This window comes from Bacillus rossius, chromosome 1 (genome assembly GCF_032445375.1).
Source record: "Bacillus rossius redtenbacheri isolate Brsri chromosome 1, Brsri_v3, whole genome shotgun sequence".
Classification (NCBI taxonomy): Eukaryota; Metazoa; Arthropoda; class Insecta; order Phasmatodea; family Bacillidae; genus Bacillus; species Bacillus rossius.
This window is the reverse complement of record NC_086330.1, coordinates 253,987,805-254,257,104: the sequence shown is the minus strand read 5'-3', so window position 1 is coordinate 254,257,104 and position 269,300 is coordinate 253,987,805. Positions and strand designations below refer to the sequence as shown.

The following is a 269,300-nucleotide window of genomic DNA, read 5'->3' as shown; positions in this document are numbered from 1 at the left end:
ATTACCATCACGCCTGACAAATACAAAACTAACAACAAAACTGCAATCGGTGGGTAAGGATGCAAACACAAAAAAAATAAAATTAATTAATTCAACTGCTAACATAAAGTATCCCACCCTTAGCATAATCTAATCAGGAAAATAATTTCATAGGAAAACTTAAGGAAGGGAAACATGACCTCCAATGATTTTCCCTAACTCTGGAGTCTTGATCTTCTCTATACAGCATCAAATAGTTGCCATAAAGTAACTGGGTTGAAGGTCACTTCACATGACCCACCCATAACCTCTTCTACTCTTCTTTTCTTCTGGGGGCAACCACAATGCCCACCACTCTCTCTCCATGGTGCCGAACCAGCTATCCCATGAGAGTAAACAACGTAGTCAATAGAAGCTCAGAGGGGAAACACCACTCTCTGGCTTGTCAAGCAATAAATTAGCTTTATCTTCTTCTTCTTCTTCCAAGTAAAAATATCTGAATAACCTTGCTACTATTCTTCCAAACAATAAAAAAAAAGTTCATCAGGTATCTTCATGAAAAAACATTCTAACTAATAATAGGTCTTCTTTTTCTTCTTCTTTTTTTCTGTTAGTTGTAATAGAAGGCCATGTTAGGGAGGTTATAGGGAAAAGAGTGGCCAATTCCCACCCCATCACCCACCTAGATCATGAATAATTAACTTTTAAAATTTTCATTTCAAACAAATTTAAAAAAACATTTTTTTATTCCAAATTTTTAATTATAATTACTTTTCCTTCAGAACCTCAAAAGCAAATCAATAATTCTAACTGAAACTGTGATTTACTGCATCCTTGTTTCATCCGATCAGTTTGTTTATAACTTTTCTTGTAAAGTATAAAATTTTCCAACATTACTAATACAAAAAAAATTTAATTCTAGTGTCCTTTGAGTTAAAATTAAATTTACTATTTCTTAGCTTGAAATTATTTTATGTTTTCAGAACTATTCCATTGTCTAATCCACAACACTTAAAATCAACTCAAAAACAAAAACAAATCTTGAACACCAGCAAGATCATCTGACCTACCTATCAGTACTGTGAACTCGAAATGTTAAAATTCCAAACTAAACAAGGTTTAATAAAAACTCCTAATCCCTCTGTAAATTAAGAAAATTAACTTTAAAATTAAACTTAAGGTATTAGTTCTCTTTGACATTATAACTTAAAAAGTTCTATAAAGAATGTTTATCACAAAGAAAACTCCAGTTACTGTTTTCCATAAAAAATAAAATTTTACATGATCTTATAAATCTTCACTTGTAAGTCCATGGCTGCCAGCTTTCTCTTCTCTTGAATCTTCAGTCTTGGTTCTTGTTTCTGAAATCTTGCATCTTGTCTCTCGAACTCTTGTAATCTTGTAAACTGTACTGCTGCTCAGCTCATCTTAAGGAATCTGTAACAGTTTCAAATACATGTTAATTTAAATTAAATAATTTCTATGTTATCTTTGGTCCTAAAAAAACATTGTATTGACGTCAGCCGGGGCTTCGCCCCACGAGCCTGATCATCCTCCGTTCCCTTTCCCAACACCTTCCCTACCCGGCATTTGTGTCGTAACGTACGTAGCCGTGTGCGATTCAAACTGCGCGCCACGAACTACAGCAAGAGGGCGCTTAGACGCAGTGTGCCGCACCCCTAAGTATGCTAATTAATATTGTAACCCTTTTTCTTTTATTATTTTGCCCCAGTGTCTTGTTGCAGTGTAATCATGTGTTTCTCCAGTTTAAATATTACAATTAATTATAAAACTATAGACGTTGCCCGGGCGGAACCGAATAGGCACGGACTTGGACGAGGGTAGAAATGTTGTAGAATAATTCTTAATAACTACGTAAACATTAATGTATTTTAAATTGCCAGTAATTTTTATATAATTATTAATGTAATCTATTATTTACTTAACTTTCGCCGGGGCACGGAATCGCAGAGTGTTGTAACGGTCATTGTGTTCGGCGCGAAGGGCGCCATGTTGCCACCTGCAAACCATGATCTCATCCCAGTCTCCTTCTACAGCCGGCCGAGAGCGGACGTCTCTGTCGACACCCCGAGGACATCACCGTTGAGTCACTGAGTAATAATTCCATAGTGTAATTTATTCGAATCTCTTTCTTTCATCCTCGGGGCCTCTCTCAGTCGGAGAGACTGTTTAAATAATTAACATTAACTCCTCGGAGTTTTTAGTATCACCATCGTAATACGTAACGACTTGGGGCGGCTACGTGCGTGGTTCGCCTCTTCACCTAAGCCGATTCGTGCCTCGGGCATTTTCTCAGTTATACCAGTGAAGGAACGTGTACGGAAATAAATCGTGAGTACAATAAACCATTTAACTGTGTTACGTGTCTTTGTGTTCGGGGGACCACGTGGGACCCCAACCTGGTCGGCGGCATGTGGGACACCCTGAGAGCCCACTGCGTGGTAGAAGCGTGCCCGACGCTGAGAGCGGGCTTAGGTAGGGTCGAGAGCGGCGCATTTAATATCTAGAGGGCCAAATATCTCGCCGCACACGGGCCACGTAACGCCCTGGGTTAGAGTCTCTCGCCGGGTCCACGTGCCCACTCACGTGGTGGCGCCCACTATTTAGTACCGATAATTTCTCCATAACACAGTACGCCCTCAGTATTATTGGTCCACATTACCCTGAAACAACATTATTATTCATTGTTTATTACTTAAAAAAATTTATTTACCATAAAACCCTTTTTTTTCTATTTAGGCCTACTTATTTTCCTTCTCAATTAAATTCTGCTTCAAATGTTAATCTTAACTTAAGACCTACCATCTATTTATTATTCATTACATACATTATTTATGTTACCCTAAAATTCCCATAAGTTTCCACTATTTCCTGTCAAAGACATTCTCTCTCAAAAAAATTTTTTACTTATGACTCTTAACTTAACACAATAAACTTTTACCCTAGACTTAACTTATTATTCATTCTTAGTTACTTACTTCCTATATGTAAACTTTAGTACTTACTTAAAATTTATTACCTATTTCTCTCTACCTCTTAATCTGTTTCAATTATTACAATAATAATGTTACTTTGCATCTTTAAACTTTCTTCTTTTCAATTAAATTAGACATCTCATAACAATAAAAATTCTGCAATGCAAAACCTCTCTGTGGTGCCTGTACCCTTTTGGGCCTACCACCTTCCCTCACAGCATGACAGCTCTTATTCCTCGGGGTTTGTATTCACTGTTTCAAATCAAATTTCTAAAAAAAATTAAAACAAATTTATTATTTTAAGAAAACAAAAATTAACATTGAATTTACTATGGAGCCTGGAAATTCAAATGTCCCACAGCAGCTAACATGACTAAATCCCATGGAACCCCAGGTTTACCTAACCTGTGCCCAAAAAAATTTAAGCATACCAGGCTTTCTCTGCACTGGTTTTACAGCATCACACACTATTTAGGGCCCCTGATCTGCCATCAGTCCCAAGGAGTTTTCCCACAACCCCTCTCTACACAAGCGCCTACCGCATTCCTCTCAAATGGCTATCGGTTTTACGGCATTCTTTTGAGATCCGACCATCAAGTTAGGGCTAGTCGAACATTAAACCTCCATACTTCCAAACAATAAAAATCAATTAAACTTTCTCTCTAATTCTTAAAATCAAAAAAAAAAATATTCAAACATGCCAAAGAAATTTAAAAAAATTCATAATCTTATCTTCCAGCCATTGAAATAAAAATAAATAGATTACTCTGTTTTCTCCTTAATAACTGTAAACTGTCACCAAATATCATGTCATAAATTTAACTATGCTTACTGACTCTTAATCCTAAAATCTCATTCTTCCTAATTTATAAACAACCGATTTCCTTAAGATCTCACTGTATCTCTCACACAGTTAAACTCAACTGGCTGAATATCTCAATAAATTCAAAAACAATTATCTAAACTCTTAAAGAAACTCCTCCCCAATTATTCAACTTACTTCACATTATTTTATTTCATTACTTAAAACACCTTACTCAAAAAAAAATTAATTCAATTAGCTCCCTTCCATTATTATTTGACAGAAAAAAAACTTTCTCATAAATTAATGCAAAATTCAATTTGACACTTAGGCAGGTACACTAACTCACTTCAGAAATGTATCACCTTTCCCTTCTTCCTAACTTTTAACACATTCTCTAACTTAACCCAGGGACATTACCTCCAGAACCAAAAATTTCACTGTAGTGCCTATCTGCTATAGGCCCACTACACAGGGGACTCTAACCCCACCAACAAAATTCATTGAAATGGTACCCTATCCCATACAGGATAGCCACTTCGGTACTACACTGGGGAACTCCTGCCCAATTATTCACAACTCTCAGGGTTCTCCTGACCCTTACTTCAGTAGTCAGCCCATCTCCTATGGGTCTGCTCTACAATCCCTACTTCCCCGGGACACAACACCTCACCTTAGGGTCCCTCGCCCTAATGAAAACATTAATTTTGTCTCTCTTTTACCTTGGAGTCAATTCCCTCTACACACAAAAACTATCCTTCCCACTTTTCTCAATGCTTATCCATTTTATAGTGTACCTCCTTAATAACTGTTTACAAATCCCAAAAATTATTTTTAACACAAAGGTAGAATTTAACTAACAAAAACATAAACAACTTACAACGTAACACTTCTAGCCTAGACATCATACACTTCTTAAAATAAATTACTTACATACTGAAAGTTCCTCTTCTCCTAAAACACACTTAAATTTAAATTTATTAACCAATAGTCTATTTTCTTATCGCTAAGTTACCGTACAGCTGATCAAAACAAGGTCGCCTGTCCACGTCTCTGTACGAGCCCGTGACGTCACCGAATTCCATCAGGTTCGCCAACCCTCGCTTATTGGTTCCTCCGTTGTCCGCTAGGTCTCAGCACCTCCCCGTCACTTGTTTACTCTGCCACGTCCACGGACGTGTCGTTCTGAAACAACTCTCAACATTTTTCTTATTAAAACAAAACATCACTATAAATTCTATAACTCTCTTTTAAATAAACTCTCGTTTTCTCTTTAATTCCTTTTTACCGTCTATCTTTCCGCTCGACTGAGTTAATTCGTACGTCTCGTCTCCTACGCGCACGACAACAAAACAAACTTCACTTGAAACTAAATTCTATTTACGAAAAAAACTTTATTTTAAATTATAATTCTCTTAACCTAGAATCTTAAAATTAACTTTAATTTAATTAAACCACTTGCATTATCTCTATTAAGCATTTAAATTATAATGTATTCTCCTCACGTAATAATCCCTGATAAATTCAACAACTTCAAACAACTTATCACTATAAACTTTATCCTTAGATACAAGTATCCTCAAATACACATCTGTTACTTCAAAAAAAAAATCTCACAGACTTCCTCCACTTAGACTAAAATCCGTAATCCTCTCCTCAAGTAAACTCTTATTAACCTGCTATCAGAAGCTGAAACTAACTTAATAATAAACATTAAATCTCCCTCTCTCTCCAGAAATAGAAACTATCCGGCGAACTCCACCATATGTCAAAGGGGACAAAAAAAAGAAATAAGGAGGATCGTAAGTAAGAATAAATCGTAAATATTCAAATGTTGGGGGAAAAAGAGAATCGTAGCTCTTTACATAGAAACAACTCGCTTGCTGGCTTCAACTACTCTTAACTTCATAAAATACTTTACTGTACCTGGGATCATAGGTTCGTCATCCCGTACAGGATGTCTGGTGAGAGCTGAACTAAGGAGATTTTGCAAAATAACATAATACTAAATGAAAATGATTTTATTCTTAAAGTCAAATAATCAACATCATTTTAAAGAACATTTAAATAGCGGGATTACAATTGATAACAACAATCTCTTCATTTCTTCCTTAACTACTGAACGACCTTACAAGGGAGAAAGAGAGAACTTCACTAAACTCTTCCCTAATCCTTATGAGTACATCTTAACTTATAATTAAAAGCAAGACAAAGATCAAGCAATACTCACATTTTCCAATAAGCACCTCTTGATTGATTACTTTAAAAACTAACGTAGGGGCCTCTCCTGCCCTTAAAACCTCGAACGAACATTTCCTTCTTAAAAACTCTGACTAGTGACCCCTGACGAGGGCCATAGCCTCCGCCCGAGTGCTTGAAGACGATTACATGACGATCTAACTTAAATTACCTTACGACCGAAGTAACTCGTTGCCTCTGGCGTAGGCCATAGCTTCCGCCAGAGTGAGCCCCGAGCTACCACTCACTTGCGCTTAAATTCGCGCGCCCTGCCGCGCCTACTATAACAAAACGCTCGTTATTGAAGCCAAATTTACTAAACAACTAACTAGAACATCTGGGAAGGCTACCCCCCTCTACCCCGACGTGCAGGCCACACCGCGCGGCTTGTTACGACAGCGCGCCCCAGTAACTGCGGCCCGTGGCTGCGCCCGCACGCGGCCGAACAAACAAACAAAAATCTGCAAGCCCGCAGCGCGCCGCGCCGGCCCCATGCCCCAATTACTTGGTCACGCCACTTGCGCTGACGAGTGAACAGAGCAGCCAGCCCAGAGTCCCATCTGTAAAGTCCCTAAATTTGATTTCAACAACCCTGCAAAATTTCGAACGGCGACAATATGTAACATAGCTTCTGTATTGCTGGATTTTTTTTTTCAAACTTCCCACACATAGTTGCTGACAGAGGCTAAAATTTAGACTTTACAAAAAAATGTGAGAATCACTAAATCATTAAAATTGCAAAAAAAGTCTCTCTCATAAATTTCCTCCCTCAACTGCATGTGTAGGTATTCAAAATGAGTATCACAAAAACCAGAGTCTTTTTTTTTTTTCCCCAGAAAAATAAGAGAAGTGATCGGGGTCAGGAAAAGGTAGCAATAATCAAAATATCATAAATACTAAAAAAAAAAATACAATTTATTTAGACTGGTCACAAAAACCTGCATTATCATAGTTGCATTGGTACAAAAGAATATTTTCTTTGTAATAATAGCATGTACATGATTTATAATTAATGATGCCTGCATAATATGTATTACAAACCCATTATAAATATAAATGTTCCAAAGAAGTACTATAATTCCTACTTGACTCCACTGGCGTAACAGACGTGGCAACGCCACCGAACTGATCATTGTCAAAAAGTACATGTAAATTTACACCAGCAAAATTGTCACCCTACACTTGTTTGTTATAGAAGTTACGTATGCCCTTACTGAAATTTATGTAACGTAAGAAATGTTGCTAGTGTTCACTTAACACAAGCCTATGCTTGGGAAATGCAAACTGTCAGGTTTTAACTACAAAACGCCGAACTAGTAAACTGAGTTTCTTCCCCATACAAGGGGTTCACCTTTCATGCTTAGGTTGACAGTCTTACTTTTTATGTCAGCATGGAGGTCCTTCCGACGTGAGCAGGCACCCAGCCCAACTCAGTCCTTCCATCAGCGACATTGCGTAGCAGGCCATGGCTCCCACGAACAGTCGCAGGACCGGTCACTCTCACACACTGCCACAACACGGTAGCGAATGTCTTCATACGACTCGGTTAATTTGTTTAATCGTTTCCAGCTTCAGTCTTCTTCAGCTCCCGACCGAAAACATCCGAGTATCAGCAGTCAGCATGTGTAGTGGCGAACACAGGCAGTTCTCAAAGTTTATTAAATTATGCCAAAAATATCCCTCAACCAAAAAAAAAATTAATATTACAAATGAATAAAAAGAAATATTATCAAACATTAAATTAGTAAAATCAACAAGAAAAATAACTACAAAAATTAGGTGAAATAAACAAGTACCAACTGTGGGAAAATATTACCAGTGACATATAACAAGCCAAGTATTTGCAAAGATGACATCATGACAACTTTTGCATGTTTGTATTTCTTATGTAAGAAAAAAATTCCTCACACAACAAACTTTGATACTCTTAGATTTAGCATGTTTTCTCACGTTCCCATCAAAGATACTCTTCAAGTAGCAAAAATGCCAAATATTGTAGCAGAACATCTATTCAGGAAATTATAGTTAGTCTGTCCACTGTAGTTTAAAACCAAATTTTGGACCAATTACTAAATTCTATTGAAATTGATGAGATTACAGATTCAGCTATATTCGAACAATTGGTTATTCATGCACGTTATCTTGACAGCAATGGTTTGCTGCAGAATAGTTTTCTGAAAATGCTTGATGTTCTTGGCTGTAAAAGCAGAAGCATTGAGACTGGTTCCATTGAATCTCAGATCCCTGATAATCATATGTTGCACTCAACTCTTGGGTTAGTATTACAAGTGTCTTTATTAGATATTTTGAAGCTAGTGATCTGTAGAGTTGACTTTTATCAAAATAGCTCTGTTATAAGTGCTGGCCTTTGTGAATTGTAGTCTCCATTTCCTCAAGACCCACAAGGCAAGGTAAAACAGCCTAGTCACACTAGGTGGCTGAGCTTCGGAGAATGTGTTCTTCGAATGAAGGATATCTATCCCACAGCTGTACTGAGCCTGGAAAGGGAATCGGAAGAAAGAAATGATGCAAGAATCAGATGACTGCTTTTGTATGCATCTGATTACTTATTTGTTACTACTTTGTTATTTATGTGTGATGTACTACCTATAATGAAACTACAGTAAACTCTCGAATATCCGGGCCTGGATTATCCGGTTTTCGGGTTATCCGTGCTTTATTTTTTTATGAAGTTGTAAAAAAATTACGGGGTGTAGCTACGCCGCGACTGCGCTGCGTTGTTTTTTTTTTTTTTTTTTTTTACTGCTGTCAGAAAGCTATTTACCTGACCCTTCAGACCCTCATTTCCCCGCCACCTTCACCCGTCAATTTGTCACACTTTAAACCAAAAAGGAATGCCTTGACTGCTGCTTCCGGCTCAACTCCCCCCCCCCCCTCATACCGTTTACATTTCCTTTTCAAGCGATCTTTTCACAGCGCCCCGCCAAAGCTTTAAAAAAAAAAAGTCCTTCTACCTCCTTTACCTATTGAAACATTGAATCATTAAAACCTGTAAAGCTACACAAGAAGAGTGCTTGTGTTTTTTTTTTTTGCCACGCACACACAAAAGGAACAGGGCTCTCGTACACACGTACACTCATGGGTGGGGGGGGGGGGGGTGGAGAGGGGGGTGGTTTAGGAATTTCCCCTCTACCGGCCGAAGCAGCCAGTAACACAATGGGAGGGGGAGGGCTTCTTGAAACCGCCGAGCGAGAGTGACAGAGAGAGAAAGGGAGCATGTTGTTCGCCACCAGACACCCCTTCCTCACCCCCCCCCCCCCCCCCCCCCCCCCGCCAACAACAGCCTTCATTCTTTCTCGACAGCTAGCTGCGAGTCGCAGCCTTTGTTTACTGCGTGAACCTTTTTTCCCTTCCAACTAACAGATTTTTCCTTGTTTGAAGATGCCATTTAAATCACTCTTTCTTACGAAAGAGCCAACAAGGAAGCACTCGTAATAACCAGATTAGTTTAGGATTACTATTTACGTAGTCAAACTGACGGTGCATTTCAAAACTCTCGTAACTTCGAAGGTCTCGTAGAATCCCATACTCGTAGTTATGACTGTAAAGTGCATACTAATTTTAATACGCGGAATTAACAAGAAACAATATCTTGCCGCGCGAGGTAGAAAAATAAAATGCAATAGTTGGAAGGGGGAAAAAAAGGTGTAACTTATAATATTGTGCTGTGGTTCAGACACTTATTTTGTAGTGGCCCCGGATAATAGGTCGTTAAAAGGGTGGAGGGACATGCTGAGTTGGGACTGAAGCCGCTCTCCCTCCCGTAGCATTAAAGGGGACAGGAGAAGGATGGCGGCAACACAGTGCCAGTATTGTTTACGGTCCAATAAGCTGGGACACGGTATACAAAGCCTTTGCTTGTATTCATAGAATTATACTGAAGAGACACTCTTTTGCCAGTAAATACACCATTTTTAAGTGGTGAAACGGATTATCCGGGTTTTTTTTTATGGGCATTCAATTATCCGGGCATCGGAAGGTCCCAATTAACACGGATAATCGAGAGTTTACTGTACTTTCAAAATTGTCAACAAAAAAAAAGGTGACTTCAGTATTGTCAGATCATTTGTAGGTTCATATCTTTCATCATCATATGAACATTTATTTGATACATATGGAGCAGAATTAATTGAAAAGCTCTCTGCAAGATTCGGTCTTGAATAAAAAATTTCAACAATAATGGTGTGAAATTACACAACAAATAATTGATAACCTCAAGAAGAATTCATCTACTGAACTCATGCATTTCCTTTGCAATGACAGAAATGTAACAAGTTTGTATCCTAACATTGCCAAGTTACCATAGATATACAGAGTCATTCGGCTTTACACAGCTGACAGAGAGACTTCTCTCAAATGAAGCTAATAAAAGACAACGTGAGAAACAGCACAGCATTCTCTAATTAGTATTGCACTGGACGGACGTGACCTTCAAGAGTATCTATTTGGAACTGCATGGGGCAACAGTTCAGCATAGGGCAAAGGAGAAAAAGACAGAATATTTTGTTTTAAATAGAAGTGAAAAATGCAACACTATGACAAAAAGTGTGTGTGGAGCAGTGGTGTGTGGTGGAGTTATTGTGTGGGTAAGCTGTCTCACCCATCCCCGACCTTAAGGCGGGGGTCCGGGGGCCCTCCCCCGGAAAAATTTGGATTTTTTGGTGCATAATGGGGCTATTTTTTCAGTTTTCCTGGTAGAAATATAAAATGCACTTGGCCAGCAAAAAAGTTTTCCAAGTAATGGGCAGCCTGTTAACCACTCATTTTTCGAATATAAATTACAATTAAAATGTATAACAAAAGATTTTCCTGTTGTTTTTATGTCTAAATCAGGAGTCGGTCTCCCCACTGCCAAACACTTTTTTTTTTATCTTCAAAAGAAAAAGAATTAAAATCAGTACTCAAAAAATTGCAAACAATGCAGTGGCTGTGTTCTCGGCTGGGGCCGGGTTGAGAGTCCTGCTCCATCCCAGACAGCATACTCTGGGGAACTCACAGCTTACCTTGTTGGCACATGGACGGCAGTCGCAGATTAAGTTTACATTCTCACTGGCTAGCACTTAAAACGAAAACAGTAAACACCAAAACAGAATAAAATGTTCTTAAAACGGACACTGTTGCGCAATGAAAACTTGCCTTATGAGTTGTAAAAATAAAATTTGTACCGGTATTTGTTTGTTGCACAACGCGCGCACACACAGCTAAGGCCAGCTGCTCTGGGTAGAGCGGGCCTTGAGCGAACATTACCGAAGTAGTCTCACGAAGATACGCGAACCCTTTCCCCCCCTCTGCCTAGCCTCCTCAACCCGCCCGGCTTTCACGTTACCATGACAACCGGGTGACACGCTACCCGACACGCCCGCTATGGTGATCGGATCGCATTGGCACACGAGATGAAATTACCAGATAGCAAAAATTATTACATTACGCCAAGCAACATAACAACAGGGTAAACACTGCTTACCTAGCGTCTATTGAATACACGCCACTGGTGTGGAGTCCACACACGACAGAAGTGAAACTTCGTGCTTATTAGGTATAAATAGAGATAAATTTGACTTGGCTGGGGGGTTTCGTTAGTGGATAGATGGTCGAATGCCAACGTGCATAGGGGCATGGACCCGGTAGAGATTCTTGATTTAGGGGTCGTGATGTCGTCGCCTGTGTGAGGCATGACTCGTATCCCCCTTCATTGCCCTAATCCCAGGACCCGGCCCGCTCTCAGTGTAGGGCACGCTATGCTGATCGCTCACGTGGGCTCTCATAGTGTCCGACATGCTGACAGGTATCCACAACACACACATGGTCAGGCGAATCAGGCAATCTCGAGGTAGGCAAAACAGATTTATTGCACGTGCTTGAACAATTCTTATAATATAAAAGTTAAACTGTAAAAAGGCTTGTGGCACGACTGGCTTACGGATGGTTCATATCACCTCGTGGCTGAACAATAGAATCGTGTTGGTCAGTAAGTCCGTTGAGCGGATGGAAACGTAATTAAATTAAGCAGTCGCACCCCCGAGGATATGCACAAGTGATTGACATTAATTACAAAGAATACAGAATTACTTAGATCAGATGTTACCAAAGATGAAGTCCTCGGGTGGCAATGCAAAGCAACTGGGGAGAGACATGGCTGCCAAAACTGATGTACCATTAGGCTAACCTGAGTCATGCCACTGATAAATTATTTGAAGACAGATATTTTTTCCTTTGAAATTACAAGACAATTAATTACGCCTTAAAATACTTATAACAATTTACGTAAACAATTTTAACTCAAATAATAAAATAGAAATGGCCTTCGGCAGTCCAGGTCCATTGTTATTGAAAGGTGCTTTAAAATAATGTCTTAATGAAATGTGAAAAGACATGAACACTCATCGCCGGCATATGCTATAAGGGGTGGTGACATATCGGGCTCTGTGGGGCACAGCCCCTGTTACACTTAAGTAATAACAGAGTAATATGGACAGGTTGCTGAGTCTAGTGGTGCGTGCTGGGAAGCGTGGAAGCGTGCTGGGCCCATAACCCAGAGATCCGTGGATCGAAACCACGCTCTGCTACCATTTTGTTACACTTAAGTAATAACAGAGTAAACCCAAGCTCCGTTGCCATTTTGCCACACTTCAATCACTCTTGATGACTTATGTAACTGGTGGATCTTTTAGTTTCAAAAGACTAAATAATAACTCGTAATTTCATCTGGATATAAGTACCTCTATGTTTATTTAACTTTTAGCTACTTTCACATTGAAATAATATTTTAGAAATTGATTAACAAATATATTTAAATTATTAAATTATATTAACATGGATTTAAAATTACATTATCTAAAGAAAGGGCTGGCCCTAATTAGATAATTACCATTAATCATTGGACATAATTAAAAAATAATCAGAAACCATAAACAGGTTAATTATTTACAATCTTTGTACACTTAGAGTCCCGAAAGAAAATTTCTGGTGTCCTGGGCCCTATTTCATAAAACTCGACAGGCGTGACATATGCGACAATTATGTCAAAATTTACAAATATGTCAATTTGTAATTACAAGTGTACGTTTCATATAAAAAGAGGTTGACAGGCAAAGAATCTTAAATAGCTACAATTAAAAACAACTGTCTCATAAACACGACCGTATGTGACAATTAATTGTAGGTCAAATTTTTTTTGAGTGATGTGGCCAAAATAATTAAACTTACATTTCAAGGCAAGCTTATGTTAATTTTCATTAGTTATGTATATTTTGTACCTAATTATTCGTTTCAGTTTTTGTAATAGTGGATAAATATTTGTTGATTTAATTACAATGGAAATGTCAGTGCATGATACAAAGCAAACTCATTGATATGTATATGGCTAAAAACAAAGAAACCACTTAATGTTCAAACACATGTATCAGTTCTTGCAATACTGCAATAGCCTCTGGATCAGCTGCGTCAACATCCTCATGAGCTTCCCCAGCGTCGCCTTCTACATTTTCATTTTTTTCATATGGTTCATACACCTCTGATCCTAGGCGTTTCTCAATGTTATGCACAATTATACAAGACAACATAATGTTACATGCTGACACTGGCTGTATGCTCAGATGATTAAGGCATGGGAACTTCTCTTTTAAAATACCAAGTGCATTTTCCACCAGTCGTCTCGTAGATTTAAAGGCTCGAAGAAAACTTGTAAGAGCATTTGTCCGAGGTATTTGTACTGGGATATTTGGTGTAATAAGCCACTTTTTTCATCCATATCCACTGTCTCCCAGTAATATTGCATGTGGAAATGGTCTCCATCCATTTTCCCACTGTTGTGACAACGATGAACATCGTAGTACTCGTGCATCATGTACTGAACCGGGCCACCGAGCACTGGCATACAAAAATTCTAGGTTAGGTCCACACACTACCATTATATTGATTGAATGGTTGCCATTCCTGTCTACAAATGAGACTTCATTATCATGTGGGGCATCTATCTTGATCAATGACCCAACAACAACTCCAGCAACCCTTGGAATGTTTGCTACACTCATGAAAAGCTGTGGAATTGCTTGGACAGATTCAGTTGGCCAGTGAACCTCTTCTCCAAGAAAGGTGTGAACCAGTAAGTGACATAACTTATTTACACATCGGTGGATAGTGGCTTTTGATAAGCCATGTGCATCTGCATTTACATGATATTGTGCTCCTGTGCCCAGCAAATGCAATGCGCACAAAAGTTGTTCTTAAACAGTAAGAGCATGATTTCTTTTTGTTTCTGTCCGCAACTGTTGCCCTAACCTATTTATAATGTATTCAGCTGTTACCTTGCTAACGCGGAATTTCTCTTTGAAGACAGTCACTGAAATTGAAGGTTAGGTTAATCCGTGGCCTAAAAACTCTACGAACTCGTCTTTCTCTTTCTTCATCACTCCCGCTACTGCTAATGCTGCTACTACTGTCCATTATGTCCAATCACATCAAATTAACCCAATATTTTAACACACTATTGCACTGCTGTTATTACCAATCATTAGGTGACACTAAATGGTTTACCTGTCACTTCCACTCTGACAATTCTACAAATTTGTAAAATTGTTAAATACAATTTACATATCTGTGTTTCATAAAACAGTATTACCTGTCAGATGTGACACATTTGTCACATTTTTACCTGTCAGCTTTAAACTTTTATGTAACAGTTATATGTCAAATTGTCATACATTTATACATATTTGTCGTGACATATGTGTAGACTTGTCAAATTTTATGAAACGAACATATGTCGAATTGTAAATATGTCTGACAATTCATTGTCACCTGTCACCTGTAGAATTGTAACGTTTATGAAATAGGGCCCTGATCTTTTCAACGTCGTGATTTAATGTTATTCTGAAGATATAAAAAAAACTGAAGGCTGGTTGAAGTTGAGCTGCTAACTAGGCATCAGGGTGCCTTAGTCGTCCTGATTGCTGGAGGATGGACTCGTGGGTGGTGTTCAGAGGTCCGCATCCGGCCCTTGGATCCTGTCTGTGATCAGGTCTGAATCAAACATGATCATAACATGATCACAGACAGTTAGTAAAATAGGCAGAAAATGTTTACTAACAAAGATGACTGGGAAATAAAGTTTGTCAAAAAAGTTCATCATACAGGGAGATGGCTTCTAGCGTCAGCCAGGGTGCGGAGCTCGCGAAGATGCGGTTGTTGCAGACGTTTCCATAAATAAAAAAAATAGAAAATATTATGAAGTATAATTAATGAAGCATGACTCCTTCTATGAGGTATCCAGACTGACTATTTACTAAAGTTGTAGGGATCACATCTCTTGCCTAGCTGATTACATTTTTAAACAACGACCGGAGTGAAGTCTTGATGTGCGGCTCGCCGACGATGCGGTGTGGTCAGTCTGCTGTCGCGGCGCGAAGTAAGTTTGGGGCGGCAGCGACTCGTAATTAAAAGACGACGTCAATCAAAAGAAAGGGGAGAGGCTTCGGCTTATGGACCGAAATGTTCCAAAGATTTCCGAAGGAGAGGTCGAGAAATACTTACTTCGATTTCTCGAAGTTGGTGGTACTGGCCGATGTCAGCGCGACCTACTGAGGGGTGTCCGAAACAAGGAGAGATCGACTTACACGAGGCGACTGCTAAAGTATTGGGCTTATGGAGGGGACTAGTGCAGCGCCCTGGTTGCTTGGAAATGAACTACGAGGCACTGTTTGTTGTGTGAGGCACCAATGGCAGGCGTTTAGTGTGCGTTTAAACACCCAGGGGAAATAACTTGCAACTCTGCCACTAGAGGGCAGAGGCGATACATTCTGAGACTGGAGTCATTGGCCTCGATACAGGCTGGGGTTATTGACCGGCCAGTGAACTGGCCCTGGTTCCCAGGAAAGGCTGTAGGGAGGCGGTGGGGTGGAACAGCGCTGCTGTGGGAAATTAAGCCAGTGACGTGCCGAAACGTAAGTTAAGACGAGCTGCGGGTGTGACTGAAATCACTGGCGTAAAGCTGGCTCTCAGAACCTAGCTGCTCTAATAGCTTGCAGGACATAGCTCTTCATGTCACGACTCAGAGGAGAATGACAGGCGACGTACGTGTGCCAAGGTGGGGATAAGATGATAGCACATGCTGGGTCATTAGATGGTAGGCAAAATTATATTTATGCTTGGGAAAGATTGGAGAGACTGGTCAGACAAAGATTAAACAGAAGTGTACAGGAGGCGGAAAGTTTAACTTCTTGCAACAAAAGAATGACTGGCGACAGAATTTTTTAAAAATTCAATTTTAGAATTGTGCCAAAAATACTAGTTGGCGGCACACCCCGAACGACATCAAATTATTAGTATTTTTTTTAATTGAACAAGAGATAATAGTTGAGAATAGTAAGGATGCTGGTATTATCTCAAATGAAAAAATGTGTTTTTCCGTGCCCCGTACTCTCGTATCCGTTCACTGGCACTTTTTAGCACCCTTTTTTGGCGGTTTATTCCCACATTGCCTTTTTTAATACTTCTTATCTGCTTCTGCCTTTTTATTATTTTTAGGAATGATGTTAAATCACTGTCTCCAGCTGAATAAAATGAAAGAACAAAAAACACTTCAATCGAACATAAATTTCACTTATAAAGTCTATCTCACAGTTCTATAAGTCCTTTTGACATTTGAAATCACAATGTTCACATACCAAAAATAAAAAACACTTATAAATCTAACCTCTTAAGTCTATATGTATTTTTTACATTTTTAAGCACACTATTCACATTAAAAAAATACTAGTTTTAAAAAAACTAAAAAACACACTTTTATAGAAAATCCAACTAAAAAATAGAAAATAAATTTTAATAAATTTGAATTTAAAATAGTGTAAAACTAAAAAAAATGTATTTTATTAAAAAAAAAAAAAAAAGCATGGGGTGCATGGTGTCAATAGTTATAATTATTTTATTGACAGACATGAGTAGAAAGATTATCATTTTGTAAATATCTTAAAAATCACCCCACACTTTTTTTTTTAATAAAATACATTTTCTTTATTTTACACTATTTTTAATTCAAATTTATTAAAATTTAATTTCTATTTTTTAGTTGGATTTTCTATAAAAGCGTGTTTTTTAGTTTTTTAAAACTATTATTTATTTTCTACTTTTTAGTTTGGTTTATTTATAAAAGCGTTGTTTTTTTTTTTTTTTAAGCTGTTATTTGTTCTACTCTACTATTAATTCCGTGCTAACTATAAGTAACTGTAATTTTTTTCCAAATTATTAATGTGTACAGCTGTATTGATACTGAAATCACGATTTTAGAAGCCATTCAAAGATTTTAACGTTATCAATATATACAGTGAGACTTTGACGTCGTCCGACCGAAGGCCACCCTAAAGCCCGACCTGCGACCGCCAGTATTCACCCCCGCTAACGGAACGCGCCCCTAGCCATGGCCCACCCGAGTCAGGCGAGCCACCAGCAACCAAGGTAGAACCCGGCCCCCCCAAAATAAACAGACCGTCATCACAACCAACCACGTTAAAAAACAAACATAGATTATTAATCAGTGTTACGTATTAATTTGAAGTTGGTTAACGGAAGTGCGACGTAGGAGTGCCCGGGCACTCACGTGTGTAACTACGGCAATACGTGTGTGAGCGTTCCCCTGGCGGCCTTCTGCCTGAATCAGTCAATCAGAGCTTATGACATAATTATTCAATCCTTGTGTTGCGTCATTAACCCCACCAGAGCAATCCGGCAAGAGACGAACAGTCGCTGGTGTGACGTAAAATTTAAATATAATAATTCTTAAATATAATAACTTCAATTCGTAGAAGGGACGAATGACATTGATTCAGCTTTTATAATTAATGTAAGAATTTAACATCATTAAATTCTCTTATTAACATATCATATCAGAAACTAACGTAATGAGGTCAACCCTGGCACGAGGGCCACCGAGCCTCGGCCGGACGCCATGACATGACGCCATGACATGACGCCAGTACAACGCGACTCGTGGACCGGGGCGGACGCACGTCCCACGGAGAGACATCATCCTTTGTCCACACCGAGTTCATTTCTGGTAAATATAGTCATTCTTAAAACCCCTTTTTAATAATCTCTCCGTGTGTACCCGGTCCAGTTTTTTCGGTCCAGGACCTAATCCGGCCGCATAAATCTAAAGCCCCCCCCTGCACCACACTTGGTCCGCGGGGTAGGTTCATTATCCGGTACGGGCCGTCTCCCGAGGACAGAACTTTGGTTAAACTAAGTCGCTCCGGCACTGACACTCCCCGTAAGGGAACTTTTGAGCGAATTTAGCTGCGGTCCGCGCTCCACTGCCATGGACGCGAGCACCGCCTCGATCCGCAGATTTACGGGATTGGCCGCCTCCAATCACCCTCACCCCTCGTTGAGCAGCCAGGCTCAGAAACGCCTAGGGACACGATAATACGGAATAATTAGTGACTTTGTAACATTTCTTTGTAAACTTGTGCAACGCACCCTCGTGTAACATTTTCTTTTGTAAACTTGTGCAACGCACCCTCGTGTAACATTTCTTTGTAAACTTGTGCAACGCGTCTCTCCACGTAACATTCATAAACTTGTGTAACGCATCCTCGTGTAACATTTCTTTGTAAACTTGTGCAACGCGTCTCTCCACGTAACATTCATAAACTTGCGTAACGCACCTCCGTGCGACATTTCTTTTGTAAACCTGTGCCACGTTTATTAAGTGACTTTCAGACTTAGTTGCATGTAATTGTGTAGTTTTTTGTATCTTGTGACGTCACCTGTTGTACGACGTGGCGTGTAGCCAACAAAGTTACACCAAAGCCACCGTCGACTGAATAAATGACGCACGTCATTTATTACCTCACTTCAGCGTACGCTTCTTTAAACCTGCTATCCCCAACCACCGCCGAGTAGGGAATTCCTTAAACCCACGCAACACCGCCGACGGTCCTAGTGGGCCACGCAGGGCAATCGACCCCACGACCCAACTACCGACTAGCACCAGAGCTAGTCTGGCGCCCACCCGGACTCATTACATTTGCAACAGCCACTCCCGCTAGGAACCGCACCGGGACTCGAGCCCGAGACCCCGGACGACGGCAACTTAATGGTATAAGGTTATTGATGAACAAGTGATATCGACCAGTCTTACATACTGTACGAAATTAATGCTGTGAAGCAGGAAAGGATGGGAGTTACGGATTAATTATTACGTGAAGCGTTCAACATTTACATAACAGGAATTTTGGGAAGGATAAGGATTGAGAAAGGATGAGGAAAGGACCTTCTCAATGAGAGTGTATAGAATATGTGAGAAAAATTTGGATAGCCTGGTATGGTTTCTCACCTGCTTCAAATTTTGTTAGTCATACTAAGATGACTTTACTTCTGGCTAGACAAATCAGTTGAGTCCACAGATAAGCTGGCAGTATGGGAATTCGTAATACAAACGAATAAAGTATCATTAGCGTACGATTTTCATTTGGTACCTAATTCTTTCTTCAATGACTTGATATATTAGTATCCATATTACCTTAAAGAATACTTCCCTGCCATTGACTGCCAGTGCTATATATATAGCGAAACTTAGTCGGTATATAAATTTATGTGTTAAAGGGCACCTTGAAACTACTGACTTATGAATCAGACAAACGAAAAAGGATTCCTTCGTACAATTAGTATTTTATTTCGTTTACTTCTCACAGTTATCACAATATAGTTGAAACTATTCATTTATATTTCCATTATAATTTAATATTACTGTGAGAGTCATAACTTCCTTTAGTACGTAAGAGTAAAGTTTTTCCTAAATAATAGCATTTACACATCTATTATGTGTGTATAGTATTGTCTAAATCACGTCAACAGTTTACCGACTAAACTAGTGTCTCGGAGAACATGAGTGATAACATAGGACTACTGGATTTTTCCCAGATTTGGGTAGACACTGGATTCGAACTGAAAAGAGGGTTCAAAGCTACGGCAAATTTGTCGTCTCCTTCTTCCGCAACTGGACGTCCTTCTGGCTCTGGAAAGTGGTAAAATCAGAAACAGATGGACCTCACCAACAGTCTGTTCACTGAAAAAACTGCAGTCCCATCTGTACACAGCGTAATGTCGTCACGGCCAAGACTCGTCCTCCGGATGTTTGGGGTCGGCATCGCCAACACTAGGCACACCTGGTGGTTTCCTCTGGAGCTCTTCCAAAGATTTTAAATGTCTTTCTCGTGCATAATCCCCAACGAACGAAACGACCGACGCAGTTGTATGGTTTTCCAGAAGTTCGGAAATTTCCCTAATTCCGTCACTAAAAGTGCAGAAGTTTCTATCCACTCGTCAGCTAAAGAACGAACTCCGCGGTTGTCCCGGATCAATTTATAGTATTACGGGTGAAAATAATGGTTCGACCCGAATACATGTCTATTCCCTTCAGAGATCTTTACTAAAAGCTCTCGAATCCTTCAAACATTCTAAAACAAAACAAAATTATTTTGATAACCATCGACGTTAAAACTTTCATAAAACAAAACTAGTAAGGAAAAGAAGAAGATAACAGCACTAAATTTGAAATATCAAAATTTATAAATTCCATAGAAGACATGAATGACTAATCAATACTTCCAAAACTGTTTTACCTCCTTAAACCATAAAATAAATCAAATGTAGGCTTCACTCGTACGTCTTCCAGAACTATAACTCCCGTACATAATTTGTTACATTAATTATATCAAGTTAGTTATCTATAAACAAATCGAGCATTTTTACTGGACTGGGATTCGAACCCAGAGCCTTCCGATGACATGTCGGCTGCTCTACCATCGGGCGCTTGATGTGCGATAAATATGGAACTAAGCGCCACATGCTTTTTTCACAATAATGCTAGTAGTTTTCATTCATTATTGTTTTAAACTTATTTTAAAAATTATTTTTCACATTTTAGTTTGATGTGCTTTAAAAGCGTGTTTATTAGTTTTTTTAAACTATATTAGTTTTTCACTTTTTAGTTTGAATAGAAGGATTGGCGAAGTCCCAGACGAATTACAGTTGGATTTACGGTATCAATCCTAAAATTTATTGAAAAGAAAACAAATATTTTTTTTCAGCCGTGGACATGATTAGAACCCAAGACCGGTGAATCCGTGGATTGACGTCATCGAAGACCCGCGCCTTAATCCGCTCGGCCAACAAACCAACTGTCGAGGATATATTGTAATAAAACTAATACCCCGAGGGCTCGAGCTGGAAAGTAGGTAAACGGTACGCATGCGCGGACTGCACGGTTGTCTCACTTGCTCTCACACAGAGGCTGGGTGAGGAAATTATTTAATCCTGTCGATCCTAATCAGGATAATGAGATAAACTTATTAAATTAGTGTATTGTCACCGGTCCTCGATAAGTGTACGAAGTTTAGATTAAATCTGTCCGTTTAAAGTGGGTCCAAATCGAGTGCAAAGGAGTCGGTTACAAACATACAAACAAACATACAGGTGAAGCTAATATAAAGTGTGTAATGAATAATACTTATCAAACACAAATTGCACAAATTAATAACTTTTTCCACATGAATAAACAAATTGTAGATACTTTAAATAAAATAAATATGGTAGCCTCAGTCACTGGCCATTACAATAATTGAGGAGTAAATAAACACAAGCAGCATTACGAGAATTCCGTAGCATCACTGCTGCGTAATTTCTACCTCTCCACTGCAGTCTCCCCTTCTGGCCGTTACAACTAGGATATAGCACGCTGTGCTACGTACCTATCCCCCCCTCTTGCTGTAATTTCCTTTCTATCTCTAGTGCATGCGCCGCTGATGCACTCTCCTCCTTCGCCACCAAGCATACCTAACTATTCCCGTCATGCAATCAAAATTCTTCATGTAATCAAAATTTTTGTAACGCTCAAAACATTTTTTTTATTTTGATCCTTCAACTAGAATTTTTTGACCACAGACATCTGTATTAGTCCACAACAGGGATAGAGTGAACTTCTTTGTTCCGAAGGAAGGCATTACCTCTCTCTCTTAGTAACAATTTTTATGCAATACAAATAATGACACACTATTAAACTAATTACTATAAATATACTATAAAATTACATTTGACCACCTCTTAACCTAGTCTACATGCTGAAATAGGCAAAAATGTACTTAGGGCTTTTATAAAAATACATAATCATATTTAATATATCCAGATAACAAAAATAATGTAGGATCTCTAATATCTTGTACAGAGACTTTAATAATTTATAAATGGAAATTCAGCCACCTTATACAAACCTCAAAAACAGTCAATAAAATGTATTCCAAACAGAAGTGACAAGTTTTGTCCCATTTTCAATGCCGCAGGGTAAGTTTTAATTCAAAATTGTGCATTTGGTCATGAAGGAATTAAGTAGAAGTGAAGAAGGTATTATTTCAACAAATTCAAACACAGTCATCTTTGTTACAACTGTATTTTCTTCTACTATATCTATAGCTTGCACCAAATCGCAGACAAATACTAAGTGTTTAAGGAAATTTCTCTTTGATTTATGCATAATCTTTTAATAATATGTCTCTCAATATTACGGTATAATGTGAACAGTATCTGAAAAATTTTAGGGCTCATGTAATTTACTATTTAAGAGTAATACCAGGAAACACCCAACTAACTTAAGCACATTCATGGTTAACCTAAGAATAAATGTGTGTCGGTTTGTGGGGCAGTTTGGTGTGGTGCATAGCAGTGAAATAGCCCATATCAGTATATTGTTCAGAATACATGGCCATCCAATTCCTGTTTCCCGTATATTGTTTAAAGTTATTGCACTTAAGACATCCTTCTTTGGTCCACCTATTGTCGCAACCAATTTGGAAGCCATAACACTACAGTTTGCTTACTCATCCTAGGATGAATGAACTGAGTATCCAAGCCTGTAGTGAGTCTTAAGTTGGCGAAACATTGCTGCTAAGTAGTTGTAAGTGGATACAAAATGAGAGTTTGCTAGATGAACAATTTCGCCATTACAGATGCAAACTAGTGACCGTCATTGGTGTAGCCGAATTTAAGAGGAAGCTGTTTATTTGTATTACTGGGATAGTGCTGCGTGCAAGCACTCACAGCCGTCATGGTATATGAGGTTCCTATCCAAGCTGAATTTTACCCTCACTGCACTTTCCTGGTCAGTTCAAGGCGTGGTAGGTCTAGGAGAAAATGTTGAGTCCAACTCCTCCGATGTGACGCTGTCCAGACTGCAAGTTCACCCATGCCTAGTTCACTCCAATAGGCGGTGCAACTTCGAGTGCCCCAGTGAGCCTGTGCTGGGCAATTTCAAAGCCCACAGCTCTGTTGCTACTCTGAGGCTCCCAAGCAAGTCCCATCAGTCGCACTCCAGGCACGTCAGCCGAGCACTGTCTCTGCATGATGTGTCACTTCCACTTTTCATACAATCATTTCAAAAGTCAAGAGCAGCCTAGCAGTGCATGACTTTCACTGATTTACAAGTCTTGAGAGTCAAGTCCTAAATGGAAGCTCTAGTTAGCTCTCTATACTTATAATGTCTTAAACTTGAACCAGGTAAATTACCAAGCAGAGGCATGAGGTAGTGGAGCCGTGAATCATGGAATTCAAACTCTTTCAAATGATCAAGATATTGAAATATGGAATACTGTGAAGACAATTTTTATGTTTTTGTTAATTTGTTCCACTAAATTCTAATATGAATAATGTGGGCTTTGGAAAATATGCTGTATTTCTGATTTGAAAAATCATTGAAACAGGTTACTCCTAAAGTGGCATCATCCAGCACTAATATTGGAAATACTACTTTTGTATGTTACCATAGTGAAAATATTAATTTTTCTCTTTAATTCATTATGGGAGCATAAAGTGGTGGAAATTTTAATAAAGCAAAATGCATGCTACAATTACATTTTTGAGTATGGTGAACGAGATGCTCTTGTTTTATATTTGACTTGCTGATGTACCAGTATTCGCTATGGAAGGCTACAGGCAAAACACTTTTGCACTGCTCATTAAGCATGGATGGGGTTAAATGTTGATAGCGCTATTACAGTAACTCTATTTACATATCTTAGATATAAAAACCTATATTTATTTACATATGCTGTGATCAGTGAGTGACTGCTAAACTACTTAACTCAACCTCTCTCCTTGTGGGTATTCCACTGCCCCCCTTTGTGGGTTTGCCACTGCCCCCCTTCATTGGTACGCTTCATGTGTCCGCCTGTTTCGTGACCCAAATTAAAAAATCTATAGGTTATATTAAAAACATCTTGGTAAATGAATATAATTTAATTAAAAATAAAGGAAATAATTATAAATCATAATACAGTTTCTTGGTGTAAGGTTTCAAGGATGTTTAGTTATTTGAATTACATATATTGCTTGTGTTAAGGCAGAAATATCACTCTAATATTTAAAAAAAAACCACACATTATTAAAATGATGATTGTTTTAGTCTGAACCTTAAGTGAAATATGCTGCATACGAACTTTTACAATTGTAACAAACATTGCAGCAAACCAGCAGAGTTTGACTATTGTTTCTCAACTGAACATCTCACATGGAATATTGAGGGGTGAAACCAATAGTTATGAGCACAATCTTTTCAAAAATTAAAATAAAAAAACTAATTCAAATATTGAAAAAAAAAAAAAAAAAATTGAACGAGGTGCAAGATGCCCTCTAAAGAATCTATGCATCAAATTTCAAGGTTCTAGGCTTCTCTGTCTCTGTGCTACAGGTAAACGAGACAGACAGACAGATGAACTCTCTCCTTTATCATTTGGATAGAAACCTAAAATATATGTTGCCTACCACAATTTGTGCCATAATTATTGTGTGTACAATAGAAATGAGTTAAAACTTAGTAGTTCTCCTTACTTAGCACATTAGCCTACCTTGAAGCTTGAATGCATTATATGTTAGACACTATCTTTACTTTATTTCAGCAAACATTTTGTGTTAACTTTTTTCTTTATCTGTTGCCTTGTCTACTCACTAAAATTTCAGCATTTATCAGATGATCACATTTCAAGAGTTTTAATCCTCTTGAATTATGAAATATCCTTATGTAAATCTAAGAACAATAATTTTAAAAATATAAATTCTAAGAAAAATTATTTCTACACAATTTATATTTTACTAAAACTAAGTTTAACCCAATGGTTAATACTCCATTTTGGTTTAATGCTTGACAATCCACCTTGCTGTGTTGATGTTTAGGCAAGTAGTCATAGCCACTCTCATAGGTAAAGTTCTTGACTCTACTACCAATTATAAACTCAAGCAAATATAGGATTTTTTGTGGCCATTATCACTAATGTGACAAGCTTGTGTGGCGAGGGTTGTGGGTTCGAACCTATCACTCGGGCATGATTCTTTACGAACACCAAGTCTGTGTCCAAGTGTTTCGGTGGTTATGTTAATTTTGGATGGGACACATCGCCTTACGCCTCTGTGTGTGACAGTGCAACCTTAAACCCCACCAAACAGTCAAGCAAATACTAACACATTGTTAACAATTCTCAAAATGTTAAGGCTCAATCTCACACGTTGTGTGTTGATTTTTCCATTTTCTCAATATTACTATTAAATGCATATTCTGAAATTTCAACTCGATTGTTGTTCTGTCACTAATATGTTTTAACAGATATTCATCAAGTGTAATATAATAGGTTTAAAAAGTTGTGCAAATAGTTATAATTACAAACACAGGCACAATTTTTTACACTTATTATATTAACTTAGTGAATATCTGTTTAAAATATTTGAGATAGAAACATAAATGCAAGGGAGGTATGTTGTTAAAATTTCAGCAATAGCCCTTAAATAATAGTAATGATGAGAAAACTGAATAATCAACATGTTCGTTTGAGACAGAACCTTTAACATGGATGATACGACAAAGGTTAGATTTTTTGTTTGATAGTCGGCGACCTCTTGGATTGGATGCTTCCCTCCAAACTGTTCTATGTGCACCACTTTATAGGTAACTATTATTTTTACAGTAAGTGAGCCTTTTTTAAATGTGTTTAGCAGGAAATTTATTTTTCATGTTCATTCACATATGTATTTTAATGTAAAATCATGATCAAATTCTTTATTTATTCAAAAATAATTGTACTGCACGTGCACACATCTCTAACATATTGGATTTTTTTCACAGCATTTTTGCAAGTGCAATTATTAGTGTGCACAATGCTGACAGGTATGCCATTAAAATTAAAATTAACTAATTCCATCAGCAAAGTATTACATAATTATTATTGGATAAGTCATGATGTTACATTTATTAGGTCCATTTTTAAACAAATGTAAGTTTGTTAAGGCAGCCTCCTATTTAAGACAAATTGTATTATTTGTTATGTTAACACACTCTTAACAATACAAAATCACTGATGTATCTAAGTCAGAAATTGACCCACGTTTGGTCATAGGAATTTTAAACAAAGTAAAATCTAGTCCAGGAAGTTTTGTTTTTACTCAAACTCCACCTGTTCCTTGAAGTAACACTCCAATTCTGTCCAGGAAAACAAGAGCACCAATCAAATACATTTTTTTGCTAAGAGAGTATGTTAGTCAAAATAATTCATTTTCTAATCAGGTAAGTGTACTTGCTGACAAAGATTTTAATCACGAAGCTACTATGTACTGTTAAAATTAATTTACAGAACTAATTTATGTCTAAATACATTTAAATAAATGTTAAGTAACATTTTAAGATTAAACAACTTGAAATTAAATCAAAAGATTCAGGGACCACATTATTTACATAATAGGGTCTGGGAATAACTTTTGTAAGAGGCTCTAACTTTTCTGGGTTACAAAATATTGTTTTAATATAGCGGACAAATTTTGATTCAAATAAGATTAAAAAATCATAAACTAAATGTTTCTAGTTATTATAAAGATTATTTAACCTATTAATGTTATTTCCAACCCTGTAGTTTACTGAATGTGTGTGTGCCATGATTTTCCACTAGCGCATCCTAGTAGGTACGAGGTAAACTAGCCCTGAAAGCTTCTGGCTTTTTTCTTCAGAGCTATGGGATGGAGTAATGTAAACGTTGGCTGAACAATCAGGCCGTGGGAAGCCTTCATTTCACAGACGAGAGAGCCACACCCGAAGTTCATGCTCACTTTTTTTTCCCGTTCTATCTCATTTTATAACCCGGTGTGGCATTAAATTTTGCGGTCGATTAGGATAGGTTAGCTACATTAAAAATACTGTAAAATCATTTTATGGTTGCTTAGCAAATAACTTTTTAATATGTAGCTATCCAGGGCTAGGAAACCATTTACATGATTTTACAGTATTTTTAATGTAGCTATCCTAACCAAATCAACCGTCCACAATGTTTTAAAGTATTTATAATGTAGCTAACCTAACTTAATTGACCATTAGTTATCATGAGTTACAATGAACAAAAAAAAAACCGAGGATGCACGATCAGGCGTTTGGCTCTCTCGTCTGTGAAAAGAAGGCTTCCCGTCGGGCCGTCGTCTGAGATAAGGCACAATGAAAGTTAAGGAAAGAGCAGAATATTGTTTGTTGATTTGTCACATTAATTTGTTGCATTGTATTTAACGCTCCACAATTGCTGTTGCCATTGTGCACGCACAGAAATGAAAATTCACGTAAAAGAAAAAATCGCAACTTCAAACCTATGACCGCAATACTTCAAAATAATGCCTTAATTGGTTGGCGCTGTACTTAAAAACTGCGCAAATGGAACAGCGTTACTTCGTGGGGCGGGTACACCGAGCAAACCTGTAATTAAAATTTCAGATTTTAGTAAACAAAACAGATCCAGAACTGAATACTGAGTTAATTACAACCTTAAGAAATTACTTATTTCATTTTTGTAAATGTCACCAGTGCCCCCAATTTTGATTAAATATAATCAACTATGTAAATCTGAGTAATATGGTTGATTTGACCAGCTAATAATGGAATAGTTGAAATAAAAATTTTGTCTACAGAAAGGGACTCAGTATAAAAGATGGTTCTTGCCTGTTTCTCTGGAACTGAAGGTGTGGTCAAAGTGGTGAATATAAAACCTTTTATAGGCATTTTAAAGCCATCTGTTCAAGCTATTGTTTTATATGTATAATAGTCATTAGTTTGTTCTATACCTTCTAGTTATTACATATTCAGTATTATAATATTGAAAACAAGGGTTTTATGGGTGGAGAATGTTAGGGATTGTACGAATGTATTGTGATTGTGGAGACACTGTTCAGACCGGATTGGGTCATGCAAAGGAAGGGAAGTGACAGTGGCTCTGGGAAGGGCAGTGAACAGACAAGTGAAAAGAGCTCTCCGGAGATTGTAGAATGCTCCATGCCTTCAAGAAGTGGTTCATCGCTAGCAGTTTCTCCGCAGAGCGCCTGAGGGCTGTGTCACAAGCCTGCCTGCATACCCTCACCATAGCTGCCAACCATTACGGATTGTCCGTAATTATTACGGTGTAGTGACATATATTACTGAAGTACGGGTCGGTAAGAAAGTTTTACGGATTTTTATTTACAAAAACCACACAAAACCGTTTACGTGATATTTGTTTACTATAGAACGATATCGCTGACGCTGTGAGTACGATAGTTATCGCTGTCGATATCTTTAAATAGTAGCGCTGTTGTGGCGATTTTTTCAAGCAGTCTTGGAGTCCTTTTCGTGCTAACTGTAAACATGGCCGTTATGTTTGGATTGCGTGGGTGACGCATCACTTATTTTACCGTTTAAGAGTGACATTGAAAATACGATGAAGCGTGCTGCTGTGCGGAGTGAAAGTACTAACAAAATAACACCTGTCTTACAAAAATACCGGGACATTTATGCAAGTGAATGGCCGTGTTTTTCACATTCATCTGTGTATGAGAATCACGTATTCTGCAACATCTGTAATAGTGATTTTTCGGTTGCCCACGGAGGTAGACGACGACTGCCGAAGACATTTTGAATGCAAGAAACACCGAGATTATGCGAAAGTGAAATCAGACAATAAATCAATTTCGTCTTTTTTTTGTAAATAGTGACGATACGGATGTTACGAATGCAGAGTTGTTGTTCACTTCATTTCTAGTTGAGCATAATATCCTATTATCGGTCTCCGACCACGCAAGTAATTTATTTAGGACTGTTTCCTGATTCAAAGATTGCGCATAAATATGGTTGTGCTAGAACCAAGACGAATGCATTGGTTCAGCACATGGCAAGTGAATCAAAAAGAGAAATAGTTTCTATTTTGCAGCAGATGCCGTTCTCGTTGGCAACTTATGGAAGTACTGATTCCAATTCTGTGAAGCCGCTTTGGTTGTTTCGTTTTTCAATCCAGCTCGAGGTCAGGTATCTGTTGCACTTTTGTCGGTTTTGGAAACTAGTGACAACACCGGGTTAGGAATTTTTTCAGTTATCAATAAAGAGCTCTCTTCTCTCAGAATTCCATGGGAAAACTGCATTGCATTTTCTTCAGATAATGCAAACACAATGACAGGTGAAACAAAAGGAGTAATATCCTTTGTAAAAGAACACCACCCTGCAGTTGTAATGCAGTGCTGTTCATGCCATTTAGTACATTTGGCAGCTCAGAAGGCATCCTCACATCTGTTAGTAAATGTTGAAAACTTCTTAGTGCAACGAGACTGCACTGTTCTACTGGACACAGCACCAACACCATTTCCACAAGTCCAAACAGTTGTAAAACATCAGAGGTGATGTGATTATAGGCAAGTGACTGTACATTATTGGTTCAAGTTGCCCGAGGATTCCCTGTTGCTTCAATTGCCAGTCCCAATTGTGTGCATGTGCACTTGTACAGAGGAACAAAAAGCTGATTATTACAGCAAGTAGGCAAACATTTACTACAGTTCAATAATGTTGGCAAACACAAATTTAACTACTGGCTATAATATCTTAAGTATTTTAAGGCCTATTCTTTTATCTTAAGTCTCTTATTTTTTTTAAAAGCTATTCACTTGTTTCATCTCCACATCATTCTTGTAACTGCTTAAATTCATAGTTAGGGACTTAGAAAAAAGCTCTAAGAAGAAGAATACTTTGAAGGTGTACCAGGAAATTTGTGAGATACAAAGTCACAAAATTTTGAAGTAAATAAGTACACGTTGGCTTTCTTTGCATGATTGTATTACTCGGGTTGTAGACCAGTGGGAAGCCTTACAAATTTTGTTCTGTCGTGGACCTCTTCTGAAAGTGTATTCAACAAATAAACAGCATTCAATGTTGAGGTCATTAATGCAGGATCCTGTCACAAAGCTGTACTGTTTATATTTAGCGTATGTATGTGCATATAATACACACACAATAAAATAATCAAATATTAGGCTAGTCTGAAATATCCCTATGGTCTCCGGCTAAGTTCTGAATATTTTAATAACTGCGAAACACAATACAGTACATACTACACATATATCACTGGGTTCCAGAAACACTGTTCAACCCTTGGGACGTAATTATAATGTAACAGCGTAGGGAAGCCACCACCAACAATGAATACTCCTGAAAATTACCTTGTTTCAAAATTTTGTTTTTAGTTTTATTACTCATCATGAAATACTCCAATCAACAACAATAAAATAACACATAGCATTGCATCACAAGTACGACGAGAGCTAAATATCTTTACAACAATAGCAAAAAGCCATACTTGACTTGCTCAGATTTATAATTGTATGCAACAATATTTGAAACTCGTAAATAAACAAATAGACTAATATTATTCGGAAAAATCGTCAGTGCCAACAATATGAAAGGTTCAATCTATGATGTTATGTTCGGCGCTCGTTACAACAATAGTCCATTAACAATTGGTTCCAAGATGTTCAGTAACAATTCGGTCCACAACGCATGTTTTCATAAGGGGTTCAATAAATAATTTAAAATTAAATATCAGAATATAAGCCTCAGCGGTAAGCACGGATCCTTTCACACAAGACAACTGGTTGGGCTAGATTGCCAACAATGGCTAATTTAAATGTCATATAATTTTATTATTTGTGACTTGATAAATTTTGTTTTTACTGGATTTAATCACATAAGAAACTGTGCCAGCGACGTAGTTCACATGTATGAAGCAGTAGGCATAATAAATTTGAATCGGCGTCAGGTCGAACAATAGAGAAAATGACTATGGTAGCTTCTTTGACCTATAGTAGAGACATAACTTATTCAGTCACACAACCTAAATAAATAATCAATAACTACATTAGTTCCTATTAATAAATTTCAAAAAGTTTATTGAAATAATGAAACTGAGATATTTATTAAATAACTCGCAATATCATAGTTTACCAAATATTTTGACTTATTTATCAATGTAAAATAACTCCTTGTAGGTTTAGTTGTAGCTGAATTTAGTAGGCCTACTCATCATACCAAAAACTGTGCTGTTTCAGTAATAAAAAATCCAGAATACTACAATAAAACTCAGATTGTGTTTTTGAAAGAAAAGTCAATCATGCATTCGATTCTGCCACGGCACAGATCCTTCTGCACTACAAAAGTAATCCGCAAACTTTTCTCTGATCGTTAAAGCCGATCGTGGACCACCTATTTGCACTACCTTAGTGTGATTGCAAGTCTCTCCTCGGCAGGTATACTTCTCATATTGGTGTCAGCCTTCTCAATATGAACTCTGAGCAATGCAAAAAGCTGTGCCTAAGATTCTTGTCTCATTCGAAAATAGTTGAAAAACTTTGAAGTGTCTTCTTGAAGCGCACTCATAATAGATAATAGTATATAACTGTCCATTAGCCAGCCGTTCCGATGTTATAGGGTGCATCCATAGTGATCGCTGTTGCCTACGACGATGCCGTCGTCTTACGAGGAAAACAATGAGAAGAGCTTCCTCGTCGGAGTCCATGACCAGACTAAATTTCTCTGTGGCGCTTCTCTGCAGCTTCGTCATTCACACGGGCCACCGAGTGGCGACACTCAGTGGCGCCACACGGTGGCGCCACACGGTGGCTTGTTCACGCCACTCAGTCGCGCCACAGTCGCTCGTGTGCGTGGGCCCTTAATCTTCTCTTAGATCTTTTAAAAAGCGCAAGTTCACATTCGGACCATCCATAGACACTTGAAGTATCTTGTGTACAAGAGCAGAAGTTAACGCACTTTTGAATGCATAAAGTAAATCTGCTGCAGTTGAGTGACCCAAGAAAACAGAGGTTAAGTAGCAAGTACAAGTCACATTCTTGACATCGTCCCAATACCGCACCGTTAAATCCATCTGCTGTTTTTGCACAACCTTATTTAACCTTTCATCAAAACCGACGACAATATGTGAACAATTTGATATAGCAGCTTTGAGATCTCGCTCGAGTTGTGGTGCCAAGCCATGAACAATAGTGTAAGATACTTTTGCTTTGCTCAATTTCATTTTGACTGCAATATTGCTGCCAGGGTACATCTTGCGCTGGATTGAAACACTACTTTCAGCATTCCGTAACGAGTTATGTGATGTTACACAAAACAAACACCACATGACCTCTTCTCTTGTCACATCATCATTCAACATATATGTTTTCAATAACTTTGATCTTTTCTACAGATGTGCATGTGAAAATACATGAGCATGCTGAGCCAGCAACTGCATTTTCTAACAACTTCGGTACATTAGGTGATGGTGATAACTCTCAACCCTCAGAAACTAATGAATTCTGAATAGATTCTGATGATACTTCAGGTACATCTGTTGACTTTACTTGCGAAGTTGTTTTTGATAGCCCTGTCTTGCAAAAAATTGTAATTGGGACCGATTTACTGGCTGCCTGTAATCTTTTTCTATGCTTAGCCCCAGACGCATGACTTGTGAGAGCTTGTTTCCCCATGTTGCTAAGCTCAAACTTTTGCTTGCACACATCACACCATGCAGAATAGGGATTTCTTTCAATACCCTTCACCCACGCATACATTGGGTCCTGGCTCCATTCAGCTCTGAATATCATTTTTCTAAATTTTGAAGGCGGCATGACACCTTGAGCTGGGAACAAAACACAGATGTTAAAAATTAATACTTTTTCTAAAAATGACAGCTTACATACAGAAAGTACATTTTGAGTTTATACAGAGTAACCAAAACCCTATCCAATATCTGCAATCTTATCAACATACCACATCCTTACTGGTTAGTGCCTACTTCATGAGTAACAGCTGAATTAACATAACCTTATTAAAAGTTATAAATTATTCCTGTATCAAGTATATGGTATTCACAGGCAGCCTGCATCACAAACTTAATTAAAAAAAAGGTTTGTACCTTCACAGCAAAAAAAAAGTTCTTTGTTGATAATTACAGTCCAAAATAGCCTACAGTTAATTTAAATAAGGTTTCATTTTTTACCTGATGGTACTTTGCAATATCATTAAATATGTTAGGTTGTGTGTTGTTCTAAGAACGATAGGTAAGTTATAAAAAAAATGTTCACTTTTTGGAAAAACCCACCCATTCTCACGGTTTAAAAATAATTTGATTTCCAGTTAAACATAATCCAGTAGGCCATCATGCAAAATATCTGTTTACAAACAAAAAAATAATTGCATTCATAACCTAAAAAGATTAAAATGACGTCATGCTGACGTGATTATTATAAATACTGGTATTTACTTCATAACCTAATTAATTCAAAAGTTTCTGTGAAATCACACACATACAGAAATACAGACATCAGATAAGGCTCACTTACCTGTTAAATAAACAAAGCAGATTGTCGAGAAACTAAGTATAATCAACTACCATTAGGCCTCCGTAACGATTCAGGATTATAACACGAATAAAAAGAGATATAAACAATAACAAAAAAATTTACGAAATCATTTTTAAGACAGAAAGCACGGAGAAAAACCGTAGCATTTTAACGCACTGGGTTGTAGTTGCCGCCTAGATAGAAAGTAACAAGATAATTATCAACGCATGACTATAAGTACGTAACCTCAATTCACCAAAATAAATAACCACAATAAATAAAACTAAAGAAACAAGTACAATAAATGCAAGCGAAAAATTGTGACGGCGTGGCTTGGCTAGCCAGGAATCGACCAAAACAACCGAAAACAAAGAGAGATGTAGAACACGCAGTCGATAAATCGATATAAACTAAATTGCGATCTATCTTAGAAGTCTAACCTCGATGTTATTGAAAAAGAAAACAACTGTTTTGCAGACGGTAACATTCAACGTAAAACAAAGCTACTTTGAAAAGTGTAGTTTCTCCGAAATGTCAATAATTATAAGTAAATTACAGTGACAGCAAAAATTTTTAAAACTCATCTGCCGTGAGATACCTAGACTATTTTAAAGATACAGCACAAAAAATTCCAGGTGTTTTTTAAAAATTCCCTGACTTTTCCCTGACACTCAAAATTCCCTGACAATTACCGGTTTTCCCGGTCGCTAGACACCCTGTATCAGTAGACCCATGCTGAAAAATGTAGCTTAATGTATGTTATGTAGTGTTATTAACAAGGGTGTTTGGGATGGGGTGACTAAACAACCCCCCCCCACCTGCAACTCACCACACGGAATCCTGGATATGCCTCCGAGTGATTACTGATGACTGGCATTAAAGGTTGGCAGCTATGCCTCACTGTCTGCTGTAGGCTCTCATAGCTTCACAACTTGCTGAGGGTGGGTGTTTCAGTAGCTAGTTGCACTTTTAATCTATAGTCTATAGTTCGTGAAATATTTGTGACCCCCGGGGATAGGGCTAGCTTAGCTGTCTGGCCGGAATTGCATAAACTAACTAATCCAGTTAAGGGCCCCACCTGCCTGGAACACACAGGATGGCAGAGCGAGGTAGAGCAATAAACTGCATTCATGACACCCTATTAATTAGGTATTCTGAAGCTCCAAAATCACTCCAGGCAAATTCCTGGATGGCTCATTACAAGAGAGAATTGCCAACTGCTTCCTCAATATGCTTTACTTGAACCATGTGTTTCCGTCCCACATGAGCTTGCTGTAGGTGAAATGCAAGCTTAAAATAGCAAGTGTACCTCGAAGGCTATGTGCTGAGGACTCTTTAGTTAAACTAGCAAGTTTAATATTTCTGCTGCATGGGAGGACTATGATTAAACTCTTAATAGGCATTGAACCTTAACAAGACATATGTTCTTCCACATAGAATATTTCACATTTTTTTTTTGTAGTATTTACTACATTTATCAAATATGAATCACAAATAAGCACCATGTCATATTAACATTAGCTTTTAACAGTTTTAACAATGCAAATGTGTTAAACTGATTCCTATAGGGTTTAGATGCCTCGCCATGTGGCAACCACATTCTCCTTGCAAGAAATATGAAAACTTAATTCTTAGTATTTATTATTAAATATGGCTTACAAGAACAAAAACAGTAGTTACAATCTGAACTTATTACAAATTAAACATTATATACACAATATACAAATTGGTAAGTTTACAAATAGCATTTATTAAAAGCATAGTAAAAATAATTGTTTGAAAAAATCAAAAAATAAGCAAACAAATATTTGTAAAACAGTATAATTAATTTTTTATTGAATTTATAATATAATGCTGTATTTAAATGGAATGCTGTAACTATACCAATACAATTGTCACATGGACTAAGTAGTGTTCATTGGTCCAATGTAATTGGTTGAGCATAAAATTACAATAGCAAGTATCACAGTAAACATGTATGGAAGTTTTAGTCATCACATCTTGCTTTATTATAATAGGCAAATGTTTTCACAAGAGAAATACCACATGCTAATGTATAAATGCTTAGGTAAGCTCAGTATCATACAAATACAATGCTAGTTATTCTACTATACCATCTGGAATTACATAGTACACAGTTTTTTAGCATATACTATAGTTCAGAACATCTAAAGTAGTTAAATATTATACAAATCACAATATATGTAGTATCTTAATTTCTGTGAGCTGAAAGAAACAGAAGCACTCCAGACTAAATCTGCTAGCATTCACACCTGCACTTGCGTTTATTTTCAGCTTGCTTGTATTCTGTCAATTCAGAGAATATCTCTCATGGTGACTGCAAATAGTGGAAAACTTACAACCCAAGGACACAGCAGAAAAGTCATGTGCATAGGTTAGTTGAAGTAAGAACACAAAATTACAAAGGATAGTTTGAATTAACTCAGGGTGTCTACCCATGTTTGGTCACAGAATTCCTGTACAATTCCCGTACATTCCCGTACACTAATAAAAAAGTTCATGTACATTTACAGCTTACACTATCACTAATTAGAATAATAGCAATGTTAAAAAAAATTGTACAAAAATATGTTCACAAAAATTATTTTTACCAAAAACTTGGATTTCAAGAAAATTTGTCACAGAAAAGTTAGTCCGAACTTTATGTTGATAAAATTTAGCTCATTCTAGGTTACTTTGCACTGCAGCCAAACTTTGCCACATGGCAACTGTCAAATTTTGGACTTTTATCTTTAGAGGCTGTATATATAGCTACCTGTACTAGTTTTGTTGTTATTTTTGTTTCCCATGTCTGTATTTTTGGTATATTTAACTTATACTGTTTGTGTATTAACTTATATTTGTTGACGTGTCCTATACCATTTGTACAAATGTCTGTATGGTCAAATGGATGAAAATAAATAAATAAACTACACGCACCCAAAACAATCGTGGCAGCAGCGCTGTTTTAGAATGATGCATGTGACTCGCATGACATTGCGCGCGATATGCCACTTGCCAAATGCAAATTTTGCCAACCAAGTTCCTGTCCAACAGAGTACAGTACACCCGCCCCTCGAAGTAACACGGTAATTCATCCAAAGAAAAATGGAGCACTAATCAAAACAGCGCTAATCAAATACGTTTTTAACATAAAAGAGAGCATGTTAAACAAAATAATTGGTTTTACCGCCTTTGAAATATGTATGTATACTGTACCATACTCCAAATTTATCCTGTTTAAAAATTGGTTGTCGGTAAAGTCGGTTTACGGACGATAGTTTAACGTGACGTCATAACAAAACATTGATGAAATGATTGCATACTTTAATGAATAAAATTGAATAATTTTTATTTTAATAATAAAGGAATAATAACTTTTCACTTCACTTTATAAACAGTCGAGTGGAAGAGAGATAGATGCGGCGCAAGCGTACAATGAGCGTAACGGGACACAGCGTAACGGAACAATGTGCGTGCAGCCGGCGTTCATCGATTTATTAGACGTTGTCACGTCAAAAAGTTTTTTTTTTCTGGAAACGTAATGTGCTGTACACTTCAACTAGCGCAACCTGGCATGAATGAGATTAACTGACCTCGAAAGCTTCTGACCTTTCTCGCCAGATGGAAGTAGTAGCATAAACATGGCTGTATAAACACGATCCACGAATATATTAACGTAATTTTATTGCTTGTAAAACTTTTAACTAGACATAAGAAAACAGGCATCAAAAATTGAATAACTATTACGGAAAAGTGAAAACTTAAAAGTTTTTTTTAATTCGTTTTTTTATTAAAAATATAAAAGTGCTGAGATTTATTATGTTGCATTGTGTTTGATACAAGAGTGCCGTTGCCATTATGCGCGCGTGTAAATTAAAAAATTTTGTGGACGAAAAAGAACGCTACTTCAAAAAGAGCCCTGTTTAATTGGCGCTAATCGAGCAGCGTTACTTCGAGGGGTGGATGTATACTCACACAGAGCAAGACTGGCTTGCAGCTGTCGCTGGCCGGCGCAATTAACTTTGTCATACGCGCTTAATTTTTATACACACGTGATAATGGTCGCTTGTATACAAAAAATAATACGACACGGCATATAATATGATTTTTGATTCGTGACCACTGAAATCAGGATAAAATTCTTGCATTATACACCGGCAAATACGATATATTTTACAGGTATGTTGTCTACTTTCTTCCGATGTTCACGAAACGAAAACAATTTTTTAATAAAAAGATTTATCACAAATAACTTCTGCACACACACAAAGATGCATTTTATTATTATTACTTACCAACCGGACGAACTTTACAATAACCACACTATACAACACGCAGAAATAAACTGGATTAAAATTTAAGCATGAGCGGGAACGACCATTAACGAACGACCACAGTAACAAAAAAAAACTGGGCGAGTCCACGCGCCTTATGCAAGTGGTTATCACGATTACGCGGCAACTTGTGTAGGTTGATCCCATCGTCTGCATTCAGCACTGCAATAAAGCACCAGTATATTGTAGAGAAGCAATAATCACACGATTCACGATTGTGTTGCAGTAAAATCTTCGCTTTTTAATATTAATATATAAATGTTGTTGACGGGCGGGGAAAAGTCAAAAGTTCCCGGACATCCGGATAAATTCCCGCACAATCCCCGTATTTTTCCCGGGCAGTATAATTCCTGTACAATTCCCGTTTTTCCCGTTTTTCCCGTTTTTCCCGGTCGGTAGACACCCTGCAACTAAATGTGTTAAGTTTCCTTGCATACAACATGGCAGATGGCAACTATTCCTCTGGGAAAAGATAGTACGCTGGAAGAATGGGAGATGCTATGATGTAGTCACCAGATGATATGCAACTTTCTATGTTTATGAACTTGTAGCTGCACATTTCGGCATTGTATATTTGTAAATGTTAACAAAAATGTATACTGCCAAACCTCAATAATAAAAACTTGAAGGAACCATAATTTTGTCACTTTGCAAAAACAAGGTTTGTATTAACCATACTATTACAAAATTTAATCACAATTTTTATATAATTTCTTAAAAAAAGTTTAAAATATTTTCCTTGTTTAGTAAATGCATAACACACCTAAAAAAAAAAATTATGCTGCATTGAAACTTGCACACAATTTTATATAGCACCAAATGTACTTTTTTTTAGGGATTGTAAAACATAATTTTAAGAGCAAAGGTTTAGAAACTACCAACAAAAGGACTTACCATAATTCTGAAAGCATATGTAATTTCTTTGCTTTTTTCTCCAACCTACACTAAACCAAAGAAAGGGCATCAGTATTATTTTAACTATATAGGATTTTGTACTAACCATACTCTTGTATTAAATTACTTAGCACTATAACTGTTAAGTAATTTCTAGGGACTGTGAAAACACTTTATATTAATGAGAGTTTTGTATGAACAGGGTTTTTATTGATGATGTTTCACTGTAACTAATCATGTTAGTTTCTGCAACCTTAAAGTTAAAAAAAAAAAAAGTTTTAAATGTTTACTACTATTGATTTAATTAAGAGATAAGTAAATTATGTTCAAGGACAGTGACCCCTACAGAGAGGGCAAGCTATGCAAGGTTCTTCAGGGTCACGATGCTACCTCCCTTCCACCACCGGCTGCGTATCCAAAGTGTAGGCACCCAATTGTAAAGAGTTTCAGCAATCTCCGAGTTGGGCTGTGATGAAGGTGACGTACTGCGGGGCTGTAACTTACATCTGTGTCAACATGTGACAAGTGACTAAAAGACGGGGCCAGCAACCACTAGCATCCCCTTCCCTATATGCGTCGATTGTACAGCCCGTGTATCCACCAAGGCACATGGGGACAAGGACAGTAACTAACTATAAAATAGATTGACTGAAATTAAGTGTTAAGCAAATATGCATTAATAATGATTGTACCTGACAATAGGAATAATAAACCTACTTCGTGGTGGGATTGAAGTAAATGAAAATGTGAGAAAGAGCAGGGTAGAGGATCGAGAGGAATCAATTTAAAGTGTGCGGAGACTTGAAAACTTTACTGAAGATTACCACTATGCAACAGAACAAAGATTCTCACATCTGAAGCACTGGACCACGGAGGCAGGCTAAAAAATACTATCTAAGAATGCTGAAAATTTAATTCCTGTCATAAATAGCCATATGTAATTCAACTTTTAGTTGTATTGCAAATAAGTAGATACAAAATCCTACCAGTGTTAAAATAATGTCCAAATTTACATGCCTACTCAAAATGAATTTGCTCTGTTTGTGAGAATGATCCCTGCATCAAAGCAATGTTAAAACATTACGATGGCTCTACACAAATACAATGCAACACTTATCACTCACTACTCCTCATATGATGATTGAATAAAGCTGCTATGATCTAAGCCAAACTTGAGTAGTATAGCATCATACATCATCACATCACCATCTTATCTTCATCCATTTGTTTTAAACATTTCTCTTTGGGCAAAGAAGACAGAGAGTGAAGAAGATAAGAGTGTGATGCAGTACAGCTTGACAGCAGTTTACCAAACAAGATGCTACCCGACAACGGCTCTCCAACTCGTCACTGCAACAAATGAAACGAGACTGCACTGTTCTACTGGACACAGCACCAACACCATTTCCACAAGTCCAAACAGTTGTAAAACATCAGAGGTGATGTGATTATAGGCAAGTGACTGTACATTATTGGTTCAAGTTGCCCGAGGATTCCCTGTTGCTTCAATTGCCAGTCCCAATTGTGTGCATGTGCACTTGTACAGAGGAACAGAAAGCTGATTATTACAGCAAGTAGGCAAACATTTACTACAGTTCAATAATGTTGGCAAACACAAATTTAACTACTGGCTATAATATCTTAAGTATTTTAAGGCCTATTCTTTTATCTTAAGAGTCTTATTTTTTTTAAAAGCTATTCACTTGTTTCATCTCCACATCATTCTTGTAACTGCTTAAATTCATAGTTAGGGACAAGATTTTATGGTTTTATTTTTATACATTGGGTTTATTCATAAAAAAGGTGTATTATTTAATAAATATGAAACTAAAATACTTTTCAATACTTATCTCATTCATCATTTTGACTGACACATATTGCACTTGTACAATAAAATTATTTATAATAAGCATGTCTAGAAAAGAACTGAGAAAAATAAATCAGCATATTTTTGAGTGTTTGAAAAATGAGCCAATGTGATTAAAATGTAAGAGATGTAACTAATAAGAGATGCAAGATCAAATAACATATTAATTAGTTTATGCATTTAGTTTATACAATTTTGGTACAAAAGTCATACTAAATAATTAAATTCAATGAATTTACTATAGCAAAAGATAACATTTTTGTGGTATAAGTTTTCTCAAATTGCAGATTGAATTCATGTTTTTAGTTACATTTTGGTGATAAATGGTAGTATTAACTTACATTTCGGTTTTATGTGTTGAATTTACAAGCTTTGCGGTATTATTTTGGTTTTATCGCAATTCACCACATATCTTGTTCCAATCAGCACTTATCTAGTTGTACTTGTATCAACCTCCCAATCCACCAAATCATATGCAAATAGCACTGCCTCTATCCCAATGCCATAACCACCAGTTCACATAATAGATAATATACACTAGAAGTATGGGTTCATTTCACATAGGAAGCAGTCTTGTTATTAACAATTGTAATCACAAAGTGTTACATCCGGAATTTCACATAAATATTCTAAAGTTGTCACAAGTAAGTTGTGTGTGACAAGTAGTTGGTATACTTGTAAAAAACAAGATTTTGCAACATAACCATACTTTAACTAACAAGTTTTGGCTAGATAACCTTATGTAATTAATATATTGGTAACAGTTATTATTATTTTGGTTGCTGCATAAATTTGTTTTATGATTCTTCTTCATGTGTATTTTATTTTATTTTAACTCAGTAGGGGAATAACTAGATCATAACATCTTTCAAATATAGAATTATTCGTAAACTTAAAATGTAAATGAAAATTAATAGTACACAAGTGTCACCAACAAGTTTATATGCTATTGTCAATAACATTGGTTTTTTAGTATCCTGAAAGTAAAACACTTATAAACTTAATAAAATTTGTTTGCAATTACAAGTTTACACAAGTGCTTTTGTGAAGCTCTTACAACTAGATGTTTTCACAGACTTGTAAACATCCACTAATCCCACCCGGCCATGACTTCAGCTGGTGTAGCGACTGTGCAACACAACACAAACACATAAATAAACATTGAATATTTACACTTAAGAGTAAATCATAATCAACTAGTAGCATTAAAATTACAATAATTTTCCACTTACATGCAGTTTAATTATTTTTTGTGTGATCTTTTTCTGTGTTTTCCCGAATATAAATTAAAAATTTATTCTTATTGTTTGAAAAATCTAGTGGGACTTGAGAAATCATAGTCCAAGAGTAATATTTAAGGCATTTTTGTACCAAGGACATTTAATTTGAACAAATATACTTTTTTTTTTGAAAATAAAATAATATAATACAGCAAAATGAATTGAATTCAGATGAAATAATTTTGAATAAATGTCAACAAAAATTCAACCCGGTCTTCAGAAATATGCAAGCATAAGTGTGTACCAAAGTCATTACCACTGGTGGATCGGATCTACAAATTTCTGAAATTTTGCCCAAGTACCCCATTGCAGCAGTATCGCATGGTTACACAATGTTCCTGAATTTCGTGTTCCTGCTACTTCGAAGGCCAACCATTTCTAACAAAACACAGTAAATAGTTTCTGCTAATAAGTGGCTTATTCTGTTCAAAAACAGGAACTTCTTAGCACACCATCAAAATGCCATATGACATTATGGTTTCAGAGAAATCAAAGTGTTAACCATCTTACTTAAAAACCGAAAAGCCACATCAATGAGTTAAGATATTATATACTGCACACTATAATATACTACAAGATCAAATAGCACGTATCAAAACATTTTTTATCCATTTGTATGTAAATACCAAGTGAATTAATAACATTTAAAGTCTTCAAGGCATTTTCAAAGTGTTAATATTAATTTTACCATCAATAAAGAAAATCAAACCAATGTAAAGACATTAATAATTATCACATTAAAAGCATAACGACAATTCAATAATGAATAAAGGGTATATTGTGATAACTAACAATTTGGATGTACACCATACCTGTATCCTTTACAAAAACATATTTACTTTAGTAACACTTTTGTAATGTCTTTGGTTTTAATATATTTGACACAACAATACATATATAAAAACTCTACATTTAGATTAACATTCAGTTTATACAAGTTTTTCAAAATAAATTAACCTTGCATGCAAACTAATTCAAATAACCTAATCAAATGAGCAGAGTAGCCTCTGACCAATTACTATAAAATATAAATATCATTTAAGAACAGGGTGGGATTGAAAAAAACAATGCAATGTTTAAACAAACCAGTGTTGATAAAACACAGTAGAGAGGAAATGGTGAGCGAAAATGTTTACAACAACATGACCTCAGTCACTGTTATTCTCGCACTGTGTCTCCGCATCAGAAACTTGCTCTGTAAATGTCCCGTCACATTCCAAAACAAGAATATTCATTTGTGTTAACTATGCAAATTCATTTCATAGAGTAGATGAATGAAAAATTACAAAATTTTAACACAACGAAGAATAAATATTTTAGCCATTAATTATGAATTCTGTATGAATGCCGGCACACTGACTCCTGTCAACAAACAGTTTATTTTATACAAAAAAAAAAGTAAGCGAAGTCTCCCAACTTCAAAAAACACCCAAACAAATAAATATACTACAATTTACAATTTCCTCAGACTAAAATCAGCCCACAAAACTGCCATACTTGAAAACATGTATGGCTTATAAAACTTAATGGTAACTTCACACAAGAAAAATAACCCTGAAAATTATTTTGTAAGCAGTTTTCAAAGAATATTAACACACATTTTCAAGTTACGTACTTAACATATTATCATGTCTTTTAAATGAAAGCTCATTACACTTCTAAGAAAAATTAGTTGTTAACCAGTCATGCATCAACATATATGCATACAACCCATTATCTACTATTAAAATACAAACATGTAATACTAGTTAAACAATACATAAAAAAAGTTTTGTTACCACAGTGATTTTTGTTTAGTATTAGTGACCTTACAGGAGAGAGTATCTCGTAGATAACATAAGAAATTTCATGTAAGATTACAAAATCGAACTATTACCTTTGTTCAAGTACATAACAGCCATTTTTGTTAGCAATTTCCCTCATTTCAAATAAGTACACAAATATCAAAATGCAGTTGCAGTAAAATCGTCAGTATAAAATGCACTAAATAACGTAATTGACGTAACTGGACTATACTCGAACTTCGAACTTCAGTAGCATTCTGCAAATGATTTTATTTTGCTAGTACTAATAAAACCTTGACAAAACCTCACAAAAAAGGTGAAATTTTTCTTCTATGAAAACGAGGAATGCAATGTTTCAGTCTTTCATTTCCTTGACAACGGTCCCGATGGAAATGATACTTGAAACCTGAAAGCAACATATAACACACATCAGACCAGTAGACTCCCACCAATCCCAGAATTCATGGAAGAGTTAAAACTTGATATTTTCTGCATGAGATGTAGCAACAGTGTATTGGTTCTCCCGCACACGTCACTTTTTTCCCCTTCGTTTGTCATCATCGTCGTACAAACAATTATAAAACTTAATAATTTTGCAAATCTTTTATAACACACACAAAAACATATGTCATTTTCTGTACTTTCTCAGTTATATAACTTTTTAATATATTTGTACATCTGGATCTATGGTAAATATTTGATTATAAAACTTTAAATATTTAATTATAAAACTTTGATGGGGCATTTTCCCAAGTTACAGTAATCCTGTACTTGAAGGATCCATGGTACACCGTTGCTTACCTATGTACCTATTGTTAGATTGTAACTGGGTGTGATACCAAACAAGTTTCATACAATCACCATCACAGTAATAATGGTTAGTGTAGGACTCAATGAAAATTTACACAAAAAGCAAATGATTATTTATTTATTTATTTATTTATTTATTTATTTATTTATTTTCTTAGCACCCAATAGACTCAGTTGATGAGCAGTGGCTCTCTGAATATAGGGCTTGTCAACATGGTTACAAAATTTATGATATACATACATGTAGGTTATGATTACATTACCTTATATTACAAATTTCTAATAATAATAATAATAATAATAATAATAATAATAATAATAGTTATAATGAAGTTTTGGTTTTGCATTACTTATTGTGTAATAGAGAATATGCAAAATTGAAAGAAAAAAAATGATCTCATTAAATTCTGCTGTCATATGTAAGTTACTAATGTAATAACTACTTCAAATTTCTGAAACACCAGACTTCAAGATAGTGGTTTGTGATGTCAACCAGCAAAACCGTGTACCACTTACTGTGTTTTATCGCATAATCGTCGCAAATTTCATGTTAAAAACAAGTTTACAAAGTAAGGGTGCAATTTTTATGTGAGAAAAGTATTTTTGTTGGTGTTAATTTTTCATAAAAACAACACATGTTGCATGAAAAGTATGTTTAATTAAAAAACAGAGTATACAAAAGCACAACAAACAATTTCAATTAATTAATCATGCAACAAAACCATATTTCGTCAACTTAAAATAAAAAACAGAATCTGTGACTAAACATGAGCCGGAACTATCGTACACACTAATCAAGAAAGAGTGCAAGTTATCAAATGTAGTTTACACGGCATGAGACAGAGCGCGCGCGAAGCATGCATTCGGCCAGCTATCAATATCGATATTCAACAACGTGCGACAGCATAACCAAACACGACCGTTGTCCACTAGCGCTGGCTACATTTTTATACGAGCTACACAGCAGCAACGAACAGATAAAAGTTATAACTTTTGACTTCTTTAAAAGAAAATTACACATTGGACGACTTCGTATTTCCATTAATTAAATAAGTAAGTGGTTGATATCTCAACAAATTATGGATTTCAACTTTAAAATACAGTGTTTTATATGGGAAAAAGAAGATTATTGGCAAGATCTTACAAGTGAAAAAAATAACATACATCTTACTGAGAAAATGGCAGGACCAAAACATTGGATCAAATTGGACAGGAAATATTATTATGTGAGTTTTACTGTATTTTTCCATTATAACTGCCATAATGCCCTATAACAACTTTAAAACCGATTGCTGAGGCACGTGCTTTGTCCTGTGATCTTTGGCAAGGTCATGATTACAACCTACACACAGTGCTCGGAATCTAATAGCGGGACCAAACAACACATCATGCGATTTTTATGCAAGAATTATTTTTTCCAAATTCTAACATCGTAATATAACATATGTAAGTGCGACGATTATGCAATAAAAACACGGTACTATCAGCCTCAATACATACACAAGCAAGAATGTCTTCTAAAAACACTTTTGGCAGTACCGTACCACACCAAAAATATAATCTTCAGTATTTCAAGGGTTACTAAGTAGTTTGATGTTGAAAATGGTAATATTTTTCAGTTTATATGTAGATCTAAATAATGTGAATAAGAAATTATGACTGGTGAGAGATATTTTTTAATGATTGACCATGTAACATTGTAGATCCTATGTTTCTGCATATGCCTTAGGCATTACGGTCATGCTTGAAGTAAAATACATCATTTTAAACAAGTTTTGTTAGAATAAATATAATTATTTATTTACATTTTTCTCTAGTACTGAATGCTTAGAATATAAGTTTTTCCATTTGAGTTGCATTCGTTTATTTTCTTTAATGTGTAATTTTTGATGTACTTCGTGAGACTTATTATTTCTGGTTTGTTTACTAGGTTGCCATCTGTATTGAACACAATTTTTGGAATCTAGTTATATTGAAAATTAACTTCAGTTCAGTAATTAATACATTGTATTAGTAGTACTAGACACTATTGCTTTGTATCTGGCATTTTTGTATTTGGCATTTTTCATGGGAAAATCAGCTGTTATTTATCAATAATATAATTTTGATAGAGATTTTCATCAGCCAATCAAAGTGATATACACAGATCTAAAACACTTTGCTATAGAAAATCATGGAAATTTCCTTGCATTGTATCAAACTCAGATTGGCTGAGAAAGCCATATGTTGTAAAAATTATATTATGATTGGTTGGTTAGGCCACGTGACTGTGTTACTCGTGTGAGTGAAGGCAGCAACCTTTCTTTTTAGTCACCGCTCAGCTGTGCTTGGCAGCACAAAAATGTAACAAGTAACACAAATGTTTTCTTCCAACCGTAAGCTAAGTTTAAATTGTGTCACAACCCACCAGAAACCCGGCAGGCGCCGATTCAAGGGGAGGCGATAGGGGCGATCGCCCCCCCCTCCCCCCTTCACCCAGGGAAGCAAAATCGATGATGTAGCCAAATACATAAAGACCCGCGCAATGTCTTACATGAAACCGAAATATTCATAGCTGTGTGCCACATTGACACAGAGTAACTTCACTCTGGTCATATTTCCTTCATCCTTCAACTTTTCAGCTGTCCTGAGCTCAAGGGAAAAGCGTGGCTTGGAATGTTGGCGGGCGACAAGCTGGGATGTCCCGTTACTGGTGTGAAGGGTGGAGTGAGGAGAGTTGCAGTGCGACCACAAACAACCCCCCCTACCCAAACATTACGCCGCGCCAACAGACTGCCTTGCCTTCTCGTCAGTAACCTACTGTATAGTCAGTGACCGGACAGTGTTCAGTGAAAGTGGTCAGTGGTGTAAGTGTCGCCGTCGGTTATTCATTATACGTGTATCTGTCTGATCATAATACTTTCATGAGAAGTTATTTGCCAACAATACTTTATGGTAAGTCTTCCCTTCCACGTTTATTTGATCAAATGTTTTTTTATGTGCCAAAGAATTCGGAACTGTCGTTAATTTATTACAAGAACTGGGCTTCATGTTGCATCGCAGCACAAAAACTGTGCGCGCACCTGGCAAGCTTGCTCCATGCATGCAATATCCCTCACATCATGTGTGTGAACGAAGCACAGAAACAAACAGTGTGTGCATGCTCTGTTTGATAAACAAATATAATCCTTCGTAGCTTTCAAGTACGTAAACTCCCCAATATTCGTGTTTCGTTTAAGGCCGTTATATGTTTATACTTTTTGCGGTTATTATTTTTAAAGCCTAAACTAGAATAGATTTCAAAAATCTGTTTGGCAGTTTATCTTTCAAATGTTTTCTTGTATTTAATGTATTTTTTCAAGATCAAAATCTGTATGTTTTCTCCTTGATTATGTAATTAATTAAAATTTAGTTAATAACAAATAGCTAAAACCATAATATTTCATGTCTTGAGAAAAAAAAATTAGGCAACATGTTGAAAACTGTTTCAACAATACAGCCAAACGGCTTTTTAATATCTGCTGTTGTATTTTATTTAATACATAAAAATTGCAGAACATTTTTTAATGTGTTATTTCTTGTTTTGACATAAGTTAATACAGTAGAGCTTCATTATAAAGAACATGAAGGGACCAAAATTATGGCAGTTTGTTATAATGAAGTTCTTTATACCGAAATCACAATGATTGCCTGATTTGAGGATTCTAACATAACTCGATCTTGTTAAATTAACAAAGTAGAAAATCTAATACCAATATGAGTGGTACAAGCATCAATTACTTTAACAGCTATACTTTGGGATCAAGATACATACTACATACATACATACTAGTATGTATATGTACTATACAGAAATACGTAAGTTATTTGCCAAAACAGTAAGCCTACCTTTGGAATCAAGACAAGCTGTTTGCAAAAATGCTGTAATAAATCAAAAATATAAAATTTAAAAGTTAGGAAAAATTTTTTACATTTTTAAATTGTTGAGAAAAAATCCTGTATACGTGACTGTTTTTTAATGTTAAGTTCATTGGCCACATCTGTTTCAATGTTTCTTAAACGGGCAGGTGATGTACAAGCTTTTCAGTTGTCATAAAGAGTCTTTCCAACACATTTAGTGCATTACAGACTTCTTCCCGCCGAGGACGTTTAACTTCGGTTTCACTGTCACAGTTATCAGCATCTTCATTTGGCGGGCAGCTCTCCTCTTCCGGTTGGCCAACCTCCTCTGACACTGCAGGGCAAGTGGCTATGTGATTATCTATGCCAACAAAATCACCGAAAGAAGACTGAGGAACATCAAACCTTTTCTGAACTTCAGCCCAACTAGGTTCATCACAGTCATCTGATTCTTCATCGTGAGGATGTTCAGTCTTGATAGGAAATCCTGCCTTCCTATAACAATTTGCAATTGTGGAAGGCTCGACTATCCCAGGCCAAACACAGCCTGTGCATGGCCTGAAGAATGTTCCACTTCAATTCACTGGAGTCTTTCCCACTCTCCACCTTCCATAGAAGGTATTGCACAAGTTGCTTCTTGTAGTCCCTTTTAACTTGTGCAATAATCCCTTGATCTAGGGGCTGCAAAGCACTGGTACAGTTGGGTGGGAAAAAGAGCACTTTCAACACTTCTAAGTGAAAGGTTAACGTTGTGGGCAGGACAGTGGTCAATAAACAACAGAACTTTTCTGTTCTGTACCCCCATCTTTGCATCAAAACTTTGTATCCATTCTTGAAAAAGGGATGCTGTCATCCATGAATTTTTGTTGTTTTTATACTTGCAAGGAAGATGTTTAATGTTTTTGAAGCATCTCGGTTTTCCATATTTACCAATAATAAGTGGTGTCAGCTTTTCGGAACCATTACTGTTAACACACAGCAGCACAGTAAAGCGTTTCTTGCTCTTTTTGCCTCCGTGGCATGTTTCACCTTTCACCTCCAGTGTTCTGTCAGGAAGCAGATTGTAAAAAATGCCTGCTTCGTCAGTATTTAAAATGTCTTTTTCATCATATCCTGATAACAGCAATTCAAGTTCTTTCTTCCACTTGTCTTGAACTTCAACATTTACTGCTGCAGCTTCTCCACACACTTTAAGCATACTTAAATTCCAACGTGCCTTGAATCGGTGAAGCCAGCCACCAGAAGCTTTAAAGTCGGTAATTTGTAATTTTAAGGCCTCTTCCTGTGCCTTTTGTTGGAGAATGTCCCCACCAATGGGAATGTTTGATGCCCGTGAATGCATCAACCAGTCGAACGTCTTTTCAAGAGCATCGTAGCGGGCGGTACGCAAACGTTTTCGATCTTGTGACATTAAATGTTTATTGTCTTCCAAACTAGATCGCTGGGTGAGAATTGTCGATAATGTTGATTTGGAGATACCAAACCTTTTAGCCACATCAGTCTTTTTATTTCCATCATCTACTGCTTTTAACATTTCAAGTTTCATTTTCACATCAATCGCCTTTCGTTTCCTAGAAGACATGTTCTGTAGTACTGTTTTTTAAACTATAAAAACAAATGGACCCCGACACATGTAAAAATAAGTTATACTCGTAGTATGGCCACGTTTCTCAAACAATAAACAAGGAAACGACCAGAGATGTGTGTGTAGCAATAACAAAACCCCTTATTTGCACTTTTCATGGGGACATAGTAAAAAAGTGTAAAAAGCGGGAAAGTGTAAATAAAGGGAAAAGTAAGAAACACGTTAAAGTTAATTGAAATACCGTCACATCCTGCAGCGTTCATAACAAATACGGGCTACATTACACATACGCATTGCACCACAGTAAAAAATTAAAAAAAAAAAGGGCCGCAAATTGGAAATTTACCGTCAATAGCGCGCAGTGCGCGGAGAAAGGTCATTGTACTCAATCAGCTGTTACGGCGCGGCGTAGTCGCCGGCTGGCTCTCTCTGTTCTCTGAGCTGCGCATGCGCAGTATAACTCACTCAACGCTCCGCCCAGACTCCCTTCCATCAGCAGCCAGCCAATAGATGCGAGCTTAGCGGAAAAAAATATAAGCTCCACCTCCCGTGTACCAGTTTTGTCCAGTTCTAATACCAGTTTATTGGTATACGCACCAGTTTTCTCGCTGCCGTGACATGTTCAGGTTTACGTTCATCTTGATGTCTTGATACCAATAATAAATTATTTACGATCCCCAGAAATAAATGGTTAGTTTAAAAAATATGCGTCAACTGTACAATATTTCAGAAATTATAAAATACATATAAAACAGTTACCAAGACTCCGCTCATTTTATCTTGTAAAGTTTATGTCTCGTACCAGTATTTCGGCTAAGTTGTGACATAAATATAGTATCACAACTTACAAGCAGCCTCGTAAAGTCGTAATATTCCCGACATTCCCGGTACGTTTATACATTCGTGAGTTTACATTTTTCCCTAGTACATTTTAGATTGTCTCCTGCTATAATTACTCGGACTTTTACATGCCTAGTCTTAAATTATTATATGTTTAGAAATAAAAGCAACTTTTCATGTAATAAAATATGTATATTTTGCGATTTAAAATGTTCATTGCCGACTATAAACGTTACGTTTTTCACAATGTTTTTAGGCCTACTATGGTTGTTACGTGACGTAAATAGCGGGATGGATTCGAATTTTGAGACGTAATTCGCGTGAAAGTATTGTATCGGACTAAATGGGAACTAAACGGGACCTGAAGAATAACGGGAAAACGTAAATAACGGTAACGTAAATAAGGGGTTTCGCACTTTATGATGTAGAACTTTGCATCGGTTAAACACGTCGTGCGAGCATAGAACAAAGAGTAATGTCAGCGAACACCACAATGCAGCGCTTTAGTCGCTACACCAGTTTTGTGCATTAATTTCAACACTAGTCCATTGCAGTCATCTATGGCACGTATCAAAATAAATAGGATGGCAGTTTGTGGGTGAAAGGCGACGATTTTATCCGTTTGTGGTTTACCTTGCCGGGCAGAAAAGTGTTCGTTCAAATGAATATTTACAGAATATTTTAAAAATTTGAGCGAGAAAAATCGTACTAGTGAAATTTCTTTACGTTATGTTATATGGAGGTCTGACGGGACCAAAGACATAGTTCGTAGTAATGAATTGTTCGCTCTAATGAAGTTCGTTAAAACTGTGTTTTACTGTATTATGTTCTGCATTTGTAATGCAAGGATTATTATTAATCCAGGTTGTGCTACATTTACCGGGTTGTCTCGTTTAAAGTCCCATCTTAACTTCAATGCATTCCACGAATCAGCAGATAAGCTCACCTCTCCACACGTGACACGACTGCCGCCCGGCGTGTGGCTGGCAGTGTGTGTGTGAGCTCTACGGTTGACAAGCTCCCATAGCTTGCATGCCGCCGTGTTGCCATACGTACGCACCACTGGACAAATAATTTTAAAAAACGTAGCGCGTGGCACAAATTTGTTTACAGTAAACTATTTCTTTACATGTTATTAACATCTTACTTTCTCAATTTTGGCTCTACAAATACTCTCTTTTAATCTTAATAGTAATGTGTAATATCATGAGTTTGGGTGCCAAAATTACTGTTCCATTGACAGTAAAAATTTATGAATTCTCTTATCCATGTTTTCACATACAAATTCGCTTATTCGTGTTTTCCCTGCTCCCAATTAACATAGCTAATCGGAAGTGATGTATTGTCTGTTGCATTGTACGGCAAAAGTAATACATTACTTAGATTACTTACTGTTGTATACACATGGCACGATAATTTTTATATGTTTGGTTGTCTAGACTCTAGCCTGTACTGTTTATCGCTAGCAAGTTGTTTAATATACCAAACAATTTGGTGTTCAGGATTGTATGCTTTGTTCTTTTCTATTATAAATAGCACAAAGATTGTTACCTATGTTTTCAGCTAGTTCGTCTGCTGGATCTAAGAAAAGAATAGGAGCCACAAAAACTATGGACAGTTTTTTTGGGCCCCCTAAGCCTAAGAAACCACTTGGTCCATCGGTTCTACCATCAGAATCAGCTACAACCTTTAAATGCTTCGTTGACGATGCTGAAGCTACCAACCCTCTAAAGCTATCAGATGTATCTACATAGCATTTTATTTCATCTAGTAGTCTCGAAGTCTAAGGCACCGATAGTTCTGACTGCTGCCCAACTTCATATCCTGTTCCCAGTGGAAGTTTTCCTAAGTCTATTTATTGTACATCTGTACCTACAGGAAGCAAAGTAGATGATGGCATGGTAAACTATGACATTCGTAATTATATTGGTGTTAAAATTGATAACTTTACGAAAAGACAACTTCTACTTAATCATTAGACACCTCCCAAAAATTACATTTTTCCTTTCTCGGAGTAAAACAAAATGGGCAAACTTGAGAGAAGATTTGCAAGGCAGAAACACCTCGACAACAATCCCTGGCTTGTATTTTCTGATGTCCAAAAAGGTTATTACTGCAGATTTTGTCCTTTGTTTATCACGAGCAATATAGGTGGCTTCGACAAAACTGTTCAACTAAAAACCATAGTGACTCAGCCTCTCAAGAACTTTGCCAAAATCTTAGGAAAGGATGGTGTTCTGGAGTCCCACAAAAGAAATGAATACCACATTTTGGCTGTTGAGTCTGGAAAGCAATTCCTCCAGTGTATGAAAAATCCTGAAAAAAATGTGGCAAATTAGATCAACAGTCACTGTCTCAAAAAAAATTGAAGAAAACCTTCATAGAGTATTACCTATAATTGACACGATTATCTTTCTTGGTAGGCAAAATATTGCATTCAGAGGACATCGTGATGACGGTTTACTAACTAACTGCAAATGAAGGTAACTTCCGTGCCCTTCTACGATACCGTATCCAGTGTGGTGACAATGAACTAAAAGACCATCTACAAACAGCATCATCTAGAGCAACTTTTATCAGCAAAACCACAAATTATCAAACGTGTGCAGGATTCCAAATTTTATAGCATCATCTTCGACGAAACTACTGACGCTTCACATGAGTCCCAGTTAACACTTGTTTTGAGGTATGTACACAAAGATTCAGTGCACGAAGATTTTTCACAATTTTTAAATGTTCGACAATTTGTGAACAGTGAAGACAAGGACCAAGATGAAGTATATGAACCAACTGTAAGTGGCAAAGATATTGGGCAAGTAGTACTTTCTGCTCTAAAGCATCACTGTCTTGACCTAAGCCATTGTGTTGGCATATCCACAGATGGGTGCAGTGTCATGGTGTCAGAAATTCATGGTGCTGTGGCTGAAGTCAGGCAAGAAGCTGTGAATGCTGTTCACTTTCCATGTCAAAATCATGCTCTTAATTTGGCCATATCAAAATCTTCCAGCAGCCAAGCAGTTCGAAATACTATTGCAACAATGAAAACGATAATCTCGTTCTTCACTGCATCATCAAAACGCTCAGCTTTACTCAAGAAAGTTTTATGTCACCAACTCCTTGGACTGTGTGAAACTCGTTGGATCGATAGACACGATGGCGTTTTGCAGTTCTGAACATCTTTTCCGAAAGCATCTCAGGCTTTAGAGTGTGTCGCATCTTGGAAAAATGCTGAAAGTGCTGCAAAAGCAAAGACTTTTTTGACTGCACTTTGTGAGAGTGAATTTATTGTCACAGTCATCTGCTTATCTGATATGCTGGGAGACACTCTTCCTTTGAGTAGACTATATCACAAGACTTCCATAGACCTTAAGGTTGCCCAAGATATTCTGGCAGATACTCTTTCTGTTCTAAATACAAAACATACACAGTGCGAAGAGCTATTTTCTCAACTTTTCAATGAAGCTGATGGTCTTGTTCAGGAGCTTGGTGTAGATTTAATTATACCTCGACTTGTGAAAAGGCAAACACACAGACAAAATTACCAATCAACGAACCCTGTTGAATATTTCCGAAGAGCTGTATTCATTCCCATTCTGGAGCACATTGTCGAAGATTTAAAACATCGGTTTTCGGAAGAAACGCAACAGCTTCACAGCCTGTCAGCTTTGTTACCAACTTCCTCTTCTAGTCAAGTAAATGTCAAAAAAATTTCTACAAAGTATGGCTCTCTCCTTGGAGTGAATGGGCTAGAATATGTGGAAAGACAACTTAATGCCGAGGTTCGATCATGGGAGGCGATGTGGACCCGTGAGAAACAAATTAACAATACAATACCCTCCACAGCTCTCGATGTTCTCGCTTCGTGTGACGATGAGCTGTATCCAGGCGTCTACATTCTCCTGAAAATCTTAGTCACCTAACCCGTAAGTGTCGCTTCGGCAGAGAGAACATTTTCGACATTGAAAAGACTTAAGACGTGGTTGAGATCTACCACAAAGGAAGACAGACTGACCGGACTTGCATTATTGCATATCCATTATGGCTGCGAGATTGATAAAGAAAAAGTCATTGATCGCTTTGCAAGCAAGAGAACCCGCAGGATGGAATTCATTCTATGATGGAAAAAAACTGTTGTTTTACAACTTCTAGTTATGCACAATCATTATAAGTACAAGACAGTTTAATTTTAGTTATTACTACAAATGTTATGCCCATTCTTTAATTATTGTATTTTATTTATTATTTTCTGATAACTTTATCATTTACCAAAACTAATTTTCTGTGAAAAATTTTACCGACTATACCAAAAGAGTATTTACATTTTAAGCACAAAATTGCTATAAAAAAAACACCATTTTGCATGCAAAAATCTATAATTTTTCCGTGGGGTGGACCCCCGGACTCTCCCATTTTAAATACTTTTGAAACCTAAATTCGCCCCCCCTGACATCAAACGCTGGATCCGCCCCTGGCGCCCGGTAGCTAGTTATGCTGGAGGTATTGGCAATGGCTCCACAGATAGGCTGGTTCTTCCTAGCAGTGATGTCTAATACAGTGGGGCATCACACAATGTGGTGGTTAAGCCACTGAGCATCCCACCATGCAGGGACGTAGTCGGGGGAGTACGGGGTTCCGGACACCTCCCTTCCACGATTCAATATATATATATATACACACATATATACACACACACACACACACACACATATATATATATATATAAACAAAAACAGGTGAAGACTGAATAAATAAATTAAAGAACCTTAGCTATTAGAGGTAACACAGAGATTATTTTGGAAGGATTATTATAATCATGTAATTATGTATTTCCTCCCCAATGTAGCCAGATATTCTTCATACACGGAATCAGCAGATATTGTTTCCAAGTAGTCTATATTTGCTGGTGGTTTGCACATGTGTTAATTGAACGAAGCATGTCTTTCATACACATTTTGTGTATGTCAGTGTATTAAAAATGTGTGTGTGCGTGTATGTGTATTTATGATTTTTTTTTAATGAAATTATCAAAAATTGACAAATTATTAAAAACATTAAATAAAAACTCAAAATTAAAATGTGCAATTTGTTTTCTCAAGAAAAATCATTTCTTAAATTTATATGCTTAGATGTTGGAGTTCTAGTGTTGGGAGTTTTATTATGATAATTTTTTTAAAAACTGAATTATAAAGAAAACTTACTCATAAAAAATTATATAATGTTTATGCTGAATCCCCTCCTGGCTACGACCCTGCATCTCACTTACTGCCATATCTCGCAGAGATAGCAGATGTCAGGCATGAACAGCGAGGGGAACTCACTCAGAAGAGCAGGTCGGCAGCTGTCTCTGCGCTCCAGGCCACGGTGTCTGCGTCCTGTGCCGGCGTGAGGTACGTCTCCTCTGCGTCCAGCTCCCTGGCGTCCAAGACTGGAGCCGCCGGCACTGTCACTGCCACTGGAGCCGTCCTCGTGATGCCCAGCTGGAAGTCCTCGGAGCCCAGCTGCGCCTTGCTGGGGGTGTAACTAGCGAGACTACTGCCACCTGCAGCACAGGCAATACTGCTACTGCTACTGCTACGCACTCACTAGCCTAAAACATATGGAGAGCTCTAAACAACTACACCAACTACACTAGAGATTCTGTGCCTACTGGCCAGGGCTGCAAGATAAACACAGGTTTGGGAGGCAGGGGAGGTTTCCTTCCGCGCCCTGGAAACAAACCGGAACAGCACAGTGGAACCATTAGAAAATATGTAATGTCAGATTCCTAATGCACTTTTACACAAAAGACAACATTTTTAGAAAAAGCATTAAAAATTAATTAAAACACAAAATCAGTCCAAAAACTGACACCTCATAGTGAATTATTTCATACTAAATCAAAATGTAAATAAATTATGAACGTAATTTACAATATTTACACTTCCCATTGCTGCTGGGGTCTGGAGTTCATGTTTTAACACCTGTCCCAGTTTGAGACAGGCTCAACCAGCTAATTAATGTTTTTAATCATTTTCATTGAATATTTAAGTTGGATTTTATACATAGTGTTTTTGATATTTTATGGTGAAATTTGTAAAGTTTTCCAGCCCTCAAAGTGGTTACTGCCCCAGTTTATAGTTTGGTTCTGTTGTTAAGTCAATGTCAGGACTACAACAAGCACAAAAAAAATGCCAAACTCAAGCACACTGGTGATTAATGTGCAAGTATAACTACATTTGCAACAAGAAAAGCATACAATCCCGAACCAGTTATCTTGACCTCGCATATCACAAAGAAGAAGCGAGCAGCTGTTTCAAGGCCAGTTTTCGACATGAAACCAGCAAATGTAATAGCACAGGCAAAGAGAAAACCATGGAGTTATGAATGGATTGTTACTTTCACTACTCGCCACACATTGGTGCCACCAGATAGACGAGGCAATTACAATGTCATCTCTTGTTGGGCCGTGTAGTAGTGATTTTAGATCTTGGTGCCTTCTATAAGTATTTTATATCTATGCTTCAATAATGACAACAATTTCACACACTCACTCACTAATCTCTTATCCATATGTTCTATCCACTAAGCTAACTTACATGTTTTTCCATTTATTTCTACAGTACTAAGTATATGTGAAATCCATTTTCAATTTATTCATCGCTAAATGTCTATGATTAAACTTTTTTTTAAATTAAAAACTTTTAATATTATTTTTTCAGATTCACTGGTATGAAACTTATTCCATAAAATTGAAAGGTAAAAACATGAACACACACACTTTAACTTAAAAGTTTAATAAGTTTTTAAGTCATCTCTTTAAAAATTTTGGCCGCCTGTTATGCTAACATATTTTGGACCTGAATCAGAATAGAAATGTGGGACATTTAGCCTTTATAATAATGAACAATTTATTGCTTATAAGGCCTATTTATAGAGCAAATTTAAATATTAGGAATATAAACAATTTTCCAGCAGCTAATGTGTATGATGTGCACTCACTTTCATTGTATTATTGCAAATAACCAGAATGTAATGATGTTGACTAAATAATGAAATGTGATAAAATTTAACTTTTTTATACTTAAATGTTGAGCTGGCTTAAGTAAGTTGAGGTTGGCTTGTAAAATGTTACCCAACAAATGCACCTGTTTTGCCTTAAAAATCTCCCTCCCAAGATCCAACTTTTCCCCAGAAAGTTGCTCCAAGATGCCTTAACCTGACCCACGCAACACTGGCAATCATGTAGCAGTTCTCGCTGTGTTCCGACATGTGTGGGGATGGGACAGTCAGAGCAGATGAAGACTTGCGGCGAGCACAGCTATGCTCAGGCCTACGACTCACCACTCGGCATGCTGGGGGCGCTGGGCAGACTTGGGGCGAGGGGAGGGACAGTCTGCTCCTCTAGCAGCGACGCCTCCGACGGGTACTCGAATGTGGACGTCAGAACTTCGCTGAACGTAATACGCAACTGCAAATAAACAAGAATTCCTAAGACATTAAAAAAAAATCTATAGTGGCATGCATACACAATTATATAAACAAACGTTTAAATTTTGACAACAGGTTCTTTAGTATAAAAGCAGTTTTATAAAACTATAATAAATATAATTCTTTAATAGGATAATGTAAAATGTATATTCAATCCAAATATATAGATGTGAATTTCAACATAACACCAGAAGTGCATGTATCCAGAGAAAGATCTGGCAAAGGCTGAGCTTTTAGAAAAAAACACAGAGCACTGCCAAATGTTACTGTATCCTCCTGGAACTAAAATTCACACTCACTTCATCTAGTAGATTGTTTTTTCCCGGCATGGTTGATGTACATAAAGTTTATGTTCTATGTTTGCACTAAATACTAATTTTACATTTACTTGCCTTCATGGGGACCCAAGTTTGAGTTTCAGTCCAGCAACCCCGATTTTTGGTTTTTTGTGGTTTCTCAAAATCAATCCTAGGAAATGTCGAGATAGCTCCTTTCCAATTTCCTAACCTATAATCAATGGCATTTCCTTTACTAATGATTTCTTTGACGAGAAGTAAAACCAAAATATAATCAATGATAACCTTTTTTCAAGCAAGTTAGTAATCTATGGCATGGGCGAAAACATTTTAAAATTTGAGTAATATTATGGCACAACCAGCATCCCTCCCACAGCTTCATCTGAACAAATTTTGGGATGTCCATAATGGTAAAAATGTAACCATTTGTTGGGGAATAATTTGGAAAATTTGTTGATCTGGTTTTTATGTTTATAGTAAATATTAAGAAAAATTTCTCACTTTTCATTTCATTGGCTTTGGTAATATTCAGAACTTTTTTTAAAGTAATACTTTATGTCTTTAAAAAATGAGTCCCTAGAAACTGTACCCTATCCAACACAATTGATGGATGCTGAGGAAGAATGGCCTACCGCAGAGGTCTGCAGACCGCGGCTCATTAGCCGCATGCAGCACTCTCCATAGATTTGAGGCTCTACAACTCACTGTGCTGCCACAGAAAGAAAAAAAAGAAAAAAAAAACCCAAGAAAATCAAGCAGCCCAATTAAATTTTCTCTCTCACTGTAAGTGGACGGCTAAAAAACAAATGCCTAAAATAGAGCAAATCATATTTGACACGTGGAATAGTCATCCTGAAATCTATGACACAACATAAAAAGTAGCATTTGCTATTCCAACAATCTTTGGCTCCAAACTATTGAAGTGAACAAACTTTCACTTCAATGAATTAAATTAAAAAAAAAATTAAGAAGTAAATTAACGTACAACTCTCAATCATGCCTAAAATTGAAAATAAGTAGTTACTAGCCAGACATAACTAAACTTTTGAAAGTGATGCAAGGTTACCGTTCCAACTAGGTAATAAATTTTACAAAGCTCAGGTGTTTTTTTTTATTTTTATTAATTAATGAAAATATTTTAGGTTTTTTGTTTTAACAGTAGAGCTTTAACTAATGACTAACATATTTTTTTTTATTTATGTGGATTCTTTCCCTTAAGGAATCATCCCTGCATTTGTCTAGAGTGATTCAGGAAACCATTGAAAACGGAAGAACTGGATCTACGGACACGGGTTCACAAACCCAGTTCCTCTGGACAATGGCTCGCTCTTCTGTCCGCATCTAGCTGCTTCCTTCGCACACTTTCAAAGATAATTGTAGTGAACAGAGATCTTGAGTGCATTAATTAAATTTATGATGTAGACATTAGTAATAAATAAAACTGAACCAATTAATTGTGCTATACCTTACGAATCCAGTTTTCTACCAACATTATACTCGTAAAATTTTGGTTCAGAAGTGGGATAGCCCTAATTAATAGATTTATTATACAGTTTTTTTACCAAAGTTAAAAAGTAAAACATTATTACAAATTTAGTTATTCAAGAATTGAGTTAGATTAAGAACTGTAGTCTTGAGTGTCATATTACAAGTGCGTAACCCACTAAGCATGAGAGTCAGAGTGCGACCAAATAAGTTATATTATAATTTAAGTTAAAGTTAAGAGTGTTCAGTGCAGAGTAAGTAAGCCTAGAGTAAAAGTTTCATGTTTCTTTAGAGTTTTTAAAATAAGTTTAAATAAGTCTAATGATGATTACTCCAGAGTATCTTCTTAAGGACAAAGTAGTATATGAATTCGCCTTTCGTGGCCAACCCACCCCAGGAGATGCCTAAGAGCTGAGGAAACAACTCAGAGCCACTTGCCAGTCGCAATTGCAGCCAGCTACTTGGAATTTAAACCTCGACCCCCTAGAAGAGTTTAATATTGCATGCAGTAAATTTTAGGACCTTACTACTTACATTAATGATTTGCACGAGACAAACAAAGAAAACGTATTGCGAATCCTCACGCGACTTAACCACGTCGCCATTAGATTCAACAACCTGTCCATATTATCAGCCGGTAAATTGAACCGTGTCTACAGGAAAGAAAGACAAATGCCGACAACAAATCCCCGACTTCACAACTAGGTTGAGAAACAAACTCGCCACTCTACGACAGACACCCTCTGAGGGTACTGAAATATTTCCAGATCCCCAGGAACAAATGCCTGGAACAAATGCTAGCTTAGCACCCAATCCCAATACACAACCTGAAGGTTCACAAACACAAATACCGGGACTACAGCACAGGGTCACTCTGGTGTCTCCATTACTAGTATCACCAGTATCATCGCCGCTCCCAGTTTCCTTCTCCTCAGTCTCATTCCTGAGTCCTCCTGCAATCGCTACTATAAGTCACCCATCCACCCACATGTGATTCTCCTCCACTTCTATCGTGAGACCGGTACCCCAGCCAGCCACCAAGGTCACCTACACTCGCCCTATTCCCGAACTCATTGCATATCCCTCCCACCTCACCCAACCAATGTACCTTCCACCCACCTCGGCAGCCATTTTCAATCCCTACTACCAATTCCAATCAGCATTTTCATTGCTCCAGACCACCCCAGAACTCCACACTTCCCCTGCGGCCGTTATGATGCAGATCTCACCCCTACCTCAGGCAAGCACATCCAACTCTGTGACTACGCTCACACAGACCACCACCATGCCATCTATTCCCCAACCAGACCTACAAATTCCGCAAGTCAGCCTCTCAATGACATACCTACGGCACCTGCAGCCCCCCTCCCCTGATACAACCCCAATCCTCCATGATCACAGAATGTACCCCCAATCCTGCACCAAATCACCCCCCGATACCAGCTGTCCAAGGTCATGAAGCACATTTCTACAGTAAAATCGCCCACCCAGCGGAAAGGCTACTCACTAATCTCCCAGAAACCAACGGATTGTATCCGAAAAAACTAATTGAGTTTTTGCAACAATCACATAAACTACACCAAAAATGCAACCTCCTGGATAAAGAGTTATTTGAGATAGTTTTCCTCCTTACCTGTCCACCTCTGAGCGAATGAACCTCGTTGGCCATAGAGAATAACCTAACCTTTGATCAGTACCATGCTGACATACTAAGTTTTTTTATTCTAGCACGCATGCTCACGAACCTAAGGCTTTATTGTACAACAGGCTTCAATAGAAAGATGAACCATTAAGTAAATACATTGTTGACATTAAGGAGGCCGCTCAAGTCCTTCGCCTAGGAGCAACCAAATGATTACAGAAACCACCAGAGTGGATATAACCATCACCTGGGCATGTGATTGAGCAATGCCGCACAAAATTCAGACAGAAAAATTATTATTACAACAATAACTAAAAAAACTAGTAACGAGGTGGCCAGAAAGTGGTTTCTCTGCGCCACCTAAACAATCATATTCAGATAATTTATGCAGTACAATCACTACTTCACATGCACCGAGAAGATACAACAACAGATCCAATTACCACCCAAAAGGTAATTACACTGCAAAGCAACAACAAAAACACACAAAAAAATTCAAATAGGTCACAAAAGTCAAACAAGTCTCGTAGAGGGCAAAAACGCAAAATGGCCACAGATTCAAATAATGTGAAAAATTCTACCGACCCTAGGGAAGATTGTAAAAATTGCATGAATCCTGAAAATCCAGGCAAGAGAACTTGCCATAATATTTTTGCAAGTCTACCAACAGTATTATCTTATGCTAGCACCTTGATTGGCAAACACGAAGATCCAGGACTGATTGATACTGGCTCAGTCCAAAGTTTTATTTCAGGAAATCTTTTTCATGTTTTACAAACAGAGAAATTAGTTCAGAAAACTGAACCAATAAAGATACAATGTTTCACCGCAACAGAGCAACCATTAAAGGTTAACATAGTAGCCTTCACTAAAATTAAGATTGATTTATTTTCCTGGACATTTACATTTTTAGTTTCACAGGATCTAGCAACTGACCTCATTTTCGGATCTGATTTTATATCTAAAACAGGCTTAGTAACTAATTTGCAGGCAAGAAATTTCAATTTAAAATTAAATAATTCAATTATTATCCCATTTGTTTCCCCTAAAATCCAGTATCAGAGTAATGTTAATGCAATTCAGACTGAAGTTGAGGATGGATGTGAGTTATCCCTGAACCCCTTGACACATCACAAAGAAAAGCAGTGGAAAATATATGTCATAGCTTCCCAGAGGATGTAACTGAACCATTGACTTCCAGTTTTTCATCTCCAGCATATTTTTTGTCCCCAAATGTTAAGGTCACCGCTTAGCGGAGGACTTTAGGAAAATTAACCGGCAGATAGACATAGAAATGGTACCATTACCTGATTTGAATTCAGCTTGCCATTGGTTTAGCAAAGCCAAGTATTTTAGCATTTTTGATCTTAATTCAGCCTATCCATCAAATACCACTAACTCCGAAGTCAAAACACATCACCGGCTTTTGCGTGCCCTGGAATTTGTATCAATACAAAGTAGTTCCTTATGGCTTAGCCACAGGCACACAGGTATTAACTCGCCTTCTTGACCAAGTTTTTGGTGATTTACAATTTAAATTTGTATTTAATTACCTTGACGATGTTGTAGTGTATTCTGAATCTTTTGAAGAACATATAGCTCATTTGTCTGAAGCTCTCACCCGACTGCCTAAAGCAGGGCTGACAGTCAATACAAAGAAGGTTAAGTTTGCAGTTTCCAAAATTTCTTTTCTGGCACACATAATTTCCCGTAGAGGAGTAACAATTGACCCAAGCTGTACATAGGCCATAGCTGATTTCCAACCACCGAAAGATCCAAAAGGAATTTCAAGGTTTATTGGAATGGCAAATTTCTACGCCATATTTATTTCCAATTTTGCATAACACGCAGCCCCGTTAAATGCACTTCGAAAGAAATACACATCATTTAATTGGGGTCCTGAACAAAATAAAGTTTTAATTATTTAAAACAAGTCATAGCGAGCCCACCTGTTCTTTCATAGCGAGCCCACCTGTTCTTCGAATGGCAGAGTTTACTAAACCATTCACCCCACAGACAGACGCATTGAGTGTCTATATTTGTGCAGTTCTATCACAAGAGTTCGATGATCACAGGCAACCAATAGCTTTCGCCTCTCGCACTCTAACTCCTCAAGAGAGAAAATCGTCCTCTGTTTATCAACTTGAATGTCTAGCAGTTATGTTCGGAATCGACAAGTTTCGACAGTACCTTGAGCACAGGGAATTTTATTAGAGACAGACAATCAGGCCCTTGCTTGGCTTTTGGCTCACCTCAAGCAACTAGGAAAACTGAGCAGATGGATAGCAAAAATCTCTTCACTTAAAATTACAATTCAACATATCAGAGGTTCACAGAATATTGTGGCAGATGCTCCTTCTCGAATGTTTGAGAAACCCTCCAAATATAATCTTCTGGAGGAACCTCCCATTTCATGCCACACCCTACTCACAGATTTTCCTTTAGCATTTTCAGACTTACAGTCTCACCAAAATTCATATCCTTACATTTCAGATATTATCCAGCAAATAAAATCAGGTTCACCGCCAAAGTATTGTAAGCTTTCAAAAGGACTCCTGTATCAACAAACAGCACAATGTAAAACTTACAGAATAGCCCTCCCTCAAAATTTAAGAGACATGGTATTTAAGTATCACCATAGCTCACCCATTGGAGAACACCTGGGCACATACAAAATAATTGAAGGCATACACCACCATATTATTTGGGATGGAATGCACAAAGACATTGCTGAGAGGGTAAAATTATTTAAATTATGCACCCTGAGTATAAACCAGCACAGAAAAAACAATTTGGATATTTAACATCAGATGTGGCCGAAAGGCCTATGCAAGAATTATTTATAGATTTTGTTGGCCCCCTCCCCCGATTTAAAACTGGACACACAATGCTTCTCGTAGCTATTGATGCATTTTCTAAATTTGTATGGCTCATTCCTCTCCAGTGAGCCACTGCAGAAACTACAATACAAGCATTGCAAAATAACATTTTTAAAATACCAGGCTTACCTTCAATAATTGTGTCAGATAACACAACACTGATCACATCCAGATTTTCAAGAATATATGCTTTTCCCATGGCATTCAGCATGTAACCACTTCTCCCTATTATCCACAGCCTTAACATGCGGAGCATTTTAATAGGAACCTCCGATCTGCTTTAATAGCGTATCATGCGAACTCGCATAATGAGATTTCAATTTGGTCTGGCTGCAAATGAACTTTAACTATGCCAGACACGAGGGACACAAAACCACACCATTTGAACTCATGTTCACACATAATCCCAACAATAAACTTTCTAATCTCTGGTCACTACATGAGCTTCTCCCAGATAACCCTCGCAATATAAAAGAGGTCTGGAGAAGAGCTCAACACAACCTGAACTTAGCCCACGCCGCAAGCAGGCAGAAATACAATAAGAAATGTTCACCTAATCCATATAGGGTAGGTGTTATGGTGTTGTGCAAGGCACACCCACAAAGTAAGGCTATTGACAAGTGATCGGCCAAGCTTGCTTATCGTTGCAGTGGCCCGTGGCAAATCCAACGCTTTTTAACCCCAGTAACAATCGCACTAGCCGACCCAAGTTCTGGTGCAAACATAACACACGCACAAATTTCGCACCTAAAGAAAGTGAATCCTAACATAAATTAGGTGCTTTCTCTACTCCTATTATAAGAGTTTCATACAAAACTTCGGCATGCCATCCGCAACACTCTGTGTTGGCAACACTCGGTGTTGACAATGTGTTGGCAACACTCGGTGTTGACAACACACAAAAACGTTAGGTCCTAATTATAAGTAATAAAAATCCATGGTACTAGTTTGTAAGAGTGCTAGCATTGCAAATGTTTTATATTAAGAATGTTTTAGGTTAAGATGTTTTTTAAGTGGGGCCTCTTAGTTCGTCAAGGTGTGTGTAAATCAAGAATAATCATGTCACTTACTTCTTAAGGTTGTTTTGTATAATCATGTTACCTAATAAGTTCATCATTTATTGTAAGTAGTTTACCTTAGTCGGTTCTGGTACAGGGTAAGTCGGCCAGTTCTCAAACTTCTCATGTTCAGTGTTGGTTGCTTACCCTGGCTCCGCCTTCAGTGGGGGAGTATGTGCCACCAATTAGTATTTTTGGCACAACTCTAAATTTGAATTTTGGAAAAATAATTTTTCCTGTCATTTTTGCAGTTAAAAAAATTAAATTTTTTCCTCTCTCTGTACACTCCAGTTTAATCTTTTTCAGGCCAGGCTCCCCAATCTTTTCCCAGCACTAAATCTGATTTTGCCACCCACTGCAAGTCAGACTGTGTGCTCGTTTTATCTGCGCCTTGGTGCACGTCCGTCTCTTGTAATTCTCCTCCGAGCTGTGACATGTCCAGCAAGCTATTAGAGCAGCTAGGTTCTGAGAGCCAGCCTTACGCGAGCCAGCCTTACGCGAGCGATCAGGCACACCCCGCGGGTAGTCTTAACTTACGTTTCGGCATGTCTCTGACTTAATTTCCCACAGCAGAGAAGTTTCCACCCCACCACCTCTCTCCAGCCTTTCCAGGGAACCAGGCCCAGTTTACTGGCCGGTCACCAACCCTGGCCTGTCTCGAGGTCACGCCCATCGGTCTGCGAAGGCACCGCATCTGCCCTCTCGTGGCAGATTTGCGAATTATTTCCCCTGGGTGTTTGAACGTCCACTAAACGCCTACCCCCTGGTGCCTCACACAACAAACAGTGCCCTGTAGTTCATTTCCAAGCCACTGAGCCATTTCCAGAGCACTGCACTAGTCCTCTCCATAAGCTCTATTCATCTTGTGCGAGAGATACGCGACTCGATCTCTCCTTGTTTCGGACACCCTTCAGTATGTCGCGCTGACATCGGCCAGTATATCGAAGTCAGTATTTCTCGACCACCCCCTCGGAAATCTTCGGAACCTTTCGATCCGGAAGCCAAAGTCTCCCCCCTTTCTTTAGATTGACTTAGCCTTTTTAATTACGAGTCCCTGCCGCTCCGAAAATACTTCGCGCCGCGGGAGCAGACTGACCACGCTGTATGGTCGGCGAGCCGCACAACAAGACTTCACTCCGGTCGTTGTTGAAATATGTAATCAGCTAGGCAAGGGATGTGGTCCCGAGAACTTTTTATTAATTAGTCAGTCTATGTATCTCGTAGAAATAGTCATGCTTCGTTAATAATACTTAATAATATTTTCTAATCATTTTAAATTATGGAAATGTCCGTGACAACCGCGTGTTCAAAAGCTCTGCATCCTGGCTGACGCTAGAAGCCATCTCCCTATATAGTGAGTTTTTGACAAACTTTATTCCCCGACTATCATCGTTTTTAGTGGGCATTTTCTGCGTATTTTGCTAACTGTCTGTAAACCAGTTCTGAACATGTTTGATTCGGGCTTGTTCGCAGACAGGGTCCAAGGGCCGGATGCGGACCTAACACACCACCCTCGTGTCCTTCCTCCAGCGAACAGGACGGCTAAGGCTCCCTGACGCCACGTTAACAGCTCAACTTCGGCCAGCGAACGTCAAACCTCCAGTCCTCCAGCTTTTTTTTTTTTATGTCTTCAGAATAACCATTCCATCACGAAGTTGAAAAGATCGGAACACCAGAAAATTTTCTTTCGGGACTTTGATTGCTCTAAGCGCTAATACTGGGGTTATAAAACTTAACTTGTTTATGGTTGCTGATTCTGTTTTAATTATGTCCAATGAAACTTAATTGTAATTTTCTAATTACGGCCTGCCCATTCTTTAAATGATTTAATTTTAATATATTTTAATATAATTTAATATTTTTAGTATATTTGTCAATCAATTTACCAAATGTTATAATTTTGTAACGTGTGTACCTGCGTACACTTGCAAAGTATTGTACCCCTGACTTTTCACGGCATACCACCTACAACACAGTGAGCTGGGCAGGCTCCCCCCGAATAGACGAGACTATTCTTCTTCCAGCTCGTCAGGGAAGCCTGCGAGTATAAAAGGGCATGCGCCCAGACCATCGATATGCAGAACTGGGACATCCAGCGAGCAGGCTGCTTCGCAGCTCCGACACCGCTCGCCGGCCTGCACCGTCAATCGCCGCGGAGTTGCTGCCGCCCGAGGACCGACAAGACATCGACTGGGTAAGACCTCTTCGAGTGGTAACCCAGGATATGGACAGTTCTTGTGGAAGCGTCACTGGATTAGGCATAAAATCTTTCAGTAAGAACATTAAATAAAAACGAAGGTCCGGCCACAAGGCCAAGAGGGCGTGCATTAGCTAACTTCAGTGAGGGCCGAGCGAGCGGAAGTATTGACACTATCACAACCAGATCGTAACTCTGTATGGACCCTAACTCTACCGCCGGTAACGAGTAATTCTACACACAATAGACAGCGGTCAAGATTAAGAACTTAGGCGTTACTACGGGAATGCGGAGAAAGCTTCAACTGGTACCGGGGGAAGAGTGCTGGAAACCAAGCTATAGACATTGACAGCGTTACATGACTAGTTGCGTGTATATAATTGTAACCCACCACTGGTATTAACTATCTGTATTGTTGGTTACGTGTAACATTGAGTAATATTTAGATTAAGCATGTTCATTAAGACTTTGTATGTGGTATAGCCTTAGTAGTTTAAATAGACGGCGTAGCGATCATTAGCGGTGACGAGCTCAAGGCTCGCCACAATTAAGGGTATTGTTTTGTTTTGTTTTAATTATTCTGAAAGCGATCACTTAGCGTTAATTCGTATGTTTTGTGTTCTAGAGCGAACTTGCATCAGCAGTTCGTCTTCACGAGAACCCGACTTGTTTAAGTGTTATGTCAGTTTGAGAATCAATGCAATTCCTTTTGGTGTTATTAAGTTTGTCAATAAATTGTTATTGGATCGAATTTAACTTAGCAACCAATTTCATAACCACCCGAAAACGTCCCTTTTTCCTCCTTGTTAGGGTTTTCCTATGTCCTTAGTAAAACACGCGACAAGGGTTTGTGCACCTCTCTGCTTCCACAAGAACTGTCCATATCCTGGGTTACCACTCGAAGAGGTCTCACCCAGTCGATGTCCTGTCGGTCCTCGGGCGGCAGCAACTCCGCGGCGATTGAGGGTATAGGCCAGCGAGCGGTGTCGGAGCAGCGAAGCAGCCTGCTCGCTGGATGTCCCAGTTCTGCATATCGATGGTCTGGGCGCATGCCCTTTTATACTCGCAGGCTTCCCTGACGAGCTGGAAGAAGAATAGTCTCGTCTATTTGGGGGAAGCCTGCCCAGCTCACTGTGTTGCAGGTGGTATGCCGTGAAAAGTCAGGGGTACAATACTTTGCAAGTGTACGCAGGTACACACGTTACAAATTAGCTCAAATTAGGTATGACTACGTAATTGTACTTCCATCGTAGTTTCCCTATTTTAAAAAAACATGTGACAATAGTATTGGCGTTGATCATTTCTCCATTGGCTAGTTCGAATAATTTGGGTGAGATCTCTTTCATTTTAATTTTCGAAGAAATATATTTTTGCAATCGTTCCACACAAGCGCGGCTCATTAAAGAATTACTAGACCTGGTATATATCAGGGTGACGCAACATTCTCCCCAAATATTTACTTCTACTAGAGGTAGTTGTCCCCCACTAGTGACTTTATTCATTTCCCGCCTTTCCGAGGCGCCAGGATTTTTGGTGCTCGATACAATCTGCCCCTGGTTTACACGGTTACTTTTGTCCACCCCTGTACAACCTCGCTTTATATGCCCTTCTTTCCCACAATTTTAATGTGAAAGTAATTAAGAGTTAAATAAACATAGCGGTACTTATATCTAGACGAAATCACACCTTTTTGTTCAGCCTTTTGAAACTAAAAGATCCACCAGTTACACAAGTCATCAAGAGAGAGTTAAGTGTAACAATCCGCTTCACTCACAAGGGAGGGAAAAAAAAAAAGGGGGGGTGGTTGTCTCTCGCCCATTTCGATGGACTCGCACTTCACTGAACTCGCACTTTCGGAACTCTCGAAACTCACACGGAGGCCGAAGTCGCCGCTTTTATATCAGTTGGCCATCTTTCTGGAGTAGTTGCCACGTGTAGCATCATCCCGGGTCGACCGGAAGCCGGAAGCATCCAGAAAAGCGGCGTGTATTCACGACACTCCCTGTAGCGGCCTCGGTAAGACCGCGGAACTCCCAGACCCCTAAGGAATATATGAAAGCGCTGAGGAAGAAAGGGGCAGGGGCAGGGGCAGGGGCAGGGACAGGGACAGGGACAGAGGGATGGAAAGGTCGAGCCACGCTAATCCCCAACGGTATGACGTCAGTGGCCGTGCCAGCCACCCCCCTCCCCCCGTTAGACTACCACTGGAAGGCCCGCTCGGGTATTTGACACGTGTCGCAGCCCTGCTTCCCAGTTCGTAATAATATAACTATAGTAATTGTCATTTTGAATCATTTGAGGGTTTCCTCTGGGTGTTCTTTCTTTTTCTTTTTTTTTTTTTCAAAATATATTTTATTGTTCATGTGCATGTATGTTGTAAGCTTGGCAAGGGAGTTTGCTGGTCTTAGTTTTTATTGCTGGACTTAGTTTTTAGAGCTACTACGATATATATTCATACTATTAAGTATTAAATTAAACATATCTTTGTTTAAAAAAACTTAAGGTTTATTTCTGATTTGGTGTGTTTTCCACGCACTTCTTCCACGTTGCTGTTTACACGACTTCGATGCAAAGTAGAAAACCATATGAAATGCACAGTAAACAAGCAACAAAACGAGAAGTAAAATAAGAGAGATGTAAGCAGAAGAAGACGAAATAGGAATAAGAAACTAACAGTACTATGTACGTGAGAGGGTATTAAAACAATTGACTTGCATATGCCATGAGGGTATTAGCTGAACTCGGAAAATTGAGAGGAATTAGAAAATAAGTATCTGCAGTCTGAAAAACAAGATGTATTCAAACAAATAGACATACATGCACGAGAGGAAACTTACATATGCCAAGTTAGAAGTCCTAGGAAATGGAATAAACCAAGGAACATAAATAAATGAGAAAATTACAAGGACAAAGTCAAGAGAGGAGGTAGTTTGTGGCAAGGGTGGTAGAAAACCGAATAGTACTAGCAAGGCAGGTTTAGACTCATTGTAGATGCGAAGAAGTGTTGATAATTATGCACCCCAAAAACTGCCACAAAGAAAGGAGAAAACTTAATACATTAAAATAAAATCCTTACCTCAAGAAATACACGGTACTTCAGCATTCCTGACACTGAACAGAGGCAAGTCAGGTGAACCCATGAAAAGGTATAAAGTAGCAAAAATGTAGTAGCACATACATAAACAATAACATTATCCTGCACGCTCGTACAACATTACCGACCGTGGCAGACAAATCTTGAAGAGGAGGGGAAGTGAATATAGGGTACCTATTATTGGTATACCCATTAGGGGGGAAGAAGAGGGGTATGGGAGGAACAGAAATACCATTCCATACTTACTACAATGTTGTAGCATGCATACTGTTTGGCATAATTTGTGGGTATGGCATATTATGATTTGTAACAAAGTATTCTCTTGTAGCAGCCACAGGACCCTGCCCACATAAAAACTCATAGATAAAAAAATTAATAAAAATACCACAGATATTTTCCATTTTTTCATGACTTATATAATTCCTTAGTTTTCAAGTTTGCATTTCGGTTGGATGACCAGCTTACTTTTGAACTTAATTATCGCTGATTGTGATCATGGTTCGAAACCATCACACCACATTCAGTTTTTTATAAATGTATTAACAAAATAAATAACATGCAGTATCAGTGGTGCTAACTATAGTCGCGCCGTTGTAGGAAAGGACTTGGCCCCTCCCTGCGAGACCTGCCAATGACGACGCACTTCGCGCAAACAAGTGTAAAGATTGGTTGGCGCGGTCAAGAGGGGTGGGAGGCAGTCCAGGTAGTCGTTGGACGCAACAGGCAGCGTTGCCACGTCTTTGTGCCACCCCGACGTGACATCACACCCTGAACCGCCACTGTTCTCGGGCACGTTCTACAATCACATTCACGGATGCGGACACGAACATGCAGCTGGTAATATAACGAACGTATTGACCGACACGTAATAGTTCAACATTGCCGAGGTTAGCCGTTTTTCCGAGAACGTTGCGCACTCCCGTCTGGGGTATAGTTTAAAGAAAACAGAGTTTGTTGCGTTTCCGGGAATATGATCCGTTTCCGTATACGTGTGATTGTAGAACGCGCCTTAGTCTGCATAACATTAATCATAAACCACTATTTACCACTAAAAACAAAACAAGTAAGGTGTTTCCGTAGTTTATTGACAAATAATATTTATATTGTGTATAAAATAATTGCATGCCACACATTATGGCCTACCAAGTTAAATGTTTGTTCACAAAATAAATTGTATTAATTAATGAACCAATATCCTGGCCATTTATACGCGTTGGTGGCGGCTTATACCAACAAATTTGCAGATTACATGTGAAAAAAAGTGACAACGAAAATTGTTGTCGTGCATTGTTATGATAATACATATGCGTAACCGCATCAATTCGTGCTCATAGTGAACATTCAGTCACACAGTGGCGACACACCAAGAACGTCGTACTGCAAACTGGTACCAGCTGTAAGAGATTCGTCAACAGAACTGACGGCACTGTCGCTTTCGCTACTGATGTCTTGATGCCCAGGTTCTCAATAATCGCCTCAACAGCAATGTCCCTCGCTCCTTCTTACTCCCAGTCGTGAAGAATAGTCTGATGGGTGTGTTCGACAGCTTTACGCCACTTGTCCGGAGTGATTTCATGAACAGCTTCTTGTAGCAGTTTTAATACTTTTGCCTGGGAAAATGGCGGCAAAGTATTACGTCTTGCAACGAGGCCTTTGACGTGAGCCCAGATAAGTTCTATGGCATTGTAGACAGGGTGGTACGGTGGCAACCTGATGACTCGGTGCCCCGCAATGCGAGCCACTTCATCTACTTTGTAAACAGTGTGTTGCGGTTTGTGATGTTTCACTAATTTTAGTTAGCTCAGCTTTCTTCAAATCACTGGTACAGGTAACATTGTGGCGATGTAGCCACTGGATAATGTCATCTTTTCTGTTGCATGTTGTTGTAGCTTTATCAACCTGGACCGAATGATAGGAGGCGTTGTCCATGACAATTATAGACGCGGCGGGTATATTTGGCAACAGTTTGCCTTCAAACCGCGACATAAACTGGCGGAATCCAGCTCTTCGTGATAGTCCCTCGTTTTCTTTGACTGGAACGCCCACAGTGCACCATTAACGAATCCATGAACGGAACCTGCATGACACACTGTAACACGACTATCCTTGCCTGTCGGTTGTCGCAGCAGTGCGGATGACGATTCATCGGTCTATATCTTCGAGACACCATGATTGCTGTTTACCCACGTTTCGTCGATGAATATCACTTTTTCAAAGTCAAAGTTTGACATTGCCCGCAGAAACCTGCACCGCAATGCAATTACGTCTGTTTTTTCCATTAATATCTTAGTTCTGTTGTATTTCTTGTACTTGAACCCCAACGAATATATTATTATCTTTAATGATGTCTTGCCTCCAGAAAATAAACCTGCCTCAGCCAACGATGCAAGTAGTTTCGTTACGGTTGGTATCTCTCCACGTGTGTAGTACTGATATATGTGCCGTCGAATAGCATCTTGATCGAAGTTGTCAATGCTGGTCACAGGCTTGCGTCTATTACGATGTTTCCCTGGCGTCGACAGTCTTTGGTTTTGAGTATCGGCATAATCTTTCTCGTTGCAGATCCGTATAACAGTTGTCTTTGCAATTCCAACTGCTTCTGATGTTCTGTTTACTGCTTGCGAAACAGGTAACGACGGCCCATTGTTTCCTTTCTCACGCTCGAAATACTCGCGCACTCGAGTTACCACCTCTCAGCTTTGCAACCGCAAAACGCACCGTTTTCTACCACCTTCCATCCTTGTGTGTCAGCACACAGCAACTGGCTGTACGCCCACGACACTGCATGGAGCACTACTGCTGGACGTGGCAACGCCGCGCCGCGGCCAGCCAGCGGGTCGTCGCCGGTTGGCTCTTGCACGCGTCACTCTGTCTCTCTCGCTCACTGTTGCAGGCGGAGCCAAGTCCGTTCCTACAACGGCCCAACTATAGTAGCTAACTTTGGAACCAACATCACACAACATAGCTGGCGACTGCAAACACCACTTGCGGCACCTACTAGTGAACTTCAGAATTATGATGGTAAGAGAAGGGAGGTGCATAATCATCCAGAAGAATTGTGGGTGGAAGGAGAGGTAAGGTGATGCACCATAATTTGTAACATACTTGTAACACATGTGCACTTTGGTATAATGTAAAAATTGCAGCTTACTGTGGTTTAAATCTTGTGAACCATGACTATAGTACGCCGTACAGCAATTATCGCATGTAACAGACTACTGGGGCAGTATTCTCTACTGTACTCCCCCATGCTTACAAGGTCTTATGTAACGCGGCTTTTCCCGAAAACTGCTTTTAATTAGGTCATGTCGTCAGGCGGTACGTTAAGAGACTTATCAATCCAAAACATTACCTTTATTGTTTTTGCAGCGTTAGAAAACCTCGGGTATGCAGTAAGCACAACATATATATGTTGTTCCTGTTAGGTGTAATGTTGCAGGTTCCTGTGAAAGGTTATGTGGAATGAAACAGGCGCAGCATACTTTTAGTTAGAATAATGTTTTTTAAGGATTATAAGTGATATCAAAGTAAATAAAATGAATCATTTTGTTTTAATTCATGCACTTTTTCCATAAATGCTAGGCCGTGGCAGATAGGCACACACAGCGGTGTACGGGCGTCCTGCAATCAGGCATGGCACTGGGAAAGCACGCCTCCAGTGAACAAAATGTCATTACATTATCAATATATTATCAATTTTAGTATATATCTGTATTATCAGGCGTACCACCGCACCGTACGTCCAACCAAATGTGTTGCGTCAGGCCGCCAGCTTGTGCCCATTGCGCTGTACCGGCGTAGGTCAGAGCAGTGGCCACGGTGGCACTGTTTCCGAAGGAGTTTGAAATACGTAGTTTTAAAACTGTCGCAATCACCTCAAATCGGCCACACATAAATAAAAAATATTTTGTAGCAATTAGTTCTTCTTGTAGTTTGTGTGGGTTTTCCAACTGCAGGCAAACATTAGTTTGACAAAAATAATTTTACAGAACATTTGATACAAGACTTTTACTGGAGGCGTACACAATGTTTTTTTTAATGATTTCATATTTTATCTTCATTTATAATTTAAAAAAAAAAGTTGAAAACATTAACAAAATTGAAAAAAAAAAATGTTTTTCGCAAATATTACATAACATAATTTATATTTTCTTTGAGAATATTATGCATTTCTTTAGAAAAATACTTAAGAAAAAGTTTAATATTTCTGTATATAAATAAACAAGGGGTCGGCAGACCGCGGCTCGCGAGCCGCATGCAGCACTCGTCATAGGATTTCACGGCATTACAACTCATTGCGCAGCCACAAAAAAAAAAGGCCCTAAAAATTCAAGCAGCCCAATCACGAGGCATGTCTTCAGCCCGCACTCGCCCGGTGCTTTTTATTTAATTACTAGCAGCGAAACCCGGCGTTGCTCGGGTTAAGATACATCGAATGTTTAATGGTATAAAATATATATATATAAGGATACATTTTTTAACATAGATATTATAGATTTCTATTTTCGATATTGAGAGACTTATTTGGCTATTAAACATACGGTGTATATAGAATATGTCTAATAGAGTAAACTAATTAACGAATTAAAATAATTTTAAGAAAACGTTTAGTAAATGAAAAATTCATGTTTTATTTACATATCATATTATTCATATACATATCACATTATATATTGACATATATTATACTTTAACATTTTTTATTTTAGTATTATTTTTGTTTTGAATTTATTTTTACAACACTTGCTTATACACTACATTTATAGTTTTTTTGTTCGGACTGTAAATAAACAAATTTGGAGGTGATCCTACTCGTAAGCATGCGACGTATAATTGGCCGTGTGCAAAGCATGGTTCCCTTAAGTCAACTCCACAGTACTGGAATGTTTGGCCCTGTGCTTTGTTAATAGTCATGCTGTAAGCCAACTTCACCGGGAACTGTAAGCGTTTAAAAGTAAAGGGCAATCCATTTGGTATTAAAGTTATCCGTGGTATAAATACTATCTTTCCTTTTTCTTTGGTAAATACTTTGTTCCGCTTTGGCATTTTGTGTGTGTGTGTGTGTATATATATATATATATATATATATATATATATATATATATATATATAACAACGATGTAATAAAGTTACACAAAATAAATCTCTTGATTGTTACAACGATAACACTGACGAAAAGTCACTAAATTTCGGTTTATATACCATTAGAGACCGAAATTTCTAGTATTAGAACAGTCTAGAACATTCAAATATTTGTTCTTTTTCACTTGTGAAAATCACTTGAATTTTTTTTTTTGTAACTGTTTACTCGTGATCCCAATTGATCTTTACTCGAATCACGATTAAACTGACAAAAACTCACTGAATTTCGGTTTATATACTATTAGACACCAGTACCAGATCACTCTAAAATATTTAGATGTACATCACTTCGATTTGGTTCTTTTAGATCAATAAAAACACTCGTACACATTTTGGAACTTTCCAGATAAATCCAAAGAAATTTAGAACTTTCTCGAACATTTTAAATAGCTTATAATAAATTGCACTCATTTTAGAATTTTCTAGAACTTTCTCGAACATTCTAAATCGATCATAATCAATTGCACTCATTTTGGAACTTTCCAGATCATTCGGAAAATTTCTAGAACTTTCTCGATCATTCTTAATCGATCATAATAAATTGCACTCATTTTGGAACTTTCCAGATCATTCGGGAAATTTCTAGAACGTTCTCTAACATTCTAACTCGATAATAACAGTTGTGGACATTTTGTAACTTTCTAGATGAAGCCAGATATTAGTAGAACTTTCTCAAACATTCTATATAGATTATAATAATTTGCACTCATTCTAGAATTTTGTAGATCGTTCCAGATATTTCTAGAACTTTCTACAACATTTCAGATCAATTATAACCGTTTAACACATTTTGGAACTTTCTAGACCATTCAAGAAATTTTTAGATCTTTTCAGAAGTCTTCATGCGTTAGAAAAGGACAGAAATATATGTTTCAACATTTTCGCCACCCACAACCACCCACCGCGACCAAACTCCCTTACTACCACCTGGAGACCAAGGGGTATTTACCACCCCAACGGGAAGTTGATTGGGGTTGGTGGTGATTGAGAAAACTGTGTATTTACGTACTAACAAAGCATTATATATATATATATTAGATTTAGCTTTAGCTTTATTAAATAATCTAGGTTTTCTTGTTTTATCAGTAGAGCTCTACTAACGACTACCATTTTTTTTAAATTCACTTGTACTTTTCCTAAGTAGCCTTTATTTTTAATACATTGAATTTATGAATAAAATGTTTTTATTTCACGTTGTTATTTTTACAGTCTTAAAATTCAATGTACATACAGATAAAATATATGTTATGGCTCTCTAAATATTTGGATAATCTGTTTACTTAATATTTGGCTAATCTCACTCGAAAGTATATCGATCCCTGGTTTACAATATTAATGACTATTCCGAGTTTTAAACATGCGGAAAAAAAAAAACTTTTCGTGTTAGAAACTGTGACGCGTTTAACACTTCCTTACATTTAATTGTACCTAATAATCAAATAAAGTTTTCGAACAATTATTTTCATTTCAGAAAAGGAAATTCGTTACGTTGATATTTTAGAGTTAAGATTGTAATGCAAAGTATATATAAAATAGTAGAATAAAAACAGTGTTCGTCACTGTTGTACGTTCTCGGCTAGCGATTATGTCTTGTCTAAGTGACGTCACACTGAAAGCGAGTTGCAAAATCCAGCAAGCAGACACACAGAACGCTAGGAGAGCACACGCGCCGAGCAGGGCTGCGACAGTGCGACGGAGTGCGATAGTCGCATATCCGGGAAGAGGCCGCTTCCTTCCTGCGGCGGCAGTCTGCGCGCACCCCGCTGGCCGCTAGCTGCCGGCTGCTAGCCGCTGTCTGCCGGGCGGCGCGGGCATTCACTCTGTGCTACAATGTATCACGAACTGCCATCTATACTACTAATAAAACTGTTAAGAGGTTAAAAAAAATTTATGTACATAAGAAGAAATAATGAAGGAAAAACTATTGGAAATGGGTATTAACATTATTTACAACTCATAAACATAGTTTTTACAATTGTTGTCTGTATGTTCGCTCCCGCAACAATCGAAAACCTCTTGACGGATTTTGATGAAACTTTGGTTATTAGTAAGATATGATTAAAATGAAAAAATATCCTACTAATATTATAAACGTGAAAGTTTGAAAGTAAGTAAGTAAGTAAGTAAGTAAGTAAGTAAGTAAGTAAGTAAGTAAGTAAGGAAGGACGGAAGGACGGAAGGACGGACGGGACGGACGGACGGGACGGACGGACGGGACGGACGGACGGGACGGACGGACGGACGGGACGGACGGACGGACGGCTGGATGGATGTTTGTTTGTTACTCTTTCACGTAAAAAATACTGAATGGATTTGAATGAAATTTGGCCTACAGCTTGCTTATGACCTGGATTAACACATAGACCCCATATTAATATGAAATTCCATCCCTAAGGGAGTGAAAAAGTGATAATTTCATTCTATAACAGTACAAATCATAGGTCATAGACATGCAAATAGTGAGTGAGTGTCATTTCTCTGTCTGACACACGATCATACACATAGTAAGGTCTGGAAAATTAATATTTTTCTCCTTGGTGAGGCCAGTCCGCTTGGAGCTCGCAGTGGCTAGCAAAATAAAGGCGCTAATAACAGTTTTGTTCTTAACTTCGTCAATAGATAGAGTTGCCTTGAATTTTAAACGCACCATCGTTTGATGCGTTTGTCATGTCTTTAATTTTCGTTTGTTTGTGCCGTATGCGTTCCTATACCATTCATCCGATTGCGATGAAATTTTGATTTGTTATGCGCATGCCCATGAAGGTTACTGAGACGGTATAACTATTTTTCAATAGTTGTAGCACGAATCGTGTCAAAAAATGTGTTTATTTCATTTTATATAGCGGCACTTCGTCTGTTTTTTGTTGTATAAGTGCGCACGCATGACACAATGTATTTAAATATAAAAGAGAGACAGAGAGAGTGATTATATATATATAGAGAGAGAGAGAGACGGAGAGATGAGTTGAGATAGAGCGAGGTATAGAGAATGAAATGGGTTAGATAAAGAGATATACCTATATATGTATAGAGCTATAAAGAGACATATATAGAATATATAGAGATAGTGGGAAGTATATGTAGATATAAAGAGATAAATAGAGATAGAGAGATGCATAGATGTATATAGATGTAGATAGAGATAAATATATATAGAGAGATGGATAGATGATTTGTATATGTGGAACTACTTCAAACATATTACAAAACAAAACTGAATGAGGCATTGCAATGCAGGCCGAGCATTAGCTAGATAATGGAATCTTTTCAATATTAGTAATCTCTTATTTTTCAGTTTTTTCTATATTGCTTTATAAAGTATAAATTACATACAGAACAGGTAAATAACTATAAACTGGCAGAACGTCTGTCGGGATCTGAAAGTGATATAAATTAATTTTCACACTTGACATTCAAATTAAGAAGACAATTAGTAACTACATCTGATTTCGAAAAAGGTCCCATTCACCCTGTGTTCAGCCCGGGCAACGCCGGGTATTGCAGCTAGTATAACATATTAATAAAATAAATATAAAGGAATTAAATAAATGTAATAAACATTAAGTTATTATGTAATACATACTAGATAATATGAAATTATAATAAAATCTACGTAAAAATAGTTTTCAAAATAAATCATATCTCAAACTAAAAGCCATAAGAAAAATATATTAGGTATCAATAAAAAATTTAAACTTTTTCCCCTTCGGTTTCAGACCGACAGCTATATGCTCACAAAATTTCGCATTTCCAGCGCATCTAGAAGTGGATTAGAATTAGTGAGTATGTCGCAGGTGGGGTCGTGTACATTATTAGACTCGCTTCGTCCTCAAATCCCAAGGAGGAAACTTTTAGGGTCCATGCCCCAAAACTTCCCCTAGGGAGATAAACACACGATAAGGGCTTCTCCCTCAAACTCTACCTCGTTGTAGGTTTCGTCCTCAAACATCCATGCATAAGTACGTTGACCCCAAACTTCAAGGAGTAAGAGACTTCGCCTCAAAACTTGCTCACAATGGGGGCTTCGCCTCCAAAAAAAAACCCCAAACTTCACCTAGGAAGACTGTCTCCGATGCATACTTCGCCTCCAAATTCTCCCCACAAACTTCACCTAAGCGGTTTCGACCTTTAAAACTTACCCCTGGTGGAGCTAATTTCCACATTCCTTGTTTGGAGCTTCGCCTTCAAATTCAACTTAAAACTCTCCCTAGGCAACTTTGCCCCTCCCTCCCCCCCCCCCCCCCCCCACCAATTTAGGATCTTTCCCCTAAACATTCACTCGAAAGGACTTCACCCCCGAACTCCCACATAGGTGTTTATATATAGATATGTACATAGATTAAATAATTAATTTACTTAATAGCTAGCTAACAAATTGGTCACGCAGAATGTGTCACATATAACAGCAGTAAGCGTTCCGAATTGGATGATTTTAGTTGTCCCGTAAGTATGTAAACTCATAAAAGAATATGTCAAAATGTGAACTAAAACTAAGTTTATAACTCTATTCTAAGGTATTATCGATGGAGATATGAGAAAGTAAAATAACAAACTGCACTCCTAGCCAAACTCGATAGGATGGTGCAATCATTTTGATAGGTGTTGCTATTTAGCCACAGTAGAAGTAAAGTCTGCGCACATTTTAAATGTATGTCGCAATTTTAATTTTTTTTTCGGAGGCTTGAAATTAAAATTTTCAACTTTTTGGAATATTTCCGTCGGTTAGAGACCGAGCTCTAAGAGCCAACCAGTTTTCAAGTTCCTAGCTCATCTGGAAGTGTACGGATCTGTGAGTCAGTTAGCCAGTGAGCGAGTAGCAAGTGGGGGCTGTATAATATATGTCCCATAACTCTACGTCGAGCTGAGAAAACTTGATAGCCCAGTAAATTACGTTTCTGAATCAAAAACTAACCTTTAGTATCGTTGTTTCCGAGTTATAAGCAATTTTTCAAAAGCTTTTTAATTCCCACGCTTCACAAATTATAGATACTGCGACTAAAAATTTGCTACACAATCGTATATAACTTTACTACTGATAACACTTCAAATAAAATCAACCATGCTATACATTTAGGGGGAAAAAATTGCTAACTTAGCAAGTTATTTGAAAAAAGCTAATTAAATTCTGAATCACAAAGTATTTTTTTTTTACCTTGTTAATAGTCAAAGTTACCCGATTAAAAATTGTCACCTCAAAAGTCGTGCAGTAGGGTTATTTATAACTGTGTACTAAAAAAAAAAAGTGTTTAGTTACAGTATTTAATAATTTGGTGCAGGGAGAGGATTTAAAATCTAAAAAAAAAAAAATCGCGTTTCATTCGAAAACTACAACACTTTTTGAATTATTATTATTTTTTTAATTCAGAACCGTATTTAATTGGCCTATCAACTGTTCTCGGCTTGGGGTTCAGTTATGGGACACCGTATATAGTTATTATTAGATTATTAGCAACTCGTATAACTCGAAATTGCCATTCCGATGTAAGAAACCGGAGATTTGGTTGTGGGAATAAACATCACTAACAATCAGAAAAAGGTTACGGAAGGTAGCGAAATGATGTTGCCGTTTAAGACGACGCAGACTCCACCACATATACAGTCTACGACAGGATTGTCATTACGATAGATATTGTGTCCTCTTGTAGAATAACTATCTGTACTGCGGAGGGGTGTTTTTTGAAGGCAGATTGCTAGGTGTGGGCGATACCAAAAACCGTGTTAACTGTTCAAAGTTGTTAAAGAATCCTCTGAAATTTCATAGTAATAGGGACACCATACTTCAGGAAAAAGTGAGGGATTGGCTTTATTTTAACTCCCACCCTCCCCCCCTCCTGAGCCGATTAGAAATTCAGAAGCACCATCCAAGTCATCAAAGTTTCCACATCAACATCGCTTGCCATATCCTTCAACCATCTGTAACGGTCTAGCAAAGACGCTATACAAGGCTCCTATAAAATTAAGCAATAATCAAATTCACAACCACACAGAACTTCCGATTGAAAACAAGGTATATTTTATACATACTGTAAAATAATAATTATGTAAGCATTATGCTTTTAAGATGACCATTAAAATCAAACCGCACATGTTTTTAGTCTAAATGTTTTTTTTTACAATGAACAGTTATTCTGCCTACAAGGCAAGCCAGCACTTCAATATCCTCCGATTATGATGCTGGTTAGTAGCATACAGATAGTATAAGCAACTGGATTTCACAGAAAATGGATTGCAAACGGCAAACGCCTAATGTCTAGTTGCACCACTGAAGTTCTAGCATGATCTCATTTCATTAACTGGTTTGATCATAGTTCAACCCATTTTCTGTTGGACCGTTGTTTTGGGCGACGAACGAAGATCATTGGAAACTTCGTTGAACATGTCTGGAATCTGTAAATACTTTATAACATTTTATATCATATGTACGAATACATGCTACTTTGGCTAACGTTATAACAATTCCAGTAGGAAATACATAAATTTTAAGTTTTTGAAATGCCATATTTTTATTTTAAATTTGCAATCAAGCTTCTTATTTAATGAAAATGAATTTTCATATTAAAAAAGAGGTATTTAGAACAAATATTCATATTTCAGACAGTATTTTTTTAAATTTTGTAATACCTTTTAAATGCCGGTATATATTTTAACCTTGAGTATGTGTTTCATATGCCTGTCCATTATTTTTTTTCTTTCTTTCTCAAAAGGTTCCTCTTCCATTTCGCAACATTTCTCCGCCGTTTAACAACTTTCTTTGAAGGACTCACTAATATGACGGTCGGTGCATTCTGCAAGCCAGCTACCGAACCATTTATATTGACAGTGGAAAAAGCAGTACTATATGTTACTGGGGATGATTCAGTTGGAGAATTGGTTCTTCCACGGGTTTCACGTGGATTTCCAGCGGCACCAGAAATAGCAGTATCGGAACTGTCCTCTCTATTATTTCCATCATTATCTTTGGAAGAATATATTTTGCCATATAGTACGTTTTTACAGTCTTCAGAATATGAATGTGCAAATTGATGTATTTGATGATGAACTGGAAGATGAAGATCTGGTACGTAAAACACTTGAAATACTAGAATTTGAATACCTTGTAGAAGCTTCAAATACAGGAATCAGGAATTCGAACTTCCTGGATCAAATTAGAGAAAGGAATAACTGTACTACTAATTACTTTTAAAAATATACTTATTAATAAATATTAAATTATGAACACTGCACTACAATTATGTAGATGCTGTTTGTTAAGAGCTAAGTATACCTGGTGCCTCTAAAACGTCGTAAATTGCAGGCTCATTTTCGGTTACACATTGATTTGTCCCACTCTGTCTCTTCGCAACAGCCTCCTTTGTTTCAATAAATTTTACGTCAGCCAACATTAGCCAAACCAGCACTTTACCACGAGAAGACATCGTGGTCTACAGATACTAAAACAATAAGTGCTTCTTTGGAGATTAAATTAAATATTGAACTATCTCAGCACCAGGTACAACTTATTCTAAAAAAATAACGGTACACCTAAAAATTACCAAATGAAGTTTCCTAAAAAAAATAGACCTTCTTTATAGCAAGAGAAAAATAACAGCACTTAGTACACAATTTTAAACTATGTCTTTAATTTTTAACAATAATGTCACAAGTTGAAACAGTACAAATAAAATGATTTCTCGGGGCAAAAATGTAATTTTTCTTTAAAATACACAAACAACCTGAGAGAAATTTCAGTGCATATTCTATTATGTTTAAAATAATACGTTATTTTTGGGAGATTCTTGAGACATAATATAATTACTTCCCTCACAAGGGTGTCACAACTCGAACTACATTAATCTTGAACAACCACAACAGCATGTGCTCTGCAGTGTCATGGCCATAACTCAAATGGCACGGTATAGCTGCATGCTCAAGAAACAAGGTAAGGAGGGGAAAAGAACGACACAGCTGCTCTTTCTCTCGCCGCGTAGTAGAATTTCAGATTATGGCGTTCTAACAATTAAAATAAAACACAAGAACCACTAAACTGGTATAAGTAACTAAAAACAGGCTGTTTTTGAGTTATGACATTGTTGTATTTAATGAGCGATATAACAAAAATGTTAAACGTGTACAGAAGGCTGAACATGTGGCCAGTAGGCTGGACCGAAGATGATTAGCTCCAATTTCGAGTATGACTCATAGTTTATAGCAACTCTTGACTCTTAAAGGTCCCTTTGCCATATGAGCATAACCATGTGACATGATGCTCTTTCTTTAAGTTTAACTTCTATTTTATCTAAATCTTGCAAGAAAATATTTTATATAGCAGACGAATCTCAGGATAATTGGCCTGGCAGGGTGTTTTCTTTGTACTGTAGTTACGAAGTTGTATCGAGCCATAACACGCCGCTGATAACGCTAAATCTGTTCATGTTCCAGCACGCCATTGTACAGTGAACACCACAACTGCGCTCAGTGCTGTAGAAACAAACTAAGGGCCCGGGGACAAAACGTGTTTCGGGTATCTTCCCCATTACTTAAAGTACAATTTTTAAATTCCGAAATTTAATAAAACAAATAAAGGAGGTAAACATTACACAGGCCATAATAGTAAATGCGTGTGCGTATTGCATAACTTGTAAGGTTTCCACTGAATTCTATTAGCAATAGAATTTTATTTTCGTCCTACTGTCAGGGTAAACTCATGCTTTAAAAATATCTCGAAACTCAAACTCCCCCCCCCCCCCCCCCCCCCATTATACAACGGCCAAGAAAGCACTGCAACTAATCTAAACCATTATACGAGGGTTATTTTTTTTCAACCTCCGATCGGCTGTAATAAAAAAACGGGAATGAATTGGGAAATTATTTTAATGCCAAAATAAACGTACATCTTTACTCTATTTTTCCACATAATCACCGTGCAGATCGAGGCATTTGTCGTACCGATGCACCAGCTTTCCAATAACCTCTGCATAAAATGATGCCTCCTGCCTATTCAGCCACGTTTTAACAGTGCTCTGCAGTTCATCATTGGTGTTGAAGCTTCGTCCTCCAAGCCACTTTTCAACGTGGGGAAAAGGTGATAGTCACTCGGTGCCAAATCCGGACTATAAGGAGGGTGATCAAACACTTCCCATCGAAATCTGAGGTGTGAGTTGGCCGCTCCACATGGTTGGTGGAAGGGGGTAAACACTACGAGACGTGTCAATTCGTGTACGAGCGATTAGGGTATCGATTAATGGGCATGCCATGGAGAAATGAAACTGTAATCACACTGCAGGGCACTGTTAAAACGTGGCTGAATAGGCAGGAGGCATCATTTTATGCAGAGGGTGTTGGAAAGCTGGTGCATCGGTACGACAAATGCCTCAATCTGCACGGTGATTATGTGGAAAAATAGAGTAAAGATGTACGTTTCTTTTTACATTAAAATAATTTCCCAATTCATTCCCTTTTTTTTTTATTACAGCCGATCGGAGGTTGAAAAAAAAACCCTCGTTCTTCTGACAACTGTCTGTCAAAGCTACACAAAAAAATAGCCTAGCTTTCACCTAATGCAGTTGTACAATTGCAGGCATTTTGGTGCAGTTATTGTATTATTTTAAGGTTTTACATTAGCTGAAATTAACTATAAGAAGAGATATAATAAGACTGTGTTTCCTACCATGAGTTGTCAGACATTACAAACAAGTCTTACTGAAAATCATGTTATCTTCACCTTGTTATCTATGATTCACTTTGGTTATCATGAATGATTAGGAAGGATGGACAGAAAGATAACCTCTTTTGCCATTTTATCGCGAAAAAAAAAGATAAAGTCAGCAAAAACAGTATTTTTATTGCAGATAGGTCTATATCATTTTCTCAAAATTATGCATCGCTGTTGTTCGTGTGTCAAACTGGCGACGACACATTGGAATTTATAACTCAAACTTGGTCAATAGCTAGTGCTCAATTTCTACTAATTTGTGGCGTAGAAAACAGAAATTTGTAAAACGATAAAATATTTAGAAAGGTGGTCGTCAACTTGAAGTCGAGTTAGCGACCACCAATGCAAGATATCCATTTTCCGAAATATTTCTAATTTACGAATTTGTGATCCATTGCAACTGCTTGTGCTTCTTAAATTAAGAAATTTTGGCGTATTTCGAAATGATGGCCTACTTCAATTCAAGGTAGCATTCATTATTCATGGAAAGTAACTCTAAAAATTTTTTTTCCTATGAATAATGCTCAAATAGTGTATACATTTGCTACCATTGCAATATTTTGCTAAATAAAAACTTAAGCTCTTTTTATTTCTCTTTTTTAAATATAATTATTACAAGACAAAAGATTTTTTATTTCAAAACAATTTTACCCCGATATGTTGTGTATGCAATGAAGTTGCAACTGATTGTTTACGCATCTTAATGTTTACCTCAAGTTTAAAATACAATTTAACACGAATTTTTTTTAATTTGCATTTACTAAGGAGCTATAAATTATTACGAATATATGTAAATATTGTGAAAGTTAGAAAAAACTACTGCGAGTTTGTCATAATATTCTTTTAAATAAGCACGAAAAACTAATTTCCCACAAATTTTAAATATTTTTCCAGGTATACATACATTTTGTACGCATTTACCATTTATGGACGAAGTTATGTGTTTTTACCATGGAATAATGATCATAAATTCACCACGCATACATGAATTTACTTTGAATTTTAAATGAAACTTAAGCTATCAACTGAAGTAGTGTAGGATAGCCGGTCCGGCACCAGGCTTCGCCAGGATTCGCCAGGATTCGAACGCCATCTTGAATGACTCTGACCTTCAAAATTCCTCAAAAAGGACTCAAAATTCCTTTAAAAAAAAAAAAAAAAAATTTTTTGAGGCAAAAATTTCCGTTTTTAGGGAAAAATGCCCGTTTTAGACCTCAAAAATGCCAACAGCTTGAAATGTCCACTTTGGGCCTTAAGAATCAATATCTACAGCCTCCGATAAGTCTCCGAGGTAGTGACATTGACAATTAGGATGCCATGATCGCCATTTTGAATTATGAAATAACTGTTGACATTAATGTTACGGCCGCCATCTTGAAAAACAGTCATTTATGTGCTAGAATATTGAAGGAAAAATGTCAAAAAAATTTTGGCTTGTACTAGAACTCTAGTCTTGCTCAAGAAAGGAGAAGTTCACAAGCTGGCAAAAGATTTCTTTGACATTTTTCCTTCATTTTTTTATTATTTTTCTGATAATCCGATTTTAAGGAAAAAGTGTGTTAGTTTTCTCTGCGTGCTCATTATTCCTGTCGAGACTTCTGCTGATGTTCTCCGAGTGGTTCTGGTTATTTCCTAAAATTGATGTCTGCACGAAATTTTTTTTATTTAACGTGTCACCCACTTATTTTGAGTTATATTTAATTTGTAAATTTCTGCTGCCAAATTAACACTAAAAATATATTTTTCCAGGTGGAATTCAAACAAAAAACATTATTACTCAGTCAAATAATATACTTTGAGACACCTGAGAAGCACTATCATGAAAGACGAACTTCAATCTGCTTGGTGTCTGGCGAATCCTTCCTTCTCTTGCGATCGTTAGTGAGCATCCCGCATCTAACATAAAATAAATAATTTATACCTCAACACAACGTGTGGCGACAACTGTTGGCAAGAATCGAGACTACTTGCAACATGTTCTTTTGCATGAGATAAATTAACTCTCGCCTCTGAATGGAGCCAAAGACAGTTAAGAGTCATGTAGCCTCATAGACTAAGTAGCCTCGTAAACTTGTAGGTTCGTAAACTTGTAGCCTCGTAAACTCATAGCAATATAATCTCGTAGCCTCGTAGACTTGTAACCTCGTAGCCAGTTGAAGCCTTATAGTTTTATTGTACTGTAGTCTCGTAGCCTCCTAATCTTGTAGCCAAATAGCAGCTAGGCCTAAGACTATTTGGAGCCAAATACTTTTGACGTCATTGACTGTAGGAACTAAAAGACTGTTGGAATCGAAGACCGTTGGAGCCAAATGACTGTTAAGAGGCATTATATCCTATCGTAAAATTGATGATCGCATCCTACTGAGATGAATGTACTTGAACATGTACCTTCTTTTCGTTAAATGCGCTTCCTTTTACGCGCATTTGCATTCAAATGTGTGTTCTTTTCGTTAAATGCTTGACCTGCGTATACATTACCTTTTCGGTGTGTACATTGCGTGATCATTATGTGTTCAGTGTGTACATTGCGTGTTTATTATGTGTTCGGTGTGTACATTGCGTGTTTATTATGTGTTCGGTGTGTACATTGCGTGTTCATTACGTGTTCGGTGTTCATTACGTGTTCATTACGTGTTCGGTGTTCATTACGTGTTCGGTGTACATTGTGTATATTTTCAGTCCAGCACGTGTATTGCGTGTCCATTTATTTTTTCAAAATTTTCTTATTAATTTGCTACCTTTTTTTTTAGTGTGCTTCCTTTTTTGAATGTTGTTTTGACTCGTGTAGTATACCAGTAGGCCGCGGGAATAAACACGAGTTCCCAGATGTCGGGGCTTTCAGTTAGTTACAGGCTGCGGCGGTGTAAGGATCACCTAGTTTGTCTCATCTGGTGCCTAAGTCATGTAATTACCTGTTCTTGTAAACTCGTTGGCTTCTTTACCATCTTTAACGTTGAACTCGATGGAAGTTGTACCATCGTCTACGGGAACCCTGACGTCAGCTACGATGACTACAGCGACGACGGCAACAGCGGAGAGCTCAATGGCTGTGGTGCCTTCAGTCGCGGAGATCCCATCGACATCGGTAACATCAAATACAGACATTACGATGCAATCTACGATACCAGCATCGACTTGTGCTGTTCCATCGGTTGAAGTTTCGCTAGCAACATTGCAGACTTCAATGGATGGCAGACTTCCATTGCGTCAGTGCAAATACTGTGGTGCATCATTCACTACCAGTTCAAGTGCGCGCAGACATGCAAGAAGCGAGTGTCCGAATAATGCTCAAAGAATACTGTTTCAGTGCATAAAGTGTAATAAACTAATTTCAAGTCTCGATTCCTTACATCGACATTATGAATAATGCTCCGGGAAAGTTAAGTGCAAGCATATTAAAAATAGTTGTTTTGACTCATGTATTGTTCCAGCCAATGGGAGTAATATAAGTGCATTCCAGACGATGAGAACTTCAGTCCGCCTCTGGCTGCGATGCTGTGCGGATCGGATGGTTGGACTTGTCTAACATAATAGACCAGTATTTGAATATTCTTAAGAAATCGCTGTCATCATTACCACTATTAATGTTGCCTTGATGGAAGGCCTATTATCAACAGTGCAGATGGCACCGCCGTTAACATTTACCTCTACTCTCCCAGCGCAACAGGAGATTTCGACGCGTGCAATATTTTCTGAAGAGCAGACCTTGAAGACTTCCGAAGTTAGGATTTCAGTGACATCGATAAAGGAAGTGGCTTCTGATGGCGTTCCATCACCGAAATGTGTGTACTGTGGCAACATCAAAAATGTGAAATTACATGATTATGTAATACAAAATTGTTAAAATAACTCTGAACATATTAAATATCAGTGCAACAGGCCAATTTATACACTACGGAAGATTAAAAAGACACATCAGGAATTGTGACAAACTGGTAGCGCATTCATCAGGATCAAACTGTATATACTGCTGCAAGACACATATCCTTTCAATGAAATAGAAAATTATTCTATGTGTAAAAAATGTGGTCAACTGTCATGTGGAACTGCCCTGGAAAGACATGTCAAGACATGAAAAGGACTCGCTTCGCCTTCTAAGAAGACTGTATAAATCGAGAAACACTAATAATTTATTATTTTTTTGTTGTTCTTGTAGTAGTGTAGAATTTATGTAATAAAATTTATGTTTTTAAATGAACTTGGGGTGTTTTATTTCTCGAACCTGTCACTTTGTGGTATTTTTAATTTTTTAATTTTTTTCCATTGACCGAGGGTCGAACTGAGGGAAGGATATCGATCGAATCAATCAGTAAATGAATGAATGATTTTTTCGATTAATTTTGGAATTGTTCCCGAATTTCCAAGATGTTCATATTTCCAGATGGCGGAAACTGTGAGAGATAACCGTTTGTTAATAAATAATACTGCACTCTAGTGGCTAATAATTAAACTAACTGGTGGTAATGCACTCCAGCAGATGGCATGTGTACTACGTGACACTAGTGCTCCTTGTATCGATTACTGAAAACAAGATGACGGCGGTGTCCTCTAGCAGGCGATGTGTATTAACTAGCGCTTCTGGTAGCGAGTACTGAACACAACATGGTGGATCCAAGATGGTCACCATGGTCAAGGTTAAAGGTCAAGGTCAAGACCAACAGTAAAGATCAAGGTCAAAGGTCTAGTGAACAAAAATTGAACATGATGATAGTGCACTCTAGCAGATGAAAACAAGATGGCGAACATGACATCATAATGCTGGCATTGGTTGTGGGAGGTCAGTCTGCCGGCGGCTTTCGTGGAGGAAAGATCTATAGTCATTTTTTTGCCCTCGCCGGGTTCGAACAAAGAATGAAAGTGCGTGTTTTGAATTATATTTTATTAATATTTGATTAATTAATTTTTTTTATAAATTTTAAAATTTTTCCCATTAAAATTGGATATTTACCGATTTTCAAGATGACGGGCGTATCAAAAAGTGCAATGATCTAGAACCCTAAATGGTGTCTGTATCTAAATGCACAACAATTATGCCATACATGACCATGATGGCGGGTGTAATGAAATGTGCAACATTTCTAGAATCCATGATGGCGAGTGTAACAATATGTGGAACTGTGTTTTTTTTAATGTTTTTTTTTACTAAAACATTAATTCTTTTCTAAATTTTAAAAATTTTCCCGATTTTCTAGCACAAAAATTACGTTTTTCCAAGATGGCGGTCGTAACAATAATGTCAACAGTTATGTCATAATTCAAAATGGCGACCATGGCATCCTAATTGTCAATGTCACTACCTCGGAGACTTAACGGAGGCTGTAGATATTGATTCTTAAGGCTAAAAATGGACATTACAAGCCGTTGGCATTTTTGAGGACTAAAACTAGAAATTTTCCCTCGAAACGGGATTTTTTGCCTCGAAATCGGATTTTTTATAGGAATTTTGAAGGTCAAGGTAATTCAAGATGGCTGCCGTGACATAATCCAAGATGGCGGTCGGCTCCTGCGGCTCCTCTTAGTTAATCCTGGCGCCGGACTGGATATCCTATACTACTAACTGAATTTATCATGCACTTACTTTATTTTACACGTTTACCACGGAAATTAATGTTATGAACTGTTTTTCGAGAAATTGTCACTAAACTCAAAAATGTTTTCCTAGTGTGTATCACAAAACAATAAGTTTATTGTGTAGTTATGAGTTTGCCACGAGATAATTTACGTATTAATGGAGAATTTACTAAATTACCATTTTATTGCATTTAATGCAATTTTATCCCCTTTTGACAAGTTTCGGACATTTTTGCCACATAATTTACTTTTAGCATACAAAAAAACCTTAATTTATCTAATTATACGATAGTCAAAAATTCATAATTTTTCCGTGCCGAACATACTGACTTCGAATTCCATTTCAATTACGAAGTTGAAAGTTACTGTGAATGCAATAGTTTAATTGGCTTTTATAGATACTTTGCAACGAATTAAATACACTCAAATTTTTACCCCGAGTACATCGGACGTACCACCAATTTACTTCAGGTTTATCCCTAAATTGATATTTTATTAAGTTTACTGCACATTTATCTTACCTTAGTAAATGAGTACCGCGAATTTATCCAACTTCAGACTAAAGGGTACCACGAATTTATTAAAGCTTACCACTAATGATTTTCACACACATTTGTGTTAATTCATGACTTTACTGCGACTCTATCTTTACTTTACTGCAGAGTCGTCCACTTTGGACTTTTAATTTACAGTACCATACTTTGCATTTGAAATCAAAGTAGAGACTTCCCTGAAAGCTACATTTACTACTTCTAAGCACAGTGTTTACTTCGTATTCACTTAAGTACTTTTACTTTGCGTTGCTGTGATGTTTACCATTATGAATACTTTATCTCTGTTCAAAATTCTAGGTAAATTAACAGTTTAGTGGTAAACTAAAAGCAAATTTGTGGGTAAAGTTGAGTAAAACCGTTCAAAGGGGATAAATTTGCGTTAAGCATAATACTTAGGTACAATCAAATGTTGAGTTAACTCTCCAATAATTCGTAGAAAAACTCGTAGCAACTAATAAATTGACGGAAAATGTATTATTTTGTGGTAAATTTAATTAAAACTCTGGGCAAATTTTGGGAAGTTTTGCGGCGAATTCTCGATAAATCACTGCAAAACTTGAATTTTCAAGGTAAACTACAAATACGACAATACATACCTCGTAATTCGTTTATTAGTTTCACTGTAAATCCACAGTAAATACATGTTACACGGAAAATTTAATGGTAAATAGGAAGTCTATGAATTGAAAACTATATTAAGGCATACATACGTAGTAAACACGCATAACATTCGTGTGGTAAATTAGATGTAGTATTATTTTACGTTAAAACCCTAAAAAGTCGCAAATGAAGATAGTAAATTCGTGGATAAATTGCAAGTAAACTCTGAGCAAATATGATATTCGTAACTTCAACTTTCGCAGTTATTTCAAAATTAATGTATGGTAAAAACTATGGCAATTAAAAAAGTTAATCTTTGTAAACTCGCACAATAAGGTAAATTAGTTAGTAACAAATTTAAAGTTTTGTAGTAATAAAAATTTCAAGCTCACTGCAAAATCTTTCAGTCGTTAACTTATTGTTTTGCAAAAATTATAAAACCAGTGGAAAAATTGTGGTTTAATTCGTGGTAGTTCTCTAACACAGCGAAGAAAAACAACGTTTTAGAGTGTGGGTGTATTACATGGCTAATGCCACCTTGAATTCAAGTGGGCTTGTATTTTAATATCGTCTATAACTTCTGTATTGAAATAGCTCAAATATTGAAATGTTAGCTGTGGGAAGCAACAGCTAAGCACAAATTCCTGAAGCATTATCTTTTCCAAAAATAGAATAATGTTCATATTTTGTACAGATGCTGACAAATTGACATAATATTTTGAAATAAATAAAGTTTATTAATTTTTATTAACATAGTACCAATAATATTTTACAGTATAAATGATTGATTATTAACAATAACTTAAAAAAAATTATATTCGTTATACCAAAGATTAGTACTTACTTGAAGTTAAGTCGGCAATACCAGCAACTTATTACAATTCCATAATTTTGTTTTCATAGGAAAAAGTTTGAAATTTTAATTGTGAACAGCTCAAATTGAGCACTAGTTCATGACGTAGAAAAAGATTCCAGAAAAAAATTCATTTTTTCCCCACGGGTGGTCACCAAATTGAGATCAATTGACGAACTTAGTGTATATATTAAATTTTCTGTAATGTGGCACAAATGTTTTTATATTGTACAAATTAGGCACTAATTTTTGACATACTTTGAGTTTGAAATTCGAATGTGTCGTGACAAACTTGACACAAGTTTTCGCTGTTGAGATTTTTGCAAAAGTGTGCCTATAACAATTTTTCTATGTTTTTAAATTATCTAGAAAGTAAATGCACACTGCCTAACTCGAAAAAGGTCTTGAAAGAAAAAAATAACTATTTAATAAACTCTATACGTGGGCTATGTTTAAATATGTTATCAACTTGTTTATTTTATGTTCATTAGGGCTAAATTCCAAACCAGCGTTAAATATTAACAACACAAACGATTCCACAGCTTATTTGATGAACTCGAGGAAACAAACCTTAGAATTGATGAGGCCAGGCACTGAGAATGGGTCAACCAGCTTCTGTTTCACGACTTTGTAAGAACGTGTGGTGAGTTCTTCAGCACGTACAACCTTGTTAAGAAACGCTGACTAGCATTAAAAATATTCGTGACATTTCTCAAAATAATACGCATGTGTTTATCTTTCATGTGCAGAAGGTAATGAAGAAACATGTCCGGCATGATGGTAGTGTGAGCTGGCAGAGAGAGAAGATAGATAACAGTGGAGAATCGTACAAACCCTCGTCGCGCTAAACGCGTTAGACCGGTGGCATCGGACTAGAACTACTCGGTGATTTCTTCTAGATAAGTTGTTTACATGTTCGAGTTTGATTAAATTATCAAGCTCACCCCCCACAATGCCCATTTTCTGCTAAAACTTGTTATACCCATGGGTAAAAAATGTGCATAGAAGTTTGTATAATAGAAAAGAAAGAATTATTAACTCCACACTCACGATACCTAGAATGTTAACAGAAAACCAGCCAAAGCAAGCATATCGGGGAAGAATAAACATGTTGTCAATTCAACAAAATACTGAAAATAATTATGAAAATTGCAGCCGTTTGTTAAAAATTATGTAACCTGGTGAATAATTGTTTGATATTTTATCTTCTATAGTTCTTTGCAAAAAATATAACAAAGTTGACTTAGTATTTAAAAACAAAAATCGAGCAATCCTGAAATTAACGCGATTGTATTTTTTATTGGCAGGTTAGTTTCAAAATCTAGTAATATAAATTTAAAGCATGCAAGGGAAATTGGATTTGCCTTATTGTAGTTTTTTTTAGTTATTTATTATTATTTAATTTAAAACAAATAAAAAGGATGCGAGTGGGATTCGAACCTGAATCGCTAGAAATTTTAAATTATTATTATTATTATTATTATTATTATTAGACACCTGGATTAATCGACAAAATTGAGGATCATTATTATGTCATCGGTGTGTAAAATCCATTAAATGTTACATAGTGTGTTTTACTATATGTTTTTATTATAATGATGAGGGGATGAAAATGAGGTAAAGTTTAGTTTTAAAACAGAAATAATAACATCCGCAGTTAACAAAGCAGGAGGTAAGAGATTCGAATTGGTTTTATATAAAAAAAAATCATATTTTCGAATCTACTTAAGCAGAAGGAAATAGATTCATCAAGAAAACTTACAATAAAGGATTTATTACAAATGTTAATTTGAATTCTGTCGAAACTGACTTTACTAATGCAATAAGTAGAAACTTTACATGAATAATATACCTAAAAGTTATGTATTATATATTTTTTTTACTTTTCGAAATTACACCACCAAATGTGGTTTAAATAGTGTGCATTTGGTTTAATTGGAAAAGTTCAAACCTCTGAATCAACTAAAAAACTGGGCATAAATGATACCTTAAAAAAACCTATTGTATGTTTCACCATTAGTTTAGTTTTAATTATAAATGGTGAAAGTAGGGTTAGTTTAGTTTGGTAAATACTAAAATAAATCGGAATACACTTATGCAGGATAAAATAAATGAAGCATTTTGACGTGAAACGTCGTTTAAATCACACCGAAACATACGGGTATCAGAACAGAAATTTGTACCGTAACGAAAAGGTCTATATCGTTTTGCCTTAATAGTTCCCTAACTATTAGTCTTAGAGACGTTAAGGGGCCCGCCTACCTGGGCACACATACGGTGTGCAGAGCTTCAGGAAAAACAACGCGATTTCAAAACTACTCAAGATATCCGAGTGGGGCCTATTTACGAACAGCATTTAAGAGTTCGCTGAGGCCCGAAAAGTACTTTTAATTTCGGATTAAGTTTTATAACTGTATTTTTAGAAGCGTTAAAATGCCTAAAACGCGTGTTTTCAGAGTAATTTTTAGGCATACAACAATCAGTACAGACTCTTGAAAGCACTTAAGGGGCTTGCATAACACCTTTATCTTCATTTCTCCGCCATATAATGTTACGGTCACCGCTCAAATTTCACAGTTATCCTGTGACGACGAGACGAATGCGCGCAGTTCAGAGACTTGCGCTTAGATGCTATACCGCGCTGGAAGCACCAGCGAGCGTCGCGCTTATCATCCCGCCTCACTAACACACATACACCCCTGACGAGGCTGGCCCCTTAAGTGCGGTGTCATTATTTAACGTATATAGTCAGCTCGCTGGTACGACCTTGAGTTTGCGTAACGGCCGGGCGTAATGGCGGGGTAGGTGAACCACGCTGACTGGTCAAAAAACCGGCGCTCTCGCTCCTTTCTACCATTGAATATATATAATGTATAGAAGTCGCGAGCCCAGGTTGAATTTTCTGGCCGGTTTCGCAGAAGAATTGTTGTAGTAGGAAGCTCCATCGCAGCGATAGCTTCAATCGCTGGGTATCGACAGTGCACGCCCCTAGCGGTCTTAGGACGTACTACGTACAGCCAGTCATGCCACCACCCTTCAGGGAGACCTAAGATGCACATTAAGTTCTGCCATTCCCGATTACACCCGAACAATTCACCTTCGGCCAACTTCGGGATTTGTTTTATTTTTAGGCAGGAAAAATGATTCAAATATTAAAAGTGGTCGGTTAGGTTAGCTACATTAAAACAGTTTAAAACACTATGGACGGTTTGTTAGGTTAGTATAGCTACATTAAAATAAACAGAGAAATATAGATATATATATAAATAAACCCGAGGTTGGCCGAAGATGAATTGTTCGGGTGTAATCGGGAATGGCAGAACTTTATGTGCATCTTAGGCTTCCCCACCCTTCAGCCTCCCATGGGAAGCTGGTATCAGCATCGTTCGGCGACCTTGACGATAAGTATTCCTTACCACTGCCCGGGAGAAGACAGTTACTGGGATCACTGTATGGAGGAATTGTGTACCCTAGTAACGTGAAAATTAGCTCCTAAGAACTTTGTATCAGGCCTACAGTCAAGTGTTGAGTTTAAAATATGATTTAATTTAAAAGTTAAATACCTTCTTATTTTAACTTTATTTCGCATTGATAATTTTATGTCAAACATTCTGACGGGTAAGAAATACGTGTACACGGGTTGTCAAGAGTATGAGGATCAGTTCACGAGGCACATCAATGTTACGATTTCCAGTTAAAAATAAGGACAGGGAAGATATGAATTCTAATTTGCCACTTTTGTTTTACATTATGTATAAGTTAGATACTGTGTAAAAAAAAAGTTGACGCGAGTATGCGAGGAAAGTCCTAATTACTTAATATGAATTAGTAAAGAATTATTTTTTTATATTTAAAATATCCACATTTTAATTACTTTAAAAAACTAATTAGATTACAACAACCACATATTTTTAATATCATAATTTTGACTAAAACCGAGTGAACGCTAGTTAATTTTCGATGTAAATTATAATAAACGCAAAGTTTTATCCAAGTAATACCCACGTCGTCTGTTTAACATAAAATGAATTTGTTTGGCAAGCGTTTCAACAAAAATTTTAAGATCGATTGCAAAATGTGCTTAAGAAATAACTAAACAATTAATTATTTGTGAGAAGATATACTGCAGCTGCATTAGTATTTTTGTTTTGTTTATTACTTTACAATATTAAGATGTTAGTAGCTTAATGATAGCTGTCCAAAAACGTAATGTGAAAAATTTTGCGTTTACCAGAGAATATACTTTGTAAGTGGATTAGTGTAAGAAAAACATAAGTTCGAACTTTTGTTTTATACAAAAATAAAAAAGATAAAAGTGGTAAAAACTGGTCCACACAACGACCTCAGTACTTTTTATAAGTAGATAAAACTGTTTAAAGTGCATTGAATTTGACTGTTATTACCTAAGTTATGAACAATTTAAATTCCAAAATATTTTATTATGTATCCAGAAAAAAAATTAACATGGAAGAAACTTATATTGAGATTCTAAAAAGTAGGCACTCATTTAAACAAGAGGTGTTATAGACTTCTAGCACAATCAAAGTATATTATGTGCTCAAATTCAATCCGATGTTTATGATTTTGTGTTACAATTGTTCAGTGGTCTTCACGGAATGTCACATCAACAGTCATGATAAATAAGAAATGATAATGTAATTGACATATTTTGGGCACATAGATGAATCAGTACCACTTGTCGGCTATATGACTGTGTAGTAAGAATCCACTATTAAGAACAAAGTCAGCGTTCTCCAAGTCCAAATTCTCCCTTGTCTCCTAAAACATGTACAGGGTTGCTTTCTTGGTTTTGCGTATCCCAGCTTCGTCAAAGAGAGCTAAATGAAATGGAGCTAACTCATACTGCATATACATGATCAAGTCATCCTATTTTTCTTCACTTATCGTTATCCTCTGGAAAACTAACAAATGATAAATAAATGAGCTATTACAATTGAAAGTAATAGTGTAGCTAATATTCGCCAGAGGGAGAGATTGATCTTTTCGTGACAACGCTTGATTAGAATTTTTCTAACATTACTCTGTATTGATTGCTTGCCAATTACTATAGCATTCAAAAAGATAACTGTGGCATCCCCTACTAGTGCAGTTGCTATAGACATCTTGTTATGGTAGGAAAATCCTACCTAACGAGAATTCCCCAAAAGGCAGGACAACTGCAATACACTGGAGTCTAAGGGGTTGCATAACTCCTAGGCCCCAGGAAACCCGAGATTCTCAGGCGACCAAGCCCTTAGCAAAAGCGCACGGAACGATGATTGGCTATAGATGATGTCACTTCAAGTCTGTGCTGATTGGCACTTGATGATGTCATGCTGGGTTCGCCTGGTATAAATACGGGTGTGTTAGCAAGCAGCAAGGAGAAGGTGCCTGGCTGCCAGCCAGAGGCTTCGGCTTATCACCGCTCCGAAGACCACAGATTGTCATGCTGCCGCCATCGCCCACGACGCCCGGAACGTCACGACAACACGAGGCTGCCAACTTAGAATAATCTGCACTAGGGGCGGAAGGGAATTGCTGCTCCGTCACGAGAGACAGACACCAACCGGACTCTGCCTATGGCGGCCGAGTCGTGAACTCCGGAATCTATCACCTCCATCAGCAGCCGAGGTGGGACTTAGCCGAATTTCAACAAGCAGTAAGTGTAACTTTAACTTTTCACACGGGACCGGGACTTAGCCGCAGACGACGTAATAAGAAGAAACGGACTTAGCCTCAGACGCCGCGACTCGCCACCATTACTCGCCAGGAGCGAGTAGCAACTCGCTCGACGAGTAATTTTGTGAAAAGCTGCTAGTCAGATTTGAAGTCCTCAGGGGTGGGCAAATACCCCCTGAAGGAAAATATTGAAGGCAGCAGACTTTTGTGTAGGGACACTCGCTCAGCGAGTGGAGAAGGAGCGAGTCGGCGCTACGAGAGTGGAAGTCAACATCTACATCGTCCGCATACGGCAAAGAGGGGTTTATAGGTAGCGTTGGCAGATTTAACCGGATTTGACTTTGTAAATAGACTAAGGAATGGATAGAGACAGGACTGACACGCCAGATAACCGGAAATAGAAAGATGACGAGTTGGCCGCACCTCAAATAGTGTGTAGGCGAAAGCGCCACTAGGGATTTGACTTCAAAGTTAAATATAATAAAAATGGAGGGCGGACACAAACTCACGGCGTTGGTCTATGTCATAGTCAAGGTTATGTTTTGAATTATGTATCAGACAAAGATTGTGTATAATTGAGGAAAGTTAAGTTTAGTTTGGAATTCATGAAGTAACAGTAATTAATTCAAAGAATATTGTATACCAAAAATTACACATTTTGTTGCCATAGCTAAGATAATCGCTAATTGCCAGGATTATTATTTGTTGTTATTTCGAGATTACTGCATCAAATTAAAAGTGTTATAATTTATGTTCACAGAGATCGTCACCCATTTGCAGGTAACCTGTTTCAGCTATTGAAGCAAACGGTGACGAATCAGTTCCAAGTTTGCATGTTTGTTGTGTGCCATATTATAACCAATAAAAGCGTCTTGTACACAAAATTGTTTAAGTTTCTTCACAAGAAAAAAACCCACCCTACCTCCCTTGGCAACTCTTTTCGAGTCGCTGCAGAAGATAACAATCTTATTCGAGATTGTCAGAAATCAAGCTGTTCAAAGATATAAAATGAATACAGCATAACTCTTCCATGATGAGCAGATGCAGTTGCAGTCATCCCCAAGGTCCACTCGCTCAAGAAATTATCAGTGAATCCTCGTCCTCGTGTGAGGCTTCCAACAATTTTCATGTTACGCATTTAAGTCTGTTCTGTGGTCTGTTTGACCAAACACTATCAGTTCTTTTCTTTGAGAAGTAACCCTGATATGCAAAAATGTATTCTGGGGTCATCGTGGACTCTAGCTTAAACATGTCTTGTAAAGTCAAGTGACAGCATTTGGCATACGAGAGGCACGGTTCACAAATGTATAGGTCAGTTGCTATAGGAAAACGGTTTGAGATGAAATAAAAAAAAACTCAAGTGAGACTATCACAAACAATATTGGAGATATGAAAAAGTGAAAAGAATCTTTTATAGGATGTTTAATGTTCTTTCAATTTTTATTAAAAACGTTTTCTTTAAAGGTTAATCTTTACGAGATATTTCTTTAAAAATAATAAATAAATACCTTTTTTTCATAATTCTTTCTAGTTTCTGACTACCTCACTTACTATTCATCAGGACTTTTGATTTTAATTCCCCTGGACACTACTAAATACGTGTAAAGTGTAACAAAAATATCGGATTTAATTTGACTACAAGCGAAATTTAAGCATAATTTAACTGGGATATTCCTTCATTAGAACAATTGCTAGTTTCAAAGCTTTCAACAAACGTTTCTGACAAATAATCTCAGTCCTGACATATGACAGTTGATTATTCCTCTGCGTTTAAAGAGAGTACTTAATAATGAGATTATTTCACTTAACGTATAAAACGTATACGTAACGTATAACTAGGGACAATAACATAATAGTTTTGTTAAATGTCATTAGATGGCATTTTCACGTTTCGTATCGTTAAGGAAGTACAGAAGTAAAAGTTACATAATTTTTATACGCAATGAAAGAGTTTTACATACTGATATTTAGAATGAAATAATTCTTTGAAATTTATTTTGTACTCTGTTTTCTTTTTGTTTTGTTTTTTAAGTTGTTAAGTGATATTGAAATTTATTGTGCATATACATATAATATAAGGTAAATACAGCTGTGGTACATGGGAACTTGCAAGATTACAATTTCGCTCAAAATTACTGGGCCTCATTTAGCCATAGTCTGGTTCACTTAAAGTGGCTTTAAATTACATTTATTGCGACGGCTTAAGTCTTTCGCTGCTGAATATTTTACTGTAAAAAAATTATTAATACATGATTAGCTAGTCTTGCACTACATGAATATGTGTTAGTTTTGTTTATTGCTTCACAAATTCTTAATGCTTCACATAATTCATATGTCAAAGTCTCAAATTTCGTTGTACGACTTGTCAAAAATGTCACCTACTATGATAGGATGATTATGTGGCTTTTTTTACATTGAAAGTTTTTGTGCATGTAAATAAACTCCTCAAACAACTCTAGAATACAGAGTAATGTTTATCGCAAGAGTTATATACACCAACTTAACTGAAAGTTACTGGGCACTCATTATTTGGAAATTATAAATATGATAAAATAGTACGTATAATCGTATAATTTTTATATTACTTCAGCCCATTTTTAAATTGTTTTTTATGTAACTGGTAATGCAATTTAATGCACTGTGTTGTATAATGCTCCTGAAGGAGAATTTACAAACCAACCTTACTTCTGAAAAGTATACGTAGTAAATATTTTTAAAATTTTCTACAAACTTTTTTTTTAGATCAAGCCATGTTAATAAAATATTAATTTATCACTGCAAAATAATATTCACTGCACGTATGCAAACACAAATATTATGTATACACATGTTTACTGTTTAGATATTTCTTTTACATACAATTTTTCCCCCGATAAAAACGAGTTTCTTGTGTTATAGCTTACTAAAGTTTTTATGAATGTATGACTAAGTTCGTGCACAGATTTACACTGATCACTATTTATATAACAGAGTCCGGTATTTTATAATTTCCGCTTTGCATACATTTGGTTGAATTCATATTAAAGTGGATTCTTTGAGGTACTTGAATTAATTTGGAGAATAAAATATTTATTTTATATCCAATTGGACCAATTTTTATTCAAATGCAATCATTATTACACCATCTGGAATCAAATACCAATGAATTACTGATTTATGTGGCTGTTTTTAAATAATTGTGTAATATTTCAAGGAATTATTTTTTGCTGTTAAATATATTTACGCATCTTTTTGACGAGCATAACCTCCCGCCTTGTGAATGCGCTGGCCCTCCACACAGCAAAGGAAACAAAATACAAACGAGTGAGAGGGGGGTGAGAGATAATAGAATACGCGCGCGACCTTGAGAAAGCGATACTATAGCGCTCTAGCGTGGGAGACACTAACCACGAGTGCCTTCTTTTCGAAAGCAGAGCTGTCTGGCGGAGGAGCTTCCAACTACCTCAGTTTGGATTCCAAAAACGGCAGAATAAATCCTATCCCCTCGCGACTTCTATACGTTATATATATTCAATGTTTCTACTCAGCGCAGTTCACGCCTCAGACGTGACAACGCGGTGATTCGTGTGTTTGTGGATAGAGTTTATTTAGATCGATCGATTTAAGCCAAAAATAGTGTATTTTGGACAATTTGTATATGAAAAAATATAAAGTAAGTCTATAAAAGGGTATTATAATACAATATGTCAGCCTCAGCCCATGCAAAAGCCGACCGAATATATAAATCACGCCTATGGTTGGAAAGAGGAGGCTATGGCCAGTGTCCGGCGCCGAGCGAGCGAGAGAGACTGCTTCTGCCGGGCGAGCATGGTTCTCTTTTTCGCCCGTCATAGGGATGACGCGTCATCGGTATGACGCTTCGCTACTAAAAGCGAGCATGGATCTTTTTTCGCCTTCTGGAAGACGCCTTAGCTACGACATACCCGTCATAGGTAAGGCGGGATTGTTTGCCCGTCGTAAGGCCGTCATAGCCGTCATAACCCCGTCATACAGCCGACTACATGTGTAACTTTCATTTAATACTGGGAAATAATTATTTCAAATGAGTTAAATAATATGTTTTCGTGAAATTTAAGGTTTTGCCATAATTATATTTACTCAGAAATTACGTATGTGAGTTATACGATGTATCTAAAAAAAGGGTTATGTTTTTCTCTGTCTGAACAAACTTCGAAACAACTTGTTTCCGATAATAATCACGCCGCATAAATAAATACTTAGTTTCTATGTTTCGTGTGAATAAGACACATTGATTCTTTTTTCTCGTTATTTTTAACTGCACAATACTCAGTTTACCAAAATATATCGTACTAAAAAAACTGCCATTCTGCCTACTTTTGTCATATCACTTAATAAAAAAATAAAGGTCAGGACAAAATAACGTAATATTTCAACTAGATAGAAGATAACATCACATTGGTTAATTATTCTGTATAAAAGTTAAGTGTAAAACACCTATACGCGTGTGGCTTATTAAACTTCTAAAAACAACTCATTTCCCCTTCAGCTTCCATACGTGTAATAAAAAAAAATCACTTGTAAAAATAAAATACATGCATTGATAAGGTTGAAAATACACAAGAATGCCGCTGATAAATACACAGTAGTCTGATGGTTATTTTAAACCTTCGTTTTATCGCATTTTAAACACAAAGCATTTCCTCCAAACATTTAGTGACTTTTAGGTTAGGCCTACTCCCCACCCTCGTTGGTGGCTAGGTTTGCTCCTGCTGTATCGCATATTGAAACGTATTTTATTCACCTAAGATTCGCTCGAATACTTTCAGTATGATAAAATGGTAACAATGTAGGAATAATAGTGTTTCACGTAGAGTTGAGAGGTTTCGTGTTTATAGTTCATACGAAAATTGTAATTTGTGAGAGGAGCGGCTTATGTGAAAAGAAAGTAATTAATTCCGTTAAAGGGTATTTTTAGTTCCTATACTCTTCTGGTAGTTATAAAATGCAGACACAATATTGTCAACTACAGTTTACGTAATAAATTATATTCAGGCATTTAATTAACAACACCGACTTCGTGTTATATTGTTTCAGGCTTGCAAGATGCTAAATAAATATTATCAGCGTATTCACCCAATACATATGCTACGGTACAAAATAGTGTGAATAAAACTTGTAGTGCACTAGAAAATATGCTATAAACAAGTCTAAGTATAATGTAATTAAATATAACAGTAGTATTTTTTGAACAGTGGGACGTATAGCACACCGAGTTGTTTCGGTACCTTCAAATCGGCAAATGAACTTTAACGGTGACGAAAATTACCAAATAATGATTAAATCAGGTCTAGTATTGTAATGTTTCACGTCGAATCACAAAAGTGTTTTGAAATTCTTTTTTCATCGTATGATTTAAAGTAATAATAACTGACCATTGAAAACAAAATTAATAATAACGGGCAACACATTTCACAAGATCGCTAAATAATATTTTCATATTAAAAACTACAAACTTTCACAGTTTCTAATGCACTCCTTAACCTTCTTATATACTATTTAATAATTATAACCGACTTTGCTATGTAAAATGATTTTATTATATTTTGAGACTTGAGACGTGACGGGTGTTTTACTGAGCAAAAAATAGTCTGTAAAACTTATATTTACGGAACGCCAACAGGCGTACAATGAAAATGATATAAATATTGAATATAGTTGTGGAAAATATATAATTCGATAGTCACATCATGCCTAAGTTTTACGAATGTCCACAATCTTGTTTTCGTGTAGGTAGTTTTTCTATTGGCTGTAAATTGCTAGCAGATACACCAACTGCCAAATAAAACACATCCTTTCTGTAAATTCACTGCCAACCTCTGCATATAATCGATTGCCAAGCCGTCGTAGGTAAGGCGCCTTAGCGATGACGGGAGAGATATGACGATGGGATCCGTGCTCGCATTTTCACGCGGCCGTCATAACTCCGCCGTCATACCGGCGACGCGTCGTCGCTATGACGGTGGCGAGGAAAAGAACCATGCTCGAGGGGCTGGAGAGTCGCTCAGTGACCACGCCGATTCCGCGACCACCTCTACCGCTGTTGTCCTGTACCGATGTGCAGATAGCACCATTCAGTGTCTGTTCTGTATTAAAAGTTTTAGTACGCAGTTAATGTCTCGTTTTCATTTCAATACATTACACCAATAGCTACTCGCTGACACAGACGTTTCACATTAAACCAACGGCCGTGTGTCCACACTACACAATTTTTTTAATATTAATAGTAAACAAATTAAAGTTTAAAATAAAGTATTCAGACATTTTAAAAATGAAGTGGTTACAACTACGATGTTTGGTGTTTCAAGAATACAGCTATATCTCCTCAATTGGTAGTTGCGAATGTTGGTTTACATGCATATTTCACACTGAAATTAAGACGAGCCTAATTTAATTGAGGGGAGAGAAATAGAGGAGAGAGAAAGGAACTAGGGAGAAGGGTGAAAAATTTGTGAGTTTGGTTTCATTAAGAGCACATAAAGCGGCATAGCTAAACTAGTTAAGTAAATATGTTTAGAAAGCAATATTTTAAATCATTTCTCGATTGATAAGAACGTGATTGTCAAGTAACATGGGAATCAATTGCTTACAGCTCGAACAGATAGCAATGTTTATGACTATGCATGTTATTTAGGATGGGTATTTAATTGCTTGCTTAAAGCTATCATATCATAATGATGCTTTTAATGCTATTCACTTACACAAAACTAATTACTTCACATATCTGTATCAGGGCAAAGAACATCAAGATATTTTGGAAGACGCCTGGACACGGTTACGATTTCCTTGCGCTTACCCTTTACCACCCCCTCTCACCATCAATCCTAGCTTTTCCCAAGAGCCTTCACCGGCTATGGGCACGCACGGCTTGCGTGCCGTCTACTAGTTAGGGATCTGCAGTGTTTGTGTGTCTCTTTAAAGTTATCCTAATTCTTGTCTAAATTAATGTTTGGTTTGCCACGGTTTAAACTTTTGTTTACTTATCCTTCCACCTTTATCGGCAAGCAACTAACATATGATAAATAAACTAAGACTCTTCTTCTGTAAAATACTTGTGTGAAACCACGAGGACTCTATAAAGATGTTTGTGGAGAATTTTGTGGAGTTTCATTGATAGTAGATGTATATAGTTCATCCTGGGGCAGGGGAGGGGGGAGGGGGATCGGGGATCCGATCCAGACACCTTAAGGCTTCGCTTCATCACCCATGTTGGATTACGTCACTTCCGCCGGCCATGCACACACGAACAAGTGTCCCGTTACGTTCATCAGTCATGTACGCACGAAAAAATGTCCCGTTACGTAACGAACGAACGGAGGAGGACGGACAGACCAGCTCGCCAGGACGTCTCACTCTGAAAAGTATTAGGCGGTAATAAACAGCCAGGAGGTAACGAATATAAGCCTACTTCTACACGTGTTATGAACGCCGGATACATACGGCCAGGCAACCATGTGTTTTGGCGCGCTCTACTTCCACGACGCGCAACGGCACCGGCAAGTTTTTATTACTACCTCCTCTCAAGTTCTGATCTCCTAATACTTCACAGCAGAGAAGCGCTGTTGGTCGGAGCCTGTAGGTACTTCCTTCGCACACCTAACCTAACCTAACCTAACCTAACCTAACCTAAACTAACCTCACCTAACCTAATCCATATGCTAATCTATGCTAACCTAACCTAACCTAAACTAAACTAACCTAACCTAATCCATATGCTAATCTATGCTATGCTAACCTAACCTAACCTAACCTAAACTAAACTAAACCTAACCTAACCTAACCTAACCTAATCCATATGCTAATCTATGCTATGCTAACCTAACCTAACCTAAACTAAACTAAACTAAACCTAACCTAACCTAACCTAATCCATATGCTAATCTATGCTAACCTAACCTAACCTAACCTAACCTAATCCATATGCTAATCTATGCTAACCTAACCTAACCTAAACTAAACTAAACTAACCTAACCTAATCCATATGCTAATCTATGCTAACCTAACCTAACCTAAACTAAACTAAACTAAACTAAACTAAACCTAACCTAACCTAACCTAACCTAACCTACCCAAACCTAACCTAACCTAATCCATATGCTAATCTATGCTAACCTAACCTAACCTAACCTAATCCATATGCTAATCTATGCTAACCTAACCTAACCTAATCCATATGCTAATCTATGCTAACCTAACCTAATCCATGCCAATCTATGCTAATCCATGTCAATCTATGCCAATCCGTATGCCAATCTATGCTAATTCGTATACCAATCTATGCTAACCTGTATGCCAATCTATGCTAATCCGTATGCCAATCTATGCTAATTTATATGTTAATCCATGCTAATCCATTTGCCATTTTGTATTTCTAGTAATTTCCACCAACTTCGAATCGTGACGTCACCGTTGCACTTTTCGTCACGGCCGCCATCTTGGATTCGAATTTTTTTTTTCGAACTTCAACTTTTCGAAATTTGATGTAAACATCAGCCGCCATCTTTTGCCTTCCTTAATACATACCTAAGACGTCACATTTGAAATTAAAATTATTATACAGCCACCATCTTTAATTCCAGCACAGACTACCAGATGGCGCTAAATTCAAAAATTAGTTGCCATAGGCGAAGCCATCTTGGTCCTCAAGTTGGTTGGTAGATGTCGCTAGTATCGCGCGCCAAATTCAAAAATTAGTTGCCAGAGGCGTCGCCATCTTTAATTCTTAAAGTTACTGCCGGAGCGCGCCACCGTCGCCATCTTTAATTCTTAAATTTACTGCGGGATGTCGCCAAGTCGGTAGCCTGTATTCACCAAGTTCTCTGTTGCCGCCATCTTTAATTCATAAAGTCGCTACCAGATGGCGCCACTGTCGGCCATCTTTAGTTCAAGGCATTGTCGCCGGATGATGACAAGTTTGAATTTAAAAAACCTACAAGTGTTATGCAATGTGTAACCAGTCGAGACAAGTCGAGATAAGTTTGGAACATGAAGCCATATTCTAAACTACGTTTAATATATATATGTATGCATTTATATGTTTAGGTTTGATGATAGAGTAATGCAAGGGAATGGCTTTTCATTTATATTTGCGACAAACAAACCATCCATCCGATTACATTATTCCAAGTAACCATATTGGATGATGACATCACCGTTGCAATTTCCGTTACGGCCGACATCTTTAAATATATTATCCGAGTTTAATGAAAAATTTTTTTTAAATTTATAAAAAAAAAACTTTTACGACACTGAGCTCGGAGTCCTCGGTTCGAATCTGGTGAGGGCAAAAAAAATGGCGACCGATCCTTCCCTCGTGGTGGCTGCAGGCAGACTGACTCCCACCACTTTTTTTTCAAAGTATATATAATGTCATCTAGTATGATGCCATGTCCGCCATCTTGTCTTCGATGCTGGAAGCCATCATCATTGTATCGTCAGCGAGAGTACGCTGGCGCCATGTTAGTTTAGTTCTTATCCACTAGAGTGCAGTAATCATTTATTACTGTGACACCAGACATCTTGAAATTTGGCAGCCATCTAGAAAAACCGTAATTATTTAGTTAGGAATTCAGGAAAAAATCCAAAATTCATCAAAATAATCACTCATTAACTTACATATTGATTCGATCCGCTCCAGTCCTTGGTTCGATACTATATCGATGCAATAAAGTTTAATTTTATGAAAAAAAAAATAATAATTTCAAGAAACCATGTTCAACATTCTTAAAGAGAAATAAATCCTCTACTACCATCATCCTATCAGACATCAAGACCAACATCTTTGGAATATTCGTAATAATTAACCTAGAAATTCAGGAAAAAGTTAAAAATTCATTAAATAAATTTGCAAACAATATACTGATTAATTAGGTAGACTAAGGTCCTTGGCACGATCCTGGACGAAGCTAAAATATAATTTAATTTAAATACCAGAAAAGTGTAAGGTTCGAGAAATAAAACACCACAAAGTCTTTTACAAACATAATATTTATTACACAATTTCTATCCTACTACAGGATTACTTGCGAAAGCCAGCAATCTTATAAACATTTAGCCCTGCATAGACGTGCAACGACTACTTCTTAGCTCCAACAGCTCCAAATGCTCCAACAGCTCCAACAGCTCCAAATGATCCAACTGCCTTTTCTTTCAACAGCTCCAATGATATTGGGCTACAATGGTACGAGTCTAAGAGGCTACGAGTTTAAAAGGATCTAGCTGGTTCCGAGTTAAACATGACTGTGAGACTGCATGACTAAAAGACCGCATTGCTACGAAACTACATGTCTATGAAGCTACATGGATACAAGTCTACTCGGCTCCAACACGCAATCTACACACAGTACACACAGGAAACTGAACGTACACACAGTACACACAGGAAACGGAACGTACACACAGTACACACAGGAAACGGAACGTACACAAAGTACACACAGGAAACCAAACGTACACACAGTACACTCAGGAAACGGAACGTACACAAAGTACACACAGGAAACAGAACGTACACACAGTACACACAGGAAACTGAACGTACACACAGTACAAACAGGAAACGGAACGTACACACAGTACACACAGGAAATGGAACGTATACACAGTACACACAGGAAACGGAACGTACACACAGTACACACAGGAAACGGAACGTACACACAGTACACACAGGAATCGGAACGTACACACAGTACACATAGGAAACGGAACGTACACACAGTACACACAGGAAACGGAACGTACACAAAGTACACACAGGAAACAAAACGTACACACAGTACACACAGGAAACGGAACGTACACAAAGTACACACAGGAAACAGAACGTACACACAGTACACACAGGAAACTGAACGTACACACAGTACAAACAGGAAACGGAACGTACACACAGTACACACAGGAAATGGAACGTATACACAGTACACACAGGAAACGGAACGTACACACAGTACACACAGGAAACGGAACGTACACACAGTACACACAGGAAACGGAACGTACACACAGTACACACAGGAAACGGAACGTACACACAGTACACACAGGAATCGGAACGTACACACAGTACACATAGGAAACGGAACGTACACACAGTACACACAGGAAACGGAACGTACATACATTATACACAGGAAACGGAACGTACACACAGTACACACAGGAAACGGAACGTACACACAGTACACACAGGAAACGGAACGTACACACAGTACACACAGGAAACGGAATGATCATACATACAGTAGCGGAAACACACAGGCTTAGTTGGAAATCGGAATACAAGAAATAAAAATATTAAATTTTTACTTTCAATATTTAATTACTTCTCAACATTACCCAAATACAAGTAAAAGAAGCCATTATTGTATGTAGCCAGCTCTCCTCAGTTCTTTGATTATGAAGGATATTTCTTTGATGCACGAATAGTTTCCTGCACAAAGCGAGCCATGTAGAAGTCTTAGCCGGTCAACCAATATGTTTGGATCTATCCATGACGTGTAATCAATCTCTTCTACCACCATCTTACTTGCTTGTTTATTATAAATTCTTTTATAATCACAATCGTCCCAGTGATCATAATAAGCATTATCAGATTTATTTATTATAACACGACGTTTCCATCGTTTCGGTCTCAGGACATCGCCACATTCTTCGATCTTGTCAGCTCTAGGTGCTTCATCACAGTCTATGCCTTTGTCAACAGCATCAGAGTCACTGTAACAATCACTGTAGAAGACATCCTCTTCACCCAGATTACCGTATGAATTCGCTATCGATGATGTCGAAGTGTCTTCATCGTCTTCATGCTTCCTTTCTAGGAGTCCATCATTTTTACAAAGAATGGAGGATCTACTGAATATAGGCTTGAATGTATTCTCACTTTTCACGGTGTTGATACTTACATTAGTTTCAGTCTTCCCGAAGCCATTAGCATCCTTCAATTTATGTTCTTCCTCACGATCGGGTGAGCTAATACCATCACGCTCAGGACAAGGAAAATTATTGTCGTAATGCAGATCACTCTTCTTTAGTCTAGTGGATTCATCGGTGTCCTCTATGCCGTAAGTAGTCTTGACTTTACATGTTCTACCATGTCTTTTTAAGCTGTCAATTCGTGTTAACAACCTGCTACAACGATTACAGCTTAACATGTTGCGTAGTGGGTTTCTAGCACAATCATTCTTCTCATGACGTCTAGCATTCCTTCTCATGACAAAATCCTTGCCACAGTATCTACAGTGGCTTCCTTCCGATTCAGCTGCAGATAACAAACCATGATCCATGGTAGCTTCTGTGACTAATGTTAGATACAAACTGTCAGTTTTCTCCAATTGGAACCATTTCTTAAATAGAATTTTTTAAATATTTCATCAGCGAGAGTTAAGTTATCTAATGCAAAGCAAATTGATGCAAGTAGTTCTGGCTGTCATCAAAAGATGTCGCCACGTGTTGCTTGCAGGTAAATAATATCTATTTCATTAATGCGGGATGCGGAATGCTCACTATCGATCGCAAAGGAAGGTTAGTTTCGCTAGACTCCAAGGAGAAGGAAGTTCGACCTTCCTGTTAGTGCTTCTTAGATTTCTCATAGATTATTATTATTCGACTGAGAAATGATTTTTTTAAATATCCACCTGATAAAAATATTACAAGTGATGATTCAGTGGCAGAAGTTCACTAATTAAATGCAACCTTGAATAAAAATTACATGCCTCATTAAGTAAAAAAATCCTTCATGCAGAGATCAATTCCTCATCAGTAACCAGAAGCACTCGGAGAAAACCATCAGATGTCTAGTCAGGAATAATCAAAAGCACCCCGAGAAAACCATCAAAATATTGTCAAGTATAATCAGGAGCACACGGAGAAAACCACAATAATATTGTCAAGAATAATCGGAAGCACACGGAGAAAACTATCAAAATATTGACAATAATAATCAGGAGCACACGAAGAAAACCACCATAATATTGACAAGAACGAACAGGAGCACCCGGAGAAAACTACCATAATATTGACAAGAATAATAAGGAGCACACGGAGAAATCCACCATAATATTGTCAAGAATAAACGGGAGCACACTGAGAAAACCACCATAATATTGACAAGGATAATCGGAAGCACACGGAGAAAACCGCCAAAGTTTTGTTTGATATCATAAAATTACAACAAAAAAAATATTAAAAAATTAAAAATATAAACGAATAAAATTCAAAATCTGATTCTGCTAGCTTGTGAACTTCTCTTTGATGTGCAAAGTTAGAGTTCTAGTACAAGCCAGAATCAGATTTTGAATTTTATTCGTTTATATTTTTAATTTTTTAATATTTTTTTGTTGTAATTTTATGATATCAAACAAAACTTGTGGCGGTTTTCTCCGTGTGCTTCCGATTATCCTTGTCAATATTATGGTGGTTTTCTCAGTGTGCTCCCGTTTATTCTTGACAATATTATGGTGGATTTCTCCGTGTGCTCCTTATTATTCTTGTCAATATTATGGTAGTTTTCTCCGGGTGCTCCTGTTCGTTCTTGTCAATATTATGGTGGTTTTCTTCGTGTGCTCCTGATTATTATTGTCAATATTTTGATAGTTTTCTCCGTGTGCTTCCGATTATTCTTGACAATATTATTGTGGTTTTCTCCGTGTGCTCCTGATTATACTTGACAATATTTTGATGGTTTTCTCGGGGTGCTTTTGATTATTCCTGACTAGACATCTGATGGTTTTCTCCGAGTGCTTCTGGTTACTGATGAGGAATTGATCTCTGCATGAAGGATTTTTTTACTTAATGAGGCATGTAATTTTTATTCAAGGTTGCATTTAATTAGTGAACTTCTGCCACTGAATCATCACTTGTAATATTTTTATCAGGTGGATATTTAAAAAAATCATTTCTCAGTCGAATAATAATAATCTATGAGAAATCTAAGAAGCACTAACAGGAAGGTCGAACTTCCTTCTCCTTGGAGTCTAGCGAAACTAACCTTCCTTTGCGATCGATAGTGAGCATTCCGCATCCCGCATTAATGAAATAGATATTATTTACCTGCAAGCAACACGTGGCGACATCTTTTGATGACAGCCAGAACTACTTGCATCAATTTGCTTTGCATTAGATAACTTAACTCTCGCTGATGAAATATTTAAAAAATTCTATTTAAGAAATGGTTCCAATTGGAGAAAACTGACAGTTTGTATCTAACATTAGTCACAGAAGCTACCATGGATCATGGTTTGTTATCTGCAGCTGAATCGGAAGGAAGCCACTGTAGATACTGTGGCAAGGATTTTGTCATGAGAAGGAATGCTAGACGTCATGAGAAGAATGATTGTGCTAGAAACCCACTACGCAACATGTTAAGCTGTAATCGTTGTAGCAGGTTGTTAACACGAATTGACAGCTTAAAAAGACATGGTAGAACATGTAAAGTCAAGACTACTTACGGCATAGAGGACACCGATGAATCCACTAGACTAAAGAAGAGTGATCTGCATTACGACAATAATTTTCCTTGTCCTGAGCGTGATGGTATTAGCTCACCCGATCGTGAGGAAGAACATAAATTGAAGGATGCTAATGGCTTCGGGAAGACTGAAACTAATGTAAGTATCAACACCGTGAAAAGTGAGAATACATTCAAGCCTATATTCAGTAGATCCTCCATTCTTTGTAAAAATGATGGACTCCTAGAAAGGAAGCATGAAGACGATGAAGACACTTCGACATCATCGATAGCGAATTCATACGGTAATCTGGGTGAAGAGGATGTCTTCTACAGTGATTGTTACAGTGACTCTGATGCTGTTGACAAAGGCATAGACTGTGATGAAGCACCTAGAGCTGACAAGATCGAAGAATGTGGCGATGTCCTGAGACCGAAACGATGGAAACGTCGTGTTATAATAAATAAATCTGATAATGCTTATTATGATCACTGGGACGATTGTGATTATAAAAGAATTTATAATAAACAAGCAAGTAAGATGGTGGTAGAAGAGATTGATTACACGTCATGGATAGATCCAAACATATTGGTTGACCGGCTAAGACTTCTACATGGCTCGCTTTGTGCAGGAAACTATTCGTGCATCAAAGAAATATCCTTCATAATCAAAGAACTGAGGAGAGCTGGCTACATACAATAATGGCTTCTTTTACTTGTATTTGGGTAATGTTGAGAAGTAATTAAATATTGAAAGTAAAAATTTAATATTTTTATTTCCTGTATTCCGATTTCCAACTAAGCCTGTGTGTTTCCGCTACTGTATGTATGATCATTCCGTTTCCTGTGTGTACTGTGTGTACGTTCCGTTTCCTGTGTGTACTGTGTGTACGTTCCGTTTCCTGTGTGTACTGTGTGTACGTTCCGTTTCCTGTGTATAATGTATGTACGTTCCGTTTCCTGTGTGTACTGTGTGTACGTTCCGTTTCCTATGTGTACTGTGTGTACGTTCCGATTCCTGTGTGTACTGTGTGTACGTTCCGTTTCCTGTGTGTACTGTGTGTACGTTCCGTTTCCTGTGTGTACTGTGTATACGTTCCATTTCCTGTGTGTACTGTGTGTACGTTCCGTTTCCTGTTTGTACTGTGTGTACGTTCAGTTTCCTGTGTGTACTGTGTGTACGTTCTGTTTCCTGTGTGTACTTTGTGTACGTTCCGTTTCCTGTGTGTACTGTGTGTACGTTTTGTTTCCTGTGTGTACTTTGTGTACGTTCCGTTTCCTGTGTGTACTGTGTGTACGTTCCGTTTCCTATGTGTACTGTGTGTACGTTCCGATTCCTGTGTGTACTGTGTGTACGTTCCGTTTCCTGTGTGTACTGTGTGTACGTTCCGTTTCCTGTGTGTACTGTGTATACGTTCCATTTCCTGTGTGTACTGTGTGTACGTTCCGTTTCCTGTTTGTACTGTGTGTACGTTCAGTTTCCTGTGTGTACTGTGTGTACGTTCTGTTTCCTGTGTGTACTTTGTGTACGTTCCGTTTCCTGAGTGTATTGTGTGTACGTTTTGTTTGCTGTGTGTACTTTGTGTACGTTCCGTTTCCTGTGTGTACTGTGTGTACGTTCCGTTTCCTGTGTGTACTGTGTGTACGTTCAGTTTCCTGTGTGTACTGTGTGTAGATTGCGTGTTGGAGCCGAGTAGACTTGTATCCATGTAGCTTCATAGACATGTAGTTTCGTAGCAATGCGGTCTTTTAGTCATGCAGTCTCACAGTCATGTTTAACTCGGAACCAGCTAGATCCTTTTAAACTCGTAGCCTCTTAGACTCGTACCATTGTAGCCCAATATCATTGGAGCTGTTGAAAGAAAAGGCAGTTGGATCATTTGGAGCTGTTGGAGCTGTTGGAGCATTTGGAGCTGTTGGAGCTAAGAAGTAGTCGTTGCACGTCTATGCAGGGCTAAATGTTTATAAGATTGCTGGCTTTCGCAAGTAATCCTGTAGTAGGATAGAAATTGTGTAATAAATATTATGTTTGTAAAAGACTTTGTGGTGTTTTATTTCTCGAACCTTACACTTTTCTGGTATTTAAATTAAATTATATTTTAGCTTCGTCCAGGATCGTGCCAAGGACCTTAGTCGACCTAATTAATCAGTATATTGTTTGCAAATTTATTTAATGAATTTTTAACTTTTTCCTGAATTTCTAGGTTAATTATTACGAATATTCCAAAGATGTTGGTCTTGATGTCTGATAGGATGATGGTAGTAGAGGATTTATTTCTCTTTAAGAATGTTGAACATGGTTTCTTGAAATTATTATTTTTTTTTTCATAAAATTAAACTTTATTGCATCGATATAGTATCGAACCAAGGACTGGAGCGGATCGAATCAATATGTAAGTTAATGAGTGATTATTTTGATGAATTTTGGATTTTTTCCTGAATTCCTAACTAAATAATTACGGTTTTTCTAGATGGCGGCCAAATTTCAAGATGTCTGGTGTCACAGTAATAAATGATTACTGCACTCTAGTGGATAAGAACTAAACTAACATGGCGCCAGCGTACTCTCGCTGACGATACAATGATGATGGCTTCCAGCATCGAAGACAAGATGGCGGACATGGCATCATACTAGATGACATTATATATACTTTGAAAAAAAAGTGGTGGGAGTCAGTCTGCCTGCAGCCACCACGAGGGAAGGATCGGTCGCCATTTTTTTTGCCCTCACCAGATTCGAACCGAGGACTCCGAGCTCAGTGTCGTAAAAGTTTTTTTTTTATAAATTTCAAAAAAATTTTTCATTAAACTCGGATAATATATTTAAAGATGTCGGCCGTAACGGAAATTGCAACGGTGATGTCATCATCCAATATGGTTACTTGGAATAATGTAATCGGATGGATGGTTTGTTTGTCGCAAATATAAATGAAAAGCCATTCCCTTGCATTACTCTATCATCAAACCTAAACATATAAATGCATACATATATATATTAAACGTAGTTTAGAATATGGCTTCATGTTCCAAACTTATCTCGACTTGTCTCGACTGGTTACACATTGCATAACACTTGTAGGTTTTTTAAATTCAAACTTGTCATCATCCGGCGACAATGCCTTGAACTAAAGATGGCCGACAGTTGCGCCATCTGGTAGCGACTTTATGAATTAAAGATGGCGGCAACAGAGAACTTGGTGAATACAGGCTACCGACTTGGCGACATCCCGCAGTAAATTTAAGAATTAAAGATGGCGACGGTGGCGCGCTCCGGCAGTAACTTTAAGAATTAAAGATGGCGGCGCCTCTGGCAACTAATTTTTGAATTTGGCGCGCGATACTAGCGACATCTACCAACCAACTTGAGGACCAAGATGGCTTCGCCTATGGCAACTAATTTTTGAATTTAGCGCCATCTGGTAGTCTGTGCTGGAATTAAAGATGGTGGCTGTATAATAATTTTAATTTCAAATGTGACGTCTTAGGTATGTATTAAGGAAGGCAAAAGATGGCGGCTGATGTTTACATCAAATTTCGAAAAGTTGAAGTTCGAAAAAAAAAATTCGAATCCAAGATGGCGGCCGTGACGAAAAGTGCAACGGTGACGTCACGATTCGAAGTTGGTGGAAATTACTAGAAATACAAAATGGCAAATGGATTAGCATGGATTAACATATAAATTAGCATAGATTGGCATACGGATTAGCATAGATTGGCATACAGGTTAGCATAGATTGGTATACGAATTAGCATAGATTGGCATACGGATTGGCATAGATTGACATGGATTAGCATAGATTGGCATGGATTAGGTTAGGTTAGCATAGATTAGCATATGGATTAGGTTAGGTTAGGTTAGCATAGATTAGCATATGGATTAGGTTAGGTTAGGTTAGGTTAGGTTAGCATAGATTAGCATATGGATTAGGTTAGGTTAGGTTAGGTTAGGTTAGGTTTGGGTAGGTTAGGTTAGGTTAGGTTAGGTTAGGTTAGGTTTAGTTTAGTTTAGTTTAGTTTAGGTTAGGTTAGCATAGATTAGCATATGGATTAGGTTAGGTTAGTTTAGTTTAGTTTAGGTTAGGTTAGGTTAGCATAGATTAGCATATGGATTAGGTTAGGTTAGGTTAGGTTAGGTTAGCATAGATTAGCATATGGATTAGGTTAGGTTAGGTTAGGTTAGGTTTAGTTTAGTTTAGATTAGGTTAGGTTAGCATAGCATAGATTAGCATATGGATTAGGTTAGGTTAGGTTAGGTTAGGTTAGGTTAGGTTAGGTTAGGCTAGGTTAGCATAGATTAGCATATGGATTAGGTTAGGTGAGGTTAGTTTAGTTTAGTTTAGTTTAGTTTAGGTTAGGTTAGGTTAGCATAGATTAGCATATGGATTAGGTTAGGTGAGGTTAGTTTAGGTTAGGTTAGGTTAGGTTAGGTTAGGTGTGCGAAGGAAGTATAGGAGATCAGAACTTGAGAGGAGGTAGTAATAAAAACTTGCCGGTGCCGTTGCGCGTCGTGGAAGTAGAGCGCGCCAAAACACATGGTTGCCTGGCCGTATGTATCCGGCGTTCATAACACGTGTAGAAGTAGGCTTATATTCGTTACCTCCTGGCTGTTTATTACCGCCTAATACTTTTCAGAGCGAGACGTCCTGGCGAGCTGGTCTGTCCGTCCTCCTCCGTTCGTTCGTTACGTAACGGGACATTTTTTCGTGCGTACATGACTGATGAACGTAACGGGACACTTGTTCGTGTGTGCATGGCCGGCGGAAGTGACGTAATCCAACATGGGTGATGAAGCGAAGCCTTAAGGTGTCTGGATCGGATCCCCGATCCCCCTCCCCCCTCCCCTGCCCCAGGATGAACTATATACATCTACTATTGATGTAGTATGAGACCTAATATGTACAAATATTTAGCTAATTATTGTGAAGATATATGAGGGGGCAAGTTAAATTACCATGAAAGTCCCCGGACTGTTGGTGCGCCTGTAACAAATTCAAATAAATAAATAATAAATAAATAAAATTAAGAAATCGAAAATTATTTGGATGTTTTTTGAAGCAATATGCTTTTTGATGCAATACGATGATTACGAAGATTTATGTGGATGTTCGATAATGTACTACGAGGAGTTTAAAATAAATGTGGACGTTGGTTGATGTACTATTATGAAATTGCAAATTTACATCAATTAACAAAAAAATGATTGAAACGTTTTATGTGGATTTATGTATATAAACGTTAACATACTATGATGAGATCGAACATTTACATCGAAAACGATTACCAATATGAGAAATAATGGTAAATGTGTGTCGTCAAAATGAGCATCCTTTTTGTTGAATATTCGTCCTTTCTGATAAATTTTAATTTCGTAGTGCGTCTAAACGTGTGTCTTTTCTGATGAAAGTACATCCCAATGAACATCCTAACTAACGAATGTGAATCCAAATTAATGTCCTGAATAACAAATGTGTGTGTCTCAATGTGCATCCTTAACGAATGTGTATCCTTCTGATGAATATGAGTCCTCGGTGGCGGTTGTGTGTCTTTAATAATGTATGTCCTAATGTGCGTCCTAAATAACGAATGATCGTCCAAATGAATAAGCATCAAAATGTGTGACCTATATGCATCCGAATGAGTGTCCTTGATGACAAATGTGCGTTTCAATGTGTGTCATCTTTGATGAATGCGAGTGCTTTTTGATGTGTATTGATTGTGCATAGTCGAGTCTTTAGTAAGGACTATAAATTTAATGGTTCAAGGACTTTAGATCCTATAGAAAGTAACATGTTTCGGCGATGCTTGGTCTTATAGCAAGCATAAAATATACTTAGTTGGCCTGTTAATTGGAAGTTTGTTTAGTATTTATTGTTGTTGTGGCCAAATGGAGATATTAAAGCCAGTTGGTGCCAGTGGCCATAAATTGTAGCCAATTAGAGCCAACTGCAGCAAAATGTAGTCAGAGTCATTAGTCATTAGAGCGAATTCGACATGTAGTCGCCAGATGGATACATGGATCGAAGACTTTTGGTCATATAGAAATCGTAAAGTGTGTTGAGTATAATCATCGTCGGACTCGCTGTTCGAATATGATTGGTCCATCATATTTATTTACATTTATAAAAAATTAATGTTGACAGTATATATTGAAGGTAAAAATGCAAACTATGAATGAGACTGTTGTTTTAACACGCATATTATACCAGTGACCACGAGTGTATATGAAGTAACTCAGTTCGCCTTAAGCTTTGGTGGAGTGCGGATCGTCTGGTTTGACTATCCCACTACATACGTTCTGCGACTGTTATTGAGAACTCATTGGAATATGCACCATAAGCTGCAGTGACTACAATGATACAAGCGTCAATTGTCGGTATTCCATCACAAAACTGTGCCTTCTGTGGTAATGCAATAAACTTGAATGTGCGTGGGTGTGTGATACACGATTGTAATAACTCTGAACGTGTTGCACTCTGATGCCGCATATGTTGTAGCCAGTTTATACACTATGGAAACTTGGTTAAGGCATATGTATTGCAAAGAATTGGTAAATAACTCAGAACCTAATTGTAGCTTCTGTGGCAAGGCCTTTACATACATATTTATTGCAAAGCACCACGAAATATACCACTACCCATTCAATGTTGTAGAAAACTCCCCTCTGTTGAAAACAAAAATGTGATGTAACAATTTGTCGATATGATCAACTCAAAATGCGTGACAAAATATGTAAAGATACAAACTGAAAAGTGATTGGCTCCACAATGTTGTAATATTCTCACATGAATATATAAATAGCTTGTCTTCAGTGTAACTCTTAGTTCGCCTTTGATTTTGGAAGAGCACGGATACTCTCTCCTGGCAGTAATTCTGCATAATTTTTCCATAATCATTGGCGAAGACTCCGATGGAATCCGTACCATTGCAATTGAAGCTTATTTGGTCCTCTAACATCTAAAATTTCGTTGGTAGACATGAACTCTAGGGCAGAGACACAGACGACCGTGGAGATTCCGGAGGTAACTGCATAAACATCGCCTACAGACGCATCAACACAGGAGACTTCGATGTGTGTAGTTACACCAGCCATGGAGAACAGGATTCCCGTGGGTCCGAATATGGTGCCGACTTCAACATCTATCAACACATTTATGCTACAATCGTCCACACGTGGGTACTATTGCAGCTACTGCGATAAGGCTTTCGTACATTTTGGCAATTGCAAGTGCCAAGAACTGTATTGCTCGAAAAACCGAACTCCATTGCGGTATAAGTGTGGCAGATGTGGTAAAAGTCCATGAAAAGGTGCCCTGAAAAGGCATGCCACGACAAGCAAAGAACTGGTTTCAAAAATCATATGGAATTGACTGAACTGATATGTATTCTTTGTTATTGTAGTATATTAGAATTTATGTAATAAACAATTTTTGTAAAAAGATTGTTTCATTTCTTGTAAACTCAAGTAAAATTTAACCTAGGGCTTTAACACTATAGGCCAAAATTTATTGTTTTATACATGAAACAGTGATCGAACCAAGGACAGAAATAGAACGAATCAATCGGAATATTATTAGGTAGTAAATTTATCAATTTTTTTTTTTTTTTAGTTTTTCTTCTTAATTTAAGTTTGATTATTACTGAAATGTTAAATGGCGGCCGATATGGCAGACAATGTAGAAAATAAACCAATATGGTGGAAGTGCATTATTGCAGAAAATAAAATCCAAGATGGTGGATCAAATATTGCTGTCATGATGTCATACTGGTTAGAGTAATATATTGTTACGGATTATTAAAATGAAATAATAATCGTCGTGGGAAAACTACTGGGTTCATAAATGGATAGCCCAATTAAAGATTTTACTACACAGTTTTATTGTTTGCCAATATTTACATCACTAACAAATAATATTCTGAAAATGCCTAACAATCAATTACACTTAAAAATGTTTATTCCCCGGTCACTCGGTTTTTACACAGCGCACACCTTGCTGGGCCGCACCTCTGGCACAACTCTCGCTCCAGCACCCCTCGTGGACCGCCGTCGCGGGACTCCGTCGCCACCGTCGCACTTCCCTTCGCCGAGGTTCCGCTCGACGCTTCACTCGACGCTTCGCTCGGGACTCTCGCCGCACCCGCGGCACTCTCGCCACGGAAAAAACTCTTTCGCCGAGGAACTCCTCGCTCAGGAACTACGCCGCGCCCGCGGCACTATATTCCAGACTATTGCCCCGGAAATTAACTCTCTCGCCGAGGAACTCCGCCGCACCCGCGGCACTATCGCCCGGACTATCGCCCCAGACCTCTACCGCATCCGCGGCACTATCGCCGCGGGTAAACTCTCTCGGAGGCCGGCGTCCTGGGCTCATATAGGCCCAGGCACCACTTCTAGAAGTCACGAGCGCGGCTGGGGCCAGTCGCGTCATCCCGCGCCGACCCGATGTCACAATTATCGAGAAAGGCGTCGGCAGCTGCCAGGTGTCAGGTAACAGAGCGCCGCGCGGGGTGCGGAGGGGAGGAGGGGGGAAGCGACGACCCTTGTAATCCACCAGGCGCGTGCGGCATGTCTCACATTGCGGCGGCTACGTGACGTCAGTGGCCGTGCGGGGCCGCCAGCCAGCTCCGAACCCGCGCGCGCCGCGACCCTGCTTACGTTTCGTAACAATATATATATATATATATATATATATATATATATATATTCCTTGGTAGTTGTAAATAGAAAAAAAAAGGGGGGGGGGGGAATTGGGTTGATCTGCTTGTGGACCCCATTGAAGGAGGGTTATTTAATTTTTGCTCTCACCAGATTTGAACAGAGTATTCCGGACACGATGAAGTGTTTTTATTTTAAAAATTCCCAATATTTGGATAATTATTACAGAATTTCGAGATAGCGAACATGGCGGAACCTAGATGACGAAATGTTCTAGTATCCAAGATGGCAGAATATTAATCCAGCATCATGGAAGTTACTACAAAAGAAAATGGCGGCTGTTAAATCACAATCCAAGATGGCAGACACTCGGCACATTGCATACTTATGTAAATATTACCATTTTCATTATTTCATTCATGCTGAATTTATTTTTCGTTTTGAATGGCACGAGGTGCGGCTTTGCATATTTTAGACGTGTTTGGCTGGCAATCGCTACATACTTTTGTAATTCCTTCCACACATATTTAATGTGTATGAGAGATATGTTAGCCACTTGTATTCTCTAGGTGCTGATGTTCCCATTTCGCACATATTTTATTACTATGCGCTGACTTAAAAAAAAAAAAAAAACAAAAAAAAACATAATTTTATTTCTTATTTCCACTCGCAGCGTGTCACTTCGTTGTGGCTTTGCTTGTTCTTTGCTTGGGCGTGTATTAGTATCTACTCAGAACAAAGCTAGCTCCTAGCGTGTTTCAATTTTTTATACCTGTTGATTTCTATGAAACTGTACGACTCGAGTCGTTTCAACCTTTTTTTTACCTAAGGTTTGTTAACATTAAACAAACCAATTTGCAAACAATGAGATGTCTACAAAAAAAGGAAATGTTCATTTCGTAACTTTCAAAAGATTTTCCTCTTTAAATGAGTAAAAAGTAGGTAAATCATTTTGTTATGGATACATATACCTACTATCTGCGAATACAACAAATCGGCAGATAAAATATTACCACATTCAATATTCATTTTTTTAAAAAATTAGGCTGGTTACCCTCAACATTTTCCATCCAATAAACCACGAAAATAAAAACAAAAACATATTGTACCAAAAGGTGAGCGTGTCTTTCAGCATTCGCCAGTGATGTGTAAAATCTAACAACGGTAACGAGGAAATTCATAAATTATCATGTTGCAAATACACTTATAATACGAAACTCGGGCCTAAGGCACGAAATTTAATGTACAATTCTTTGAAATAATGCCGAGCGTGATAAATATACATAAACTGTGTATTCATCAACATTTCTGGACGCAAATCACACGTAGTTTCCGCATACGCAGCTAGAATTCGCTGCCGGAAGAGCTATGTGGATTATAGAATCATCATATTTGCAGTGCGAGAGTTTAAATATATAATGAAACGGCTTCGATAAAAGAAAGACTTGAAAAATACTAAATCCTTGCTTGGCACCTGATTTTCGACAAGGAATTTCATTAAAATAGTCCCGCCTCATTAAAATTCATTAAACAGTTATTACTATAAGATTTCACTTTGTATTTAAAAAAAACTTTAGTTCGCGCCATCCGCCCAAATGGCAGCTGCGACATGCAGATACCCACGGTCCGAGACTGGAAAAATCAAAGGCCGCGGCGTGTGACACAGCCCTCGACGGGAGGCTGGGGAAGCGAGGTCCGCGGAGTGTAACACGGCCCTCGGAAGGAGGCTGGGGAAGTGGAGTCCACGGCGTGTAACATAGCCCTCGGGGCAAGGCTGGAGCAGCGGGAGCCGCGACGTGTGACAGCGAATACCGTTGCGACTCGGTTCGGCTCACCGCGACAAATACTTCTCCAGAGCACATTGTTCTCTTGCTGCAGGACCTTCACATTTTACTAACTCCAACAAAGTTCATGGCGACAACTGACCCATGCGTTTAAACGGCTGTAAAATTTAGGTTTTTTTTCAATTATGTTAAAACTATATATCCGTCAAATAAACGAGTTCATTCAGATTTTAAATGTGAAACTAGTGATTTATACATATTTGCATTGTGTGGCAGCCTTTAGCTGCATGTTTGAATGAACTGTGCCTTTTTTTTCCAAACAGGTCGCTAACACAGATATGCAACCATCATATAAATTCTAATTATGACAACATTTTGTGTGCAAGCCAATTCAAACGGTTCCTCGCACCTATAAAGAACAATAGCTGACGAGGCTCGAACTGCTACCAGATACCAGCTGTCAAGCGCCATGCATCTACACAGTACAACTGGTTGGCGTGGGTTCGCACTTTATAAATAAATGACGTTCCCAACATTTTATTTTACATAGCACGGCAGCTAGGTAGGATTGCCACTGCTATGCTTGGCGATGTAGACAAGGCCGTGGAGGAAGAATCCATCGCCATTTTTATTGCTCTCACCAGTTTCGAACCAAAGACTCCCTTGATGTAAGTGTTTTTTAAATGTAGAATAACATTTGAATTACAGCTACATAAGTGTATTAAATTAAAACGTATGTTTTATTAATAATTTTTTAATGGGTGCTTTAAGCCCCTTACGAATAACTATGCTTATAATTATTAAAAATGGCTTATATCTCAAAACGTTTATCTCTGAAAGAAAAACGGTGAAAATTTTTCCCTTTTTGAAAATTTAAGTTTGCGTCACTGGGAATCTTGTGATATTTTGTATTTTGTACCTGTGCCCTTTCAAAAATCTTTGTTTTTAATTTTTAAATATATATTTATGTATTTGAAATTTATTTATATTTAAAAACACCGTTAGTATGTTTGTCTTTTATGTATCTATGTTTGTACGCCCGAAAGTCTTTTTGGCAGATTTGTTTTTTGTAGTAACGCCCTTTTGAATTTTTGTATTATATTCTTCTTTTGCTGTCACTTAATTTAATGTTACTAAAATTATCGAAAAAATAGCACATACATATCAGAAATAATTTTCATTTCCACATTTTAAAAGAAATTTGATTTTAATAATAATTTCGTGTATATTAAATTAAAGTGTTTGTTATAGTCATCAGTACTCAACGGGCGCCTTAGGCGTCTTAAAAGCTCCTAGTAACGGAAATATTTCATTTTGCCGTAATCGGGTTCGACTGAATGACGTGTTTTTTATTATCAATTTCAATACTTTTTTGTCATTTATAATTTTTTTCCGAATTTTTATACACAAATTATCTGTTTACTTTCACCGTGGTTCGAACCACAGACAGAAATCGATTAAGTAATTTAATATTGGTAATAAATATTTTATGCAATTTTGCCACGAATTTTTGGCAATTTTTATTATTTTTAATTACTTTAACTTTGACGGGCTTGAGTCAAATTATTTAAGCTCCCTATCACCGGCGGCTTTTTGATGGCTAGTGAAAAAAAAAAAAAAAAAATGATGGGGTTTGGAGCAGGGGGATGTGAATATTTAAGTCACTTAGGGGACTTTTAGTTCTTAAGGCAATACAATAGTATATTTTTTGTTATTTTTAATGGTAAATGTTTCCTAAAAACGGTAATTTTCCCCTCGAAAATTGTAAATGTTCAATTTTCTACTTTTTCTTTAGATTCTTTGGTGAGAAATATTTTATTACACGGGACCTACATTTTTGGCATATTTTGGGGGTTGATTTAGACAAATTTTGGCCTAGTTTTAAGGTCAAGGTCATCCAATATGGCTGCCGTGACGTCACATTCCAAGATGGTGGACGACACTACGACATCGCACCTGGAACCCTGGCCTCGGACCGACAAACCTAAACAACTCACGTGCGCCTTACGGCCTGTTTCAATGAGCAGGTTTTGTGAAAATGGCGCTCACATGTTTGTTTTCAGCGCGTGTGTAGCTCGGCTCCCGCCGCAAGGCCAGCCAGTAAGCGGAGATGCGCGACTGAGCACGCGTGAGGAACGGCCAAACATTCCGATCACAGTTCGTGAGGCGACGCGAGTGAACTGGCGCGCAGTCAGCACGCGACCAAGCACGCGACCAAGCACGCGACCAAGCACGCGACAGCGAGGCGAGCCTCGGACTGGCTTGTGTTTTAATACTGACAGCCGTCAACTATAAACATCAGAAAAGTAATTATTTGTCAAGTACAAGTTCACACCTTGCACTTGTTCAAGAACAGGGACGGTCTTCTGGGAGGGGCAACGAAAATCTGAATAATCCCTACCGAATAAAATTAGGGGGGGGGGGGGGAAACATAATAATTTAATACTAGTACCTGAGTCTAGATATATGATCCACGCTAAGTCATCAACAGTCATACATTCATCTTTGATAAGTACTGTAAAAACAGCCTAAAATTTACTTCATAAGTGTTTATCCACTGCAACCACACCTTTGTCTGGACCCGTAGTTGAAGTAGCGGCTCGGTGGTCATAGTTGCCGGCACCCGAGCCCCGACACGCTGTCACGTGCGATCTCACAGCTGATGGCAGAGCGATCCCGAGGGCCCTTCGTCGCCTCTGTGCGCAACCACGCCTTCCTTCGCCTGGTGCAAGAGCAGTCTGCCCTGAGGCTGTACTTCACTTGCTTTATTGTAAGAAATATTGACCAGTTAGTGGTTGCTGACGATGCAGGACAACGATCGCAACACCAGAGAATTATTTACCTAGTTTCATATTTAAATTAACAGCAAATGTTATTGGGGACATTTCGCCTTAAGGCTAAGATCCTTAGTTTTGCAGCCTCCAAGAAAATTATTTCTCCCATGAATATCGTAGTAGATAAAAAATACATACTAGACAGAATTGTAAATAAAACTTTGAATTTTGTAAATATGACGATAAAATTTTTTTCAAAAAATGCTTTCTTATTTAATTTTAATTTTGAAATTTTCAAAACTAAATATTAGGTATATTTTTAACGGTACACGGCTGTTACTTTGCACACAACTTAAAGGAGGTACAATGAACAATTCTGTCTAGTAATTTTTTTAATACAACGTACAGAATTTAAATAATCTGAGTATTAAATACTGTGATTTAACTGTCACTTGCTGCTGATGAAAGGAACGAGTTCAACAGTTTGCCGCTAGAGCTCCGATTAGTTCCGAGTTTACTCACTAGATGGCTCTAATATCGCAGGAGTTCAGGCGGGAATATTATCGCTTCGAAACGGTCAAAACACAACACTAGTATCAGCAATAGTAATCAATGAATTGAAAACCGTCTCACGTTGTCGACAATTTCTATAGATATATTTGTCAGCTTTTCAGCGATGTAAATTATTATTAATATGCTTCACTTGTCGTGACAAATTTATTCATAGAATATTTTTTATTTAAAATCATCTAACTACAATTACTGAATTGTTTTAGTAGATAGAGATTTATTATAATAGTTGGGCGTCTTAAAAAAAAACTTATTTTGGAAATACTAAAGTGCTAAATATGATTATAATATCTAACCTGTTTCGTTTACGGGCATCTACGTGAACGTCGCACATTACATTTTATTACAACATTATTTCACATATTATCTTAGTGACTTCATTATGTATTTTGATATGACTCTTTACCTTAACACATGAATGAATCCTGCAATCACGGTGTATTACAATAATAGCAAAATGGTTTCATATAATAATATAACTTCCAAAATCAATTTAAATTATTAAATTATTATTTATACTTCTATTCAGGAATCGTACATTCAAGACAAATAAATAATGTTTAAGATTTTATTAGAATATTTCAATTATTGTAAAAAAAATTATTTGCAAAATGACAATGATTTTCTATAAATTTATTTAATTATATTTCTTTAGTTATATTTATTTAATTGTGTTTCTTTAATTATATTTGTACCTCGACTTTAGCTCTAGTAGAATGGGCTATAGCTCTGGGTGTAATGTTACATAAATGAGTTATGATCAAAATATTAATAGTTACTATTGCAACTCTATAGAAATGTTTAAAAAAAATAGTAACTGAAGGACCAGCCGACTATGGCAACTTCCTTCCGTAATGATTTAGTTATGTATATAACGATACAAAAATAAGGGCCAATCTCTCGATGCTGTCGAACAATGGTTAACTAAAAGTCGTTTAAAATTACCTTTGGTTTTTAACAATAGATTTTTCACTACCCAAGCATTTATTGTACCACTAACCTTGAGCAGTTAAACATTTTCGTTAGTTACACAAGTTCGTTAGAAACACAATTACAAAGCAGTGGCGATTCTTTTTTTTTTTCTTCTGGGGTCATGTAAAATTATGTTTGTAAACAAATATTGGCCAGAAAGAATTATATATATTTCAATTTAACTTCCGCTACATTATTTGCAACTATAAATTATCAAAGAAACATAAGTTCCAAGTGCGCGCACACACGCACGCATATGTATACATGTAAATACTTTTGAACAAGTGAAATGAGGAGTTTTAGCAAATAAACATTCAGGTAATTTTCCAAAATACAATTTTAAAGACCTTTATATTGTGTTCTTACATTTTCAGTTAGATTTATTTAAATTATTTTGCAAATATTACAATCTAAAAACTTTTGTAAGTATGTCCAGTAATTTTTTTAGGTAATTTTATTTGTGTTACAAGAAACCGAAGACCTTGCTGAAGTAAAATTATTATGTATATAAAATGTGTTTAAATGGGTGTGTTATACTTAGATGAAATTGATCTAGAATTATATGAAATCAAATTCTATTGTTTTACCAGCCTTTGAGCTTTCTAGCTTACGTGAAATTGTTATAATTAAACTTTATTGCCTAAGTTTTGAATTGCTTGAATATGCAAAAAGTAATTCACTCGCTCACACACTGGCCTATAAAAATTCCAACCCACTACCAAAAGGGCTGGAAACTTGAAACTTGGGTCGCAGCCTCAATGAGTAAATTCGGAAAAGTACCGATTTTTATTTTCTAATTACTAAAAAAATAAAATTAAGAAATAGGGACGCACCTTTAAAATCGGTTTATACCTTCTTTCGGAAGAACGTTGTTGCAGAAATTATTGTTTACTTCTCATGATTGTACAAATTGAACAGTACTGTAAATGTATTTGATATAAGCAATAGTAAGTTATTAGCTGATATTGAATACAAACAATTTTTTTCGTGACTACAAAAAATAAGGTTCTCTGCTTGGCGAGTGATTCAATTATACTAATGTCAAAAAGATGTTATCGGGAAAAAAATAAATGAAGTTATTTTATACCATTGATTCACTACCCATAAAATCAAACTGCAAAGTCTTTGCAACTGGTATCTCACACAAGAAATATAAAACATATTCGTGCTTCATTTTGTATAAAAATAAAACACATTTCATATAATATCGGGAGATATCGGGAGACTGCCTTGAAAATCGTGTCTATCACCAACATGGCCAATCAGACTCGTAGTCATGTTTACGATGGCAAGACAGCTAGCAAACCAGTTCAGTTTATATGCAGCTTAACTGAAAAATTTATTCAATATTTTCGGGTTAGTTTTACGCTCAAAATTAGTACAAAACCAAATCAGCAATCCTTGTATGATCATTTATAATACTACAAAAAATCTTCCATTTCCTTCGAATTGTATTGAGCACTAAAATATTGATTTACTTTTGGCCCAGGTTTTATTTGACGATACTCTGTAGAGTTTCGCTTGTTTGCATTATTTATTTATCAGGTTTAATTCATGGCCAAATTAATTGAAGTGTAACACAAATTATTTATATATGTGTGTCTGGTTAGGAATCAGTATGATGTACTAGAAAAAATAGTCCTATCAGTGTAATGTATGGTTGTACCCTTACAAGCGTTGAATATTTATGAAACATTTTATTTCTTTGATATTTAAAGCCGCAGACTTGTATTTTATTTATTTCATTTAGACAACAACATGCGTCCGTGTTTTCTACATGGTACGTTCTGTAATATTTTGAATGTTATAGTAAATTTGGTTTTTTAAAATCTGTGATTTATGTGCAGTAGACTAAATTGTAATTTTTTATAATTTATTTTCACATTTTTAATGATCCATTTGCTAATAGTATATACACTTCTCCATTAATTATAATGAACATATATTCCATTATTGGAATTCTTTCAAAATGGATATCACAAGACTACAAAAACTATTCTCCTGCCAAATACCAGTAAAGAAAATTATCGTCAGAGAGCAATTACGTCTTATATCTAGGGAAACCTGTATTTCGCGAATACATTTCGTGTCAAGGTATTTTACAAAACACTGTAGATTTTTCTTGTAATTATTGGCTGTGGTCGGTGAAGGCTGTTTTCCCGCACTTGACGGGGCCAATGAGGACGTAGTTACCGTACTGCTGCACGCCCGCAATTCGCCAAACCTCTAAGAAAAAAACTACAGTTATGTGTGAAATAGCCTGACACGACATGTATTCGCTTTATACATGTGTCCTTACTTATATCGAAAAATATTTGAACATTGCATGATAATTTTAAGTATGAAAAGTACAAAATACTTTCAAATTTTAGACATGGTTTTATATAAACTCTAAGCAGTAAAACATATACTGCTTATTTTCTACAAATTATATCTATACACGGCAACTGATTATGAATCACTTGAGTTTTTTTTATAAAGCATCTAAGCCCTTGACTGTATAAATATATTGTTGGATAAATTAACTAAACTAGGAATACTATACAATGCACAAAAACAGAAGAGTTTGATCTTAATGACATAAAGCATAAGCTATCTATTTAGCACAGCCTGAATAATTCATTCCCTATTGTCAAGACTAAAATTTAAAAAAAAAAACGCGAAAGAATCAGTATAAAATAACTATCTCATTATCTTTGCGGGTAACTCAAACATCATACAAACAATACGAAATATTCTTAAACGCTAGAAAGCATATTTTAAACACTGTAAATAACTTAGATTTTAAATCAAAGGATAATATTCAGTCTGTAAAATTTAGTTTTAACGATGAGTTGGAAACAGAACATCAAACATATATCATAGGTGTTACTGCCAACAGCTAACTCTCGCAAACAATACAATTACTTACTGCGCAACCTGCAAGCTCCGGTACCTTCTGTAAAATAAATATATATATATATATATGTAAAACTTTTCCGGAAGTCGTACCACGGTAACGACTGATATATGAAGTCTTACTTCTAAATCTACTTATCTAGAGAACAAATTGTATTACATTATGTTCATAAAATTAACACCTTTATACTAACAGAAGTTTGCTCTTTTATTCATTTTTTTAGTTACGTGATAATTTATTTTGAGTTATAAAGGAATCCAACTTGAACAGTAAAAAAGAAAGGCTTTTAATGAACAAACCAACTAAGTCATTATAGATAACTGTTCAAACCATTTAAGATTCATCCTGTTACATACATTTTTATATTTAAATACATCTAATGTATAAACAAATCTGAAAAAAAAGGCAATAAATTCAGATTGACTTCATTATTGAAATAGAATAAAACACAAAATACACTTGCAGAGAACCACCAAATATATTGCGTAAGTGTTTCTGAAATGGAGTTAAACTTTAAAATTGCCTTTATTATTTCAAAAAAATAATTGAAAACTCCAAGCAAATGTAAGAACACGTCTTCTAGATATAATGGAAGATTATAATGCCGTGTCCGAATTCGCCTGAAGAATATACTTGTAGATACTTTGGAAGTTACTTCGCAAGGCTGTCAGAAATGGACGTGAAGTATGCTATGCAATACGCAAGTAAATGAATCTGTGTAATTCTCGCGTACTTCCAGTTGAAAATACGTCTTCATTTGAAAAAAAATTTGGTCATATTTTATTTATCATTTAAATAATTTAAGAGGTCATAAAATAAATATCATTTATTTTGTATTTTACTGGTATCAATAAATAAATTGACAAAATTAATTCATGGATGTTTAAAACGAAGTTTCAACAAACACATGTATATATTTAGCCTACCGATCGTTACTACAAAACAAAAGTACAATAATAATGTAAGATGCCTTAAATTCACGTGACAGCGATGAAGTGTTAAAAGAAAGGACTAATTTCACATGTGTTTAAAAATAAAATCCAAACATCCTTTTCGGCTGGCTAAACATTGAACATATCCGGATTCGTCAAAGGCAAGTGAAGTATGCAAGGTTGTAAACATGTAACTGCATTACTTTCTGATTAATTTTAATAAAATTATGCATACCTCCAAAAAATGTTCAGTTAAAATTAGTATTGTATTGGTGTTTGTATTAAAATATAATGTATACCGGGTATATTTTTATTGTGTTTTAAGGTTTGTTGACTTTTGTACCTCATGTACTTTTGGTGAAAAGTGAAAATGTAATTATGTAGGTATTATTTATTATCAGGGCCCAAAGCATAACTTTATGTTCGTTGGCCGAAAATGAATTGAAGTTATACTTGTATGTCCAAGAAAAAATATTTGTATTTTGTATGAATGTAAGTATTTTATTATATAAATTTTTATTACTTACAAATATTTTGTACTCATATTATCTAGTTTCTATTTGTCTTAAGACATAATCAAATTATACACTCAGCAAAAAATATTTATTGGTTCGCAATTTTTCATTGTTACAATATTTTAAAATGTAAATTTGCTATTCAGCAATATCAAATTCTAAAACGTGAGTAAAAATTATCATAAAATTATATCAATGGCATATTTATTGGATTAGTATTCCTTGCTCCTAATCACTTACTCTGGTTGATTACCTTCTGTATAACCTCAGTCAGTGATCGTAATTTATGTACACCTTTTCCCCACTAAGACGATTCAGGTGCAGATTGTGGAGCAGTGTTTTTTTATGTACGGATGTGTCAATAAACCCGTCAGTTTGTGGGCGGTGTTGGGGGGGGGGGGATTACTACTCTTAAAATATCACTTTATCTGTATGCTTGATAAAATATCCTTTGGTTAGCTCCCTCCGAAATATTCTTATACAACCTATGACGTGTAGCCTACTCCTTAGATATTTTACTTCCAACACGTTTGATTGCGTAGAGAAGGCGATTCTTCGAGTATGTGGCCCTTTCAGAATTAAATTATTATTATTAGTTACAACTTATGTTTATTTCGAGCCTCTTTGACTTCCAGTTCATACATAAAAGACGAACTACCAGTGATGCTTGACGTCACCAGTAGGGATAGCGTGAAGGAGCTCCTCATTTCGCCAGACGCGACTGGCATACACACGTATTTATATTGCAATAATAAATTACTAAATGATAGCTTATTTTTCGAAAATATGATTATGTTTTTTTACAAGTACGAATGCCAGGACATTTACAAATAACATCGTTTTTAAACATCACATATAAAAAAAGGAAGTGTAATCAAAAGCCATAAGCTGCAGGTCAGCTAAAAACGGAAACCAAACATTTTTCTAGCTCTAGCCTCATGTATATATGCTTAAAAACATAATACATTTAAAACACTAAAATTAATGCAATAACCTGCAATATTTTGAAGACAGATATTCAGCTACAAAATATTCTCCGATAGTATAAAAAGTTCACCTGTATATATAGTTGCAAAGAAAAATACAGTCCTAATGAGATATTAAATATAGCAAATAATACCGCTTTGCAACATAACGTCATGCTATTAGATGGTCAACGTTCAACTGTTTGTGTAATACACATACGCACACACCTGTGACAAAATGTGTAAAGAAATAAAATTTGTAGGAGCGCAAAACCTTTGTAGTACACAGTTAAAAATTATTATTATTTTTTTTTACGGGGGCAGGAAAACTACATTACTGGCCAACTTATTTGAATGTAGCGGTTAGCTGTGAACAAGCGTTCTTGGAAAAGAGACCAAATCTTGATAGTTTTGGCCACATAATCACCGCAGTAAAACATACAATTTGTATATCGTATATGTATAGTGCACCAAATTAATATTTATTATAATTACCTTGGGTTGCACTCGGTTACGTACGGGTTTCTAACTGAAATGTACGCTTTGTTGAGGATCGAGTAGTCTTGGATGGGTGTATGGGAAAGGGACAGAGAGGCAAACGGATTGGAAATATAATGCTCGCCGAGGAAGAGTACACCCTTCCCCACCCCCCTCTGCCTGACCGGTCGTAAACATGACACCCCGCTGGGCGATAAGAATTCTGAGAACAGCGTCCTCTTGCCCACCCCCCTCTTTTTTCCGCGCGTCGCTACATCGTTCAACCGTACTGCTAGTGCGCTCTGTTGAGGACAAAGATAACTACGCGTGTCTTTGCCCGCTAGCGAGAAACTCAGGATCTTAGCCTTAAGGACAGACCTTACGACACCTTCCTACAGTATTCAACCACGCGAAAATCGGTTATTGCAATCGACTCGAAAACTTAGGTGAGCATTTCACAAGGAGATTAATGTCGGGTGGGTGGGTGGGTGGGTGCGTGCGTGCGTGCGTGCGTGCGTGCGTGCGTGCGTGCGTGCGTGCGTGCGTGCGTGCGTGCGTGCGAGCGAGCGAGCGAGCGAGAAAATTGGGTCAGTTACAGAACTGATTTCAATGCTAGGCTGTAGGCCTATACATACACAGTCCGTATTCAACTTTTATATTAAGACTTGTGGACTTTTTGTTACCCTTACATTCGTAGAGTCATCTCGACATAGAGTTGACTAGATCTCGCTTCAAACGGCAGAAAATATCGAGAGCAAGGAGGGGTAATCACGAAGACGCTACGGTCGCTCTTTTAAGTTATGTTTTTCTTTATTTTCTCCCCGCCATTGTGACTCCAGAGAAAGCATAACTTCACGGAGACAACGTAACCAATAAAAAAAAAACAACTAATAGATTTCTGAAGGAGTATTAATGAATGCTCTATTTGGGGAAAATGTGTTTTGTTGTGAAATCATATTTAGAATCACAAGTTAAATGGTTGATAGTACAAAGTTACATTTTAGTTATAAACTAGTTAGGACATACTCCCTTGGTGAAAATTTCAAATTTACAACTGTGGCGATACTGCAAGGGTTTTTATTTGTCTTTTATTACGATCTTTAAGATGTGATCGAGGAAACTGAAGTAAATCCATGCAATTTCGAGTTTTATTGAGATTTGTATTTAATTAAAACTGTAATTTCATCCAGCGATTCAATACGACGATTTGTCCAAAAAATATGTGGAGTTTATTTTATTAATTTAGATTTCTAAAGTTTTGTAAATAATTATTATACTATTTTTTCTTAATTAACTCACGCATTTGAATGTAAAATTCTATTTGGTCTAGGAATGGTATTTTGCAATTTATCCATCAAAGTAGAGCTTGTTACGCATAACTAGCTTCTAGGTCACAACAATTGCTGGGCGATTATTTCCCGAAGATTAATAAAAAAAATTGTAGCCATTTAAGGGTAGGCCCTAAACCCAAAGCCTTGTGATATGCCCAATAACTGACCACAAAAGTCACCGCATTAGAGTTTAGTTGAGTTGTTCAGGTAAATTAAAGAACTTAAAAAACACAAAATCCAAATCAAAGTTAGGAGCAACCTAACCAAAATGGGTGCAAAACAAAAATTTTGCAATTGGAACTTGGCTACCCACCCCGCAAACCCCTTCAAAAAACACACATTAAAAAAATGCACGAAATCGAGTAACTGAAATTTTGGGATCTGTTGAATACATGTCACCTTGAAGATTTTGTAAATTTTCTAGGGTAGGTTCTAATGAAAATAATAAGATTCCGGTTTTTTTTTTTTATTATCTCACGATACAGTATTTTCTTAACCGAGAACCATCTAATTTTCCAGTTGTGTGTTTTCTTCTGTTTCAATTGCGCCCTGTTTAATTCAGATAGCCGTCAGACATCTGGGTCTGGGCCCCAAAACACTGCTCCCAGGCTCACAGGCTTCAAAGACTTTCAAGAAGGACATCGATCATCCCTAGCACTCCCGCAAGGTGTGAGCACAGCGCCATCAGCCGACCAGGTGAGTACTGAGTGTGGGCGACGAGGATCTCGCGGAATAAAGGAAAGCCTCAGGCGACGTTTGCAACGCAGCGCTAGTGAGTAGAGGTGAAAGAATGATCATGGACAATGAGAAACAAGAGATTGCCCTATGTCGAGCCACACACGTGACATAAGTAAATATTAGCGCAATTACGTAAGCACTCCTTTTTCGTCAGACATGAGACTGAGATTTATTGTAAAGAATAGCAAGTTAGTGGAACAAGAGACTTTTGTCAATGCTAGAGATTAAACATATTTCTTTCGGCACAGACTACAGACGTAGGTAGATTTCGAAGTACCTATTTCTTCTGGATATATTTTGAATACATCTATAAAATTTTGGAACATTTTAATAACTTAACGTACATAACATATTTATGTTCTCAAATATTACAAAATGATCGATTAAACATTTTCTCAATTTCCGTGCAGCCAAAATATTATAAATGTTTTTTTTTTTTTAAATTCAGTCATCCAACATTGTATAGCTTACAACTACTTACATATTATGCCAACTAAAGTAATCATTCAATTTTATTGACCTTCAAAAACTATTTGATTCCTTGCACTTATAACGTGGTCGTATAAAAATTTGCTTTGCACCAAGGTTTTAATAAGATGGTTTAAAATAAATTACAACGGATTTTATACTAAGAAAGTTTTTAATTTTTTTTAAAATTAGAATCCCTGTTTTTACGGTAATAATTATTTTTATCAAAAATTGTTTCAGCCTAAGTTTTAGATAAATTTTAACGTATTTGGTGTTGTGCTTACTACGGGAGTTATGAATTTAGTTACGTATTTTAACCCCTTTTTATCCACCCTTTGCAGTGGTTGGTTGTATCAAATTGTTTCAGCCAAATGTTTTAGGTAATATTTGAAGATTTGCAAACAATTTGAACGGATTTGATATGTGCCTAATAACGGAGTTATGAATTTTTTTGAGCCATTCAACCCCTGCTAATTCCACCCCTTGCAGCAATAGTTGGTCATATAAAAAATTTGTACAGACGAAAGTTGTAGATAATGATTTATGGTTTTACAATAAATAAACATGGATTTAATAGTGTACATGGTACGGAATTTATGAGTTTTTAATTCAACCACTTTTTTAAATCCCGTTTCTGAAATGGTTCGTTTTATCAAAAATTGTTTCAGTCGAATGTTTCAGAAAAAAAATTATACAATTTACAAATAATTTAACTGAAATCGATAGTGTGCTTACTAAGGGAGTTAATGGATTTTTTGTCCTTCAAACCTTGTTTTTTCCGTCCCTTGCAGTTATGCTTGGTCGTATCAAAAATATATTTGGACAAAAAAATTTGGTATTACCCCTACGAGTTATAATACGTTCAAACGGATATGATATTTATCATATGAGAGTTATAGCGATTTTTCTGTTTTTAAAAAACCTTCCCCAATTCTACCCCTTTGATCGGATATTGTCCATTAATGAACTCGACCGAGATTTTACATTATTATATTTTATGTATCAGTTTGAAAGTGATTTGTGAAAAATTACGGCAGTTATATTGTTCCGAAAAATGTGATTATATATATATATATATATATATATATATATATATATATATATATATACACACACACACGCACACACAAAGATATAACTTTTGAGTTGACGATGGTTTTGGGGTCTATGGACCATGAAAAGAAAAACTATATAAACAGTTTCCGAAAGTCACACCATGATAACGGCTACAATAGGTAGTGTTTCTTCCAAATCTACCTAAAAGATACTAAAGAAACCCTATATTCCCCACTCGTAACACTACATTAAATTGTTTGCTTTAACACTTCATCGAAAATACTTTTAGTATAACTTTTCGAACTGCTTTCTAAACTGTCAAGTCACTAACTCTGAACAACCTAAATGCAATCATTTAGTTGAGAAACTAATACGAGTTAGACTTTGCCACAACCCGGACTCGAACTACAAACATTGTGATCTGAGGCACGTGTTCACCTAACTTATCTGACACAAAATTGCATTACACGAGATATAAATCATTAACAAAATTGGCATTTACCGTTTCTATTAAATTTTAAATATTTTATATCCATATGATTTTTTAGAGAACAGGAACACGAAAACTGATTTGGTGCTATATTTACGTAGCCTTTACAGGTTATGTAGATTGATCTTAAGGGGCCCGCCTAGTCATGGGTGTTATCTGTGTTAGTGAGGTAGGATGATAAGTCCTGGTGCTTTCTAGCCGGTATCGCCACTACGTGCAAGGCTCTGAACTGGCACGCAGTCTTCTCGTCGTGACAGGGCAACTGTGAGATTTGAGTGGTAACGATAACATTAGATGGCAGATAAATGAAGATAAAGGTGTAATGCAAGATCCTTAGGTTCCTTTAAGAATATTTACCAGGTATTTCATAACCAAAAATTATTCTGAAAACGTGTTCTAGCCCTTTTCAAGCTCTTAAAAATACATTTTAAAAACGAAATTCGGAAACAGAACTACCCATCCACCCTCAGCGTATTATTAATGTTTTTCGTAAAGTGAATCCACTCTAATATGTTGAGCAGTTTTCAAATCGCGTGATTTCTTCTTAAGATCTGCACACTGTATGTTTGCCCAATAAGGCTGGCCCTTTAATAGCGGGTGATTATTTCGTAGAGTTAAAAGAAATTACAGCGAAAACTACTGGCATTAAATCTGAATCTGACGTTCGATTCTTTTCATATACCATTCGAGAATTCTAAACGGTAGTTTGATGCTGATCTAGGATCCAAGAGTAACAATTTTGTGTTCAGGTTTTGCTAAAGAATGCGCTAGAGCGTGTACAGGATATTTAGAATCAGTTCATGTTCCATACTGTTTAGTTTCTGTTGTATTCAACTGGAACTGTTCAAATTGTATGGCTCATGCCAATAAACTGCTTAACATTATTGGGGTCATAACTATGAGTTTTGTGTCTAATTGACTGTAATAAATCTTAGACAGGGTGCTGATTTTGAATACACAGAGAAATAAAGTAAATAAATAGCCGATAGTCAGCTAAATATTTTTACTTGCCCAAAACAGATAATTTTAATAAATATAAACAAATAATAAGATAGTCATATTGTTTAGTTGACTGCATTAGCAAAAGAGTTGAGCGCACAAAATAGTACTCAATGACATCGACACAATAAAATATACAATCGGTAAAAAAAATATTTATCCCTCTCAATAAATTTTAAAAAAATTGATGGGCGAAACACTTGTACGCATTAATTTTCTCCCATATAAATATTTGTGGAAAGTTGCAGCGACTTCACTACAACAAAGAGTTCTCATCTTGCATCTGTGTCGAGGATATGTTGATGGTGGTAGGCAAGTATGGGGCTAGTACACAGGGATTTCTTGAGGCCTTGAAAGCCAGTCTCACTTGATTAGTTCTAAATAAATTGTCTCCTGTCCTCGGTCAGCTAATGTAATGGTTTTGCGATTATCGAGAACCCAGGCACAAACCGCCTATAGTAGACACAGAGTTCCAAGAAAATCCTTACTTCATGCTTATCCTTAGGTTGAGGCAACTTCTTAACAGAACGGATGTTCTCGGGATCCGCTCGCACACCATCCTGCGATACAATAAGTCCCAGGAATGTTACCCCATGCTCGAACAGGAAGCCCTTCTTAGGACTTAACTTAAGATGGGCATGGCGAAGCCTGTCGTATACATCCTTGAGATTTAGCAAATGTTCCTTCACTGTATTTCCCACCACAATAATGTCGTCCAGGTATACTAGGCAAGTTTTCCAAGTAAAGCCATGCAGGGCAAGTTCCATCAATCTCTCAAAAGTTGCAGGAGCATTACATAACCCGAATAGTAACACAGTGAACGGGAACAGCCCACTAAATGTCGTGTAAGCAGTCTTCTCTTTATCCTCGGGGTTCAGCTCCACTTTCCAGTAACCACTCTTTAGGTCCAGTGTAGAGAACCATCTGGTGCCAGAGAGTGTATCAAGTACGTCATCGATAGGAGGTAGGGGTAGCTATTCTTTTTGGTGATGGCATTTAGCTTCCAGTAGTTCACACAGAATATTCTTCGCCAATAAAACGACTGGGTAAACCCAGGGGCTCACTGATGTTCTATTACCCACCCTCCATCATACCTGCGATAAACTTCTCTGCTTCTCTGCTTCTTCCTGTTTTGCTAGAGACAGCCACCGTGGTGCTAGTCGGATTGGCTCCGCATCACCTGTTGATGCGATGGTAGACCAGGCTTGTTCTCCCAAGGTCAGTATCCCCTAAGGATATTACACTCTGGTTGCTTACCAGAAAAGCTGTGACTTCTAATATTTCTTCATTCGTTAGGTTACTTTGGCATTGCCTTAGTAGATGTTCTAGATTTGGTCTTAGTGGTTGCTCGGCATGTCTAATAAGTGAGGAAGACTCACACTGACTAACCATGAGACTGGTTTACAGTTAGCTATTAGGTCTCTGTGTTTTAAAACACTTGTTCGCGGATCAAGGTTGGCCATGCTGACTGGTACAACTTCGCCGAACCTTGCAATGCTTCGAACGACCTGGAGCATCTTCAATCCTAATGTCAAATCTGGCTCAATCACGAAGCTCGTTTTGCCCCTGCTAATAGTTTGCTGGAATTTAAACAGATCTGCTAACTACCACTTGCATTACAAGAACTTCTAATTGGTCTGGGGTAAACAAGGGCACCTCTTCAACTTTACTACGCAGTGCCTGTTCTTCCATGTGAATAACGAATCCGTATCAATTCATGATGTCCACTCCTAGAATTACCTCATCAGTGATATCAAAAACAAGAAAGGCCTATGTTAATGCTCAAGTTCCAATCCTTACCTCCTCCTGTTCATGCACAGGTGAAGTGTCTCCAGTGGCTGGTTTGAGTTTGTATGGGATGAGTGTTCTCTTCAGCTTTTCCCTACTTACAATGTATGTGCGAACTACAGATGCCGATGCCCCTGTGTCAACTGTAAGTAAAAACTCTCTGTCATTGATCCATCCATTAAACAACAAACTGCCATGGCCTACGAAGTACGGATACAGGAAAAAACCCTAGGAGCTACCATTTCCTGTAGAGCTGGCATGTGCCCCCTCACACCAGCAATTGCTCATTTCCATGTTGATCTTCCTGTTTCTCTTCCTGCTGCGATGTCTTCCTGCATGTCGGGCAGTCCTACAAGATGTGTCCTGGTTCATTACAGACAAAGCACCATAGCATCCTTTTCTTCTTTAATGCCCTCAGAATATCTACTTCATAAGTTCACCATCTCTCCTTGTCCTGCTGCTTATGTTTCTTGAGGCATGGTGTGCTGCCTCAATTTCCAGGGCATGGACCTGGTCTTCGCAGTTATTCTTGTGCAGGGCCAAAATAAGTGTTTGCTGAACCTCCACATCTTTGAGTCCGTCTATAATCGCAATGGTGACTAGGTTTAGGCAGAACTCCATGGTGCTTTTGGGTAGGTGAGGTGCACGAGTAGCTAGCTCCATGTCGGCTTCAAAATCCTGTAGTGTTTCAGAAGATCACCGATGACATGTCTTCAGAACTGTTGTATACACCTCGCCCATGTGTCGATCGCCATACCCCAAACTCAAGGGCCTCTACTAGTATTCCATAGTCTTTATGGTCTGGAACTGGTATGGTCTGCAGCAGCTCTAGTGCAGATCCTCGCAGGGTCAAGATGAGTGCCATAGCCTTTTCTTTCTCGCCCCAGCCTTTTACTTCTGCAGCTGCCTCGAACTATCTTCTGTACACTGTCCACGAAGACTGGCCATTGAAAATGGGTGGCTTGAATTTTGTGTGGTTGCTGGAAGTTCCCTTCACCTTAAAATCATTGGAGTTACTCTTCTGGTTTGCAACAGCTATAGCTTCCTTAATTATCCGACGACACTCCTCGGTCACAGCTTCTACATGCCGCTCAGTTGCATGTTCAAGTTGAATTAACTGTTGCTCCTGTTGTACAAGTTGCTGTTCTTGTAGTGCAAGGTGCTGCTCCAAATCTGCACTTTGCCTTCCTACTGGATGCTCGTTTCATCGATCTACTTCTTCATTTCTTCTTGGTTCTTGATGTCCTCTATCTCGTTCTTCATGGCAGAATTTCATTCTTCATTTCTTCTTGGCTATTATCAATTTTATTATTCATCTCTTCTTGGCTATTATTAATTTTATTCATCCTCCCCTCTTGGCCATTCTTCATTTCCTCTGGGTTACTCTCGATTTTATTATTCATTTCCTCATGACCCTTCTCCATTTCCTACTGACCCTTCTTCATTTCCTTCTGATCCTACTTCATTTCCTCCTGACCCTTCATCATTTCCTCTATTTTATTACTCATTTAGGCCAAGAAATCCATTATGTTTATAAGTTAGTTGGCCGACATCTTTCGTGTCCAATATACTACCAGCTTAAATTATCCCTAAGAGCTATCCTAAACCCCTACTAAAAACTAACACTAACTTTACTACTAGTACAACACTCAAAACTACAGTTACTAAACTAACTCAATTCTCGAATAACTAAATTTGTAATAATGTTTTTAATTTTAGTAAAAAACTGTATACTAAATATTAATTATGGCTATTCCACTTTTGACACCAAAATTTACGAGTATAATGTGGGGTTACTGGGTTCGTATGGAATAGCCCAATTAAGTTTTATTTCAGTCTTATTAATAATTAATGTAAATATTAGTAATTATTACTAATATTTACATTGCTAATAAATAATTGTATTTAAAAATGTCTTATTAACAATCACTTGAACTTAAAAATGTTTATTCGCAAGTCACTCAATGTCTGTCAAGTTCCACAGTTCGCACTTATCACTGGAGCTAGGCTAGACAGTGATTCGCCCCTTACCTCGCGCTTGTCCTCACACACACAACCTCGCGCCACTCAGTCGCACTCTCACGGTCCAGTAGCTCCTCGACGAGCCGCTTTCGAGGGGGTCTCTCACCCTCTTCGCCGATGTCACACTTCCCTTCACTCGCGGAACTCTCCGAACTCACGTGGAGGACGGTATCATCACGTATATACCCGTGGTATCCTTCTGGAAGGGACGAGAGCGACTGTGACGTGTCGCGTCATCCTGGGCCGACCCGAAACACCCATAACAGCGACGCTTATTCACGCCACTCCTCACGGTGGCCTCTGTAAGCCTGTAATTCCCAGGCCGCTAAAGGTGACAATATCCCGAGGCGGGACAGTGCACGGGCAGCGGAGGGGGGGGGGGGTGCGTAGCGAGGATCTTTGTATACCGGCCATGCACGCGTGGCATGCCTTACATCAATGGACGGCGCGTGATGTTAGTGGCTGTGCGGGGCCCAAGCCAGCTCCGAACCTGGCGCGCGTCGCGGTCCTGTCTACATTAAAATGCTAAAGACCGAATTATTTTTTTCGTTGTTGCTAACTTGTGTGTATGCTTTGCAATTAAAATAAGATTTAAAAAATTCCAGTGATGCAGTGTTCATACAGTTCATATTACACCTAATCGTTCATATTACACCTAATCATTCATATTTCCGCTAATAATATTGGTACTTGAATGTTGTACAAGTAAATGCAGTACAGCAGAAATTGTATTTATTTTACCAATGACAAAATAGAATTTAGTGTTTTATTGTCATTCTTTCGTAAGCAAAATTATTGTTTTTTTTTAATTTTTTTTAATATGTACTCTTTATTTATAATCGATCTGTCTATGGCAGGAGTATAAAAAAATGAACAAGTATTGTTTTCAGCATTTGTAAGACCATAGAACATTTTAAAAAACCTTCTGCCGATGGATGTTGTGCAGGATTTATATTTTGAGTGTGAGTTCCATAACCAATTCACACAAGGTACAAATGTATTGATCTTTATATACTGGGGCTAAACTGATAATGTGAATGTATGTTTTTATGAAACGAGGGTAATGTATAGTTTTGAAAAGAAAATGTTTGAATTTGGGAAATTTTCCCAATGGGACAGGTTGATTCGGAAAGTTATTCTCGGCTCTTCACCTGGTGATTGAGTTTTCGGATTGAGCTTTTCGTAAGACCTGAACCTGGCAGATACAAAAACAAAACTACGAATACATTTCTAGCAAATTTTAATGCATACGTTTGTTAAAATATATGAGACATAAATTATTTTAATATGAGTTAACTCACACGTTAATAAATCTAAAAAAAAAAAAAAACACATCAGACAATATAGACTGGGGTTAGATTTTTGTTGATATGTTACGAACGCGAGAGACCAGACCACGATGCCAGGTTCGGAGCTGATTGGCGGCCCTGCATGGCCACTTGCGTCACGGGCCATGTCACGTGCCATCCACTGACGTAAGGCATGCCAGGCTGCCTGGCCGGATTACAAGGGTCGTCGCTACCTCCCTCCCTCTCCGCTCCCCGCGCATAATCACGCATCGGCGCTGTTATCTATCGCTGAGGGGCATTGAGAATCCCGCTGGCCGCCGCGCATTGGCGTGAATGGGCACCACCCTTCTCGATGTTTCGGGCGTCAGGTCAGTCCGGGATGACGCGACTCCTCACCGCGCTCTCGTCGGTTCGAGAAGGGCGCCTCAGGCACTTAAGCAATGGGGTGCTGTCATAACTTAGAAACACACAACTTAGAAACACATAACTTAGAATTTTTATGACGGTCCAAAGTTATGACTGTCTACGTTATGACGTTTCTAAGTTGTGTGGTTCTGCGTATTGTGTTTCTATTTACGTGTTTCTAAGTTATGACAATTCTAAGTTGTGTGTTTCTAAGTTATGATAGTTCTAAGTTGTGACTTTCTACGTTATGACGTTTCTAAGTTGTGACTTTCTACGTTATGACGTTTCTAAGTTGTGTGGTTCTGCGTTGCGTGTTTCTAAGTTACGTGTTTCTAAGTTACGTGTTTATAAGTTAGGACAGTTCTAAGTTGTGTATTTTTAAGTTGTGGTAGTTCTAAGTTGTGGTAGTTCTACGTTGTGACATTTCTAAGTTGTGACTTTCTACGTTATGACATTTCTAAGTTGTGTGGTTCTACGTTGCGTGTTTCTAAGTTGTGTGTTTCTAAGTTGTGTGTTTCTAAGTTGTGTGTTTCTAAGTTGTGTGTTTCTAAGTTGTGACTCTCTACGTTATGCCGTTTATAAGTTGTGTGGTTCTGCATTGTGTGTTTCTAAGTTATGATCTTTCTAAGTTGTGACTTTCTAAGTTATGTGTGGTTCCCTTAAGCAATGACGCCAGCCTCCACGGCAGTCCCGCGACGGAGTCCCGCGCTGAGTTCAGGGCGAGTTCTGGGCGAGTTCAGAGAGTGAAAGGAAGTGCAACATCGACGAAGAGGGTGAGAGACCCCCTCGAGAGTGATGCAACGCGGAGCGACGAGATAGAGAGAGTTTGACTGAGTGGCACGAGACTGAGTGTGTAGAGAGAGCGAGGTAAGGGGCGAACCACTGTTAAGCCTAGCTCCAGTGAGGAGTGAAAATTGTGGAACTTGACAGACATTGAGTGACTTGCGAATAAACATTTTTAATTGTCAGTGAGTGGTGAGCGGACATTTTTATGTACTATTATTTATTAGTAATTTAAATATTAGTAATTAATAAAACTGTAATAAAACCTAATTGGGCTATTCCTTACGAACCCAGTTCTCCCCACATAGGTAGAAAAAAAATATCCATATAAATTGTAGCATCTGTGTGTGTGTATATATATATATATGTGTGTGTATATATATGTATATATATGTATATATGTATATATATATGTATATATATATGTATATATATATATGTATATATATATATGTATATATATATACACACAATTCATATAATTGCGTTGTTTAGTGGTTTAGTTCTTGATGTGTTTGTACACGTATGTCTAGGAAGACAAAGTAATTCGGATTAATATAATTGAGGTTACATTATCTCTGGCCTTTCACACATTTTTTTAAAAATGTTTATCTCTTAAGTCCCGCACCACACCACTGACAATATTTTCTTTTATGAAATTTAATTGTTCATATTAAGACACATTACACACAGACAGTGTTAGAGGTGAATGTGGTTCTGAAACAATTACAGTTACATTTCAAACTGGAACTTGGATCTATTTAGAGATATAAAACTTATAATGTAAACTCCAAAGATTTAGTAAAGCCTGCTGTGTCAAGAGTGCAAGCGGAATAAGCTTTTAATCCGGATAGAAGTGAGAAGTCCCTAACGAAAACTAAACCGAGAAGAAATGATATCTAATCTAGTTGAACAGTTGATAAGAGTTTAGAATACCACGCAAACAATTTACGATAAACTCAAAGAAGGGTTTGACATCAATCAAAAGTAAGTAAAAAACACCAGTAGATGGAAATAGAGTATTCTGGTCCAAAAGGAGCCGATATGCAAAATTAACCTCGGCAAAGAGAGGGGTGTGATGATGATGTCTGCTGGCGGTCGCCAACACGATGATGTCACGGACGGTTCCGAAGTTCGCTGGCAGGTGACGACGATGACAGAGTCGCTGTTGAATATAAGGTCGAAATACCGCATGAAGTACAAGGTATGATAGCCCTTAATGAGACCTTCTTATGAAAAAGTTATAACTATTTTCCCAGTGGTTGGTTACAAAATGCTGCTTAACATGTCTTCATGTAACGTACGCTGGGCTGCACGTAAACACTCAAAACATGAATAAGTAAAAAAGAAGGCCTTGGAAGCGTCAGCCCAGAAAACAAAACAAACAACAATAATTAGCACAGAGGTGCCCAGACGTTGTACAAAGGAATTTACTTATAACCTACTAGCAACTCTAGGAGGCTAAGTGGATCAGAGATGAGTAATCAATAAATAATAAGAATGCTGGTTTGATTTATAAAACTGACATTTTACTAAAATAATTTACTTAACTGTTTCTTTTCTTTTATCTTCATCTTTTAGGTACACGTGTATTAAAACATATTGATTACAAACAGGAGGGAACCCCGGGGCAACAAAATAAATATAAAAGTAAAACAAGCATATCTCTTAAACTTGACCCTGGTTTTACATGAGCTCGCAGGCTCAAAAGAAAGACAATTAAATTTTGTTCTTAATTTGCTTTTGAAATGAATTTAACCAAATCATATGTCCTGAAATATGGCGGTATTGGCACCGGAGGTTTCTGTAGATTAAAGTCCAGAAGAATTAATTTTATGTATAAACTTGTATGTCGACCACAGAGGGGAGAAAACTTGTGACTGCATGAGGCCAATCACGGACTGCTAATATTGGCAGAGAAGTTCCATTCTAATTTGGTGTCTTGACGCTAATCTTGCACCCCGCCTGTAACCAAAGTCCCAAATTGCTTAGACTGGTTAACAGGCGGCTAAGGCTGGGCCAATCTATGCACAGGGAAAGTCCAAAAAGAAGGGGCAGGGAGGTATGACGATCACTTACCCAAAATAGCGGGGTGAAGTCACGTTAGCTGGCTCCAGGAGTAGAGTAGGCAACTCCCGGCGCGAAAGTTCGCGGTTGCCATGACGAGAAAGGTGAAGAAATAGTTTAGAACAAAAAACTCGCACGGGCAGCCAAATTTAAAAGTAAGAAAATTAAGGCATCTATGCCTTGATGTTGGAGACTACATGACGTAGTGTCGAGTCTTGGAAGTAGTACAACAGAGATGGACTCACACAAATCGCGACGGGTGGTCTGTACTGACCAGATGCTGCCCGCCGAATGTTCAAAAATGGCGTCGGCGCGTCTAATTAAAGCAAGTTACTTCCCCCATCCAAAGAGGGGGGGGGGGGGGCGATTTCCCGAAGGTAACCGAAAATGCCCGAAGGGGCGAAGCAAACAGCCAAAAAACGCTCGTCGCGCTCTCACGCGAGTCGCAAGCAGACTAAGATCGCAATCGCTGCCAAAGTCGATTGTGACAAGCGGTCTCTTATGGGAGGGATGAGTAGTGTGCTCTGGCGGCCAAGATGAGAAACTGCCTGGAGGGTCACAGAAACGTCCGCTAGAGTGCTTTGGGCGCACTCGCAACCAGCGGACAGAGCAAGGTTAGGAATTTTTCCTGCCGCTAGGCTTCGCTGAGGGCTCTGTTGGACAAGGGCGGATGTCCTTGGGGAGACCATGTACCCTGTGCGGGTTCACTGGAGGTCGATGCTCCGGGTTAAATTTCCCAGGAAGCCACAAGTGGGAGATGAGGGAAGGTGAGTCAGAACTTACTTAGTCGCCTGGGAAAGGTGTCGTGTGGACCGTCTCGAGGCGTCGCCGAGGACTGTAACATGCTCCTCGAAGTGCTGCCAAACAGCTTACCTATGCTTGCCTCCGAGAAATGAAAGTTGCTAGCGGTGGGTTTGAGTAACGTTCGCTAGCACGAAAAGTCATACTGTTACAGGGAGAAAACGTGATGCAAACCGCGGCCGAGATGCTGCCATAACCAAATGTCAGCAAAAGGTATCTAATTGGGCCTGCGAACAAGTGCAGGTGCACTGGGTTGCACAAAATTACGTCGGAGAGCACAGTAATTGAAAAAAAATTAAATCAAATTAAAAATGTAACTTTATTTTAGTGGTTTCCTTCTTTAAAAAATAAAAATAAAATTGAAAATTGAAAACTTTTGCCCAAATATTATGATAAACGGCACATGCATAAGAATAAGTGTGGATGACATATGACATGTAGTACACAACTAAAAAAAATGGACTTCTAAAATGTAGCATTAGGAGGGTAAAAATATATAAATGGGTATCTATGAAGACATTTACATTATTAAAAAATAAAAGACAACCCTTAGATATATCTCCAATTTGTAAAGGCTAATGTTCACTGATGCGGTGATAATAAACATTTTTGATTACAAATTTGAATGGAAAAAAAGAAGATATCTTATTGAACTATGTTTACTATAAAAACCAGCTGGTTAGAAAATTTATACTGACATGCTTATAGCAATAACTTTAGAGCATATAAATAAATATTTTACAGATACTTAAGTGAAGTCTTCCATTTTACATTTTTATTTTGAAATAAACACAGACTTCTGTAGTAAGAGCTCTTTGGCATCGGTTTTAAGGAAGAATATTTTGAGTTATTTAGCCAACTTACAAAGAGAGAACAAATTCATTTAAATGAAATATTACTAAAGTTTACATTCCTGTGATGACTTATTCTGACCTATGCCAGCTTCAAGCTGGGCGGGAGATGGTTCAATGACACAGGTTGGCAGACATCGCCACAAAACGTCGGGCAATAGCAATTAACACACTACACAAAAACAAAAAAGCGCAGATATTAACAAGAGGCAAAAAAGTAAAGCAGAAGGGAGATCAAAACCATCAAATTTTAACAACAAAATATGGTTGGTGGTTTGCACTTACCGCTGTGATGGGGATGAAGCTGACTTTAACATTTAGAGTCTGATCCGGAAATATCCAGTGATGCGGAGACACACCAAAAGAAAAACCTACGACACATTATCCACGAAATGGTGACGAAAAGTTAATTATGGGAAACTAATTCCCAAACGAAGTTGATTACATCTTGTGACCACGTGCAAATGCAGAAAAGGCTGTGGGAAATGGAAACGGGAAGTAAAACAATCACGCAGCTCGCTGACACATTACTGCTAAGGAAGGGTGGAACACACACAAAATTAAAGCCCCCCCCCCCCCTCGGGGCGGAAGAAAGTAAATGGGGGTGAGGTAGGAATTGGTTAGCCAGAATACCTGAAGAATGCACATGCATTGCGGAATAGAGGCATAGGGGCCTGAATTTGGTTGCCAAGTTGACAATGTTGTATCGGGCGCGAAAGTAGACATACAAGCGAGGCCAAGTAGTTTAAACTTTGGCCGAAAATGGGTGCACAACGGCCACACAGAGAAATATGGCCTACAGAGAAGGTATCTCAGGGGAAAAGGAGGGGAAAGTTAGTACTTAGATTGACGAACAGGTGTTGTAGTGCTGCAGAGCAGCAGGGAAGAACCCGGGCCAGAGGCCTGCCCGGAGGGGGGAGGGGGTGGAGGGGTTTCTCTCACTACAACAGTTTGAGGAAGAGCCTGGCGTACCAATTTGTGCCGTCACGAGGCACAGTGATATGTCTGGAGGCCCAGCGTGTGCACGGGGCACTTGAGACTGTAAGTGCGGCCAGGCGGAGATAAGTGCTGCTAACGTATCGTGGGATCATGTACTGTGTGGCATGCGGCCGCTCAGCACTGTACGAACCGCCTGCAGAAAGTTCAAGTTTAAAGAACCCCCCAGATTTCAACAATCAAATTATGAATCTTGGAGAACGTAACACTATGCTATTTAAAATGTACAAAAGAAATTGTGCAGAGAAAATAAATATGCGGCACTCTGTATCACCTCTAAGCGCAAGGGTGTGGATGGGCGCGCAGTCTTTTCTCCATGAATAAGGAAACTGTGAGATTTGAGCTGTGACCACAAAATTATATGGCAGAGAAATGAAGCTTAAAGTGTAATCCAAGTTCATCGAGTGCTTCTTAGAATATGTACCGGGTATTTTATGGCTAGAAATTATTCCGAAATACATGTTTTAGCCTTTCTCAAACTCTTAAAAATACCTTTTAAAAACCTTTTTTCATACGCAGACCCTACTTGGAAATCTTGAGCAGTTTTTAAATCACTTTTTTTTTTCTAAAGCTCTGCACACCGTATGTGTACTCAGGTATGCCGGTCCCTTAAAGCTCGATGGAAACCCCCACCATTTGACAAAGGACTGTCCATTTCTTCATTTGAGAATCTTCAAATACGAGTCAAGATACATGGTAGGTTGGATTTCTTCAGCATAGAAGCAAAAGCGAATAGTTGTGTGGTCGATACAATCGAGGTAGTAAGTTCAAGGTTTCGATACAAGAACATAGGTAACATTAAAATGTTCGGGACACAAATTCGCAGTGAAACCTATCTCGAAGACACCTTTCCACTTGGAAATTTGCACTATGTTACAAACATTAGCTTCTCACTTTCGTTGATTTTTATTCTTCGTGTTGAGAAAAACAGTCCAACACAAACAATTGACCTGAACGTCTTTGGGCTTCATTTTCGTGGTAGAAAGAACTATGTAATTGTACTCACGAAAAAGGTTTAGCAAAATAACCACAACCATTTGTAATGTCATTTAGCTGTGTACTGACACCACATGTTAGTAGAACATAAAATTATGTTAAACCTTTGAACTATAAATACATGGACATTACTAAATGTAGATACTTAGATAAATGTCAAGCTTATACATCAAAGCCTTTAAATTTATCTCGTAAAATTTCTTGCAGAGATTTCTATGCAGGTATAATGGTATGTACCCATCATGAAAAGTGTCTGCCATGGCCTTGGCTATATCAGTCGCTCTCTTCGATTACACACCTTCGGCACAAGCTGTAAACATCGATGGCTGTCAACATGTGCTCGAAGCTTTTGTTCAGCCAAGTATATGATAAAATCTCAATAAGGCCCGCCTGGGATAAATAATTAAGGTCACGTACTACAAGTTTATGAAAAAGGTAGTTCCGTCTTGCAAATTGTGTATTTCGACTCCCACAGTTTCTCAATAATGGAGTGTATCTTGTTAGTATGTGAAGTATCCTGCAGTCTATAAAGTCAGTAACAGTCTAAATAGCCTCTTCATTTGGATCATTTCCATGCATGTAGTCCTTCTGTTCATCCAATATGTTCTGCATCAATCCATTTCTAGGCTAAGAGACAAAGTAAAAAAAAAGGATTTTTAATAATATAGCATTTTGCATGCTTGTCTTTTATAATGAGGTTCTCTCAAAATGCTTTCGGGCTTTTGTAATGCGGTTATCTCAAAAAAATTAATATTTTATAAATAAGGAGAAAGGCTGGATAATTTCGTAATCATGAAATTTATAGTGTTAGAATGAAAAAATAAATAAATTTTTGTCTCCTAAAATCTAATTATTGCATTAATTATGTATTTCATTTAATGTAACCAAATTGACCCTGGTTAGATAATATTGAACTTCTTCCCCTAAAGCTTCATTTAATGCAACTGACAATCCAATGATGTGTTTACTAGAGTGAGCATTCTGGAAAAAATTATTGTCAATATAACTGAATGTGCTCTTTAATGAAAGGTTGTTTCAATGTATATATCACTGGCTACTGTTTTACACTAGTTGCCATTCAGTTCTAAGAGGAAATCTGGCCAGTACTGACGAGATGTTAAATCACAATCTTTAATATTTCATGCATGTATGTTTGGCCAATAAATACTTGACACACATATTGTAATAACATCGGCTTGCAAGGCCATAACTAAATGGGGATACTGAAACCAAAGAATAGTTGCACATTACGAAACCATGTGTTGACTAACCTGTGGGTCTAGTTAACAGCTGGTTTTACAAAAGGTGTTCGTGGTGGTAGCCATGGTAACCCCACATCTATGGCCCCCAGCTTCGAGTTTACCAGAACCATTAGTTTGTCAAGGTGGGTATGTATGCCATCAACCATGCGGGTAACAGTTTCCGAAAGCTTTGAACACTCGTGATGGTCGGTATGGATGAGTTATGCCATCCTCCTGATGTAGGTATGCACCTATACTTGTATATCTCGCAAATAAATTACAAATTCCTTCCTTCAACTCTGTAAAGATTTTTTTTTCATCTTGCCCTGCATCACATATCGCGAGTAGACGCTACAAGTCTAGAATTTCGAATTTCACTTCACCTTGAGGTACCTGCTCGAAAATCTTGGCGAATGATTGTTAACCTGTCATATATTTGTGACCACACTCGTAAAAAACACATTGGCTCCAATCGCAATCTCAATACAGCGAAGTAACGTTATAAGTTATCCGTTAATACAAGAAGTGCAAGAGTGCTCACACCAGAAAGTATCGGTTCAGTGGCTTTGTCGTCGTCATGAGGTGCCCAAAGTATTTCAGAAGTTCACCACCGAGACTACAGGCACCATCTTATTTAGTATGTATCAAACATGACACATGCTGTTTAAGAATGCCTCGACTTAATTTTGAGATACCATTGTTCATCCTTCAATAACACACCACTACAATTTGGTCAAATCCACTCCTATAACATGTTTAATGTAAATGACAAATGACAGAGTTTTGCGATAACATAGAAACCATAGCTAACAACACACACACATATTTTTATTGTCAATATCTTCAATTAAGTTAGATTTAACTCTTATTTAAAATCCTTCATCCCTTAGAAAACGAATTTCAGCAAGTAGTAAAAAAGAGTTGGTAGATTTTGCATGTTTATAAAAAAATGCAACATAACTTACAACCTCCTTGATTAGCTTCAGAGATATGACTTTTATAATAAAACAAAACATGCTACATTTTTACCTTTTACCCCATTAGTGATCGAATAGAGAAAAATGGTATGGTAAAAAACATTCTACGGACTCACATAATATACATTGTACTTGCTCAGTTTCTTACATTCAGCTAAATTTGCTTGGATATACCTATGATTTATTACTATTAAAACTAATGTACCCTCGTTTCACTGCCTTTGGGGTCGAATTAATAAAAACGTTAAATTCGCCATACATAATTAATTACTTAGGTCATTTATGCTCAGTTTCTTACATCCCGATTTATTTGCTAAGAAAATACATATTTTTTTTTAGGATAAAATAAAACCTTCCCCTTTCTACCCTCTTAAAGTTCGAGTTCCGGAAAAAAAATACAATTCGTAACTCAATGTGTTTCGTTGTTCTTTCTTAGATTCTTACTCTTAAATCTACTATATTCGGAAGCTTTTTTTTTTTTTCATTCAAAAACCCAAATTGATTTCTTTTCACCCCTTAGGGGCAGAATCTAGCAAAATGGTAAAAAAAAAGTATGTGGGATTTATAGTGTTTATTATTCTTAACAAATAATTTACATCGTACTTAATTAGTTTCGGACATACGATTTCTTAAAATTTTACAAAACTAATCCCAATTTCACACCTTTTAAAAAACGACACTACATGCAAATCGTTCTTTCATAGTTTACCTCTAGTTATTATTGAAAAGGTAGTGTTCAATTTTCGTTTTAAAACTATACTTACCACTTTTTACACCCCTTAAGGTCTGAATTTCGCAAAATGGTAAACTTGTGGTTCGTAGTTTCCGTATGTTTATTATTGGCACCCAATCTCTCTTCTAATGCTTAATTAGATTTAGAGATATAATTAAGCATCTTACAACCATATTTACCCTTTTAACCCCTTAGGGGTTGAATTTCGCAAAATGGTAAACTTGTGATTCATAGTTTCCGTATGTTTATTATTGGAACCCAATTTTTTTTCTTATGCTTGATTAGCTTCGGAGATAGGTATAATTAGTTATCTTCTTTCCCAAAACAAAATTTACCCCTTTCTCACCCCCTTAAAGTTTTAATTATTTAATTATAAACAGCCCAGTGTTTAATTTAGCCAAATACCTTGCTTATAAAAATAAGTTTCATCGAAATCTGTCAAGTAGTTTACGAGTGATACCTGAAATACAGACAAACAAACAGAAAATACAGTCAAAAATTCTAAACACTATATTTTTTGAGTTTCAAGTAATTTTAGTAGCTATTTTACAATAGTTTTTTGTTTACAAAATTTTATTTAATGTACAGACTTTTTACCTGGAGCAGTTTTATTATTAATCTGGATATTAAATACAACACAGCGACAATATTAGCAACGCTTGGAACAAATGGTGACAATGTCTCCATCCCTCCCCTCTCCTTTTGTTACCACACCTACCACAGTGCACCCCTCTCCCCGTTCACTCGCCACTATTGACGTCATTCAAGATGGTGGCTGCCAGCAATCATACCATCCCATTCCCTCTCCTCGCACTGTTTGGTTTGTTACCTCACTTATCACATTCCCCAACATCTCCCCTCCCTACACGCGCACACACACAATCCGCAAAGCTTCCTCCTCCCGTTAATTTACATATATGTACCTTGCTCCTTCACCTGGGCCAGAACTCTTTGTTTCCATCTACTAACACCACTACTTCGAAAGTGTCTTTGTTTGCTATTCGTGCCCGAGAATTTCGTAGAAAACAAAGTAAAAAAAAGAAAGAGGAAACCCATTAGCAAAATATTTCAATTGGGTGATTGTTTTTAAAAGCACAAGTAGAATAGTACCTGGTGGAGGCGCGGCCGCCGTGGGTGGCGAGCCAGGCTGGAGCGGCCGTTGATGAGCACATCGCCGCCCTCGAACACGACGTCGCAGGGCGAAGGCGGTCCTCGCTGCTCCTCGGCATCCCAGTCACTCGACTCGTCCGCACTCGCGCCCAGTAGCACCACGCCCGCCTCACCCGCCTGCAACAATCACGACACCCGCCTGCCATCAGCGCTCGTTCCCCCCACATGATGATGCCTGCTGCAATGCAGAGTGAAACGTCAGTCAAATCGAACACTTCGACGTGGCTCATCCTTGGAAGCCAAGATAGCTTTGTGCATGTGTTACCCAGCTGCGGATACCCACAAAATGACTTCTTTAAAGTGACGAGACAGTCGGCAAAAATATAAATTAACAATATTTGCCTGACTAAGCCCGTATGCACGATGGAACATTTCGTAAAGGCTCCGCTAGAAGCCTCCATGGCAGAAGATAGATGGACGTTTCTACGGGATAACCTATACCACGATACTTCGCTCACAGCCTCTACAATCAACTAGTTAACTTCATTTATTGAATAAGTACTTTCGTTTAAAGGAAAACCAACATTTAAGAAAAAGTACAGATTTGCGTATTACAGTATTTATAAACACTCGGAACCTTTTAAAAACACCCTTTTCAGCCTACAGTTTATGCTTGTTAAGCTCAAACTAATTCCGTTGTGTTATAAAAGTAAACAATAAATTTTGTGTATTGTTTGGTGACTCAAAACGTATTATTAATTTGTACATAATTTTTATAATTACTACAATACATACCAAAATGATACCTTGTAATGGTACGAATCCTTGGAAAATATTGGAGAGTAAAATAGGCCCAAATGTGCAAAAATGTGAAATACAAGCTTTTAGGAAATAATCTACTTACTTACCGATAAACATTCTTTCAGCAACTATCATTGGCTGCCACAGTGTTTATTTAATAATACTGGTGTAGATTTGATTGATGTGTGTTGTTTTCAAAAATATTACACAGACTTGTAGTGGTAGTAATATTTGGGGGGGGGGGGGGGGGGGGGGCAATTTAACTTTATTTACAGATTCAATAATTGTAACTGAGTTGAAATGGATTTATATCTGGAGTCATTGAAGTGCATTTAAATCACGTAATAGGTCTATCTTATTACGAATAAATGTGCGTGTATAACCTATCACTAGTTCTGAAGCAATGAAAAACCTATGAAAAACGATTTGGATTATGCAGAACATAATAGTACTTACATCACAAAACAAAATTTACTAATACATGTCAATATTCTAAATGAAAATTTTCGCACTTTTCATGTAAAATATAAAGTTAACATGGTAAAAATTACCAATTCTCACGAACACGCAAATTTATAGGTTGGAATTACATTCATGCTGTAATTTAGTTGATATGCGGTTAATTACCTTGTGCTTATGCCTATGAACACAATAATATATTGTTACGATTTTCCAGCGGGGGTTCGTAAAGGATAGCCCAATTAATGATTTTTATTACACACACACAGTTTTATTTATTACCACTACTTGTCACTTACAAATAATCTTCTAAATTGGCAGATAATTAATTACACGTAAATAAATTGTCAATTCCCCAGTCACTCGTTTCGCACACCTCGCTGGGCCGCACTTCCGGCGCAACTCTCGCAGCAGCACCCCTCGTGGGTCTCTGCCGGGACTCCGTCGCCGCACTCCGCCGCCGCCGTCACACCCTTCGCCGAGATCCCACACGACGACTCGCTCGCCACTTCACTCGGGACTCCGCCGCGCCCGCGACTCTATCGCCCGGAAACTCCCGACTCCACTGGACTCACTCACTCCCTGCCCTGGAACCTTCCTCCAAGGACTTCGCCACTCTGCCGAACTCGCGGCACTATCGCCCGGATCTCCGCCGCGGGAGAACTCACTCAGTCTCCGACTCCACTCACTCAGACTATCAGGTCGGCCCAACCTCCATATATAGCCCTTGCTTTCCCGTCCAGAACAATCGGGCATGTCTCCGAGATATCTCGCGACCTTCGCCGTCGAAATGCCCAGAAACGCGTCGTGAGTCCTCGAAGGACGCGGTGGCTGCTCAAAGAACGCCGATAAACGTGTCTGAGTCCTTTTATTCCGCAGTGCGGCCTCTTTTAAGTAACCCGATCTGAGGCAGGTGCGCGCTGCGACGGTCAGGATGTTGCGAGATAGTATGGCACGAGATACCAGCATTGAATATATATATGATACCAGGGAGAGGATGCAGGTGGAAGGGGGCGCAGACAGGCCGAACGAGCGCGGCGACGCCAGCACTGCAGCCAAGCGCGATCGTAACAATATTGACTACATTTTAATCTTATGGGATTGAATACTATATTTTAAAGCAATGTAATAAAGGCTGAGCTAACTTCTTCAATAGACCACATTAGTCTACAAGTTAACCACTTTTCAAATCAATATCAAAACACTTCAATCCATACAAAATAAATTGCCGTTTGAACAGAAGTGCACAATAGAACTCCATTCTGATTGGATACAATTTACACCTGGTAAAAAACCATTCAGACTAATGCGAACACAACAGATTACCTACACTTCCATGAAAATGGGCAGCGCTCTGCAAATTTTCCACAGAACCATTCATACTCGCTGCCATGGAAGACTTTCCAAGGAAAATTTCATTGTGGCATATGGGCTTTAAAACATGTAGCATATTTATGGTGACAAAAATTTGCTAAACACATAATTTGCATAACACAAAATGCAATGCTTATATAGTAAAAATTCTGAAGAAATTTTGTAGACAAAAAATAATGGCATGAAGATGCAATATCACAACACGGCGGATAAACCCGAGCCTATCATTTTATGCTAGAAAAAATAGAAGTTCACATTTTTTTTCAATATGTAGCTTAGCATACTAATTAGGATCAAATTTCAAACTAAATTTTAGCTTAAGTTCCTGGGCTGTTATGGTTTCTTTTGCTGGCTCACTGCAGTAGCTGCAGTCACAACAGTCATCGAGGTCAACTCTACCAGTCTTTAGTTAATTCGCCGTAAAGACGTTTAGATCGATTTGAGGCATATCCTCGAATGAAATTATTTAAACTGGAAAGTTGTACTCACGTGCTAAAAGTGTATGCTGTAAAATGCACTAAGTTCTAAGTGTACGACCAAAACCTTCCAATTAACACACATGTTACACATTTAATTAATATATAACTTTAAAGCGCAAAGTGATCAGCCCCATAATTTGACAAGGATCATCCATTTTCTTTGTTTATGAATCTTCTACAAGTAATGTGTCGTGGTACATCATAGATTGGATCTCTTTGCCGTAAAAACCGTCACGTCCTATGGCATAGCGCATACAGAAAATAAAAACACCCTGCTTGACAACATGCATAATACTGATGAATTCGTATAATAGCATACACTTTCATAATTATAACTCAGTTGAGTAATATCTAAAAGAGATAAAAACAAAAAAAAAACACATACTTGCAGAGATTATAATCTACTTTTGAACTCCAAAATAATCGACTTGTGTTCCCTGGTTCACTTTAGAGCCACCATACTCAGGATATTTTAACGGTATTAAAAATAAATAATACAGAGAGTGGCACTGCATACCAGCGAACTTCAGAACCAACATGGGCGACAACAGCAAATGTCACCTGCAAAGGGACTTCGGAATCCAAGATAGCAACTTATGTCCCCAATAAATACACTATTATAACTCCTTCCTTCTCCCGAGTTATTTGACACCTATCGGGTTTTAACATAAATCATGAGATCCAATATGCCTGCCAATATCTTAAGCTTCAAGATGTCTCAAGGCTAATACGTCTCAAGATGCAGTCATATCAATAATCCAAGATGGCGGCAAAATCTTAATACATATGTAAGATTAAGGCATACACTTGTCCAAAACTTACTCACTACCCCTACTCAATTCGTTATACTGATAAAGGTTGGCGCATCTCTAGCACCACTACACTTCTAGTCCCGACAAAGTTGCCTCCTGCACATGATCTCAAGCAATTAAAAAAGAAACTTCGCTATTTAAAGGTGGAATTTCAAATGTACCTGCCTTTGCTCCACAATGTGTACTAAACTACCCTGTTAAGTATATCGACAGACCAAGACATGAAGGATAACAATTATTGTTTTAGTTGTCATGAATAAAATGAGGATTTTTGCACATTTAAATACTTGTCTGAACAGAAGTCGGAAATAACGAGGGCAGATATTATTTTAATAGTTCTTAGGTCTTCACTACAATTTAATATAAATATTTAATTACTTCTATGTTAAGCTGATTTCTCAACACAATTGAAAACCACCATCAATGTGTCCTACTGTGCAAAACAAATTACACATAACAAAATAAGTCCCTTCAAAAATATCAATTAAAAATTATGTATAACTGGACAATTTTATCTCTTGTGTAATAGCCAAGTTTTGCAGTGAAGACAGCGACAGCTTCGTTTTTCTTAAAGAGGTTTGACCTATAACATGCCTTCTTACGCATATTTATTACAGCTTATAGCATTCTGCCGAAAGGTCTTTTAGTATAGTATAGTAGTTTTATTGTCCAAGTCGACTACAAAAATATAATATAATATTGTACATGTAGTATAGGACTCTTCAAAAATATTAAACATTATGAATACACATTTAAGTACAATCATATACACAAACAAAAATAATAATAAAAAACAAATAATGTACATAATAATAATACATTTTTAGCATAGTTTTGCTTCAATAAAATCATTAATAGAATAAAAACTGAATTTCAAGTAGTATTTTTTCTTAAGGTTGAGGAAATTATGGGTACTCGTAGTAACAGTAAACACAAAACGATGATGAAGGCATCATTAGAATCTAAGAGCTGAAGTACCGGTAAATAAGAAAATAATTTAATAAAAATAATAATGAAAACATAACTGTTGCTACCTTGAAACGTTCTTTCATTTCAGCTGATCAGTTAGTTTCATTTTATAATGATACAGTCTTCTGGACTCCCCCCCCCCCCCCCTTTCACAAATAGTAGGAAAACTAATCGCACGAAAAGTGACTGTAGCATTGTTTCGTCACTTCAGTTTGTGAGGCAGTAAATTGTGTTCACTTAAGTGTTTTGTTCAACACAAAGTCTCTACAACCTGGATTATTAATAGCTCTTGGTCAATATATAAATACGAGGCTTGTAAATAAAGTAGTGGCAACATAGTCCAGAAAGTCGCAGAACATCGGTATGTGTAAAACAGGATATCGGAGCAGTGAGGTGGCGCTGTTGTCGATGTGTAGAGTACATACAAACGTCGATCAAGTAGAAGGGGTATTTTCTGCGTGGCGTTGAAGTGTACAATGTCGTTTCTACCGCTCTAAAACACGTTTACAAAAAGTGATCAACGGCCCATGGCAAAAATGCATCGCAATGTTATCAAGGACTATCTGAAGCCTGTGGCGCGAATGCATTACCGTATAGGACAGCTGCACGATGGGTCACAGCGTTTCGTGCTGGTCGGACCGAGACTACAGTATGTACCTTACAGATCGGCCAACCATTCTTCAACATCACGTTGACATCGTGAGTGGTCTCCTTTCCATAGACCTTCCATAGACCGTCGATGGACTAGCCGGGAAATAGCCACTGAAGTTGGGCTCAGTCATCAAATCATGTGGCATATGTTGAAGGAAAAACTTAACATGAGGAAAATTGCGTCCCACTGGGTTCCACATCGACTCACTGATGTACAGAAGTGGCACCGGTATGTACTGGCTGGTAGCAACCTCGACAGATACCGCAATGATGGAGACGCATTTTGGCAGCGTATTGTCGCCATTTATGAGACATGGGCTCGCGCCTACGAGCCTGAATTAAAGCGTCAATCCAATGAATAGCTTCACCCAGGTCCGCCACATCCCCAGAAGTTTCGTCAGGAACCCAGTCAGATGAAGGTAACGCTGATTGCGACATACGACTACGAGGGTGTCATTCTTACGCATGCAATGACTCAAGAAGAAACTGTCAACACAGTCGACAATTGCCGATTTCTACAGAACCATCTGCGCCCAGTTATACGGCGCAAACGCCCACGTTTATTGCGGAACAATCTCCCTGTAACGTTGCATTACAATGCTCGTTATCATTTTGCACAAGTTGTAAATTATCTTTTGCGATGGTGTTCTTGGGAGGTGTTGGAACACCATCCGTACTCACTTGACATGAGTCCTCCTGACTACGACCTCTTTCCTAAGTAGAAAGATCCCCTTCGAGGCATACGATTTCCTGACGCCGTTTGTAATCCGAGCAGTAGAAAGCTTCGTCGCTGGCATTAATAAACAACACCTTGTCAACGGTACCTATCCTATGGCTTCCTTGCATCTGGCAAAAGGTGCATGACTGTATTAGTGATTATATTGAAGGAATGTAATGTTCGTTTGCTTTTACATAAATTCAAGTCTTTTTTCCAGGTATATTGCCATTACTTTATTTACAAACCTCGTATTTCGTAAGCAAAATCCATACCTAGTATGAACGGGTAACTGGCTATCCAGTATGTATAAGGCGTTGAGTATAGTCACTGTTCATTGGTAGTAACGATAAAAATGTGCCCACCGACATGGTTATAGAAGAATGCACTGATAAGTTTTAATTTATCTCAAGAATCTAAACTAAATCTTTATTTAAATAATGTTTATTAAATAAGTAGATATTTAATTATAACATATAATAGTACATTTCTGTTTTAAAAGCTAAAAGTACGCACTTGCAAAGGTTTCTAACAAAGTACTGATAGATTTCATAATCGATTACTTCTATACATATATTTCCACGTTATTTTTCAGATTTTTACCACCAGCGTGGGCCATAATAAGTTGCCGTCCTATTGAAACAGGTGTCTACAGGCAATGGGTGCCACCATCGAACTAGGATTTCTGTTCTACATTCGACGAAAAAACATAAGATGCATCTATGTACAAGACAGTGCGGTTTTAGTTTCTGAAATGTCATACATTTGTTACATACTAGTTTTCTTCTGTCATAGTATATTTTTTTAAAATTAAATGCGGGAATTTTGTTATTACACTAAACAGAACTTATTTTAAGTTCCCATAAAGTTGTACTGCAACCTTAAAAATTAGAATCCTGTTGCAGTTTTATTTGTGTTGAGACACGTTCTTCTGTTATATCAAAGTAAAAAACAATGCTAAGAAATACTACTTCATTAAAATTTTATTATATCAATCGTATTTACAGGTCTTGTATCTTCAGATCAGGTGTAACGAATGAGCTTCCTTCACTGCTACTGTTTCAATTCACTTTCATTTCCTGCATCGCACCACAGACAAAATAGTAGATACAGCCGCGCAACTGGCTTTTTCCCTTCAGATACATGGTTCCAGAATTATACCTTCATTGTCCATTCTCCTTTGCCGTCGATAATATCGCTGGCATCTTGAAAATCAACCACCACAACAAATTATTTTTGCCTCGTACTCTAAAAATATTTAATAACAAGCGTATACACTCCACTGTAAAAACATTGTGTAATTTAACACAAAATTTATGTGGCAGTAAAGTTTACACTGACGTTAATGTAAATGTACACCTCCCACATGTTGATGTAATTTTTACTCTTGTGTTTACAAAAAGGGTAAAAGTTCAACTGCTATAGATTAGTAAATATTTGAAAATTTGGTGAACTTTTACTGTGATATATAAATTTACATATGCATGTATGTGTTTGTTTACCACAAATGCCAGTTAATATTACTGCAACGTTGAGTAAATTTACAATAATAATGAACATGTTAATTCGTACTACTTCCAAAAGTATTATATTTTTTGTAGCTTGTAGTGTAATTGAACAATGTGTACTTTCGAGTGATTTTTGATTTTATGACTTCAAATTGGTTAAGTAAAACACTTCTAACAATGAGTGAATTTGAGGAGTATCGAACTCATTACCTTAAAGTAATTAGTCTACCGTCTTAACCAACTGACCATCTTGCACACTAATAAATCCAATAATAATTTGAATACCACTTTCGTAACATAATGTAAATAAATATAAATATTTTTTTTCCAGTATAAATGGCAAAATACTTTTATTCCCCAGGAATTGTGGGACCCAAACAACAATATTAACTAGGTTTTTAAAAATTATGCTTGATGGCTTACTGCGAACCAAATGGGGTGCGAAACTGTCACCCAATGTCACCATTTTCTTGAAATTTTTCTTTTTTCTCTTAAACCGCACAGGCGATTATGCGCCGACTTTGTAACTAGTGGGACATGGAAGACATTTATTTGAAACAATCAGTTTTCAGTTGAACTTGGAGCACGCCGAGCACGAGCAGACAGGCTCAAACAACTCCACCCCCCCCCCCCCCTCCTCATTTCAAACAAGGTTTCCCTGCAGCACGAACGCTCGTAGCGCAGGCTGGGCCAACACCGACTAGTGTCGTAATAATTACACTCGAAAGTGTTCTATTGCTGCAGCTAATAAAAGACGAGAAGAACAAGAAGCCAGTACATCTACATTAAGTCCTCCTCGTACTAGATCACGTGTAAGTGAATCAGCTTGTTTTAAAAAACTATGCTTTTCCAACTTTTAAAATCGTTATATCACAGAAACGGTGGCTCCTTGGAAAATAATTACATGACATACAATATTTTTTCTGGGCTAATTTTATGAAAAAACTTACCGTTTTGCTGAAAATCGCGAAAAAAAATCCATTTTTTTACCTTTGACCACGAGTAATTTTTTTTTCCCAGGTACCGCGGATCGATGAGGATTTTTGAAATTTTATTTATAATTATGTTTTGAACAATTTTACCGACTTTCTTCTTTTTGTGAATTTATGTACCTTCACTCCTATTTTAGGTGCTAAATTGACCGGACTATTATACACCACAGGCCTGTATTCTAGTAACAATTAACTACCGCAGCTAAAACCATAGATGTAATCAATCAATCAGTCCGTCCGTCCGTCCGTCCGTCAAAAGTATGAGTTTGACAAACTTTCGACGGGCAGACGGATGACATTTTTCAGGCCATCCAATTGGCTGCAACATGACGGACGACGGATACAGACGGAGGCGACAGTCAATTGTAATTCCGCCCTAGGCTTTTAGATATCCTGCGGCTACTGCAGTCTGGCGTCGAAATCTATCTATACAAAAAAGGATGAAGCGACAAATGTTCATCACACTCATTAAACATTCAGTTGTGATAGGAAGTTATCGTTATTACTCTTGCTATATTTCAATCGCATTATTTAGTATAGTATCAAACCTCAAGTTTAGTTCTATCAAATTAAACATGACTTAACAATAATTACAATAATTTGTTAAATACGGAAGTACAGTCTCGTTCCTCGGTGCCAGGGTTTAGGACGAGGTTTGGGATTGCGAGGATTGTCGGCAACAGTTAGGTGCGAGATGTTACAGCAGGCTTGTTAGATAGTTACAGAGGCTCTTCATTGTTGTTAGCCATACCAACTTCTAAAAAACCTTAAAAAAATATAAAAAAGATAAATCAAAATATATATAACTCAAAGGTGACTGACTGACATAGTGATCTATCAACGCACAGCCCAAACCACTAGACGGATCGGGATGAAATTTGGCATGCAGGTAGATGTTATGACGTAGGCATCCGCTAAGAAAGGATTTTGATTAATTCTACCCCCAAGGGGATAAAATACCACTCACTGACTCACTCATCACGAGATCTCTAAAACTATACACCCGATTGACTTGAAATTTAGCATGGTTACTCATTTTGTGATGTAGACGCTCACTAAGAACGGATTCTGCGGAAATCCGATCACAAGGGGAGTTTCGGGGGCGTAATATATCAAAATTTCCAGTTTTTGGTAGGAAATCACCATGGCAACGGCTGTTGCTTTGTTGATGCTTCATTCGTCTCTATGGCAACGACTATGTCATTGTTAGTGCAGTCCTCATCACCGTTGAAATTTTGGCGGGTACTTTAAATATCAAAAATTGCCCTTTTTTTCAAGTATATATATTTTACAGACTTGAAACTTCACAGTAATGTACCTTATGTTACGCAGGATGACATTTTCCGAAAATTAGATCCCATGGGTGGTTAAAACCAGGCAACAGTGGGTACTTTGTCTGCATGAGAACAGGATTTTGCATTGTTCATAGCTTCAGCAGCGTCTCCATGGCAACGGGCATCGCGCGGTAGTGGCGTACCCACAAGGAGGGGCATGTATAATGAGCGGCGCAAGAGTGATCTGCCTGTAGACTGCCGTAGCGAAGTACGGGTACATCAGTTGTACGTTGCGTGCTCAGGTCGGGAAACCATCGGTGCTATTCATTTTCTCTCCGGTACATTATACAGCATTGTAATAAATTTTCACTGATTTTTTTTAAATTTACCATTACTGTAAATAGGAGATGTGGCTTAATTTTTTTCCATTAGTATAGCCGTGCGAAGCCGGGTCGGGCAGCTAGTATATGTATAAAAGGACTTACACCATGGACTTTCGAGGTTAGAATTCTGAGGTTCGTCCTTATAAAAAATCGCAGAATAGCATTTTGCCTTGATGACACCAACCAGTTACCCACAACTACTACGAAGGCAAATATACCTACTTGTATGCCTGACCAAGCCATTGTGACGTCATGGTAAACATATTGGCTGCCACATATTGTTTCTCTGGCCATCCACTAGCAGATAATGCTTTTGTCCACAGTCTGTTTCATTTGCTATCCACGTGTCAATCCCCAGATGAACACCATGCAGCTACCAGCTTATACATAGATCATCTTGGTCATTATGCAGGGCGACCATACAAGAATGGCCCAGTTTTAATAGTATATTATAAAAGTTTAATTTAGACTCTTTACAACAAATTATACATCAATTGAAGGTAAAATAACCTAGTTTTTCTTACAAAAGTTCAATATGTGCACATTTAGTTATACGGCACACATCCCCAGAATCGAACGTAATGGGTACGATATTAATTTTACCCCTAAGATGAAAAGTTGACAGCACGATCAAGAAAGTAATCTTTTAAGTGCAAAGTTACAACGAACACAATAGTCATCTGGCTTTAAAGCATGTAGCAACTGTAACCGGTATGGACGCATGTATAAACGTATTCTTAATATCTTCTACACGGTCGTCTACCATAGAACTATACTGATATACTTTACGCCTACTATATGTTCTTACATTCTGGTACACAGTATGCGTGAAGGACCAATCAAAACCACATTCATCATTCGTCTAAAAACCATCGAGCTTTCGGTGCTTTCATTCACAACACCTGTTGAATATTATAGACAGTTACAGCTGTGAGTCGTGGACCCAACCATACACTCATACTAGGTACGCATTATGCCACCTATCGGGACACTTACAAGCATATAGTCTCCGAACAACATGGAATGCAATACAAACAATAGCCAGTCATATTCAAACAAAACGTCCAACAGTGACGATGCTTGGTATTCTTAACGCTAAGTACATGACCAAATTAAAAGCATCTTGGACGAGGTCTCCGAACCACGAGGTCACTCTGCGGCCTTGCCTGGGGCAGATTACAAGCATATGGGCCAAGAACCTCCTAGCCTACTGAAGGACCACTAACAATCATGCGTTCACCATGCGTCTCCTAACCTCACATCCTACAGTATAATTGGCAGACTAGTGAAAAAGCCAGTATAATATATATTTGTCAACCACCTCCGAACAAAATGATCTAGTCACAGCACACAGCGCATGTTCACGCTAACTTAAAAGCCGGAATGTAGCCAGGATTTTGTGAATGAAGGGGTGCGGTATGACCATTGTATAGTTTTTAATGAAGAAGTTTTCTTTGTACCTAATTGATTTTTAAAAGTAAATTAACTGTCACATTAAAATTGTAGGAATAGTTGTAGACTTTTAGAGGGCCAACATTCACACGTAGAATTTGAAGTGCCATAATAATTTTGCTTGAAAAAAGTAAACTGATAATTTGTATTTTTGTTTAAGTTTTTATTTAATTATATTTATAATTGGTTCTTAGGTCACTTTTTTGATGATTTAAAACATGACATAAATACATATTAATGTTATTAAATATAGGAAAGTCAAGTCAAGTTTGTATGAAAGAAATGCTTACAGTTAACACGTGTGCAAAGCGGCATTTAAATATAGACTACTTGGAAACAGAATTGCTGCCGCTTCTGTATGAGACATGTTGGGCTATAATGGCGAGGAATTACATTATTGTAGCCCACTAAGGACTACAATAATCCTTCCAAAATATTCTCTGCAGCAAGGTTGCTACCATTTTCTTATTCTGTATTCGCTTGTATGTTTTATAATCCTGGAAGGGAGGGGTCCGGACCCCACGGGGCCTCCTCTGGCTACGTGCCTGCTTAGAGCAGTAAGGCCAGTCCTGTGTGCGTAGTTTCGGTACCTGCATCGAAGCACATAAAGCTATACAAACAAACCAACATACACATTTGCATATCAATACACAAATACACACACTATTTACCTATCGAAATAACATCGCCACACAATTCGATTCGACGTATTTGGCATGTACAATGCCGACACACATCGACGCACTAAGCGGTACAAATTTGACCATCAATATGTCCCATCTTAGCACCAAAAAAAACTCAAAACTCCTCGAAATGAAATCACTTTCCCCTTTTTCCCCTCAGAATTTTTTTTTACCTTAAAGGGACATTTACCTTGCTTTCTACCAAAATTACTGCACAATTGTCATGTACGAGTGTTGCCGAGCGCAAAGCTGCTTAACTTTCTGAAGTTATATTGCTTTAGGCACGTTATGAAAAAAATGAGAGTAAATTTTTACGATGCGCACGCAGCATGCAACAAAAATCGAAATGATAAAAAAAAACGCTAAATACAAAAATTATTTATTTCTTTTAAATCATATACTTCAGTTATTGATACTGATTTCTGGTCCATATAATTAAAAATATTCATTTAGTGTAAATATTAGTGATAGAAATTGTGTTTATTAACTTTTTTAAGTGTATTTATAAGTAAGGTTATGTTCCCGTATGTATAATATATTTGCATTAAAAATTATATTATTATTAATAAATATATAATAAAAAACTTGAAATAAACATTTAGCATATTTATATATTTTCAATATTAATTCAAAACTATCTTGATTTACTAAATTAATTAATGTTATACACGTGTTTATATTAATATTGAATACTGAGTAATTAAATTTTTTCACTTGATTGATTTTATACTTTACCAACCTCATTAATATAATATCATTCCAGTTTTTTTATTCTTTTATTTCTATTGATTATTTGCATGCAAAATTAGTTTTTTTTATTACACCAGGTAAGTAAAACTTCTAACGCGCGTAGTCAAGTACACGCACCCATTTTATTTTTCAGCTGTCTGATGATGAAATGCATATTATCGTTAAGTTGAAATTACGGAATCGGGTGTATTCTGTACGTGTTTATGAGGTGAAAGACACAGTAACCAATATTTAAAGTGGTTCGCGAGTGCTTCATCAAGTCCTGCGAGGCGACAGACCGTAGCTCCGCGGGGCAGCGCCGGTCTGGGTTGCCGTGGCAACGCCGAAGCCACACAGTCCCCTGACGTCACCGCCCCCGAGGGGACAGTGAGTCACGACGGACTCCAGCCAGCGCTTACCGCGACCGGCGAGCCAGTCGAGTGTCTGCTTCGCCAGCCCGCTTTCTCGACGCCAAACCTGTTCCAACGCTATTATGTCTTACGGGACGATAACATTACGCGTTACCAGCTACTCACAGAGGCACAGACACCATTTTTCGATGGGAGGGGTTTCAAGAAATTGTTTATTGTATAAAATTATATAATATGCATGCATATATACATAAATAAAAATTAATTCCATTTGGTTAGATGTTTCGTAGACAGCGAAGCTATTAAGAGTTGCATGGCGGTAATGGCCAACTGACGGTCCGATTAAAGAGTATGCCAATAAATTAATATCATCAGATAAGCTGTCATTTATTAGTCTGTTCGCACACATGCAGAATAAGTAATCAGCAAACACTGTTGGGATCCATAATATTCTCACAGAAATATTTAAACATTATTTATATTTTTACAATCGATTCATTGTTTCGTGGATATTCTAATTATATTTAAAGGTTTATTATTTTTAAGAGAATTATTATTTTTTGTTTCTTCACCACATGCCACAGATTTTATTTACTGGTTATTAAACATAATACTACATTCAAATATTGCTAAAGAAATGTAATATATCACGTGTTAGGCCCTCGGATAGGTTTCCAAAATAACATCTGGGCCTCTGAGCTAGTGAAGTTGGAATCACTGGTGTACAGCAAGCAAGGCAGTAAAGAACCACCCAAGTTTTTTCCTGGTAATTTCGGGAGATCAGATGACCATACTAGGATTCGAAATAGAGTCCTCTGGAATGCGCCTTGCCACTCACCCAGCGACATTGCAAAGACATGTAACGCACACACGCAAGCTAAATTATTACACATATCTAGGTGCCAGGCTTGGTCCAGAAGCCATCTGAAGGTATTGGATGATAAACGGCGCGTGACTTGTTCCCTCAGGAAGGCGAGGGTGACTCACTGCCGCTGCCTGCGTCCAGTCACGTCACTCGCCGCCACACCAGGTTCCCGGCATCTTGACGTTTTTTACTTCAAATGTTTGGCAGCCTACTGAAAGAATGTGAGTGTGAATGTGTGGAAGAATGGTATTAATTGAATACTATTATCACATTGGCAACTAATGTCTCTTAACCTTTAATTAAATTTCAGCAGGTGTGTATGCCAATTTCGACTTAAATACAAATTAGTTTTCTGTTTATCTTTTATCTCTGTATATTTAGTTTTCATTAAAGTTTGTTTAATATCAAATATTATTTTGCTATGCTTTATTTTTTTAATATGCAATGTTAATGTAGAGAAATGTAAATATTTAATGTGGTCAAGTATAAAAAAAAGCGTATCGCCTTAACTTCACCAACAATAAAGTCGATAAATAAATTATATCTGCCAAACTTCGATACTTTACCTCAATGTGTTTGTTACTCGCCAGTCTGAAGAAGAAAGAAGAATAAAATGATTAATATTTCCCACAGATGATCGATAAATAACAATCACGTCAGACTAAGAGTGTTGAATTTTACAAATGATCGAAGCTTGATTCCATTTCCTGAAAGCTGCACGCTGTGTCGAAATACATTTAAATTATGTACATACATCGAATCACCGCTCGCTTTACTCCAACGACTCCCTATCTACTACTCATTTCCCAACTGCTAGCCGACTGCTATTTATTTCAAAACTCGCTATCTGACTACTAATTTCGCAACTCGCAATAAGACCATCAAGGTACCAAATATCGTCCCCTTAGTGCATGTAGTGTGTCTGAAAGGTAGTGGAATGGAGTAATAAACTGATGATTACTTTCTGCACATGTACCTAAATTACAGAAAGTGTACAAATAAATTATTAAAACATGTTTCAATAATATGCATAAGAAATATTGCAAAATCTAACATAAGTTTACTAATTCCATTCCTAAATGTTGTGGGAAAACTATTTTTCTCCCTGTATAATTGATAACCAATCCCTCGCCTGCAAGAACTTCACATTTTCTTTATGTAGTCTTTAAAACTTGCTCGACTAACATTGAAGTATTTTCTTGCAAGTCCCCATTTCCTTTTTCCCTTAATTGCGTTATGACCTACTCTCTGTATTCTTTAGCTTTTTTTTTTTTTTTTAACGTTTTCCCATTCAGGGATGATCAGAATTATTAATTCTAAATTTCGTTCCCGGAAAGAAAATAGTAACTCTTAAGTGGGACGAAATTACGAACATTCTCTGATTCAGTATAATGGCCGCTATAATAACCTTAATGCAATTGAAAGGGATTATTTTACATATTTCTGGTAGTAATGTTTGATGCCTGTACAATTAATGTTAATATGTTGTAACACAAATGGGTGTAAAAAAATAATTTACTCATGATCAGTTACTCTTCGATAAACTAGATTAACAGGCATTTCAAACATGTAAAATACATTAAGTGTTTATATGGGAAGTGGTTGTTAACGCTAGAAAAAGCAGCATTTTCATACATGTATTATTTACGTATGGTCTGAAAATTTGTTATATATATATATATATAATTTTTTTTATTTTGACATCCGATAACAATAACAACCTGCATAAAGACCGTACAAATTCTTGTCATGTCTGCTCACAATATGACTATCCAAGATCATTATTACAGACCACCAGTTCGGTCGGTCTATCCCAATATCCCAATATCCAATAATCTTCGATCGACCCTCAGAACACAATAGCGAACCAAATCAAAATTGTCGAAAGTAGTATATATTAGTTCCTTCGAGCACAATGTATTTTTTATGGGACTACGGCTTGATAGCACATTTGCTTGCCAATCGTGAGGGTTCGGTTATGTTCGGGCGTTTCAGCCGTTTGTTGCTTACGATCGGGACCTCGGTTCCGATGAAATAACTCTATGGAGGAGCAGCCAATGGGAGACGAAAGTCTCTCAGCTACAGGTGCAAGATGGTAGCCCTGAAGTATGACAAAGCGGTTCCTCCATAAGATAGATAAAATACCTCCGCTACAAACTCGCACTCGGTTCGCTTTTACACCGACAGACAAGGCACAAGCCTTCACGAATACCCTTGAATTAGCCTTTCAACCTAATACCGAACCCTGTGGTCCGCAATTTAATGCCGGAATGTACAGAAACCTTACAATTAAACTTAATCAGCCTTTAACTTCAAAACCTTAATTAGCTCAATCTCAGCAAGTTAAACAGGCTATCAGGCGTATGAAACCACGTAAGGCACCGGGAAACGATGGCATTCAGGCAGTAGTCCTTAAGAAACTGCCCAACAAAATATTGGAATACCTAGCTCAATTAATAAATGAAATACTTAAACTACAGTATTTTCCATCGCAATCAGAATAGCTATAAACTCGCAGCGTTTTTGAACACAGAAAAAGCCTTTGATAGAGTACTTCATGAAGGCTTAATTTATAAATTATATAAAACTGGCTTCCCGATTGTTATATTAAATTACTGACCTCGTATTTAGAAAATCGATCGTTTAGAGTCACGACAGAAGGAGCACAGTCCGATTTAAAAATAATTAAAGCAGGAGTCCCACAAGGCAGCATTTGGGAGACAGGTTGCAAAATTCAATAGAACAGTGGTGCACAAAATGGCGAATTAAGGTAAACCCTACTAAATCAGAAGCTATAGTTTTACGCGTAAACATCTCCCGCCACTCGAAGATAGGCCACGACTAACACTTTTCAACGAGCAAATTCCTCACAAAAATGTTGTTAAATATTTAGGCGTGCACATGGATAGGAAACTACTATGGCGCGGTCACATAGAGGCGAAAAGAAAAACAGCTTTCACTAGGCTCATGGCCCTCTACCCCGTCATGAGCAGACGATTAGGTAGCTCTGTTAAAATCGTAATAATAATTTATAACGCGCTAATAAAACCAATAATCACGTATGCAGCGCCGGTGTGGGAAACAGCAGCGGAATCTCAATCAAGCTACAGAGAATTCAGAATAAGAGTATTCGTATTGCGACAGATGCGCCTGTGTATTGCCCCGTCAGGGCCATGCACAGAGAGCTCAAACTCGAACTTTTAAAACATTATTATTTCCGAACTGCTCAAAAATTCTATGATAAATGTGCCATAAGCAGAAACCCATGTATTTCATCACTGGGCGAACAAGACCCAGAGTTGTATGGAAAATATAAAATGCCAAATTCAATCTTGGCTCACAGACCTCCGTAGTGTGCTGTGGCTGGCTGGGCGATCGGCCAATCAGCGCGAAGCAGTTTTTTTATTATTATTGAATTTGTATAATTATTCTCCCGCGAGTTGAAACTTTAAAATTATAAACATTAAATGAAATAATTTGCTAATTCAAAATGGTCCGAAGCACGCAGGTGTAGGTTTGCCTCCCGGGAGTTCACTCACTGCCTGCTGTGTTAGGGCTGACTCCCTATGTCCGATGGGCATGGCCCGCCTGGCAGGCTTCACCACCAGTGCCGGTTGTGTTTCTGAAAAATATGGGATTTTGATTTGCAAGCTTGCAACAAATACCAAAATGCGAATAAGTCTCGACTTAATTCACCTGTAACTTTATACGCCGACAGTTCCTCTATATTTAACTAGTAGTATAGTAGTAGATATTAGAGATTTGTAAATCAGTAATAAGTCCTAGCTACTAAGTAATAGTCATCAAAAATATATATATCTAAAATAATAAAAAAATTAAAAAAATTGAAAAAAGAATATTTATAGTTATTATTTTAGTTTTGTCTTAAGCACTGCTCGTCCATCCCTGAGTTGGGTGTTTGCATATTTCGTAACGAAATGCCTAGTTTGTAAGTCATTTATCTTTTTTTCTGTCTTAGTTTTAGTTTTTTAGGTGCTGACTGGCGGCGGAGTGAGTGGTCACGGGAAAACCCGAACATCCAAAAAAAAAGTTTCCCTCCAACGCCAAATCGTTCTATCCACTCCCCTTAGGGCCGGTTTTATGACCCCCGGCTAAAGTCCCGGCTAAAATTTAACCGCAGGCTAGCTCTTATTTTGGTTGTATGACTCCTTGTTAACGTCTACCTTCCAGTTAAAGTTCCGGCTAACCTAGCGGGTGGATGAACCGGCCGCTAGCTGCTTAACCGGAGGCTAAGCGACAGAAAATAAAATGGCGATGTATCAGGCGAGGTTAGTTGTTGATAGTGATAATGACTATTTGAGGAATTCTATTGAATATTTGCAGGATGCGATGGAATAATTTATTACTAAACATAAAATGCTTCGCCGTATTCGTCAAAGTTTTATTAAAAATTACATGACATGAAAGTTTAGTCACGCTTTTCTATTCTCGTCGAGTCGTGTATTATTATTTGACTTTAATTGATCACGAAGTACATAAAGGTATGCAATGTATATAAATTTAAATGTTCCTGCGTGTGTAAATAAGTGAATTTTAAAATTGCAAAACGAGGGTTATTATTACCTATAAAATGCGTGTTTTTGTGGAAGTTGTATCTGTGAATTTTTATTCGTAATACAGTGGACATATGCCGGGAATGAAATGCACTTCATACGACTTCAGACGTGGTTCTAATTCAATGAATACAATTGAATGTGAAAATAAATGTTACCCAATTATCCCTTCCCTATCTTACAAACCTTTAGGTACTTATTATCTACCTGCTACGCAAGTGCAAAACGAAAACAGCACTGGAATTTTTATGTTTCCCGTATCCAAGTTTATCCCTTGATCCTATCGGCATGACCATTTATATGTTGATCTTGTTTTACATTAGACTTGCTGTTTTAATTTAGAATGTTGAAAAATCCTGTACATAACTCAAAATACCTAACATATCACGATACAAACAAATTATGTCAGGTCTTGTAAAAATGTATTTCTTTCGTATACATTTTACAATCGTAATTATTTCACCAGTGAATATGTCTAGGATCTCTCGACCTACTAAATTAAAACAGCAAGCATCCTATACAACAAACTAATTCCATCAGGATCGTATTAATTTGGATACGTGATACGAAACTATTAGTACAAAAATGAAACCTACACCAGTGAAATGAAAATCGACAAGTATTTTCCCGAAACAGGGTATATATTATTTGATTATGAAATAAATTTATGAAAGAAATAAGTGTTCTCTAGCAAAAATGTCATCCCTATTTATTTGTTTGTATAGAATTACTTCGTTAGTTTTGGCTTAATATATAACCTAACAAAATCATGAGTTTCAATACAAGAGTAAAGTTGAAAACATACGGTTTTTAATCTTAAATTGTAATTTTATGGTTTAATACAAAGCAGGTTTGACGTCGAAGTAGTTTTTGGTTTATTTAATTATATCTGTTGCAAGATAAAGTTCGCGGGATATTTCTTTACTGCAGCTGTAAACATTCCGAATCACAATACAAACAAACAGCTGACTAACATTCTACCAGAAAAAAAACTGTCTTGCAACAAAAGTTACCAAATTCTGGTTTATTTCATTACCAACACACCCATTATTACACCACACGCTTCGTCAGGTTCCAGTTAGCCAACCGCAGGCTAAGTATGGGTCATAATACACCCCTCGTTCGTTAACCGGAGGCTAGCCTAACTTGAGGGCTAGCTAACCTAAGGATTTAGCCGGAGGTCATAATACCGGCCCTTAGTATGTAATAAAAAGTTACACTAATTTGAGCGTCGGGTTAGGTAGGGAGGGGACGGGAAGAGGGTGAAATGGTAGTTTTTCGCGGTTTTTCGCAAATATCTCGAAAACTATGCATTTTAGCGCAAACATTATTATGTACAAAAATAATCTACATTAAATTACAAACAAAAACTATTCTATACATAATCACATTAAAGTGAACGGTTCCCGAGATATGGAGGGGGTAAAAGTGCCCATTTTTAAAAATTCTTCAGTTTTGTTGGAAACACATTAAATTATCACTATGTAAACTGAAGTAACTCAAAAGTTCCCATTGTAAGGATCAGTTCAATACACGCACGGTCGCTGGTACAAGGCCACTACACAGGTTGGAGAAGGGGGAAGGGCCGGCCAACCGCCATTATGTATCTTTCCCTCAGTCGCAGTGGAAGACCCGTTGAGTGGGTATGTAAATATGATTCTTCGTGAACTTCTAGGTTATTTTTTCATGGTTCGTGTTTAGATAACTGTGTGAAATATTAAACTACTATATATTTATATGTGATAGTCATTTGATAGTGTGTAAATTATGTCAGAGTGTGTGTTGAAACCTTGTAGGGACAAGGGTGGTAAACTCATTCCTCTGACCAGAAAGGCGGTGGACAAAATAATACAGTGTAGTGAAATTCGTAAGGATGGAGTGAAAGAAAAGTTCATACATGATTCCTCACTCCAAGTGCACGGTAAGTGTAGGTGTAGGTGTAGGTGTAGGTATTACGCCCAAAGCCACCTAAACATGTAGCGACTCCTCCAGCAAAAATACCCCGTAAGTCTTTTGAATTTAAAAAATTATGTTTTCTTTGTGGCCGAAAGTGTGTGGATGCATCTAAGTGTAGGAATAGAGCCCAGGAAAAGTGGAGTTTAGTACAAAAACTTGAAGTTATTGAAAGCATTCGAACTGAAGAAAATAAGACACGACAAGTGGGGAGATGAAGTAAGTGTGAGACTCTCTCAGGTCATAGTCCTCGTCAGTTCTGATGGGAGATACCACTGGTACTGCTACCAGAGATTCCAGAAACCAGGATCATCACAGCCCGAAAAAAGAGCAGCAACAACCAAAGGTGGGTCAAGCGCTGATGCTAATAGAGAACATGCTTTAGACAAGTTGTGTGATTACTTGGAGGAAAATGATGAATGTCAGTATGCTTTTCAAGAATTACAAACTATGTTCCTTCAACTGAATCCAGTAACTGAGCCATATACTGACATACATTTGAAAAGAAAACTAATCCAGCGCTACAGCAAGTTTGAATTTTGCAGTATTATCAGAAAAAAAGTGTTATTTGTTTCGACACGACACAGACTTATTAGTCTTATTGACTGTCCACGCGCCCCCCGATAACATATTGAAAATGGTGGTACCGAAGAAAGGCAATCAACAGGAAAAAGTGTATTCCATTTCTAACATACAGTGAGGCATTGGGGAGATGAAAGATGTTCTATTCGCAGTATACGCTTTCACAGGATGTGACACTGTCTCAGCTATCTACAAGAAGGGGAAAATTGCAGCATTTAGGAAAGTTCAGGCCAACAAGGCTCTTCGCACGAGGCTTCTTGTCTTCAGCGACCCCAAATCTGAGCCGAGTGCAGTGGCTGATGCTGGGAAGCATTTCCTTCTTGCCATATTTGGAGCAAAGAACACTGAAGATCTAGATTCTCTTAGCTACCAGTGTTACTTGCAGGTAATTGCAAAACAGCCTGTACATTCGTTGTTCAAGTTGGCTGCACTTCCCCCCACTTCAGCAGCTTCCAGGCAGCATTCATTCAGAGTTTACCACCAAGTGCAGAAGTGGCTCAATGAGAGGAAGAATCCGCTTGAATAGGGGTGGAAGAAGATCGGAGAACACCTGAGACCTCATGCAACAGCAAGTCCCGCTGCTCCACAAGAACTACTTTCCCTCATCGTGTACGCATGCAAAGACGAATGTGTACTTAACTGTGAGTGCAGGAAGAGTGGTTTGAATTGTTCGACCATGTGCGGCAACTTCTCAGGCCTGGGATGTGTTAACAGAGACACGCTCATCATTGACGAGGATGAAGAAGAGGAGGGTGAAGTATTTGGAGACGACTGGATCCTGATTCATGTTTTACATTAATTTAAGATTGCATTTAACATGACTACTTTGTTTTTCAATATGATTTTTTTGTACATTTTGAGTTAGTTTTTTTTTTGCTAAGTAGGGATGTAATATACATCCACATTACTTGAATACATATAATTAATTCTGATATTGTTGATTTATTTCAGTTTACACAGTGATAATTTCATGTTTTTCCAACAAATCTGAAAAATTTAAAAACAAAAATGGACACTTTTACCCCCTCCATATCTCCAGAACCGTTCACTTTAGTGTAAGTATGAATATAACTATTTTTGTTCGTAATTTAATTTAGATTATTTTTGTATAGAGTACTTTTTGCAATAAACCGAATATTTTTCGAGATATTTGCGAAAAACTGAGAAAAACTACATTTTCATCCTCTTCCCTCCCCCTCCCTCCGTAACCCGACACTCAAATTAGTGTAACTTTTTATTACATACTAAGGAGAATGGATAGAACAATTTGGCGTTGTAGGGAAACATTTTTTTGGATGTTGAGGTTTAGGTCTAATTGCACCGTACTACCAACACTTCGTCCAGACCATCCTCTGTCTCCTGTAAATTCATACACGTAATGCATGCCAATTTGCATCCCGCATGAATATGCCCAGGGTTTTCCCTGTGTCTATGCAGGTTTTACCTGGGCCCAACCTATCTCTAGTTATAGTCTAGATTTAAGAGTGAGGGGAGTTAGTCATGGCGCCAATCGTTGCCATGGCTGGCCAATCCCCTACTAGCACATGATGCATGCGACCCTCTCCCTGAATGGCTAATCCCAGCATGACTAGACGTATAGGCTTCGGCCTGAGACGCACCTAGGTCCCTCCCTAACCCAGACCCCTCCAAAATACACTTAGTTTTAGTTAGGTTAGAAAAAAAATCGGGACCTCGGCGGCCATCTTGGATGACGCCACATCCGCCTTCTTAGAATCTGTATTTTGAAAATCCGTAATTAAGATAGAATTTTGGAAAAAATACCAAAATCATAATAAAATCACTTATTGTCATTGTCAGTCCTTGATTCGATCCTTCAATACAAAAAAGTTAATTTTAGGTAAAAAAATACTTATTTAATTAAAATAAGGTTAAAATATTAAAAGAGCCATTCATTCCTCATCTACCAGCCTCCAATTGAATCAATCGATTCCTGTCCTTAGTTAGATCCCTGGACGATGCAAAAAAGTTAATTTTAGGTACAACTCACTTATAAAAAATAATTATGGAAATAATCCTTGTCCACGGTTTGAAACAAGGCAGTACAGAGTTAATTTAATTAATGATATATTAAACAGTCTAAGGTCCGGGATACAATAACTAAAAAACATCTCTTAATATTAGTTAACTTAGTACTTTTTAAAAGAGTGGTTTAACTATGTTCAATTAAACTCCAAGAAGACCAAATTAATAAAATTCAAAAATGTACTAAAACATTAAATTTTAATAATCATATGTGTTGGCCCACAAATAAACTAACACACAATTTTAAAAAAAGTTTTAATTTGAAAAGTACTTACAAATTTCAAAGAAGTAATAGTAAATATGTTATTTTGCAAATTTAAAATAGCTAAGATGACATGGTTAATGATATACAATGTTATAGAATGTACAGTATTGCAGACATTTCAAAATGCTGTTAACAAGTATATTCGCACGAACCCATACAACAATAAAAACAAAACATTGTGATTAGGCTTGTGCAATTTCTTTTTACTCAAATCTAATCTCGAATCTAATATCACAATATTCACGAATGTCGAAAATTTTTCTAATAGAATTTTAACCTACACGGTATTTTTTTTTCATACAGAGTCCAAGTAAAATTTATCCTGAAAAGTTAAATAAAAAGGAGAGAAATATACATGGAAGCATTAAAAAGTTGTGCAAAATAAAGTAAATAAAAAAACTGCAATGCATTTTCTTAAACTACTGTATTTTAAGTTTGAAAGTTGTTTTGTTGATCTGGTTAAATACATAAAATATAATATTATTAATAATTTTAAATCATATTCATTGGTTATTTGTTAAATATAATACAATGTGTGAATAACATTGCATTACAAATATAAATTTTTCAATAAATAATCTTAGCCTCATACATGTGTTATTATTTTTTGTTATAAATGTGTCCAATTAAGGTCTGGTTTGTTAAATGCCGTCTTGTCTGTCGTGTGTGCAACGTGACAAAATTTAAAATTACAGGAGAAACATTTTTTTTCCTTAAAAAAACATAAAAAATGTATATTTTAACAGTATAGGGAACAGTTTGTTGTTTCTTAGTATGTATAGTAAATTCCAGAAATCTTTTCGACTTCCTTGACCGTAGCAACCCAAATTAAACATGGGCAAATGCAATTCGCAGGAACGTACAGATTAATGTGTTTTAACAGAAGGCTGCTGGGACTCCCAGTGACCTACAGACACTCTGGATGGACACGGCGCTGAGTTACGGTCTGTCTGTCGGCAACCCGCTACAGAACTACCCCGAGGGGCTCGGTGCCTGCCGACACGCACTGCTCGCCACCAATCAGAGCGCGACTAGCGGCGATGCTGCGCTCTGCCTCGCGGTCCCCCGGACAACCGCAGGCACGTCGCGGCTTGGGAACCGACACACACCCAGGTTCTCTCGACAGGAGCATACCGCGGTACCGCGGTGCAAGGCGAGAGAACCGCCACAGCATGGAGCCCGGGAAGTTTACCACTGGCAAGGGATCGAACCCGGAACCTTCAAGTCCCAGTCTCACGCAGGCACCATGTTGATTTTTTACTTTTATTTTTCGTCATTACTTTTATTAAGGGATATTTCGACGTGACGTCTAATAAATCGATGAACGTCGGCTGCACGCACGAAAAAGTGTCCCGTTACGCACATTGTCCCGTTACGCTGTTTCCCGTTGCGCTCATTGTACGCTTGCGCCGCATCTATATCTCTTCCACTCGATTGGAACAACCATCGATTTGACTTTTTTGAGGCACATTAAACTTCAAACACTCCCATTCGTTTCCTACTTTTCCTATAATCGTCCTATCCTTAACAGAATAACAGAGATTGTAAGAAGTTAAATAGCAAACATGTATAAAAGTTATAGTTAAAATAATCTCTTCGTTAAAGTAATAAACATATTTGAATTAATGAGTGCAAATAAAAGTAAATTTATCAATTAAATTGTATATTTCATTTCACTCCTTCTTTGTATCCATACAAAATAGTGATAATTCAATAAAAATGAATCAATGCAATCATTAAATCAATGTTTTGTTATGACGTTGTCACGTAAAACTATCGTCCGTAAACCGACTTTACAGACAACCATTTTTTAATATTTTAAAACAACTCCCTTGCATTTTCAACAGATCGTCACTTTATTCAATATAATGGATGTAAAAAGGCGCGCAAGTTGATACTAATTACGAATAATTACGCTACCCTTTACACCTACTACATTAAACTTAGTGAATATATGTAGAAAAAATTTATGACAGAACAACAAATGCAAGGAGGTATCGAGTTAAATTAAAAAAAAAAAAACCTCTTAAGCTGATTGGAAATATCGCATCGTGCATGAATGACGATGATGTGAAAACAATAGAATCTGAACGACTTGAGATAGAATATGAAGGGGTTTGTTTTGTCGGATCAATATTTTCATTACAATTTATAATTTTTAAAAAATTCAAACAGTTTTTCATAGAATAATTGCTTGAAACTAAACAATTAACAAATATGAAAAACGTGTGGCTATAAAATTATAATTACATAAGAAAAATCTCTATAGTAACCAAATCTTTAAACAAAATATATATTGCTATTTTAAGCTAATTTTCACTTATTTAAACATTCTATTCTGCAATCGCAAAAGAAAATCATTGAAATGCAATATCCAGAAAATACTTAAGATACATTTAAGTTTCTACGCCTATAAACATGCATTTTAAGCCACGATCGACCCTTATAAAAGCGTGCCTGCAAAATGTGTAAAACTTTATTTAACCTTTTATCATGAACACAAGTTAAAAAGTGTGATTTTATGAAGAAAAAAACTTGTGGCAGATTGAAAAGTCCTTGAAATTATAATAAAAATAAAACATAAATTTATTCAACACTGTATCCTAGTAAACAAGATCACGCAGTATAGTCTATGCAGTTTCTAGCTACCTTTGACTTTTGGTCATCAGATACTATCGCAAAGGATATGCTCGAAAGTATGCTCTTTATTTTACTTTAATAATTTTTTTCTTTAACTTTTTCTATTGGCTTGAACATGTTAATGCATGCCATTTTACTTCAACTTCCCCTTACAGCCCCCACAGCTACCAGATGAGGAGAGAAAAAAAGGGTTGTGATCTGACGCAGTCTTAGAAGTGTCTTAGTACGACTATTAAAGAGTAATGTAACACCTGCGGCGCAGCTAGCGCCAGCCGGCGGGAGGGGCGCGACGCCTCGCTACCTCCCTCGAAGGTTCGGCACGTTTCCAGAGCCCCGTATGTGTGAAGTGACCCAACTACGACGCCATTGTTCTCGGAGATTCGAGTGTTAGGTAAGGGATTCTGATGACGCGACACTTCGGGCTACGAGACCTTTCTAGAGTGGGAATGAGAGGTATATTAACGGGGCGGATGACCTTCTAGAGTAGTGAAGTGAAGAGCGCGAGCGATAACTGGGTGACGAGCGGCCTTGGTGTGCAAAGACTGGTTCATAGAGCATTCATACGACGCGGACGAGTGTATGCGAAGCAGTGAGAGAGGTGCGTGGTAAAAAACGAACAGTAGAGAGAGCTAATGTTGAGCAGAGCTCCAGTTGGGGGAGACTAATTAAAAGTGTAATTATTTTGTAGCAAGGAATTTTGTTTTCTGTAATTTAAGAAAGTGTGGTTAAACATTATTAAACAACACTGTATTTAATTAATTGGGCTATCCTTTTCGAACCTGGTTTCCCCACTCGTAAAAATACCAAAAGATGAAATGGGTATACAACAGCTGCATCCTTGTTCCTGCATGTGCTTAAGACTGGCGTACCAACATGGGGCATGCACGCCAGGAAAAAAGCCAGTCCCAGTGTTGGGCCAGGCGCTGAAGCCATCAGTAGTTTCAGACAGGTAGCGCGAGGCCCTACATGGCAGCTGTGTCTGATTGATTTAATGAATAAATTATGACATATAAAGTCTCGTCAACAATAAATCTTTAGAGACGGATGAATAGTACCACAGTGATGTGAAGCATCAATGGAATGCATTGGTTACATGAAATTTACTCATGAACCATGAAGTACGGGGTTTCCATAAAAGAATATCCCAGTTTCAATGGTATACTATAACTGTTTAATTTAGACTATTTAAAACAAATCATACATCAAATTGAAGGTAAACCAACCTAGTTTTTCTGACAATTTTTCAATATGTGTATCTTTAGTTATACTGCACACATCCAACCTAAACTCCAATTCTTCCCACACTGGTTTACACTTCCAGAGTCTCAAATCTGGCTAATCTTACGTAGCGGCAGAACGTATAAATGATATTTCATAAAGCCCCAAAAAAAAAATCGCATGTCCTTATGTCAGGTGAATGTGGATGCCAGCGAAAAAGAGCTCTGTCGTCTCAACCATTATGACCAATCCAACGGCCAGCGACTTAAACATTCAATCACTCTCGTACAAAAAGATTACAATGGGAAGGGGCTCCATCATGTTGTTAAATAAAGTTTACAGGTTTATCCTCTACTAATTGGGGAAAACATTATTTCGCGCTGCAAGCGAGAAAACAACAATGTAGTATTCGCGCATGCACTTATCTAAAACTTTTTCATTTACTCTTTAATAATCATGACCTTAAGCCAACACACTACAATGCTTACAGTTAATACTATTCAATTTTATACTTGGGACATTCTTTTATGGACATACTGTATTTAAAAATAAATTAACACTAAAACAAAATTTTGATTTGGAAAAAAAATACAACATAATTGACAAACTCGTACTAGAATTAGAGTTATAGCTAGGTCTTAAATTTTACACATGGGGTTGGCTTCGAAACTTGTGGGTACCGACTCACTGCTAATGAACGAGACATGCTGGGTTGTTGGGATCGAGCCCACGGCTCCAGCCAAATAAACGAGACTTTCAAGAAACAACAGCTCGAGGACATTAAATAAAGTAAATAAAAGCTTCAAAATTTGAATGGACAGTATGTCCATAAAAGAATGTCCCAGTTATAAATTTTACAAGTATTAACTGTAAGCGTTGTAGAGGTTTGGTTAACAGTCACAATTAAAGAGGAACTCGAAAAGTTTTAGACAAGCGCATGCGCGAGTATTGCTGTGTTGTTTTCTCGCTTGCAATTTGCTAAGAGTGAATTTGTAATTCCAGGCTCCCCACTGGAATCTCTTAATACGAGAGCGGCTGAACGTCGAAGTCCCTGCCCGTTGGATTGGTCATAATGGTCAAGGCGACATAGTTGCGAGACGCTCTGCTTGTATGTCTCGCCTTTGCCGAGTCTCAGCAGACGAGGCAATGGCTCTTAGAGCAGCCTGACGCTGGGCTTGGGCTTGATATTTTCTTCTCGGTTCAGTTTCTTCCATAGGCTCTAGCGATAGAGCAAGTCTTTTTGCTTGTGCTTGGTATGACACCTTCGAAAGAATTGATTATGTTTGCAAGGCATTAAAACACTTTAAAAACAATTAACTAATACACAAATCCAACCCGAACTGCAAGTAACCTATGCAATGGCCGATGTCATGGAGACACAGAATGTATCAACAATGCAAAATCGCATTACCATGGACACAAATAAAGCTTCACGCTCCACAGGAACCATAAATTTTTCCGAGATAAAAAGTAGCCTATGTCGCTCTCCAGGCCATAAACTATCTCTGTACAAAACATTATGTCGATCCGTTTCTCCATTTCAGATCCAATAAAGTAAAAAACCAACAAACACCCTTTCGCATTTATAAAATTAGTAGGGATACTGACTTCGGTTTAAATTTCTTGTAAATTGAACAAAGATACAGAGTAGAGAATGAGTGCAAAATGCTCAGACTTGTTTAAGAGGACTTCTTGGTCAAATATTTCATGTAAAATCGGTATTTGAACTTTGTATCTCAATGAAAATTATCAATATGTAAAAAAAAAATTGTTAAAGATAGTACCTATATTTGCTTGTTTAAATTTTGAAAATTCAAATTTTAAAATAAAATAAAAATGTGAATAGCTTGTCTGGCAGGAATGAGAAAATTACTCCATGGTATCTGTAATTAACACCTTTTGCTTCTATGTGTCTAATATTATAACATCGTAGCAGATATTCCTTGCGAGAAATAAAACAAAAGCAAGAGTTCATGTGTAGGCGGCGTAACGGCCCGTCGTGCTGAAACACACACACAGCGATGCGAAGTCCTGTTTCCGGCGACTATTCTACTATCGCAGAGTATCAAGAACGCACTTATTAGCTGACACATGGCGTGCTGTGATAAAATATGAAATGATTAAAGATGTTTTTAAATAGCAAGAAATAAATCACAAATGTCTCAATCCGATTAATTTGAATTGATAAAATAAATTGAGCGGGCGTTAAATAATATTATTATCAACTTCACAAGTTCCTAGTTTCAACAGGAATAAAACCTTAAACACTTTTAAACTTTTAAAATACGACTTTCTTAGCTGAGGCAGTTTGGACATTATTTTCTCATCACGAAGTTCCAGATTTGAAGACATGATTACGGGCTCGGTTCAAGGTCACGGTTGTGATTCTGCCCCGCTGGAGAGCGCTAGCAGTCGTGTGGGGTCGAACATTCGTTATCACATCACAGACATATCTTCCCGGGTGCCACTTTCGTCTGGTGTGGGGAAGGAGGGACACTGTACGTGTGACGCTCGCACCTTGGCCTGTAGTTCCACGAGTAAGAATCGCTCTCGTGGGCTGAGGGCCGGGATGTGGGTTGCTGAAGGCCAACAGTTCCGCGGCTGCCATGTTGGCTGTCTGAGGGCAGCCAAGTAGTGCCTTCTGCGACCGAGCGCGTCCCGCGGGTGGCAGATGCTATTTACTTTGCTGGGATCACCATGAACATATTGAATACCAGTCCGTGGACTATCTGGCCCGTTGGTGGGTCTGGCAATCTGAGGGGAAGGACAGTGCGGTATGATTGAGAAAAAAATTAATAACATTGTTTAATACCAAATTATATTCAAATAAAGAAAGTAGAACCCAAGAGAAAAAATCCAAATATAATTATTCAAGTATAACAACAGAATATATTGTGAAATCTCTACTGATAGAATAGTCAATTTAAAATTATCTTCATAAGGATTTAAAAAAAAAAATTTTAATGGTTTAGTTTTTATGCGTACAATTTTCTGACTACCTCAAACGTAAACTATATATTTTTTATTTTCTGATATCATCTTAAATCTGTCTGGCAATAATAATTATTTCATACATTCAGCAAAATCCGTGTCGTCTGTTTGTAACAAGTGTTGCTGTATTGATATGCATTTTTAATTGTTCAGTATTGGATTAGTATTGAATTATCATTGGATTGAAAGAATACGCTAATTTGTGCGACAAAATAGAAAACAATTTCAGTGCAATACATAAATATCCAGGATAAATGTTTTGCCAACAATAAAAATTAAATATCTTTGAGACCTATTGACTCAAGGTTTGTTTAGGCTTGAATACTATGTTACCAAATTATACAATAATAAATTATATATATTATGTTTTCAGTATTTTTTTTTACAATAAGTTAATTTTTATTTCATGGTTCCGGGTTACAAGGGCCCAGAAATTTTATTCCAATTCCCTACTGGACCTAATATTTCTCCCCCAAGAGGTATGTAGCCTGCGATTGTCTTGGGTTGCTTGTACTCTCAAGACTCGTCTTATAACTGTTGGGCGTAAAAATGTTTATTCATTGTTAAATATACTTTCCTTTTTTTCAGTCATTCCGCCGGAAAAGTCTCATTCGACTCCTGTAAACGTAGATAATGCTTTTTATTAATATAATTTTAGGTAGACAAAATTAGTATTATCGAAAAAATTTGGTATAGAAGAATATAATACCCGAAAGCACCTACTGTATTTTGTACAATGTGTTACCTCGGGACCTTGAGAGAACCTCTGGAAAATCACGAATGCAAACTTAACGGCACACTCTTATGATTTATTTTCATTGTCTAATTTCATTGTCTTCCTTTATTAAGAAAACTGCTTTTAACTACCAAATGAATGTGACTAAATTATATACAAATAAGCAAATGCTACCAAAACCAAAGATTTATACCGATTTGGTTATATTCGTTAAAGCTCAACTTATGTTTGATTCCCCAGGTGAATATGAGTTACAATTCAGACAGTAATAAAATATTTCTACATAATGCGATATTGTGATTATTTGAACTCTCACAATTGAATTTTGTACTACATATATATATATATATATATATATATATAATGCTCTATTAATTGTTTATTGTTGTCCTTAGAATTATGCTAAATACAAAATTAACATTACAGACACATTAACGTTCGTCAGTGTTGTAATGTTACACAATTTTAAGTAAATAAACAATATTACTGCGATATATGTTTTAAGCGTTAAAGCATCATAGGCGTTTGAATGATTACAAAACCTGAATTGAAGAATTTGATATATTAATTAATAGTCTCACTTTCCTAAAAATCCAGTTAGAGCGTCTTTAAAAGTAAAATAGTGAAGTAATATGAATTTTCTACAAAATTGTTATTTAATAATTGTAAGAGGTCCTATAGGTCTGCTGCTGCCTGTGTCGCTGTAGTTACATCGGAAGGCTGGAAGTAGGGGTCTAAATAAGAAATACCCGAATTTCCGTGAACACATGTACAAGTAGGACCACGACTGTGATAACTTATTTGCACAAGTACTGTAGTAGTCCTTTATTTACTCTCTAGTTTTGGGTTTATTTCAAAATCGTACAATATGGTAGCAACCCAATAACGAAACATTATCACTATTTCTAAGAAGCTACGAAGCACATTCTCAATATATTTGTTTAACTTCAATAAGTCGCATAAAGCAGACAGTATTATCAGTTAAAAAATAATAGGAAAACATTTTAAGATGAATGTGTGATTAATATATGAAAATGTAAAATACACATTTACAACTTTACAGGACACTCAATATAATTTTTGGTATTAATTGAGCATAATAATAATTATTTATCCTGAATTATTACGTTAATCACTGATAAAAATTTTAACAATTACTACTAGTTCGATAAAGTATTTTCGTGAGAATTACGCTAGCCAACGCAAGAGACATCTCAAGGTAATCAAATTTCCAAATTTCATGACTATTGATTGTCATTAGACCTTTAAAATATCATATATTTTACGTTTACCGTGCAAGAAAAAATATCTCTGAAAAAAAAAGAGACAAGTATTAACTAGAAAATATTTCAGAAGGAACTATGGTTTAAACACCGTAACGCTCAAAGTAAATGATTGGCCAAATCTATAATTACACAAACAAAAGAATTTATCGTTAATTTTAAATTTCCTTGAATTTGGTGAACATGAGTTCCTCTATTTCTGGTACCTCGAATACAGTTCGGTGCAAGGCTTTTCACGGCACAATGACGTCATGAATAGTAGTCTGCTGTGTCGCTGGGATCCAATCTTTAATAAAAAATCTGTAGGAAACAATGACACTTCTTAACTGGAAAATATCGTTAGAGTTAGTGTTGACAAACACTTATCGTAGCTAGTGTCTTTTGAAACCACATGAGTAGTCCAGTTCCAAAACTCGCCTTGTCACCACTAAGGAAAATTGAGTTATTTATTGTTTTGTGCAGCTTTTATAAGTGCGCAATAGATAGCATTATAACACGTTCCACAACTCCCCATGTCCAATAACAGACACACTTTGAAAACCAGGTACTGTTCCAAAACTCTTCTTGTCCACAAGGTTTTGTGTTGGGAAAACGCTCCTTGTCCACACACACACACACACATATATATATATATAATATAAATTTTCAAAAGTCGCCTTGTCCTATAAGCAGCCATGTACAAACTAACTGAATTAATCAAAAGTTGTTATGTCCACATAATAGAAAGTCTAATGTAACATTGTTTTAGAAGGTAAAAACTGTTTTTTATAATCAAATAAACATATAAGTTGGTATAACTGTATATAAGTAGTTATTAATTGTTGTAAACATGGATGCTAGTGAATACGAAGTGCGAAACACTTTTAAAATCATTTCTGCAGAACCAGGAAGAAGCAGAAAGAAACAGCGAAACAATTCTGAATGGGGCAAAAAACGAAGCAAAGAAAAGGAGGTAAGATGTATTATTTAGTAAATGAACTAAGGAAAAGATGTTAACATGGCACATTATTCAATTAGACCATAACCTGTTAAGCTTTTTGTGTTTCAGTTTGGGTTTCACTTTGTGTTTTCAAGACAGCCAATGAATGTATTGTATGTAAACATAAAGCAAACGCTGAAAGTTTAGAGGTTATGGTCCTTGTCATTGCGGCAGATTGCAGAGATTGGCAAGAAAACTGTGAATACTTGTTTCAGGCATGCTTCGAAATCACTGCCACAACGTCCTACATGTTGTCATGGAGACAAGACAAAGTTCAAGTGCAGCACATTAAGCATGCAAGATATTCGTCGCTTCCACCAAAATTTCTATGCTACCAGTGACAAGATAACACAGGACCATTACATCTTAAGGTATTTCGCAAATAATGTACCGAAAAGAAGTCGTCCAAGAACTCAACACGGATCAAGGAAAACTGTTACTGTGACATATAACATGCCACGATTTAGCCAGGCTTCAGGGCGTGTTTTGGTACATGTATGCCAAAAAGCATTTCTTGATAAATTGGGTGTCTCCAAATTCAGAGTACAGAGGCTTTGTAAAGAACAGTTACTTAAAGGTACGTCACCGAAAGAAAATCGTGGAGGGGACCGTCGTAGTAAACATTATACAGCACGAAGACAAAATGTTCGAGCTTTTATAGAGTCCTTTCAGTCCCTTGAGTCACACTACTGCAGGGATCGTTCTAAGAAACAATATCTTCCAAGTGAATTGTCAATTTAAAAAATGTGGAGGATCTACAATAATACTACTACCGATTCTTGCCGGACAATAAACAACTATGCATGAAGAGGATGATGATGAACCTATGGCGGATGAAGATTTGAGAGTAGGAAGTTTTGAAATAGTTCAACATATTTTTGTTGAAAATATTGAGAAAATAAGAAGAAACTTCAGTAAGTGTAGGATCTTAATATGCATTAGAAATAATATTATTTTGTGTAAAATAATGTATTTTGTGCCATTATTAAAATACGAGATGTAATCAAAGAGTTTGTTACTGGTTTTCCTTACAAAACAATTCATATTGTATTATATGCAGTTCCAAAATTCACCTTGCCCAAAGTATTGTCCCAAAACTAATCTTGTCCAATTTATTTTAATATTTGTGTATACTGTTACATTTCAAAGACCTCAAGAAACATATTTCAATTTAATTTTTTTAATGATTTATACCTACTGTGTGTTGGCTATGTCACAACATCTTTGCATTACACGTGCAGGTGCAGAACTGGCTGGCGACTGCCGCAATATGATATGCACCGCGCGCGCCTGGAAGATAACAAGGATTGTCGCTTTCCCCCCTCCTTCCCACCACTCCCCGCACGGCGCCCTGCATTTGACACATAACTGACACCGGACAGCTGGGTGTTACGCGAGCCGCCGACACGTGTTTCGAGAGATTTCTACCGTCGTGTCGGTTCGGAATGACGCGACTGGCCCCGGCCGCTCTCGTGAGTTCTGGAATTGCGCCGGGGTATATATATGCCCGAGGACGCCGGCCGGAGTGAGTAAGTGGAGTTCTGAGAGTTCAGGCGGGAGCCTTACCGCGGCGGAGCTTCCGGGGCGATAGTGCCGCGGGTGCGGCAAAGTGGCGAAGTCCTTGGACGAAGGTTCCAGGGCAGGGAGTGAGTGAGTGAGTGAGTGAGTGAGTGAGTGAGTGAGTGAGTGAGTGAGTGAGTGAGTGAGTGAGTGGAGTCGGGAGTTTTCCCGCGGCGAAGTTTCTGGGCGATAGTGCCGCGGGTGCGGCGGAGTCCCGAGCGAAGTTCCGAGCGAGGCGTCGAGTAGGATCTCGGCGAAGGGGAAGTGCGACGGCGGCGGCGGAGTGCGGCGACGGAGTCCTGCGACAGAGGACCACGAGGGGTGCTGCGGCGAGAGTTGCACCAGAGGTGCGGCCCAGCGAGGCGTGTGGATTGTGAGAAATGAGTGACTGGAGGAAGCAACATTTTTAAGTACAATTGATTAATTGGCATTTTTAAATTATTAGCTAGTAATGTAAATAGTGGCAATAAATAAAACTGTGTGATAAAAATCTTTAATTGGGCTATCCTTTACGAACCCGCAGTAAATCGTAACAATATTATTTATTTAAATGTACCATGACTTTTCAGGAAGCAGATCTTGCAGTTATCTTCATCGATATTCGGTATGGCAAAGTACATCTGAAAAACTATAAGTCCGATACACCATTTACCATCTAAATCCAGAGATAGGAAATGGACTGACCGCATATCTGATGCGTGATCTGTCAACATAAGTGTTACAGACATGACTGATTTTAATTTTTTTTTGTTAAAAAGCGAAGGCACAAGTGACTACAATTTATTTGGTAAAGCAACTGTTCGGTTTCATAATAATTTTAGCACAGTGTTGTTCCACGCAAGTACTGTCATAGTTCTGGCGGAGGTCTCAAATTACCGAAATGGTCATAGTACTCTGCATTTTTTCCAACTTTATGTATGCCACCCAGTGCGTGCCATGACCCATCGATGCATCTAAATTAATAATGTCACCATCACAAGTCTTTGGTTTACTAGGTAAATTGTATCGCATAAACACTCCTCGAAAATTATGTATTTTCAATTTGTGAGCATACTTAATTAAATCTATATTGGTGAGTGAACATTTTAGCAGAGAACTTAGGACTTTTTCACTCGCTTCTTTCTCGTACCTCGACATAATTCGTGAGGCTGCAAGTAGTCCAATTCGCCATTTTTTTAACCCATGGCAATGGCTTCAATGCTGGCATTGTGTCTTTGTGCTTCCTTTAACTGCTTCCGGTCATTCTTCGAAGTGTTGACCGTCAGCACTATACTGGTTGTCGCACCGATGAGGCCACCGAGAGCACCAAATGCAAGCAAAAGCAAAGGAAGGAATCCGCCAGTAATCTTCTTGTCGAGTGTCTGTACTTTTTGCTAGTCTATTTGCATGCCTGCAACCTCTTTCACTTGGTTTTGCACGAATTAGTCTTTGACCTGTTGGAGATGGTTCAACGAGCACCTATTCCTAATTTAGTCATGGCCTTCATGATTTTGGACACACCCCACGCCATGTTTTCTCAACATCCTGCTTCTGGCGATTTACTTATATCTTCGGCTTCCTGTACCAGTATCTCGTCATCTTGGAGCCTTGATTCCAGATCCTTGTTGAGAGAATACGCAATATTGTGCTGCTTGCACTTCTCATCAAGAGAATTAATGCACACGAGACCACGAGCTAGTCGTTTCGATAGTTTCGTTCCTAGACTACAGAACCTGTAGCTGGGAATGTGTAGCTCGAAAAGCAGATTGTTTTCCTGCACCGATGTGTTTTTTTGTTCTTAACTCTTCGAGTCATTATGCACAACTGAGCCGAAAGTATAAATGTGTTTGCTTTTGTACAATTTCGCCAGTACAATGCAAGTTGTCAAGAAAGAAGTGTGTTTGCCCATGCGCATAATGCAAGATGATGTATCCAGTGCGCGCATTTCACGACATGACTTATTATTGCCTTCTACCATAAAATGCATAATGGCAGGCCCATCCTCCTGTGGGAAAACATGTGTTCTGAGTTTGCTCGAAGAACCAAACGATTTTAAGTTCGAAAATGTGTACCTCTTTTCCAAGTCTCTGCATTAGCCACTGTACCGGGACCTGGCCACGATTCTACGATCGGTGGATGGCCTGGAGTATTTCCCATTTAACAATAATGCAAATGGGGTGTCTTCAAGCGAAGCAAAACCGAATTCTGAGATTGTTTTCGGCGACGACGTAGTGTGTGAGAAGCAAGGAATAATACAAGAATACATTTCCATGGTCAAATATACCAAAATAGATTACATTTTCTCATGTCAGACTCACAGTCATATTTCAAAATATCTCCTACGAGACAACGCGAACATCATAGTACTTTTCCGCATGGATGAACTTAATTTACATCATGCTTATGACGATCATGTAAACAACGACATGATTTTACAGGAATTCAAAGACATGTGATCCTTGTGCTGGAAAACGCGAATTGATTCCTAGTTATAGTCAAGGACTGGCCTCTATACAAGGGCAGGTACAGACATGGTTTCTATCAGTTTATCGTCAAATACGAGTCATAGCATTTCGAAATTTGGTCGTAGCAGTCGTACTATTTAAGTGCATACTGTTCTCGAGTCCCACGATGCTGATATCCGGAAATACATTTCACTACTTGGTCAAAAATAAGGTGTGAAAACCGAATTCCTAAAGTACTTACTAGCCATCGACCAGAAAGTGGAGGCCTCGGATTCTAGAATTCGCTATATGATCTAAGTATTCAATGCAAAAAGATGTGACGATTTGAGGACTTTCCAAATTAGTCTGAATGCCTAACTTACTCACTTAACAAAAACAGATCTTGCCAACAAGAAGTTTCTGCAGACCAATAAAAAAAGTATAAAAGACAGGAAGACTTACAATATGTTTTCAGCCAGTATAATGTTGGACTTAGCCAGTGACCTTCATCATGCTATATAGTCTGTTCACGAAAAATATCTACTTGCTAGAAGATTCAGACTTGCACATGAAATAGAAAATGACGAGATACTTAAATCAATCACTAGTCATCTCTATGAACTTAAAAATAAAGAAGAGCCACCCAGTATGGTGAAGACATGCATTAATGACGAGATGACAACAGCAAAGAAGAAGAAAATATGGAAACGAGGACACCAAGTTAATGCAATGGTCCGGTCATACCCGAGATCTTTCACAAGTATGAATAATGACACAACCTATGGATATTACAGAAACTATATTACGTGGTTCCTTGGTGCTAAAGAAATAGAATTTTTACCAGTAAATATTGTATGCATAGAAGAATACAAAACATGCTGGACTCCGGGTCTGTACGAGTTGCTCTATTGCAGGGAACCTAAGGGCTTTTCTCACGAAGATTTATAAGAGTACAAAAAACTGCTACAGCTAACCAATGCACATTTTGGCGATAACGATCCAGAAAATGGCATGTATAAATACGAAGATGAAAAAATCAACATTCTCACCGATCTCTTCAGTGAACTAACATTATATGGTGAAGGTTTAAAAAAACTAGAAAGTGAGCAGAACTTTGACTATATATATTGCGACGACCCAAATGAAGGTTAAGACATTCAATTGCTTCGCTTAGTGCAAGAAACTATTAGAATATCAACAAAATAGTCTACATTATCGAATAACTGAGGGAAGTCGGCTACATACGAGTCGAACCAGAATTGCTCACGAACTTTATACTCCTGCAAGACGAAAATACCGTCGCTAAGTCATAGATCGCGGAATTGATGAATTATTGATGATTTATTCCAGGCGAACCTTGTTCAGATAAGGGTTTCACGTACATGTTGACAATCATCAATGTGTACAACAAGTTTGCTTAGGCCAGACCAGTGAAATCGAAGACTGCAACCGATGTAACCTAGGCCATGTCCAATATTTTTTGATGGACGTGTACCGTCGCACCTGCAAACGGATATTGGCAAAATTCTAAAATTCAACCTTCAAGGCTTTGATGATGTTTGGCATCAAACACTACTCTACATTTAGTAGTGTCAAAGCTAAAGTTGTAGAAAGGTTTGCTATAACTTTGCGTACCAAGATGTGGCGAAAGTTCACAGCTAATGGAAATTACAAGTGGCTTGATATATTGCCGAAAATAGTAAGCGAATAAAATTTCACAGTGCATTCTACCATAAAAATGAAGCCTACAGTTGAAAAGTATGATCACCTCCTTTGAACAGTGTTTTCCAACATGAAGAAGAAAGCTCCACATAAGCTTAAAGCTAATGTCGGTGACGTTGTGCGAAACTCCAAGCAGAAAGGCATCTTCGAGAAGGATATCACTGCGAATTGGAGTCCCGAACTTTTCCATGTAACACACGTTCGTGAATAGGCGCCTAGGACCTACTACTTCAAAGATTTGGACCACAAGCTTATTCGTGGCAGCTTCAATGCCAAAGAGATTAAACCTACAATGTATTCCGATACATACTTGGTGGAGAAGATTCTCAAACAAAGAAATGGTCAATCCTAAGTGAAGTGGTGGGGCTTTCCTCATCGATTTAATTCGTGGGTAGCAGATGCAGAAATCGAGAAATGCTACTTATTTGTTTTTTGTATTTGTAGTAGTGTAAATTTATGTAATACATTTTTATTTGAAATTGTGATGATGTATTTCTTGAAGATGATTCTTTTGTGGTATTTTTAATTAAATTACCTTTATTTTACAATGACAAAGGATCGATGTAAGGACAGGAAACCATCGATTCAATCAGTAAAATAAGTAGTGTTTTTTTTAAAGATTTTTGGAATGTTTTCAAAATTTATAGTTAAATAATTACAAATTTCCAAAATGGCATTTAATACGTCATCGGCTAACTAGAGGCTGATAGTTGATGAATTTATGCTTATTTTAGGACTCCACATTCTTTTTTAATTAATATTTTTTATATAAAATTAATTTTATTTTTTTGCATCGATCAAGCATTGAACCATGGAGAGTAATCGATTGAATCAATCAGTATATTAATTGCAGATTTTTTTAATGAATTTTGGAATTTTCCCGAATTTATAGTTATATAATTACAATTTCCAAGATGGCGGGCACTACAGTAATAAATGATTACTGCACTCTAGCAGGTAAAAATTAAACTAACATGGTGGCAGTGCACTCTAGCACACGAAAACAAGATGGCGGATATGACATCATACTAGGGGATCGTCCATTAATCACGTAAGGCTCGAAAGGTGGGGGGGGGGGGGGGGTCGGGAAAAATCACGAAATATCACAAGAGGGGAAGGGGGGGGGGTGTAGAGAGATATCACGTGTATTTATTTTTTCGCGCGATTACTACTAAACCGAAAAGGGACGAGTGACCTTGACTCGCCGTAGCCAGGCAACAATATCTCTGCCCGCCGCAACATGAACCACACGGCTCGGCTTGCCAGTCGCCAGTAAGACTGTGATTTTGGCGCCGAATACATGCGTATATCACATATAAGCCTTTCCTTTAGGTATTATTTTTATGCCAGTGAGAATAAACCTGCAACAACCTTAATGTGTATCTGGACATTTTTATCACTGTGCTTAATTTTCCAGAATTAAATTAGATTATACCTATATTTAAAGATAATATCCTGAAATTTTTAAAAATATTTTGTACCAAAAAAATACACGTGATTTATTGGGGGGGGGGGGGGGGGGGTAGTCTGAAATCTCACCACAAATCACTAGGGGGGAGGGGGGGGTTAAAAATTTGCTAAAAAAACATCACGTGATTAATGGACGACCCCTAGCTGGTGATATATGTACCTTGGCATTAGTGGTGGCAGGTCAGTCTGTCGGTGGCTTCTGTGGAGGAATGATCAGTCAACAATTTTATTTTTTCCCTCACCGGTTTGAACCAAGGACTCCAATCTCTATGACATAATAAGTGTTTTTTTTCATTTCTGATAATAATTATGGATTTTCAAGATGGCGGCCATAATGAATATTGCAATGATGACATCATAATTCAAAAGTTCTAGAATCCAAAATGGTGGAGAACAAAAAGGTGGATGTGAAAATCAAAATGGCAGAATCCATATTGGTGGATCCAAGATGGCCACCGAGGTCAAGGTCAAAGTCATCCACGATGGCCACCGTGATGTCATAATCCAAGATGGTGATCAACTCCCAGCTCCTCACCTTGAAACCTTCGCCAGTACTTACATTTATATACTACTAATACTAAAAAAACTGCTCTGTAATTTAGAATTACTTGGTGGCTTCCAGCAAGTCAAGTTTTTCCTTTTCAAAAATTAAGCTCGTTTAATCAGTTATTTGAGAGTTCCCTAAGTAGACAGACGAATGACACAAATGTTAGGATCTGATGATAGTCTTGCAATTGATTATTTGAGGTACGATTATATTTCATGTTATTTTTCGAGTGTTTTAACAGCTATTCCTAGTAAAATAAATATGTTAATAAATGATTTCATCATCATTCTCTATATGTTTCTAATTTTATTTTATGTTTTTGTCATACCTGAGTACAAGCCAAAATAAAATTGCAGCTTCAAAGTATTGTCAAATAATTCATAGTCTGTCTATAATGGGTTCAGTAGGTTTTTTAATAATTCAAGATCATTCATTGGTTAAACGTTTTCTGCAATATCTCTATGTTCATAAGTGATGTGCATTCAATAGCACATTAACTGAAGAGACATTATACGCTGTATTTTCTATATATTTTTTTGAGAAAAAATAGGGGGGGGGGGGGGGGGGAGAAAAGCCATAAAAACCGATTTAACAGTTTAAGACAACCCATAAATTAAAATATGATATAAATAGTATATTCTTTTATATTCGTCATGACCAGGGCCGGCGCAATAAAAGTCTGCCACCCTAAGCAATATAGTCACATTTTCCACCCTTCCATAACCTTTGTGAACTCGAATTACCGGACACTGTAGATGATAAAATAAGTCACTCTCTCTCCCCCACTTTTGATAAAAATGCTATAAAGTATCAAGTTAAAAACATATAACTAAAATATATTGTGTAGCCAAAGACTATGAAAATATGAAATTTGAATGTCACAATTAATAATGGAGCCCTGGCCACAACATGGGAGGCTATCAAAAATATTTCCATACATACAACCGTGGTCAAAATCAGATCCAGGAACCTTTTTTATTTTTTTTTTATTTATTCTTATTTATTCAATTTTTGTTCTGTAGATCCCATATGGAGGTAAGTACTTGTAAGTAAGTAAGCTGTTTGGCGGCCCAGCCAGGAGGCTAACTTTACAAACTCCATCATAAAATTAAACAATTAAAACATCTTCTGTAGTAAATCCAATTAAATATTAAATGAAAATGGTTCAAAATATTAAAATTTAGTTTTAGATTTAACTCCTATGATTCTACTGATAATACCTAACATTTAATATCAACAGTTTTTGTGTGGTTGAAGATAGCGTTATACCTGGAATAAAAAAAAACCAAATCAATACCAAACAACATTTAAATGCATATTCCTCATATTTATGAGTTTCAATTTAGTGTTAAAAAGGGATGTCTGAGCATCAAAGTGTTTTCATGTAAGCTTCCACAGTTTTATAAAGAGTTTAAAGTTTTGGTCCCATATCAAAGCTTCGGTATTTTACTATTTTTTTTTAATGCTAGCTTCTGGCTTCAGCCACACGTAAATAAGACAATGATTGTTAAAATACTCAATGATTGAAAAAATGCTTCGATGCAGGCTAAACATAAAAAAAATCTTGTGGTCTTAGGATGGGTTCATGAACGGGACAATCCTAAAAAGTTCACATTAGGTTTATTTTAACGCAAATGAAATGTGAACAAGTGTTTTTTTTTTTTCTGGAAGTTGCAGACACGATAGAGATCAATGTGAAATGGATGAGGGAAGATGATGGTATTGAAAATTCAATGATGACAGGCAATGAGAGAAATTATTTCGAGTCACATGGTACATGTACGGTTGGGAAAGCTGAAATTCTGGATGCAAATGGAGAATAAACAGGTGAAGAGGAACATATTGGTGGGGAGGAAAGTTTTTCTGTTTTAAATCATGCTTTGCAGGAAAATATTTATCAGATTTTACAAGTGGAGGAAAACCACGAGTTGCACAATGGTGGCACTTTTGTTGAAGTTAGTAACAGGGTACTTTTAATAACCACGTGTATAAAAGATTGATGCAGAAGATACAGGATAATCTGCAGACTGATCTTAAAGAGCCTGTTGATAGGTTACTTCTGACAAAATTAAGTGTTGGGATGTGCAATAATAATGCAAACAAGCTGAGGAGTAGTAGAAGCAATGATTGAACATGGTTTGCAAAAGGGTAATACTGTCGGTGCAGAGGCCTCTGAGACAGCGTGTTGTGTGCAACCAGAAAAAAAAATGTGTTGACTGGCAAACTGCAAGTGTAAACAATGGTGGAAAGTGTATTGAAAGGGTGAAGAGTAGGCAAAGGCACAAGACCAGAGTAAAGAGGTTACAGATGGACTGTGGCCAAAGGAAGATAAAAATATATGGATTTGTAAATTTTGCAGGTAATGAAAACACCTGTTGTTTCTGCTCAGGGCAGTGTGAAAGGGACTGAGTTATGTTAACAAAGATTTTTTTTTGGAATAGTAAACAAAGATGATTAACAAGTTTTTTTAAGTTAAATTTTGAGATTATTGGAAAAAATTGTTCATATTACATTGTTTGTGATGGAAGTTTAATGGTTTTCTGCATTTATGATATGGAGAATCAAAGTATAGTTTTAGATAAGTTGTGGGAACACTCAATTAATGCCAGAGAAAGGTAACCTAACTATTGTAAACACGAGGAAAGCATTATTGTTGTATTGTGTAAGATGTACTTGTTTGTTGAGAGTTGGCCAACTTGAATTATGGATAAAAAAGAAGTGTCTGCTTGTTTAGTTAGCCAAGGCAGAATAGATGCTAATTTCAGTCAGCTCAGGATGTAGGTTAACTATCATAGTATTGTACGAAAATATCAGAGAGAAGCGTGGAGAAAATTATGAATAATTGTATTGAAGTGATTTAAATTTTATATTAAGGAGAGGTACTGACATTAATAAGTTTTTAAGTGAAAATAATGTTACCAAACGTTTTAACATGTCAAAGGTCACTAATATTATGCAAAGTATTTAAATTTGTGTTGATGTGAAAATCATAGGGGTTTAGTTTGATTATAAGGAAGAATTAAAGGTTTTGTAGAGATATCAAAGTGTTTAAAGATTGTATGCCACCAGGGCCGCAACTAGGGGGGAGCAAGCGGGGCATACGCCCCAGGCGCAAAGCTGTGGGGGCGCCGAAATCGCTTGCATTGTAATTCCTACTACAACTGGTAACTGGTAAAAAGTTTTTTAACTTGCATGCCAGGAATGTCTAATCTGATTTACAATATAACGTCTCAACATATTTATTTTAAAATACTAAAAAATATTAAGTTCATCATTAACATAAAAAATTGTAAAGGAAGAAGTTACAATGTTTTAATGTGTCCTCTATACGAATAAAGTACAATGTTGTCATAGAGGTTGGTACCACTGGCTGTGAGGAAGCAGTGGCGATGAAAAAGTGAATGCCTTAAAATCCCGATTTCAGGCTCTTCAAGCAATTAATGACAAGTTTAGCTTTTTAAATGAGAATAACATCTACAAAATGGAAGTTAAAGATTTAAAGACTGCAGCCAAATGGTTATCTGAAACATACAAAGATGACATCAATGGAGAAGAAATAGTTCAAGAAATGGAAAGTTTTAAACATCATGCCTTGGCAGTTGATGACACTGTGAAAACAGCATCTGCAGCGACCCTCTTGAAGCTCATTCACGAACACAGACTTGAAGAAGGATATCCAAAACTGACCACAGCCCTTAAGATATTTTTTACTCTTCCTGTAACAGTCTTCAGGCGAAAGAAGTTTCAGCAAATTGAAAATTATAAAAAATTATTTAAGAAATAGTATGAGGCAAGACAGACTGTCGAATTTTAGGATTATTTCCATAGAACACAAGAGAGCATCCTCTATTTGCTATGATGATATCATCAAAATCTTTGCTGCAAGAAGGTCTCACAAGTTGAATTTGAATCTTTAAAAACATATATGACTACAATTTAATGAACAAGTCTAGTGATTATACGGACTACTTGGGTTCATGCATAAAAGTTACAGTAGCACAGAAACTGTTATATGATTATCTTAGGTGACTTCAATGTACCTGGGATAGATTGGAAAGGAAATCACTATTTCAATATTGCCCGTGCACATGTCAGATCCAAGGCTCAGTGCCTGCTTGATTTCATATCTAATTTGGATTTATTTCAGCACAACCTAATACAATCTTCCAATAATCTTCTAGATCTTTGTATTTCTAATCTATCCCATTGTGTGGTTGAAAAAGCTGTTGAATCTCTGGTCAAAGAGGATATCTATCATCCTACCCTACTTATTAAACTACTTATTGAGGCGACCTCACACAATTTTACTCCAGATTCTATTTTCAGAAACTACAAAGCTGGTGATTACTTAAACCTTTATAACTCTCTAAAAACCCACAATTGGGATGAATATTATAACACCACTGATGTAGATGCTCTTGTAGATCAACTTACATCTTGTATCTGTGATAAAATCAATACTCACATTCCATTATCCACACGTAAGGCCTCTAAACATCCTTATTGGTTCTCTGGTGAATTAATTCATGCCTTAAAATCTAAAAAACACTTTCATAAACTCTATAAAAGAAACAATAATACTCAGTATTACCTTCTTTTCTCTAAATATAGAGCAATAGTTAAAAATCTTATTAAGCGTGATAAAACTAATTGGAATCGTAGTATCAATAATAAGGTTAAGAATAACCCTAAAAAATTCTGGAGATATGTCAATGTTATGAAAAATGGTTATAGTGAATCCCATTCTCTTAATGTCAATGGTGATATCTGTAATGATCCTGGTATTCTTTCTAATGTCTTTGCTAAGTACTTTGCTAGTGTATATGTACCATCCACCAACCACCCTCGTATCATTGATCCCGATATTATTCACGATTCAATTCCTGTATCATTCTTATCAGAAAGCCAGGTCTTATGGGGAATTAAATCATTAAAACCAACTATGTCTACTGGTCCTGACGGTATACCAAATTTCATTATTAAAGGCTGCTCTTTTATTCTAATGCCTCTATTGTTGCATCTATTTAATACAAGTCTAAAATCACAAGTATTTCCCACTAAATGGAAAATAGCTAAGGTTATTCCCATACATAAAAAGGGTAGTAAACTCAGTGTATTTAATTATAGGCCTATATCATTATTAAATGGCTTTACTAAAATCTTTGAAAAAATAATATTTAAACATATTAACTTTCCAATAAACAACAGATTAGCTCCTAATCAGCATGGCTTTAGAAATAGTATGACAACTTCTACTAATCTTCTCTCATTTATTAATCCTATATACAATAAAGTTACAACAAGGGGGCAGGTTGATGCATGTTATTTTGATCTGGCTAAAGCCTTTGATACTGTCAATCACTCCATTTTACTAGCTAAACTTTCTAACTTCGGTCTCTGTAATAATTATATAACCTGGTTTACTAGTTACCTTAAAGATAGATGTTTCTTTGTTTCACTTAATAAAAAAACTTCTACTTTATATCATGCTACTTCTGGTGTGCCTCAAGGGGGTACTTTATCTCCCTTATTATTCAATATTTATATCAATGATATTTTTAAAGTTCTTCATCATACTACTGGTTTTCTGTTTGCTGATGATCTTAAAATATCCAGAGAAATTTCCTCCTTAAATGACTGTCTGCTTCTTCAATCTGATATTACTGAAATTGATAATTGGTGCAAAATGAATTTAGTTTCACTTAACAAAGATAAAACAAAAATTATTTCTTTCACAAGGAAAATTCATCCAGTTAAATATGATTATTTTCTTGACAACTCAAAAATTTCCAAATCTCTTAGTATAAAAGATCTTGGTGTTATTCTTGATTCCAAACTATTCTTTCATCAACATGTTAATTCTTTAGTATCCTTTTCCCGTAGAACCTTATATTTAATAAATTATATAACTTACTATGCATCTAATATTGAATCCATTCTTACTCTTTATTTGTCCTTAGTTAGAAGTAAACTCGAATATTGCTCAGTTATCTGGAACAGTATTAACACCACCGACAGTGACAAAATTGAATCCATACAAAATAAATTTTTCAAAATAATTAGTTCTAGACACCATCAATTACCCAAATTAGAATCTCTTTCAAATCGTCGCATCCATCTGGATGCCCTGTTTGTGTTTAAGTGCTATAGTTCAAAAATTAATTGCTTATACTTACTTGATAACTCTGGTATTCGAGTCCCGCAGTTCAAAAGCCGCCTTCGATCCCTATTATGTTCCTTACACAATAATAATGATTTAATTTACAGACTTATCTCAAATTTCAATAAATATGAAAATTTTATTAAAAACTTCAAATTTTAATTTTTATGATTACCCTAATATTCTGAGTAATTTTATAATCCTGTTTATTCTTCCAATTTTAGATCAATTAGTTAAAATTATCTCAGTTGCTGTTTTGTTTTGTTTGTTATTGTGTCGTCCTTTATTTTCCTGTGTAGGTTGTATTTATTCGCTTGTATGTGTCGTCTTTTATTATCCTGTTTATGTTGTATTTATTCGCTTGTATGTGTCGTGTTTGTATTACTTGTTCTGTGCACACCTCTAAAGCTTCGGCTGTTGGTGTGCATGTCACAAATTTTAATAAATAAATAAATAAATAAATAATAATTATTCCGTGGGAGGGCCCCCGGACCCCCCGCTTTATTGGTGTGGTATGTGCAAAAAAAGATGTAGGGGGGGGGGGGGGGGAGGGGCGCCTCATGAATCCATTCATGCCCCGGGTGCCAGAGACTCTAGTTGCGGCCCTGTATGCCACATCAGTAAATGAGTTGGATTGAGTTGTTTTGGAATCTCAGTACTTAAAGATTAACGGAGATTTTGACAGGTAGTTGTATCAAATAACAAAAAGAGAATAGTGGTGTATTATCAGAGTTTTGTAAGTGCATAGGCAAAGTGTGAAGAGACTGGCCAGGTTAAGAGTTGTATCCTGCTGGGAGCAGAGGTTTTTGTTGTGGCTCCAAAATTTAGAATTGCTGTTACAACTGTTATATCCGTCATTGTTTTTTACACCTATGTATAAAACATGTATAATTCTAGCAAAATTCCTAATAGAAAATAAAATACACATATGATCTATCTGCATATCAATGCCCATATGCACATACGTATATTTTAACATAAGTAAAATATGTGTATTTATATATTTTTATTTTTACTTAGAAATTTTTTTAAAAAAAATTTATCTTCTAATCTCATTACTTTTGGGGTACTTATCCACATTCTATGTGACTGAGCTATCATAATCATTATATTATCCTGATCCATTGCTTTCTATCCATGGTTGAACAGCCTGAAACAAGAATTTATAGTATGTAGTTAATCGGCAATCGTGATAGGCTATTTCTTTCTACCTCCAACGTCCCTTTAACTTCAGTATACTCCGGTTTGCACTACCTATATTATAAGCTCTAATATAGCAAATTAAAAACAACAATGTGCAAAGCACAAGTTGCAAATTTTGAACCAACAGATAAAGCACAAGGCATGAATATACAAATTTCTGGTTGTTGGTGCAAATTGTTGACAAAAAAATTTGGGTGAGTAGAAGTTATTCTTGCTCAGTTTCTTACCTATCACTTTATTTTCATTAGAGATAAGATTTTTTACCACTAAACCTTACTTACTCCCCTTTTCACTCTCTTTGTAGTTAAATCTCACGCAAACATGCAAGGTAACTACTCATTATATATGTTATTCATGCTATGTTTTTTTCGTGAATTCTATTCAAGTTCCAATGTAGGATGCTTAGGATGCTTTGCCGGAATGGATAAAAAAAAAAATATTCATCAGGTGTGATGTGATTTTCTAATTCCTCTGGGTTGTCCACCTCCATTGATTAAATATATGATGTGTTATCATTGGTTTGGGCCTATGTAGACAGATGCAGAGTTAGAAGCGTATTTCATTGTGCACGCTGACCCCTTCAGGCCACCTGGACCAATTCCATTGTAGTTTTCTGGGCCTTTTTTCTTTATCTTAATCAATAGAGCTGACATTTCTTTGCTTCAGAAAGTCCAGGTGGCCGGTTAGAAATGGGTGTCACTTTTTACTTCTCTCATTTCATGTTTGGTTTTGGGCATTATTCCTAACTGCTTGCATAAAAAAAAATTGTGCATGAAATATTAAAGTATTTTTTTTTGTTACAAAACTTATTTTACACTCTAGCATAAAGAATATTTATTTGTTTGGAGCAAATCAACCAAATACTTTTGTTGCTAGCTCACTTGCGACTGAACGCTAGCTCCGCCTATCACACATTTTAGCGTTCGCTGCCGTATAATTACACCATTGAGGGGTGCAGGGGTTTCAAGGGGGGAGGGGGGGAGGTGTTGGCCCAGTTTCCCGTTGCTGCCAGAGCTGGCTTTACAATGGTGTAGTTATTATTAACCTAGTGTTGCCAATATCCTGTCATGACCCTTCAATACGAAACATAAGACATTCATTAAATCTAAGTAAAAAAATATTTAATGAAAATTTTTACGTTAGGGCAAATTCATTGATGATTACTCCGGAACCTATCAATATTTTAAAAAATTGAAATAAAAATGATTTCATATTAAAATTATTTAGAACACAAAAAAAATTGTTTCTTAAAAATTTTGTCTATTTGTCTTCTTGTTCCGGCATCAATAGAAAACTACTTGATAGATTTAAATGAATTTTTTTTATTAGTAAGTTCTTTGGCGAACTTAAACACTTGGTTACATATGATTACAGAATTCCTGCCATTATTGGGGGGAAAAGGGGTAATATGATTTTAAAATAATGAATTGTCTCCAAAGCTAATCAAACATTAGAATAGATATTGGACATCAATAATAAACATACAAAAATTACCAAGCACAATTTAACAATTTTGCAAAATTCTCCTCCTAAGGGGTGTAAAAGGGGTTTGTATAGTTTTAAAAACAAAAATGCAAACTTCAGGATCTATTTGTACTCGAGGTAAGAAATTAGAAAGAACATGCATGTAGTCTAACATATTGTATTGTTTTCAATTTATCTAAATTCATCTTTTATGTTGATGAAAAGAGGGTATGTTACAAACTATTTCAAAAACATATGGTGTAAAATATTTAATAAAAAATTTAAAATTACCATTTGGGAGATTCTGCCCAAAGGGGTGTAAAATGGGTTACATAATTTGGTTTAATTGGGGGGGGGGGGGATACTTTGAAATCTACTAGATGTATAGGTATGAAATTATGATTTAACATCACGCACATAGTTATGAATTGTATTTTTTATAATTTGTCAAAATTTGAAATTTAAGGAGGTGGAATGTTTTTATAGTAGAAAATGAAATCTCACCGCAAATTAAATGCAATGTAAGGAACTGAGCAAGAATAACATAAATAATATTAATTCATAGCATGTTTTTACCATTTTTCAAAATTCAAGCACAAAGGAGGTGAAAATGCTGTCAACTTTGTTTTATTATAAAAATCATATTTCTGAAGCTATTCAAGATGAAGTTAAGGTATTTGGTATGATTTATAAGCATATAAAATTACCAACCCTTTTTTAATTCTTGCTGAAATTATACCCCTATAGGAGTGATGAAGTTGTAAATATGGTTTCAACCTACAACATTAAATATATTATAATCTAATCAAACCAATTGAAGATATTGCAAATGATTAATTAACATACCTTAAACTAATGTCTCTAATTTATCCTTTTCCAAAATATCACCTCTTAAAGTTATAACATGGATTAATGTTATTTCAAACCTAAGAAAAATTATGGAATCCACTAAATTAGTAGGTACATTTGACAAGATAAATTTAAATTCAATATAAATGCCAGATTATTATAAATATATATATTTTTTATTTTACAACTGTAGTAGTATAAAAGGGATTGGTTTCATTTTATTTGGTTAAAAGATGTCACATTATTTACTAAATCTGTAGTTCTGTATTTTCACATTAACATCCCTGTGGAAACAGAGGATACGAGTGGAAATTTTGGGAATTTTATTTAATTATTACCCTACTAAGCATAACTAATAATCAACTCATACATAAGATAAGAAAATTGTTACCTGCATTCTATATTTCAAATTTAGATGTGATTGTTTCAGGAATTTTATAATAAAGTAAGTATCTGCAATTTGATAAAATTACATCATTATCCTTAGTATCAGCTATTAAACTAAAATAAGTGAAAGTGTAAAATGTAAGCAAGGCATAATCTTGTAATTAAAATTAAATAAATGCATGTTTCAGAATTTTTTTTATTGGCTACCTCATGAAATGAAAAGGAGGCAAGTGTGATTTCATAAAGGTTAAAATATATCCTTAAGTACACTAAAATGGGATTTATAAAATCTGTAAACGCACCAAAAATTCCACCACACATGTAGTATTCATGTTTGATTAAAAACATATTTATAATCCGTCATGCAATAAATTATAGATGTTCAAATTCTTTGGTGTTTTAAAACTCTGTCAAAACCTCATGTTGATTTTTTTTTGTAACATCACTTTTATATCAGGCCTACTGCTGAAATTTTATCTCAAAACCTCCCTTGCATTGTTATGCAGTTAAATACGCTCACGATGATATAGCATGTTGCCTCCAGATGAGGACTGTCGAGCTGCCGGTTCAACGACCTAAGATCTGTACATGGACTAATCCACATTCCATTCAATTTGTCAAGCCAAGACCCATTTTTCGCTGCTGGTTTTGAGAGAAACATCTGTACAACATGCATGTGATTTTTCACGTCAGATAGCAAGTTCACCGGATCCTCTGGAGATGTAACGATCAGTGGTTCAACTGTGGAAGAAGCACAAAGTACAAATCTTTGAAGTCAAGCTATTTGAAATGATAATTTGCCAACTTTTTGCCAGTCTCTACAGTGGAACCCTGTTTATAACATATTTCAAGGGGGGATGAAGGAAAAAACATTAAGTTTAAGCCGGAAATATCAATTTAGCACTTGTCAGTGTTTGAACGTTTTACCAATGGACTTAACAAGCTATGTGATGTTAAAACCACTGATGGGTACACTCAATGCTTGAATTTGCTGAACCAAGCCAAAACATTTTTTAACTTTGTTGTGCTTCCAGCTTCTATTTGATTTGTCTTTAAAGACACACTGCCACATTTCTGTCAAATTCTCTCAAGATTTGTGTTCATAATGTTTAGAGTGGAAATGTGTTTTTCCAATTACTTTGCCAGTTGAAAATGTGTAATTTCGGGATTCATACCTATGAAATGTATATTAAGGGGCCCGCCTACCTGGGCACACATACGGTGTGCAGAGCTTCAGGAAAAACAACGCGATTTCAAAACTACTCAAGATATCCGAGTGGGGCCTATTTAAGAATAGCATTTAAGAGTTCGCTGAGGCCCGAAAAGTACTTTTAATTTCGGATTAAGTTTTTAAACTGTATTTTTAGAAGCGTTAAAATGCCTAAAACGCGTGTTTTCAGATTAATTTTTAGGCATACAACAATCAGTACAGACTCTTGAAAGCACTTAAGGGGCTTGCATAACACCTTTACCTTCATTTCTCCGCCATATAATGTTACGGTCACCGCTCAAATTTCACAGTTATCCTGCGACGACGAGACAAATGCGCGCCAGTTCAGAGCCTCGCGCTTAGAGGCTATACCGCGCTAGAACCACCAGCCAACGTCGCGCTTATCATCCCGCCTCACTAACACACATACACCCCTGACGAGGCAGGCCCCTTAATAAATTAAACTCTTCATCAGCAATAGAAAACACTTTTTTTTTGCCATCACAGAATAGTTGACTAACTAAAATATTGTAGGACTTTTTACATACAACTGAAAACAAATTAGAATGGCAAGGAACATAAGGATTTTTTTTTCAAGACAAGGGTGCCAACAGACACACAACTGCAAACGTTATGTACCTTAGATATATTGTATACACAGCATTAGCCAGCACTAATGAGTAATGTTAGTGTTCTAGCATACTTACTTTTTGTATTTGCATAAAATCCTTTTTGAAGAATCTATATCTATAATGTAACAGTGATTGTAAATAAAAATATACGTTAAGTGTAAAGTAAATTTTTTAGGATAATAAACTGCACAGATGGGATAAAAGTTAAAATACCTAGTTTGGTTTTTAAAACTTTTTTTGCATTTATTAAATTTTAGAAAGCAAACTTTATAAGCAAGAAGTGCACAATTTGTGAAATGTTATATGCAGGAAATAAATACATTTTCCTTATGGGGAAAATTTTGGGACTTAATATGAATGGAACATCATAACAGGGTTCTACTATGGTTTGAGCCGGTTTCACCCTGTCATCCCACTTCCTGCAAAACTGCTGCTTCATAAACAGACTAGCGTGCATAACAACACACATATTGCCATGTTTCCACTAGTAACATCAACTGGATTAAACAAGTAGGTAACAATTTTTCTTCCACCATTAACAAAAACAATCAAACATAAGGTGCATCAAATGTCTGCCACAGATTTTTACAAACATCATGGCAAAATTCATTTTTAAGTGAAAAATTTAAATCTTAACACATAAAGTTCAGCCAGAATTATCTTAATGCATTCAATCAATTTTAATAAGAAAAATATTTGCATTACAACCAAGATTAGAAAAAAACAGTTTTTTTTTAAACCAACCTGGTTGTTCTTTTAGTTTAAACCAGATTTTTTGGTTTAAACCAAGTTTTTTATTACATTAGTTATTTTGGTTATCAGCATGTTGAAATGAAAGACATACAACATCCCGCTTTCTGCAACACATGTTGAACCAGTGAAGTTTTAACATCAAAGAACTTAAGTCCAGAAAATCTGTACGTCTGACTGGGACTTAACGACAGAAAGGGCATTTCCCCACAGGAGGAGGATTCTCCATAGAATGTGAGTTTCCCACATAAAGGGGATTTACAGTACAGTCCGGGATCTCCCACAGAATATGAATTTTTTTATATACCTACCTAATAAATTTATTTATTTCCTCTTTTTTTACAGTATTGACTACTAATTATTAATTAATTTTAGAGGAGTATTTAGCTGGGTATAATTTAGAACTTATTCAGATAATTTAAATAAGGTTTTGATTAGTTTACCTATAATTTTTTGTTCCTGTAACTTAAATCACAAAAAACAATAATGAACAAACGTTTGTTATTAGAGTGTAACTAGACCTTTCATTAAAAAAATACGATATTCTATTTTTAAAAAAAATTATTTAAAAAAAAGTTTTTAACACTTGATTTAAACAGTGGTTTAACCCTGATTACAACACAAAGATGATTCACTGCATTTTCAGGCCTGTAGCAAAGTGACTTTTATTATCAGAGACTGCAGTGTTGCCAATGCACCATTTGTATGGTACAGCATTTCTGTAAAAGTTAATGGCAAGGAATTCAACCTCCAGAATTTTCACTAAAAAAAACTTGTCTTGTAGAAATTATTTATCCCTGTATTCCAACTTGTTGCCAGAAAAATGAACCAAAGTGAGAATTATATCAAAACTATAAATCCTGCTACATAGATACTGGTAAGCAGTTTATGAAGACATTAAAAATTCTTGACATACAGAGTAAACTAAAAAGTTTTGCCCCACCAACAACTGTCACATAAAACATATATTTTATAATAATAATTTGAATCTAAAATATAACACTTCACTCTAGGTTTCTCAAGTAATGCAGACACCTTAAACCTTGTTAGGTATTAAATTATTTTATTTTCAATACATATTTAATGTTTGTAAATACTACCTATACTTATGATTGGAGTATTTCTACAGAAAAGCCTCTTTACCAAAAAAAAAAAAAAATAAGTAAAATATCCATAATTATATTTGTTATTACTTCCTGATATGTTTTTGAATCATTCTTTAGAAGGATGTTGTGATACTTCAAGTAGGCCTACCTAGTTTACTGTTTTAACGAGTGCTTGGGTTAAGTTAGCCACATTTAAATACTTTAAAGTAGTGTGTACAGTTGTATATATCAGGTTAACTGCATTTAAACAAATGTAAAATCATTTTAACAGTTTGTTAAGAATTGCTTATTAAAAACTTTAGCTAACCTAACCTAGCAAACCAGTCACACAATTTGAAACTATTTGTGGCTAACCTAATATAAGAAAATGTTTTACAATTTTACGCTGTTTTAAATGTACCTAAACTCATCATTAAATTCTAAACTACCTGCTGGGAAGCAACTCGAAGTACAACAATGTCCTTCCAGGAAATTAGTTGAAAACATGTCAGCAAGTAAAAAAATTTTTTTTGGAATTTAAAAAAACTTGTCTTAATTTTCTTCATAATTACTGTTTAGATGATTTATAGATTTATATGTATTTTATTAATTCCAAAAAATTATTATAATACCAGCTACGTAAGACAAAAATAATTATTTGAATTGAAAACAATTATTTGGCTTCAATATGGATAAATTGGTTCACACTCCAAATTTTTATATTACAAGAACATTAAAGTTTGATTTTATATTTAAAAAATCATTATTTAATGGCATTGAGAACAAACTGTTGACTAAACCTGTCCCTTATTGCTATCCAGTTGTATTTTAAAATAAAATATTAAATAAACAAATTGATTGTGTTTGTGATACAAAGCTATAGAATTACCAAAATATATTTTATTTTGAAAATATGTATAATACTTTAAGGAACTTTGTTCTTGGAACCACTTGTTCTGTGTAACATACTTACCTATCATCCTAAATTTAATGAAAAATATTAAAATAAAGTAAGCAGTTGAATATGTTTAATTTTTAAAACATTAACAGTAAAACTTTGATATAAACTCAACAGTTTACATTTCAAAGAATACCTATTGCAACTTGATGAACACGGCCTACATTAATTTTGAGAGCTACGTGTTTTGGTGTTGTGGTTACATCAAACGACCTGAACTGAGACTGCCTACAACGTTCGCCATTGCAGTTGAGGTTAATCGAGTACTGAGGGTTCATGATGGAGGGAATCGGGGCTTCACGGTCCAGTACCAACCAAAGACAACTCGCACGCCAGTTACGTGGATTAGAATTACTTGTCCATCTACACATCCACAAGTCTTCATACCAAGTGAGATGTATGACTATATTAAGTAGTGTTCTAGTTGTTTTAAAATAACTGAATTTAATAGAAATTAACTAATGTATGTTTTAATTCAAAAATTACTAAAAACCAGTTCAATTACTAAATTTTGGCTGTTGTAAATAGTTGGCAGAACTGACTGTTTATTATTCTTTTGTTTTAGCTTCAGAGTTCAGAGTTCTCATGAATATTGCTAGCAGAACACTGAATATTTCATGTGTTTTACATTGTATCGTTTAAAGATTATAATTATTCGCTTACTAACTCTGCACACAAATGTTGTAATTGTTCTGTTTCACGTATCCAAGTTTACCCCTTGATTCTGATGGCATGATCCTGTATGATTGATCCTGCGGTACATGATGCTTGGTGATTTAATTTAGTACATCGAAAGATCCTTGACAGAGTAAAAATATTACAGTACAAACAATGCTAGGAAGTAAAATAATTCATTTTTGGATCTTTATTTGATGTGATAATACGATCATAATTCATTGTTATATCAACAATTTTTGATATACTCAGGAACTTTCAACCTACTACTTAAATTAAAACAGAAAGAATCATGTACCACAGGATCAATGTATACAGGATCATGTAATCATAATCAAGGGATTTTCTTGGATACTTGATATGGAACTTTAACAAATAAAACTTGTCTGGTAAAATATAAAAAAAATTGTGTGGACACATTCACACAAAGAGGAAAATCTTATGATAGCTGCTGTTCTTTTAAAGTACATAATAAAATGTAGGAATGGATTTTTAGTATCTAAATTTTTCTCTATTGATTCTGTAAAAGGGCACTGTGATACGTCAAATACTTTTCTGGTAGTACACTGTTTTGATGATTGGTTAGGTTAGCTACATTTAGAATAGGTTATTTTTAACCAACTGTTAATACTAGATTAAAATGTAGCTAATCTAACTTAACATAGTTAAAAAGGTAAACTACCAATAATTTGCTTGAAATAACAAAATGCCCTATTAAAAAAATAATTGCAATAAATATCAATTAAAAAATCTATTTTCAATTTTTTTTTACTTTTATGTAATAGCCACTCTCATGCTGGTTTACCAAACTATACTACTTACAAACACTAATATGTAACGTTATTTTTTTTTCACCAAAAGTTGCCAAAATCACACATCTTGCTTTGAACAATTCAAGAACTAAACATAGTTATACATTAAACCACACACACTAAATTAAACTAGCTCGTACGGTGTAGCCAACACCTTACCTTGGGTTTGTAACGCTTGCTGCGCAGGATGATGCCATCATTTTCGATGTAGTCCGGCACCGGATCCTTCCTGCCGCTGAAGTTAAATACCACAGTGTTCTGCTGCTGGTTCCAAGGCTTCTTCTTGTCCCACAGCCCCAGGGCTTTTGCCTCGCTAGACACATCACTGCCAGCCTTCTTTGTCGTTTGTTCCAGATTCTGCTCCACCTCCCGGGGCTGGCCGGTGAGGATGGGCCGTATCACACCCACCTGCCTCCCCCGAGGCTCTATCGGACTGGGCGCAAGCACCGGCGAGGGGGCCCGAGGCACAGGCGAGGGGGTTCGAGGCACCAGAGGGGGGGTCGGTGGCACCAGCGAGAGGGCCCGGGGCACAGGCGAGGGGGTTCGGGGCACAGGCGAGGGGGTTCGGGGCACAGGCGAGGGGGCCCGAGGCTTGCTCACTGCCGTCCTAGCACTCGGGAGGTGGGACTTGGGTTTGTCACCAGCACTGTGGAAACTGAAACTTGTGCTTGCACCGTCCTTTCTGATGTTCTCCAGAGCCGCCTGGGAAACTTTCACCACCACCTCGCAGGTGTCTTCGCCTTCGGAACTGGAATCCTTGACAGGAGCGTCTCCATTCGTCAGCCTTGACTGCAGCGAAGGGGTAGGGACACCGTCTGTCACCACCTGCTTGTGGGATGACCGGCCTGTAGGAACTGGGGATGGCGACTTGAGCTTGCGACCTGAGGCAGGACTCAAATTGGGAGAGGTTGGAGAAGAGTCAGGTTCTATGTGCAACATGTTGGGTCTGGACATGTGTGAAGGAGATGTCACACTGCTAATGCATTCATCCACTAAAGCCACTTTTCTTAGTGAAACTGGACTAGTGGGTGCAGGAAACGGAATCTTTTCCACTACGTTAGGTTTGGGTGATAAAGCTGGTTTGGGAATAGCAGCATGTGAAAAATTTGCCTTTGGAGCCTTTAAACCAGAAACAGAATTTATATTGTTAGATGAATTAACTTTATTTACGTTAAATGTTTTTGATGACCTGACAGGCACCTGAGTACTTTCAAATATCTTAAGTTTCTGTTTAACAGCATCAGGTGGCGGCAGTTCTTTCTCCGCTGGCACCGTAAGGGTTCTAGACTTCCGAGGGGCCGGTGGAGCTTTTTCCTTGGTAGGCGGTTTGCTTTCATGTTTCTTTGGCTCCATTTTCTGCTTGTTCTCTATAATAATCAGTTCCTCATTGACCAAAGGATTTATCATACTAACAGGCCTGTTCTTGTTTACATCTTGAGGACCTGCTTGGACACGTGAAGGAAAGCCAACTGTAACATCTAAACCATCGTTTGAAATATTATTGAACCTAGAGTCGTACCTGTGTAACGTCTCCACGGAACGAGCCCTTTTCATGGATTCTCTACTGCTACGGTTAAACGTTCTGAACCTCTGCTCTGTCCTCATGCCAGCGTCCGCTTTCTTGGTTGCAAGCTGATTTCTTATCTGCGGTTTTCCCGTCTCCAGATCGTTGTCCAGGATATTTTCCAGGCTGGAATACCGCCTGATGTTGGACAGAGAAGGTCGGTTTTGGGTTTCCCGTAAAGCTAGGCTCAAATACTTACTTCTCAATCTGTTAACTATGCCGGGCCCATACTGCAGTTCTTCACTGGAATCCGAGTTGCAATCTTCGTTGACGGCATGATCGTAGTTATTGTTTTTGCCAGCACGAAGCTTCCCTAGTTGCACTAAGCTATTATCCATTTTTGTTCTCGATGAAGCACTAGATTTCTTAGATGTCCTTTCTTCCACCATCCTAGAACGGTATTTCACAGAACACGCTAAAATGGACCCATTTCTCTCCACGCCAACACCGACGCCGTTAAGCAATAGGCCCGAACCCGTTTCTTCCACCTCAACCAGCCGCATGTTACTTGAAACTGCGGACGAAGGAGCAGTTGACGGAGAAGACGAGTCTTGGCGTCGTCCGCGCCCTCTGGGGTGAAAGTCCGCTTCGTCTTGGTCCAGTGGATCCTTGTTTGAGGCTAACCCGGTCGAATTGCTGCGCTGCGGCTTTTCAACAGCTGTTGCTGACGTCTCCGGACTGACTGTAGTCTGGCTTGGGCAGGCAAGCTTGACTGCGCTATTTGCTACCAGAGTGCGACTGATGGCACGACGACGTAAGATAAGCTCTCGCTTCCACAGCGGGATACTCTGATCCAATACACCAAGACTATCCTGCGAGCTCGCCATTAGCATTATCAACTGACACAATCACCTGGTTTCACCTAACGTTCATTTACTTACTACGTTATTCACACCTTACGTGATGGAATGAGGGAACAATCTTGAGTCGAAAATCGTTATCTCAATGCGAAAATAAATGGAACAATTAAACATCTTAACTACAAAGAGATGCGGTTTACAGTACATACTGGTATTATTTACAAAAAAAAGAACAAATAATGGAACTGTTTACAATGCAAATACACCATATCCCATGAACACTTAAAGATCATAATTTCACAGGGGACCCGTTTACAGCTGGAAGGAGAGTTTAGAGCCATCTATGGAGCATTTTGTTAACTTGTTAAATCAAGTCCATCCATAATAACAAGTTCAAATTTAAGATCGATACACAATTTAGAAGAAAAAAAACAGTTACATAAAAAATTGGTAGTAGGTTAAAATTTGACCACCATGTTTTCAAAACTACTGAATTAAAATTAAACTTAATAAATTATGGTTCATAGGAGAGAGAGAGATAGGTTGTGTGTATAGTATGGATTTGAATATCGATGGCTTAGAATGAAAACCTTGTATCTCATAAAATGCAAATTTTACAGGAGAGACAATAAACTGTTTTTTTCGTCCCCATCAATCAATGCTTGTACAATTTTTTTATGTGGTTATTGATAAAATATTTTGGATGCCTGAAGAGGGCGTTTTCATGTAATTGTAAAGTCATTCCTGCTAATTATGACATACAAGGTTTTATATCTTAATCGGCATACTGCACGAGAATGATATAAGTGGGTTTCATTGTTAAATTGAGATAAGTGGTTTTCATACATGGCTTCTATAAAAATATACATGGTTTTCAGTGCACTTAGGAGGAAAATAAAAATGATTTTTAACACACAATACCCATTGCATAATTTGTATTTTCCTATAAAATGTACAAATAATGAAAAGGAACACATTAGCTTACAATAATATTAGACTAACTTCAGATAAAAAATGTAAAATTTAGTTATTAGTTGAAATGAATAAAATGAAATAAAAAAACCATGTAAGTTTAAAATATTTACTAAAGTACAACATAAAGAAATAACAAAAAAACAATTATTGCCAAATGGATGAAACATGGCAGGAAAGTTAACAAAGTGGCAATTAAAATAAACATCACATTCAATAAAATGCATAGTAGGTTTTTTCAAAAATGAGTCATAAAATACCTTTTTAAGGAGAAATCGTTTAAGGAAAGAAAATATAAACAGTAGGTAGGCTAGTTTATAACAATAGTAGACTAGTAAACACTACTTAATTTTAATGCAAGTCATATGAAGGCATGAAGATGACATGTAACATAATTACAATTACCTATTGTACGATACACATAATTATTAAGCCATGACATGTACATTCTTAAGGAATAACTAAACTACTTAAAGGGAAAGTACACATTGTTAGAAGGATGCAAAAACAAAATACTTATTGAGCTAGAACACACACTTAATGAAGAAGACTTAAGAGGAAAATACAAGATATTCTGTACTCATGTACAATTTCTGTGAACAATGCACTAGTATTCCCAGTGACAAACTGAGTGTGTCCAGCTTCAAAAAAATTTCTTTACACAAGTGCACAAAGCCTCTGAACTGCAAACCGCGCTTGAATTTTTCATATAATGTGGCAGTCTGTCATAATACACGTGAACTTCTCTGGGCAACACTCCTTTCATTTCTTGAAGATGTTGGAATTTACTCGCTTCCAGAGGAAGTTTTGTTTTATGCAGTGGCTGTAAAACAATGTCTGTCGGCTGTTTGATCCGTCGAGGCAGGTCTGAGTACTCATCTGAAAAGTCAAGCTTAACTTTTATACTACCATCTTGTGAGTACTCGATACACTTCAGATCTGTTACCACAGGGTCTCCTTTCTTCTTGCCTGGACGAATGGAGGACACAAAATTTAAAGTGCTGTACTTTTTAAAAAAATCATGGTAGAGGTACTGTACATTGTATGGCTTTGGGTGTATACGAGCTGTGCGGCAAACTTCGATGTATCCAGCTGGTGAATATATTTCCCGATTTCGTAGTTTCTTTTCTATGGTGCTGTGTATGGAGTCACACTCCATTTGTGTGTGGCCCTTTTCAAGAAACTTTTGAGTAATTGTGAGACCTGTTTCGTAAGATGCAAGGAGAAGTGCATTAGATAAGGTACAGTTCCTATTTTGATAGGTGCATCCATCACTGTAAAAATGACACCATCATAAATACTTTTGTCTACTTCAGTGGAAATGAAATGACTGATAATACTAGAAAATTCATCAGCGGTAAGTCCTCCCTCTGTCTCGTCCCAAAGATAACAGAAGGCATTACCTGTTTTTAGGTTATAAACTGTAAAATTGTGGATTTTCAATTTTGATCGGTAATACAGAGCTGATGCTTTTAAAGCAGGGCATAAAAGTACTGCCTGTACATCCATAGTGAACACAGCTGTAGTGTTGTTGCTTGTTTTGTCTCTCTCTTTATCTTGTCGTGCTTTGGTTTTCTTGACTACATGAGCATCATATTCTTCTTGAGCCAAATTTCCTTTGTTAAACGAGCAGCAAACGTCGCACTGATCTTTTTTAGGTGAAAATAAACCAAGATTTAATTCCTCAAAAACAGAGTAAAATGTAAAAATACTTCCACACAAACTCTCTTTCCCTTCTGACTTGCAATACGACTGATATTGTCTGAAAAGTTCAGCCTTAGACTGCCACTTCGGCTCAAGGTACAATTTTTTTGTATCTTTCCTACAATAATGTGACTCTAATTTTGGGAGGCGGCTAAAGAATTCACGAACAATATTTTTATGACTACTATCATATTTGTCTTTCTTCTGTCTGTTTTCACCTGTTTTTGACTTAGTTAGACCTCCTTCACAGTTTCCTTCTCCTGCATCATCTTCTGATTCTTCTTGTCTGTCGACTTCCTGACATTCCTGACCTTCAGGCGAATCTACGACCCAGTTTGAAACCATCCACTCTCCTAAAGACAGCGTGTTCAAAAACATTGTTTTGCATACTCTCAATCTGTCTTCATTTTGACCAATCCGTAAGTGATAATATAAAGATCCCTTACGGCGAAATTCCAAAGAATTCACTCTTCTTTGAGCAACAGTTCTGTGGTCGACAAGCTGTTTCACTAATATGCGTCTCTCTCCCCAATTCAAACTCCAAAAATCTTGAAAAAGTTTTTTTCTATTTTCTTCTGTTAATCTAGTGCATTGGAACACTGATATTTTATTTGTAGAACAGCACAAACACCGTGGTTTCAGTTCTCTTTTAGCCCGACTTACATCGAAAACACTTTTTCCTGCATCATTCTTTCTCCTCCCACAGTATGCCTGTCCCATCATTCTTTTAAACTTATTCTTCTCTGCTGCCCATGCATGCTTCTTTCTTTTCGCATTACGTTTATTTTTCCCTGGTATTACTTTACTGCTGTTTGGTCCATGAACATTTTCATTATTGTTTTGTTCAGAATGTGTCTGAGCACCATTGTCATTTGGTCTAGTGTCTTGTATAATATTGTCTATAGAATCAGATTGTAGATACTTATTTTCTATTTCATCATGTGTGATTTCTTTTATATTTGTCTTTTCACTGCATACTTCTTCCTGCTCATTTGCTACATTGTTAATGAAAGGTAATTCCATACCACATTCTGCAATACTTTCCTCTACTAAAGGCAAAGGTACTTCTAAATCAATAATGTCTTCCACCGACAATTCTTCAGACATCACATTTATATCAGAACAATCATTATATTGCATATTCTCATCTGACAATAAAAAATTATTTTCTTCTGCCAAGAACATCTGTCGGTCTAAAATTCCATCATCGCATGATGTATCTTGGTTTATTTTAGGTGAGTTCTTTTCTGATGACTTTGAAATTGGCTGTAAAATATATTCTTCACCACAAGGAACCACAATGAATTCTGTCATTTGGAAACTTGCAGGATTGGTTGATCCTTCCATTGGATTTGAAGCATAATTATGTTCAGATGTTTCATGTTCTGAGCATAATATGTGTTCAACATGGATCTCTGGAACATACAAAAAATCACTGCCTTAATAATTTTAAAAGTAGGCCTACTTACTACTTACCTACATTAATAATGTTTCATCTTGCATTATTCTTGTAAAGTGTAAGAGTTTCAGGTAAGAACATCAAACTGATTATTGTCTACCTGTATTTGAACAGCTGCCATCACGGGACACAGTGCCAGGAATTAATTCGTGTCCTGTTAACTTTCCTATTTTTTCTGTGGATCCAATTGCTTCCGAGTTGTGTTCATCAGTACTGTCAGCATTTCCTTTAACTTCTGAAAGAGACGATAATAATAATCAGATTGTAACATTAAAACTTATTAGTAAATAATGTAATTAATTTTATTCTGTCAGGATAAGGTGATACTTTTTGAGTGTTTTGTGAAATTTAAATTTTTCATTGTTCGTATCAAAAAGAATCTTCATCTACAATCATTATCAATGTATACATACACCAGCATTATTCTGAATTGGCCAATTTCGGTTACATTTTAGCCTGTCAGACTCTTGTGAAGACTAACATTAACACATTATTGTGGTTATCAGTTGTATGCATTGCAATAGATTATTAAACTGAGTAGTGTTTTAGTTCTGTGATCTGTTTTCTTTGATGATCACTAGTACATAAGCACGATCAAAACAATTATAATTAAATCGTCAAAAAAGTTCCACCTTATATCCTGATTGATAATTAATGTTAATAAAAAAATACCAGCATTATTTGAAGAGCTACAAATCTCTTTATTTTGAACATTGTTGTCTTCTTGCATTTGGATAGCCAACTGGACCAGCAACTTACTTCTAGAGTTCATGTCCTGCAATAAAAAGATTTTATATTGCTTTCAGCCATTTATTTCCATAACTTAACTAATAATTTCTTAATTTAACTGAAAAAAACCTTAAGAAACTTGAAAGAAAAACGCGGATATCATTCTTGTTTCTATTCAGTTAAAAGTGAAAACCTCGTATATGTGATGTACGATGTTTTCATAAATACTGCAGTGACAATATAAAATGTACTAGGTTTTCAATGATAAAACTGCTTTTATATTATGCACAATTAGGTAGAAATATTATCACAATACAAGAAATAACTTACTGGCTTACCTAAGAGTAGTTGACTGAACAGTAAAACTGCTGATAAATTGATGAACAACTTCAAAAACATAAGAATACAGACCAAACAAACTTGCCGAACATACGTGGTTTTCTCTCTACAATATGGAGTGCTACTGATATACGTGGTTCTTTTTTTCCCCGATAGAAAGCAGTAGGATGCACATATTTTTTTTTCCAGCCCAACATTCTGTGAGATACGAGGTTTTCTACCCAATAAAATTAAAAACGCATTTTCGTCAAAAATTGAGATACGAGGTTTTCATTCTAAGCCATCGATATATTTTATTTTCGTTACTTTATCATAGCGAAACAGCCAGTAAGAGCAGAATAATGTGGAATTTTGATTATAGTTGGTAACAGTTAATATTTCTCTGTCATTAATGATAGCATGAAAGTACATTATTGAAGTATTTCCTGCTTTAAACATGATTTATGCCAATTTTCTGCTCAATGTTTCTAGCAAAAATTAACATTAAAAATAAAAAAACTATATTGAAAGTTTTAAATTCTTAAAAAAAAAAAAATTTACATTCACATTATTAACTTACAATAACTATTTTCGAACAGTGATAAGGGGCTATTCGCTTTCACTCCGTAACAAATTTTATTTAACTTTCATCTCTTAACAACACTGTCCAAAACTTTGTATTCTCAAAGCACTATTGTTATCAAAAAAAGTTTCTATCTCCAAGGGAGAGATCTGGGTTGAAGGGTCTAAGATAGATTCCTATACATGTTACCATGCGGGGTTTCAAAAATGCAAGAAAAGTAGCAGGCATTACTTGTGTTAATAGGGAATGATTAGCCATGGCAGCGATTGATGCCATGATTATCTCTCTTGTCTAACACTACACTATACTATTAAAGTTAAGTCGAGTTAAAACCCTGGGTTCAGTCATGTGAGGTGCAGCAGGGCATGCATTAAGCAATAATGTTTAATACAAGACAAAACAGGATGGTCCAAAAAAGAGTAAGGCTGGGGAGAAAGGTTTCTACTGACACCAGCAGCTGGTGCTCCCTCTTAGTCACACAAGCCATTACGTCACAACAACACTTAATCGAATTGCGTGTGCAACGAACACGCCCGCGCGTGATGTCCGCCGTGTGAGTTAAAGAGCGCCGCGACGAACAGCAAGTCGAATACAGCGCCCGGCCGGGTGTGGCAATGCGCTAGTGTGTAATTAAATAAGTAATTCCTCTTTTCAAAAATAAAATAATAACAATTAAAAGATACTGAAATAATATGAGAATTATGTGCAATTGTAAAATAATCATGTAATATCAAATTTAACAACTAAGTCCAAAACTGGTCGGGGCTGTTTTCCCGTGCTACACGCGTCTTGGCGCGAGGTCGCGCGGCGCTCTAGCGCCAGTTGCCGCTGGGAGCTCACAGGGGTCGGTCGCTCTGCGAACGCAGAGCCTACAGTTTACGCGCCACTTTTCCAGTTCATCGCCACAGTCGTAAGTTTACCTAATATTTTCAATTAGCTCTGCACCCGACCCCACTTAGCCGTACGTTCTTACGTGTGGCTCTTCGCTTAATCTTTTAAATCCCAACAGGGATATTTCGGCATATTACGTAAATTTTATGTTCAAAGTACTCGGCCAGCGGACTTGAGCCTTATGCATTTTTCCAGGCTTCGACGCCAGTTAATCATTGTTTGATGAGGGCTTCTGGCAAGCCTTTAGTGTCATGGTGTACTAACTCTTTAATAAACGTGTTTTAGATTTAGCTAATTTTCACTGTGTAATATATGTATTGGAAATCTAACCTAGTAATAACTTGGTCAACCTTTAAGGAGCTACTGTAACTCTAGTATAATTTTGATCTAGCCGAGCTTATGCAAAATCTGAAATATTTGTATTGTAGTAGGTTAGACTGCAATCATGTTTAAGAACGTTTTTTTCGTATACTTTTGCCATTGGATGTTTAACTTCAATTACCATATAAACATAGTTACAACTTATCAGTTCTACAATAATTTGCCACAGCCTTCGTTTCGTCAGTATCAGTCTCAGGATAGAACTTTATACTCGTGTTTACAGCCTATCCTGTTCGCACGCAACATCAATGTGTTGAACCGATCGTAAAGCTACGGTCTGACAACAGACTCGGCCAGGGATTGGACAAGCAAGTGTATTAAGCAGTAATAAAGTACAGTGCTTTCTCAGTCATTTACCTTTTATTGCAAGGCGTCCTGGGTGGCCTAAACGGCCGAGGTAGTTTAAACTAACGACTCACTCCTGCCTGCAGCCATGAGGTCAAACCCCGCTTTTCCCTTGAGATCATTTTCAATTCAATATTTATTCTAAACTTGCCATCGCCCGGGTTCTCTTGTTCGAGACCTAGCATAGTTCCTAGTGAGAAGGCTGGTGTTTTACGGAAAATGTGTCCTGGAGGGTGCCAGGCTAACTCTACGGCTAACCACGAGGTTGGTCGGTGGGTACATATGCCCCTGCGTGGCCCACTAGGAACGGCGGCGGTGGTCGTGGTGTTAGGCATCCCTGGTTACTGATACACTACTGGCCCTACACAGCGTAGCATGCTGATCCCTAACTGGGTTGGGGAAATTCACAAATAACACACACGAGTCTGGTTTGCACTGTCATATACACGTCGCGCACGGAGTGTGCGGAGTGGACGTTTAATTGAAATTGGTAGTTACACTTGCAGTTACAGTTACACTATTTTTACCTACACAAATTACACTATGTTGACGTTGGGCGTTCTGATGCGCTGTCACTATTATTAAGCCCTCACGCCAGTCGAGGTTGAGGGGGAGAGTTTGATTGGAGTCGGCCAATCCCTTAAGTTGCAAACGGCGACGCTCGGGCTCACCTGTATGGACCGCGGCTTGCTATGAAATTCGTTAAAAGTCTTTAACGCGATGTGGCCGGTGCCTGTGCACTTCGGCAATTAACCAAATGTCTGTGACTGCGGGAGTCGGCCCGCGCCGTATGCTGCACTGCCCTGCGTAATGCGTTGTGCGGGGAGTTTACGTTAAAGCGGCTGGGATAGGCCCTACACCGTAAAAGGACCGGGCGCACACGGGGAGTTAATTATAAAGGTTTTGGAGATTGACTATAATTACCAGGAATGAAATCGGTGAAGACAATGGTTGAAAGCTCCCTGTGGGACGAACGTCCGTCCCGGTCCACGAATCGCTCAGTACTGGCATCTGGCCCACACATGAGTGACCCGGGCACTCCTACGTCGCACTTCCTTTGCACGGGGTTGTTAATTAAAAGTGAGGTGATCATTAATGTACGTTGAATTTATAATGTACTGGAATCGTGTTGTCTGGTTAATTAAGGTATGGGCTTTAATCCTACCTTTGCTCCACGGTGCTCGACTAACTCGGGTGGGCCATGGCTAGGGGTGCGTTCCATTAGCGGGACCGGAACTGGCGGTTGCAGGTCGGGCTTTGATCGGACGACGTCAAACTTAATCACGCAGCGGGAGTGGCGTCACTACCATGCATTTTTTTGGAAGCTTGGAATTTTTTGTCTGCATTGTCTTGTAGGGCAGTCCTAGTTCGGATAACCTGTGGTGCATTCACTGGTGGTAGGCGAAAACTTTTGACGTCCACCTGGTTCCCAGAAGTTTAATTGAAACTTATTTAAGAAATTAGAGAAATTATAGGAAAATAAATTAATATTACACTAAATACTTAATTTAGTTACAATTGTGAAGAAGACACCGCTATGAAGATGTGTTCTCGTGCACCAGCTGCCTCCCTCTTTTCCTTATCAACTAATCGACTTCCATCATAGTGCCATGAAGACACTTTATTTTTGTGTGTGCTGCCCCTCCTCTGCTTGGTGATGCACTCTGGTGCCTAAGCTAGACAAAAGCATGGGCATTGGCGAGGTCTTTGCTACTTACGTGGTCTGAATTTGTAGCTATGTGTTAGTTGGTTAAAGGTCACCAGCGCGGTGCTGACCCATACGACAGGAACCTCATGTTTCGCATGGCTAAGATGTGTTGTAAAGATTTCGGGGTTCGTCGTTTGTGTGAGTGATGTGCATGATGGCTGCATTAAAGTAGCATAAGTAATACTTCATGTGATATTTATATTTTTTTCTTTTTGTTTTGGTTACCATCGATTAAATTTAAATCCTAAATTTTGTGTGAACATTTACAATAACGAAATTTTGTGCATTGAAATCGACGAACGACCATGAGGACATGCAGGCTATAAGCATGTCCCGGATACCTGTATTTCGGTACCTATGTTTAATTTGTATTTTCTTTTCTTCTATTCGTAAAACCTTTAAAAGCTCTGCAAAGACACAGCTTTGATCTGTTCATGTTTAAATCAGGCTTCTTGTGATTGTTGCGGGTTTACAGTCGTGCTCATTTAACACACTTAGCTATGATGTATCAATTAGTTAGTGACACTGTTGTGTGTTATGTTTTTTAACACCTATTATTTATATACAATGTTACCCTGGAGTTTGGCTAGCTTTAATAAGCTTAAGTGTTTCAGCCATAAGGGTGACGCCGTCCCCGTTGCCTAATCTGAATTTACGTAAATTTAAGCTGGTAGGTTAATTTTGAATCTCAAGGGGGGGGGGGGGGGGGTTCCTGGCCTCGTGGCGGTAGGCAGGGATGCGGCGACAAAGGACTCCCCGGGCTGTTATGGCCTCCCAGGACGCCTTATTAATGAAACACACGAGTTCTTTTGGTTATTTATTACGTCGCACACTCTACAGGTCACACCTTCACGTGACTGGCCGCTTCATCGTCGACCTAAGCTCCGCGCACCTGAACGTGCTAGGGTCCCTGCGAGAGTATACGGACGTGGCGTGAAGCGTGAGGACGATCGGTCCCGCAGATTAATTAAGAAAACATATGACACTGAGTGATTGCGATTAGTCCCGCACAGGAGAATGATTACTTATTAAAACACGTTACACTGAATTACTGCGATTAGTCCCGCACAGGAGAATATTTACTTATTAAAACACGTTACACTGAATTACTGCGATTAGTCCCGCACAGGAGAATATTTACTTATTGAAACACGTTACACTGAATTGCTGCGATTAGTCCCGCACAGGAGAATATGCATGAGCGGATAGTCCGCGGGGTGGCGAAGGCCACGTTAAGCTGGGTACGGACACGTGAGAATCTGGGACGATATCGTACACGTGGCCGTGGCAAGTCCCAGTTGATGACTCGTCCGAATGTTTGTGGTCGCGTTTGGCGCAGTGCCGCCCTGCGTGGGCCAAGACCTATGTCCCGAGGTGGGACGTAATAGCGTGAGGCGCAGGTGCCACGACGGGTCACCTAATTGCTTACGTAAAATATAAAAATCCCTGATGGGATACACATGTTATTAAAAGACCGCGCGAGGTTGCTAACGGCCGATTTGGGCCGACCGGGGAGCTGATATAAAACGTTTGGACTATATTTACCTATTGCAGTTACATGGTGTTGGCGCGAAAATTGAAGGCTCCCCGTGCGTGGGCTGCCGGCCCGGGCGAGTGCTGGATGGCGACTGACTAACCTCCCTGGCCGCCGGGGCCAGGGAGGGGGGAAATTCCGCAGGAAAACTGCGGAGCGCGGGAAGATGACTTCGGCCAGTTTTGTGAATTATACCCTTGTAACATATGATCATTTAATTAACATTAATTATTGAATGGTTTAGATTTCTTAGTTTTTGTTTATATTATAAAATGCCTGAGAAACAATACCCTTGCGCAGTGCCACACCCGGCCGGGCGCTTTGCACACGTAGGAGGCCGTGACTGACGTCACGCCGTTCGGGGCACTGCACTACGTTGCGCGCGCGGGCGCGTTCGGGGCGCGGCACTTATCAGGTGTTGAGGACACATAACGGCCTGTGCTCTCAGAGGGAGCACTGGCGGCGGCGTCAAATGCCCCCCCCTCGACGAGGCCGCTATGTGCCTCAACACCTTACACACGTTGGGTCGTAGCACTCTGACGTTGCACTGGTTCGCACACGGGTCTGGCTAAGCTATGAGTATGGCACTGGGGCAAGGTGTGGTCCCTCCAGATGAATATGGGTCCCCCCCTGTGGAGGCTGGGTGTCCCTGGCTGTGTGCCCCCGGTGAGTGCTGACATTGTCCCCAGGAAGTAGTCCCGGAGGTGTGTAGGGGCCTGGCGAGCGCGGCCTAGGCGGCCACGGGGGTCTGGGGGCCCAGTCTCGGGCCGGTGGGTGCGAGTGGGGGCCCCGGCCCCCCGGTTGCGATTTGCCCCCCTGCTGACCTGGTCGCCGGTGACGTAGTCACCTAGGTGCGGAGGGGCCCGTCGGTCCCTCTGGGGCCGGGCCGTCCCTGTATCGGCCTGTTCGCCTCTGCCCCTCGTGTCCCTGTCTGCCCTAGCTTGCGGGCCAGCTGTCCCGCCTCTTTCTCCCCCTGCCGACGGTTCTCCTGTACAGCACGTGGGCTGCACCAGACGCCGCCTCCGGCGGGGATACCTCCTCTCCACTACCTCCTGGTCCCCTGTCTCGGCCTCCGGCTCCTCAATCACTACACGGAATGTCGACGTGCTCAGGTTTAGGTCCAGTGGCCACCACGGCTCGTCCTCCTCGTCCACTTCCGGTACGTAGGCCTCGTCGTCCGGGTGACTCACGATGGGTGCGGCCTCGCCCATGTCGGCGGGGTCAGTAGCGGGGTGGTTACGGGAGTCAGGACTCGTCGGGAGGTTGACGTCAGTGGGTACGGCGACTGGACTCGTCGGGATGTTGACGTCAGTGGGTACGGCGACTGGACTCGTCGGGATGTTGACGTCAGTGGGTACGGCGACTGGACTCGTCGGGATGTTGACGTCAGTGGGTACGGCGACTGGACTTGTCGGGATGTTGACGTCAGTGGGTACGGCGACTGGACTCGTCGGGATGTTGACGTCCGTGGGTGGGGTGGAATCGGGGCCCCCCGTGTGACGCCCCCTCGTCCCGTCGGTCGGTGTGTCGGGGGGGGGGGGTGGTTACCAGTCTTAAATCGTCCCGATGTACCTTGGCCGGACGTCCGCTCGGGGTACGCACGGCGTAGGTGGACGGCCCCGTCTTCCACAGCACCTGCCGCGGCGGGGACCACTTCGGGGCCAGCCCGGCGCAGAAGTTCTTTGCCCCCGCCGAAAGGTGGTGTTGGCGAACGTATACCCACTGTCCGGGTGTGAGGGGGACAGGGGCGTGCGTGGTGGCGGGTGTTTTGCGGGCGAGGAACTGGGCCTGTCTCTCCCGCGCCTGCTCTCGCATGGCCTCGATCTGGGGCCGCCGCTCCTCTCCCCACCAGTCCTCGGTGGCTGTGTTGGCTACTCGGCACTCTCCCGGGAGTGCCAGGTTTTGCCCCTGTACGAGCTCCGCGGGAGAGTGGCCGGTAACGGCGTTGACGCGCCGCCTCAGGCAATACAAGATCTTGGGCAAGTGAACGTCCCACTTAGTGTGGTCATCCCCCAGGCGTAGCCGGAGCTGGGCCTTGATGTCCTGATTTCTCCTCTCCGTAGGGTTGGCGCGAGGATGGTACGTGGGGGTAGTATGGTGGGTGATGCCCCAACGGCGACAGTCCGCCCGCCATTGCTTGCCCATGAATTGACTGCTGTTGTCCGTCAGGAGGACTTTCGGGAAGCCGTACCGGGAGTAGACCTCCCCCTCCAACAGGTTGGTGATCGTCCGCGCCCGGACGTTCGACGCCGGAAACGCCTCTACCCATCGCGTGAATAGGTCGGTGACTACCACCAGGAAGCGCTTCCCCCTGGGTGTCCTCGGGTACGGCCCCATGACGTCCAACGCCAGCGTGTGGAAGGGTGCCTGGGGCCTGCGGGGCTGTTGTTGTTCTACCCGGTCGGCCCTCCGGGCCTTGCGTTGTTGGCACGGCTGACAGCCCCGGACGTACTCCCGGACGTCTCGCGCTACCCCGGGCCAGTGGAAGGTGTGTCGCAGCGCCTCCTGGGTCTGTTCCGCCCCGGGATGCCCCGCCAGATCGTGATCCTGGTAGAAGTGCATTACCGCCGGACGGGCGGCGGCGGGCACGTATGTGCGCCAGCTCTCCATGTCACCGGGGGCGCATGTCTGCAGTTCGCCGTCCAGACACCGCTGGAAGGAGCGGTGCCCGGCCGCGCACGCGGCCACGTCGGCGAGCACCGTCGCGTCCGTCAGTTGTGCGCGACGCACGATCTGGACGAGGCGGGCCAGATTGTCGGGCTGGGGGAATTCCGGTGTAGCGGTGTGTTGGATGGTGTACAGGGCGGCTGTCTCCCCCCCCTCGGACTGTTCATGGGAAGTTCCAGGTGGCGGCAACAACTCCTCCCACGTCCCCTTGTCCTCGAACTCCGTGCACGGGTCGGGATGGCGGGACAACTCGTCGGCCAGTTGATTCTCCCGACCCGGCACGTGTTCTACATGGAAGTCAAAGGTTTGTAAGGTGAGAGCCCACCGGGTGAACTTGGACTTCCGCCCCTGCACCGAATCCAGCCACTTTAGGCACTGGCTGTCGGTCCGCAATGAGAAGGGTCGACCCTCGAGGTGGTGCCGGTAGCGTCCCAAGGCCCACACGACCGCCAGACACTCCTGCTCGTTTACGTGGTAGCGGCGCGCCGCCGGCCCAAATTTGGAGCTGGCGTATTCCACGACGCGCCGCTCCCCGTCGGGACCCAGCTGATGCAGGACCGCGCCCATGCCTTCCTGGCTGGCGTCGGTCTGCAGGTAGATGTGCTCTGCGGGTTGTAGGCGAGCCAGGGTGTGACATTCCCGGAACAGACGCTTGACGGCGTTCAGGGCGTGGTCGGCCTCCGGGGTCCACCGGAACCGGTACTTGGGCGACAGAAGGTCGGTCAGGGGGGCGGTGACGATGGCAAAGTCGGGTATGAAGCTCCTGAGCCAGTTGAGCAGCCCCACCAGCTGTTGCAACTGCTTCCGGGTACGTGGGGGAGGCTTGGACTCGATCAGATCGAGCTGGGTTGGCAGAGGCCGGCACCCGTCCGCGCTCACCAGGTGCCCCAGGTAGGCAAGCTCCACCGCGCCGACATGGCACTTGCGGGGCGCGCAGGTCAGGCCGTGGCGGGCCAGCTGTTCGAGGACCATGGCGAGGTGATGCGCATGGTCCTCCCACGTCCGCGACCAGATGATGACGTCATCCAGGTAGGCCGCGGCAAACTTGCCCACGAACCCATCCAGGACGCGCACCATCATGGTCTGAAAAGTCGCGGGGGCGTCCATCAGCCCGAACGGCATGGCGCAGAACTGGAACCTGCGGCCGTCGGGCGCGGCAAAGGCGGTCTTCGGTCGATCCTCGGGGCGAACGGGTACCTGCCAGTACCCTGACTTGAGGTCCAGTGAGGTGAATATGCCTGCCTCCCCCAGTCCCGCTAGTGCGTCAGTGATGTTGATGATCGGTGGAGGGGCGGGGATGGTGACTGCGTTAATGGGCTTGAAGTTTACGCAGAACCGGAGTGAGCCGTCCTTCTTCTTGGCCATTACCACCAAGCAATTGTACGGCGACTCACTCGGTTTGATTACCCCGTCCCGCAACATCTCCGCGATCTGGGTCTGGATCGCCTCTCGTTCTCTGGGTCCGAACCCGAAGGGCTTGACAAAGCGGGGCTCGTGTGGTCGTGTCGGGATGGCGTGTTGAGTGACTGTGGTCCGCCGCAGCATGTCCGCGGCGGCGAACACCTGCACTTGTTGTGCCAGTACCCCATTGAACATGTCCCTGTTCTCCGGGGGCACCTCGTTCTGCAGGTCCGCTAGGGTGACGACGGGGGCTGGCGGGGCTGTCCCCCTCTGGTTGACACTGTACAGCGTCCTCCTTCCCCGACGCCCGACATGAATCCTACCCTCACCTACGTCGATGGCGGCGTCCTCCTGCACGAGCAACGGTAGTCCCAGGATCAGGTCGTCCCGCAGCTCCGGCACCACCAGGGCTGTTGTCCGACTGCACATGTCCCTGACGTCGATTCTTACCTGGGCGCGCCCCGTCGTGAGCGCGCTAGCTCCCCAGGTGGCCAGCTGGACGCCTCCCTCCTGCTGTTCCAGGTCCGCCTCGGGCACCAGGTGGGCCGCGACGTAGGTGTGGCTCGCCGCGGTGTCCACCAGGGCGTGGACGGGCTGGCCATTCAGCAGGACGGGCACCCGCATCAGCTTGTCCGTGTTGTTTCCCGCTCGCCCCAGCCGCGGCGATGGTGCCCGGTCAGGTCCCGCAGGTGGCGTCGAGTGCGTCGGGGGCGCCCGTGACACGGCGCCGCTCGCCGACGACCCGGGGCGGGACGTTGACGGGTGCTGGGGCACACCCCCGCCTGGTCTGACGGGCGGCGATGGTGCCTGGTCAGGTCCCGCAGGTGGCGTCGGGTACGTCGGGGGCGCCCGTGACACGGCGCCGCTCGCCGACGACCCGGGGCGGGACGTTGACGGGTGCTGGGGCGCACCACCGCCTGGTCTGACGGGCGGCGATGGTGCCTGGTCAGGTCCCGCAGGTGGCGTCGGGTGCGTCGGGGGCGCCCGTGACACGGCGCCGCTCGCCGACGACCCGGGGCGGGATGTTGACGGATGCTGGGGCACACCACCGCCTGGTCTGACGGGCGGCGATGGTGCCTGGTCAGGTCCCGCAGGTGGCGTCGGGTACGTCGGGGGCGCCCGTGACACGGCGCCGCTCGCCGACGACCCGGGGCGGGACGTTGACGGGTGATGGGGCACACCACCGCCTGGTCTGACGGGCGGCGATGGTGCCTGGTCAGGTCCCGCAGGTGGCGTCGGGTGCGTCGGGGGCGCCCGTGACACGGCGCCGCTCGCCGACGACCCGGGGCGGGACGTTGACGGGTGCTGGGGCACACCACCGCCTGGTCTGACGGGCGGCGATGGTGCCTGGTCAGGTCCCGCAGGTGGCGTCGGGTGCGTCGGGGGCGCCCGTGACACGGCGCCGCTCGCCGACGACCCGGGGCGGGACGTTGACGGGTGTTGGTGTTCGCCACCGCCCGGTCTGACGGGCAGCGGTGTTGTTATGCGGACTGGCCTCGTAGCTGGTGCGTTGGCCGTGATCCAGGAACAGTAGCCCGCCGGTATCCTGTTCCCTAGCGGGCGTTTCCCGACTGCGTTGCGCCGGGCCGGCGATCCTGCCATAGCGCGGCCCGTGTGGGGCACACCTCGTGCCAGTGGTAGGCCTCCTCCCTGCAGTAGCGGCATCGTGGGGGCCGGTCTCGCCGCCCCTCGGCCCGCGGGTTAGTGCACGCGGCCCGCGGCGTGGTGGTGTTGGCCGCGGGCGCGGCGGGTTGCGTCGTGGGCCCTCTCTCCCTCACCTCGCCCCCCCGACGGGTGGCGCCGGAAGGGGGAGGGGGGTTCACGTACGGTACTACCGCCCACTCGTCCTCCGGGGCCGTCGTGGGTGGCGGGGACGCCCCTCGGCGGCGAGCTGCTGTGTCTCGCGGGCGCGGTGACAGGCGTAGGTCCCGCTCTATTTCCTTCGCCAGCTGGACGAAGTCCTCGAGCTCCCGGTCCATGGCCCCCCGCAGGTGCGGGCGCAGCTCCCTCTTCATCAGCTCTACCGTCACATCAAGCGCCGCGTTGACTGGTCCGCCGGCGTCCAGACGTCGGTGCAGCCTCATCTTGGACCGGATGAAGGTTTCCACGTCTTCGTCCGCCCTTTGCGGTTCGCAGAACAGGGCGCGTTGGCACTGGGCGCGTGCACGGGCGGCATTGAATCGGGCCTCCAGACGTGGCGCGAAGTCCTCCCATTCCACGCCGTATTCGCCCGTCATGGACCACCAGTCCGTCGCTGGCCCCCTAAGCTGTTCCGTGACGCGTTCCGTCCACTCCTCTTTGGGTACGCCGTACCTGGCCAGGCGGTCCTGGCACGCCCGTGTGAATTTCTCCGGGTCTTCATAGGGGTGGCCGGAGAATTCGGGCAGCTTGACCCGGATGTTGTCCCGTCGGGTTTCACTTACGATGGTCACGGGTGCGGGCGAGTTGACTTTGTTCTCGCACGCCGCGCACATGAATAGGCCGTCGCGAAAGTTCAGGAATTCTCTAGCTTCCGTGCACGTGCGGTGCCTCGTGGTGCCGCACTGGTGGCAGTATGCTACTTCTTCGAGCTGGCTGTGGCACTCTACGGCGTGGCAGCGTCGCGCCGACGCGACCCTGACTTCCCTCTTGATCTGGGCCATCGCTTCCCGCGCACCGCCTTCCCGTGTCGTTCTTTCCGCCCCGCCTGTCAAGAAGTCCGTATTCCACCACTCCCCCATGTAAATCGTGACGTCGGTCTGTATCGCGCCGCAGCTGGACGACCCGGGCGGCGGGTCGTGACGTCGCTGTCCCGACTCCATGGTGGTGCGACCGCGTGACGTCACCCCTCACAGCTGGTCGGGGGTGGAGCGTGGAGGGGAGGGGTGGTGAGCGGAGCGATGTGCGGGCTGAGGGGTGATATCGGGTGGAGGAGGGGAGGGGTGATGAGCGGAGTGACGTGCGGGCTGAGGGGTGGTCTCGGGCGGAGGAGGGGAGGGGTATTGCGCGGCAGGAATGTGGGGGCGGGGGTTGTCCGGCTGGCGCGGCGCCGCTCCGTCGCGCGGTGTTGCCACGCTGCGCGCTGTTGCACTGTCCCTACTCGAGCCCTTTGTCCACTAAATTCTCCGTTTCGTTTTCTTGGCTTGGTTGTCGAAAGAGTTTTGTGATGTTCTAGCCACACTAGTTGGGCGCCATTTTCACGCCGTCCCCGTTGCCTAATCTGAATTTACGTAAATTTAAGCTGGTAGGTTAATTTTGAATCTCAAGGGGGGGGGGGGGGGGTTCCTGGCCTCGTGGCGGTAGGCAGGGATGCGGCGACAAAGGACTCCCCGGGCTGTTATGGCCTCCCAGGACGCCTTATTAATGAAACACACGAGTTCTTTTGGTTATTTATTACGTCGCACACTCTACAGGTCACACCTTCACGTGACTGGCTGCTTCATCGTCGACCTAAGCTCCGCGCACCTGAACCTGCTAGGGTCCCTGCGAGAGTATACGGACGTGGCGTGAAGCGTGAGGACGATCGGTCCCGCAGATTAATTAAGAAAACATATGACACTGAGTGATTGCGATTAGTCCCGCACAGGAGAATGATTACTTATTAAAACACGTTACACTGAATTACTGCGATTAGTCCCGCACAGGAGAATATTTACTTATTAAAACACGTTACACTGAATTACTGCGATTAGTCCCGCACAGGAGAATATTTACTTATTGAAACACGTTACACTGAATTGCTGCGATTAGTCCCGCACAGGAGAATATGCATGAGCGGATAGTCCGCGGGGTGGTGAAGGCCACGTTAAGCTGGGTACGGACACGTGAGAATCTGGGACGATATCGTACACGTGGCCGTGGCAAGTCCCAGTTGATGACTCGTCCGAATGTTTGTGGTCGCGTTTGGCGCAGTGCCGCCCTGCGTGGGCCAAGACCTATGTCCCGAGGTGGGACGTAATAGCGTGAGGCGCAGGTGCCACGACGGGTCACCTAATTGCTTACGTAAAATATAAAAATCCCTGATGGGATACACATGTTATTAAAAGACCGCGCGAGGTTGCTAACGGCCGATTTGGGCCGACCGGGGAGCTGATATAAAACGTTTGGACTATATTTACCTATTGCAGTTACATGGTGTTGGCGCGAAAATTGAAGGCTCCCCGTGCGTGGGCTGCCGGCCCGGGCGAGTGCTGGATGGCGACTGACTAACCTCCCTGGCCGCCGGGGCCAGGGAGGGGGGAAATTCCGCGGGAAAACTGCGGAGCGCGGGAAGATGACTTCGGCCAGTTTTGTGAATTATACCCTTGTAACATATGATCATTTAATTAACATTAATTATTGAATGGTTTAGATTTCTTAGTTTTTGTTTATATTATAAAATGCCTGAGAAACAATACCCTTGCGCAGTGCCACACCCGGCCGGGCGCTTTGCACACGTAGGAGGCCGTGACTGACGTCACGCCGTTCGGGGCACTGCACTACGTTGCGCGCGCGGGCGCGTTCGGGGCGCGGCACTTATCAGGTGTTGAGGACACATAACGGCCTGTGCTCTCAGAGGGAGCACTGGCGGCGGCGTCAAGGGAATAATTTTGTTAATCACATGCCACTATGGTAATAGTTATTAGAATTCTTTAAACGCATGCTTGCAACGTAGTTGTGTAAAATGTTATAGACTGTGATATTTGAAACTTTCATTGTATGTCACGCATTTCATATATGCATTATATCCCTTATCTAATATAACTTTAAAGTATGTAATAGTGAGTATTAACTAGTAACTAATGGCAGATACAAATTTTAAATATTAATTTAAATTGTATGAATATTAAATGTCTTGCTGTAGAATTTTTGTAATTGCAACTCTAGTAGTTGCTCGTGCAATTTATGTATTTAACTATAGTTTTTATTGACATGTATATTTTTCTTACATCAATCATATTTGAAATTGCAAATTTGTGCAACTTGCAAATATGTTCTTTAAATTTTAACAGAAGTTCTAATAAGAATAACAGAAACGTAAAGTTCAGATATTTGCCCTTACATTAATTTCTCATTCTTTTTGTCATAACACATAAAGCTGCCCTGTACAATTGGTTACTAGAACTCTTAAGTTTAAAGACATTGACTCGATGCTCGCCGCAGTTCTTTAGTCTGTCGGGACTTGTGTAGTCCTGGGATGCTATAAACTATGCTACCTACTTTGCTGTTGCAGAGTTTTGTTGCATTGTTTTGTGTGTTTGTTGCATGACCACCATGAGACTTCCTACTGTGGGATGGGTGGGTGTATCAACTACATCACGCCGAGTTGATGGAGTACCTGTCCGAGAACAACTTAGACTACACGACTGTTACCAATAGCGGATCCAGAGGGGGGCTAAGGGGCTCAAGCCTCCTCCAAAAGCATCTGGGTCCACTGTTGTTTTATTGCTTGCCTTGATAAAGCCTAGCCTCAGCTGGGTCAAGCCTCTCCCAAACCAAAATCCTGGATCCGCCACTGACTGTTACTTATTTATTCTTGGCTACTATGTGCAAAGATTTTTAACTCTTGTTATCAGGGGCGGATTCAAGGGTGGCAAGGGGAGAAACTCCCCCCCCCCCCCAATCCGATCCAAAAAACCAACCCTAGCTGTTTTTTAGTACCAACCCTTATAACTTATCAGAGGATATATAGGGAAAAAGTTCGTATCATTAATGAGAAATATTACCTATGCCTTTTACAAGAAATTTATCAACTTGAAGTTGACCACACTGCTCGGTAAGTTTTACTGTATATGGTAGAGTATATCTTTAATGGATGTTTATGCTTTTTTCGAAGAATTTCCAATATGGCGTGGGCAACACTACTTGGTAATAACTGTAGTGTCCACGATAGTTTTGCGAGCTCTAAAAGTAAACAAGCAGCATGACCGTAGTAGTGAGTGATGTTTAGGTGAACCATGGTTTTTGGGAGCTGTTTGATGCAAGGAAAAATGATTACAACAACCACATCTTTTTAATTTCATCATTTTGACTAATATCGAGTGAACACTAGTTAATTTTCTATGTAAATTTTAATAAACACAAAGTTTTAGCCAAGTATTTCCCACGTCGTCTGTTTCACATAAAATCCATTTGTTTGGCAAGCGGTTCAACAAAAATTTTAATATCGATTGCAAAATGTGCTTAAGAAATAACTAAACAATTAATTATTTGTGAGTAGATAGACTGCAGCTGCATTAGTATTTTTTTTGTTTATTGCTTTACAATATTAAGATGTTAGTAGCTTAATGATCACTGTCAAAAAACGTCATGTGAAAAATTTTGTGTTTATTTACCAGAAAACATACTTTGTAAGTGGATTAGTGTAAGAAAAACATAAGTTCGAACTTAAGTTTTATACAAAAAAAACATAGTATCAACTGTTCCACACAACCACCTCAGTACTTTTTTAAGTAGATAAAACTGTTTAAAATGCATTGAATTCTACAGTTATTACCTAAGTTGACGTCGTACCTCCGTGCCTCGGCGTTAAAGCCCGGATCACAGCTCTGTCCGCAGCGCCCCGCGGCTTTGGGAATGACGTCACTTCCGCTCCGTGCGCGCGAGAGCAGTGCGCTGGCGTCCTGGTCTCCAGTCCCGTGCGAGCCACCTTCGAGGCTAGACGAGGCCGCGAGACGCTCCATAAACTCGCCGCTTTATCGCTTTTGTTTCTTGTACTATAGTGTGTTATAATCTATTATATTGTTTTCTTTACCGTGTGCGTTAGTGTTATTGTGTATCTGGCTTATCCGCGGGCCAAAACACGTGGACCAACACAACTAGCCTGCACTGCACATTTCTCCAGCGCACGAGACGTCCCTCGGCAGCTACACGGGCCGGACGGTCCACCCCTGCCTCCTTGCAGGAGGCTGCTCTACGCGAGAGAGCTGGCGCCGGGCAATACAAGAAAACGGCCGAGAGACGTCCGCCACGTCTCCACGTATTCTACGGAGACGGGTACGCGACAATGTTATGAACAATTTAAATTCCAAAATACTTTATTATGTATTCAGAAAAAAATTAACATGGAAGACACTTATATTGAGATTCTAAAAAGTAGGTACTTATTAAAACACGAGGTGTTATAGATATCTAGCCCAGTCAAAGTATATTATGTGCTCAAATACAATCCGATGTTTATGATTTTGTGTTACAATTGTTCAGTGGTCTGCACGGAATGTCACATCAACAGTCGTGATAAATAGGAAATGATAATGTAATTGACATATTTTGGGCAAATAGATGAATCAGTATCACTTGTAGGCTATATGACTGTGTAGTAAGAATCCACCATTAAGAACAAAGTCAGCGTTCTCCAAGTCCAAATTCTCCCATGTCACCTAAAACATGTACAGGGTTTCTTTCTTGGTTTTGCGTATCCCGAGTAACCTAAGATTCACTGACTTGGGACGATACATAAAAAAATCCAAAAAAAGTTCCGAAGATGCAAAAACATTATACAAACAGACGTGCGCGAAAAGCGCGGGTTTTCAGTTTAACAATGTCGTCGATAAGAGATAAATTAAAAATTGTGTTTTAAATGAAAGCGAAGAGACCATATCCGGATACATTGATACTGAAACAAATTATAATAATTTTTTGAATATTTCTGTTTGAAATGTGTGATTTGATTATAGTTTATATTATGATGTACTTTGTTTATGTAGTATGAGCTGGAAAAAGAAATTATCTTTAGATTTTTATGGGGCTCATCTCTAGAATGCGATACAAGGGCGCAGTAACGTTGCTAGTATTTTTGTTGGGGGGGGGGGGGGGAAGGGCACATTTAGTTATTCACCCATCCCTTCCATCCCAGCTTCACCAAACAGAGCTAAATAAAATGGAGCCAACTCATACTGCATATACATTATCAAGATACCCTATTTTTCTTTACTTATCATTGTCCTCTGGAAAACTAACAAATGATAAATAAATGAGCTATTACAATTGAAAGTAATAGTGTAGCTCATAATTCTGGGGTCATCATGGACTTTAGCTTAAACATGTCTTGCAAATTCAAGTGATAGCATTTGGCATACAAGAGGCATGGCTCACAAATATATAGGTCAGTTACTATAGGAAAAAGGTTTGAGATAAAATTTAAAAAAAAAAAACTAATTTTTTAAGTGAGATTGGAGATATAAAAAAAAGTGAAAAATATCCTTTGTAGGATTTTTAATGATCTTTCATTATTTTTAAAAAAAGTTTTCTTTTAGGGTTAATCATACACGTGATATTTCTTTAAAAATCAAAAACTGCCGTCACTCGACCTCTGTGAATGGCCCGGGGGGCACCTGACGTGCACTACGGGCGTCGCGATGCCGTTGTTGTCCGGAGGGGCGCCAGGCTAGCGGGCTGCTAGGCCGTTGATGTCGGGTCGTGGGTACTCTGCCCCCGCGTGCCCCACCAGGTACACGCCTTGAAATCTAACCTGAACAGTTTTCTCTTGGCTGTGAAGGCCGCTCGGCCGTGTGGAGGACGGAAGACTATGAAAATGATTGTACACAAGTTTATGAGAATTACGTTTAATTTAAGAGCTTCACCAGGGGTCCGCGGGGTACACGGTACACTCTACACGTTCGCTCCACAGTACAGTCCCGCTACAAAAACTCCCACCAACACTTGGCAGCGTCTAGCGATTACACAATTACAGTCACGAAACGTTAAAAAACAAAAGAAAACACATCACTATGCAACACTGAAATGGTTACCGCGGCAGTCTCGAGGGACGACGCTCGATGCTCGCTGGAGACGGCCAGTGCCGAAAGTTAACGGGTGAAGGGTAGGGCTCGATAGGCGGGCTCCTAAGTTCGAAAAAACACTTACGTGAGTGCAGCCAGCAGGTATATGCACAGCGTCCTTAATTAAAATACTCTCGATGGTGTCGGCCAGTACCGTAAGTTCCGTGATCCGATACACAGCGAGGTATCACAATGAAGACGGTCGGGATAGGCCCGGTTCCGCAAAATACGCGCCGAGTCGACGTGGGCAGCGGTAAATTATTATTAAAAGTATTTAGTTATGAAGGTATCGTGCAGAATAAAAATGAATTAGTGAAACTAACATGAATTCTGCGCACGGATAAACGTCTGTTCCCGGTGCGGAGTGGTTGGAGACTGCCAAAAGATGGCTGCTTCGCAAGGAGGAAATTTTTACCTCCTTTGTGAGTCGGCGTCAAAAACTTATCATATCTTAATTTGTTATATGATGAGTAAAAAACATACTCCAGGTGCTTGATTAAAACTTTGCACCTGGTAAATAGTTGCCTAAGGCTTAACAGTGATTTTAATTGATTTATTAATTTAAAAAGCGGCACCAAGTTGGCGATTGTTAATTTAACTATAAATTGTCACAACGTGCACTGTTTGGGTTTGAATTCCTTTAGTTTGGCTAGACCACTATCACAGGCCAACTAATAAAGACCAGTAGTCGCTGTGGCTAGTAACATGGTTTGCTTTCTGTTATGTGCGTGTGCCGCAAGCCGCTACGATGCACTTGCTCACTGCTTGTGATTAATTAACTTTGTCTTAATGCCTCGTTTGGGAATTGTTTTCCGTAGTCTAGTCCCCGGGGTTTCGTGAACTGATGTTTAATTCAGTTAATTTAGGTCACGCCCGGGGCGTTTGCTTGACTCATTCCGGCTGGGCTAGGGGTGCGCTCCGAAAACGGAATATGGTACTGGCGGTGCGAAGCACGGGATTAACGGCCATGGTCGGTACAATGTCAAACCCCCCTCCCCCCATCGGAAGCCCGTCTCCGCCCCATGTTCCCGCTCCCACGGTACGACGACCCCCTAGCACAGCCCGAACCCTTCGTGATGCGATCTCATGGTGCGTTGCATCTTAGTGCCGGCAGCGCACGAATTGCTGGCACGGGCAGACGCCGCCTCGGTCGCTGCGTGGACAGCCAGGCCGGGTGGTGGCACCGCGGCGCGTGAGGTGCTGGCGCAGGAAGACTCCGTCTCGGTCACTGTGTGGGCAGCTGGGCTGGGAGATGGCGCCACGGCACGTGGAGTGTCGGTGCAGGCGGATGCCACCTCGGTCGCTGCGTGGGCAGCTGGGCTGGAAGGTGGCACCGCGGCACGCGGAGTGGTGGCGCAGGCGGACGCCGCCTTGGTCACTGCGTGGGCAGCTGGGCCGGGAGGCGGTGCCGCGGTGCTTAGCGTGGAAGGATGTGCCACGAGCCCGCCCAAGACGTACTCAGCCAGGCGGACCGGAGGCCGACGCTCCCGTCGGGGGCGCTCTCGTGGGCTACCATCCTCTGGGCTCGTCGGGCTTTGCCGTCCGTAGGGCTGGCATTCCCGCTCTGGTATCAGCACCGGGCTGGGCGAGCGCCACCCCGAAGTGGTGTCCAGGATGAACTCCCGCAGCCTAGCTGGCCTGTGCCGTGTCCGTCGGGGACGTCCAGCCCCCTCCTCGCACGGTTGCGTGATGGTGATGCGGAAAGTTGCGTCAGCAAGGGAGGCCGTGTGTCCCCAACCACCTCTGGTCGGGATCGGGGGTGATTTCTATTTCTCCTCATCTGGGTCGGAAATGAGGGGTTCAGTGTCAGGGGATACTCTGGCGGGGTATTCGGAGTCGTCCCCCGCGACTTCCGTCACCTGGCACTGGGCATGGCGGGGCTGGCCCCTTATCTGCCGATGCGGTGTGGATGTTTGTCTCCGTAGGTTCCTCATTCCCCGGGGGGGGGGGAGGCGCTATCTCTCTCGAAAGCCTCCCCTCGTGGCGTTTTTTCTGCGGGACAGGGTGCCTCGCCGGGGTCGTGAGGTGCGTCCACTTCCAGTTCCCCGTCGGTGAGGTGCTCGGGCTCTTCTAGAGCAGTGTCCTCGGCTGTCTCCTGCTGTCGCTCGAGCCTTCCGGGAGGGCGTGCATTAGGGGGGTTGTCTGGTCCGTCTGCCGGGTCCCCATGTTCGGGTTCGGTCGGGAGTGGTTCCCCGGGGTCGCCGCCACTCGCAGGTGGTCCCGGTGGATCTTCTGCACGCGGAGGCTGCCCAAGTACACCATGTAGGACGTCGCCCCTTGGTACCGTGTCACGGTGTAGGGCCCCTCCCAGTGTGGGGCAAGTCTGGCGCAGTAGTTGCGCGGCACTGTCGACAGGGGGTATGCTCGGGCGTACACTCGGTCGCCGGCCCGCAGTTGTGATGGTGGTCGCTTTGTCTGCGGTGTAATTCCCTGGCTGTAGCGGGTTTGTCTTGCGGGTGCCGTGTCGTGCTCCTGGGTTCGACGCTCGTCGCCCTCCGCCGGGTGTTCTTCTGGGTGTGGAACGCTGTGTGTTGCCAGCTTGCCGGGCAGCAGCAGGTTACGCCCCTGGATCATCTCGGCGGGGGTCAACCCAAGGCCGCGTACACGCTCCACCTGACACAGAACAGTGCGTCGGCGATGTGGCCTTCCCACTGGGTGTGGTCTTCCCCTAGGCACAGCCGCAGTTAAACTTTCAGATCCTGGTTCCTGCGCTCGGTCGGGTTGGCCTGGGGTGGTAGGAGGGTGTGGGTGGTGGATGATGTGTGTCTCTTGACACCACCCTCTCCACCGGGCCCCCAGAAATAAACTGCCATTTTCTGTCAGGACGGACTCTGGGTAGCCGAACCGAGTGAGGAACTCGCGCGTCAGGACCTCCATGATGGTAGCCACCTGTGCATTTCCACAGGGGTAGGCTTCGGTCCATTGGGTGAACATGTCGGTCACGACCACTAGGAAGCGCTTACCCCGCAGCGAGTGGGGGTATGGCCCCATCACGTCCAGCGCGAGTGTCTAGAATGGTGTTGATGGCTGGTGAGGCTGCTGTTGTTGTATGCCATCGCCTAGGCGAACTTTGCGGCCCTGGCAGATCTCGCACTCCCAGACTTAGATGCGGACATCCCAGTTCAACCCCGGCCAGTGGTAGTTCCGGGAGATGGCTACCCAGGTTTGGTCCATACCCGGATGTCCGGCGAGGTCATAATTATTATAGAACCGCAGTGTTGCCTCGGCCGCTTCGGGTGGGACGTAGGTCTCCATTCATCCTCTTCCCCCAGTGGTCTGTTCATGAGCCGGTCGTCCCGGAGCTGCCAGGAGGGGTGGTGTCCTCCGCGCGCTGTCTCGCGGCGCCGGTCGATGTTCGGCGAACGGCGCTGGGCTGTAAGGTTGCGCCGCTCCAGGTTGTCCTCGGTACTGAGAGGGTCTTCGGTCCCTTCTACGCCGAGCGTGAGGCGGGTGCACGTAGGGAGCCCATCGATAGTCGTGCTGGTGTGGGAGGGGGACAGGATTTCGTCCCACTCCTCCTTGTCCAGCACGTCAGGTCTGCCGTCTGGCTCGTGCGAGTGCAGGTCGGGGAGCTGATTTTCGGCGCCTGGCACGTTCTCGACCGTAAAGTCGAACGACTGTAGGAGCTGCGCCCAGCAGATCAGCTTCCCCTTCCTCCCCTGAATGGTGTGGAGCCAGGTGAGGTAGTGGTTGTCGGTGCGGAGGGTGAAATGCCTGCCCTCCAGGTGTGGATGGTATTTCTTCATGGCCCACACCACCGCCAAGCACTCCTGTTGATTGCTATGGCATCGCTTCTCCGCCGTGCCGAACTTCGTCCTGGCGTAGTCCACCACCTGCCGTTCTCCACGGTCGTTCACCTGGTACAGCCTGGCTCCGGTTCCCAGGGCACTTGCATCCGTCTGGAGGACGAGTGGGCGCTCGGGGTTGATGCGGGATAGTGTATGGCACCGAGTGAACGCGCTCTTGACGGCCTCGAACGCCGTCTGGACGGGCGAGCCCCAGTGGTAGCGGACTTCGGTTGTGACAACATGTCCCTCAGAGGCGCGATCACTTGGGAGAAATTTGGAATATAGTTCCGGAGCCAGTTCAGTAGTCTGATGAAGCGCTGCAATTTCTTCTGGGTGCGTGGGACTTCTGCCATCGCGATCTGCTGGAGGTGACCTAGTTGGGGGCTGTTTCCCTCCGCGTTGACCACGTGGCCCAAGAAAACAACCTCGGTGGCTCCGATATGTTATTTACCTGGGTTGGCCATCAGGAGGTTTGTGGCCAACCGCTCCATCACCTAGGCCAAATGGCGGCAGTGGTGCTCCCAGGTGTCTGAACATACTATTACGACGTCCAGGTATGCTAGGGTGAACTGCCCGATGTAGCCCTCCAGCAAAAGGTTCATCATGCACTGGAAGGTGAACGGGGCACACTTTAGGCCGAATGGCATGGCTCTGAACTGGAACCTTCGTCCGTCAGGCACAGTGAATGCCGTCTTCTCCCGGTCCACGCATCGTATTGCCAGTAACCGGACTTCAGGTCCAAGGTGCTGAAGACCTGGGTCCTTCCCAAGCTAATCTGGTGGGTCGGGGCGCTGACAGTCACGGCATTTAACGGCTGGGAGTCCATGTTGAATCGGATTGTCCCATTTTCTTAATGGCCAGTACAATGCACGCATTGTACCGTCTGTGGGATGGCTCGATGACTCCGTTGTGAAGCATCTCGTCCAACTGCTCCTGGATGGTTCGCTAATCGCGAAACCCGTAGCCGCGAGGTGGGTCGAACACTGGGTCATCAATCAGGGTGGGGATGCAATGTTCGGTGACGGTGGTCCGCCTCTAGGTTTCATCCACGGCAAACACCTCGTGTCGGGCGGCTAGAACCTTGTTTACCTAGCCCGGTAGGAGGGGGGAACATCGTGGCGCACATCCGCCAGGGTCAGCACAGTGTCCGGTCGGGGGGGTGTCTGTCCTAGGGTATACACCACATACTTCTCGGCTCTTCCCAGGTTATGGCGGGGGGTCCTAGCTCCAAAACCGCAGCTTGCTGGACCAGCCAGGGGAGTCCTAGCACCACCTCCTCACACTTGCACTACTACTGCGGACAAACTACTATTTAATTCTATTGTACCCACAACGATCTCAGCATGCCCCAGAATCTGCCATGTGTGTGTGGTGGTAGCCAGGCATAGCTCGCCACTGCCCGGACGCAACACGCCTGCGGACACGAACGCGGGGTGTACAAACACATCGCTCGCTCCCGTGTCGACGAGCACGGCAGCTGGCCGGCCGTTGACCTCAACGGGAATGCGGAACAGGTTGTCTCGCGGGCGACCCAACTGTCCCAAGGTCGGGAGGGCGCACACCTCGCCTGGCGCGGGGTTGATGGTCTGTGCGGTCGGGGGGAGCCTTAATCCCGGTTCCCTCGGGGGGCGTTTCCGACTGGGCTGGACGCGGCGGCGTGGCTAGTCATGCCGCCCGTAATCCCCGCGGGCACTTGTTGTGCCAGTGGCGTTCGCCATGGGGTATCCCAAGCGACACAGGGGGACTTGCTGTCGTGCTCCGGCGTCCTGCGGTGGTCGCTCCGCTCGCCAAGCCGGCGGCGCCTCGATGGCTCGTAGTCCTCTGTGTTGTTGTGAGGGTGAGTCCCGTAGTGTGGTGTTCCGTCGGGCTTCCGGTGGGCTGTCACCCCGTCGGGTGCTCCTGGTTGGGCCGCGCTTACAGGCTCGCTGGAAGTTGTGTTCCATCTCGCGTGCTTCCTGCATGTATTCCGCTATTTCGCCGGTGTGGCAGCGACACAGAAAAGGCTGCAGCTCGTCCCTCACCAAGCCCGTGATGATGGGCAGTGTCCCGGACAGGAGGGTGCCGGTCGAGATGCGGCGAAACAATTGAAGTTTCGTGGCGATGAACGCCTCCACTGCCTCGCTGTCCTGCCGAGCCTCATAGAAATTGGTGGAACACTCGAAGAGGGGCGATCCTGTGTCGAACCAGTGTCGGAAAGTGACTGTGAACTCGCCCCATGGCATGGCAAACCGGCCCCACATACCCCAACCAGCTCCGAGCTGTCCCTCGCAGCTGCTCGCTGACCAGCTCTGTCCATTCCGATTGGTGCGTCTGGCACCTGGTTAGGCGCGCCTCGCACTGAGTCAGGAATTCCCCTGGGTCCTCGTGCGGGGCTCTGGCGAACTCTGGCAGAGTCGCTCTGCGGGGCGGCAGGGCTCGTGCCAGGTCTTCCAGGCCGGGCCACACGAACTTGGCCTAGGTGATGTCCGGCACGTGCGTCGCGCGGCCGGTGTGCGAGCTTCAGTCACTGGCGTGGGTGGTTGGAGGGGCGGTGATGGCCGGGGTGGCACAGACCGGTAGGGGTGTGTGGTCCATTGGTGGTGTTCACACCTGTGATTCCGTCTCCATGCTGTTGTGCCCCGGTTCTATGAGCGCTTCGACCTTGATTGCCGGCAAGTTACTATCCAGTGCACATTTAAATACTGTTGTGGTACATGGGAACTTGCACGACTATAATTTCGCTCAAAATAACTCGGCCTCATTTAGCCACAGTCTGTTTCACTTAAGGTGGCTTTAAATTACATTTATTGCGACGGTTTAATTTTTTGCCGCTGAATATTTTACTGTAAAATATACACAAAATTATAAATAAATGATTAGCTAGTCTTGCACTACATGAATATGCGTTTGTTTTGTTTATTGCTTCATAAATTCTTAATGTTCCACATAATTCATATGTCAAAGTCTCAAATTTCGTTGGACGACCTGTCAAAAATGTCACCTACTATGATAGGATCACAGAATAAATAAGGACATCAGAAGCGAACTAGCGAGTCGGTGCCTTTGATGTCAGCGAACTCGGGCGCTGATTGGCTAGTGATGTCCGCCATATTGTAACTGCATTCCCAAGAAAACACCCATATATGACAATGTACTTTCGTGTGAAATGTTTATCGTCAAATATGTTTTTTCGTTGCGATTGAGATAATTAAAAACAATTTCATAAACACGCCGAAGCTTACGGTTCGTAATAGAAAAAAGTTTTTTAAGAAAATGATAAAACTTTGATCTTAAACTTGTTATTTTATTAACCTGCGTAGCGGATGCTGATTGGTTGTTTTACTCGAATAATCACCTGTTATGATGGAAGACAAGTCCTTTTTATCTATTAAATGTGGTTTTGCACGAGTAATAGTGTTTGTTTTTTGGGTGGTTGCAATAGTTGTGCAGCGCGCGACAGGTATTTTATTGTTAATGTGTCCATTTATGAAGTGTAGGACTTCGAGAAAATAAGACATAAAATGCTACTAATTTATTAATACGTATTCAAAATAAATTGGAAATTTGAATGATAAATGCATATATATAGAAATGCATGTTTTAGTTTGGCAACAGAACACAGGTTCGTGATTCAAGGTTAGCACTGCTATAAATGAGTTATGCATTTAAGTTGTTTGTTTATAGTAAATGTAGGCCTACTAATTAGTTTAGTGGTATTTATATAGTAGATATCACGCAGTTATAATAAATGATTGGCTTGATGAAACCCTAGGTACTGTAGGAAAGCTGGCATATGCTGTTTTCACAACATAAAAATGAGATAAATATAAGTAGGCCTACTTACATTGCAAATTAATATAAAAAGGTAATTGTTCATTTCTTCGTGATCCAATCACATCAGATTGATATAGGTAACCAATTTGTGTACCAAGTGTAGGCCTCTGTTACAAAAGTCTCACGAAAGACTTAAAACTAAAGAAAAGTCCTCAATTTTGGCAATTAAAAATTTTTCCAACAGCAGAATTCTTTCCAATACCTACCTTATTTATTTTCATAGAATGTCTTGAAGAACATAATTACATGCTTACAGGAACTGTACAGGTAAGATTCTTAGGGTGGATGTGGGGAGGATAGGGAGTTTTTTTTAGTTCACATAGTTACACAAATAATTAACTTATTAATTTTTATTTATTTATTAATCCTAAATTCAGCTCTGGGCAGTTTTACATTTGGTACCTACATGTTATAAATATAAGATACATGATAATAACATTACATTATGTTAATACAATCCAATTAATAACATTACATTATGCAAGGGAGACACTCACAAATGTAATAATGTAATTTCACACGTGAATGACCCGGGCACTCCTACGTCGCACTTTCCTTGGGCAGGGTTATTAATAAAAAGTGGCATTACTATTAATTTGTGTCTGATTTCTAAAGAACTAGGGTCGAGGTGGCTGAGTAATTATGGGATGGTCCTTGGGTCTACCTTGTCCTCAGGGGCGCTCCTGATTCGGGTGGGCCATTGCTAGGGGTGCGTTCCGTAAGCGGGGTCAAATACTGGCGGTTGCAGGTCAAGCTTTGGGGTGGCCTTCGGCTGGACGACGTCAGTCTTCATCAAGACTGTCATGTTTGCCATCTCTTGAGACAATCATAAGCAACATCTGTGGCACACAAATATTTAAATAAGAATTCATATAAGAATTTCTTGACAAAGGAATTGCTTAAGACATAAATATGAATACCACACTAAGACATACTTTCAGTATTTTAGTATTCCTAGTTTACCTACATTTTGTAATTATCTGGTTTTAAGCAATCCAGATGATTTATTGTTGTTGTGAATAATTGAAAATTACTATCAGTTTATTTCCCAAGACTTTTTAAATGCTCCAAGTACTGCATTCCACTAATTATGAATATTTTTAAAAAAAATAATGAGTTTAGATTCCTAATAATATTTATTTTTTAAGTCAATTATTTTGAATTATGTGTTTATTGTGTTGGTATCATCAAAATGTTTATTCTGTAGTGGTTATTTTATGTCCGGATTTCCATAAGCAGGGTTAGTCAATATTGTTCTATGTTTTAGGAAATAAGTCCGTGACTTCCATATCTGTTTTTTTTGTGATTATCTGAAGGGTACCAGTTCCACCTCTTCCCCTCCCCTAAAAGAAAAAAAACAAAACGAAGACTCGTCACTGGATCGGCCCCTTGAAGTACTGATGCTATCTACACTACCTCTATTGAATTTAACGTGATTTTAGTATTGTTCGGAATCTTAGGGTAGGTTCGGCCTTGTGGCTAAAGGTAGCGGTTCAATGCAGTAGGGCCCCCCCCCCCCCGAGCTGTTATGGCCACTCGGGACGCCTGAAAGAGAACACGAAAATACTGATTGATGTCTGATGAATTTATTACAACACAGCCCAATACATAGTGCTGCCCGTCCTGGTCGTAACGGTTGTCCCGAATTGAATCGCCACACGCGCGACCACTCTCTCAGTGGCGGCTCACGATTTTATTACGCGGTAAGATCATACACTTGAACACGATGCGGTGGTTACAGAACAAACCCTAACATGACATACTATAACCTGACTAATAAAACACTTCACAATTACACATTACGTATTACACTGGGCTAATGACACGTAGGCCCGTAACTCCGGTGACTCTAACTGACTCTTAGACTTGTCCCAGATATTGACTTGTTAGTAAGTTTGAGTGCACGTGTTGCCTGCTGGCTGCCCCGTGCGGGCTGAACTAGTTAGCCGGTTGGCTAAGTTATCGAGTGAAGCGCCGACGTAACATCTCGTAGATAACCCACAGTACTTACGTATTACAACGAACTCTCGTCTTGGAGCACTGAATAATTTAAGTTAAATACCACATGGTAAGTCGAGGCCGACCACGGAACTGAAAGAAAAGTTTTGCGAAAGATTACGACTATTGAAAACTACATATCAGTGAAAATGAAAGTTGCTAGTCCGGTGTTGCGCGGAGGCTGCCGTCCTCTCTGAGCTCCGGAAGGATATTGCCGCTCTCACCGCGCGGGACCCCCCTCCCCAGGCAGCCCTCCCGCGGAAACGTGTGATTTTCGCGGGAAACTGAACCGGCCAGGTTCGGGACAAAGCGCACAGTGAAATATAATTTTGAAAGAAATGAAATATTAAATAATGAAAATAATGTCTAATAATCTCCTGTGGAAAAAATACATACATTACATTTGTTGTAGTTCGGCAGAGGGATATGCCACACCTGGCCGGATACTTCCACTGTCGTAGCACATGTTACCTGGCGTTCACCCCGTTGCACTTTCAACACTCCGGTGCAAACACGAGCGCGTTCGGTGCACACTCCTTTGTGAGACGTTGATGTGGCATAGCGGTCTATGCGACATAGAGGAGCATTGGCGGGTGGCATCAAATGCCCCCCTTCTCTGAGACCGCTATGTGCATCAACGCCTCGCTTCACACGCTGAGCACTTTACTGTCGTCCGCTGCACTGCCAGCACTACACTGAGCGGTGGAGTAGTGATGTGTTGTGAGGTAATGACCCTGCCAAGAATGCCTCTCCCACTCGAAGAATGACAAGGGGGTACGCCCTGACCCGTGTCTGTTATCCCCCTAAAAAGGGGTGGCGACGTGCGCATCCCCTAGCACAACCTGGTAAAATATGGGTGGAGGGGTCAGTGGGGTCGGGGTGTGGCATGGTGGTGGAATGGACGACGTGGACAGGTGGGATGATATGGGTCCGGCCACGTGTGTTGGCGCCACTGGAACGCCCCCTACAGGCAGCGCCCGGGTGAAGTAGCTCGACAGGGACCTGGACCACTCATACTCCGCCAGGTAGGCCAAGGGTCGGCGGGCCCTCTGTGGTCGTGTTGTGGGAACTGTGTTGGTGTGTGTCTCCAATGGGCAACATGTGGTAGGCTCACTTGTGTCCAGTTGGGTGGTCGGGAAACTCGTCTCCACTGCGGGGATAGGAGTGAACTCTACCGGCTCGCTGTCATCCGCGGAGCACGTCCTGACCGGGGCCCGATGTCTGCGTGTGGGGCGTTTACCCCTCTTGTTCGGTTCCTCCTCCCCGTCCTCGGGCTCGTCCATGGACACCCGGAACGTAACGTCCGCCAGGATTAGGTCCAGCGGCCACAGTGGCTCGTCGTCCTCCTCAGAAACCTCTCCCCTCTCCTCGTCAGGGATCCAGACTAACGGACTCCGTACCTCTGCGGGGACGTGCGGGACAGTGACCAGTTGCACCGGGGGCCTGATCGGGGTGTCCCGGAGGTCGAGTTTGGTGCATTCGGGTGTCTGATCGTGGTTACCCCTGTCTGGGTCGCCCGAGTGTGTGTCCTCCCGGGTGGTGAGTTCAGGTCCTGCTCCTTCCCGTGGTGTCCCTGTGGTATCCTGGAGTGTGGAAGCGGGGAAGAGGGGGCTGTTGGGCCAAGCCTGACTCCATGCGCGACTAAGCGCAGGTCATCCCGATGTACTTTAGTGGGTCGCTTCCTTGGCATCCGGACCGCATAAGACGAGGGGTCCGTCCTCCACAAGACCTCCTGTGGCTCCGACCATCGAGGGGCTAGCCCCGCACAAAAGTTCCGTGCTCTGGATGACAAATGATGCTGCCTGACGTACACCAGCTGACCTGGCTGGATCGGAGATGGGGGGTGTCTACTCAGGGGCGTGTGTTCCGCCAGGAATTAGGCCTGTTGTCGTCTGGTGTGCTCCCTCCCCTCCTCACGACTGGGGCGCACCAACGTGCCCATGGCGACGTCAGCCACCCTGCTCTCACCGGGCAATGCCAAGTTTTTTCCATACAGGAGCTCGGCGGGGGTGTGGCCGGTGATGGCGTTGGTGCTGCGATGGAGACAATAGAGCAGTTTTGGCAGGTGGACGTCCCACTTGGAGTGGTCATAGCCTAACCTTAGCCGCAGCTGCGCCTTGACCTCCTGGTTTCTCCTTTCATTGGGGTTGGCCTGTGGATGGTAGATGGGGGTGGGGTGGTGGTCGAGGCCCCATCGGCGACAGTCAGCTCGCCAGCGCCTCCTGCTGAACTGACAGCCGTTGTCCGTCAACAGCACGCGCGCGAAACCATACCGCGGGAAGATCTCCTGGTCCAGCAGGGCGGCTATGGTCCCAGCACACACGTTAGACACCGGGAAGGCCTCGACCCACCGGGTGAAAATGTCAGTGATCACGACCAAGAATATCTTTCCCCGAGTGGTCCGTGGGTAGAGCCCCCTTATGTCCAGGGCCAGGGTGTGAAACAGGTCGCGGGGCCAGCGGGGGCGCTGCTCTTCCACTCCGACAGACCGCCTCGTCTTCCTCTGCTGGCATTGCTGGCAACGTCGCACCAGGTCCCGTATGTCCTGTGTCACCCCTGGCCAATGGAAGGTCTTACGAATGTCCAGTTGTGTCTGGTGCGCGCCCGGGTGGCCCGCCAGTTCGTGTGTGTGGTGGAAGCCCATGACCTGCTCACAGGCCCCGAGCGGCACATGGAGGCGCCAGGTGTCCATATCCCTGGGTACCCAGATCTCCAACACCCCGTCTATGCACCTGTGGTAGGGGTGAGCCTGCTCCCCACATGACCGCACCTCGGCCTGTGTGGGGTCATCTGTCCGCTGGGCCTGTTTCACAAACTCTACTAAGTCGCTCAGGGTCCCCACAGGCAAGGCGGCGGGATGGTCGGGGGCCCTTGGAATGTGAAACAAGGTTGCGAAAGCCTCCCCTGGAGTGACTGGCGGCGCGACTCTTTCTGGCGGCAACAGCCCTTCCCAATCCTGGTCATCCTGAAAGGTGATGTGCGGGTCGGGATGGCGCGACAGTTCGTCGGCGAACTGGTTGTATGCAGTTGGATGTGTGGTGTTTTCGGCTGTGTTAATTAGGATGTTTATAGTTAAAATTTTCTGTAGAGGCATGTGATGGAGTTTTAAACTGAGTGCGGTGTTTTTTTTCTAAAGTCAACACAAGTTGCGGAAAGGGGGGTTTGGATAGGGAGAACTTGAAATTCGGAGCGAAGCTCGGTGGCAAGGACACGTGGCTAGGTGGTTGTTATTAAGGATGGGAGGTAAGGTTAGATGTAAGGGTTATAAAATTGTGTGGAAAAAGGGAAATGAGGGAAGTCCAGTGTGATGGGTGCCACGGATGGTTTCACGGAAAGTGTGGCGGGGTTATGGCAGGTCTGGAGAGCCTGGTGGACATAGTGTGGTGGTGTGACAAATGCAATGGGGAGAAGGAGAAAGTTGACAGGGGAATGTTGGTTGAAAAGGGGGAAGACATGTGCACGGGATTGTGGGGGACGGAGGAAAAAGGGGATCCTATTCAGAGACAGGAGATAGTGAGGTTAGGAGGAGCAATGAGGCCTGGGTGGAGGGAGATGCAGGAGTGGATAATGGAAATGCTAAATGGAAGGATTGTGGAAGGAGGAGATAAATCTTGTCAAGAGTGTGAAAGATGGAAAAGGGAATTTGAAAGGGCTCAGCTGGGAGGGAGAGGAAAATGGAGGGACTTGTAAATGAAACCAGGAGGGAAGTGGACTCGATAAGGACAGGTTGAGAAAAGTGTGAGAAGGAATTGGGCCAACTAGGCCAACTGGTAAATTCGCTGAGGGGGGAAGTAAGGAACTTGAAGAAGGAGGTATAAGAAGGAAAATTGAAAAGACTAAATGCGGAAAGAGATATTGACAGGGAAATAGACTGGCGTTGGAAGATAGAGGAAAAACTGAGGTCCCTTGAGGAGCAGAGAAAAACACAAGGGGGAGGGGGGTACAGGACCTGGAACAGGAAGAGGGTGTGGCAGGGGACAAATGATGGGAAACCAGAAGTGTTGATGAGGGACAGGGAGGAGGGAGTGGTGGGTATAAATACTGGTGGGAAAGATAAATGGGTGAGAGGCTGATGTAGTGAGAAATAGGGGCCTGGAAGCAGGTGGGAATGCTGCTGAAGGGCTGGAAGAGGGCGGGAAAGGATTTGTTACAGTAGAGATTAAGTGGAAAAGGGGGGAAGAGGTGGACGTAGTGAGGAGGAAAAAGTTGTTGGGGAGAAGCGAGATTGCAGGAGTAGAGGAGGAAAAAGGAGAGTGGAAGAAAATTTTCATGATTGGGGACTCAACGGTGAGGGGGGTTAAGGTTAGGGGGCATGGGGAGGAGGTGTACAAAACATTCAGGGGTGGAAGGAGATTGAGGGACTTGACAGAAGTAGTAAGGAGCATGAGGAGGGAAGGAAATGTGAGGTCAGTGATAATACAGGGCGGAACTAACAATGTAATTTATGAGGATGAAGTAGAGCATGTGAAGGAGGGATTGGAAAACCTTGTGAGGAAAATAAGAAGCAAATGGGGCCAGGAGACGGACCTGGTAGTGCATGGGGTTCTCCCAAGGAAAGGAGTTCTGGCAGGATGGATAGAGCAAGCCAACAGGGAGATGAAGGGAGTTTGTGACAAGATGGGAGCAAGATATGTGAACGTGGGAACCCACCTAGGGGAGGGAGATGTCAGCGAGGATGGCATCCATCTTAGTCAGAGAGGGCAAGGAAAGCTAGCCAGGTACCTGGAGGTGGAGGTCGTAAAAATGCGTAGGGCAGTGGTAGGAGGGGGTGGGGCCAATTCAGGAAACTGAGAAATGAGGGGAAGGAAAGGGAGCAGATAGGGGCAGGGGAGAGATTAGGAATGCCAATGGAGGGGGCGGAACGAGGGAGGGAGGGACTTGGAGTGGAGGGATCAGAAGAGAGGAAGTGAATGAAGGTAGAAAACGGGTGAGAGTGGCAGTGATAAACTGTAGGAGTGTCTATAGAAAGTTGGATGACTTCTGGAGTGTCGTGGAAGCATATGGGGTGGACATTGCCATAGCAGAAGAGATGTGGCTGGACGTGGAAATAGGGGATGGAGAACTGCAGGAGGCAAACTACGAAATATTTAGAAGAGACAGGAACAGGACAGGAGGAGGGATTATGGTATGTGTGCATGAGGGACTAGTAGGAAAAATTGAATGGGTAGGGGGAAAGTGTGGAAATAATGGAATTGAAGATAAAAGGTAAAGGGAAAGATTTCATGCTGCTGGCAGTGTACAGACCCCCAGGGCAAGGGGAGGCAGTTATTCAAGGGTTAAAGGACAGGCTGTCATTGTTAAGGGAGGATAGGTGGGTGATAGTGGCGGGGGACCTAAACATGCCAGGGGTGGTGTGGGAGCAAGGACCAGAGGAAATGGGGGTGAGGGAGCAAAGATGGGCAACCCAACTGATAAATAGTGTACTGGAGCAAGTGGTGGGAGATAACACCAGGATGAGGAATGGTGGAGGACAAGGGGAATCTGGAAACCTACTAGATGTGGTGCTGGTGAGACCTGTGGAGGTATTAGTAGGCACTACGGTGATGGAGGACATCAGCGACCACAAAATCCCGATGGTGGAGATAGATATGGGATGGAGGGAGGTGAAGGAAAGTAGGGAGGAAGTGGTAAGACAGTAGAGCAGGGCGAATAGAGCATGGGCGGAGGCATTTCTTAAAATGGAGTTCTGTAGGTGGGAAGGGACTGCAGAACTAGAAGGGAAGTGGGAGGCTTTGAGGGGCATATTGGAGCGAATGGTGGAGTGCTTCATGCCCCAAAGGAGGGTAGGAAAGGGTGGCGACCCGCCCTACCATGGACGAGCGGTAAAGGTATTAAAGCGAAAGTGCAGGAGGCTCCACACAAGAGCCAAGAAGCGCGGAAGGGAGGGGGTAAACACAGAAATGAAGGAGATGGCGAAGGAACTGGGAAAGAAAACTAGGGAAGCAAGGGTATGCGTACATGGAAAGGTTGATAGAGAAGGGGGGCAGGGAAACTGGGCAGATCTGTACCGATATGTTAGGAGAGTAAAGGGGGAGAAGGGGCTACCAGTATTAAAGGGGAGAGAAGAGCAAGAGTGTGTGAGTGACCTGTAAAAGGCTTGTTTGTTGCAGGAGCAATACTTATTGGTTTTTGTAAACGGGGGAGTATGGTGCGGAGCACAAGGGGAGAAGATAGGTTGAGAGAGAGGGTTGGAAATACGGAGGGATGATATATTAAGGGAGTTGAGGAGACTGAATGTGAGGAAGGCGGTTGGGCCAGATGGGATAGGAAACAGGCACCTCAAGCTGGGAGGAAAGGTGATCGGGAAGTGCCTGCAAGTACTGTATGTGCAGTCACTGGAGGAGGGACAGCTGCCGAGGCAGTGGAAAGAAGCAGTGGTGGTGCCCATCTATAAAGGGAGTGGGAATAAGGCACACCCGGCAAACTATAGGCCGGTCAGCTTGACGTCGAACGTAGGCAAGGTGATGGAGAGGCTGGTAGTGAGGTATATAGTAGAAAGGATGTAGGAAAGGGACTGGATGGATGAGAGGCAGCATGGCTTCCGGAGGGGTTACTCCTGTGAAACGCAGATGGCGGGGCTGCTGGAGGACTTGGTGGAGGAAATGGATGAGGGAAAGCAGGTAGACACTATTTTTATAGAATTTGAGAAAGCGTTTGACAGGGTGCCACACAGGAGGCTGATGGAGAAGGTGGAGGGGTTGATAGAGAACAGGAGGGTGGTAAATTGGACAGGGGACTTCTTGAGGGACAGGATCCAGCGAGTGAGAGTGGGTAAGGAATGGTCAGAAGAGGGAAATGTGACATCAGGGGTACCACAAGGCAGTGTCATGGGACCCCTGCTCTTCCTGAAAATGATGAATGATGTAGGGGAGGGGTTTAAAAGTAGGCTGCGGTTGTTTGCGGACGATTGTGTGCTCTATGAAACTTTGGGGGAAGGGGCGCACCTGGCAGAGGACTAGCAGAAACTGGAGTGCTGGTCGAGAGAAAATGAAATGGGAATAAACGTAGGGAAAACAAAGGTGGTGAGGTTCACGAGGAAGAGAAGGGTGGAGGGAAAAGTGTACTGCTGGAAGGGACAGGTGATCCAGGAAGCTGAGGAATATAAGTACCTGGGAGTGATCCTGCAGAGCGACTTGGGGTGGGGAAAGCAGGTCAAGAAGGTGGTGAAAAAGAGCAGAATGGGGTTAGGGTTGCTTAGCAGGACACTGAAAGGGAGAGGTAGGAATATAAAGGAAAATGTGTACGCGACATTGGTACGGCCAGTGTTGGAGTATGCCGCGGCGGTGTGGGACCCCTATGTGGAGAAGGAAATTGAGGAGTTGGAGAGGGTGCAGCGCAAGGCAGCGAGATGGGTGACGAATATGTGGAGGAGAAGGGAAGGCGAAGGCAGGACGGGGGAAACACACAGACCATCGGTGATGATGAAGGAGCTGGGGTGGGACACGCTGCAAGTAAGAAGGAAGGTGGAAAGGCTGGTGAGAATGAATAAGGTAATTTGAAGGGTGGGAGGGGGTTTGGGGAAAACTGGGAGCTAGGTTGAACACAGGGCTGTATCGAGGAAGGAGGGATCATGAGTGGAAGATTCAGAGGGAATGGAGACAGACAGAGAGAGGAATACAGGTATTCCTTGTGAGGATAGGGCGAGGTTGGAACGAGCTTGAGGGGAGGACACTGGGTCTGGGAGGAGGGAAGGACTTACGAAGGAGGCTCCAGAGGGGGGAGGAGTGAGGGTATTGGGAGGTGGGAACTCCTTGCCACTGGGCGGATGCCTAATTGCAGGTGTAAAATTAATTATTATTATAACATAAAACATTTTCACGTCTGTAGACACGACAAAAACACTATGACGAAAAAAATGGCTTTCAAGAAATAAATTAAAACAACACAGGTTAGCCAAAGTACGGTACAAAAATTATCCCGATGTAAGTAGCCAACAAACGAAAAGTCCGAGAATAGGTACTAGTTGTATCGTACAACTGACGTAATACCATCCCATTATTATTTCAAAACACGAGAATTAATCTACTTATTTCGACAGTACATGCGCACACATACTAGTTCCGTTATTCACGCAACTACGCGATGTATTCGAACTGCGTTCACGAAATAGCACTGAAGTGGTCGGTGCGCGTCACTTGAACTTCGCGCCGCGCGGCGGGCTTCGGCGTTCCTTCCCTTCCTACTTTCCCCCCCTCTCTGCGTCCAGTGCTGTGTCTGACTTCCCCTCGTGAGGTGTCCGCGCATGCGCGTGGCGCCCTCTTGCTTAATTAAAACTAGGTGTATTATTTTCTAGAACCAGAAGGGTTACGCAATAGGACTGTGTTGTCTCCCAAAAATTTATCAATCACGAATGGCCCAACAAAAGCAGAAATCAATTTTGAATTAACATTATCAGCCAGATTTGGCAATTTAAAATTCTTTAAGAGAACCAAGTCATTAACAGCAAAACCATGTGGTCTCCGCGTAGCATTATAAGAGGCGGCTACAGCCTCGCGGGCCCTCTTAAGATTACAACTCACATCGTCAAGCATGGCCTCCAGGGAATCACTGTCAGAGGCGAGTTCCAGAGGCGGCAGTCCCCAGGAGTTAAGCAAGGGATGGGTCAACTCACGGCCCATGAAGGGAATGGAAGGGGGAAACCCTGTCGCCATATGGACAGCAGAATTAAATGCCACGTTGATGAATTCAAGGTCACTGTCCCACAATGACTGATCGTCCCTGTAATAAGCAGTAAGAGTGGCTTTAAGCACCTTGTTTACACGTTCAGACTGATTACCCTGGGGGCTATAGGGACTACTGTTAATGGGTTTAATAGCCCATTCAAGACACATATCCTTAAATAATACAGACCGGAAGTAACGGGCATTATCACAGGTTATCATAGCAGGAGCACCAAAAAATTTCCACACTTGCTCTCTTAAGGCTTTAACAATACTAGTCGCCTTCATATTTTTTAAGGGGAGTAGCAACACAAATTTGGAAAAGATGTCCAGAACCACTAGAGTGCAAATATTTCCCTTTTTAGAGCGTGTAAGGGGGCCAAAAATATCCATATGCAGAACGAGCCATGGAGCAACCGGGGGATCTGCACAATACAGGCCAACCTTGGCACATTGCGGGGGTTTAGAAACCTGACAGTCAACACAGGACCTCACGTGGTGACGCACGTCTGCTCGTAGTTCTGGCCATGCCAGATGCGCGCTGATGCGGCGGAACGTTTTTTCGATACCCAAGTGAGCACCCAACAATGAGTCATGAAAGTACTTAAGAACCATCGGACGAAGGGAGGCAGGGACCACTGCCTTCCTCTGCTTGCCTGACTTCCCTGTGTAATAAATTACACCTTGTTCCTCTACGTAGGGCGTAACAGTGCCATGATGCAAATCCCTGCGTATGCGAACGCACAGCGGGTCATCCTTCTGACAATCACGGATACTAAGAAAAGACTCTGGGAAGACCTTGCACACCGCGGCACTAATCGGCTCAGAATAGGATACTGGCAAGGCACTGGTGTCAAACTCCTCAGGGGTAAACATCCGTGACAACGTGTCCGCGACCACATTGTCACTACCCTTAAGATGGTGTAGCTTAAAGTTAAAACGGGACAGCCGTAACACCCAGCGCCCTAATTTTCCTAGCTGGTTAGGGTGGTTAAATAACCAGCTAAGTGCCTGATTGTCAGTGTACAGGTCAAATTCCTGACAGTCCAGGTACGAGGCGAACTTCTCAATGCCGAACAAGCATGCAAGCGCCTCCTTCTCATACACGCCGAGACGCCTTTCTCCGTCTGTCAACGATCGGCTAGCATAAGCTATGGGACGTAATCTATCATTTTCGAGGTGACCCAGGACGGCTCCTAGAGCAATGCTAGATGCATCGACCTGAAGTGCGAACCTACGCTGAGAATCCGGAAGGATCAAAACGGGAGGAGAAGAGACAAGGGCCTTAAGATTATCAAAGGCTTTCTGTTGTGCGTCACCCCATTCAAAGGCTGTGTTTTTCTTGCGCAGCTTATTCAACGGACCACAGACCGCAGCATAGTCCGGTATAAAGCGTGCATAGTAACCTGTCATGCCTAGGAATCTCTGAATTCCCTTGACGTTTTTAGGGGGCGGAAAATTAACTATGGGTAACACCTTGTCAGGGTCCATAATGAGCTTTCCCTTAGAAATAATGTAACCAAGGAACTTAACATGGTCCTGGGCCAAACGAAGTTTGTCAGGATTAACAGTTAACCCAGCCGCTCGAAGACGGTCAAACACCTGAGTTAGATGTTGTTTGTGCTCTTCTAAGCTAGCGCTATAAACAATAATATCATCAATATAGTTAAAGACAAATTTATACTTCAAATCAGAAAGAATATGGTCCAGCACGCGGCTCATGGCCTGACTACCAAATGAAACTCCCATGGGCACCCTATTGAACTGAAATTGTCCCCAAGGGGTAGAAAATGCGGTGTATTTACGGCAATCAGGATGCAAGAGGATTTGATGGAAACTGGCGTTCAAATCGATGACGGAAAAAATGGCTGCCTCTCCTAGGTGTTGTTGAGTGCTCTCTACCGTCGGTAATTCGTAAGAGTCCTGAATGACCTTATCATTTAGAGATTTGAAGTTATGAACCAAGCGAAATTCTCCAGCCTCCTTTTTAGGAACTAGAAAAGTAGGCGAGCTAAAATCAGAAATAGATGGGGCAATGACCCCAGCTTCCATGAGGCGATCGACAATAATCTTCATTTTTTGTAGTTTAGGGGGTGATACTCTGTGGCCTTTGGCCTTAACAGGCGTGCGATCCTTTAAATAAAACGTGTAGGGCAATACATCACACCTACCTATACGACTGTTTATTACGTCAGGATAACTACTGAAAACGTCCGAAATCAGAGAGTCTCTGAAGGTCACGTCACTCATGTCAGGACAAGACATGACTTCAGGGGCGGCATTCTGCGGAATTAATTTAATTTTTAATGAAGGGTGAAAGCCAAAAACAAGGTGCTGATTAGCCACGTCAATCAAACAACAAGTTTTCCCCAGAAAATCCAGACCAAGGATAAGTGAATGACACAAACCAGGAATAACGTAAAAATGCCAGTTCCAGGAAAATCCGGCAATTTTAATGTGAAGCTCAACTGTCATGTTAGCGCGTACTACTTCTCCGTTAGCTACACAAATAATGACGTCAGGGCACGTAGTCACACGGCTCTGCAATGCAGGAAATTTATTACATAAGGAATCAAAAAATCAGCACTCAACAAAGAACGAGTGGCTCCGGAATCCACTAAAGCCGGGACAATATCACTAAACAAATTAACATGAACAAAATTGTAAAATTTGTGAAAGGCGGCTTTTCTCTGACGACGATCGCGGCGACCGCTCATACGCCCATTTCCCGGACACTGATCCCTATAGTGCCCTGCGCGGTTGCACCTAAATAATTTGCGTAAGTCGCGGCTCACAGCGGGCTGCGTGCACTCAGACACCGCGTGACCGAACATTCCGCAGTTGGCACACCTAGACCGGCTGGCCTTAAGGCCGGGCGCATTAGTGGGAGGGGGGGGGGGGCCTGTCGGGGGCGCGGCCGGCGCCGACAAGGGGCTCGGTTACACTAACCGCACAATCAACAAGCTGCGGCGCGCGCGTAGCACGAGCGGACTGAGAATAAACATTCACAGCAGGCTGAAATTTTAAGTTTTTAGGCTTATAAAACCGCGATGTAGATGAAATGGGGAATTCCTCCTTATATTTTCTAACTGTGAGCAAGCGATTCTCCACTTCAGAGCTCCACTTGCGTAAAGCATTCAAAGTTGTGGGAGGACTAAGCATGGCGCTATGTTGAAGCACAAGCGGAGAGACATTCCCTAATATAGTTTGTACTAACTCAGTTTCTGTGAGGTTTAAATTAAGAACGGCCGCATAATTGGCCACGGAATTAATAAACTGAAGAGTGGGCTCGTTAGGCAATTGAAACCTAAATACTAAGTCCCGTTTACGAGGAGGGGGAGGAGGTCTGTGAGGAGGAGGACGACGAGCCACTGTGGCCGCTGGACCTCAGCCTGGCGGATGCTACGTTCCGGGTGTCCGTGGACGAGCCCGAGGATGGGGAGGAGGAGCCGGACAGTAGGGATAGGCACCGCACCCACAGATGTTGGGACCCGGTCAGGACGTGCTGCGCGGACGACAGCGAGCCTGTAGAGTTCGCTCCTGTCCCCGCCGTGGAGGCGAGTTGCCCGACCACCCAACCGGACACGAGGGAACCTACCACACTCTGCCCAGTGGAGACCCCTACCAGCACAGTCCCCACCACACGACCACAGAGGGCCCGCCGACCCCCGGCCTACCTGGCGGAGTACGAGTGGTCCAGGTCCCCGTCGAGCTACTCCACCCGGGCACGGCCCGTAAAGGGCGTTCCAGTGGTGCCAACACTCGTGGCCGGACCCATGTCATCCCCCCCGTCCACGTCATCCATTCCACCACCATGTCACACCCCGACCACACTGACCGCCCCACCCACTTGTCACCATATTGAGCTAGAAGAGGCGCAAGTCGCTGCCCAGTCCCAGGGGGGTAAAGGACACGGGTCAGGGCGTAACCCCTTATCATTCATTGAGTGGGAGAGGTATTCAGGGCAAAATCTTTGCATCACAACACACCACCACTCCACCGCGTAGTGTAGGGCTCGCAGTGCGGCGAACGTCAGTGAAGTGCTCAGCGTGTGAAGCGAGGCGTTGATGCACATAGCGGTCTCAGAGAAGGGGGGCATTTGACGCCGACCGCCAATGCTCCTCTGTCGCATAGACCGCTATGCCTCATCAACGTCTCGTAAAAACATGTGCACCGAACGTGCTCGTGCGCGCAGCAAAGTGTAGTGCGTGCGACGAGGCGAACGCCATGCAACGAGTGCTGCACCGGCGGAAGGATCCGGCCGGGTGTGGCATATCCCTCCGCCGCACTACAACAAATTATTTTAATTATATTTTCCACAGGTTTTTATTAAACATTATTTTTCATTAATTAATAATTCAGTCCTTGCAAAATCATGTTTCACTGTGCGATTTGTCCCGAACCTGGCCGGTTCAGTTTCCCGCGAAATTCACACGTTTCCGCGGGAGGGCTGGCGGGGGAAGGGGGTCGCGCGCGGCGACACCGGCTGTGTCCTTCGAGAGCTTAACCAGGCCGGCAGCCTGCGCGCAACGCGGAACCTTCAACCTTTGCTTTCACCGACATGTAGTTTTCAATAGTGTAATTTCTTTTCAATCTTTTTACGTACAGTTCCGCGGTCGGCCTAAATTTACCATGAGGTACTTAACTTAATTAAATCAGTGCTCCAAGATGAGTGTTCTACGTCATACGTAAGTACTGTGGGGAGTTTATGTGAATTTACGTCGGACCTTCACGCCCCAACCTAGCCTACCGGCTACATAGTTTTGGCCCGCACGGGGCAGCCAGCAGGCGACGCGTGCCATCGAACATAATAACGATTCAGTCCCTGGGACACATCTAGACACCACGTAGAGTCGCCGGAGACACGGGCCTATGTGTCGCTAGTCCAGTTTATTAAGTGTAATGTATCAGTGAAATAGTTGTTCGTCCAAGTGTTATCTGTCACGTCAGGGTTTATGTATCATCGTCATACGGCATTGCGCCGCCAAACATAATAACGATTCAGGCCCTGGGACACACCTAGACATCACGTAGAGTCGCCGGAGACATGGGCCTATGTGCTGATAGCCCAGTTTATTAAGAGCTAGGTAATAGTGTAGTGTATTGTTCGTCGAGATATCGTGTGCCATGTCAGAGTGTATTTTTGTAACTATCGCATCACGTGTACAAGTCCGCCCCTCACGCGCATTAAAATCGTGAGCCGCCACTAAGGAAGTGAGCTGCGCGTGTGACTAGTCGCGTCGAACAAACTGTTACGGCCAGAACGGGCAGCACCATGTATTGGGCTGTGCTGTATTAAATTCACCAACTAAACTTTGTGTTATTCTTCAGGCGTCCCGAGTGGCCATAACAGCTCGGGGGGCCCTTCTGCGTTAACCCCTACCTCTAGCCACAAGGCCGAACCTACCCTGAGATCACGAACCCGAGCAAAAATCACGTCTAAATAGTCAGAGGTAGCGGGGACGGCGTCAAGTGTGTATAGTGTATACATTACATCCAGTGGTGTGTGTACTGTGTGTACTACTGGGTGAACTGTGTGTTCAGTGTGTGTACTATGTGTCCTGTGTGTGTACTGTGTGTACTACTTTGTGTACTGTGTGTCAGTGTGTGTACTGTGTGTGTTCTGTGTGTACTCTGTGTGTTCTGTGTGTACTGTGTGGACTATGTGTGGACTATATATGTACTGTGTATCCACTGTGTGTACTGTGCATCCAGTGTGTACTGTGCGTTCAGTGTGTGTACTGTGTGTGTACTGTGCGTCCAGTGAGTGTACTGTGTGTACTGTGTGTCTAGTGTGTGTGTTGTGTGTCCTGTGCATACATATTGTGTTTTTGTGTGTGCATCGCGTGTAAGGCTTGTTCTTCAGATTGTGCTTCATTTTCGTTGATTATACTTCCAATTGTGCTTCCTTTTCGTTTATTGTACTTCCAATTGTGATTCCTTTTCGTTTATTGTGCTTCCAATTGTGCTTCCTTTTCGTTTATTGTACTTCCAATTGTGATTCCTTTTCGTTTATTGTGCTTCCAATTGAGCTTCCTTTTCGATGGTTGTGCTTCCTTTTCGTTAATTGTGCTTCCGATTGTGCTTTCTTTTCTTTTATTATACTTCCTATTGTGATTCCTTTTTTGATTGTTTATTGATAAGTCTGTACTCAGGACATGATTGGTCTCATCCCATACAGCACACAATGTTTCAGAAACATGTCTGTGATATTGCAGTAACATTACTATGTTTCGAATAGATTACATTTCATCTGTCATGTTTCTGGAATATTGCATAAACATTTCATTGGACACATAGTACTCATGTCTATAAATGAAGTTTCAGATACATTTCAGCAAGATTCGTTTGGCAATATTACATTGTGGTTGATTCTGAAATGTATCTGAGACATTATATTGAAACTTCCCATCATGCTTGTTGGCACTGAAGTTTAGAAATCTTTGTCTTTGTGTATTATTTCTTGTTTTGGCGCAGTATTTTGGTACTTGGATTTTTATATGTGGTGAATAAATTGTAAGTTTTAACATTATTTATTTCATGTTAGTTTACTTTTTTTTTGTTTTTACTTTCGCACTTAAGCAAGTACCGGTATAGAAACATTCTTTTATGCGTCTTCGAAATGTGTAAAGCTGTAGGTTAAGGAATGTCTTTTTTTGTCGGTATGCTTAACATTCCCGTGCCATATTTATATGTGCGCTGTTTTCAGTCTGATTTTTTAATTTATGTGATGCATTATTAACAGGATATTCGCGATTTAATAAAATTGCGAAAGCATCTAATGAGTTTTCTACTTACTGTAGCTATATATGGTCGTTGACTGTAGAACACGAATGCTAATGTATGGGTTATTTATGATCTTTAGTTAAAAATCACACAAATATAGGCTTATAGGTTCCTAAATATTTTGGTTTTAATAGCATTTGATTAAACCAATTTATTTCGGGCTTTTATAATATACTTAAGTAAATATATTTCATAACCTATAATATGTAGTTAAGGGTAATTAATGTTTATTTACTGTGCACAACACATAAATTAATTATGTTGTGTTTATTTTAATATAAATATTGAAGTGTTTTATTTGAAATAATTTACAATTCTACTGGTTAAGTAATAATTTTTATTATGTTATGTTCTGCACTCTGTAGTACTTACATCGTATGTTGTAGGCCTACGTATTACTATTAACGGAAATTTAATAAAGCCTGCTATTATATCTGGCTTGTCATAAATGTAATTTATTGTAAGTGAATGCACTAGGCCTACACATATAATTAGACAGCGGTTTCATTAATTGCCATTTCGCTTAACAAAGTTATTTCTGCAATCTGGCCTTCCAAGTCTTCGAGTTGTGTTGTACTAAGCATAAGCATCATTGGTTTTTCTATTTAAATTAGTTTTTCTTATGCTAAATTATGGTAGTAACCAAGTATGTTTGATTTGGAGAGTTTGACAAAACCTAATTCCATCCATTATATGACAATAAAGGAAACACATTAAATGATGATTTATTAGATTACATGTGTATAGTTATGTAGTGGTAGCAATTTAAATAATGAAAATAAACATTAAATGTGCACTACAAAGGATAATATTGAGAATCTGCTCAAAAAATTACTAGAAATTTTAGAGTATTATTGCACAAAAACATGGGCTGAATTGTAATGATGTAACATCACAGGCACTGTTCACACAGACACTTATTAGGAAATCATTAGGATTTAAATTTAAGTTTTCTTTTAAAACTTTGCTTAAAATGTGTTATTATACAATGTCATGGGCCTCTTTGCATTAACCAGACACCATTAAATTGATTATTAGGAATGTAAATAGCATGTTAAGAAATTCCCAGTGAAGAAGTATTCCTGCTTAATAAGTTTGAAAAAAAAAAATGCATAGGTTGCAATACCAATTTGTCCATTTTAAGATGCTTTCAGTTTTGAAATTTATCATTGGCATCAGAAACTTTTTTTTTTTCTGTTTGCATGGTAATTTAAAAATAAATAATGTAACAACTTAGTGTCTACATGTTTAAAAATCTCACATACATGTCATAATTGACCTGAAACAAGTTAAAAATAATTGTTTTTTCTTCTTTTTTTTCCAGCAAAAATCCCCAAGAACATCTGCATAGAGAGTCAGTTAAAAGTTTCATGTATTGTATATATTATTTATATATATATATATATATATAGTGTTTTTTTTATTAAAGTCTACTTCTCAGACTGTTGTTATTTGTTATTGAAAATACCCCTTTGCATCTTTGCCTCTATTGTTAAGTATTCAAATGGAAAGAACCTGGTTTGACCTGGTGTGGCTTTCTGATTATGGTTATACATATATATATATATTATAAATTAAGCTCAGTAGGGTGGAGAATATGGTTTCATTAATTTACCTGAATTGTTGGATTTTGTCGGCAGGCCTTTTAAAATCTTACATTAGAAATTATAAGTAAATTTTTAATTATTGTACAAGCCAAATTATTAAGTAATATAATCAATTATCATTACATTAAAAACGACAAAAATTTACATTCTATGCCCTACCAGAGCACATCTTTAAAATAATTTCAAACAAAATAATATTACAATATCTATTTTTTTATATAATCAAAAAATGACACATTACTATGGACAAGCAAAACTTGACGAAAACAAGAAGATACGAACAAGATCATATCAATCCACCGATTAACACTTTCTAAGGGTGTGGTCAAGGGGCATTATGCAAAAAGTGATCAAGAGGAAGTGTACGAGGGAATGCTGTGATGAATTGGAACACAGTCACTGCACTTCACTGCAACTAGCTGACCAATGCAGCTGTAACATTATGGTATCTGTTAAAGTGCAATACTCTTTTAAATTATAAATATACCCTCAGTCATCCTAATTTCCAGAGGTATTTTGGGTCACATGATACATTTTATATGTATTTCAGAACATTTATGGAAATATTTCGGTTAAATGTTTCAGAAATATTGATGGGACATTAGTGGAAACATTTCAGAAACATTACCATTTGATGTTGCAGGGAGGTTTCATTGAAACATTTCAGAAACATTACCATTTGATGTTGCAGTGAGGTTTCATTGAAATATTTCACAGGGCGGACATTTCGACGTTTCTGAAATATATCCGAGATGTTTCAGGTAGGTTGCGAAATGTTTCAAACATGTTACAATGTTTCAAAAGTTATATTTCTGAAACATATCTGTAACATTTTGTGCTGTATGGGATGGTTCAGAAATGTTTAGTCTATAAAACTGACATTGTTAATGACCTGGTCTCGTGGTCCGAAGACACTTGATCTTTATGTATAGAATTGTACATGAACTGGTCGGAATGTATTTCACGTATCGAAAAATGAGACTTTCATTTTAGGTATATCGACACCATATTTAATTCGTTGGACAGGTATTTTGCCTAGAGTTGTTTTTCTTAGAGTCAATGATTGATAAACTCCCCGAAAGGTAATGGGAAACAGAATATAAAATTTATTTTAAGCTTCAGTTATCCTTATCACTGACAGAGAATCAAACCAAGGACGGAAATCCATCGCAACAATCATTATTTTAATATGTGAATTTAATATGAATTTCATAATTTTCCCGAATTTCTAAGTCAATAAATACAAATTTCCAATATGTTGTTCATATCGGCTGGTAGATTAGGAGACTATGCTGGTTTTTTAGGATTTTGAACATGATTTATTAAATAAGTATTTTTTTTTATGTAAACAAAAAATATTTGCATCAATCAAGGGTCGAACCAAGGACAGGAACTAATCGAATCAATCAGTATATTAATTGCACACTTATTTAATGAATATTGGAATTTTTCCTGAAATTCTAGGTCAATAAATACAAATTTCCAAGATGGCATCCATATTTCAAGATGGCGATTCCACAGTACATGATTACTGCACTCTAGCAGGTAAAAATTAAACTAACATGATGGTAGCACAATCTATCACTCGAATACCAGATGTTTGACTCCAGCAGACGAATACAAGATGGCATCTAAATTTCAAGATGGCGGGTGACTCAGTAAAAATAAATGAATAATGCACTCTAGTGGATGAAAATCTGTTGCCGGCTGGTCGACTAGTCCCTGACAATGCTGCTGTTCTGCCGGCTACTCAGGGTTCGGTAGAGGGGGGTCCGGGCCGTGTGGCCGAGGTGCTTAGTCTCCAGATATGAAATGAGAACCACTCGAATAAAGTTTGATGGTCCTTTATACTCAAGACGCTGAACACTTTACATGGGGCTGCCGCGTTTCCGCCTGTGACTATTTCTATGTGGGTCGAAACCCGGTTCCGCGCACTAATATGGTAATGAAAATACGGGACGTCCCACCCGTGATGAGTATTACCACACTGTAAGGGATAGAAGTCTTTACGAATCGCGCTCAATAGGATGTCTGCCCGGCTGTACCCCACAATGACCGTGGAGAAAAGTTAAAAAGCACAAAACATACAACTGTGAATGACCAATTTGCAAAAATAAACCGCGACTCGCAAAAACTAGCAGAAGACAACGTGTGAGACAAAAGACAGGATAAAAACATGCGACTAAATGACAAAGTGACAAACTCGACTGCAAAGCTGGAATCGCTTCCGCACGGCAAAGCCTAGAGCTACTGCAAATTCCGCGCCCGCTCTATCTCACCTTCCCGGAGCGAAGTCACGATCATGTCCGCCGCCTCTTGTGCCGGGGCCACGACTGCCCTCACACTAGCGCGGAGCGATGACACTCGCGTGACCGCTGTCTCCCCTGTCCTCGCGGTGACTAACTTCCTCCCCCGCCTGGCGTGCCGGAGCGCCTGCGTCTCCCCCACTCCGCGAGCCTGCGGAACAAGCTGATTTGTCACAGGCAGAAGCCACGGCCTTGGAGCCCGGTGAACAATTAAAGCTTATACAAATACATAACCCTTCAATACAAAATTAATTATAATAAAATATATCCAAAAAACGTAAAACAAAAATATATTTACAATAAAATAATACGTCAAATCCTGTAAAGAAACGAAACGTCGCATGTCACCGTCACTTGCGTCGCACTACACACACAAGAGATGGCACTGGCGAGGCATAACGGCCTGAAGGAGCCGGGGAGACACTTGGGTCGACGTCAAATCAAACTAACATGATGGTAGCGCACTCTAGCAGACGAAAACAAGATGGCGGCCTCCAGCAGATAAAAAGAAAATGGTAGACATGACATCATACTAGCTGGCGATATATACCTTGGTATTAGTGGTGGGAGGTCAGTCTGTCAGTGGCTTCCGTGGAGGAAGGATCTATCTCATCATTTTATTTTTGACCGCACCGAGTTCAGACCAAGGACGCAAGTGCGTGATTAAATAATATTTTACTAAAGTTTGATAAATTATTTTTTTTATGAATTTTAGATTTATTCACGATTTTATAGCATAAAATAACAGATTTTCAAGATTGCAGGCATATTGAAAAATACAACAGTGAAGTCATAATCCAAGATGGCGGTAATGGCATCCTAATTCCTCAAAATGGCTTATCGAAGATTATAGATGCTGAATTCAAGCCGTTTTAAGGAATTTCGATGTCAATGGCTTTTCTAAGGACAAAAACGGGAATTTTTTCCTCCAAACAGGAATTTTCCCAGAGAAAATGGGAAATTTTTAGGAATTTTGAGTCATTTTGAATAATTTTGAGTACAAAAATGACGTCACAATCCAAGATGACGGTCAGCACCTGTGGCGTAGCCAGGATTTGTGTAGGGGGGTGTTAAGAAGCATGCCCCCCCCCCCCGTATTAAAGCGGGGGGTCCGGGGGTCCTCCCCCGGGAAAATTTGGATTTTAGGGTGTATAATAATGCTATTTTAGCAGTTTTCAGTACTTAAATTTAAATATTGTAATTGTAAAAATTTTATTAATTTTAATATGAAATTTCTTTGAGTGATAAATAAGAAATTGATTAAAGATCAGTGCTAAGGAAGGGGGGTGGGGGGGTTTAACCCCTAAAACCCTCCCCTGGCTACGCCCCTGGTCAACACCAGGCACCACACCTTGAACCCTGTGGTCGGACATACTATTCTACACTACTATCGCTATTAAGAATACATTAATATTGTGGTATCTTATACAATATAATACTTATTTTTAAACTTCAGTGGACTTGATATGTATCTTTGACATAACTTTCTTTCTG

General features: G+C 39.4%; 1 protein-coding gene across 1 annotated transcript; it reads right to left on the bottom strand.

Moving 5' to 3' along the window:
- Nucleotides 1–35,356: 35,356 nt before the first annotated feature.
- On the bottom strand, nt 35,357–215,744 carry LOC134527483 (nascent polypeptide-associated complex subunit alpha, muscle-specific form). Its single transcript, XM_063360191.1, has 5 exons — nt 213,214–215,744; nt 155,367–155,543; nt 58,329–58,455; nt 56,327–56,547; nt 35,357–44,300 (listed from the first exon to the last, which is right to left on the bottom strand). Exons 1-4 carry the CDS (start codon nt 215,449–215,451, stop codon nt 56,327–56,329), a joined length of 2,763 nt encoding a protein of 920 aa, XP_063216261.1. The 5' UTR covers nt 215,452–215,744; the 3' UTR covers nt 35,357–44,300.
- Between the last annotated feature and the right edge of the window lie 53,556 nt (nt 215,745–269,300).

Excerpts from the sequence above, each read along its gene's own strand:
- LOC134527483 (XM_063360191.1), bottom strand. The coding sequence starts at position 215,451 with ATGCTAATGGCGAGCTCGCAGGATAGTCTTGGTGTATTGGATCAGAGT. Across the intron at positions 155,544-213,213 it reads GCAAGCGTTACAAACCCAAG|GCGGGTGAGGCGGGCGTGGT; the intron begins GTAAGGTGTTGG and ends TGATTGTTGCAG. Across the intron at positions 58,456-155,366 it reads GGCGGCCGCGCCTCCACCAG|TTGCGTATTACGTTCAGCGA; the intron begins GTACTATTCTAC and ends GTTTATTTGCAG.